Genomic DNA, 288358 nt, shown 5'->3' with positions numbered 1-288358 from the left:
GATTAGTAGTCATATTAGAAAATGTGATTTCTTTGGATGTCATATAATGAAATGCATCAACATTTGGAAAAATGTGCATAACTCAGTCAACCAACATTTTCCAAATGACCAATGCACAATGTTACACAATCTTGTGTGGATAAAAGTGCACGATCAACCAAGGAATATGTTTTTAGCAGAGTAAAAAATGCTCGTTGGTAAGGTTTTGGATTCTAGATTACAACTATTTCTTGTCAGGTTTTGGTATATTATCAAAAAAGAATATCAATGAATATCAAAGGCTACTAAAATTTTTCTCCCTTTCCCAAATATATATCTGTGTTAGGCCAACTTTCACATATATTTTAGTCAAAATAATGTAACAGATTAAATGCAAAAGCAGATATGAGAATTAGGCTGTTTGTTATCAAGCCAAAGAGACATTATGGAGATTTAAAAATGTGTAAAATAATGCCACTTTTCTCACTAATTTCTTTTTATTTTGAAAAAATAGTTATTTTTTAATAAAAATGTTAATGGGCTTGTTATTTTTAAAATGAATTAAAAATAAAATCTTTTTAAATTTCTCAGTTTTATTTTCTAACATGGTAAATATTGATAGCTATAATGCACATAAACATTCTTTGGAGGTCCTCAATAATTTTTAAAACTATAACGTGATTCTGAGGCCAAACATTTAAGAAATGTTGGAGTCGATCTCGCAGCTCACACTGAGCCTACCTTTCCAGTAACTGCCCCTCCCTCTCTCCATGGCTGTGCACAGATGGAAGGGTCGGGAGGGGAGACACTGAGAGGGTGTCTGACTCCAGCTGGCCTATGTAATTTTTGTTGTACCATTCAAGTGAGGCCAAAAGAGTACTGGTATCTCTCCAATGTCTGATCCCATAATACATGAAGCCAGGGACCATATAGGGTCCACTTTCCACCTAATGGAGGGAGGAAGAGCTGATTTTGTTTGCAGACTGAGAAGATGAAGCTGATACACAAAGAGAGGCAGAGAAAACAAATTCCCAGGGTTTCCCACAGACCTCCAATTGTTGCTTCCAGTTTGTGTCTGAGCACGGGCTTGGGTTCTATAAAGAGCCTGGTATCACAGTAATAAATAATATCTTTTCCCTTAGCTAGCCTGAGTGGGTGTTTCTTATTTGAAACCACATGAATCATTTATAGCTAATCAACTAGGACACATGTGATCCGTTATCAAACTGTAAAATTTCTGATGTGCCGCATATTTTAGGGTATGATTAGGCTAGAAATACAAAACCAAAGTTTCCTGAAAATGCAAAGATACTGTTTCTTCATTGAAGCTAAAAAGAAAAATTACCATAGGCTACACATGGATTAATTACTATCTTCAGAGAATTAGAACTCTGTCAAAAATTCTTACCACAAAATTAGGCTAAACAAAATTTAATCTTTCTGTGACTATTCAAAAGAATTTAGAATCTTTTAATGCTTCAGGGACATTACCATTTTATAAATTACACAAAAAATTCTCATTATTTCAGCTTTCTGGTAGTTTGGATTCAGAATAAATGGGAATTTACTGTAATACTTTGAATTATTAAGTTCTGGGGAGCTCAAAGTACTTCAAAAATACATGAATTATATCACTTATCTTTCTCAACAGTGGATGAAAATTTACAACTGGAAACAGCAATGGGTGGATTCAGGATACAAGGTTCTGTTTCTCAACATTCTAATGAATAATCCTTCTATTTGGCTATTTTGAACCGATACTGGCTTCCTTTTCTACTTCAAACTAGGATTTTTTTTTTCAGCTAAAAATGAAATAGGACTAAGGCCAGCAGCAAAGAATTTGGGCTACAAATTAATTTCATTATTAAGAACATAGTGATTTGATTATAGGTTTCAGCTCATAAATTTTCAGATGAACCTGGATCCTGTGTTTATTTTCACAAAAGAAAAAAACTCATAGTGGTAAAAAAAAAAAAAAAAAAAAAAGAGAGAGAGAATTAAATGTATCTACATATACTCCTGGCTTTCATGAGAACTAAAAATATACTTTAAAATGTACAGGAAAGAAAGAAAATAATTTTAAAAACCCTTTTCTCTATATTCAGCCTCAACCTCAGCATATTATAGTTTGACTTTCTATTTATGGATGATCTATGACCAACTGTAATATATTAAAATAAAAACAGCCCTCTTATCCCTCAAGCTCCCTTCTGAATATTCCTCTTCCTCAAAATGTAATTAGTTTCTTTCTGCTACTAAAAAATTTAATGTTCTCTGAAGGCAAATCTTATTTCTGTATTACCTGCTGTTTTGAAGTATCTATACCTTTCCTCCTGCCGGTGAGCATGGATAATCAAAAGTGAACTATAAGGAGAAATCTCCCATTTAAGAAACATCAATTTGTATGAAGTCTAAAAGATTAATCTAAAAGATTAATACGGAGCATGTGGTACATTCAATAGGAAAATGGCATTTAAATATTAATACTAGATAAATACACTCTTGCTGATATCTTTGATAATTTATAAGTCACACATCTAGAAGGAAGTAAATCATTTATTTTCTTGTATGCTGGTGCTCAGCAACATACAGCAACATGAAAAACAAGGCACCGTTTTCTACTCAGACCTGAGAAGGGGAAGTGAAAAATTTGGAACCAATTTCAACCTCATTTCCTTACAGCCTCGATTTGTGTCACATGCTTTATCCTAACTGGTGCTTTCCAAATTAAATGTATATTTTTCAAACCAATATCTTAAGTGGTAATGTTTCAACAGTCCAAATGTCGATTACCAAAACAAACATTTGTTTCCCTAGCAAGTGTTTTCACACAAAAGCATTTGATTCACATACTGCAGCAAACAAACATTTGCTTAGGCGGTTACGGCAGCCAAAAGTTCTTGCAGCAACATCTCACAGGCAGGCTGGCTCCCCTCCCCGGAGCAGGGCTTGCTGATGTCCGAGAATGCCTGTGAAGCCAGTTGTTGACCAAAGGAATCCTTTACAAGGCATTTAGGCTGTGAAGAGGCACAAGCATTTTCAAAACACATCTCTGAAGGAAATGTGCTTTTAATTATGATGCTTCCATTAGAAAAAGTCTTCATGTCTTCATAAAACTACATTTGCTAATATAAAGTCAGCCTTTGATGTAATCACAAAACCAAATTCTTATGAAAGTTCACAAAGGCATTTTTTTCACATAAAAACATTCCTACAGTTCAGGGATCATTATTTATGCACGAGCCCATGAGAGTTGATTACATAAATAGCTCTATTACTACATTAAAGTCTATTTCCTCTCTGAACAAGATGTGGATTTTATGTGTAAATATGTTTTTCTTAAGCGCGTTTCTACTTCAGTCAAGATGCAGCTTCTACATAAAAATGCTCTTGTTTTCCATATTATTTAAATGCTTTTGGAATGAATCAATATTTCTGAGAAAGTCATTTACTTAAATATATGTTCTTTAAGCATGGAGAAATTGATTTTTAACTTCTGTTCCAAAGACAGAGTTTCCTAGCAACCGAGTCAAGATTGATTCTTTGGCTAGTTCTAAACTGAGAATAGTTACCACCTTGCTTAAAAGCAAACTAAAAGGAATTCTTCTTAGATAAATAAGCAGGTGAATGAACGAATGAGAAAATACACAATATGCACACACCCAGAGTGTCACTCAGAGTGTATTTAATAGAACAGATGACTATTTTTAATTTTTTAAATTTATTTTTTGACCCATTCTCCTAGACCCTTTTTGGGGGGGCAACTGTCTACTTGTTCTCTGCATTTATGGGTCTGTTTCTGTTCTGTTTTTTTTTAGATTCCACATATAAGTGAAATCATATGCTATTTGTCTCTGTCTGACTTATTACACTTAGCACAATACCCTCTAGGCCCATCCATGTTGTCCCAAATGGCAAGATTTTGTTATTTCCTATTGCTGAGTAATAATCCTATATATTCCATATATGTAGAATTTCTCTACTCAATCACCTATTAATGGACATTTAGGTTGGTTCTATATCTTAGCTATTATAAATGATACTACAACAAACATAGAGTGCATATATCTTTTCAAATTAGTGTTTATGTTTTCTTCAGATAAATACCTGGAAATGGTATTGCTGGATTGTATGGAAGCTTTATTTTTAATTTTTTGAGGAATCTCCATACTGTTTTCCACAGTGGCTGCACCAGTCTGCATTCCCACCAGCAGTGCACAAGGGATCCATTTTCTCCACATCCTTACCAGCACTTATTTGTTGATTTTTTTATGGTGACCATTCTGACAGGTGTGAGATGGTATTTCATTGTGGTTTTGATTTGCATTTCCCTGATGATTAGTGATGTTGAGCATCTGTTTTGTATGTCTGTTGGCCATCTGTGTGTCCTCTTTGGAGGAATACCTATTCAGGTAATCTGCCCATTTTTTAATTGCGTTATTTGTTTTTTCTGGTGTTAAGCTATGTGAGTTCCCTATGTATTTTGGATATTAACCTCTCATCAGATGTATCATTTGCAAACATTTTCTCTCATTCAGTAGGTTGTTCTTTCTTTTTCTTGATGATTTCCTTTGCTGTGCAAAACCTTTTTAGTTTGATGTAATCCCGTTTATTTTTGCTTTTGTTGCCCTTGCCCAAGGAGACACATCCAAAAAGATATTTGTATTTGTAAGACTGATGTCAAAATGTTACTGCCAATGTTTTCTTTTAGAGGTTTTATGGTTGCAGGTCTTACATTTAATTTTTATTTATTTATTTATTTTTTACAGAGACAGAGAGTGAGTCAGAAAGAGGGATAGACAGGGACAGACAGACAGGAACGGAGAGAGATGAGAAGCATCAATCATTAGTTTTTCATTGTGCGTTGCAACACCTTAGTTGTTCATTGATTGCTTTCTCATATGTGCCTTGACCATGGGCCTTCAGCAGACCGAGTAACCCCTTGCTGGAGCCAGCAACCTTGGGTTCAAGCTAGTGGGCTTTTCCTCAAACCAGATGAGCCCGCACTCAAGCTGGCGACCTTGGGGTCTTGAACCCGGGTCCTCTGCATCCCAGTCCGATGCTCTATCCACTGCACCACCGCCTGGTCAGGCTGGTCTTACATTTAAGTCTTTAATCCATTTGGAGTTTATTGTTGTAAGAAGTGGCCCAATTTCATTTTTTTACATGTATCTGGAATATATGACAATTTGACCCTCTAGCTAATGAACTTGTACAAAAAATTTGCTGGCCACTTTCCCTGGGGACGTTGATGGGATGGTGCAAGATGATACAGAGAGCAGGCACACAACCATAATCATTGTAGTAACAACTGATTTAGTATGTATTACGGGTGAGTGCATACAGGTAAAATAACTGGAAACATAGGTAAAAATGACAAATTAAGGCACAAACCAGGTCTGTCTGATATTCAAACCTTGTACACTATAATGCTTTTACATGAAGAGCTCACAGTCTTTCTCATCTTCAAGGAACTTTCAATCTCATTGCAAAGAAAACACACCCAAAAGAACCAAGGAGTCATCCGAGACAGTAGATGTTTGAGGGTCGGCAGAAGTAAAGTAACAAAAGCTTGAATTTATTGAGCCATTACTTGGTGTTGTGCTGTGAGAAAGACTTGTCCTCATGAAGGAGACGGAGCTTGGGTTTAGCCTTGAAACAGGTGGGGAGAGACAGAAACTAGTAGGGAGGGTCCTTCAGTAACATGAAATAGCACGAAGAAAGGCATGGGGGGAGCGGTGCTATTTGGGACCTGTCAGGCTTGGGGTGACAGGTGGGTGTGGGGGAGGAGCACTGAATGGGTATGTGGGCCAAGAGTATGCAGGGTCCTGCAAACCAGGCTAAAATGCAGAAACTTTTTTTTTAAGCTAGCAAGACACACACACACACACACACACACACATACACACACACACATGAACAGGAAGGGAAAGAGAAGTATCCATTCTTTGTGTGGCACCTTAGTTGTTCATTGATTGCTTTCTCATATGTTCCTTTACTGGGGAGCTTCAGCCAAGCCAGTGACCCCTTTGCTCAAGCCAGTGACCTTCGGGCTCAAGATAGCAACCGTGTGGGTTCATGTCTATGACCGCATGCTCAAGCCAGCAACCTTGCACTCAAACTGGTGAGGTCATGCTCAAGCCAGTGACCTCGGGGTTTTGAACTTGGGTCCTCTGCATCCCAGGCTGATGCTCTTATCAACCACACCACTGCCTGGTCAGGGAAGAAATGCAGAAACTTGACCCAGGAGGGAAATATGGACTCATTTTACGTTCTTGGACATTGGAGATGTGATCATTTCTCCTTATAATTACTAGGACAAAGAGAATATGCATTTTCTGTTGAAATAGCTACTACTTATGTTCTCTCCAAAGGCTTGTCATTTACACACCACTAATATGCCAATGGGATCTTAAGAGTTTTCCAGCTGCTATATTTTCAAATGTCTTAATATTTTTCTTTAAAATGTTATCCCATATTTTAAAATTTGCCTATGTTTGGCTTCTGGTGGAAGTGGGCATCTATTTCTATGTTTATTGGCTATTTGCATATATGTTTCTGTGAACTCATGTTTTTATTTCTTTCTTTTCTTATTCTAATGAATTGTCTGGGGTTTTTGTTGATTTATAGAGTCTCTTTATATATTCTGGTTTCTGTGTCTTTGTTTATTATATATTTGCAACATTTTCTTAGAGTATTGTTTTTCTTCCAACTTACTGAATATGTAGCTAAAGGTAAAAATCTGTTTTAAAATATATAGACACTGGGTTTTATATGCCTAAAAGGAAATGCCAACATTATAAAAATATTCCAATATTTTCTCCTAAAACTTAAATTCTGGATACATTTACATTCTTATACATTTGATCCATCTGGATTATAATTTGGTTTCAGTGTGAAATAGAAATTTATTTTCATTTTTGCTACTGATTATAAATGCCTAATTATCATATGTTAATTTTGTATATATGGATATGATTCTGATCTTTATTCTGTTTCCTTAATCTATGATGAAACAACACTATGTTGGTTTAATTACTATTATTTTTTAAAGATGTCCTGATAGAGCATAGATAAGGTCACAGGCTTTGTAGCCCGTGGACACTTGACCACTTACTAGCACATAGACAAGATGCTTAATCTCTTTTCTTCAGTTTCCCCATCTTTAAAACAAGGATAATGACAAAGTTATTTTAAGGATTTCATGAACTTCTGCATATAAAGTACTTAAAACAATGCCTGACACATAGTAAGCATTTATAAAGGTGTTGGCTGTTATTATTTGTCATAATTATTTTCCAGTTTTTTCTTTCTTTCCTATGCCTCCTCTGGATGATTTTTTTTGTGAAAAGAATATCAAAAGACAAATTCCCTTTCTGTGAGAAAGTCTGATGTCAGCTGTTAAGCTCATTCATTTTTCCACCTGGCACATAATAAGTGCTCCATAAATGGCAGTTGTTGTTATAGTCATATTTATTATTTGGGGAAAAATAGCAATGGTGCAAAGTTAATACATTTCTTCAGATATTTTATATTTCCTCAGCTCAGAGTGGAATCTCATTGAGAAGGGAAGGAGAGAAAGCCGAGGGCTGAGGGGTTGGCGGTAGGGTGCAGAAGGAGCGGTTTCTCTTAAATTCCTTTGGGAAGTTCTGTAAGTCAGTCTCTCTCTCTTGCCCCTCGGAGCATCCTCCTGTAGCCCTTGACATATTAAAGAGCTTAGGTGGGAATTAGACAAAGCTACCCCTTCCTCCCTGGAAGGGATGTTGCTCCTCAGAGATCTGGGGGAGATGCTGCCCCCAGACACTGCGCTTGGGGATTGGAACAGGCTTCTGCATAGAGATAATCAGTTATTTATCTAAAGCAGGAGTCACAGCCTGAAGTGCCCACAGGTGCCAGCCGACAGCACAAATCAGTGGGAGTCAAACTTTTTGCTCATAAACCTCCTAAATTTTTTTGGGGGGGAAACCCTGTATTCCTTTTCAGATTTTAGGTAACCATCTAAATTTTTAAATCATAAACTTAATAATTATTTTTTACAAAATAATTTAGTGGTGTACTGTAAATGGTGACATTTTAAAAGAAAAAATTTACATCACTCCAATAGAATTTACACCCTATAGCAAGCAATTTGATAACCACCATCAACCATAAAAACTAATACACAGACAAGTTCTTATTGACAAACAGAAAGTTTACTTTCCTTGAGCTCACATTTTAATTCTTCTTCCCCCTCAAAATTGTATTCAAATATAATAAAATGTGTTTTATTCATCACACTTAAAGGTGTTTTTTATCATACTTGTGTTCTTTTTTACAACATAAATAAAAATACAAATTGAAAGTTTATTTCCTGTGACCATAAGGCCATAGGTATTAACATTTTTATCTTCTGGAAATATTGATTAAAACAACCTCAAAATACTTGTAAATTTTTTATGAGTAATTATTAAACATAAAGTTAAAATTTTACTTAAAATGCATACCTATACAAGGTAGGAACGATTTTATTTTTTCCAATTAGTTCTTATATGCATGGATGAATATTACTTGATGCTAGAATGAGATAGGTTTAAGCACTGAATCTGTTCCTATGTTTGAGGTTTTCAATATAAAGGCTGAGAAACTGATTTATTTATTTATTTATTTTTAAATAAATTTTTATTAATGTTAATGGGATGACATTAATAAATCAGGGTACATATATTCAAAGAAAACATGTCTAGGTTATCTTGTCATTAAATTATGTTGCATACCCCTCGCCCATAGTCAGATTGTCCTCCGTCACCCTCTATCTAGTTCTCTGTGCCCCTCCCCCTCCCCCTAACTCTCTCCCTCCCTCCCTCCTATGTCCTCCCTCCCCCCACCCCTGGTAACCACCACACTCTTGTCCATGTCTCTTAGTCTCGTTTTTATGTTCCACCAATGTATGGAATCATGTAGTTCTTGTTTTTTTCTGATTTACTTATTTCACTCCGTATAATGTTATCAAGATCCCATCATTTTGCTGTAAATGATCTGATGTCATCATTTCTTATGGCTGAGTAGTATTCCATAGTGTATATGTGCCACATCTTCTTTATCCAGTCTTCTATTGAAGGGCTTTTTGGTTGTTTCCATGTCTTGGCCACTGTGAACAGTGCTGCAATGAACATGGGGCTGCATGTGTCTTTACGTATCAATGGAGAAACTGATTTATAAAACAAGTAAATGGGAATGGAAACTTTTTCTAAACAGCAATAACAACAACATTTCAAATTATTTTATTGTGACCCAGAAAGTTGTATCACCCCAAGGCAATCCACTATAGAAGACTTGAGATGGGTAAGAGGTGAGCATTTCTTCTGCATGGCAGGTGGGGTGCTCTGGAGGCAGATGCTGAAACGCACATGGGGGGCCAGATGTTTATCAGGATCGACACCTTAGGAAGAAGGAAGAAGGAGCGAGCCTGGACAGAGGAGAAGTTGGTGAAGCCTTGGCCAACCCAGGAGGCAGCTCTGAAGTGAATACTGCCCAGTAGAGTTGTCTTGGTGACCGGTTGAGATGGCAAGCCCTTCTACCCCACAGACTCTGTTACAAGATGGGAGGCTGTCCTGGGAAGGGTGTGGCCTCAGTCAAGGTGGCCCTTCACAGTGAGGCAGACCCTAAAGCAGCTTTCCGGACAGGGACAATGAATTAGTGTTCTAGGACTGCCATTACCAATAACCACAAACTTGGTGACTTAAAATAACAAAAATTATTCTCTCACAGTTCTGGAGGTAAAAAGTCCAAAATCAAGGTGTCCTCAGAGTTGGTTCGTCTGGAGGCTCTTCGGGAGGGTCTTTCCATGCATCTCTCCCAGTGTCTACTGGCTCCTCTCAGTGCTCCTGGCTGCTGCCTGGCTTGTAGACATGTCTCCACCCCTGTCTTTGCCTGGCCTTCCCCTCTATGTCTCTGAAGCTGTCTTCTACTTGTCAGTCTCTAATTAGCACCCTTGTGATTGAATTTAAGATCCACTGTCACCTAGGATGATTTCATCCCAAGAGCCTTACCTTAATTATATCTACAAAGACCTTTATTCCATAGAAGGTGACATTCTGAGGTTCCAGATGGCTATATCTTTTGGAGGTCATTATACAACCCATGACAGACAGCAAGTTCTTTGTTGTAGAGATAGCTGGGCAATATATCTTCATATCTACCACATTTTGTAAGGTTCAAAACAGGTGGTTATAAAGGAGAGTGAGAAAAAGAGGATGAACTTGAGGCTCAGAAGGCAAGCAGGTTGCCATGCAGATCAGCTTTAGAAATGACAACATATTGAGTGTCTGGAACTTGATGCTCTTTGGAAAGTCTTTGTGTTCCCCCAAGGTGACAGGTAGCCCAGTTTGAGGACTTTGTTCAAGCTGATTATTTCCTCAAATGGCTAGATCTCCAATTATTTAAGAGAATGACAAATTCACACTTTAAGTGAGAGCTTCATACTTTTCAATGTTGTCAACTAATTCAAAACAAACAAACCGTAGACCAGGGGCCCCCAAACTACAGCCCGCGGGCCACATGCGGCCCCCTGAGGCCATTTATCCGGCCCCCGCCGCACTTCTGGAAAGGGCACCTCTTTCATTGGTGGTCAGTGAGAGGAGCATAGTTCCCATTGAAATACTGGTCAGTTGGTTGATTTAAATTTACTTGTTCTTTATTTTAAATATTGTATTTGTTCCCGTTTTGTTTTTTTTTACTTTAAAATAAGATATGTGCAGTGTGCATAGGGATTTGTTCATAGTTTTTTTTATAGTCTGGCCCTCCAATGGTCTGAGGGACAGTGAACTGGCCCCCTGTGTAAAAAGTTTGGGGACCCCTGTTGTAGACCCAAGGGAAAAAAATGTTTGTGAGCTGAATATATCCACTGTGATAACCTGTGTACTACGTGTCTGTTCCTACTCCTACCACAGAAAGTAGGAGAAATACCAGTGCATCTTCCTTTGATGGCCATGAATTTACCTTCTCACCTGGAGAGCTGTATCAATCAGGGTACCCCAGAAACATAAAACCAATAAGATATGTCTGTATGTATATACATGTATGTATGTGTATGTATACACACACACACACACACACACATACACATAAAAAGATTTATTTTAAGCAATTGACTCTTATGACTGTGAGCGCTGGCAAGTTTAAAATTCATAAGGCAGTCCGGCAAGGTGGAAACCCAGGCAGGATTTGATGCAGCTGCAGTCTTGAGGTATAATTTTTTCTTTCCCAGTAAACCTCAGTTTTTGCTTTTAAGAATTTGCAATGAGTTATGCAAGGCTTGCCCATATTATTGAGGGTAATCTTCTTTAGTTAAAATTTACTGAATATATAAATGTTAATCGTATCTGCAAAATAATTTTCACAGCAATACCTGGATTAGTGTTTATTTAATTTTTATTTATTTATTTTTCTATTTTTCTGAAGTGAGAAGCAGGGAGGCAGAGAGGCAGACTCCTGCATGTGCCCGACCAGGATCCACCCAGCATGCCCACCAGGTAGCGATGCTCTGCCCATCTGAGGCGTCACTCTGTTGCGACTGGAGCCATTCTAGTACCTGAGGCGGCGCCCATGGAACCGTCCTCAGCGCCTAGGCCAACTCTGCTCCAATGGAGCTTTGGCTGCAGGAGGGGAAGAGAGAGACAGAGAGGAAGGAGAGGGGGAGGGGTGGAGAAGCAGATGGGCGCTTCTCCTGTGTGCCCTGGCTGGAATCAAACCCGGGACTTCCACACGTGGGGTCGATGCTCTACCACTGAGCCAGCCAGCCTGGGCTGGATTAGTGTTTAATTAAGTAACTGGGTAATATAGTTTCTTCAAGCCTACAAATATAAGTAACTGTAACAGGAACCATTACTTCCCATGTTGAATTGAAGAACCTGAGAAGTGAAAGGGACTGTACAGGTTACCTGTCTCAATAGCACCTCATGGTACAGAGGAGGAAAGTGAGGCCTAGGAGGGTGAAGTGACTTGTCCAAGGTCACACAGCTGTCTGAGGAAAGAAAAACTCAAAGCAATGTTCTGCCTTCTGAGTAATTTTCCCACTATTTTCCTGCACATGACTCAATATTGCAAGACCAAAATTGTAGCATTTAAGAGCACAGAAGATTGTTCAGAGGTTATATGAGCCAAGCCTCTCATTTTGTAATGAAGTCTAGAGACATTAGCCACAAGAATTTTGATTTTTATTGAAGGGCATTTCAATCACACTTTGTAGCCTTTCATACAAGGCAGAAATGACTATCCTCAAAGTAAACTTATCTCTGTTATTTTTTTCTTCAAAAACATCCTTTCTAATAAGAGGCAGTTTTTTTTATCATTGACTTCCCATAAAAGATTCATGGTCAACAAAACAAAACAGCTCTGGCCGGTTAGCTCAGTGGTAGAGTGTCGGCCCTGTGTGTGTGGAAGTCCTGGGTTTGATTCCCAGCCAGGGCACATAAGAAAAGCACTCATCTGCTTCTCCACCCTTCCCCCTCTCCTATTTCTCTGTCTCTCTCTTCCCCTCCCACAGCCAAGGCTCCACTGGAGCAAAGTTGGCTCAGGTGCTGAGGATGGCTCCATGGCCTCTGCCTCAGATGGTAGAATTAGGATGAGTCTGATTGCAGTGGAGCAACACCCCAGATGGCCGAGAATTGTCCCCTGGTGGGCATGCCGGGTGGATCCTATTTGGGCACATGTGGGAGTCTGTCTAACTGCCTCCCCACTTCTAACTTCAGAAAAATATTTTAAAAACCCCAAAAAACAAAACAAACAAATACTACTCCAGTCTTATTAATTGAAAGTTGGATTTTTTGGATGCCAATCAATATTTTTCCTGAAATTTTTGTAGCTCTTCACTGGATATATTTCTAGAGCAACAAGTCCAAGAATTCAGCGTTTTCTTATAGATGAACTGTTGAATCACCCCTCTTACGATGGACCAGTTATTCTAGCAAACCATAGGAGTGGCCTCATTTTATTAGCTCATAACAAAGTAATTTCTAACTCTAATCAATTTTGTGTCACATGACATTTATTGCTCTGGCTGAATCCAAGATCATGAGTCACATTTCTGAATCACCTCTAAAGGGGATCAAAGTATGCCACCTTGGTATAAGCATTATTTTGAGCTGAGGGCAATTGGGAAATGGTAGACACAAGAGGAACTCTCAGCCCTCCGCAATCTGCCGAAGAGCAGGGCATAAATTTTCCTTTGTGAAGGTTTTCCCCTCCACTCTCCCATTCCAGGACGGGGAGAGCAGCCCTTATCACTGGAGACAGAGAGCCCCGAAGGGTCTACATAAACGAACCTTACTAAATAACCCTTATCTACATTAGTTTATTTCATATATTTACCTTCCCATAATTTACCACTCCTAGGAGCCCAAACCTTTCTTTCCTTTGTTTCGTCTCTTCTCCACATCTATTGCTTTTTGGTAAAGTGGTATATAAGCTTCCAAGTTTAACTTGGGTATTCACTTCTTTTCTGTGAGGCCCCCATGAACATAAAATTAAAATTTAATATGTATCAAGTTTCTCCTGTTAATCTATCCTTTGTTAGTTTAATTTACAGGTCCCTGTTACTGAACCTAAGAGGGTGAAGAAAAAGTGCTTCACCTCCCTACATCTTCTCCCATCATATACTCCAACTCACCCGCTTCTGGACACACACCCGAAAGAACGACTTCTTCAATTACATTTCCCAGTTTTTCAAATGCATTTATTATTCAGCCTAACATGCACATTTACAATCCCAACATGTTTAGAGATAGTCAAGGGCAAATTAGGGTGCCGAAGGGAAGCTAGTGTAAGGCGCTGTCGGAAGCGAAGGTCGGGTTGTTTCTGATTTTGGAAGCCTGTGAGAGGGAGATGATATCCTCATGTGTGTCTGGGATAAACTGCACCTCAATGTGTACTGCGGTGCAAGCCCTCCTTTCCCAACGGCTCCCATGATGGTGCTCTGGCTTTCATGTCCAGCAGAGTCTTGATATAGTTCATATATTTTGCTTATTATTTTAAGAAGGTTTGAAATCAGAGATTTTGTTTGAGAGAGTGGCAAAAAAATATGTATTTATAGTGCTCAGGTGAAGGAAATGAAAATTCCTAAAACCACATTAATTTCCTCTACTCACTGCACTTTCCTGCCCCTAATTTAGGAAGAAAGGAAGAAAGAAAGAAAGAAAGAAAGAAAGAAAGAAAGAAAGAAAGAAAGAAAGAAAGAAAGAAAGAAAGAAAGAAGAAAGAAAGAAAGAAAGAAGGAGGGAGGGAGGGAGGGAGGGAGGGAGGGAGGGAGGGAAGGAAGGAAGGAAGGAAGGAAGGAAGGAAGGAAGGAAGGAAGGAAGGAAGGAAGGAAGGAAGGAAGGAAGGAAGGAAGGAAGGAAAAGAAAAGAAAGAAGGAGGGGGAGGAAGGAAGGAAGGAAGGAAGGAAGGAAGGAAGGAAGGAAGGAAGGAAGGAAGGAAGGAAGAAAAGAAAGAAGGAGGGGGGAGGGAGGGAGGGAGGAAGGAAGGAAAAGAAAGAAAGCAGAGGAATGAATTAAAATGAATTTAATTTTACAATAGCCTGGAGTTCACTGTTTCCCTCGGCAGCAAGATGGTGGTGGGGTGGGCAAGTCTCTGGATAACACGTCCTCTGAAATAACAGTGAAGGAAAAATAGTCCAGCAACTTCTATTTATTGTCATAGCCAAAGTCACAATTCTCTCTCCACAGAATTGAGGCCTAGACTCCTGAAATCAAATTTAATAACACCAAATTCTTTATTTTCCAAAATCAACAGGTTTGGGAACTGGCCAGTGAAATTTTCCAGTCCAGTTAGCCATAGTGGGGAGTTTACATTGTTACATGATTGCAATGAAGGTTAGTAATGAGCAGCACAACAGAAAATTAATAAAAGCTCAGTGTAGCCCGACCCATTCAAGTAATTGTCAATTAAGGCTACAATCAATACCGAGGTAATAGCTCATGAACAAGGATAGTTGGGTATTTACTTCATTAACATTGCAAATCAATGTTGACCATTTACGAGTAAGTGCAGAGAAATGAGCTCATATATTGGAGGTAATCATAGCTGGGGAGTTTTCTAGCTAGAAGAAAACTTAGGGATCAGAGTCTGCAAATAGACAAATGTCAGCAGATGGCCCTATCTGACTAATAGAGTGTTCTGGATCCGAAAAGAAAAAACATCCTTTGTTCTAACCTTTGATGCTGAAATCCTTTGAAAGGATATTAGTTTCTTTTCTAATACTTGAGGCACTGATCACATTGCATTTATGTCTGCGTCTTATTCACCTTGTATCCCCCATAGATAATTGTCTTCTGCATTTAAAAAATGGCTATAAATAGCCTGACCAGGTGGTGGCGCAGTGGATAGAGCATCAGACTGGGATGCAGAGATCCCAGGTTCAAGACCCCTGAGGTCGCTAGCTTGAGCACGGGCTCATCTGGTTTGAGCAAAAAAAAAAAAAAAAAAAGCCAACCAGCTTGAACCCAAGGTCCCTGGCTCCAGCAAGGGGTTACTCGGTCTGCTGAAGGCCCATGGTCAAGGCACATATGAGAAAGTAATCAATGAACAACTAAGGTGTTGCAATGCGCAATGAAAAAAAAAAACCTAATGATTGATGCTTCTCATCTCTCTCTGTTCCTGTCTGTCTGTCCCTGTCTATCCCTATCTCTGACTCACTCTCTGTCTCTGTAAAAAATAAATACATACATAAATAAATAAATAAATAAATAAATAAATAAATAAATAAAAATGGCTATAAATATATGTCTTCTATAGTCCGTTGTAGCACTAGGCAGCCCTCCTTGGGCTACGTCTGTTCACTCAACAGGTGAACCTACAGGAAACATTTGCTTAGAGAGTAATTAGGATCAGCATTGGTTTACCATGCTTTGTCCCAGTTTATCTCTTCCACGGTCCCCTACAATAGCACCCAAAACAAATATGTACGGAGTTTGAAATCAGATTTTTTTTTTTTTTTGAGAGAAAGAGAGAGGGCTGGGGGGGAGAGAAATAGAGAGAAGGATTAACTCGTTCCACGGAGTTCATTTAGTTGTGCACTCACTGGCTGCTTCTCACGTGTGCTCTGACTGGGGATCAAACCTGCGACCTCAGGGGTGGAGACAGTGTTCTTGGGGTCAGCTGGCCATCTGAGATCAAGCCAATGACCTCGGGATTTGCGACTGTGATTGAGCTGGCTACCTTGGGCTAGAGCCAGAAACCTCAGTGCTCTGGGACAATACTCTATCCATGGGGCCACCGGCCAGAGCCAGAATGTATTGTTAAGCCTGAAATAATTAATAAATTCTATGGCTAATGGAAGGAACCTGATCAAATAAAAAGTTCCTCAAACAGTGTATGGTATTTGACTTTCCAATGTAAGTTGAAAACAGTTCAAATCCAGCACCAGAATCACGCTATTATTATATTCCACCTCCTTTTATTGTCATCCAAAGAATTTGGTACTTCCTTGGCCTTACTGTCTGAGAATTTATGGGTATCTTTCTTGCCTCATACCCCCACCAGCATGTCCAGCCTGTGGCACTGATGTTTCTCCCAGTACCTCGTTTACATGTGAGTGCTCACAGAAGCTAGGTGTTGGTAATGCTATCTGAAAAAGAGGGACATGGTGGCAGGTCTAGGGTCACAGGGTGAGTGACAAGACTGGGTCAGAAGTCTAGGAGGAGATTCTGATGCCAATCTTGTAGATTTGAGCCTCACCAACCTTCCATAACCCTCTTTGGTGTCTGAGGCATTTTATGAAGCACATGTGTTTAGACCATTTCCACTTGGGGCTCATGGAAAAGCAGATATCTGGGTAAAGAAGAAATAGCTGGTAAGCCCATGGAAGCAGCTGTACTCTTGGGCCTCAATCTAAGAGTATCCCTTTCGTAGAAAGGTAAAGGACGGAAAGCCTTGAGTGAGGAAATGAATAATTGGGGGCTCTGCTGCTTGTCTCAGCACAGTGCTAGGTACTCCATCTCAGCTGGGAGTTGGGACATAAGATTTCGGAGCGACTTTGTGTGGTTTTGAACTTAACCTTCATCAAGCCAAAATTCCAGCCCCTGAAAGCCATGCCAGGATTCAACAAGACAGTGCACTTGACAAAAAATAAAACACTCTCTTCTCAAGTGCTTGGTGTCTTCTCAAGTGCTTGACATCATCAGAGCATAGCACAGGTCATGCCTGTGCACACTGATCGGGGATAGAGAACTCAGTGAATTTAAACCATGCTTACAATCATTCAAAAATAACAATATTCTTAAAAAAATTTTTTATTTATTAAAATTTTAATGTATTGTGTTAACATGGGTTCAAGTGTCTCATTCAATATAACACCCTTCAAATAACAATACTTTTAAAAGAGATGTTACTTTTCTGTTTTGAATTCATCATGATTTTCTTGTCCAAACCAAGTTTTCTCCTTCGGGAAGAAGCACTGTTAAGCCTGTATGTAACGCGATAGCAGTGGAAGCGTCTGCCCTTGCCAACTTCGGGGGAGCTGTAAATTAGGACACACACAGGCAAAGGAAACCATTTCCCTGCCTGTCACCTCGTTTGTCAGCCATCAGTCAGAAGCATGTCTCTATAGCCCCGGAAATAGACGGCCGTGATGGAGCTTCGTGTAGGCTCTACTAACTGCACATTTTGTCAGCTTGTCTGCCAGGAGATGTTGTCTTCAGAGTTGAAATATGAAGTGTTTACAATAGCACTTCCTGAAGATTCCTCCTGCACAAATCCCTCCTCTGTGGAGGCCTCCCTCCCATCATTCCTTTCGTTCCAGGAGGGGAGAAGGTTGCTCCACACGGGCAGTATGGGGACCGTATCTCCGGCATTTGGAATTACTCTTTTCCAAAGATGTGCAAATGTGTGCCTGAGCCTGGCCCACCAGCTGCAGACACTGAGGTCCCAGCCAATTCCATCTTCTACTGCTCCTCAACCTCCATCTCGGTCCTTTTACTGTTCCACACTGTGGTCCCCAGCAGGCTGTGGACCAGAACTGTGCCTTCTCCTCCCTGGACCTTGATGGGGTTACGCTCAGTTATGCCTGGATAATGCTTCCAGGGGTGTTTCAAGAAGTAGCCATTTGAAACTCACACACATTTTGTTTTAGGGATGTAGTTATATACACTGCTCACAAAATTAGGGGAGATTTTATAGCTTCATATTTATTTTGAAATATCCCCTAATTTTTGTGAGAAGTATACAATCTCACAGAAAATTTCTTTGTGTGTGTGTGTGTGTGTGTGTGTGTGTGTGTGTGTGTGTGATAGAGACAGAGAGACAGAGAGAGAGACAGACAGACAGGAAGTGAGAGAGATGAGAAGCATCAAGTCTTTGTTTTCGGCACCTTAGTTGTTCATTGATTGCTTTCTCATATGTGCCTTGACTGGGGGGCCGCAGCAGAGCAAGTGAACCCTTGCTCAAGCCAGTGACCTTGGGCTCAAGTCAGTAACCTTGGGGTCATATCTATGATCCCATGCTCAAGTTAGCAACCCCACACTCAAGCTGGTGAGCCCACGCTCAAACCAGATGAGCCCATGCTGAAGACAGTGACCTCAAAGTTTTGAACCTTGGTCCTCTGAGTCCCAGTTCAATTCTCTAGCCACTGCACCACCGCATGGTCAGACACAGAAAACTCTCTTTATGAAGACCCAGGAAAAATGTCTTAGACTCAATATAAGAAAGAGGTAGGCTTTTCCTAAGCCACTGGATTTTTCTTATTGTTCTTAATTTTGTTTTTGTGAATCTAGCAATTGACCTTTGCTCATTTCGCCAGCTGCTAGAAGACTTTGTAATCAGCTCTATTCAAAACTACTCATTAAGGATTTTTAACAACTCGCTTCAACCCTAATTCTATCTTATTTTTCTACTTTCACATTCCCTTCCTCTGATTTCCTCATTTATACAGTATTTGTGTTTTAATGACATATGTAATAGCTCTGTGCACAATTTCAAAACTTTCTGGAATTTGATTGAATTTAAATACTTAAAAAGCAGATCTATTCTGAAACTTACTGAGCACCTATTTTATGCCAGGTACTGAAGCGTTTGTAATATATACACAGACAAATCATGTTATATGGGGAAAGCACAATAGCCAACTGAATATTTGGATGTTTGGTTGTTTAGTTTAATCTAAATTTTATAAATATATGACTGCCAATAAATCATACACACAGAGGTATATGTATGTGTGTGTATGTACATATATATATTTAAATTTTTTATTTATTGATTGATTATAGAGAGAGAGGAGGGAGGAGAGAGAGAGAAGCATTAGTTTATTGTTCCACTTAGCTGTGGTTTCATTGGTTACTTTTTATATGTGCCCTAACTAGTGTTGAAACCTGCAACCTTGGCGTATTGGGACAATGCTCTAATTAACCAATTGAGATCCGACCAGGGCCACATATATATATTTTTAGTAACCCAAAATATTAATATGTTAACTTTGGTTAACAACTCTGGATAGTAAAATTATGACTGCTTTTAATTTTATTTTTCATATTTTTATGCATTTTTGACAGTGACTGTACTTTTTTTTAGAACGGTATTTGAAAATGCCACTTTCCTATTTAAGGGTAGAGAGGATGGGAGAATTGCCAGAAAAATACATGATTCCCAGTTAGATTTGAATTTGAATTTCAGATAACCACCTTTTTTTTTTTTTTTTTTTTTTTTTTTTTTTTAGTGTAAGTACATCCCCATTATCACATAGGACATACTCGTGCTAAAATGTATTCATTGTTTACCTGAAAGTCAAACATAACCAGATGTTCTGTGTTTTTATTTGCTATATCTGGCTTCTCTAGGAGGTAGGGACAGCTCAGTAGAATCACCTGGGGAGGTATTTTAAAACTTGTCCTCTGTTCCTACCCTGAGCCAGATCCTGATGTGTCTACCCACCTACCTGCTAGCGTTCAGAACCTGAAGTCTCCTTCCAAGGTGCTCCTGGAAGCCGGGGCGTGAGGGAGGCATTGCAGTGAGGTTCTGTCAGTGGGCTGCTGTGGTGGACAAGGCTCCAAGGGCCTTTCAGGCATGTGTCTCCTGTTCTGCCTGGTGGAGCTCACTACATTCCACACTGCAAGGACAATGCTTTTGGAAGCTGCTGGACCCTCCAGACTGGACTCTGATTGGGCTGTTTTCTTAATTTTAGTCCCCAAGGAAGTACTGGGGAGCCCTTGCACCCTGGAAGGTCTACTTTGCAGAAAAAGGCAAGCTGCTTGGTGAGGAAGCACTTGAGGCAGCTGGGCATCTCTGGCTTTGAAGATACTCCTCTGATCTCTGGATCATCCACAGGTCTGGGCGTTGGGAAGGAGGGCAGGCTACGTTCCCAGAGCACAGCCATCTGGCATGCCATCCATTAAAGGTCAGAAAGCCAAATGAATTGCCTCAACCTCTCTGAGACCGTCTCCTTCAGCCTCACCACCATGGCCATGGGAAAATGCTTTCCTACCAGAAGTTCCAATGAGAACCGCCCTCTCTCAGGAAAGAAGTCTCTGGGACCCAAGGCCAGTGGCCATGCACCGGCTTGGTACCTCTGGAGAACTGAGGTATCCTCAGCATTGGCCTTTTGGGAAATCATGGCTAAATACCTGAAATAACCCCACATGGCAACTACTCATGTAATAATACTGGAGATGAAAACAGCTAAACATTAGCCTGGATTTGTAAACACAAACTTCAGAAAAGTGATAATTAATGAGTTGTGGGGCAAAGAGCAATAGAAGAGGAATAGCTGGCTTTTGAACAAAGCTCCCGAATCCTCTAGGCCTCAGTTTCATCATCTGCAAAATGGATATATTAAACAGGATGATAGAAAATGCCTTCTAATTTTAATGTTTCCAAATCTTAATTTTGGGATCGATTGGGGGTCAGTTTCTGAACCAGGGAAGCAGACCGATGTCTCAGATAATCAACTTCATTTACTGAGTACTGGAGGAGAGGAGATGTGACTATTCCTCAGGTGTTTACCTGGTTCTAGCCATTGTGCATGCCTTATCTCATTTCTATGCTTTATTACAGCTATTAGAGGTCAGTATTGTTATTTTCATTTTATTTCCAGAAAAATGGAGCCATAGAGAGGTTACGTGACTTCAACTCACACAACCAGCAAATGCACAGCCAGGATTTGAACCAACGCTGTCTTCTGCTGAACCTGGCGCCTTGTCCAGCCCTCCATTTAGACTTTCCCTGGCCACCAGTGTTGCTGAGAAAAAGCCGAAGTTACCTGTTCCTGAACTCTTACCAGCACCAGAAGAGACAGAGATGGGGCAGAGAGAGGTCCATCCAGATAGAGCTACTTCCCTTTATACTGTCATTTATCTACAAACTCTGTAAATAAGGAATTACGTACAACCAACTTGCACTCACCAAGAATAGATCCTGGGGGTATCTTCAAGGGCCCCTGTGCTTCAAAATTCTTCTTATACTTCTTGTCGGATCCTTAAACTACCTTGAACACCATTCCAAAACTTTTCATTACTTAAAAAATAAATGTGTTAAATACGCTAACCTTGTTCTCCCCCTCCCTCACTGAGAGGAGAAAAATAGAAACTGCATTTCAGTCACAAACAAGTTTAACCATTTCTTATGAATAGGTTTGGACAGGACAAGTAGGGGGAGAGATAAGTGGAGTTTTTGTCTAAATGAAGGCAGTGAGAGAAAAAAGGAGAGGCTAGAAAAGAAGGAATCAGAAAGTCAGACCGATTTCAGAGATATTCAAGCAAACTTTCTTGAATACAGTGATCAATCAAATGAGTTATTTGGCTCCTATGGGCCCTGATCTTTTCAGCTTCAAAGGGCTAGTCACAAGAAACATATCAAGTAAAGAGATTGGAAACAGCCATTGCAAAGAATTTGATTAGGCAGAAATAGAAAAGTCTGTTTATATGAATAGCTGCCATTTAAACTATGTCAGCCACTTCTGTTGGAGAAAGCAGATCACTTTGTAGTAAATTAAGGGGGCCTTTTTTGTTAGGAAAATGTAAGACCAGAAGGTCTCACCACCTTGAGCTCTTTTTTGGATGGTGCCATAAGTTGAGTTTTCCAAGAGCAGACTCTGAGACGAGAGCCATGAGGAAGTGGCTGCTTGAGGCAGTGCTTCCAAGAGAAATGGATAAGAATGCGGAGGAAGCATGAAAAAGAAAGGAAGGAAACCCAGGAAGGATATAAGGCAGCTTATCCCTGATTCTACAGAGGAATCATGAGTTGTTCATTATACCTCATAGATGTCCAACCTGAGGCGAGAGAATTGGGTTTTCAGCATGAGTAAAGGGCTATTTTTAGTGGGGATACTGGGTGTAAATTCCCAGACACTTCTAGCTCTGTGAAAATGCAAGCCATTTGGCTCCAGCATCAGGGTCCACTGAGGATTCACAGGTGCCTTACCTATGCTGCCTCTCTATACATCTGCTGGAATTCAGAATTAGTCTCTGGATAGCAGTAGGGTAAAGCAAATGGATCTAGACCTAAACCCTTTCCTTTTGAAGATCTGATGAACTGAGCTAGTCTTGAGTATGGCCTACTTATAAGAAAGGAATCTCACATGAGAGGGAATTTACCATGCAGGTAGGGATATATGGGTTTGTAGATGCCCCTATTAAATTATCTACTTGGCATGGTAGGTTCACTTTGGAACATTGGCTGAATGTGTGAGTGGGGCAGTTATAAATTTAGGACTCCAAGGGTAAAGTCCACATACATATACATAACATTAAGATAAAAAAACAATATTCTACTACAGTCTCAACTGTAAGTAGTATTACAGCAATAGTATGTAAGGATGCATTGGGCTGGGAGAGCCTCATCTTTTCAATGGTGACATAGTCTAACAAGTTATTGCAGTGATGGAAACAAGGGCTTTAAAAGAGAAATCTGTAAGTGGAATGGTCAGATTCTACAGTACCTCCGGATATTTAAAAACTCAACTAATTAGATGAGATGCTGAGATTCCAGGACAATACAGTGGGGGCATTCAAGATAAAGACATATTACTTCTGATAATATGGACATATGGTGGCTCATTATCTTAATTTGAGTTTCAAAAATAGACCCAGTAAACTTCTGATTTCTGGTCCAACATGTAAATAGGTTGGAAGTTGTCACTCCTGTCCTCGTGACAAGAAAAAAGCTGAACCAACTAAAAATCAATCAACAACCCTTCCTTGATCTTCTTGTGAGAATTGTGGCCACAGTGGAAGATGCTGCCCTGAAAACAGGAGAGAAAACCACAGCTTCCAGGGAGCATAAACCCTTCACTGCAGCTAGTGCTGGTTGGAAATTTTAAACTGACAAATTGCTAAAGGCTCAATGTGGACAAGCATAAGAGTTAAAAATTCTGAAGGGGGCCAGTTTTAGGAAGGCCTTTACACATTTTTGAGTTTTATTTCTAGGAGTCCTATCTGTCACAGTGAAGATGAAAGAAAATTCCCCTCAAGCTTCCAGCAGAGGGAGGGGGAAAGCAACCATTTTAAAATACAACCATATATTCAAGGGAAACTAATTTACAAGTGTCTAATCTACTGCGGTCTTACCAAAGCCCAACCACCTTGGGGAAAGGGAAATACCCAACTCATGTTAACTGAAAGACTGAAATCTAATTTTAGAACCATAGAAAACTTCCCCCACCCCACCTTACTACCACATTAATCCAGTTCCTGTATAATAATAAAGGACTACAGCTAAAAGAACTACAGTCCTTAGACTGTATTTAAGAGATTTCTAGAAAAACACAATACAGAGGAGACAAACAAGGACACTAGAGGAAGTTTTAGCCTCTGACATCACAGCTACAGTAAATAGTAGGCATCAACTAACTCCTAGTCAAATAAATATAAAACTTCACATTAAAGGCCTATTTTACTCAGTAACTTTTACCCAATACATCATTTTTGGCTTGCAATGTAAAGTTATATAACAAGCTAATTACAAAAGAAAAGAAAGAAGAAAAAACAACTCAGTCTGAAGAGATAAAGCAAGCATCAGAACTAGAGACAACCAGGGCAAAGATTTTGGAATGAAAATAACTATGATTAATATGTTAAGAGCTTTCGTGGAAAAAGTGGACAACATGCAAGAACAGATGGATAATGTAAGCAGAGATATTAAAGTTCTAAGCAAAAGGAAATGCTGAGAATCAAATGCTGTATAATAAATGAAGAATGCCTCTGATGGGCTTATCATCAGACTGGACACAGCCATGAAAAGAATCAGTGAGCTTGAAGACATGTCAAATAAATTTCAAAAACTGAAATTCATGGATAAAAAAGGTAAAAAATATAAAACAGAATACAAGAACTATAGAACTTTGAGAAAAGTGTAGTATATATGTAAGAGAACACCAGGATAAAAAAGAGAAAAAAACACAGGATACCTGTTTGAAGTAATAAAAGTAATAATGGCTGAGAATATTCCAATATAATGACAGATAGCAAACCACCAATCTGGAAAGGTCAAGAAACACCAAGCAGGATAAATACCCAAAACAAAACAAAAGTTCAACACCTAAGCATTTTATACTCAAACTGCAAAAAATAAAAATCAAAGAGAAAATCTTGAAAGAAGCCAGAGAAGATAAACAACTTAGCAGGGAAGAATAAGGATAAGAATTAAACAGACTTCTCTTCAGAAACCATAAAAGTAAAAAGAGGTGGAATGAAATATCTGAAACATAGAAGAAGAAGAAGAAGAAGAAGAAGAAGAAGAAGAAGAAGAAGAAGAAGAAGAAGAACAACAACAACAACAACAACAACAACAACAACCACCTAGAATTCTGTATCTAGTAAAATTATCCTTCAAAGGTGAAGGAGAAATAAATACTTCTCAAACAAAAATTGAGAATATTTGTTACCCGTGGATCTGTGTTGCCAGAAATATTAAAGAGAAAATTTTCAGAGAATAAAGAAAATGATATGTGTCAAAAAATAGAACTACATCAAGAAAATAATATTAGAGAAGGAATAAATAAATGTAAAGTAAAATATTTAAATTTTAAATTTTAAATGATGTAACAGATAGTAGTTTGTTCAAAATAATAATAGCAACAAGTATTGAGCAATTATAGCTCATGGATAAGTGAAATCCACGATAGTAATATTAAAAAGGACAGGAGGGAAGAATTGGGAATATGCTACTTGAAGGTTCTTATACTTACTACCTGTGATATGACATAGTGTTATTTGGAAGTGGACTTCTCTTTACTGAAAATGTAAATTGCAATTCTAGGGCAACCATTAAAAATATTAAAAAGGTATGTAATATGCTAAGACAGGAGAGAAAATGGAATCATAGAATGTTCAGTTAAAACCAGTGAAGGTAGAAGAAGAATGGAAGACAAAAAGTAATAAGCAGAACAAGGTAAATGCATATAAAATATGGTAGCTGTTAATCCAACTATATCAATAATCAATTTAATTGTCAGTGGTCTAAATACACCTATTAAAAACAGAAATTCTCTGAGAGGATTTAACAGAGAAACAACACTCAACTTTATGTTTTCAAAAAAAAAGCCCACTGACACAGACAGATTAAAGGTAAAGGAATAGAGAAAGATAGAATATGTTAACACTAATCAAAAGAAATCTGGAATAGCTATATTAACCTCGGATGAATCCAACTTCAGAACAAGGAAAATCACCAGGGATAAAGAGGGGCATTGCATAATGATAAACAGGCCAGTTATTTAAAAAGATATAGCAATCTTCAATGTGCATGTGCCTGCAATGCAATTCTCATGTTGACTGCCCAGAGTTAGAACAGACTTCACAGAGTAAGGGCTCAGTTCTCCAAGGAGCTCCACTCACTGTAGTCAGCAGCTACTAGTTACAAGTTTCCCAAGAAACCCACACTTCTGATCAACTGAGTACAAATTCAAGGATTCTCACTATTCCCCTAGGTTTGATAGCATGCTAGAATGACACATAGCACTCAGGTAAGTGCTTTACTTTTTATTACAGAGTTATTATAAAGGATACAAATCAGTATGGGCCAAATGAAGAAGCACGTGGGGTGTGGTCTGGGAGGGTCCCAAACATGAAACTTCCTTGTACTTAGGACACATCACCCACACAACATTACTATCAATCAGGAAAACTCACCCAAGCCTCAGTCCAGAGTTTTTCTATCAGGGTTTCATTATGTAGGCATGAATGATCAAATCATTGGTCACAAGACCAAACTCAATCTCTAGCTCTCCTCACTTCCTGGAATATTACTATAAAGTTATAATCATTAAGATAATGTGATAGTGGCACAAGAATAGAAAAGTGAATTGATAGAACAGGATAGAGAGGTTATATATTGACCCACTCTTATACAATTGTTTGATTTATGGAAACAGTCCTTTTTTAATTCAGTAGAGAGAAGTTAGCCTTTTCAATAAACAGTATTGAAACACATACCTGTATTTAGAGAAAAGAACTTTAATCATTATTCATGGTATGTACAAAAATTAAAGTAGATATAGACCTAAAGATGAGATTTTTCTGGAAGAAAAAATATGTGTGATTTTTGTCTCTAATGATATTGGGATAGGTAAAGATTTTTTAAACAGGCTACAGAAAACATTAGTCATAAAAATTAATAAATAGAAAAAAATTAATAAATAGGAATTAATTAAAATGAAGAACTTCTGTTTATCAAAAACTTCATCAGGAAAGCAAACAGGCAAGGATTTGAATCTAGAATATGTAAACAACTCCTACAAATAAGTGTAAAAAAGACAAAAAGCTCACAATTTAAAATTAGCAAAAGATTCAACAATTTATATATAAGAATGTTTGTAGCACCTTCACTCAGCATAGCCCAAACTTAGAAACCTCCAAAAATGTCTATCAACAGGGGAATGAGTGAATACATCTAATGTGGCATATTAACATGATGGAATATTTCAGCAATTAAAAAAATAGAACAACTTATGGACACATGAAAAAGCATGAATAAATATCAAGTAATTCTGTAAATGAAATAAGTAATACACAAAATAATGCATGCGTATTGATTTCTTATAGGAAGCTACAAAAGGCAAAACTAACCAGTGGTAATAAAAGTCAGCATAGTGATGACCTCTCGGTGGAGAGGATGGCTGTGAGAGGACTTCAGGGGAAATTTCAGAGACGCAGAGAAGGGGAGAAGGGATGTGCCTTCAGAACCAGATTAGAGGAAAAAGAGAATCCAGAAGCACCGAAGGTGAAAGTTCCATAGGAACCTTCTGCCTTTTGAGTTTCTTAAACCAAGAAAAATATTAGCAAAGAAGGCCCACACCAACCCACAGCAGGCTCTCAGGGTTTCTGTTTTCCTTCCTCAAGTCCTACACTACATAATCTTATACAAACTGCGGAGGGAAAATCAGGTTAATGTTGATTTTGATTTATATCTACGTTTATTCACTGGCACTTGTCTGCCACTGGAGACTTGCTTAAAGAGCTGGCTTATGGCTAAGCTTGGCTTTGGATTCTTGTGAGGCTATGTACCGCCGTTTGCTTACTGACTGCAGTAGTCAGTCAGCACTCACCTCTCCTTCTCCAGCAGGCTCCAGCTCTGGATACCAAATCCCGCCTTGGGTTTGAATGGGATGCTAACTGCCTGCAAGCCCAGAGGGAGGTCCTCCATACCTAGAGATAGCAAAGTACATTTGTGTCATGCTGAGTGCCATTTACTAGTTTACGGTTATAGAGATGTGTTGAGAAGGATTCTGAATCTGCATCTGTTCTCAGTGGGAAAAATCTGTGGTTGGTTAGCAATATTGGCGTTAGGAATGGTAGTAAAGAATTACAAGTACAGGTTGTGATTGGCCAGCCTGGGACTATAAGAATAATGCTTACTGAATCAATAAACATGACTGTTTCTTCCCATTTAGAATAGGAAGGAGACAAAGTTTTAAAAACATTTGGTTCCAAGGCCACAGGTGATGTGCCCATGGTGGACCCAGCCAATTCCTGGGAGCAGGAGGACTTTGGAGAGTTTTCCCACAGCAAGAAGAGAATTAACAGGACCAGGCTCTATCAGACCTGGAAGAAAAATATTCTCATCTTCTATTTCATTTAAAAAATGTTCAGTGAAAGTACAAGTTGTTTCTTTGCGATCTCTTGAATTTTAACAAGTCTATCACTGTCTCTTTGTTTTTTTAAGTTGTAATAAAAGTATACATAAAATTTACTGTTATAACCATTTCTAAGTGGCATTAAGGATGTTCCCAATGTTGTGAACTATCACCACCATCCATTTCCAGAACATTTCCATTCATCTTTCTACCCAGAAACTCCATACTCATTAAACAGTAACCCGGTAACCCCATGCTCCCCTTCCACCAGCCTCCGGAGACCAGGCTTCTTTCTGTGTCTATGAATCTGACTCATTCAGGCATCTCGTATAAGTGGAGTCATATGGTATTTGGTATTTTGTCACTTGTTTGTTTCTCTTAGCATAATGTCTTCAAGATTCATCCATTTGGTAGCGTGTGTCAGAATTTTCTTTCTTTATGAGGCTAACTACTATTCTATTGTATATATAAACCACATGTTTATCTTTTCATCTGTCATTGGACATTTGGGTTATTTTCACTTTTTTAGTTATTGTGAATGATGCTGCTATGAACATGAATGTACAAATATTTATTTAACTTCTTGTTTTCAATTCTTTCAGATAGATACCCAGAAGTGGGATTGCTGGATCATATGGTAGTTTTATTTTTAATTTTTTGAGGAACTAACATACTGTTTTCCATAGTGGCTGCACCATTTTACATTCCCACCAGTAGTGTACAAGGGTTTCAATTTCTCACCAATACTTATTTTCTATGTTTCTCTTTCTGCTTTTTCTTTTTTTAATTTTTAAATAACAACCGTCATAATGGGTCATTTTTTATTTTATGAGACTGATGTGCTACAAGGCACCTCATTTTTTATTTTAAAAATCATGCTAGTTGTCCCCAAAGGTTTGTGGCAAATCTAATACAATAGAATCTTTTGTAGAGGATTTTTCTTCCCCTTAATTTTTTAAGTATCATCTTATCATTCTTTTGGCAAAACACTAGATGGAGTACACCATATTTTCTTTAAATATACCTAATTTTTCCCCCTAATAGTACCATCTGATCAGACAGTTCTACCAGCTTCTAAGAAGTGAGCCAAAGAATGACCTTCAAATAATTCCATGTGCCTCCCATGCCTCTGTAAAGCCCTGGAGAAAATGTTGCCTTTAGGGAGATTTTCTGAAGGCAGAGCTGGGGGTGGTGATTCATAAGTAGTGGCCCCTGACACCGTTTCTTCCAGAGCAGAGCACCCTGGTTTGACTATGACCCAAGTGTTTAGGGAGCAGCTTTCTGTCGAAAATCCTGGCATTTGAACAGAGATGCATCAGATGTAGTTCTTGACTTCAAGGAGAGCTGCCAGGTGAACTGCATCGAAAGCGCTAAGTGAATAGTGCAGACCAAGTTGCTGGAGAGAAAGTAAATGCTCAGGGCTCTGAAGGCTCTTCTTGGGGCTGTGATCATGGAGGAAGGCTACCTGCAGGTGATGGGACACAGCTGAGACCCTGAGGGCTGGGTAAACCTGGGAGGGTGTGGTATAGGGGGAGTGGGGACCGTTCCTGGGAGGGGGAGGACCTGAGGAAAGGGAGCAGGAAATAAGTCTGAGCCATTCCCAGCCTCTTGCAGGGTGCCTAGAAGATTTTGACATTACCTTATATTCAAGGAGGAGGTTTGAACAGAAAAGTGATACCATCAAACTGCTGTTTAGAAGGATCATTCTGGTAGCAGGGTCTGGGGAATGCAGACAAGAGGGCTGTTTTATTCTGTGATTGGAGGCTTTAAACTTCCAGACTAAGCTGTCAGTGACACTAAGGATTTCCCATAAACACAAACCCTATTTTGTGTATTTACTTTCTGTTATGATAATGGGTGTCCTTAATCCTCCAGCCTCCTGACAGCCCGGGCCTGTGCTCTGGTGAGATGCGCTGCTGTGTGCAGCTGGCCTTCTTCACACTGGTATGCTGCTCTTCCCTCCCCAGCACACCACCCACTGTGGCAGGGGTCGGGTCCATGGTCAGCCTGGATGAGTGCTAACTAGTTCTTACAGTGTAGATCAAGGGTCCCCAAACTACGGCCTGCGAGCCGCATGCGGCCCCCTGAGGCCATTTATCCGGCCCCCACCACACTTCCAGAAGGGGCACCTCTTTCATTGGTGGTCAGTGAGAGGAGCATAGTTCCCATTGAAATACTGGTCAGTTTGTTGATTTAAATTTACTCGTTCTTTATTTTAAATATTGTATTTGTTCCCGTTTTGTTTTTTTACTTTAAAATAAGATATGTGCAATGTGCACAGGGATTTGTTCATATTTTTTTTATAGTCTGGCCCTCCAACAGTCTGAGGGACAGTGAACTGGCCCCCTGTGTAAAAAGTTTGGGGACCCCTGGTGTAGATGTTTCAGAACCAAGGTTTTTGAACCGACCCACAAATCCTGCCCATAGTTTGGCTTCAGCCAAAGGAGAAAAGTCAGAAATTATTATAACTAAAGTAAAACAGAAAATAAACATCCATCATAATCTCTATTATTAGGAGTAACAGATGGCCCCCGACTTAGGATGGTTCAACTTACGATTTTTCAACTTTGAGATGGTGCAAAAGTGATATGCATTTAGTAGAAGCCATACTTCAGATTTTCTATTTTGATCTTTTCCTGGGCTGGTGATATGCTGTAGAATAGGTAGGTACTCTCTTGTGATGCTGGCTAGAGGCAGCAAGATGATTTTGCACAATTCTAGGCTAATATAAGTGTTCTGAGGACATTTGAGATCTGCGAGGCTAGCTATGATGGTCAGTAGGTTAGGTGTAGTAAATGCATTTTGACTTAAGACAGTTTGAACTTATGATGGGTTTATCAGGATGTGACCTCATCATAAGCCAAGGCACATCTGTATAGATCAGGTTTTGCTGAGTTAAGAATTAAGAATTGGCCCTGGCCGGTTGGCTCAGTGGTAGAGCGTCGGCCTGGCGTGCGGGGGACCCGGGTTCGGTTCCCGGCCAGGGCACATAGGAGAGACACCCATTTGCTTCTCCACCCCCCCCCTCCTTCCTCTCTGTCTCTCTCTTCCCCTCCCGCAGCCGAGGCTCCATTGGAGCAAAGATGGCCGGGCGCTGGGGATGGCTCCTTGGCCTCTGCCCCAGGCGCTAGAGTGGCTCTGGTCGCAACAGAGCGACGCCCCAGAGGGGCAGAGCATCGCCCCCTGGTGGGCAGAGCGTCGCTCCTGGTGGGCGTGTCGGGTGGATCCCGGTCGGGCGCATGCGGGAGTCTGTCTGACTGTCTCTCCCCGTTTCCAGCTTCAGAAAAATACAAAAAAAAAAAAAAAAGAATTAAGAATTCCCAACCACCAATGTTTTTTTCCACAAGCTACGTGATCATCACTTCAGAAAATTGGCTGGAGCATCTGCTCCAATGTCTTCCTCTCTCTCACCCTGGGACTCAGGTAAACAGAGCTGCCACTTGCCATTAGAATATTTCCAATTGCTATGGCAGAGGGAAAAAGAAAAGAGCAGTGGAAAGTCTCATGCCAACAATTAAATACTTGACTTAGAAGTGACACACACCAGCTTACAGCATTGGCCAGAATGCTTACAGGGTCCCACCTGACCACACGGAGCTAGGAAGCACATTCCTACTATGGGTCTTGAGCGTTGAGAGCCGGAAATATTTAGTCAGGAGTACCAATGACTGTTACACCAGGACCAAGGGGAGCTATACTGCTAACATTCAGGTGTTTATCCTTTAGGCTTTTTTCTTTATGCACATGGGCCCACATAGTCATCCATACATAAACACAGACATTTTGTATGGATTTCAGTTTTGTTTGTTTTGTTTTTACAAAAAAGGAATCATATTATATGTATTGTTTTCTACCCTGTTTTTTCACACATAATAGATCATGTTTTATTTTCTTATCACTGAACATATTTAATGACTTCATCGCGTTCTACTATATAAATATGATTATGTGTTTAATTAATCATCTACAGATAGATGAACATTAGGTTATTATCCAAGTTTTACTATGTTAAATAGTATTTCACTGGACATGCTCAGACATGTCTTGGTACTCTTGTTCTATTATTTCCTTAGGATATATTTCTAGATATAAAATTACTGAGTCCAACGATATGCCATGTTTTATATTTTGATATGTATTGCAAACAGCACTGCAATAATGTTGCGCCAAGTTATACACTTACCAGTGGATTTAAGAGTCTTGAGAGTCTGATTTCATCAGGAATGACTTATTTCCACAGAAAGAGTTTTCATATAGACCAAGTAGTGTGTACAAAGTATTTTTTGAGCATTATTTCATTTAATCTGTATAATGTATAAAGAAGATACTATTATCTCCACTTTTCAGATGAAAAATCTGAAGCTCAGAGAGATGAGATAACTTACCCAAGTTAACCAACCAGGAAGTAACAGTGTGGCAATGACGAAGACTTTCCTTAATCTAACTTGAGTCAGGCACGTTCTGAGGCCTCTCTCTGACTAGGCTTCATCCTTGGGCTCTGTCTTTGGTCCTTTTAGTACAGTTTCAGCCCAAATCCTGCAGGGTTAATTTAGTGAATGTCCCCCACCTGATCAAATTTCTTATCCCCCATCCTGTCCTACTTTCAGCAAAATTCCATCAAAGTTGGTACACCCAAAATTTCTCTTACCCCCCATGTTTCTTCCAGTAATTTTCCACCGAGTACCCTCTATTCTGCTATTGACTATAAATCCCATTATAGCAGCCACCCCCTTGAATAAGGTCTGCTTTGCCATCTTTAACAAGGGTCATAAAGAATATTTTTCTTTAATAAGAATGTAAACCCAGTTTTCTCTGACTTCATAGCCAATGCTATGGTCTTCAACCATTTGACAGAAGATTTTTAAAAAATTTTAATGAGCTTTTAATAAAACCATGCATATGCTTAAAAACAAACAGATTTTATACACAGAGGGCACACAGAATAGTGGTTAAACAAGAGAACTGACTGTGTGTTGGTCAAATAAGTTTGTAAATATGATATATATGTTTGCTCGCTTATAGTTTGCATTAAGTGTGGGGGACAGGCTGTAAGCAGGCAGGGTTGTTATAGCCTAAGGCTTAGTTTTAAGACTAAGCCTTTCCCACCCTTGACTGTTGCATACTTTGTATCAGAGACTTCTTTGTTTGTATATTGGATTAAAGGTTTTGATTTCTACACTATAAAATGGGCTAAAGGAGCCCATGCTGGCGGAGAGCAGAGAAAGGCCACATGGAGGAGAGAAGCAGCCAAGATGGCGGAGTGTTGAAGGAGAAGCCAGTTTGTACAGAGAAAAGGAAATGGGGAACAGAGGTGAATAAGGCTGGTGAGGTAGAACCTTTGATTCTAGGAAACTCAGATGAGTCAGTGGCTTTGGGAGCCCTGAATGGAAAGGAACGTGTTTTCCCACTGTGTGTATTTATTGCCCACCAGGTGCTAGCTAGGATTAAAGGTAATGGTCCACTAATTCTTGGCTCTGTTGTTTCATTATCATCTGTCCGAATCATATGTGAACCTGCATGGGCCAAGTGGCTGTGATGGTGGCCATGGCTACTGGCTTTACATTTGGTGTAGTCGGCAGGATTCAATACAGTTTAGTATGGATCCACCACCACCTTTGAGTGGTGGAGTAGAGGACTGGTTGCTGTTATGGTTCCCCGTGGCTATCCTTTTGGGGGCTGTAGGCTGGCTGACTTTTACAGCCATGCGTGAGGAAACCGAGAACTCTGTGGAAGAGGCTGCCTGGGACCTGCAAACTGAACAGTGGAAGGTGCTGGAGCAAATGTGAGAGAAAGAGATGTTGACCCTAGAGCTGGAGCAAGCACTGGAGGGGGCTGACCAGGTTCGTGAGGTTTGTCTGGAAATGGAGCAGCTGCTGGAGAAGGAATTACAGGTTTGTGAGTTGAAGATTGCCCTGGACATTGTGGAGAGTCAGCAGCAGCGGGAGGCCAGGGCTGAGGCTGGGGCTGAGGTCGGAGCTGGGGCTGCAAGGCCTACTGTGCAGAAGGTGGCAGTGGCCTGGGGCTTGAGCCCAGCAGCAAGAGCTGGTGTTTCCAGTTCCTCTTTGGAAGATGAGGAAAATCGGGCTGGAATTGCAATCCACAGTCTCCAGAAGGTGAGAGCCTAGCAGCAAGGAGTATCTACTATGACCCTGGTTAGGTCTATGATTTTGGGACATATGGGTGAATGCCATGATGCTCTCCAGAGCAGAGATGGAAATGCTGACTGCCATTGCCACGTGCTCCTCTTTGGGACAGTGTAAGACCTGCCAGAATGGCAAAGATGAGGGGTGTGGGACAGTGTAAGACCTGCCAGAATGGCAAAGATGAGGGGGGTGGCTGAGGCCCCATGTGCATGGACTGATTCCTGAACTATGACCAGGTGAGCACTGGCTCCTTTGTTGAATGGACTTACAGATTTTGGACAGTGTGAAATACCCTGATGGGGGCAGGGGGTGGCTTTTATGGAGACTCTCCCCCTGCCTCAGGAAGCGTTTCAAATGGCTAGAAAGAAGTCAGAGGACATTTTGTGCTTTTGCCAAAGTGTTCAGAGACTGGTGAAATGTACCTTTGTAATTGTTGAAATTGTATGATTTGTCATGTTGTTGTAATTTGTGTAATGTGCCTAATCTCCTTGTGCAGGAATACCTGTGCTTTAGATTGTGAAGCGAGTTTTAATTTTAAAATTAAAACTAAGCCTTAGGCTATAATGAACCTGCCTGCTTACAGCCTGTGTCCCCCACAACCAATGTAAACTATAAGCAAGCAAACATATATATCATATTTACAAACTTACTTGACCAACATTCCACCTCTTTGTTTCATCGCATAGGAATGGTAAGGAAGAATGCATAAATCTTCTTTGTGGGCTCAGTGGTTGAAAAACCAGGCCCCATTATCTCTCCACTGCAAATCAGAATAAATTGTGTCTTCTCTACATGGTTTTGAAATACAATAGTTTTTACCTTTTTAGAGTGAGAGGAAGGAAGGAAGGAAGGAAGGAAGGAAGGAAGGAAGGAAGGAAGGAAGGAAGGAAGGAAGGAAGGAAGGAAGGAAGGAAAAAGGAAGGAAAGGAAGGAGGGAGGGAGAGAAGGAGGAAGAAAGGGAGGTGTAAAGCCAGTAGCCACGGCCACCATCACAGCTGCCTGGCCCAGGCAGGTTCGCATTTGATTCAGACAGACGGTAATGAAACAACAGAGCCAAGAACTGGTGGGCCATTACCTTTAATCCTAGTTCACACCCTGCAGGTGAGAAATACATACAGTGGGAAAACACTTCCCTTTCCATTCAGGGCTCCCAAAGCCACTGACTCATCTGAGTTTCTTAGAATCAAAGGTTTCTACTTCACCAGTCTTATTCACCTCTGTACCCCATCTCCTTCTCTCTGCACAAACTCTGCACAAACTGCCTTCTCCTTCAGCACTCTGCCATCTTGGCTGCTTCTCCTCTGCAATGCTAATTTCAGGAACCGAGATAGGGAGCCTCTGGTCTGCCCCCATTTTATAGTGTAGAAATCAAAACCTTTAAGCCAATATACAAATAAGGAAGTCTGTGACACAAAGTTACTTATCTGAGGCATAAATGGGATTCCTCATAAGAGTGCACCACCCCACATCATGCAACAGTCAAGCGTGTGGGGAAAAGCTTAGTTTTGAAAAGATCTTAGTATTAAAAGGGCGGGAAAGGCTTAGTCTTAAAACTAAGCCTTAGGCTATAATGACTTTGCTGCTTACAGCCTGTCTCCCACACCCAATGCAAACCATAAGTGAGCAAACATATATATTATATTTACAAACTTATTTGACCAACAGGAGGAAGGAAGGGAGGGAGGGAGCGAGGGAGGGAAGAAGGGACGGAGGGAGGAAAGAAGGGAGTGAAGGAGGAAAGTAGAATTCTTCTAGGCAACATTATTTCATTTGCAGTGAGATTTCTATGGGAGACTAGATTCCAGGTCCTTTTCAAGAGGCAAGATGATTTTCCCACTGCCTTTTTTGTTGACATTTCTTGAGGTTTCCTCTTATTTACTCCTTTGGGATTACAGTTCACCTCACCTGGCTCCATTTGTATTCCAGGTAAGCCTCATCTTCTGGATGTCTTTCCATGTTCTCAACAAAAAATTTTTCAGATATTTACTGAGTTGAGACCTATTTTATACAGTGACTTTTACCTCTCCTTTTTGTGAAGCCCTCAAATCTCTGTCTGAGTAGCTTTATTTAACCCATTTTATGCTTATGGAGATAGAAACCTAGAAAAGTTAAATAATAATTTACTTTGGTAAACCTTAGTACTAGAACCTGAAGCCAAATTCTTAACTTCCAAGGTCAATGCACTTTGCACTATATCAGAGTTATGTCCTCTTAAGAACAAATGAATCAGTTGATAGTGGATTTGGCTGCCAATAACAGAACATCCAATTAGCAGTAACTTAAACAAAAGGGAAGCTTATTTTTTTACAATGCAAAAAACCCAGCTGTGGGTCATCAGAGATGGGGCAGTGGCCCAACAGTGTCAGCAGAGGCTTGATTCTCTCTTTCTTCCACTCCACTCCCTTAAAGTATTGGCTTCACTTGCATGCACGTTGCCACTGGTTGTAAGATGGCTACTTCACCTACAGCCTCATGGCTACATTCTGAAATGAAGAAAAAATAAAGGCCAAAAGTCAGAGGAACATGCTGACTGGGTTTGTACTTCTCACAAGTCCCTCCCCCCCATGTATTTCTGCTTACAACTCTGTTGGTCAAATAAGTTTGTAGGTATGATATATATGTTTGCTCGCTTATAGTTTGCATTGGGTGTGGGAGACAGGCTGTAAGCCAGCAAAATCTTTATAGTCTAAGGCTTAATTTTAAGACTAAGCTTTTCCCGCCCTTTTAATACTAAGATATTTTCAAAACTAAGCTTTTCCCCACACGCTTGACTGTTGCATGATGTAGGGTGGTGCACTCCTATGAGGAATCCCATTTATGCCTCAGATAAGTGACTTTGTATCACAGACTTCCTTATTTGTATATTGGCTTAAAGGTTTTGATTTCTACACTATAAAATGGGGCAGACCGAGGGCTCACTCTCTCTCAGTTCCTGAAATTAGCATTGCAAGGAGAAGTAGCCAAGATGGCGGAGTGCTGAAGGAGAAGGCAGTTTGTGCAGAGAGAAGGAGATGGGAAACAGAGGTGAATAAGGCTGGTAAGGTAGAAACCTTTGATTCTACGAAACTCAGATAAGTCAGTGGCTTTAGGACCCCTGAATGGAAAGGGAAGTGTATTTCTTGCCCGCCAGGTGCAAGCTAGGATTAAAGGTAATGGCCCACCAGTTCTTGGCTCTATTGTTTCATTACTGTCTGTCCGAATCAAACCTGAGCCTGCACAATGAACCAGGCGGCTGTGATGGTGGCTATTGGCCTTACAATCTCTTTACCTGAACAGTATTACAGGGCTGCCCCTGTTGTATGGGTAAAGAGCAAGTTAGCTGGAGGTTGTGTCAGTCAACCAACACCATCTACTTCATCTCAAATTCTTGGCTGAAATTCTTTCTTGTTTTTATTTTTAATTTTTATTGATTGATTTTTAGAGAGAGAGGAAGGGAGAAAGACAGAGACAGAGGCAGATTGAAACTTTGATTTGCTGTTTCACTTATTCATACCATCATTGGTTGATTCTTGTAAGTGCCTTGACCAGAGATCAAACTGCAACCCCAGCATATCAAGACAATGCTCCAACCAACTGAGCTAACCTGCCAAGGCCTGAAATTCTTTATTTAGGTCCTTATTTTCATATGTCTGCTTTGTTGTTTCCTGAGGTTGCTCAGAAGCATTCAGTAATTCTTTGAGTATTGTAAGGTATTTTCCGCCAAGGAAGAAAAGAAGGATGTAGCCACCAAGTGTGGACAAGCAAAAACTTTATTTAGAGTGCTCCCGGGCAAGGTTCACTGGTCCGCAAGACGGGCCAGAGAAATTGCCCTGCTGGGGGGTGGGGGGGGTGGGAGGGGTAATTTATAGCTTCGATAGGATGGTAGCGGGTTGATATGTCATGGCAAAATTTCATTGGCTGACAAATTTTTAAAAAATGCTCTTGGGCCGTTTCTTTTGGCGGTCATGGGTGTGGGTGGTTTCCACCAAAGTCCCCGGACCTGGTTCCTCATGTGACCTTCCCCCCCTGCCAACCGACCTCACAAATATAGAGGCCATGTTTTACCATCTCTTGTACCCCACATGGTGCTGTGCTCAGAGCTGGTCTCAGTACGATTGGTTGGACAGAATTCTCTTTAAGGTAGAGAACGAAGAGGAAGAAGAGCCTCAAAACCTGTGATATGAGGAAGACTCAGCTTGGAGCACAAGACATGTTCCCGGAGTCCTGGAATCCAGCTGAAATCCACTGCAAGTTTAGGCCTCTGGGGCATGCAAGGCCCTTAAGAAGGCATGATAGATGTGAATCATCTCAGTCTCCCAACTAAGTAAAGGGGAAGAAAAGACATGAAGTGAGCCTGTATCTGTTTTTGTCATCTTGCTTAATTTTATCTATAGGGAGGAAATGCACAAAGCATAATGGCATTCTTTTTAAATCTGATTTCCTTTTATTTATATATTTTAACCCTGTTGACACCAAAGCCAAATTCCCTGATGGTTAGGTATGGATGACCATCACTGTGTGAGGCAGGTGGGAAAATGAGGAGATGTTGGGAAGTCTCCTCTAGAAACACACCCTCCTGGGACTCTAGCAGTAAGACAGACCACCATTTGAGGTTAATTTCTTTGGGTCAAAACCTTACCTGGTATTTTTGTCTTTATTGTTCTTTCCCAAAATCTATTTTTTCAAACTAAAGACTTCAAAGAAGAAGAAAAGAAAGCCATTATTCCACTACCTTGGTAATCCATGTTCATATATAATTCATGAATCTATTTAATCTATACATTTAAAACTTTTAGTAGTAAACCAAAGTATAAAATGAAATGTGAAAGCCTGTATCCCTCAAGTCTGTATCTTTGTCCAAACAAATGTAGCCATAGAATTTCAGAAATTGGTTTATGCATGTCTACCTGTCTATCTATGAACCTATCATCATCATCTATTGTCTATTGATGCCTATAAAAATTGATGCTGTACACACAGTCTTGAACCACTTTTCCCTCTATTGCTGCACACGCAAAACTACTTCATTCTTTTTCAAAGCTACATAAGAATCCAACACATGGGAACCCCATGCTTTATGTAACCCCTAATTAGCGGGCTTCTTCTCCTTGTTTTGCTATTATTATTAACCACGTCACAATGAACAGATTTGTACACATTTCTTAACCAACATTTGCAGGTATATTTATATAGGTAAATTTCTAACAGAGTAATTGTTAAGTTAAGTGATACGTATCTGTCTTAGTCCATTCAGGCTGCTATAACTGAATACCATAGACTGGGTGACTTATAAATAATGAAGATGTATTTCTCACAGTTCTGGAAGCTGGCAAGTCCAAGATCAAGGCGTCAGCAGATTTGGTGCCAAGTGAAACCCCTTCCTGACTCATCCATAGCCATCATTTCACTGTGTCCTCACAAGGTGGAAGGCAAATGGAAGCTTTCTGGGGTATATTGTAAGGACACTTGATCCCATTAATTATGTCCCAAAAACCTCACCTCCTAATACAATCAGTCACACGGGGGTGAGAATTTAACACATAAATTTTGGAAGGAAACAAATTTTTAATCTATAGCAGTTCCTTTTAAATTAGATGAATATTGCCCATTTCCTCCCAGAAATGAACCAACTTACTACTCTTTGCCATAGCTCAGTGTCTAAGAGTGCTTGATTCTCCATAGCCTTCTCAGAACAGGGCCTCAACACTTCAGTTTCTCACAATCTGAGTGTTAAAAAAAAAAAAAAAAGTCTCTTGTTGTTTTTTAATTTGCATGTCTTTATGAGTAATATTGAGCATATTTTCATATTTCATATTTTTATTTCACTCTTTGGTAACTGACTATTGATATGCATTGTTTATCATTTCTCTATTTTATTTGCATGAGCTTCTTTTTAAAAAATTATTTATTGATTGATTTTAGAAAGAGAGAGGAAGAGAAGGAGAAAGAAACATTGATTTTTTTCTATTTCTATTTGTTTACATTCAGTAGCTGATTCTTATACGTGCCCTCACTGGGGATCTCACCCGCAGCCTTGGCATAACGGGATGACACTTAAACCATCAAGATGCCTGGCCAGGGCTGCATGAGCTTCTTAAAAATGAAAGAATTAGCCCCTTTCATGTCACGAGTTAAATACTTTCCCAATTGTCTTTTCTCTTAGTTTATATTTTTACACACCCCCACACACATACACCCTAAAAAATTCCAACTTGTATGCAGTCAAACTTATCAACCTTTTTCTTATGGCATCTAGGTTTAAGGTCCTTCTTCAAAAGGCATTCTCTATTTCTGGTGTATAAGTTCAGCTATTCATTCTTCCAGAATTTTTCTTTCTTTCTTTTTTTTTTTTTCTTTTGTTGTTGACATTCCAGAACTTTTATACTTTCTTTTTTACATTTAAATCTTTTGGACGGATGACGTCAGAGTAATGGTGGGGTAGGAAGCGATACCAATAAATCTCCCCCAAAACTCAACAAGATCTTCAACCAGAAACAGAAAAACCTATACTTGGAGCCTCCAGATGCTTCACAATACACCCGAAGGTATGGTCGAGTGAAAAATTGGCTAAATATATAACCAAACCCCGAAGGAAATAGGGAGTAAGAAATGCTCCGCCTTCCTCACTAACCTAAACAGGGCGGCTTTCTCTGGTAACTGTGAATATAGAAACTGAGGCGGGCAAAGGGGGTGAATAGATCCAGGCCGCGGCACAAACGGCCGAACCAGGCTGTGGCACGTAGATCGAAGCCGAGGAAAAACTGATCCTGTGGCAACCCGGGCAATACAAGCTAACGCTCGCGCCAAACCCAAACAAAGAAAGACAAGCGGGGCAGCCATTTTACCCGATCTCCTGGTCAGTGCGCAGTTAGTGGGCGAGAGATTTCTTCCTAAGCTCCGGGAGTGGGTGCCCGTGTTACCCCACAGAGAGGCAGAGTCAGAGGTCTTTCTGTGGGCCGAAAGCAGAATCTCTGGGCAGCCCCACTGCCCTGGGAAAGCCGCGCACGGGAGGGAGCGAGAACTAATTCCAATGGTGGAAATTTTCCATGCTGGTGGGGGTTTCACTCAGAGGGAAACGCGGCCAGCCTCATATCCTGGTCTGCGCGCGCAGATAGTGAGTGATTCCTCTGAGTGCCTCGGCAGTGCGCTCCCGTGTTATCGCACAGAGGGGCAGAGTCAGGGGCCTTTGTGTGGGCCAAAGCGGAATCTCGGGCCGCCCCAGCGCCTTGCAAAAGCCGCGCATGGGGACGGAGCGAGAGCCAACTCCAACGCTGCAACTTTTCCATGCGGTTGGGGGTTTCACTCAGAGTGTGAGACTGCTGGCCGGATATCCTGGTCTGCGCACGCAGATAGCGAGAGTTTCCTCCAAGCGCCCCAGAAGTGGGCGCCCGCCTGTGTTACTGGACAGAGTGGCAGAGCCAGAGGTCTTCGAGTGGGCGGAAAGCCCGCCTGATTATGCTAGCAGCTCTGACTGACTGAGCCTTACCCAGAGCCCTGTGCTGAGTGGAAATAGAGTGGGGAGTTGCCAGCTCTTTGAGCCTCTTGCTATCCAGGCAGAGGCAGCAGCAACCCCATAGCTGGATTATCAGGCTACTAATTGAGGAAGGAAAGACTAGGAGAAAGGCTCCAGGAACACAGACTCTCTCACTGTCGGATCCTATAAATGCTAATGAGCCTCGACTGCCAACGAGACTAAAGCACAATACATGACATTGCCATAGAGACTTATCAACTGCAAACCTCTACCTGAGCGTGCCAAAGGGGCAGAACCCGGGGTACAGAGTCACCGACCAGGAAGAGGGAGAGAAAAGAAAAAGCAAGAAGATAACCTCTCAAAATCAAGAATAATCTGCAGACTTTATAACCTATCCCATTTTATTATATTTGTTCGTTTGTTTCTCTTATCTTCATTCTTGATACTTTTTTTCCTCCTCCAATTTGGCCGATTAACTCTCTGCCGGTCTTACTCTCTCCTCTCCTTGAACTACACTACCCATAAGTGTTACATCTCCCATTATCTTTTCTCTCCTCTTCCTTTCTCTCTATAAGGGTTGCACTCCAAAACCCTTAACTCTCTCTCTCTCTCTCTCTCTCCTTTCTTTTTTATTCTTTTAGTGGTTCCCTCTTTTTTTCTCTCTCTTTCTTTTCTCCCTCTATATTAGTTTCTTCCTTTCTCCTTTACATCTCCTCTCATTCAAACCTCAATAACAAACAAATTATCTTATCTGGGACTCAAACTTATGTTTGTGGCATTTTGGGGGGTTTTTACTTCACCTTTTTAACTCACTAGCAGTGCTCCCATCCTTGGCTCTCCATTTTATCTAGTTCTTGTTCCACTAAATACAATAGTAATTTTTTAATTTGTCCCCCCATTTTTCTGTTTTCCTCTTATTCCTCTCATCATAACTCTTAGACAACCAACACCTAAAAGCAAATCATTTTATTCTTGACCTAAATTTTTTCCTTATTTGCTTTTTGTGGGTCCATACCCCCCCCCTTTTTTTTTTTCTTTTTTTTTTTTTTCCTTTTTTTTGCCCCTTTATTGCTTTTCCCCAATTCAGGCCCTCCATCACAGGCATTGTTTGTTATAATTCACAGTTCACCAAAAGATTTTCTCAAGAAAGAGGGGAGAAGAGAGGAGAGGAAAAAAGGAGGGGGGGAATAATTTCCTTTTTTTTTAATTTTTATTTTATTTTATTTTTCTTTATTTCATTATTAGTTTTTTTAAAAAGAACAACTATTTTCGATTTATTTTTTTATTTTTTTTAACTTTTTATTCTTTATTAAATCTCATTAATACTATCAACAAAACCACCCTCAGATGCCATTAAGGAAGAGAAAATCGAATATCATGGATACAAAAGAAAGAGAGGTAACACAGCTAGATGAGAAAAAATCTATGGAGAAAAAATTTAATATATTGGAAACCTTGGAGCTAAATGACAGAGAATTCAAGATAGAAATCCTAAAAATCCTCCGAGATATACAAGAAAACACAGAAAGGGAATTTAGGGAGCTCAGAAAACAACTCAATGAACACAAAGAATATATGTCCAAGGAAATTGAAACTATAAAAACAAATCAAACAGAGAAGAAAAACTCAATTCACGAGCTGAAAAACGAAGTAACAAGCTTAGCTAATAGAACAGGTCAGATAGAAGAGAGGATTAGTGAAATAGAAGACAAGCAACTTGAGGCACAACAGAGAGAAGAAGAAAGAGACTCAAAAATTAAAAAAAATGAGATAGCCCTACAAGAATTATCTCACTCCATCAAAAAGAATAACATAAGAATAATAGGTATATCAGAGGGAGAAGAGAGAGAAAATGGAATGGAGAACATACTCAAACAAATAATAGATGAGAATTTCCCAAGCCTGTGGAAAGAACTAAAGCCTCAAGTTCAAGAAGCAAACAGAACTCCGAGTTCTCTTAACCCCAACAAACCTACTCCAAGGCATATCATAATGAAATTGACACAAACCAACAGCAAAGAAAAAATTCTCAAGGCAGCCAGGGAAAAGAAGAATACAACATATAAAGGAAGGCCCATTAGATTATCATCAGATTTCTCAGCAGAAACTCTACAAGCTAGAAGAGAGTGGACCCCAATATTTAAAGTCCTGAAAGAGAGGAACTTTCAGCCACGAATACTATACCCATCAAAGCTATCCTTCAAATATGAAGGAGAAATAAAAACATTCACAGATACAGAAAAGATGAGGGAATTTATCATCAGAAAACCCCCACTCCAGGAATTACTAAAGGGGGTTCTCCAATCAGATACAAAGAACAAAAAAAAAACAGAGCCACAAGTAAAAGCTCCAAGAAGAACACAATAAAACCAAATTTAAACTGTGACAACAACAAAAAGAAAGAGGGGGAGAAGATGGAGATTAACAGTAGCAAAGGACGGTGGAGTACAAAAGTACTCACAAAATAGTTCACTACAATGAACAGGGTAGGGACCCTTTTCATTACTCAAGGGTAACCACCATTGAAAAAACCACCACAGAAGCACATGAGATAAAAAAGATAGCAACAGAGGAAAGATGTATGGAATACAACCAAATAAAAACAAAAGATAGAAAAACAAAAGAGAAGGATCAAACAAGACACAAAACTAACAGAAAGCAAGATAGAAAATGGCAATAGGGAACTCACAAGTATCAATAATTACACTAAATGTAAACGGATTAAACTCACCAATAAAAAAGCACAGAGTAGCAGAATGGATTAAAAAAGAAAATTCAACTGTATGCTGCCTACAGGAAACTTATCTAAGTAACAAGGATAAAAACAAATTCAAAGTGAAAGGCTGGAAAACAATACTCCAAGCAAATAACATAAAAAAAAAGCAGGTGTAGCAATACTCATATCGGATAATGCTGACTACAAGACAGGAAAAGTACTCAGAGACAAAAATGGCCATTTCATAATGGCTAAGGGGACACTGAATCAAGAAGACATAACAATTCTTAATATATATGCACCAAACCAAGGAGCACCAAAATATATAAGACAGCTACTTATTGATCTTAAAACAAAAACTGACAAAAACACAATCATACTTGGAGACCTCAATACACCGCTGACGGCTCTAGATCGGTCATCCAAACAGAGAATCAACAAAGACATAGTGGCCTTAAACAAAACACTAGAGCACCTAGATATGATAGACATCTACAGGACATTTCATCCCAAAGTGACTAAGTATACATTTTTCTCCAGTGTACATGAATCATTCTCAAGAATTGACCATATGTTGGGCCACAAAAACAACATCAGCAAATTCAGAAAAATTGAAGTTGTACCAAGCATATTTTCTGATCATAAAGCCTTGAAACTAGAATTCAACTGCAAAAAAGAGGAAAAAAATCCCACAAAAATGTGGAAACTAAACAACATACTTTTAAAAAATGAATGGGTCAAAGAAGAAATAAGTGCAGAGATCAAAAGATATATACAGACTAATGAAAATGACAGTATGACATATCAGAATCTATGGGATGCAGCAAAAGCAGTGATAAGAGGGAAGTTCATATCACTTCAGGCATATATGAACAAACAAGAGAGAGCCCAAGTGAACCACTTAACTTCCCACCTTAAGGAACTAGAAAAAGAAGAACAAAGACAACCCAAAACCAGCCAAAGAAAGGAGATAATAAAAATCAAAGCAGAAATAAATGAATTAGAGAACAGAAAAACTATAGAAAAAATTAATAGAACAAAGAGCTGGTTCTTTGAAAAGATCAACAAAATTGACAAACCCTTGGCAAGACTTACCAAGGAAAAAAGAGAAAGAACTCATATAAACAAAATCCAAAATGAAAGAGGAGAAATCACCACGGACACCGTAGATATACAAAGAATTATTGTAGAATACTATGAAAAACTTTATGCCACTAAATTCAACAACCTAGAAGAAATGGATAAATTCCTAGAACAATACAACCTTCCTAGACTGAGTCAAGAAGAAGCAGAAAGCCTAAACAGACCTATCAGTAGAGAAGAAATAGAAAAAACCATTAAAAACCTCCGCAAAAATAAAAGTCCAGGCCCTGACGGCTATACAAGCGAATTTTATCAAACATTCAAAGAAGACTTGGTTCCTATTCTACTCAAAGTCTTCCAAAAAATTGAAGAAGAAGCAATACTTCCAAACACATTTTATGAGGCCAACATAACCCTCATACCAAAACCAGGCAAGGATGGCACAAAAAAAGAAAACTACAGACCAATATCTCTAATGAATACAGATGCTAAAATACTAAACAAAATACTAGCAAATCGAATACAACAACATATTAAAAAAATAATACATCATGATCAAGTGGGATTCATCCCAGAATCTCAAGGATAGTTCAACATACGTAAAACGGTTAACATAATACACCATATCAACAAAACAAAGAACAAAAACCACATGATCTTATCAATAGATGCAGAAAAGGTTTTCGATAAAATACAACACAATTTTATGTTTAAGACTCTCAACAAAATGGGTATAGAAGGAAAATATCTCAACATGATAAAGGCCATATATGATAAACCATCAGCTAACATCATATTAAATGGCACTAAACTGAAGGCTTTCCCCCTTAAATCAGGAACAAGATAAGGTTGTCCACTCTCTCCACTCTTATTTAATGTGGTACTAGAGGTTCTAGCCAGAGCAATCAGACAAGACAAAGAAATAAAAGGCATCCATATCGGAAAAGAAGAAGTAAAGGTATCACTTTTTGCAGATGATATGATCCTATACATCAAAAACCCCAAAGAATCCACAAAAAGACTACTAGAAACAATAAGCCAATACAGTAAGGTCACAGGATACAAAATTAACATACAGAAGTCAGTAGCCTTTCTATATGCCAACAATGAAACAATTGAGAACGAACTCAAAAGAATAATCCCCTTCACGATTGCAACAAAAAAAATAAAATACTTAGGAATAAACATAACAAAGAATGTAAAGGACTTATATAATGAAAACTATAAACCATTGTTAAGGGAAATCGAAAAAGATATAATGAGATGGAAGAATATACCTTGTTCTTGGCTAGGAAGAATAAATATAATCAAGATGGCTATATTACCCAAAGCAATATACAAATTTAATGCAATTCCCATCAAACTTCCAATGACGTTTTTTAAAGAAATAGAGCAAAAAATCATCAGATTTATATGGAACTATAAAAAACCCCGAATAGCCAAAGCAATCCTAAAGAAAAAGAATGAAGCTGGGGGCATTTCAATACCTGACTTCAAACTATATTATAGGGCCACGACAATCAAAACAGCATGGTATTGGCAGAAAAATAGACACTCAGAACAATGGAACAGAATAGAAAGTCCAGAAATAAAACCACATATATATAGTCAAATAATTTTTGATAAAGGGGCCAACAACACACAATGGAGAAAAGAAAGCCTCTTCAATAAATGGTGCTGGGAAAACTGGAAAGCCACATGCAAAAGAATGAAACTGGACTACAGTCTCTCCTCCTGTACAAAAATTAACTCAAAATGGATCAAAGATCTAAACATAAGACCTGAAACAATTTAGCACATAGAAGAAGACATAGGTACCCAACTCATGGACCTGGGTTTTAAAGAGCATTTTATGAATTTGACTCCACAGGCAAGAGAAGTGAAGGCAAAAATTAATGAATGGGACTACATCAGACTAAGAAGTTTTTGCTCAGCAAGAGAAACTGATAACAAAATAAACAGAAAGCCAACTAAATGGGAAATGATATTTTCAAACAACAGCTCAGATAAAGGCCTAATATCCAAAATATACAAAGAACTCGTAAAACTCAACAACAAACAAACAAACAATCCAATAAAAAAATGGGAAGAGGATATGAACAGACACTTCTCCCAGGAAGAAATACAAATGGCCAACAGATATATGAAAAGATGCTCATCTTCTTTAGCTATTAGAGAAATGCAAATCAAAACGGCAATGAGATACCACCTCACACCTGTTTGATTAGCTATTATTAGCAAGACAGGTAATAGCAAATGTTGGAGAGGCTGTGGAGAAAAAGGAACCCTCATACACTGTTGGTGGGAATGTAAAGTAGTACAACCATTATGGAAGAAAGTATGGTGGTTCCTCAAAAAACTGAAAATAGAACTACCTTATGACCCAGCAATCCCTCTACTGGGTATATACCCCCAAAACTCAGAAACATTGATACGTAAAGACACATGCAGCCCCATGTTTATTGCAGCATTGTTCACAGTGGCCAGGACATGGAAACAACCAAAAAGCCCATCAATAGATGACTGGATAAAGAAGATGTGGCACATATACACTATGGAATACTACTCAGCCATAAGAAATGATGACATCGGAACATTTACAGCAAAATGGTGGGATCTTGATAACATGATACGAAGTGAAATAAGTAAATCAGAAAAAACCAGGAACTGCATTATTCCATACGTAGGTGGGACATAAAGTGAGACTAAGAGACATTGATAAGAGTGTGGTGGTTAGGGGGGGGGGTGGAGGGAGAGGAAGAGGGAAAGGGGGAGGGGGAGGGGCACAAAGAAAACTAGATAGAAGGTGACAGAGGACAATCTGACTTTGGGTGATGGGTATGCAATGACAAGATTATTGAACGACAAGATAACCTGGACTTGTTATTTTTGAATATATGTATCCTGATTTATTGATGTCACCCCATTAAAAAAATAAAATTATTATAAAAAAATAAAAATAAATTAAAAAAAAATAAATCTTTTGGAATTGATGTTAGCAAAATAAGTGAGTTAGAGATCCAACTTTACCTCCCCCCACCAATCAGCCAGTTGTTCCAATACCATTTATCAACTACCTACTTTTTCCTAGTTTTTTGAAGTGCTACCATTTCAAACACTCAGTTCTTATGTGAATTTGTTTTCATTTATGAGCTCTTTATTCTTATTTATTGATCTATTTTCCCCTAATAACAGACTATTTAGTTAGTATAGCTTTAAAAGCATTTTAGCATCAGACTGTGCTAGTTATTCTTATTGTTTTCTATTTTCAAGAAACTTTCTGGGAATAACTATGATGCTGAGGTCAGGCTGGAAGTGGTGTTGCATAGGGAATGGGGGCCTGCAGAACTGCCGCTCATTGGGCCAGATGTGCAGACTGCAGAGCTGGACTGGTGGTCACGGATGCATTCCAAGAAAGTACTGAAACTGAATCAGCTCCAACCTGACAGTTGACCTAGCCATTGAAAACCTCATTAGAGCCTCACTAAATCAGACCAGAACTGGCGCTCTTAAAACCCCCCCACCAGGCCCTGGCCGGTTGGCTCAGCAGTAGAGCGTCGGCCTGGCGTGCAGGGGACCCGGGTTCGATTCCCAGCCAGGGCACATAGGAGAAGCGCCCATTTGCTTCTCCACCCCCACCCCCTCCTTCCTCTCTGTCTCTCTCTTTCCCTCCCACAGCCAAGGCTCCATTGGAGCAAAGATGGCCCGGGCGCTGGGGATGGCTCCTTGGCCTCTGCCCCAGGTGCTAGAGTGGCTCTGGTCTTGGCAGAGCGACGCCCCAGAGGGGCAGAGCATCGCCCCCTGGTGGGCGTGCCGGGTGGATCCCCGTCGGGCGCATGCGGGAGTCTGACTGTCTCTCCCCGTTTCCAGCTTCGGAAAAATAAAATTAAAAAAAACAACAACAAAAAAAACCCTCCCCCACCAAAAAGTCTTAAGAATAACAATGTAGGTGATGTATCTACCACTTCAAGAAAACTCCTGTACCAACCAACAGCCTAACGGATCAACTGCTTTCTCTGGTCATCAAGCAGACATACTCAAGCTACCACCATAACAGTGGAAAATGTCGTTATGTCCGTGTTTAGCACATGATGTACATGACCCATTAGGTCATGAAATCAGTTCTATAAGTCATGATGAACATTTTTTAAAGACAAAATAAAATATAGAATATCAGAGTGATTTGTATATATCCTTTGCTAGAACTGTGCACATAGGGTCAGTTTCAATATGTAAAAAGATAAGGTGACCAACTTTTCTACAATGAAAAGGAGGACAAAAATAAATTGAAGAAAACAATATCATAAATAAAAGAAACATTTTATTCACTGCAACAATAATACACTATAATATGATAAATGCATAATAAAACATTTGTAATATTTTATATTATAATTATGCATACATGCCTATTAATTTTTAATAATAGTTGTAAGAAAAAAGTACTCATTTAGATAATATTATCTAACTGAGTACTTTTCCAGTGAATGAATATTTTTTGTCAATGTATAATCTTATAACAATATATTGGAAATATCTGAACAAGAAATATCCTTCATATTGAATTTTACATGAATTGTGCTTACCTGTCTATGATTGAATATTCACTGTGAAAGAAATAATCGTGAGTCTACAATGTCGTATGTGCCATGTCATGTTTCAGTAAGAAGTACACAAAGCCATTTGCACACTCGGTATATCGTGTGCTCTCTCAAGGTCTCCCGTGCAGAGCACATGCATCTCATAATCGCATCTCGCCACACAGTACTGATCCTTCACGAATTGTAATGTCAAATACATATACATCACATCACACACAATGGATCGACTCTGCATCTATTGAATACGGATATTTACAGATTAGTCTTCAATATTAAAAAGGGGGACACGTAGGAGGACACTTTCGAGGGAGGACGGAACTTACAAAAGAAGGACTGTCCTCCCTAAAGGAGGACAATTGGTCACCTTAAAAAAGACATTTGAGGCCCTGGCCGGTTGGCTCAGCGGTGGAGCGTCGGCCTGGCGTGCGGGGGACCCGGGTTCGATTCCCGGCCAGGGCACATAGGAGAAGTGCCCATTTGCTTCTCCACACCCCCCCTCCTTCCTCTCTGTCTCTCTCTTCCCCTCCCGCAGCCAAGGCTCCATTGGAGCAAAGATGGCCCGGGCGCTGGGCGCTGGGGATGGCTCCTTGGCCTCTGCCCCAGGTGCTAGAGTGGCTCTGGTCGTGGCAGAGCAACGCCCCCTGGTGGGCAGAGCGTCGCCCCCTGGTGGGCAGAGCGTCGCCCCCTGGTGGGCGTGCCGGGTGGATCCCGGTCGGGTGCATGCGGGAATCTGTCTGACTGTCTCTCCCGGTTTCCAGCTTCAGAAAAAAAGTACAAAAAAAAAAAAAGAAAAAAAAAAGACATTTGAGGTAGGGGATATGATAAATAGAATACATATTAGCTAAAATTTTTTTTTTTTTTTTTTGAGAATGGCAGGAAGAGAAAGGCAGGAACATCAAGCTGCTCCCCTATGGGCCTTGTTTGGGAACTCAAACCAGCAATCTCTGGGCTCCAGGACGGACACTCTGGCTGAGCCATCCCACGAGGGCTTAATTTGTTTTTATTTATTGATTGATTTACAAAAAGACGGAGAGAGGAGTGGATAGAGAAGAAGGGAGAGAGAGAGAGGGGAGGGGGAAGGGAAGTATTCATTTGTTGTTCTACTTAGTGGTGCATTCATTGGTTGCTTCCCATGTGTGCCCTGACCGGGGATCAAACCCACAACCTTGTTGTTTTGGGATGACACTCTTAAACAACTGAGCAACTGGCCAGGGAAGCTAAGAAAAAAATTTTTTTGATGGTTTTCTGATTAATCTTCTTTATTTGTTTTACAAATAAACTTCTTGTTAAGTTAAAAAGTTGGCATTTTAATTGGATTTCAGTCAATTAATAAATTAATTTAGGAAGTATTGATGCCTTCCTATCAAAGACAATAGTTTGTTATTCAATGTCGTTAGCCATCTTTAGGTCTGTCAGTAGTCTATTAAAGAGTTTTATATAAAGGCCCTGCAGATTACTTGTTACATTTATCCCTAGGGTTGTTTTTGATTGTTATTTTAAATTAGATCTTTTCTTTTACCACAATTTCTAACAAGTAATGGTTTAAGAAAAGCATTGGTTTTATCTATTTACTTTCCAATTCATCTTTGAATTCTCATTTCATGTTGTTTTCCAGTTGATTTTTTTTCAGGTTTTCTTGGCCAGGTTTTTTTTTTCAGGTTTTCTTCTAGAATGTAAATTATCCTATAAGGGGTAATATTTGTCAAATCATTTATTTGACTAATATTTGACTATTTCTGTTTTATAGGATGTGGTGCTGCAGTTGTAATGTACTAAGTCAGTGCTTTTCTTATTTTCTTATTCAGGTACTTCCCCCCCCCCCCCCCAAATCTGTCTTCCCCAACGCAACCACAGACCCTTCTCTCAGTTTCTAGAACCCCTCATGCGTTTTTTTGGGTTTTTTTGTTTGGTTGGGTTTTTTTTAGTGAGATTTCATGTATCTTATTTCACCATTCATAACTTCCTACATCTCTGCTTAAAAGTCTGTTTCTTAAAAAAAGCCTTCCTTGAATTCTAGTTGGAGTTACTATCCCCTTTCTCTATGTTTTTAAAGCTTTTTAACTATAATCTTTTGTAATACTCAACACACTTAAAAGTACTGATTTTACATCTGTTTCTCTTGCTAGACCTCAAGCTTTGGAAGAAAGAAGACGAGGCTGCCTTTTCCGGGGCTGTCCCTGGGGGCTCTTCACTGCGCCTGTGCACATGGTCACCAGTGAGTTGGATTGCAGCCTAAAACAGTCTGCTGTGAATTTGATGTTTTTTGATGTCTTTGATTTTTATCTTAAACTTGGGAGAATTTTGCTTTTTGTTATATATTGGTGTTATTTTTAATATAGAAATAATATATTTTATTTTTATTTTTTAAAAATTGTTATTGAATGTATTGGGGTGACACTGGTTAGTGAAATTATATAGGTTTCAAGGGCACTATTCTACACTACATCATCTGTATATTGTATGTGTGTTCACCTCCCCAAGTCAAGTCTCCCTCATAAAAATAACATTTTTTTTAAATGATGGAGCAAATTAGCACTATAGGAGATTACTATGGGTTTTCCATGCCCCTGTGAACTGCAAACTCTCTATCTTTAAAAGAGTAATAATGATTTAGCTTCCCAATGAAGTTACAGCTGAGAATTTTTTTCTAAAATCTTCGCAGTGAGGATCAGCATATCTTACTTTGAATTAGGTGGGGGCACCTTATCATTTCCACATTGCTGTGGGTTCCTCCATGAGACAGGACACAGGGCTCAGGTACTGATGAAGATTAGGAATGTTTGGGCAGACCAGCACAAACATGCCATTGACTGTGGTTGGGGGGGGGGGGGCGGTGGCAAGAGGGCAAAAATAAATGATGAATAAACGATGAACTTCCCAAAGATGAACATTTCAAAGATCCAGAGAAGCTGAGAAAGAGCCATCACCAAGAGGCTAAATGGAGAGGCCCCAAGATGGCTGCGTGCAAGCCTCCAGTCACTCACACCAGGAGCCTGGCAGCAGAGCGGGGCTTGTTCCTCTTTAATCCATGGTACCCAGTGAGGCTTCCTTGCCTCACTGGCTTTGAGGCAAAGAGGCAGGCTTTAGAGGCCCTCATCTGGGGAGGAATCAGGGGCAGAGCCAAGGAGCAGAACGATATGCTCTCTGTGGGGATCCAAACCCTTCTAATGAGATTCCTTGTGCTTCTCAGCACTAGGCAACCAGGAAAAAGTCCCACCTGCCCTGGAGTTAGTGGGAGTGGGAGTGGGTGGGAAGAGAGGAGGTAGGTAGTAGTCCTCACAAAACTGGTTGGAGTGTTGGTATATATCTTTGTATGGACACTGACATGCCTGGACTGGGAAACAGCTACCTAGTGATCACAAGCAGAATTTTTGGGATGAGATGGACTTGGATTAAACTTGTCTCTTCTAGTCACTTTCCCGGGAAACATGGGTCTTGCACTTAGCCTTTCTATGCCTGCACCTACTTGTGAATGAGAATGATAATAACCCAGTACCTATCTCCTAGGTTGTTAGGAGGGATACTTGAGCTAAAAGCATTCGAGATTCTTAGCAAGGGGCTGATAGATGGTAGAGAATTGGCACTTTCCACATGAATGGTGACTCTTGGAGTTGTGTGTTATAACAATCCTAAACATTAGCTATAATACTAATGTTCACTGCATGTAACTTCACTGCTTATTAAATGTTTTCATATTCTGATGACCCTGAGAAGAGACCAGGAAAGGGTTATTTATCCCCAATTTACAGATGAGTTAAGTGAGGCTTGGTGGCTATAACCCCACATGTTTTTACTTAGTGCGCAGTGTTACATGCCAATTGACTTACTTTATAAAGTTGGAACAATTTTAAATATGCAAAAATATGTCACAATAATACCACATTCTTTCTACCCAAATTCAATAAATATTAACATATTGCCATTTTGCTCCAGATTTCCAAAGCAATAAATTTTACAGGTAGTTCAAGGCCTTCTCCTCCCCCATCAGATTCTCTTTCAGCCTCCTGTGAATAACTTGATGTTGAAGTGTTGCTATTTATGTCTTCAATATTCATTAAATATATCCATAAATAGTATTACCCTATCATGTTTTGAATTTCTGTCATACTGTGTGAACCCTTTTGCAATATGGTTTTGTTCATTCAACATTGTTTTTTATTCTTCTTTACATTGATACATAGACATTTAAAATATTATTTTAATGACTGTGCATTATTCTCTTTACAGACTTGTATGCTGTTTGTGTGTCTCTGTGTATATGAGAGTCCATGCTGCCACAAGCAACCCCCTGCTTACTCCTTCTAATGAAAGTGTGAAGGTTCTCAGTACATACCGGGAAGTGTGCTTATGAGTTTATAGCAACCACATCTGCATCTTTACTGGGTTTTACCAAATTGCTTTCCTAATTATTGTGTTAGATCTATTCTTAAATACCTTTTGGTAAATAAAACAAAAATTTTAAGTATCATTTCAACTATTACTGGTAAATGAAAATGTAATGGACTTGGGTATATTAACCCTACATCCAACCAATGTGCTGAGCTCTCTCATTCGTTATAATAATTTATTTTAAATTCTCTTGGATTTCTGGGTAAATAATCCTATCATTAATAAAACATTCCGGCCCTGGCCGGTTGGCTCAGTGGTAGAGCGTCGGCCTGGCGTGCAGGGGTCCCGGGTTCAATTCCCGGCCAGGGCACACAGGGGAGGCGCCCATCTGCTTCTCCACCCCTCCCCCTCTCCTTCCTCTCTGTCTCTCTCTTCCCCTCCCGCAGCCGAGGCTCCATTGGAGCAAAGATGGCCCGGGCGCTGGGGATGGCTCCTTGGCCTCTGCCCCAGGCGCTAGAGTGGCTCTGGTCGCGAGCATCGCCCCCTGGTGGGCAGAGCATCGCCCCCTGGTGGGCATGCCGGGTGGATCCCGGTCAGGCGCATGCGGGAGTCTGTCTGACTGTCTCTCCCCGTTTCTAACTTCAGAAAAATACAAAAAAAAAAAAAAAATTAAATAAATAAATAAATAAATAAATAAAATAAAACATTCCAGTTTTATTTCTACCTTTCTAAACTTTACCCCTTTTATTATTTTTCCTGTTATGTACATTGCAAACAACCTATAGTCCTGTGTTAAGTAAAAACAATGATGTGATGGCAAATATCTTCAGGTTCCCAATTTTTAAGAGTCCTAAAAACAAGTGAAACAAATCTCCTGATACAACTGGGTTAGAGTAGGTCAATTGACTGCAGAGTAGCATGAGGAAACATTCTGCCAAAATAAAAATAAACTATATTTTGTTCTCTGTCACATGACTGTACCCATTTGCCAAAGTTCATTGAACTGTACACTTAAGATTAGTGTATTATTCTGTTATTTTACCATTTTCTTCCTGGTTTCTAAGACCCCTTTATGTAATAGATTTGCCTTATGGGATATGAATTGCAATATTTATTACCAAAGTAACGTTTGCATTTTGAATTTGCTAATTTTTTACATGTAAAATTTAATTTTTATGTATATAATCTTTTATACTTTGTAAATTTTGAATCATAGAATGGCTTTTCAAGGTTATGAAACAATTCTCCCATTTTTCTTTTTTAAAAGTATTCTGTGTATTGTTTGAATGTGAATCCAACTTACTATTTTTCCAAGTAGCTTTTACATGTTATTATATTAATAAATTTTCTAATGTTCTACCATTTTTATATTTCTAGAATAAACGCTTCTTGGTCAGTATAAAATACTGTCTTTAATGCATTTCAAATATGTATGCCATTTTAGTATATATTTTAATATATATGCATACTTATGTGCATATGTAGAATGTATATATTTAAATATAACCTTTTATATTTTGCTAATATTTTACTTAGGATTTCTGCATCTACTTTATGAATAAGATTGGTTTATACTTATTTCTCTTTTTCACTGTTCTTTTTGAGTTTTGTTAATGAGGTAAAAATAAACTCATAAAAAGAATTGGGTAGCTTTTTTTTTTTTCATTTCAATCCTCTCACACTTCTTAAAACCACCTGGGCCTAGTGCTTTTTTTAAAATCAAATTATTAAATATTATTTGAATTTTATATTTATTCTTGATAAACTTTTGTTAATTTCTATTTTTGTAGAAAATAGCCTCTTTCTTCTGAAAGTTCCCAGTTCATAGGCTTAAAATTAATGCTATTCTATAATAATTTAAAAAGTCTTAACTGCATTCTTTTTTCTTTCCTAATACTATTTCTTGTAGTCTTCTCTCTCTTCTTCTATTTTTATTTAAGTGAGAGGCAGGGAAACTCCTGCATGTGCCCTGACCAAAATCCACCAGGTAAACTTTCTATGGGGCTATGTTCTGCCCATCTGGGGGGCTGCTGCTCAGTTGCTTGGCAACCGAGCTATTTTAGTACCTGAGGCGAGGCCATGGTGCCATCCTCAGCACCCAGGACCCACTTGCTCAAACCATTCAAGCCATGGCAGTGGGAGGGGAAGAGAGACAGAGACAGAGAAAAAGAGAACAGGGAGGGTTGGAGAAGGTGATAGTCGATTTTCCTGTGTGCCCTGACTGGGAATTAAACTCAGGACTTCCACATGCCAGACCTACACTCTACTGCTGAGACAAAGAGCCAGGGCCATCTCTCTTTTTTGCTTCATTAACTTACAAACAACCTTAGGGTGTTCTGCTGACATTTTTGGGTGATCTTTTGCATTTCTGGGGCAAGGTGGCAGGACTTACCCAGGTGAGAAGTACAAGGACGATGACACTGGAATTATGTTTGTCATGGACTCCTCCACCCTTGGTCCACGGGTTCTCTACTTTTCACCGGGGAATCTCCCGCATGCTGACTACTCTCCCAGTCTCCTGGGGTTACTACTGAACTTCCATGGAGTGAAGCAGTGTGGCTTGAACATGGCTACATTGACATTGCATAGACTTTCCAGACATTGTGTTCAAGCCTCACACAATCAGACTTAACATAAAAGACAGGACTGGGTTACAAAATGCCATAACTAGGCTTTCTTCTTAGTATTCTCTCAATGATTTATTTGTCTGTTTACTTAGTACTTAAATGCTTATGATGTCTAAATACTGAGTGAGAAATAGTGTTAAATCTATTGTCACCCTTAATTAATGAAGTTTTTGCCTGCTTGAGTGTTTATGTTAAAGTTTATGTGCAAGTATTGACCTACCTGTAATTGAGGCTATCCGTATATGCACATTGGCCAATTGGACCTTCTGGAGATTTGTTGTTTGATATAGTAACCACTAGCCACATGTGGCTATTTAAATTTAAATGAATAAAAATGAAATGGAATAAAAGTTAGTTCTTTCATTATACTAGGTGCATTTCAAGGGCTCAATAGCCACATTTTCTAGTAGCTACAGTATTGGGAAACTCTGAATTATAGAACATTTCCACCAGGAAGTTCTCTTAGACAGCTCTGCTCTAGAAAAAGTCTCAACAATAATTAAAGTAGTAGTCATTCTTATATGCATGAATCAGGGAGCAGATTACCTTGTTCTTACAAGGTCAGTTGAATGCTTATGGTAATGGTTAGCATGATTAAAAATAGTTTGTTCTTTTAATCGGGTGAAGCAAATATTTTAGAATTGTTTATTTATTTTCACCCCAGAAGTACCCTGGAGATTCCAAAATTCAGGAATTCTGAATTAGTAAAGCTCAAATTAAAGTGGGTTACTATACTCCCTAGGTCAACCTTGAAGGCTAAGCCTTCTTCCACATTATTCCTAACTATAGGTCTCTCCCTCTTCTGTCATTTACAACTTGTCGATGTAAATGATCAATACCCCTTTCCTGGTTACTCTCAGCCCTAAAACATTTGTCAACTTTGGCCACTTTCCTATAATAGATCACTGGGCATTTTCATTGCCTTTGCACTATGAGTGACATCTTCACCCAAACACCCTCCTTCCCAACAGTATTTGCCAGTTAGGCCTGGTAAAAATAGATAACTTATCATGATGTTTCTTTCCTGTTGTGTATGAGTCATGTATCAGATCTCTATGTGCTGAATGTGTCATAGATGGAAGAACATTCTTTTGATGTACTCATAGCAATTCACAGTTTGGTGAAATACACATGAATCAGAATGAGAACAAGGAGACCATGGGACTAGGGGTTCCTCTCAGGGTGGGTGTGTTTGGATTGACAAAGGCATGACAGTCTGCAAGAAGAGGGTGAGGCCTCTAATATATTGCTGCAACTCCTGTTGGCCCGAGGGTGGGCATCATCCATAAGGGACTCGATCTTAGTAAGAAAAATGGTCTTATGTCATTTATCAAAATATGCCTCCCTCAGTTGTGATCACATATTTGTTAGCAGCTTAGCCTCTTCTATCTATGCAAAGTACATCCTGACCATATGGTGTGGGCTGTAAACCAAGACACTCAGCAGAGCCTGTCTACCCTGTTCCTCCCTCCAATCTCTGGGCACATTAAGAAGGGAGCCATAGGGTGCTACTTTGTGAATGCCTCATTTCAACTAATAATAAGGTGAGTGAAACCCAGGGATATCCTGGAGGAAGAGGATTAAGGGGACAAAAGATCAGATATCTTTGTCATCACCAGATGTCAAAATATGCTGTTTTCCTAGCTTTTCAATCCTTCCTGGGTATCCATCTAGTGACCCATTTAACCCATCACCATGTCTGTTCATCCTTCCAAGTGCCTCTGAAATGTGTCTCCTCTCCCATTCCATCACCTCAACTGAAATGACCACCATTGTGTGTTTGATTACTCTCTACCTTCACACAGCAGACAAGAGAGAACTATTGGAAATGACAAATTTGAACACATCACCTCCCTGCTTAAACGTCTTCTTGTTTATGATAAACACTCAACTGCTCAACCTGGTTTATTGGGACATTACCTGGCTGGCCTTTACTGTACTCTCTAACCTCACTTCAACCTCATTTTCTGGACCTTGTAATTATGCATCTGTCACACAAGCTTTTTTTTTATTCCTATAATAAGCCAAACTTGCTTCTGCCTCGGGGTCTTTGCACAGGTAGTACCCTGTGCTTGGATTAGTCTTCTCCCAATTCCTTTTTATCTGGTCAACTGATACTCATCCTTTATTTAGCAGTTTAGTCACCACTTCCTCTTCATGTGTGAGTCATCACACTCCTCTCCCCCAGAACTAGGTCAGGCTGAGGTTTTATATTTATATGAGTGACTATTTGATTCTCTTTCCCATAAGATTTATAAGCTCTAGAGACAATATTCATCTTTCACTCACCATTGTATTCCCAGCTTTCAACACTCAACCTGGCAATGGAGGCATGAATACATTTTTGTTGACTGAGTACATAGGGATTTTTGTTATTTGCCAAGAGAGGAGTATGGTATACCAAGGAATTCACAGTCCTAAGAGCCCTGGGTTCAAATCCTGATTCTGCCAATTTCTTATCAGGTGACCTTCACAAGTTTATTTGCTTTTCTAAGCTTTAATTTTCTTAGCAGTAAAATGGACATATTTACATGGCAATGTGGAGGTTAAAGACACTATGTGCTGACTGGGTATTCAGGAAGTTCTCAGAAAACTACAGACCTCAGAGCAGCAGCAGCAGCATTATTATTGCTTTCATACAATTTGGAGACAATAGGGTAGAAAGTACTCTGGTGAGGCTATAGGGCTCCGCAGGAAGAAGTGACAGATTACTCGTACCCAAAAGGAAACAGTAACATTTTTTATTAAATATTACAGTGGATCAAAAAGTACAAAATATCTCTTGCCTGCTATGTGATTGGGAAACTATTGGCACATAATACAGTATCAAAAGCAGTAATAAGTACAATTTGGAAAACATACAAAATTGAGTGTTTATAGTTGGCTCAGCATTTTTCTGGTAGTGTTTAAACTAATGCAAAGGTTACTCAATAACCTCTCCATTGGGAAACTATATAATATCACTGGGCCATGTTGCTATATACAAATAATCACCATACAGAGCAGAGGTTACATAGCTGGAATCACCAAAAGTATACAATATTTACAACACAGGAAAATTTAAAAAAGTATAAACAGCCAAGAGATTATGCTGCTATTCTTCAGACATATTTCAACCGTGGGGAGACAAGCAGAATATCAAATACATCAACAGCCAACACTGGAATTTAAGTGCTCAAGATAATCATTGCAATGGTGTGGGTCTCACCAGGGCAAACTTGTTCCCATTTCTCTTTAAAATTGGGACAAGAGTAAAACTGGACCAGATGGGACTTGGCTGACCATCACCAAATGTGACTTTGTGGGACACAAGTGAAGAGAAATAAATGGTTCTCTTTGAAGGCACACTACATAAAATATTTTTGTAGGATCACCTCGAAATTTCCATCAGACACACCAACACAGTGAAATACAGTACTTGAGAATTCATGCACCAGGTCAGAAAGTTGTAAAGTCAACATTGAGTTTTAACAAACCCTTCTGTATATGCCCTGATAAACAAGTGAACTTAAGAGCTTCTAGCTAGTAAATAAATAAGTCAGTCCTGTGGCAAATACTACAAGTTCCAATCACTTAGTAGGAGAATACTTAATTCTGAAACTCAGTTGGGCTGTTTTTACTTTCTTTTTTTTTTTTTCTTTTTTTTTTTATGTTGAGTTGCCAAAAGTTAAACCAGAAGTTGCATGGAAAGGCTTTTAAAAAATATCATTTAGAATCTCTAAATCTCCAGTAAATCACAGACTTAGTGCATTTTGAATTGCAACATTTCTTGGAAGCCGCACTCAGTAAATAGATTTATGACTCCGTTGCCAATTAGATCCCAGTTTCCCTTACAGGACTACCAATAACAATGGTTTGATTGCACAAAGAAAGGCTTGTGCAATTCCATTCAATAATAAGGCCCCTTGAACTCAAACAATGCAAACAAAGCCCTATTTAAGACTTTTTAAAATGTAGTTCTCAGCCAATGAAGAATTCAATGGTCTTTTTGAAAGATTTCCAAGATCTCTGTTCAGAGTTTTAAAACAAATAACACACTGCTTCTGTTGGGAATGTATGCCCCCATTTCTCTTTATTTGTCCTGATGTTTTGCTGAGGGTATGAGCTTCCTCAGACAGAAACAGTGAGTCTCCTCTTGGAAGATGAGAAAAACAAAAGCTGGACTATGTTAACATTGTTTGAAAATGGTGTGATCGAATTCCAACATGATGAAACCAGACTGAAATCATCCCAGTGGAGAAAACAAATGCCCCATATTGCAAATGGATAGGTGAGCTCCACCAGAGACAGACAGCCCCTCATTCCCTTTGAGAAACAAACTCGTAGAAACCATGTATGATCTAGCTCGTGTCTGCTGCAGAAACACTGGAGTCTGCTCTGTCTTCCATGTCCTCTGATTCTGTGACCATTCAGTCTAGTGCAACTTTCTTATATCGGTCCTGGCTAGCATTTGCCAGCTGGAATTGAGATATTTTCCCCCCTCTATCTTGTGCAATAGCAGGATAATCTGCACTCACACATTTATAATCTAAATTCTACTAGCCTATCTATGGTTCTATTAAATATATATATATATATTATTCCACAGGAAGGTAAATAATTAATTGAAGCAAATGGAACTCTTAACACTAGATCTCTACATTCTTTTGTTTCCACCTTTGGATATTAAGTATGTTACATGGAATATTTGGCTTCGTATCATGGAGACATTTCAATACAAATGCACAGCATGCATGGCTTCGTTTAAGAGCCGAGGTTTCACTGTTTACCAGTTTTGATTATTTTGCAGTCGAGTTACTTATTTAGAAGTTGAAAATTGTCATCAGTTTTCATAGAATTAAATATCTCAGAGGTAAAAGACTTGATTAACTATGGTTCTAATGTCTACTGGTAGTGTTGGGGGAAGGGAGGGGTGGCTGGGAGTTCGTCAAAGCATTCCTATCGGCAGGGACGGGACCTGGAAAAGAAAATCACTCTCTGTATCGATGGACTTTTTTACACACTCCGAAAATGCATTCTCCTTGATGTTACATCTTGACAGCAAAGGGAAGAGAGTGGCAAGAATGACAGCATACATTCTCCACACTTTTTGACTGCTTGAATAACCTGACCATTTCTTCCCAGCACTATAATGGATTAGGAGGCAGGCTGTCCTGCCAGGTGGTTACAGACACAACACCAGCCACTGTATGTGCATGCATGCACCTAAAACTCACAGCCAAGAAACCCAAAGAGGGTGACTTTCTTTCAAAATGGGTAATCCAGTATGCCAATTATCCCCAAAGATGTGGCCTGCAGGGTTCTTCCTGGGAACGAGAGACCCACTTGAGGAAGGCAACGTGACTACTTATTCCTCCAAAGACCACGGCCCAGGAAGGCCCCTGGGGCGGGGGCCTCCAGCCACTCATTTTCTTCTAGAGAGTTGAGCTCCATGCTCTTCCCACCCCGTGCCCGGACTGCTTAAAGGGATCAGGGCCAACATTAATGTAAATCATTTTGGCTCCTGTTCTAATTTCTGAAATTCCTAAAATATCTGTGCAGCCCACAAGTATGTCCTCAAGACTCTGTTGTTATTCGGCAGCTTGCTGCCAGTGAGGTTTTTGTTTTTATGATTCCTCTGGTATGTAGGACAGTTTCACAGCCTAGATAAGGTAAGTACAATGCTCGATATTTTCACATAGCCCAATACTTCAAAGCAAAGCATTTGGTCGGGGAAGCAGTGTATAAGCTCTTTCAACTAGGCCATTTATGAGGAACAAAGTCCGTCAGTTGTGGATCTGCAAAGGAACGTGCTTAGCACTACGGTGTGCTCAACTGCTTCTTTTTCATTTGTTCCACTAGAATCAGTTGCTTCAATTTGTAAACAATAACTTTACCACCCAAAGCTGCTCAAAATGATAAGATGTGGAAAAAAATTACAAACACACATCAACAACTAGGACAGTCGGTCGGCCTTTAAAACAAAACAAAATAAAACGAAACAAAAACAAAACACCTGCAAATAAAAGCGATACTGTTTAATTAAAAAAAAGGGGGGGGGGACAAGAAGGAACCAGGAGAAAATGGAACTACCTGTATATATAAATTAAGAGAGCAAACAGTGATACGGGTAGTCTTAAGAAGCAAATATATACAGTCATTTTAACAGTGTTTACTTCTCTGGATTGTTTAATAGTGTCAAAATGAAAGATCTATTGAAGTTTCACTATACATTGCATTGATTCAACCTTGGAGAGTTTTACAAAAACAGGGGCTTCCCTTGGCATATGTTTGCCAGTCCTCCTTGCCCCTTCCTTTGAAATGCCTGCTCCTTTTTTTTTTTTTTTTTTTGGCCAGATTGATTCCTGACCATTGGAACTCAGACTGGGTCTTCTAAGTTCTTCCTGATACACATAAATCCCCTCACAGAACCCCCATGTGGAGTGAACCCTCTGGGATGCGAGGACATCTGTGTTGGAAGGAACTCAAGACTGACCAGCCAAGGCTGGTGCCGTCCCAGAAAAATCCGGTATGTTCACCTCCCCGCTTGGCCACTTTGGCTGGAACTAATCTTACCCCCAGATTAGAAGAAATACTGACTTCTAATTCTATAAGCCATCACCCCCAGGGCTAGGGCTGAAGCTCTTCTAGCCACGCCATTTGGGATGCTGGGGCAGAGCTGGGCTTACAGTTTTGTACTGGGGTGTACGGACGACAGCTGAGAAGATGGGAAGGCAGCTTGAGGATTTATAGCAGCTAAAGGGTAAATGCTGTTGTGCAAAAGGTCCCCATACGAACTTCCTACAGGTGCGGCTGCAGCCAAGTGTCTGTACAGCTGCTGAGAATTTGTCGGCGATGTAAAAATTCCTCTTTGCATCACAAGTGAGTGGAAAGCCAGGGGCTGCATGAGTGGAGAAAGCACAGTCTGGTTTTTCAAGTACTGCAGAGAATGAGAATACCCTGCCGGGAGCCTGGAGTTGAGGCCCGAGTTACAGAGGCTCCCAGAATACAAACCTGGGAAGATAGGGGAGGAGAGGGGGACCTTGTGGCCTTCCGATGTGCCCCCAGAATGCCCACCGTGCGTGGCCTTACTGCCTTCGCTCTCCTGCTCACAGGCCTTCTCCTTCCCAGAGACCTCCTTGGACGGGTCCAGGGGTGACACTGCCCGGGCCTTTTTCCCAGCGATCACAAGGTCCAAATCCTCCAGGCTGCGCTTTATTGGACGTGCCGCACCAATGTTCTGGGGGCTCATTTTCCGGTGCAGGATAGGGTGGACCATGCCCTCCATCTTCCTGAAATTCTCCAGTCTCATGTGGTGAGGTTTTCCCGACCTTGAAAGAGCTTCGGGGTATTTTTTAGGAGCCGACATGGTCATGGGGGATACCCGACAGGCTTTGGGGTGACAGTCTCGACTGTGGCTGTTTGTGACCTGGAACTGGGAGATGCCTTTGCTCTCCTGGGGCCCCGCAGCCGAGTGGGCCAGGCCTAGGACCTTGCCGGTGGGTTTGTGTGGGTTCTTGGGGAGGCTCAGATCTGTTGGCTGGTCATCTGTGGTGGCTTCTGCTGCAGCCGACTTTTTGTCTTGCAGATGTAGAGACGAGAGATAGTTCACATGGAGCTTTTCTTGGTGTTTGTGGGAAGAAAAAGAATTATTTTCTAATTCTCTGTACATGTCCCTGCAGGGATATTTGGATGTCTGTTCATTGTGAAGATGGTGCTCGGTGTGTCTGTAGAGGCTGTGGAGGTGAGGTGACGAGTAGAAATCGGCCAGGAAGCTGGGCATGTGGGAGTGGGGCAGTGCCCTCTTCTCCAGTAGTTTCTCCTTGCCCTCCTGAATTTCTTGCTTCAGGACATAGGCGTCAGCAAGGGGGCTGAGGTGGTGCTTGGAGAAGCTGCAGCGGTGGGGATCCGATCGACTCAGTTTGTCATGCTTAAAAATGTCGTTGATGCTCTTCCTGTCCTCGGAGGGCTTGCTCCTGAAACTCTGCACATGCTGAATCACTGACGGCCGGTTGACTGCCGTGTGGTCAGTGCCTTGGCCGTGGTGGGCCTGGGACAAACCCGAACACAGGTCGTCCCTCGCAATCAGTTTCTTTTTGCTGATCAAAGGGGGTGGAGAGCCGTAGGGGTAGCTGCTGGAGAGGCTGGCTCCACTTACTTGGGACAGAAGTTTTTTCTTGGCCAGCGGGGACATGATGCCTGGGTTGCCCCTGGAGTAGAGCAGGGGTGTGTAATTGAGTCCATGGTTCTCGTTCATGGGCCCGGTCAGGTCTTTATCTTTGAACATGTCAAACGACTGGACCACAAGGACCTTCGGGGTCTGCTTTAGTGCATTGTGGATGTCGTCGCTGCCCAGCTGGTCCACCTTCACAGTGCAGTTGGCGATGTAATTTGCCATGGCGGGCACTTTGTCGTCATCCGCCTCGCTCTGGTTTGCCGGCGGTGGCGGCGCGGTGGGGAAGCCGGAGAAGGACGAGTCTTGGAGTTCACTGTCAGGGCTCTCTGTAAAGCAGCAGGGCTTGTGTTCTGGGTTGGAGTCCACAAGAGCACTGGGAGAAGTGAGAGACTGTTTGCCAGCCCCGGGGTCCCTTTCGGAGGCCGAAGAGGCACTTGGGAGGGAAGGTACAGGCCCCTTCTCTCCTGCCTCCTCTGTTACCTTCTCACTGTTGGCACCTTGGTCTGTTTCCTTGTCCTTTTCTGGGTCCGCTGTGGACACCAGGGGCCTCGCTGCAAAATCCTGGTACCCTTCCATTTTTTTCTTCATGTCTGCTGCTGGCAGAGGCTCAGTGATGCTTTTCTGGTTTAAAGTCTCTTGCTCCTTCTCTTGCTCTGATGAAACCTGATAAAATATTGCAAAGCAGTCAGAAGGAAGCCAAATGCACCGACACATTTTGCCATGAACTAAATTATTACACACAGCAGTTTTTCTTGAAAACAGGCTTGTCAATCAGCTCATGGAGTTTCTGTAAAGCTTTATCACTCTCCAATAACAGCTCTAAACAAAGAAATTTAAATTACAGAAACATCAGGGGAACTATGCATACTTACTTTATGAGACACTTATCAACATATCAAAGTGTTATATACTGATGGTATATAATCATATCACTCCTTGATTCTTATATACAGTTTAATTCTGAGGTTGTCTTCTTGTCAAATCAATCAATTATCCAAATGGGTTTTAAATTACATGTTGTGCTTTATGACACTTTGGAAATTTTTTTAAAGCATCTCTCTTTCAAAAATCTAACCATAGCCATGTCAACAACAAACAAACTTATTGTATACCTCCTTGCTTCTCTTTGAGAGAGCACATCTTGTCTTACTGTGTCCATTTGGAGGCATAAAATAAGCAATGCTTAAGTGCTGGTAATTTCTAATCAGTGCCATGTGACATGCAGATAAGCTAAAATACTGAAAAATGATGCAGATGCAATATTAACCTGTCTACCTAAGGGACAGGAGGACTCTAAGTCCCTGTAGGCTGCAGCAAACTACATTTTGTCAAAATGCAGGCAGTGAGTGCTGATACAAATGCAGCTTTTCTGTTCATTGGAATAAATTCTAGTCAGTGAGAGGGATGCTCTTTATGTGTCCCTATTGACAGAGGTTGTGGGCATAATTTGACCCATTCGTTGCATCATGTAGCTCTGTGCAAACTTTGACCTGGGAATGGCATTTTAACTTTCCATCTGTGACTCAGCTGACTGACAAGCTCTTTCAAAACTTCTGTCATTCTGCCCTGCCATGTCTTAGTGGAGAACAGCCCCAAAGCAATTGTCTTGAACTGGTCTTTTCTCCTACCTCCATCTCATCCCACGAACACTGTTCTTCCTTGTTAAGAAAGGAAGTTTAACCACATCAGCATTTTCCCATAAGACTGAGGATGCTGGTGGGAGGATTCATAGGAACAAAACTTTTAAGGAATCACACCTATTTAATAAGATATTTCTCCTTAAATCCACTTAGATACTTATTTTTTTAAAAAGGATATATTATAGGCCTGACCTGTGGTGGCACAGTGGATAAAGCATTGACCTGGAAATGCTGAGGTCACCGGTTCGAAACCCTGGGCTTGCCTGGTCAAGGCACATATGGGAGTTGATGCCTCCTGCTCCTCCCCCCTGTCTCTCTCTCTCCTCTCTCTCTCTCTCTCTTTCTCTCTCCCTCTCTCCTCTCTAAAATGAATAAATAAAATAAAATAAAAAATAAAAAAAAGGATGTATTATACTTAAGATGCTTGAATGCCATCTTTCTTTTTTTTTTTGTACTGCCTTTTCAAGTGCAAATATCATTACTTGTTCTACATTAACAATCATCATTCGTCTCGAGCTATTAGAGTACATAAAAATACAGAAAAAATAAGTACAGCAAGGAAAAAAGGCAAATTGCATTTAAATGTTAGTTTCTGATGGGACTGTAGCTTGAAGTGGACGATAGGGAATACTCAGTTCTGCAGAAATTTCTATGACCTAGGCATTCAGTTACATGAAGTTCTGTGCTTTTGGTTGTAAAATAGGTTTAGGAAATCTGTGAAACCTAGGCAGTAAAAGGTAAAGTATGCCTTTTCTAGGATGGAATTTTATGATTTGCCTTTAGTTTTTTAAATACTATCTTCCCACCAGGTACCTTGCAATCTAATGACCTGGAGCCTGGCTTTGACCAGAAGGGCTTCATAAGCCCTCTCTCCATTGAGTTCACTGTTTAATATTGAAAACATCAAAAATTTAAAAAAAAAAATGACAATAAAATCCTAACAGAAAATTTCGGACATATAATCAGTGAGAAGAAATATAGCTGGTTAATAACATGGGTATATGTTGGAAGTGGGGAACAATTCTTACTATAAGGTCAACCTTGAAAAGGGTGTGAGATTCCAGGTAGTTTAGTCCAGTGGTCCCCAACCCCTGGGCCGTGGACCAGTACCAGTCCATGGGCCATTTGGTACCGGTCCGCAGAGAAAGAATAAATACCTTACATTATTTCTATTTTATTTATATTTAAGTCTGAATGATGTTTTATTTTTAAAAAAATGACCAGATTCCCTCTGTTACATCCGTCTAAGACTCACTCTTGACGCTTGTCTCGGTCGCGTGATACATTTATCCGTCCCACCCTAAAGGCCGGTCTGTGAAAATATTTTCTGACATTAAACCAGTCTGTGGCCCAGAAAGGTTGGGGAACACTGGTTTATTTATTTATTTTTTTGTATTTTTCTGAAGTTGGAAACGGGGAGGCAGTCAGACAGACTCCCGCATGTGCCCGACCAGGATCCACCGGCATGCCCACCAGGGGGAGATGCTCTGCCCATCTGCGGCATTGCTCTGTTGCAATCAGGCAGAGGCCATGGAGCCACCCCCAGCGCCTGGGCCAACTTTGCTCCAATGGAGCCTCGGCTGCGGGAGGGGAAGAGAGAGACAGAGAGGAAGGAGAGGGGGAGGGGTGGAGAAGCAGATGGGCGCTTCTCCTGTGTACCCTGGCCGGGAATCAAACCCGGGACTCCTGCACGCCAGGCTGACGCTCTACCACTGAGCCAACCAGCCAGGGCCTAGGGACCACTGGTTTAGATAACTTGATCATAATAACCTTTGACACTCAAAATACTGACAGCTCCCTAAAGGAAACTGCTGGGACCTATAGGAAAAAGGAAGCCTTAAGACTTTAAGGGTTTCTATGGACTGCAGGACCTCTGTCTCTACTCCAGACAATGGTCGACTCCTAAGCTGATGGGCTGAGGGCATGGGCTGGGGATTCCTTCTACAACTTACTAACCACCCATTTAAACTTCATCCCCAAAGTGGAGCTATTCAAAGGTCAGCTGGCTTCTCGGTCCTCAGTTTGCCCCTGGTGCTTTGGCAATGCTGTACATATGGTATCTAATAGAACTCGCTGATTCAAGGGCCCATAATCAATCACCAGGCCAACAGGATAAAGGAAGAATGGAATGTAAGTCTTAACTTGGAATTTCCTTGCTTTGGGCCATTTATGTTGCAAGCTTGCAGATGTTTAGAAATCTCTGCATCATCTGCCCCGCCCCTTTTTAATTATTAGAGCTTGAAATAATTGTGAAACAAAAATAAATTTCATCTTTGTAGTAATACTATCATCCTGCACAGGATTCAGCTGGAATTCTAGTTAGGAGATTGTTGTGGTGTTGTGTTGTGTGTGCTTTAAATAAGTGTTTAATTAGGGAGTCTCTTATGTGTTCATTATAAACCTGATTTTTTTAGGGGGTGTTTAATATCAGTAACAAAATTCCCTCTAGGGTTGAATCCTAGAACATGCTGTCTCCAAATGTGGCTGCTAATTTTTTTATTTTTATGGGCAGCAGAGTTTTTATTATTCATGTTGAAACAGAGCCCAGATTAGCCTCCATGACTGGCTGTGTGCTGACATTAATGGCTTCTACCAAAGAACTGTTGGGGGCTGTGAGTAGCTGGGGCTTGTTTTAAAAGGTTCAAAACTACCTGTTAACATGAGAGATAATAATGGTTTCAGAGGAACCATTTCAAAACTTCCCTATAAATAATATGTGCTTTAAGATGTTTCTAAATTGGTCTTAACCCAAGGCTGCTGCACAGAGGTCAATTACAGGAGGCAAAGGAATCTCTCAAGTTTCCAGGACAGTCCTGCAGAGACGTAGCACATCAATTTCCATGTCCCTCCCTGCTAGATCCACGGAGCACTTTAAAGTCACAGCACCTCCTCAGATAGACTGGTTGAGAAATGGCAAAGAAGCCATATCTTTCAAATCGGAGTCCCTTGGCTTCACGGAGTCAAAGCCTTGGCTCCTTCTAGCTCAAAGTCAGTAGTTGCTATCAGCTTTCTATGGGATGTTTACATCTCTCTGGATTGTATTCTTGGCCTATCTCGTTTAATACCAAGCATTGCCTTTCAGCTTTGGAGCAAACCAAAAGGTCCCCTGTTTGGGTACTTGTGACACTGAGATGATCTGATTTCTCAGTCTGGTGCTGCAGCTGCGCAGGGTCACAGTGATGGATACGGGGCTCCAGGAGACCCCATGGCAGACAGGTCTGTGGAGGTGTTTCTGTGGAGGAGAGCCACTCGCTCCAGGAGACCCCAAGGCAGACAGGTCTGTGGAGGTATTTCTGCGAAGGAGAGCCACTCACCTCGGATACGTCCTGGGGCTTTGGAGCATTCTCTTTTTCTTTCTTGCTCCTAGGGATTTCATGTTTGAGGCGTTTGGTTCCTGATACTTTTGTTTTATTCTCGTTTTCCTGTGAAGTGTTTTCCTGCTTCCGAGGTTTGATTGGAGGCAGGGGCTTGTCTTCCTCTCCTTTAATAAACCTTTCATATGGAAGGATTAATCTAAAATGATATCAGAAGAGATGATCAATTAGGGAGGTAATCCCATTAGCATTGATGTTATGGGTTTATTTTCTTTTCTGAATACAAGCAATTTATTGCATGACTTCATTTCCTGTGACATCAGTGTTCTTCTAGACACTTACTCCTCAGTTATTTCCCTACTCTAAACCAGAACCTGGTGATTTACATACGTCTCTGTAAGACCACTTTCTGGTTTTTGAATCTATACACCAAGGATAACAATGGAAGCATCCAAGGTTACATCATGATCACTGCCCATGGCTAAGTGCCAGCAACATCACAACAATAATAGCAACAACAATGATAGCTGCTGTTTAATTATCAATCTGTCAACAACTATTTATTAAGCACCTGTGTGCCAGGCACTGTGCTGGGCACTGAGATACAGCAGCAAACAAAATGTTTAATGCCCTTGACTTCATGAGGCTTATATTCTAGTACATACTAATATTTGCCAGGTAATGTCCTAGGTGCATAATATATATCATCTCATGTAATCTCTAGTAACATCCCTATGGAGTAAATTACCATTCTATTTATTATAATCATACCAATAATCATAGTTATTATTACTATCACTAACTGATGAGACAAGAGTCCCAAAAGGTTAAAGAAATTGTGTAAGAGCCACACCATTTAATAGAAGTAGAATGTGAACCTACTTTTGCCCATCTCCAAAGTCTATATTTTCATCATGTCAAAACATCGACCAGACACTTAAGATAAAGATGTTAATGGGAAGTAAGCACAGTGTGGCTGAGAAACAGCTGTCTTAACCAGCACCCCTGAGGGGTGGGTGACTGGAGTATGTGGAGCTCTGTTTCTGGGTGTGAAGTAAAAGAGGGCCCCTGTGAGAAGGAAGGTAGACAGACCACTCCGGCCACAAAAATCAGAGGGCTGAAAAATTCAAGCATTTTAATTATTACAACTTTTTATACAAAGTACGTAAAATTGCTCTTAAAAAGAGAAACATCAAACAGCTCTAGTTTTAATCTGCTTCCCCTTTGCAATGCAGCTCTTGATCTGAAAGGGAAAAATAGCTGATGTAATTAAAAGGGATGGATTGCATTACAATCTCAGTTTCAACTTCAGTGATTAAAGTTTTTATAATGTATTTGGTATGATTAATGACTCACTGTGGGATTAATACAAGACTCAGCCTTAAAAATATGAACTTTAATACAGCAAACATAATTTGTTTTAAATAAGACAAGTTGACTCAATGAAGAAAATGTACTTGGCTTATAAACAACATAAATCTGTTCAAATATTGGGAACCCTAATTATTTTTAAACTAAGACTCCCAGGCAGAAACTTCTTTGGTTTGGCTATTTGTTAGCTATCCTGAAATCAGTTTCTAACTACGCAATTTGGATTGCGACAACTTAAACATATACAACTGTTCAGGTTGTGAATACAGACATGGGGATATTTGTAATCAAAATATTTCACTCTTTAATAAACTACCAAGTAAATGATGGGAAAATCAAATCACAATTTACAGCATATTAGGAACAAAATTCATTTACTGAGTGAGCATGCTCAGACAAGGTATGTGCAAGGAGGCGTGAACAATAGTTTCGAGCCCTACATCTGGCACGGGGCCAGCCGTGAAGATCAACACAGCCCATGGGGAATAGTTATCTTCAGATCCCATTACAAACTGAGTTTAAACATGTTACAGCTGCTAAAACTGGAAACTGTTCTCTCCATGTAGACTTACTAAAATAATATATGGCTGCCAAATACCTGCTTCCCACTGTAATATTACAGTTAATGTTTATATAATAAAAAGCATAACTAAGCAGAAGAGAGAAAAAAAAAGCAACCTTGTTCATACTTGAATTTATTTGTCTCTTCTGTAAAGTCCCAGCATTCTCCCCAATTCCTTTCATCTGTGTGGCTCTGCCAGGGACTTTATCCCCTTCAACATTGGCAGGTTGGGGATTTTTATCCGGGAGCAAAATGCATTGAATATTTTAAATTGGAAAAAATATTTTAAATCGACTTCAATGAAAACATATTTTTATTCTTCGGGCAGATTGGTTTGTTTTCTTTTGTTTGGTTTCCATGGGAATCCAAGGAGCACTGAAGTCTGGATATTCCAATGGTGACCACCCTTCTCCTCAACTCCATTCTCTGAGACAGTGACACCATGAGAAAGCCTCTCCGGTGAGAATGACAGCATTACATTTGAGTGTGGGGAGAGGAGGGCAGCAGAAGCAGAGAACTGGGTGGCCCAAGGTGGGCCCTACAGGACCCCTCACTTCAGATTCTGACAGTTCAGGTCCAACCCTGCTCTCTCAATGGCTACCAAGAAGGTTTAATTTCCTTATACAATTTTGCGAATTCAAGAGGCAGTGCAACATTTCCATTTCATTTCTTTTTTCTTTTCTTTTTTTTTCTCGTTCACTCAACTCAGCAGCTGGCTGGCCCACGGCAGTAAAAAATACATTTCACTTTGCTGGTCAAAGGCCTAAAGCCAGAAGCAGGAAATTTGGAATTAAATGTTTCTTGTATCTGGAAAGACGCATGACTAAGGTAAAACTGAATCCAAACATAAGCCTTGCTTATTCAAGGCTTCCAAAGGGAGTGTGTGTGTGTGTGTGTGTGTGTGTGTGTGTGTGTGTGTGTGTGAGAGAGAGAGAGAGAGAAAGAGAGAGAAAGAGAGAGAGAGAGTGTGTGTGTGTGTGTGTGTGTGTAAAGGTCAAATGAGTGGGTTTTTTTCCGTTCTAAATCACTGAAAGATAATTATAGTGGCTCATGAAAAAAAGGCTCCCAAAATAAAACAAGAAAGGCAGCAGCTAAAAGGAAGCAAATAGAAATACGACCAACTAAGCCCCTGGAGAACAGGGCATGGTCTTGCACGGCACCCAAACAATTGCTGTTCATATAGTGATTTCCGTTTGCTGCGATTTTTCCCTGAATGTTTTTCAGTGATCCTGGCATGGTACAAAACAATTACCCCACAGGATACGATCTTATCATTTGATTATTAGAAGTTTTCACAGTATAAGGGACAAAAACCATTACAGGTTTCTGAACATTTAAACATTTAATGTTCATGTGATAGCATTAGAAACAGGTTAGCCAATATAAGGTCAACATTACCCAACACAGGAAGCTGAGCAGGTTTGTACTGTATAAAGAATTTAGTATAATACAACATGCCTGCACGTTGCAGATGATTATTCCTCAAATATTTGTAGTACAACAAAGATTTAATCAGTTTCTAAACTGCGCAGATAAAAGCAAAAATGTAACCCAGCCCCCAAGAACTCATTACACAGGAGAAGTCTTTTCAATGGACTGCAACTCTAAGAATGTGGGTTGGGTTTTACGTGGGTGGAAGTAATGGGGAAAAGAAGCAATATATTCATTAGAGAGATTCCCCGCACCCCCATCTACATCTAGTCTGAGGATTGAAAGCTTGGCAGATAAATGGGCCTTTATTATTATCCAGATTTCACATTTCAGATTAGCAAAATGCTTATTTATGATGCCATTAATAGGTCTGAAATAGGTAAGCCATCATGTATTAAAAAATAACATCTTCCCATAGGCATAAGATTTGTAGCAGCATGAGATTTTTTTTTTGCCTAGGAATAACACAAGAATAACATTTTCCACCCCAAAGCAGAAACAGTAGGGGAGCCTTTTGCTATCACTGAGATTCTTATTAAATTCAGTCACTGTGAAAAGCAAGAATTTTTTTCTCCTTCTTCTTCCTTTTTTTTTTAAATAAAGACAACTTAAAATCAACCCAAAGTAAAATTAACAAATCAGTGGCATTATAACCTTGATTTATTAGCGTCTGAGCCACTACATTATCATCATACAAGAAATTGGTGGTTTGAAAAGATTTCAGCTTTGTTAAATCTCAAGTTAAATAATGCTGCTCACTGTAGTAGGTTTTTAGATCTGCCTCATCTGATATTATGAAAAATTCAATACATTTCTCTACAGCAGAAGTCAGGGGTCAGCAAATCTATTACTGTAATGTAAGTAATCTGGCAACCTGCCAACTCTTTCTCCTTTTTATTATTTTTTTTAAACACCAAGGCAGATCATTTTATATTTACAAATTCTAAAATCCTCCGGGGCCTTGCCTCTCTTTCTCAACAAAAAGCAGCAGCCTCACATTTGAGAAATGTATACCGAACATGTCCTCATCATTTGCATTTCATACAAAAGAAGAAAAGACCTTTCATCTTCATTAGGCAACATTCTCCCTCCCCTCCCCATAGGCAGGGAAAAATAATGTCAAATCTCATCTGAGCGAGTAACCACTAATGTCTCTTGTATTGATTAATGCTTGCATGGAATGACTGAATTTTGGGGCCAAAACATTTAGCAAACAGTACTTAAGGGGAGAAATGAGAATCCATCTATTTATAGAGCTCTGAAAAATGATATTATAATAATGTCTGGAAATGATTCAATATTGAGAGTGGGGGAAAGAAAGGGGAAATCTTTAGGGTTATATTTGAACCTCACCCTCGTTACTTCATAGGTACTTTTATGGTATCAAACCAGTAAAAAAGAAAAAAAAAAATCTAGGCCTGACGATCTGCTGATGACTGGGAGCAGAATCATTTAGAGGTGGAGGGAAATAAAGCTGGTGTTCATGTCCAGGCAAAAATGCTACTATTCTTACATTATTAGGTAGTTTTGTGGCAGTGGGAAAGAAATGACATATTGGTTCCTCTGGGGCTTCAGACCTGATCCAATCCCAAATAGAGTCATTATACCTCCAAGTTGATTCTGAGGTTGATAAATTCTAAGGCTTGGCCAGACATTTCCTTCTCAGCCAGAAATTGAAAATATAACTTCACTGTGAAGTGTGGGAAGCAATCTTTCACCAAATATGAAGCCAATAAAAGGTATATTCTTCTGTTTTGAAGATGAAGTACATACATTTATTAAGGTTCCAGAAAAGTATAGAAAGTTTCTAATTCTCACATAGTGTTCACTTCTCAGGGCTCCACACCAGGACTCGAAAAGGGCAGGAAAGAATTTGGGCAGTAGACACCAAAACAGAAGTCAACACCAATGTGCCAAGTCAATGTGCAGACAACTGAGAATGTCCCCTCAGCGGCTGCAACACCCGCTCAGGAGAACAGCAACAGTGCTGCTTCGGTCCTGTTCTTTTCAAAACCAGGATCAACCTGAGAAAAATGTGGCTCTGGATAAAAATCTGCACTTTATGGTGTGAATTTTAGTAAAGCAGAAACAATTGTCTGCAGAGTATGAGAAGCAAAATATCAGTAACCAAGAGAGATGAGAAAGAGACCTCCAATGTCACCTTCCAACAAAGATGTGAATGGAACATTCTGAGAAAACCAGAGGGGGGTGCCACACTGACATGTGGGTCATCGGGAACAAGCCGGTGGCGGGTGCCGTCAGAGCCAAGAAGATGAAGAAGATGGTGGGAGAATGCAACATGGATTCTGTGTGAAAGAATTAGCTTGCCCGTGAGCCACCAAAGGTAAACTGTACCAAGCTTTTTCAAAAAGAAGGAGGTCTAAATAGCATCATTTGTATTGTAGGCCATGCTACCAAAAAGGTATGTGGCCTATTGTTATCAACAACAGAACATGGATACTTGTCTTTAGCAAAGCTCTTCCCTGGGAAAATGACCGGCTTACCAGGGTCTTCATTACCTACTCAAGGGACAGCAGAAGATGAACAAGAAAACCTTTTAAAGGAGTTAATTCCTTTATGCTGGAAGAGTTGTTGCTTAGGTCCAGTTGTAACTCTGATATCTACCTCCACGGTCCTTGAGTGACTGTGTGACCCTACATAGTGCCAGGACCTAGCAAGATGGTGGCTTGACTCCCACAAGTGTATCACTGTGAAAGAGGTGGCTCAGGGACAACAGGTCCCTTGATTTGGAGTTACATGGGTTGCCAGGCCTGGGTTAGAGGTGTGATGGGGGTGGGGAGAAAAGCTCTGACTGTCCTTCTATATTGTTATTAACAGCAGCCACCATGTATTAAATTCCTACCAACACCAGGCTCTTTAGTATACCTTAACTTCAATCACTAAGCAAGGAAATATCCACAGCTGTATTACCTTATCCCCATTTTATGGTTGAAGAAACTGAGGTTCAAAGTGAAATGCATAAATAAATGACTAGTCAAAGGCATGCAGCTATTAATTGCCAAAATCTAAGTTCCAACACAGATCTGCCTGCCTCAGCTAGTCTGAGCTGCCTGCATCTCAGCCAGGTAGTTGTGCATCTCCATTCACTGTCTGGGAGGCACCAACACAGGCGAGATACTGAAGCGATCACCCCTGAGTTAAGAGAATGCCAAGCTCCGATGCAACTCTCCAAGAAGTCAGAGTGAACGCTTTCTTTTTCTCAGAGGAAACCAAGTGTCAACCACCCTTAAAACAAAAGCAGTCTTATGGCTTGGGCACACTAATTCTTTTACAATGTGCCACAACCCACCAAAAGATAGTAATCCTAGTTGGCTCAGGTCCAACTTGATGTTGGGTGGTAAGAGAAACCCAAGTACCGTATCCTCCATGAATTCTAGCCTGTAACACTTCATCTCACCAAGTCTGAGGCTCCCATAAGTCTCTCCAGCTAGACTGGAAGCCCCTAGGAGACTGCTTCTCTGACGGCTCCTTGCCCCTTCTAAGAGTGTCTAGATTGATGTTAGCCTAGCCCCATGTCTTCCAAATGAAGACCACACTGAAGAAAGTTCGGAGGGATATGAAAAAGGCTGACTTTATGTCCTGGGGATTAAAATACAAGCTCACAACAGAGGGCATGGACCATAAACAACCCAACCCTCCCTCCACAATGCCAGCCAGCCGAGATGGCAGCAATCATTCTTCTCAATACGAAAACAATGACCAACTCAGAATCAAGCTGCACGGATCCATTTCAAGAGCAGATGAACATTATGTTAAGAATAACAAACAAATATAACTACAGTGCTTGCAACATGGTGCGGACCCCACAAATAAAGGCAGGCAGTGTTTGTATGTAAAAACAGGCAAACAGCCATGGCATTTAAGTCCCATGCATGTGAGATACCACAGAGTCCGGAGCTTCTGAAACCTTTAACAATTCTCCCAAGCATTTATTATTTTGATCAAACTTTGTAATAACTTGTACAAAAACAAAATGTTCCAAGAGGCTTTCGGTGGAAGAGTTAAGAATATATTTTAATGGTAAACAATTACATTCTTCTGTCATTTGATACTTTTTCCCCCCCTTTCTTTTTTGGAAACATGCTTTCTGAATTTTCAATAGTTCCTTTGTGAAGGCATCTGTTACTCACATAATTGAAAAGATGTTTGTGCAGTGGCATGCTTGAGAGTACAGTTATTTAATCTTAATGATAAAGCCCCAAGGACAGAAAATCATAAGTGGAAACCTCTTGTTATTTATCAAAAAGAAATGGGGCTAAGACACCTAATCTATTCTCAAATTTAAATTCATGCTTGATGAAAACTATCAATAAAACATGGGACCTGCAAAATTTCTTAACTACTATAGCTGGGTTCAGTGGGAAGTGGGGTGTGGGGGGAGATAGGGTGAAAACAAAAATGAGACAATAAAGGAGCTTGACAAAGAAAAACTGCTGTTTGGCAAGCTTCTTTTGGGTCAAACAAAGAACTAGCTGTAGTTTACAGCATGACATACACACTTGATTAGTTTGTGCCCGAGGGTATTTTTACACTCAACTGTGTAAACTCCAACTTCTATTAATTACAACTTGCATTTAGAGACAAATTTAAGAAATGTTTTAAATAGAGATTTTTCAAAAGCTGTTGTTTATTTATTTATTTTTAAACAGAAACCAGTTTTTCTACTTCAGGGCTTGGCTCCGGATTTGTTTTCCTTTTTAAAAGTTACTGGAAATATCCAGGCATTGGAAAGTTATCAGAGCATTTTAGGCATGCTGAATGATATGGAGGGAGGCTCTTGCTTATGAAATTACCTGACTGTCCTTTAGGGAGAAATTCTTTACAGATAAGAAGCTACTCCAGGCACAGGGTGCTTATAATACCCACTCGACTCAGGTCCCATGGAAGAACAAGGTAAGGAAGGTACAGCCTGCCTAAGTCTCAGTACCTTGTCTCAAATTTCCTGGGCTGCTGGTGGTTCATCAGGGCCAGGAGGCCTTCTGTGGGTTTGAGGAAAGGGGAGATGAGGGGACATGGTGGCAGCGCTGCAGAAGTGTTAGCAACAGAGTGTCCACTGGCCAGAGCCCCCGTTACCAAGACAGTGTTTAGAAAGGACATGCAAGTCCATAGATGGGTCGACTCCATCATGGGTGAGAATGGGGCATGAGTACCCACTAGACCTTCAGGCAAGAGGGTTAAAAGACCTTGAGAACAGAAACCTATCTCCTTTGGTGTATTCAGATTGGAAATTCAGCCTTAGAACTCTCCTTACAGCCCCTCCCATCACCTCGTTCCCTACATTGGAATTATTTTAGGTAATTTAGGCTGATCTATCTCAAGTTCTAACCTAACCACTTTAAGATCCAGCTCACATTCTAGATTCTCCTGGAAGACTGCTCATTCCACTTGGAAATGCTCTCTTTGATCCATATTGAACATACTACGGTATTTGTATCTATTACTTACTTACCTAAGGTGTTACAGCCTTAATAGTTAACTCCGTTTCATGTAAGTATGGACCATGACTGAGATCATAGGATAAGTTAGGTAAGCCAAGGATCACAGCATCTTACAGTTCTAACGTATCGGCAGTAGTGCTGGGGGTGCCCTATAAGGAGGAATTCTGAGGCTGACCTTGGGCTCATGGGAAGCAGCATCATGTTCTCTTAGCAATCTCTGCCATGAATGTGGTAGCGTGGGCACTTCCTCATTGCTTATCAGCCCTATTCTCACCTCCGGTTTATATGTTTTCATTATCCCTGAGAGTGTTTTGCACATGGTAGATGTTCCAAAGATACCACTGCCTCCCGAGGACAGCAGCAGCGACGCAAAAAGGCAGTCAAGCAAATGGAAAATCTATCCTGCTCAAGAAAAACTCAGCACTAGGATAGGGCTTTTTAACCAATTTCAAATGTAGTCCTAGGCTACACTGATAGCCTAACACTGCCCACCACCCAAGGAATACTATTTACCACATCTGGACTAGCTGCAGGTCTTCTGAGTGACACAAATTAGAGACATCGACACAAGAGCAAGTGGGCTCAAGTCCATTAATCTTGTTCTGAGGCTTGGTTGAATGGAATGGAAAGACTTGAAGTGAGAGAGGAGCTTTGCCATGCATACAGCAGTACATCACTTAGAGAAGGGAGCATGCAGAACGAGACAGCCCCAAAAGGTAAGGCAGGGTTCATGGGAAGCCAAGAGGGCGTTTAGCTCAGCTCATGGAAGTGTTTACATGAAGAGTGCCTTCAATGGTGGCTCTTCCTCGCCCTCCCACTGAAGGCATTTGTGCAGGGACTGGATTAGTTTGTGCTGAAGATAGGTCAGTCCTCACAGAACTTGGCCATTTATGGGCTACATTTTGCCCATGGGCATGTTTAGTTTAGCTTACATACAATCCTTTCAGAAATACTGGAGCCAATGTGTGTCAGGTGATTTCACATAAAAATTATCTAGGCCTTGGCCAGGTAGCTCAGTTGCTTAGAGCAGGTGTCGGGAACTTTTTTGGCTGAGAGAGCCATGAACGTCACATATTTTAAAATGTAATTCCGTGACAACCATACAACAACCCGTGTACGTTACGCATTATCTAATAAAAATTTGGTGTTGTCCTAGCAGACAGCTGTAATTGGCTCCAGCCACCCACAACCATGGACATGAGTGGTAGGAAATGAATGGATTGTAATACATGAGAATGTTTTATATTTTTAATATTACTTTTTTTTATTAAAGAGTTGTCTGTGAGCCAGATGCAGCCATCAAAAGAGCCACATCTGGCTTTTGAGCAATAGGTTCCTGACCCCTGGGTTAGAGTATTGTCTCAATATACCAAGGTTGTGGGTGCCACCCCTGGTTAGGGCACATAAAAGAATCAACCAATGAATATATAAATAAATGGAATAATAAATGGATGTTTCTCTTTCTTTCATCCTTCTTCTTTCTCTCTAAAAATCAATCAATCAATAAAAATGAAAAAAAATTTCTCTTATAAACAAAGAGGGTCCAGAAGCCCAGAGACTGTGTCCACCTACCTAAGGCAACAGTGTTGGCTGACTCCACTGGGCCTCCCTGACCTGGCTCTGTGTAGTAGTTTCCCACGTTCCTGCCTGGCCACCCGCAGTACCTGGGCTAGCTGTCCCCGCTCCTGCCTGGCCACCCGCAGTGCCTGGGCTAGCTGTCCCCGCTCCTGCCTGGCCACCCGCAGTACCTGAGCTAGCTGTCCCCGCTCCTGCCTGGCCACCCGCAGTACCTGGGCTAGCTGTCCCCGCTCCTGCCTGGCCACCCACAGTACCTGAGCTAGCTGTCCCCGCTCCTGCCTGGCCACCCGCAGTACCTGGGCTAGCTGTCCCCGCTCCTGCCTGGCCACCCGCAGTACCTGGGCTAGCTGTCCCCGCTCCTGCCTGGCCACCCGCAGTACCTGGGCTAGCTGTCCCCGCTCCTGCCTGGCCACCCACAGTACCTGAGCTAGCTGTCCCCGCTCCTGCCTGGCCACCCACAGTACCTGGGCTAGCTGTCCCCGCTCCTGCCTGGCCACCCACAGTACCTGAGCTAGCTGTCCCCGCTCCTGCCTGGCCACCCGCAGTACCTGGGCTAGCTGTCCCTGCTCCTGCCTGGCCACCCACAGTACCTGAGCTAGCTGTCCCCGCTCCTGCCTGGCCACCTGCAGTACCTGGGGTAGCTGTCCCCGCTCCTGCCTGGCCACCCACAGTACCTAGGCTAGCTGTCCCCGCTCCTGCCTGGCCACCCGCAGTACCTGGGCTAGCTGTCCCCGCTCCTGCCTGGCCACCCACAGTACCTGAGCTAGCTGTCCCCGCTCCTGCCTGGCCACCTGCAGTACCTGGGGTAGCTGTCCCCGCTCCTGCCTGGCCACCCACAGTACCTAGGCTAGCTGTCCCCGCTCCTGCCTGGCCACCCGCAGTACCTGGGCTAGCTGTCCCCGGGAAACACCTGAGTTTGTGACTGTTGGTGCGGAGCTGTGCTTCTCCAATGACCTGGGGTGAAGGACTAGTTTTCTAAATGTTGTCTACTGATACTTTTGTAAAACACCATAAAAATGAATTACTGGAAGAAGGCAATATTTAAAAAGACATGCAAAATACAAGCCTTAATTTTTTATTAGCAATCTGCCAAAATAACATTGTCTGTTGAAGCTAACATCAATGCTTATTTGCAGTTGCTATGCTTGGCTCGCCAAGGCTGATAGCAAACAGTTCGCAGACAGGTTAGAAAGCCTCACTGAGTACCACTGGTCTAGAAGATTGCTAAGGGACCTCTCAAATCTAAAGTGCTGTGATACTCTGAATTGTGTATTGATTAGCTTCAAGGGTGTCAAAATGAGCAAGAATACACCAATGTCCTGGACATGGACAGACACTGACCGAACTGTAACTCACCTTACTTTCCGTTGGTCTTTGCCCACAATATAGTTAGCTGAGTTCCTTGGAACCTGATATATTTGTGGCATTTATCTTATTGCATGTACTTATCTTACTCAAAACCTGAAGCTCTCATACACTCCCTGCCTTGCACCTTCAGAGAAAAGAGGTCGAAGCTCCAGCTGACCCTCACTCAGGTTCTGCCCAAATGCACCTGGCTTGGGTGCAGCTCACCCGAACTCACTGAAAGGGAGCCGGCCTGAGCCGTGTGGCACTGCGGTCTGGCCTGAGAAATGCTTACAGGAAAAGCAAAAGGTGAGAATTGGAAATCGGGCATGAAGTCTGCAAGAACCTGAGGTGTAATTGTTCATTTCCCCCACAAACAAATACTTTGTTGATGATTTTGATTTTCTAAATACTCAGAAAAGCACAGCATAAAGCGCTTTTGCCTTAGTGCTCCATTTTCAGTCCAAAATAACAACTTCATGTGCTCCCCGGAAACAGGCCGTAGAATTTATTCAGGAAAATCAGACCAGTAATCTGGTACTCTGTGTGAAGAAAGATTCCCCTCTCCCCCGCATGGGCTTAAAAACATTTAAAAAGAACACGAATCTGCATGTGAAAACAAAGCCTTTAAACTGAATTACAACTGCAGAAAATCAAACCAAGAGAATTCCATAAAAGTAACCATGTTCCTTTTTTGTCCCTTTAGTAATGGAAGAAAGCAATTTAGGGCACCTTAAATAAAGAGTTGAACAAGAAAGAAAATATTCCCCTTAGAAGGGTCCTGCCTGGGAGAAGGTGGGCATTTTTCTCTTGCATTATAATTTAAAGTTATGTAACTTTATCTATAAATTACTAGCAAGAAATATCCAGAATAACCACACTTCATAAGCTTTTCTGGGTTTGAGACATCTACATAGCAAGAGTCTCACGATGGGCACACATTAATGCTTTTTATATTGGTGATCATCTGTAACATGAGCAATTAAGTACAGTACTAATGGACTATGGCCAGGAGCCTGGTACTAATATTAAAAACTGACAGAGATGAATAGGTTTGAAAGCAAAACCAGGCTGACAAAGACATTTTTATGAAGGGCTTGGACCTATTTGATTTAAACCAATCAGAAGCAAGTTTGGACAAGTCAGGCCTTCAGTGACAATGATGCATTGACAGGCATTGTACCATTTCTGCTATGCCTTAAATAAAAACACCCATTGATTCTTTTCAACAACCCGCACTTTCATTATTACACTCATTAATAAACCAAAAGTGCACAACTAATATACAAGTAACATTTAGTGAGGAACCAGTTATTTTTTTTCTTGTTGGAAAATGAAAACATTTACGGGAAACATGAACCGCACTACATGAAAAATAAATCAGTGGATAATGCACAATAGATCACTCATTTCTTCTTTATCTTCTAGGAAAGCAAAGCTGGGGGAAGGGAAACGGGAAAAGGACCAAGTTTCTATACCAGAGTGAAAAGAATGAGAGAGCAGATGAACTGGCAGCAGAGGGAAAGCCCCATGGCTCTGATCTGATTTGAAAGGATTTACAAATTTCTAAGAACACCTCCAGCTAGATGTTTGGCCACAGCAGCCTGACTCTTTCCAACTCTCTGTACCTTCTTGAAAATGGTGGTCCTTCCTCAATCTAGTCATCTCTTTTTAATTGTGTTAGCATAGCCTGCAACTAGCAAGAATGAATGAAATCGGTCATAATCACTAAGTATATTTGTAAACAAAGAGCTTTAGCTCTTCTTTACCCAAAGCAGAACTCTTTCATATCCCTGGGCAGATTGCAGTGTCCTCTGCCCTTCTCTGCTAAAACCACTAATGGGAAGTAAGACACCTAGAACAGTAGTTCCTAAACTTTTCTCTCACCACAATGCACAGGGTGACTCCTCTGAAACCATGACGAATTCACATGAGGGAGAGTGGCATTACTGTAAGTAGAGTCCGATTATTATTTTTTAAATGAGTCATCTGCAAATTTTGGCACTTTACTTATTTTTTTGTGACAGATACAGAGAGAGAGACAGAAAGAGGGACAGATAGGGACAGACAGAGAGGGAGGGAGAGAGGTGAGAAGCATCAGTTCTTCATTGTGGCTCCTCAGTTGTTCATTGATTGCTTTCTCGTATGTGCCTTGATGGGGGCGGGAGGGGGAGGCAAGGGAGGCTGGTTACAGCAGAGCAAGTGAACCCTTGCTCAAGCCAGCGACCTTGGGTCATGTCTATGATCCCACGCTCAAGCCAAAGACCCCGCGCTCAAGCTGATGGGCCCACGCTCAAGCCAGATGGCGCTCAAGCTGGCGACCTCAGGGTTTTGAACCTGGGTCCTCCATGTCCCAGTCTGATGCTCTATCCACTGTGCTACTGCCTGGTCAGGCAGCACTTAACTTTTATTAATTATTAATTACTTGAGATACCCTTGTATCTGACCACAACAATGTGAGGGGCCTAGATGGCAAAAGGAAATGCCAAAGAAGGGTTAAAGACCTTGCTATTCACCTGGGGTCAGCTGTGCTCTAACCTGGGCTTCAGGCTTTGCACAGGGATTTCCATGTTGAGGGTCCCACTTAACAATTGGGCTACTGTCTCTCAACTTCAATTCCACCCTCTGTGCTCCGGTGATGCTGGAACTGGGCTTCTGTAAGTTATGCCTCGTTTGTCAGCTCTCTTCCTATTGGGGTTCCTGCAAATGAGGCCCTAACAGATCTGGGAAGGACAGAAAGGACCTCTTTCTTTGTATTTTGCTTGCTGTTCAATTCAGTGCCAACGCATCAATAACTTAACAGCAACAGTTGATTCCAACCTCTAGCTTCATTCGACAGTCCTAGAACAGTTTCAGTGCATTTCTCCTGAGGTCTAGCACCAGCCAGGAAGTACAGCCTCCCAGGTCTGAGTCCAGCTCTGCAGGACTCCTCCTCTGGAGCCCCAGCACGGGTGGGGGGGGGCTCTTCTCAGACGAGATCTGAACCCAGCTCTGAAAAGCACCCTGTCTGAGAGGAGGCCGGCAGCGCCTCTTTTCTCTATTCTCCTCCCAGCCCCGAGGAAACTGGTTATTCCCATCGTATTAATTTAGTGCTTCACACCAACACTTGTCTAAGCAATTCCAATATTAAATTCCCTTTGTTGAATACCTACTGTGGTGTCTGTGCTTTCCATGTTGAAAAACATGGACCAAAAAAATTCATAATTCAAATTTAAAGATATAGCTTTTCAAAAATGTAATCTAGTGGGAAACCAAGCCTTTATGAAATATCCATGCTACTCCCAAGAATGAAGAGAGAAGAGAAAATTTTAAACATCTTTCATGTTTCTTAGTTCTTAAAATTTGAGGTATCTCTGACAGAATTTTCTAATTCGACTGGCATTTGGGACTCTACTACTCCAGGAAGAGGTAAATCATAAAACAAAGTCCGAAGTCTTCAAAAGAATATATCTTGTCATTTAGATTGAGGTTATTTTTATCCACACACTGTTTGAGTAAATTACACACACACACACACACACACACACACACACACACACACACACAGTTCTGAGTAAAGCCTTGAATCATAAGTCAAAACCAAGTTGACTATGATACTTAAGATGCTATTTACAAAAACACTCACTTGAGATAACAGTGCTATTTTTGGGGCTACTACTTTCATGGTGTACCTGTTATACACAGTGGGAATGTGGGCTTCTGTATTAATACTGAGAGAAGTAATACACCTAAGAAACTGATGTACAATATTGGAAACAATACTTTGAAGGAGAATAATTTGAATTCCTGTTACCAATTTTTAAAAAATGCATCTGGGGCAATCTCTTAGGAATGCTTTTTGGGAATTTTTCATGGGGTACTAAATCCAACTCAGTTTATCATAATTATAAACTACAAAAACACTGTAAGTCTCATTGAATGGCTACACTAAAAGAGGCTCTGCGTTTATCGCAATTCAAATAAAAATATAATTGAACTCTCAAGAAATATGACTAAGAGTTGTGTTAGATGACATTATCTGAAGATTCATTTGTACGATACAAAGGCAGGTGTTAAGCATCTGGGTTGAATTTCAAATGGTAACTGAATGTGTGAAGAGCAACAATCAAATTTATCAGTTGTGTTTTAACTTTCAAACTAGCAAGCTACCTGGTTTGTTTGTTCACCTATGTCTTGCTTCATTCCATCCATGGCCGTTAGTAAAACACACATACAACCTCTGCGTGGATCTCACAAATTCTGAGTTGGAAACTAGGGAGCTGAGTCAGTCAACACTTCGGAAGGGAAATGCTATTGATAAGGAAGCTAGTGTGACCTAAACAAATTCAGCACAGAGAAAGAATGATGCATAAAATTGCTAACTGGTCTTCAGTGCTGTAGGTAACATAGTCCCAAAGGGAAGGGGAAATTTTCCTGTGGATACAATCCTCAGAGTCGTCTAATTTGGCATTACTCCTTGTTTGCATTATAATCAGCCTCCTTTGTTAGAAAACTAAACTACCCAGCGTTTAGCAAGAAAGGATTTCCTGGGTTAGAAGCATAGCCAGAGAAGAAAAATACCAAGATGGGAAAAAACAACAGATCTTATCTTGGACCAATGATCTTATTAAAGAAATGCTTACTTTGCAATATATATTCAACATGAGTATATTTCAATGTTAATTCAGTTACACGGCATCCTCATAGTAACACGGCAGACCTGAGGGTTCTCATAGTAAATGAACCCCTAGAGAATCTACCGAGAAATTATGCTTGTAGGGGAAAAATGGTATTGTTACAGGTGGTCACAGGATAAAAGCAAACTTAAAGAACATCTCATTTTAGCCCAGTAACCAGAGAAAGTCATGTTCCTTAAAAATCTCAAGGCAGTATACAAAGGAAAATGCCAGAGGGATAGTTTCTATCCCCTAAAACGTCCTTTAGACTTCTTCTGGTCTTATCCTTGACCAGAAGCATCTTCCAATTAACACACTTTTTTTCCATTAAGCAAGGACTTTCTCAAATTCCAAGTAGGTTGTTTTGGGGGGGGGGGGGGTTGTGTGTGTTTTTTTATTTTTACCTTTCATAATGTCCAAATTCCAAAGTAGGTTGTTGTTTTGCTTTGGTGGGTTTTTTTCTTACCTTTCATAATGTCTGCGGGTGCAGGTGGCGGCGCTGGTGCTCCCAGGATTACCGCCTAATTCATCATAAATGTGTTTCCATTGACGGCGGGCTGTTATCTGGAATAAATGGCAATGGGAAAGTCAATCTTGCATCATAAGAGATTCACAGTGCCAGGATTCAATCCATATGCAACAGTCAAAGGAGAACAGTCTGCTATGGAAACCCAGAGACAGAGAAGTCCCAATGCATATACGGGGAGGTCTAGGGTTTTCTAGTAAGATTTCACTTTCGGGGCTTTACTTTACAACAAAAATGGAATTCTGCTTGTGGCTCTCTATTTTGTCCCCCTTGGTGCATTTTCACCGAAGGCACCTCCCTAGATATGTATGTAGTTATTTGCCCTCCAAGGTCCCAAACCCGCGCTCTATTCCTTTATGTCAGATGATGAATGTCAAAGTAAATAAACTCTTCCTAAAATAGATCTTAGTGCATCAATTTAAACAAATCAGAACTAACCTTACTTGTTTGAGGGGGGTGGAAACAGGTGGCCAATTTAAGAGACACACTTTTTTACCACACATGCTTTTGTATCTTCTGATTTTTGAACTCTGTGATATGTTGCCTATTTTAAAAACTAAATTACAATACCAACTAATTAAACTGCTCAAACTGGTTATGGAATTTGCAGTCATTTCAGGCTACATTTTTTCTGACAGCTCCTCTAATCACCAAAACAAAATCAAAATCTACATCCATCCATGTTGCACAAGCTGTTTATTTTTAATCACTTAGGTCAGGAAAATGGGGTATCAATCAAACCTGATAAAAGTGAACATATTCCAAAGTTAAAATGTAAGTTATGGATATTACTGAATTAGGTGTATAGAAACAAACGGCTTGTAATACATGGAACGGTACACTATGGTCGTTTTATTTTTTTTTCCCTTTAATTTTATTTTTGTACATAAATAAAGATTCTACAAAATAGCAGATGCATGATCTGGCAAACAGTTAATTGGGGGAAACCCCGTCATTTACTACATCCAAGTAAGTGTAGTGAAGACGGAACAAGCTCTAAGGTCCTTGTGAAAGTTCCGAAACAGGGTTATGGGAACAGGTACTGGACTGTGCAGCGGGTATGGCATGGCAAGGGGCCCGTGGCATTTAATACAATCAGAGCCGAGGCTTCTTTTGAAAAATACCCACAGAGCTGCCAGTGGAGTTCACATAAGCTAAAGGCAGTAATCTGGGGGGGGGGGGGATCTCAACTTGCAACCAGGGGCTCTGAAATTGTAATCTAAGGAGGAGGGAATGGGTAGTTAAATATTATAAGGTAAATGGTACCTTTTCCATTTCAAATAAAAAGAGCTCCTTTATTTCCATAAACCCTTCTCAGCAGGCCCAAGTAGGACCTCTAGACAATGTGAGTTCTGCATTGTTCAGTTTCCCGTGAAGCATTTTTGAACCAATTTGTTTCGATGGTTCTCATTAGACAGAACCACCTTTACATCTACTAGTAGGTATAACTAAAAACAAAATCCTCCTTTATTTCTGGCTTGGTTTCCATTGTAATAAATGGTTTCAAGCTCCTTTCAAAACACTCAAAATAGATATTTTGGTAATTATTTTAAATTGAATTACAATCTCCCCAACCTTTTAATTAATAATACAACTTCGGGTTGATCCATATGATCCTGTATATCAAGGAAGAAGCAGCAGGATCCCCTCTTCCCAAGTGTTTATGTAATTCCTCAAAGCCCACACTACTTCCCTCAGATGAGCTGCGTGGGCCCTGGGAAGCCTCCTTCCTGGGGAGAGCCAGAAAACAGCCTCTGTATGTCCTTGCAATCACTTTCAAAGAAACGATCGCTCTTGTTATCCTTGTATCTCTTGTGTGCATCATATTTCATATTTTATAACGAACTTTCACATCCATAGTATCATCTAATCCTCCCATCAGCCTGTGAGGCAGATTCACAGAAGGAGAGGAAACCCAGAGCTTGCATGAGCTGCCCAAGGGCAACAACAGCAGAATGGCAACGCCAAGGTTCATACAGATGCCTTGCAGTCCCAAGAGCAGCCTTTTCCCCATTACATCACAGCAGCCTCCCTATCAGAATGACCTCATGAATAGCCCATGTATGTAGTAGGGTGATAATACAGAACTCCAAGGGCCTTTCACTTCAAATGAGGCAGATGACTATGGGAAGTATAGCTTCTGCTACAAGTTCTCGACGTTGACATTTGACTCCCTTACTAGTGGGCAAATCACGTAGCTACGAGGTCAGCAAGAATTGAAGGGGGTGGGCTAGGTTAATAGTGCTCTAAGATTTTACTCTCTTAAAGAATCCAGTAAAAATATGGTTCCCTCTACCCTGACTACTCGTGTCTCCAGTTAGAACAGAGGTTTTAATATTACATTCACCACAGTATCACAGAGAAGTTCCAATTATATCTAAGTCCATCAGTTCACTCATCCATTCATTCACCAGTTATTTTTCATCCCCCACCTGTTGGATACTGTGCTAGCAGCTGAGATGCAACAGTCACCACCAGACCCAACACTCAACATGACCACATTCTTGTGGGGGATATCAACAATAAACAATGGACCAAATATATATAAACAAAAGAAGACAGATTATGAAAACTATAATGAAGAAGAGACCACTGCTGATAGGGATATTTATTTATTTATTTATTTATTTATTTATTTATTTATTTATTTATTTTTTTCATTTCTGAAGCTGGAAACGGGGAGAGACAGTCAGACAGACTCCCGCATGCGCCCGACCGGGATCCACCCGGCACGCCCACCAGGGGCGATGCTCTGCCCACCAGGGGGCGATGCTCTGCCCATCCTGGGCGTCGCCATATTGCGACCAGAGCCACTCTAGCACCTGAGGCAGAGGCCAAGGAGCCATCCCCAGCGCCCGGGCCATCCCCGCTCCAATGGAGCCCTGGCTGCAGGAGGGGAAGAGAGAGACAGAGAGGAAAGCGCGGCGGAGGGGTGGAGAAGCAAATGGGCGCTTCTCCTGTGTGCCCTGGCCGGGAATCGAACCCGGGTCCTCCGCACGCTAGGCCGACGCTCTACCGCTGAGCCAACCGGCCAGGGCTGATAGGGATATTTAATTGGCCGTGTCTCCCCTACCCCATCCTATCATATAGACTAGCGAATGCTCTGTTAAACACCTGCCTATCACAGACATGACAAAACTTCTTTAAAAATGAACAATGAATTATCAGAAGAAAAAAATCTTCCTCACACTAGGACTGAAATTGCAGTAGTAGGAAGTGCCACTTGGCATTAATAAGCCCTGTGCAGCAAGCTAGGAGTCTGTGTTAGCCTCCTGCTAGCAGGCTCTGGTCTTTCAATGTAGTGTATACTAGTGAGGACTCATCTGGAGCGAAGACAGGGACTAGATCTTCAAGGAAGTGGTCTCTCTGTTTACCAAGTTTCCACTGGCCAGACTGATGAATCAGGTCATTTTGAGATACTTTATTTCCACAAGAAAGTCATAAAATGTGCTCTTTCCAACTGCTAAATGTTTTTTAAGTACCTAGTTCTCCTGGGTATACATTTCTATTTTTTGTGCCCAGGTATGCTTTTAATTCAAATGCTGACCATGAGCTCTAAAGCAAGAAATGTCTAACTCCTCCCAGTGTCCACACTTATAATGGGTCTCACAGCCCTTTAAAGGGAGAGCAAAGGACAGGAGAACTCCTGGCCCAGCTCCTGGGCATCCTGTTCTCACCTGTGTAAGTCTGCCTTCTGTTCTAACATAACTGTCATACCTCATCGTGCATTTGCTTAGGGTTTTTATCCTGTTGTCCAGTCTCCTCTCTGGATGTGTGTTAGCTTTAAACCCCATCCAGGGCAGAACTGACGTCTGCGTCCTGGTTTCTAGCCCCTAGCACCATTCAGCTTGGAAGTCTGAGCTAGTCATTCTCTCAATAAGCTTCAGGCCTCTTGGTCATGTTCAATGTGTCAATTTGACCTCCTGATTATTTTAGGTTTTTAAGGGTACAAAGAACTTCTGGCTCTTTTTCCCCCAAATAAAATGGCCAAATGAATCAGGCAGCTATTTCTCTTGGATTGTGCTTCCCATGCAGTCTCCTTCAAGGTCCTCACTTAGATGACCAGGATTCACGACAGCACTCTATCTCCTATTGCTCCCCATTCTAGGGCACTGTGTCAGGTACAGAGGCACAGAGATGGAGGGATGAGGAGAGAACAAATATCTTGAGAAGAAAGAGATGGTACAGCTTTCAAGGGTTCATAGTTAAGCAGGAAACACAACCCCGAACAATGAAACATAAAGCAAGATGAAAAACTGAGCAGACCACACCCAAGTAAAAGAAACCAATGGAGGTTTGAGTGAGACTATCACCTTGAAGGCACTTGACAGTGACTTCTTTCCCTAGTGTGTCAAGACCTGAGAAACTCTGTGAAAATCACTCTTCATCTTTTATGTTCATGACATTGCATTGCTTATAGATAAGCCAGGCAGTGGTGTAAAGGTGGCCTGACCCTTCCTGCACCACGCACACACGGGTCAGGAAAATGGGCTCCGTCAGTGGGAAAGGAACCGTCCCTGCCACAACTCTATTTGAGGAAAATATCCTGTCACTGAAAATAATTGGAAAGCTGTTTTGACCCAAGACACAATCTTATAGCCTTGATTTTGCTAACTACAAGATTTCAGGGATGAAATAATCCTGGAATTTTTGTGGCCTGGGGAGGAAATGGCAACTAGAAATCTGTTAGGACTTTAGCGTGTCTGTGGCTTAAGAATGTGTAGGAAATATAGAGTCAGGGGCGAGTTTTCCAGCAAGCAGTGTTGCCCAGGCTTCTCTGAGAAACAGCTTCTTTCTCAGGACACCTTGAGGGTAAACTGAATTCAAGGAAGATGACTTTTTTTTCCTGGTAGTACTCCAGGAACTGGAGCATTTCAAAACTACATGACATCATCTTTGGCCTCAAAAATTTTGAATTGAGCAAGACGCTTTGTCTGTCCAGAGAACTAGGGTTAATAGATTCAGAAGATGTCTTGAAGTGGCAGCAAAGCCAGAATTTGATGTCAAAGCTTAATCCTTTCAGCCAGAGACAAGTGACTCCTTTTTCCAGATGAGAAATAATAGCTCTGTCTCAGCCACGGGGAGCGATGGGGCTGCTAGCTGATGTTCTTAGAAGGCATCGCTTGCATGGTCTTCTGCCTCTAGGATAAGATTTACTTAAGACCCATTTCCCTGCTCTACTACCTTCTTTACAAATATTGCCCCTGGCCCGCCATCAAACGGTTAGCCAAATGGAAATCACTTTAGCAAACCCCCTTCAACATGCTGCATCCTGGTTATACCCCAAACTGCTTTGCAAGCTTTAATTGCTTCAGCAGAGACTGAAGTGCAGGTTTCCTGGCTCATTAGCAATTTTATCCAGTTCTGCCTCTTCAACTACAGGTGCTCATTTAAGAGTTGGATATATGACTGCAAAGGAAGGGTCCTCACTGCCAACCAATCAAAATCCCAGGATATTGTTTTTTAGGAAATCAAATCCATTCAAGACACTTATGATCTCTAAACCTAAGGACACAGAGACACAATATACATTTCCAACAAAGGCAGAGGAGCCCACAAGAAATGAATATAGCCATTAGTTGCATGTTATAAAGGCTTAAAATAAAACTTTTGTTCCTTTTTCTTTTTTAATTCAATTTGAGAGTTGTGAAGAACTGAAATGAAATAATTCATAATCTTCAATTCAAACCAGAAGGTTTGAAATAGTTTATAACCACAAACAAAAACAAACCAATTAAAATGGCCCATTTTTATAACCAGAAGGAATTCCACAGGGGTGTCTTTATCCAATCACAAGTTAACAGCAATAGAGATACATTTACAAACTTTAAACTTGAAATTTTTTACTCTTACTGAATGTTTACATCATCCAGACTTCTTGACTCATCTCCTAAATTCACAAGAATCAGAGAAAGTCTCAGCAAGTAATAGTTTGTATACTAAGGATCATGTTAGTTAAAAAGGACTGAAAGATGCTACTAAGTAAGGTAGGTTATTAGATCCTTTTTCCAAAAAATCACCCAAAGCACATAGAAAGCATTCTAGATACATAAGAGATTGCTGAGAATAGAAGGCACAAAGTATAATCATTTATGAATCTCTTTCAACTCCAGTGGCTATGGAGGTGAATACAATTGTGCACAAAATCCTCAGTATGTCAGAATTTGAAGAATGCCATGATGACTCATGCAAATCATTTCACTCCCTCGTGCCTCAGTTCCCTCATTTGTAAAATGAAAGTAAATACTGGAAAATGGCAGGAATCTTTTTCCACACAAAGACCAATTTGTGAAAAATAAAAATGTTAGGGTGCTACACTTTCCCTCATTCAAAATGAAAATAGCTTACTAAGTCCCAATTTAGATTACCGCTTTACAAGATGGAAAAACACTCATTGGAAACTTTGTTCTGCTTTTGAGCCAACAAAATGTTAATATGTTGGCATGTTTATTTAGTAATAGCGTGAAGATAACTTTATAATCTTTGACACTTGATTTAAATGGAGTGCACATTTTGAAGCTATGTCCCAAAGGGCCAGTAGGTGAAGAATTAATCATCAATGTTATACTTAGTTTTAAAATTAATATCGCTTAAACAGCCCAGGCCCCCACCACAAAGTTAATATTTCAGTGTGGGGGCCTAGACAACTTGCTTATACTTTGAGGTTTCCCATGGAAAATTTGAACCCCCGTTGTTGAGTTGCCTTTGGGAATCATTAATGTAGAGATTCTAAGATCTTTTTTGAGCTCTAAATGACAAGTTTTCACTTGCTCTGTATCTGATAATCTCACAGATAAGTGTCCTTTGGTAACACTGTGTGATGACAACCTAAGTCCCCAGGCTTTACATATTATTCATACATCTTCTAGACAAACTTCAAAACAGAATTCTCACTGAACGTCTCACAATTTTATTAGCCAAAATATACCAGTAGAAAAATTTATTCTGTACTTAGGAGATTCAAAAGCTTAAATGTAGCCTGACTGGTAGTGACGCAGTGGAGAGTTGACCTGGGATGCTGAGGTCAAAGGTTCAAAACCCCAAGGGTGCCGGCTTGAGCACAGGGGTCACCACTGTGAACTTGGGATCATTGACATGATCTCATGGTCGTTGGCTTGAGCCCAAGGTTGCTGGCTTGAGCAAGGGGATCACTGGCTTGGCTGGTGCTCCCTGGTGAAGGCATGTGTGAGAAGCAATCAGTGAACAACTAATGTGCCACAACTATGAATTGATGCTTCTCCTCTGTCTCTCTTCCTGTCTCTGCCTCTTGCTAAAAAAAAAAAATTCTTAAATGTAGAACAGGATTGACAAACTTAAGTGCCTACAAGGCCAACAGGTAGTATGAGGCAATTAAAAAAAGAGAAAGGAAAGGAAGGAAGGAAGGGAGGGAGGGAAGGAAGGAGAGAGGGAGGGAGGGAGGGAGGGAGGGAGGGAGGGAGGGAGGGAGGGAGAGAGGGAGGAAAGAAGGTAAAAGTCCCACCAGTGAGCTTCATCCAATTTATGGCCCCAGATATAGGTTTTATAAAAAGATGGCTATGTAGATTCACTGTCTGAAATGAGATTAAAAAGTTTGGAGTGTTATGAAGAACGGTAGAGACCTAATGAACAATGAGGGAGTTGAAGCATGAATGGAAAGGGAAGAAGGAAAGGGTAATCCCAGAGCTCACCAGCCCTCCTGTGGCTTGGCTAAAGTGGGATGAAGTTCATAACCAGATAAAAGGCAGATGCCCATCTGGTCTTCCATATTCCTCCATTCCAGCCTCTCTCGACTTCACTATACTTACATACACAGTGAAGGCAGAATAAGTGGCAAAGAATAGCACTTAGCTCGTGATCAATTTCCCACATGTTCCCCTGCTCCCTGATGTCTCCTGGATAACTCCAGGGCCTCGCATCCAAGATCTCTCCTCAGTTGGCTCCATCCTCCTCTCATGGTCATTTGTCCTGGCCACCTAGTCACTCAACTTTAAGTTACTAAAACTCTTTATGCCCAACTTTATTCTACTTCCATGCTTTATTTCCCCATTTGGTTTTGTCTTCCAAGACCTTGATCTTTCATGTCTAAATTCCATCCATTCTCCAAAATTCTGTTCAACTAGCATCAGAGTCACAAGTCTTCCTTCCCTCATCTCTAAATGAGGCAGTATTTTACAGGAGCAGGGCACGGATATTTTTCACCCTGTCTTACCATGCCCGCCTCTCCTGGATGGTAAGTAACTGGAACCACTGGCCTAGATATTTTTGCATCTCCCAGAGTGTCGAACCTAATGCCTTGTACACATAAATAAGACACTCAGTAAATGCATGGAGGGCAAAAATAGTTTTACAGTTGTGAGTAGGCAAAACAGAGAGTTTATTCTTGTATTTTTATTTATTAATTATTGTTATTTTCCATACAAATAACTGGAAACCTAGTTTTGCCTCCCCCTATTTGTGTTTTGGTGATTTTCTAATTGTGTGATCATTCATTCATTCATTTGTTCAACAAAAGAATAAATACTGTTTGGTAAGGAATATTGCAAATTGCCTGAAACTTATCAAAAAGGTCTTTTGTATACTCTACACCAACAGTGCTGTTGCATGGGGTAAATATCCTTGTGAAGATACAGAAGATACAAAAGCAGGAAAAACTGATTCTGTGAAATTTGCTGGCATTCTCCCTATCAGTGAATAACAACAAGCTCCTGGGTTTAAAAAGACATTTCGTAATACTGTGAAAGATCATGTAATTTATCTGCAGTCACAGTTCATAAAGATGTGTACGTAATCCTATTCTTAAGACTAAAAGTTAGGCTGAGAAGTCTAGGCTATGAGGTTGACTCCTAAATTTATGAGACTAACCCTGAATAAGTTATCATCTTTTTCACATAGATGAAAGCTATAATTAGCTCGAGAGTTTGCAAAAGTATGAGCCACAGGGGCAAGGAGTCAGTCTCTGTCCCATCAACAGATCCAACCAAGTGAAAAATAACATTTTTATTTTTACATAGGACACTTGATAAAACAAGTATTTTAAGTAAATTCTTGTCTATAAAATTCAGATTTTACATGTAGTTCATATCAGTATTATATTTCCTCACAAACATATATGTGTAGCCCATATATTAAATAAACATATTACATACATATACAATCACATGAAAAAGTTTTTAGTCAGAATTCACAGCAAATATCTCTACAGTAAATACCAGATTATCTGAATCATATAATGCTTGCCATATTTTCCCGTCCCAAGACCCTGACATCAACTATATATTAGTTTGTGGAACAATATGCTATATCAGGCCATAAACACTAGTTATTATGTTTGGGCTAAAATGAATTTCATTTTCTTGACTTTGTGTCTCTTATTGTCATTTTACTACGATACAGAGATATCCCAGGTTACTTTGCAAGAAAATAAAAAACAGTTTCTTATTCGACTGTAGAAGAAACTGAACAATTTAATCTGATCACTGTGTGGGGGGAGAAAAGATTCCCAATGACGACATCTTCCTATGTCAATTGATTTTATTACAGATGTCATCTCTGTGTGCTTATATTAATGTGGCTCTTTCTTCTTTCAAGATTTTAATCTTACTTTGTTGCTCTAACATTTTATTGGTTTAAAATACATTCTGTAAAAAAAAAAAATCCGTGGCCATCAAATTTTCCTGTGGGCTAAAAATAACCCACTCCTGTCAGTTAGAATTAGCTGATAAAGAGCGTCAGAGCCTGTTCTGAATAAGTTTGATAACTTCCTGTTTATGCGGCACTGACCCCTGTCTAATAAAGCTTCTCTGCCCTAGAATGAGAGGAGGTTCTGCTGCATTTTATTCCTTAATGGCCAATACTGATTACTTTTGAAAGCCTCTAATACATTTCCCATATTAGACATGAACAGATGTCAGGTATGTTGCCAAGGGAAATTTCTTTTATGCAATCTTGGCTTGTTGTACAATAATAGCCCTTTCTCAACATGGGAAAAAATTACAGACCCAACTAATTTCCCTGACAGGGGAGAGTTACATATGTTTTCCACTTGTAGTTTTTACGACAAGTTTACAATTTTGCCAAACCTGGAACTAATTGGGACTGTTTCCAAAAGCGGCCCAATAAACCCCCAAAAGTGTAGAGCCATTTGAAAAGGCAGTCCGTGATGGTTTGCTTTTGCATTTTCTCTCTTTTGGTCAAAGGGGCGGGGTTTAGATTGCAAAATTATTTCATTTAAGTTGCTTAAACACTTACTGTTTCATATCCTCCCAGTTTTTGAGCAGCTTGAAACATAGTCCAAAGGTTAACTGTTAGAGGGACAATAAGTATTTAGATAAGCATTGCATTAACATATTTCCAAGAAATGTCAATTAAAACATTTTTGTTTTGTTTTGTTTTGTTTTTCAGTGAGAAAGAGAAAAAAAAAAAGAAATACTAACGTACCCGAGAGAGCTAAGTTCTTAGGAAACAATTTGCCAAAGGGCACTCAATAACAGGATATATTATTACCACTTAAAATATTTTTAAAGAAACAGTCACAAGTACACAAACGGTCCTACCATTACAATAAAGGACAACACAGTTTTCGCCCTGCTGCCATCAGCTGAGCAAAAGAAACTAAGTTACTTCATCTTTGGGAAAATTGTGAGATTTTCCAAACTAGGGCTGTTCTTGTTCAACCCTTAGAAAGAAGCCATTGATTAAACAGCAATTTACTCTCATGATTAAGAACTCTCCATAATCAATAAATAACAGTCACGTTAACAATGATTATCTTATAATAGAATGTCTGATGGCAGCACTATATTAAAAGCTCATACTGTATTTCACTAACATGTGGTGCCTTGCAGTGAGCAAGGAGAAAGATTTCACCCTTGAGGCATCAGTGATACAACAGATCAAAGGGAAAGAAGATACTCGATCACAGAGGAAATGAGTCCATTTCGTCCCCTAACCTGCCTGAGTGGTGTTGCAAAAAAAAAAAATTTAACTGATTTCTCTTTGCAGGGTTTGCATAGGTTTATACTGTTCAAACTATGCCAAATTGCTAGCAGCCCTGTTCGTTCGTACCAAATACTGTGGAATGGGGCTGCTATGGATTTGATTCTTTCATAAGCGGGGAAAATTGAACTTCAAGTAATTTCTTGATAAGAGAAATAAAAATAAAGTACAAAATTTAAAGGCTGTTAGACACCACAACATTCAAAAAGCCTCACTGAACCTTGCACTATTTCAAAGCTATCAAAGAGCCCTGCCTCGGCCTTGATTTAATCTGAACCAATGCATAATGCAACCAAGCTGTTCATAGTACATTAATTTTACTTCTATTTTCAGCAACCAGTTTTCAGACAAACATTGTAATCATTCGTAGTTATATAAGTTTATAATGGCTGCGAGTGTTCTCTCGCAATCAGTGCCAATTGCTATTAGGTATGTAAATTGTTATGTAAAACATGCAGGTTTGACATTCTTCATCAAAATGACACATGGTTTTAATCTAGGAAGATACATTTGGAAAAAAATACTATTTCATGCCAGAGGCTCATGCTTTGTGTGCCACAAAATCCAGACAGAGGCAAAATATATAATTCATTTGTGAAATTAAAACAGGGTCTGGGTGTCTTCTCTTTTTATAGGGAATTCTGCCCAGCTGTGAGTTCCCTGATCTACAAAAGATACTGAGGATGGTTAAACGCACACATCAAAGCAATTCAAAATTGGGTCCTCAGTTCAAATTTGTGTATTTCTTGTTCCCTCTGAAGTCATCGGGTTTTTGTTATCTCTTAACAAATTTGGGGCTTAGGAAATATGTTTTCTCTTTGTTGTTTTATCCACCTTTAAATATCCTCCTTTTAAAAGCGATCTTTTCATAGGCAACATCTGTGCCTAATAAAGCTACGTCATATTATTATCTCAGAAGAAAGGCGTTGCAAACACTCAAGACTGACAAAACAGAAAATGAGAAACTTTCAACATGTCTATTTCCAGTTATAATCAGTGGATTCAAGCCTATAAATATCTCACTGCAACTGCCCCAGAAGGGAACATTGTAGCGGAAAGAGGAAAGGAAAAAATTTCTGGCTTGATTTGTAGATTTAGTATAAACAGAGAGCATCATCATCCCCAGATTAGGATTTCAACATAATCCTGAGTCAAAAATATTTTTTTCCAATTCAAAGAATCGGAGTAGTTTTAATATTTCAAAAATGAAATCAAGGATACTTACTCTGTTTAAAACCTAAATAGGGTATTCGTTCTATTGGCGTCTTCCTTTCTTTCATGTATTTATAAAGTGCCACCAGGAAGGCCTGCTCGTCTGCCCTGCACTCCTCACCAATGGCAACCTTTGGTTTGTCTTCATTTGAGACTTTTTTACAGTTATTATGGTTATTCTTCGGCTTGTTCAAAGCAGACCTGGCCTCACATTTCACCTGGAAAAGGGGGGAAAGAATGCCACATCAAATCAAGGAGAGTCCTGGAACGTTTACAAAGACATAGCTAGTGACACATTTTACTATGTGGGAAGGGCAAAGCAATAAATCACCCTTGCCCTGAAAAGCTTTTTGGAGGTATCACTGAATATGATTTTTCTTAGACCAGGGGATGGTAACTTTCTGTCAAGGACCAGATAGTAAATATGGTAGGCTTTTGAACCATTACAGTCTCTGTTGCAACTACTCAACTCCAGTGTGAAAGCAGTGATAGACAATATGTAAACAAATGTTATGGCTGTGTCCCAATAAAACTTTATTTATAGAAACAGGTGGCCATTGGGTCATAGTTCGCCAAGCTATGCCAGTCTCTTTTAGACTTCTTACAAGTATGTTGATGTGAAACCAGAAACAGTGTTTATATCTGGTAGGACCTTTCTCCTTGCCTCTTTATATACTTTTCCTAAGGGGCACCGTCTGTTAATGTCATTGAACAATTCCTACCTTCTTAATAAGTAGTCCTATATCTCACACTTCATACCAAAATGAAAGACAAGTTGATTTCTTCACAGGAAACTTATCTTGTTGCTACTTTTCCCAGCAACCTGGGAAAACATTTGGATGCCAGGAGATGTTGGCATCAGGAACATCAACAAGGTCTCTGCTGTCTCACCTGAAGGGAAAGCCAGATCTACCCTCGGTAGGAAACAAAACATCCTATTCTTTAATGAGGGCTTCTTGCTTTTCAGTCAGCGCTGAGAACATAATAATAGGAAATGTGAACTGCCCACAAAGGAAAAAGGAGAGGTCAGCTAAAAACTCAAGAAGAGTAAGTGAAAAGCTCCATAATTAAAAAATAAATGGCCGTTAATGCTCCAGATGTTCTTCCTTCCACACTCTAAGCGAATATGGAACTTGGCATACCGAGCGGCTAACCTAATGTTCCCTCTTCACTGCCATGTTCTACAAGGGGCCTTTGATGGTTGTTAAATATAACGCTAAGTTGCTGAGCTATTTTAATTGTAAAAGGGGGAAGTACAAAGGGTCAAACTTTGAGTTCAAGTGCACCCATGGGGAATGTGTACATTCCAATATTCTTTACATCTCCATATCTAACATCGAAGAGAAGAGGGCAAGTGCTGGCGAAATTATATAAATAAAAATGTCCCGCATACTCCACGCTTTCCATTTCAGATTTCTGACCTCTCTTTTTCTTCCCCTTCAGATTCTCCTCCCTAAGCCCAGGAACATAAAAGACCATGCTTATTTATTAAGGGGAAGTATATCCTTTTAAAAGGTTTTGCTTAGTCTCTCAAGTGAACACGATAGTTTAATATCTTCAGACTGGTCCTGTTAAAAATAAAACTTCCTGCACAGCTCATTCAACTGGGCTTTTAGATAAGATTTTTAATTTTTTTAAGGGGCTGTGGAAATGATATTTAAACATTATTCCATGTAGAATTTTTACTCCTAGTATTTTCAAACTTTAGCACATTGTAACATTATATATTAAGGCGATCATCCTGTGAACATTATGTGGTCATCATTTGTGACTGCCACATTTTAGACTATTGAGTCTAAACTTCTGATGAAATCTATAATTTCATAGCTTTTTTAAGTCATAATATGACTGTAGTTTAATCTGTATTGGTCTCAACCTGTTTTGAGTGCTTACTATGTAGCCAGGCTCTATTTTAAGTACTTTCTGGGGATGATTGCATTTCATGCCCAGAAGTCTAAAGAGGCAAGTTATATTATTATTTTTACAGTAGAGGAAACAGGTACAGAGAGGATGAATGGCACACACACGATCACAATATCATGTCAAAGGTGGTAAGTGGAAAGCTTAGGATTTGAACCCAGGTAGTCTCTACCCTAGGGCTTGTGATTTTAAACATTATACTTTACTGACACTCTTATAAAAACATTAAATTGGTAGTCAAAACATACTTCCGATTACAAAGCACATCTTAATGACTAGGTTTTATAAAACCTGCAGCTTAGAAATGTGGTTTATCAAATGAAAAGTAAAATATAAAACTAGGTGTTTTCTGAAGTATAAAAGGACTCCATTTCTTCTACTGTCTTTAGAGCAAAGGAAGGAAACCAGTATCAACTGAGCACCTACAATGAGCTAGAGACAGTGTTGTGGGCTTCATATAGTCGACATAATATACAGAAGAATCATAAAAGGCTGGTGGTTAGCCCTATTTTACAGTTGAGGAAACTGAAGCTCAGCATGGTTACATATTTTGTCATTTGGCTAGTGTGGGGCAGAACTCTGGATTTAGAGGCCTCCCTCACTCTAAACCCCAATTTTGTATAAACAAGAGTAGATAAAAGATTTGCATTAAAACATAGGCTGAGTCTTAAATCTGTAGTGACAATGGGCCAATTATCGATACTATTAGATCAGAATCGCCATTGTGAAGAGTACGAGGTTTGTCCCAGTGTATAGATAGCTGCCAACATTCTGCCTCACCTATTCAGAAAACACCCAGAAACTGAAGGAAAGCATGGAGGGGGCGCACACACCAGGCCCAATGTCATTCAGACTCCGCTTTGTAGAAGAGGCTCCAGGTGAAGCCAGACCGCCACCTTCTGAACTCCATCCTGACCCTCGGTGGGCTTCCTAGCGAGTTTCTCTTGGGGAAGACACAAACACTGGCTTCCTTTCTCAGACTAGCTCCATACATTTCTTCAGATAATATAAATGAGCCCTTTAGGGTAAAAGTCTGTTTGGGGGTAGGAACAGGCCAAGTTCTTTTCTAAATTTTTCCCATTTACCCAAAACTTTCTCAGCATTTTAGTCTATTGAAATATTAAACGGGAGTTCGTCTTTGTGTTGGCCTCGGAAAGCCCACCCCTTCGATGGTAACAGTTAATTACTAGATCTGTTTTCCCAACCTGTACATCTAATACTTGTTGAGTTCACTAATAGCTCTGGGGTTTCCAAAGTGATTGAGGAAGTTATAAAGAATCCACATTAAAAAAAAAAAAAGAATCCACATTTAACGTTTTCAATGAAGCACCACCTATTTGATATTAACCACATCCTTTCACTGGATTGAGTTATAACTAATCCAGCTTTCAAATGGGGCAGCAAGATGTGCTGAGCCAGCAGGAAAGTCACTAACTCGCTAGGAGACCCTCATTTTCTTCCTCAGGAGATCAGGAAGGGTCAACCATGGGGGCAGTTCTGAGAACCAAATGGGATGGAAAAAAAATTATTGGAAATTAAGTATCATATTTATAAAATATTGAAAGTATGTTTGTAATTTAAATTAAAGAAGATCTGCATACCATGGCTTCCTTTTTTATGTTCCTCCTATAATATAAACCAACTTTTATATACTAAGGCCACTGGACAGTGTTTACAGGATGTGAAAGGTTATTTGCCTTCTACCAGTGGAGGCCTTTCATTAGAGACCTAGGGTGAGAAGATTTCTCTTGTAGAGATCACCATATAAATGGGCTTGGGCCTCAGAGCTGCTGCGACAAGATGATTCCAAGAGGAACAGCAGGATTTGGGTTGTACAACTTTATAACGTCTTCAGAGGACGGGTAGCCTTTCTCCCACGTGACCTTTGCTGTCTTCGGAAAGCCATGGAATTCTCAGAGTCTTGTAGAGCTAGCTTTCATGTTTACATTGAGAGAATGCAACTGGATGGAAACAAGTAAACGACTCAACTTGCTTTTCCAGTCAGGCACACAAGAAATCCAGCGATTCGCGCATTGAGAGCTTTGCTACGTGGAGCTGCAGAAAGCAGGTACCTACCTGTACTTAGAAATGGTCTGCTTGAGAAAGTTTTGAAAAAATCAAAGCCAAAAACAAAGACAAAAAAAACAGTCATGCAGCTCTTGGTCATAAAGCCAAACTAACTTGTTACCTGAAATGTTGCTCGTTGCTTGTTGCACCCAGTTTAGCAAATGATCAGATGGTCACAGATCAGTAATCTCTACTGTGGTATATCATGAGAAAAAACCACTTTATGACACAAATGCCTTTTTAATGGTTGTCCTGGCCCCAGATGTGGTTTGTTCGTTCTGTAGGGATTTTACATCAGTCTGTTGGTGCCAACAGATAAACCTGCTATACTTCACATCTACCGGTCTCTCTCTTCTACATGAAGTGGTCTTGCCTGACCCACTGGAACAGCAGGACTGTAATCCAAGACTCCAAGAGTGGGATATTTAGAGCAGTCCCCGGGAGCTGGCTGCAGCAGGATATCCATACGTTCACCACTGTCACCAACAATGGAAGGATAATCTTTCTCCAGGTAAAAAGGCTGGAAGGCTACACTGGTGGGTGGTAGGGTAGAAACAACCACTTAGAAAATCTAGGCTTGAAGACTATCCCTCCTAAGAAGGATGAGTCAGTGAGCATCAAATACAAAACAGACTTCTGTTCTCTTTAATCTTGTGGGTCTTACTTTGAGACCTGAGCTGCCTTCTATGGAGAGATATTGGAGGACTGTGCTTTCAGGTCAGTTACGTGAGCTTTATAAAACTCCCAGAGGCATACATTGGTAGTGACTCCAAATGACATAAGAATGAGCTTCATTTTGCTGGGCTCAGGTACAGGAAATGTTGGGATAAACACATGATGTCATCTTAGAGGTATGGGGCAAAGAGCCAACACAAGACATCAGCAATACAAGCTCTGATGAATGTTAGAAGCCTAAAACCTTCTTGCTCCATTCTTCAGTATCTTGCAAACCACACTGTAAGGAATAAACTGTTCCTGCTGACCTCTTTCAAGACCAGGGAAGCCGAAACCCTAGTTAGGTAGCACTAGGGCTGAGGTGTCCAAATTCAAGATAATGTCATACTTGGTATTCGATTGGAATCACTTGCAGATGGTTAAGAAACAGAACAAAAATAACTTTAGCAAAAGAGATTTTTTTTTTTTAAGCCGAAAAATACACATTTCTATTGGTAAATCTCTTTTTAACTCTTTGCAATCTTGGAAGCGTGAAGGAATGCTAACCAAAACATCCTTAGAAATTCCTGATGAAGATACAGTTTACAGAACATGGATGTCTAAGATGTACTTCATTACACTGGGAGGAGGAATTGAGTATGTGGTAGAAAAATAGTGGATTTTTCCATATGGAACTAAATTCATGTTTTTCTACATCAGAATCTTCCAAATCACCAATAGTCAAAATGTTCTCACTTTTGTAAGTTCAGTCCTCTGATCTGGAAACGTGGATATCTGGTCTTCAATTCAAGTCCTAAAGGAGTTATTACTGCCTTTGGCACAGAAACATCTCCTAAAAGCAAACACCCCATAAACAGAACCATGGAAATCTGATCTAAGCTCACAAAAGTAAAAAAGATAAGTCTAAAAACATGAAGTGATAGCCCTGGCTGGTTTGCTCAGTGGATAGAGCATTGGCCTGGCATATGGATGTCCAGGTTTGATTCACGGTCAGGGTACACATGAGAAGCGACCAACTGCTTCTCTTCCTCTCCCTCTCTCCACTTTTCTCCCTCTTCCCTTCCCGAAGCCAGTGTCTTGATTGGTTAGAGCATCACCCCAGGCTCTGAGGATAGCCCAGTTAGTCCAAGCTTGTCAGCCTCAGGCACTGAGGACAGCTCAGTTGATTCGAGCATCAGCCCCAGATGGCGGCTGCTGCATGGATCCCAGCCCGGGATCATGTGGGAGTCTGTCTCACTATTTCCCCTCCTCTCACTTAAAAAAAAATTTGAAGTGACACTTCACACTTCATCATGCTAAATAACTCAGGGATGAACATTCAAGATTCCAAGTTATGCTTAAGCAAAATGGACATGGGTCCTCAAAAATCAGCCTAGAATTTGGACTTTCATTCTGCATTAAGAGAGAACTTTAAAAACATAAATGGTATATAGATAAAAACATATATATGGGTATATGGGTAGATATTTTGCTTTTTCTTTCATTTTACTCTAAGTAAATTAAAGGTGATTCTGGAAACAGCAATAACTAAAATGATTAGTTTTATGCATTTCTAATTGCATCCTGTTCATCTCTGAAGCATATTTAGCTGAACACATTCAGAAAGAGGATGGTTCAACTTGTCTATTTTTGATACAAGCAGAGTAAACTATGTCATTGTGTCACTATGAAATCTCAGCCTCAGTGACGTAGACTCTTAATCATCTGTCCTTTACCCAACAGGCCAAACTGGGAGGTGGGAAGTCTTTCTGTTGACTAATCAAAATGCCTGCCCACCCCCCAGCCCCCGCCCACTCCGCCATCCAAGGCAGGGGAGGTGGCAGGAACAGATACAGCACAGAGCTGTGAATACCGAAGTCTGATTTGGAATTGCAAACTGCCACCAAGACACAAGAGTAAAGAGATAAAAAGATAAAGATAAAAAGAAAAAAAATAACACGATGCAGCAAAAGAAACACCACGGCGTGAACAACTGTACCTTGGCAATGGCTTTGCCATCAGAATTGTTGTTGGAATCTTTAACAGCACTGAATGAATCTCTTCTCTGTGGGCATGGTTTCTTTTTGCGTGGTCTGCCTTTAAGATTTGGCGCTGAAAACAAATGGAGAACGATTGATATACATTTTCATTGGCATGGGTTTTCTTATTAAAAACCAAAAATCTTACTACAGTGGTCCTCATTACATGTGCAGAGAAATGGACACATTTGTGGTAGCCAGCCCTCATTTCATGTTTCTCTCTCTGAAGGGTGCATCTTGGAAGACAGTAAACTTCTGTACTTCCTTCCCCAAACTAATCTATTACATTGTAACATTTCTAATCAATATAGAAAAATTGAAGCCCTTAGCTCTAAAGGACCACGGAAGAAAAATGCATCTCCCCATTGTTAGAAAAGAAGCAGGTTGGGCTGAAGACAGCCCTGAGCCAGGCTCTAAAATTATTCTTTGTTTTGTTTTGTATCTTGTTTTCAGAAACCTAAGTGATATGCCAGCCCATTATGGTATCATCGTAATGTTATGTTTGAAAACATCTCTCTTCAAAATTGGAGACGTGAGCATTTTCTCAAATTATACAAATAAGTACAGAGAGAGAGAGAGCTATAGATGAGAGGCATTCAAGATAACAATCTGAAAAAATATTATTACATGTATTTACTAATAATAGTGCAACCAGCATGTTTCAAGTCTGAGCAAAGCTGGCAGATACATTTCAATCAGCATGCTCTCTTTTCCTTTTCAACATATTTTTTAATGACCATCTTGAGGGTTATTTAAAATAACTTCCAAAGATCACACTGGGGTTAGCCAGATTCTGTGGAGATTATACTTTCTAAAAGCCACAGACACGATGCAAATCAAAGTTATATTTCAACCTTGATGTTGAGCTTGAATCCCTTTAAGATCCATACAGAGAGCAGGAAAAAGAAAATAAAGCCTGCTGTTTACTGAGTGCTACGGCTGTCCGGCATCAGCTTTCACATTTAACTTCATCAGTCACCCAAGTGGAACAAAAGTAAAACAAACCAACTAACCAACTAACCCTTGAAGAATTCCAAACGAATGAATTATACCCCAAGCAATGCCTTTTAGACCTTTCCAGGTACCCACACTTTTTAAAATTATGACAACGCCAAATCTGAACCACTTGAACCCTCTTAATTGTTATTAATCTTATCCATGTCATGCAGTTAGTTAACCAGTGGTTTTAGGACATTTTTATTGCACTCATTTTACAAACACAGTTAATCCTACTAATTTGGTTTGCCTACTGTGGGTAACAGTTGCCTGATCCTAAAGCTCAGTAAATAGAGGCACTTGTACAATCAGGCAAAAGTTTAAAAAGTGGCTTTGGGGCTCCAGCTCAGACGCCCCCGCCCCTCCCAAATCCACTCTCCCTTCTCTCATTTCCCAAAACATTCATCTGAAAGTCCATCCCCCAAAAGCCAGCCTAGAATTATTGAAGGTAAACAAGCTCCCAAACACAAATCAAGTAAAGAGAAAGTAGCGATTACCCATTCCAGTCGACAAACATCTGCCCGATGCTGTCTGTGCTCATGAAAGCTACAGCATGTGACTCACTGCTCCCCAGCCAGTCTCTGGAAGTCTGGACTTGACTTGGTGTGGATGTCAGCTTCCCTCCGAATGAGAGCTGAGAGGCTCCGCGCTCGGCTTACAACTCCCCTCCCCCGGCAGCTTCATTACTCATGTAAACACAGAGCAGTGACTAGCATCTGAGTGTGTGGGATGAGCTCTGAGGACTTGCTGGAGTTGCCAGACTGACAGAGGGCTCGGCTCACTCCACCTCCCTGCACCCGGTTGGCGATTTCATCTGGCCTGTTTTGTGGATCCTGACCTGTCCCCTGTCAGAGTGTGATGCCACCTTCCATGACTGACACAGCCTTCAGCCTGAAGCCAGGGTGTGGATTCTTTTGGTTTGAAGATGTGGAGCACAGAAGTATTTCTACAACTGACCCAAGTGCTGAGACTTTAATGATCTCCGGGGAAGGTTGTACTTTCATGTCTCCTTATCAAAATAGTAGCCACAGAAAGCTGACAAAGTTGGAATAGGTCTGAGGCATTTCACTTGAAAGAAACAAAACAATATCGCCTCTGTTCTAAGATTTGTCACTATGATCTTTCTTTCCCAACATGCTGGCAAAAAGCATTTGAACCTAAAAGGCATTTATTTCCAGAAGAGCTTTCAAATCCCAAAGGCCTTTTAGATAGAGAGGACTTGCATTGAACAGGCTGTTTTAAATAAAGACAAAGGTTCCGGGAACTAACAATAAGTCATCTCCAAATCGGGTCTGTTTTCTCCATTCTTTGACCTGTTTTCAGAACCCAGAGAAGCACATGTCCTTCCCTGGCAGATTCTGAGAACTACAAATTTAGAACATATTAGCACCTAATATTCTGGTCACACAAGCTTCAACTCTACTTGGGATTTGATCAAGAGAAAAATGTCTCTTGTTCTTCGTAAGGCAAGTACACTGATATTTCAGGTATGTTAGCTAAATCCTTCCAATCTTTCAAGTCTCAAATTCAAATTCCTCTTTTAGTCTGCCCTCTGAACTCCTGTTCTGACCTTTTCTTATGCAGGGTATCATAGGGTTCTTTGCACTTTAGCTGAGTTTATGGTTTATTATTATATTACATTGGAGAGTCCTTAAGGACAGGACCCGGTCAGATTCATCTCTTATCTACCCCAACACACACCCAGGAGGCAGCATGACATAGTATGGATTTGATGAATGAACGAAGGACTAACTGGAAATAAAGATGCCCACACATCTCTCCTTCTGCCTTCATGAGCTGAGCCCGCCCACCTGAGTACATGTATTCGTGTCACTCTGGGAACCTCTAAAACTGTGTTCACCTTTACTAACCTTTAGCTTTGGGAACATAAGCCAGTGACCTGAGTTTGCTGTGGGAATTGAGACAGGAAACCTACAGCCTTTGGTTCCTGATTACTGTTAAGCCATTGTGCCTGGCATCTCCCGGGGCCATAGTCTTGTCCTACAAAGCAATGAGCATATGCTATGGGGGGCGGATGTTCAAAGTCCCAGGGGGAGAAGACCATGCAGGATTGGGAGGGGCTCCCATAATACAATTTGAGACTTTTTAGATGCACAGAACCTAGGTGATGCTTTGACATTGAAAGGCTAGCTTTTGAGGAGAGGAAAAAAAAATTTTTTTCTTTACAGGGACAAGAAAACAAATCATTTGTTAGGTAGGTAAGTGAAAATAAATGCTTTATGGTATGATGGTGGTTAGAGGTCAGGTGGAGGCTCTGGCCTCATTCTTTTACATAAGAAAACAGCCCACCTGGTCCCAGCTACTGCGGGCAGCCTAAGCCTGTCCCCTTCCCCTGCCCCTTGACAGCTAAGGGCTACCTACTTACTGAGAGAGCCCAAACCCTATACTCCAGAATTATACCAGCTCCAGTGTTTTTTTGTGTTTTTTTTTTTATTATTAATATTATTATTATTATTATTATTATTATTATTATTTGTATTTTTCTGAAGCTGGAAACGGGGAGAGACAGTCAGACAGACTCCCGTATGCACCCGACCGGGATCCACCGGCACGCCCACCAGGGGCAACGCTCTGCCCACCAGGGGGCGATGCTCTGCTGTCGCTCTGCTGCGACCAGAGCCACTCTAGTGCCTGGGGCAGAGGCCAAGGAGCCATCCCCAGCGCCCGGGCCATCTTTGCTCCAATGGAGCCTTGGCTGCGGGAGGGGAAGAGAGAGACAGAGAGGAAGGAGGGGGGGTGGAGAAGCAAATGGGCTCTTCTCCCATGTGCCCTGGCTGGGAATCGAACCCGGGTCCCCCGCACGCCAGGCCGACGCTCTACCGCTGAGCCAACCGGCCAGGGCCCCAGCTCCAGTGTTTTGAATGAGACTGATCTCTACCAGCAAAGCCAGTCTGGGAAGCCAGCAGTACACTTACCAATAGAGTCAGTTCTACTTTACAAAAATACGTATGGAACAATAAATGCACATTTACTTTTCCATGTGTATATGATCCACTAGGCAGCCCTGGCCTGGCTCATTCACAGGGTTCAATCAATGCTCTTATCGTACTGATAATAGTAAGAGCCGATACTTACTTTCTCTAGACCAGCCAGTACTTTGCATACAATAACTCATTTAAAACTCTCAACAAGTCAACAGAAAGGTGCGATTAGTAATCCCATTTTACAAACCAGGAAACTAAAATAGAGAAGAAATTACTTGTCTTCGGTTATACAACAGGTTACTGGTCGCAGAAAGATCAGCCCAGGCAACGGGACTTTATTGAGAGCCTCCGCTTTAAGTAACTTCTCTCCAATAGATGAACAACATTCACTTTGTCTCATAATAAAGTATTTATATTATTAACTTGGGTTGGCAGTCACCAGGGAACTTTCCCCAAATGAAAACACTCCTGAATACCACACAGTACAAGGGCACTGCAGCCCATCTCATCCTACTGACTTGAGAGCAAGCGGGGTCTTTACCGGTTCTGATTCAGCAGTAGGTAACAAGGCTTCCACTAAAGCCATAGAGTCCCCATAAAATTCAGAGAGCCATGCACATTAGCCCCTTGCAGGGGGCCACTGACTCTTCTGCCTAATCAGTGAAAGATCTCTGTGGTTTAAAAAAAAAAAAATCTTTCTTCTATGACTGCCCATCTGTTCCTCTTACTCAGTGCCATGAAATTAACAAGTATCCACCTTTGAGAAGTCCCCATTATTTCTATAGGTGTTAATCCCAGGGGAATCAGCTACTACCAGTGCTCCAGGTTACTTTAATATCTAACCCTTGTGTTTTGTTTTGTTATAAACCTTTTTTAAACTCCTTTACATATTAAAGAACTATAGTCCCTTTTTAAAGACAGTATAGCAAAACAAGTGAGTTTTTTTTTCCCCTTAGAGTCTAGAACTCAGTAATAGACATTCCCTTATATATTTACTTCACAATGGGTTCTGACAAGTTATGTGTCAGCACAGGTGTGGGAAACTTTCATCTCAACCCCAATGCTTGCCATAATAATAATAAAACAAAGGAAATGTAACCAGTTACTGGCAAAGTAAATTGCTTTTGGCTTAAATGTCCCTGTTTTTTTCAACTGTGTTCTTCCTGTCATGACTGTCTCTCTCTACTTTTTTTGAAATAACATTTGTGCTCTTGGAAATACCACGAAGATAAACTGCTATAAAAGCTGGATTGACTCATCAGTTAACAACTCTCTTTTCTCATTTCACAGAGAGAATTCTGTTGCCAACGCAGCTACATATTCTCTCGAGAAATTCTTTGTGAGCTTCCACACTCAGAGAAAGCTTGTTGGTGGGGATTGGAATTAGGAGAATGGAAAACCAGGCATCATTTTCCTAAGAGTTTGACCCCCCGGGTCAAAGTCTAGAGGAAGTCAGCAGAGCGTTAACTCATTTGATTTGCAAGTTGTGTGTGTGCGTTTTAAATCCCAAACATAAGCCAGAAAACTAAACTCCACTGATTGAAGTATTAAGGACTGACAAACATTGTTCTATGTATAGTGTGCATTGCTGATAATACTTTGCATTTCTGTAATGCCTTTCCTCTGAGGATATCAATTCTCTGGAACATTTTCTTTATAGACAATAATCTTAAAATACTCTGGCAAGTTTTAGCATGGAGCATTGCTCTTTCTGGAAAAAAAAAAAAAAACAACCCTACCCTAATTTAGTTATCATTTACTGTGTTCTATTTTCAATGTTTCCCTTTTGACTATTTAGAAACTTCCTCTTTCACTACAACAAAAATAGGATGAGTGTTTTTAAAGTTATTAACGTATGAATAAAAGATTAGAAACCAAGAATGGCAGAAGGCTTGATCAAAGCCACTCCTGAAATTTATGGATGTAATAAAAGAAAGGCATTTCACAGATAATCTCTTACAGAATTTCAGTTTTCAAATACTTGGGGAAAAAAGAGAAAAACAGAAGCTCTCAGCCCTCATTTTGGCTTTAACTTAAAGACAATATTTTTACTTTAAAAATTCATAAATGAGTTCCTGAAATTTTTATTTTAAACCCACAGTTGTATTCTATATACTCACTATTCTACACCTAACAGAGTGGTTCTAGAAAACTGTAGCTGTGGGTACTCAACATCTGTTCATTGCACAAGTCTTTCCATGAATCCACAAAGTATTAATTACATATAAATTTAAGAATATTCAAGTTTACTTTTATTCTGTTTTCTATAAACAGCCTGTTATGCCCACGAGCCATGTCTGAGAAGCAACTGTATTATCTAGGATATGAATACACAAGGCCATTGTCAAGCACAACTCCATCCTGTAGAACAGTCTAAGTTAAATAATGAATTTAAAGCAAAAGGCACACTTAAAAACCGCTATATTATATCATTTTTTGTAATTGTTCTGACAGTTCAATTTTTAAGTGTAATTTTTTTTCTCAAATAAAAAATATTAAAAAGATGAGCCCAGAGTTGTGAACTGAAACTAGAGCCAAATTCAAATGCCCTTACTTTCAAATTTCACCAAGACCACACAGCCCTGAACAGGGACCCCTCAGGATGCCATAGCCACTTTGAGTGTCCAAGCCTAAGCCATATCCCAGCGTTGTTTGAACCACAGTTCCTGATAACTATAATCTAGCATTTCCAAGATCTCTCCTCTCACAGAATCCAGGTTCCCTTCTACCTCCTGGAAGGATGAGCAGTTGTGTTGTTAGAAAGAGGGTGATAAAAAAGAAAAAGAAACAGGCTTTATATGAGGTCCAGTCATTTTGGCTCTTTGTCAAAATCATTGAGATCCCCAAGAGTCACTAATGAGAGTGGAATGTATGACTGCATTTGGCATACCTGGATTGCTTGGGCAGCTTAAGTCCGAAACAGCCGTGGACTTCATTGACTGCTCAACAAACCATGTAAGTAAACAGTCTTGTAATCCTTTCCAAAACATGCCCAGTCTTACTCACTCCTGTTTCATACCTGTGAATGCTGGAGCAATTGTTAATGCTTCTAATCAAAATTTTAGTAATATTATTGGCATGTGATTTGCATAACTATTTCCTGATCTCCCTTTTTTCTGCCCTGAAGGCCTTCATTTCTCAGAAACACTTAAAAATACAGATTTGACTTCTCCCCTTCCCCCACCCTATAAATGGAATGCAACTTGTTAGCTCATCTGTACTGCTAATTGGTTTGAAAGCATGTGACTCTGTGCATTCTTGCCATTAAAACACAAGCAGACCTCTTTTTTAGTCAGGTTTTACCGGCTTTGATGGGCAGATTTCTATCTTTATTTCATCTTTGTGTCTTGAGGAGGGAGAGAAATTTAAATGACCAAATGTTATTGTATATTATTCTGAAATATGTAGTGAATTCCAAAGGAATGCAGAAATGTTCTAGAAATAGGCTTGTCTACAAGGGCACTGGCAAAAAGAGGGAATATAGACGCTTCTCACTATCCCTTGTGGGATAAGAGGAAAATAAGAAAGCTAAATCTAGGTGTAGAGTGAGGAGAGAATCTGGGTTTTCAGAAGACTGGCTTTAAAAGAATTCTGGAACTGGGGAAGGAGATTGAAATCCATGCCGGACTATTCAAACTCTCACCTTCCCTTTGGTCTATTCTGGTTAACCCTAAAATCCTCCAAGGGAGTCATTCTCAGCGACAGGTCCCTTCCAGGACCTGTAAGGGGAAGGAGGTGGTGGCTCATAGCTGTTTCACAAAGACTTATTTATCTTTGGGGTAATAAGGTTTATATAGCATGGCATCGGGAGCCTATGGGAAGGATCTTGCTTTAGGAGTCCAAATATTCTGTAAAGAAACAACAGGGTAGTGCGGATACCTGAGGACTTAACTTGGTGCTTAAGGTACAGGTGCAGCGCTGTTTAGATGTTATTACTGAACACAAAGGTCTGATTTCCTTCCCCAATTGCAAGGTCTTGTCATGAAGTTATAAACTCAACAACAACAACAAAATGGACTCTAAAAATGTCATAGTGGCTCAAACTTCCACTTTCATATCTACAGGGCCACTTATTTCTTCTCCAGATGCCGGTTACCCATGAGTCATTTCCAGGGCCCAGACCCCAGACTCGTCTCTTAATGGAGAAGATCATGCAGGATGCTGAAAGCTATTACAATGAAAATGAGTGTGTTGTTTCAGTGCTCACTATGAGCTTTTTCTTAAGATTTTTGAAATAACTCATGTTTCTATTTTTTGAGAACTATTCAATAAACACAGATTTAGCCTTTCATAGTAAGTTTTTCAGAAACAGACATTCTTTTTTTTATTTTTTATTTTTATTTATTCATTTTAGAGAGGAGAGAGAGAGAGAGACAGAGAGAGAGAGGAGAGAGAGACGGGGGGAGGAGCTGGAAGCATCAACTCCCATATGTGCCTTGACCAGGCAAGCCCAGGGTTTCGAACCAGCGACCTCAGCATTTCTAGGTCGACTCTCTATCCACTGCACCACCACAGGTCAGGCCAGATTTAGCCTTTCTTAATATGATTGTATATAATAAGAATAGAATATTAACTTAAGATACTTGTCTTCTTTAAGGCTATTTAAGGATCTACTCTGGATATGCTTTTTAAGGACATTTAGATTTCTATAATTTATAAAGTTTATAAAGATAGGACCTCTTAAACATAGAGAATTAATCTCTCTCTCTCTCTCTTTCTCTGGCTCTCTCTCTCTTTACAATCAATAAACCTGCTCATTTTAGTCCATGATTGATATGTTTTGTGGTGTTACTACTGAACATGACGGAACAGAAGTGAAAGCTCCATTTTTGTATTGTACAGCCTGGCAAGGAGCAGTAAATATCAGAACAGTTTTTAAAACTCATATATAAACAGAACATTCTTGTTCAGTTGTTTCTCCAGGTTTGGAAATGAGATATTTCATTTTCAACATTGAGGATAATTGATTTGCTACATTTCTAAAAAGAAAAACATCCCCTACTTGGAAATAAGTAAAAGACATTGTGTGTGTATAAGTATTAACATGGAGATATTTAACTTCTTACAGACTTGGGCTAATATATTATGAGAGCCATTTTTATTTTTCAAACACATCCACATAAGAAAAAGTAAAAGGTCATTGAGTAATAAGTTCCCAATTTCTTTTTTAAAAAATCCCCCAAGGAATGTGAACTTAATAGGGATTTTTCACTCTCTAGGCTTTCCTACATTGCAGAAAGAATCGTTTAAGAAGTAGGAGAATCTCTTATTTAAAAGTACAAAGATGACTGTTCTTGTTTGTCTGAGACTCTGGAACCCTTTTCTGTGCTCAAGTGAACCACTTCCATCCGCTCCCTTTTATGAACTACCAGCTCCGTCTCTGGGCTTCATTTGTTTGTGGATATATAAGCTACATACTAGAAAATTATTTTAAAAGCCCTACTGTAATACCAAGGTGCTCACAAATGGTAGAAAAGAGAGTGTTGGCGCAGGTTGGATTAAGGGCCCAAAATGAGAAGAGCGAGGTTGAAGGTTGTGCATGGAAAGGCTGGGACAGGGTCCACAGCACTTGGTGTATACTAAATAAGGACAGCTAGCGGGCTCAAGGGGTCGGGCCGGATGTGGAGAAACTGGCTGGATACAGCCAGAAATCTTAATGTAAATCTTACAATGAACAGAAAATACACAGGAAAGGTTAGAACTTCTTCCCCCTTTTTGTCAGTGTAAAATATATCATTTTTTGTGAGTGTTCAGAGCTGCTTTGTCCATAATGAACACCGCTAGCCACATGGGGCCACTGAGCCTCTGAAATATGTCTGATCCAAAACTGAGATGTGGCACAAATATAAAACACACACTGGATTGCCAAGATAATGTAAAACAATGTAAAATATCTCACTAATAACATGTATTGATGACATATTATAAAATAGTTTGGATATACTGGGTAATTTAAAATATATTATTAATTTTACCTATTGCTTTTAATAAATATGTAATTTTAAACATGTGGCTTGCATTATCTTTCTCTTGGGTGATGCAAGTTTAGTCAACAATTCAATGTTATGATTATAGATTTCTCCTTGGAAATATGTGTTAAAGAGCAGATAAACAAGATTAACATCTGTGGCTAGAATAATCAGCAAAACTGATGATTCAAAAGTTTCAATATAATTTAGGATTTTATTCACTGTTATAAAGAATAGTCATGTGTAGGTGTTAGTATCTGAAAATTTTGTGTCTCCTTTATCATATAAAATTCAAATCTGGTAATCATTGGTTCAAAGTTAATACATGGCCTCGATTAATATGTTATTTCATTAACTTCCTTAACTAAGATGTCAAAGCAAATGTTAAGCCTGGACAACAGACTTGCAGGGAGAGGAAAAGAGAGAGAGAAAAGGAGAGGCTGTCTAATTACCTATTTTACTAATTATTCTCTTCTGCTACCAACAGGGGTTGGGTATAACATAAGCCATTTGCAAACTGAGGAAGAGAAAATAGATCTTGAGTGATTTTGGCTCTTTGAAAGGTAGAAGCTTCTTAACCACAAATTGTTGAATACATTCATGGTTGTGTTTCCCTGTTTGAAGATTTCATTTGCAAGCAAGTGAAGAGGGAGATACAGTCAGGCCTAAGGGCAAAGGCATGGCCTTCTTGGCTTTGCTAAGGTGCTTCAACTTCTGCAGTTTTCAAGTATGATTACTCACTGAAGACAGGATCCAACAAGCCCAGAAAAGGTTGACAGAACAAAAAGGTTTGAACTCCAGGGGACAGAGAAGGAGACATATTCTTCTTCTTTTTATTATTTTTTTTAAATTTTAAAATATATTCTTTTTCCAGTTATTCTTATCACCAAAAATCTATGGAGCATGGCTCTGAGAAGATGGCTGCTCCGTGCGCTGCTGGCTCCATGTCCCAGCCTCCCCAGTAACTGGTCTCAGCAGGTGGGACCAAAACCTATACCAGTGATGGGCAATCTTTTGAGCTTGGTGTGTCAAAATTTGCCAAAACACCGAGCATAACTCGGGTGGTATGTCACTTCTAGAAAAAAAACCATAATTTCACGATATTTATAGTTTAAATAACAAAAATGTATAATTGTAATATATATTTAATATATTTAATAAACCAAAAACTAATTATTTAACTTATCTGCTTAGTGACTTCTTTGTTCATATGTCAGTAGGTTTCTTTTATTGGTCTTGATATTATTTAACTTGTGTGGGGTGCCGTGAACTAAGATAAGTGAGGGGGAGGAGGAATACTTTAACTAACCTGCCTATTAGTGACTTTTTTGTTGTTGAATTTCATTGGCTAAATCTTCAATTGAAGGTTGGTATTTTGTACACTTCAAGCCCAAGCAAGCGCTACTAACTTCATCTGTCAATCTGTTTCTTTTGTTGGTTTTGATATTATTTAATGCTGAGAATAAGGTCTCACAAAAGTACGTAGAGGGAAAAATTGTGTGTAAAGCCATTGCTATATTTTTCAGGGTGCTAAAAGTGTCTGGTAATCGGTTCCAGGCACTCCAAATTTCCTGTTCATAGTGGCACTCCTCTTGATTCTCCAAGCGGCACCTTTCCAGATTCTCAAGCTTTGACCTCAAGTTGACAAACACAGATGCTGTCTTGAAATTCTGCAAATTGCATCTTATATAAATTAAGATGGCTGCCGCTATTTCTAATGGCGGGAAATGGCACCCATAGCACAGGCCCTCGCCTCTCCCAGCCTCCCCCTCACTTATCTCAGTAATGATGGTCAATTAGAAATCCACAACACCCCAGAACAGTAGATTGTATGATGGTTGCTGTGGTTATGTGGTTGCTGGTAATGGTGATCACAGGGCCCCCAGAGATGTGCCCCCTGGGGCATTCCACTGCTCCCTGCTCCACTGGCCGGAAGTGAGGTCAAAGATCCCCTAACGGCCTAACCGGAAGTCCCAGAACTAGACGCTCTGTGCCGGAGTTCTGGTGTTTTGGCCTACAGACCTCCGGCACAGAGTGTCTACACTACAGCAAATGTTTTATCCTCGGCTACTGCACCTGGCCTTGCAGGAGCCAAGGATGAAACGTCCTTCTTGGCAAACGGCCCTATACTTCTCTGGTATGCGGCCGTGTGTCATAGAAAATGGCTACGCGTGTCAGCGTGTCATAGGTTCGCCATCACGGACCTATACCCTCTACATCCTCATTTTTGATTCCTGTGATGGCAACAATACACAAATATAACAGTTAACAGCTCTCCAGATATAACATGTCAATCAAAGAGCTACACATCCACCTGGATCCTTTCAGGGACGGCACTCGCCCCCTTTTATGACACCCACTGTAAAACTCAAAGAACAAAGATGGTAGCAATGAAAATAAACTTAAGAAATATTTTCTTTTCCCAGAAAGTAAGAGTTGCTACAGCATTTTAGGCAGTAATGTGCAGGAAGATTAAGACCAAAATCCCTGCAACATCAACAAAACAGGCAATGAATAATACTGGACAATACTTAAAACATAATCATTTTTATGAAATATTTGACGGGTATAACCTATGTCCATCCAGTGAAGCAGTCAGCACACCTCAGGCATGCTTCTGATATCTAACTATAGCAGTATTTGTCTTTGTCCTCCACGCTCTTTTATAGCACATGGTATGCATATTTCAGCATCCAACATTATTAACTCATGACCAACTGTCAGCTGATGGTTATCTAACACATGGGGTCTCCACAAAAGGGATCCTTATTTGGGCAAAAGCTCTTGTCTGCACCAGTCTGTCTATTTTTTCCTCAGAAGGACTTTATTTGGATTATTATTGCTGTGAGTAAAAACTCAAGAGGCTGCATGTGTGGCAATCAGAAGGCAGGGAGATAAATCCTTAGCAAGTTAAAACACTTAGCTGATATTAAAAGCATTTTGTAGCTTTGTTAGCCGAAAGGAAACTCTCGGTTGCCCTCTCGTGGTGAGTCTATGTGATGTCGTGGGAAAACGGTAAAAATCAAGAGCCTAACAAGAGAGTTTAATCAAATACAGGTAAGAACATTTATCTTTGACAGAAACAGTTGCAAATCACAACCTGATGCTGTTTTATATGTTTGGAATTTATGTCTACCCTCCTGTGTAGAGAAAGATGAAAGTGGGGGTTGGGGGTGGGGCTTAGAATATGGAAATTAGAACTTTGTCTTTCTAGAATACAATGACTTCACTATGTTTACTACCATAACTGTTACATATGTGGCAAATTGATTTTTATGAGATTTAGAATCTTAAAAAAAATCATGCCCACATTTTAAATGTTCCTCTATAACCCAAAATAGACTGATGTTCCAACTGGTTTGGAATTATAGGAACCAAAAAAAGAAGTCTGAATAATTCCCTAATATGGAAGAAACCACTTAAAAAAAACAACAACAAAAAAGGGGTACAGTGCATTTGTTTCCAACAATAGGCAACATATGGAAACTTGGAATTTCTAGAAGCAAGTCTTAGGTACAGAAATTATCCATAACCTCTGAAAACTAAATTTTATAAAAATCTGTACTCCACATTTAATAATTGGTAATTCACTTTGGTATTTAATTTTAATTTCTAAAAACACCGTTTAAAATTTCTGCTGTATGCTTTTTGACAATTTCCTGCCTCAGAGGCCCATCCCCTGAAAGCAAACAAACCTGGTATTAAAACAGACTGAGCCGCTTAAGAAAAAGCTAGGGGCAAAGTACATGAGATCATAAACTATTTTTCATCTTATTACCAGTTAACGTACCATTGCCCTCTTTTATGTGTCTTCTCTTTTGATAAAAGCCGCTCCGCCAACCCGCATTAACAAAAAAAAAAAAAGCTCTGTGTTTTTAATATTATTACAGGGGCAGATTAATCTTAACTTGGCTTTTCCACTCATATGTGGAAATTCGGTTTTTCAACAACAGTTGTTTTGTTTTGTCTCTGAATTAGCAAAGTTCTTAAAGTAATGTTACTACAAAATTAAACAGCTGTGAGTTCTTTCACGAACATGATGATTCTTGTTCTTCTTTGTACTATTGTGCAAGCTGAAATACCCTGTCTTTCATGTCTTTTTATTCCAAAATGAATTCCCTAGTTAGCCTTGGTTAGATTTAAAATAATAATAATAATAATAATAAAGAAGGGGGACGGTATTTGCTGACCTCTGAAATTCATCAGTGTTTAAGCTCAGGGCGTTTACACAAGGTGCATAATCAAAAGGGCTTTTGTTTAATTCGTATTATGAAATGGAAAATGATATTCTGCCTCAGCATAATGGCAGTCCTTGGGGGTGCAAACAGAGCTGTTTGCAAATATTTCTGTGGAGCAAGGCATCTTATGCCTATTTTGCAGATGAGAAAACTGAAACATGGCTAAAAGGCGAGGAAAAGAAGAATTAAGAGGTTCATAGAGGCTGGAATTAAATTTACAATTTGATTTACAATTTGACTGCTAGCTTAGGACTCTAACCACGTGAGGGCTCTGACTCTTTGGAGTCAACAGAAGAGCAATTTTAAAACATTCTTTTGACATTATTAAACACAGCCTCAGGGCTCTGGGAAGTAGGGGTGGGGGTGGGGCCTGGAAACAATATGGAGCTGCTAGGTGACAGCCTCCTACCACAGGGTTAGTAAAATGGATTGCTTGATCCATACCGCCATATATTCTAGGAATATTCAGAGGCTTAACAATTTCCTCTGTATCATAAAAAATTAGAATGTAGATTTCAGTGCTCCTATGTAGACAGCCTCCTAAAAAAAATCCATAGAGACAGGGAATCATTACAAGATGTGAAGTGCAGAAAGTGGTTCTTGGTTTTTTCAAATGGATTTAAGCCTAGAGACTCCTGTCAGGAGCTGGTGAATCCACAGATGTGGTGAACAGTAGGAGTCTTCATTAGAGTAGTTTATAAAAATGATGGGGTCCCTACACTTAAGGAGACCCTTAGATTCCATCTAGTCCAAACCCAGACTTGACACTTAAGGAAAGGGTGGCTCAGAGAGTTTGTGATTTGCCCAAAGTCACACAGCTCGCAGCAGAGCGGTGACAGATGCAGGTGCCTGTCCGCTGCACGGGCTCAGCAGCGGCGCCTTAGCAGCAGATGGCTTTTCAATGGGCCCTGAATACCTCCTCTTGGGTCTCTGCAGGCTGAGCTCTGTCATCCCAAGACCACGTTATTAAAACACACTTTCCAAGGAACTGCAATTAATAAAGGCAAATGGGAGCTGACAAGGACATTCCCACTGCGTTCCAATGCCAAAACATACAAGTGAGAAAGCTCACTCGGAGCGCCCGGCCCGTGGGTCCTTTTGGCGGGACTTCTGTGCACCACACTCCCAGCTGTTTGCTCAGAACCAAACCAGAGGGACTGAGAGGAAAGCACTAGCAAAGCCATGAGGGCACGAATCCAGCATTTGGCGATGGTGCCTGCCACCTGCTTGCTTTTTTTGGACTGTGTTGAAAAACGAAAGGGATGAGGATAGGCCCTGGGAATTCAGGACCTCTGGGGCCAGGAGAAATGGACCACAGCCTACCTTGCTTTGGAGCATTCCTGTTAGCTTCCAACAGTAACAAATACCTTAGCACCTCACACAGCTTCACACCTGTGTGCCCATGCTCTGGGGATTTGTCCCACAACAATACCCTTCCTCTTGGACCTTGGTCCCTGCTGCCCCAGCTCCTCCTTCTCCGTGTCTGCTCCATTAGACTAGCACTGGGCATCATCTCTCCTAGAAAGCTTCCTATTCTTCCTCATCGCCAGATGATGATGTCTGTCATGGTCACTGTAGCATTATCAGAGTAAGTGCTCAATAAACATTGACAGAACAGATAACTCTCGCTATATCATATTTTAAAAGGCAGTGTCTGGTACTTAATTAGAGTCTAGCAAATGTTTATTAAACTTCACTGACTGCTGATCTCACCAGAGACGAGAAATACCTCTGAAGAAGGCAAGGTGGCTGGACTGTTTTTGAGGTTCACCTGTCTGTCTGTAGCACTTTCCCATGGTCACAATTAGCATTAATAAGGGGGGGGGATATACATCCACATTTTAATTCCTACTATGTACGCCCTGGCTGGCTCAATAGATAGAGTGTCAGCCCGGTGTACAGACATTCCAGGTTTGATCTCTGGTCAGGGCACACAGGAGAAGTGACCATCTGCTCTCCCCTCCCCCTTCTCTCTCTCTACACCTCGCAGCCAGTGGCTCCATTGGTTTGAGCGTTGGCCCTGGGTGCTGAGGATAGCTCGGTTGCCCCAAGCATCAGCCTTGGGCGCTGAGGATAACTTAGTTGATTTGAACATTGAACCCTGACAAGGTTTGCCAGGTGAATCCCAGTCAGGGTGCGTATGGGAGTCTATCTCACTATCTCCCCTCCTCTCACCTGAAAAAATAAATTCCCACAGTGTAATTCTGACACCCGGGTATCGCAGGCCACCTAACTGCTTAACAGATATCTGCCTTGCCTGTGAATCTATAGATCTGAGTTGTTTTGCCAAGGACCTCCAACCCATGGGGAAGCCTGCTCTCCTGGAGAACCCCAAACAGGGAAAAGCCAGCCATACCTAAAAGAAATACAGGTCCCTGGGGAAGATAGAAGACTGTGTAACGAGAATTAATTTTTAAGGAACCTCATCCCTGCAAAGCTGCCTAAGAAAAAATGTGCCTGCAAACTAAAGTCTGGGCAAATCCATAACGCAGAGATTAAATTTAAATTGTAATAAAGAGTCTTAACAAAGATCAATAAAATAGGAGATTGATCTGCAGTTAAAAGTTCCCAGTAATGGGATAGTCTAGAAATTTCATAAATAATGCTTTTATCGTGATTGTAAAATAATCCCTTTCTACAAAAAAAAAAGAAAAAAGAAAAAAGAAAGAAAGAAAAAAAAAACACAAGGCGAATTAAAGTAGAAAATTATTCAGCAGGAATTAAAATGTCACACTTTACACAGAATAAAGCATTGCAATCACCAGGGAAACACAAATTGCAAATGTGTTAACACAAAATTACATACATCACTTAATTATATAAGCGCATAGCTCCTGAGTAACCATTAAGTAAACATGTCGGGGCTGTGGTTGAATATATACATGCAATATTTTTAGCTCAGAGGGGATGTAACTATGTCAGGCCTGGCACCATAAAGCCTGAGATGGCAAGTGCTATTAAACTGAGATGCAATCATGTTGAAAAGGAAACATTAACAAACAGCAGACAATTGAGAAGAAAATACAGTGAGCTTGTGTTCTACTGCGTGTGTTTCCAAAACCTTATATAACTATTCATTGTCTACTTCATCTGGCTTGCATCCCAGTTTGTTCTATGCTATACTAATTTTATAATAATAAACTGATACACCAGTTTTATGAAATCACGTACACAGAGAGTTTGCAGATGACATTACATCTGATTATCTTCACCAGCAAAGGATACCATTCTGAAATTTAAACACAGTATCATTCAAAATCAGCCACTTTGTTTAAAATGTCCCCAGAGGCCCTGGCTGGTTGGCTCAGAGGTAGAATGTCAGCCCGGTGTGTGGATGTCCCAGGTTCGATTCCTGGCCAGGGCACACAGGAGAAATGCCCATCTGCTTCTCCAGCCTTTCCCCTCTCTTTGCTCTCTCTCTCTCTCTTCTCCTCCCATAGCCAAGGCTACATTGGAGCAAAGCTGGCCCAGGCACTGAAGATGGCTCCATGGCTTCCACCTCAGGTGCTAGAATGGCTCCGGTTGCAATGGAGCAAGGGCCCCAGATGGGCAGAGCATCGCCCCCCGGTTGGGCATGCGTGTGGATCCTGGTCGGCACATGCGGGAGTCTGTCTCTCTTTCTCCCCACTTCTCACTTCAGAAAAATACAAAAAAAAAAAAAAAGTCCCCGGAACTTGCTTCTGAAAAAAAAATATAGCATCTTTCCTTTCATCCCTCAAATGCTATTGTAGTTGGTAAAACTGATGCTGGAAACCGAAGTTTCATCAGGAAGTAAAGAGGGCAGTGGCTTTGGAAGCAGGCAGCTCTTCATTAACTTCACAAACCGGTTAACTAGGAGACTCGGGGCCAGTCAACTCCCCCTAGGGTGGAACCTGCCCACTTATCAACAGGCGATTATGTATGATGGGGAAGACTACGAATGAGATAAAAAGAGACAACATGACTAGCACATTACTCAGCATCCAAAGACACTAATAAATGCTGAATGCCGTTATTATTACTATTATATGCATAGACATATGGAAGTAATACATCACTTCAAGCATTTCAAGAAACCAATAGTTCTCTGGTGGGAGAGTAATTGACACTCTGGAAATAACCAAACCCTCAGCACAGAGGTAAGCACCTTGTAGAACCCAGGAAGAAGGAATACGTGCAGGGAAAGGAAGAGGATCATTTGACACTAGCATCTGGTATACCTCCTAGGAAGCTTACTGTTGTCTACTTTGGCAGAGCCTTCCAATATAGAGGCAATAACTAGGTGGTTAGAAAAGGAGACTATGTCTTTGTGATAAGTGACTCTATGTTTTAGGCAACTTTAAATCTCAAAAAAAAGAAAGGAAATTACCATACACCATCAAGTGTTGCCTAAACAGAACTCCTAAAAAGAATAAAAATAAAAAAGAAACTATGCCAAATATTTTCATTCTCTAAAATTATTCGTTGAACTTTTCTGAAGCCCCTAGGCTCTTCTGAATCCGCTATATCTCATAATCACCATTCAGAGGCCCCTGCACATTGTAAGAGCTCAACAAATACACAATAAATTGAATGGAATTTAATATGACCAGTCAAGAAGAAAAAGCAGGCCCTGGCCGGTTGGCTCAGCGGTAGAGCGTCGGCCTGGCGTGCGGGGGACCCGGGTTTGATTTCCGGCCAGGGCACATAAGAGAGGCGCCCATTTGCTTCTCCACCCCCTCCCCTCCTTCCTCTCTGTCTCTCTCTTCCCCTCCCGCAGCCAAGGCTCCATTGGAGCAAAGATGGCCCGGGCGCTGGGGATGGCTCCTTGGCCTCTGCCCCAGGCGCTAGAGTGGCTCTGGTCGCTGCAGAGCGATGCCCAGGAGGGGCAGAGCATCACCCCCTGGTGGGCAGAGCATCGCCCCTGGTGGGCATGCCAGGTGGATCCCGGTCGGGCGCATGCGGGAGTCTGTCTGACTGTCTCTCCCCGTTTCCAGCTTCAGAAAGGAAAAAAAAAAAAAAAAAAAGAAGAAGAAAAAGCAGCTTATTGTTTGTAGTAGTCCCAGTGTAGACAAATCGATGGGCGGGTTGAACCCCAGATAAGGACCAAGGCTCTCCTTTGGGAGTGTTCACTTAAACGTTCCTACTAATCGAATCTCATTTTAAACAAGCTACAACACGGCAAGAGAGAATAGCCAACTCTTTATATACAGGAGATAGGAAGGTCACTTAGGAGACAAAAAAGGGTCATTGAAGAAAAAGCATTTAAGGTCCTGGTTTTGCTTTGTGGTCACATCTAATATTTTTAATTCAATAAATAATTATTGAGTTGCCATCGTATGCCTGACTCTGTGCTATCCAGATAGGGATAAAACAGAAAAGACAACACGGTTCCTGACTTTAGGGAGTTCACATTTTCATTGGATTTGAATGAGTATGCTTACTCACCAGGCCTCACTCAGCTCTCTAATTGATAACGGTAGGGGTTTATTAGACAAGATACATGGACCAAATTTGTTCAGTGGCTTAGTTTATTTAGCTTGAACAATGTTTTTTATCATTGTCATCAATTGGAAAGCGTGAGATTTGCACTTAATAATCAGTATGTTTGGCTTTTCTTAAAGAGTTGAGAGATCTGATAACAGTGGGCTCCTATGCGTACAATACAACAAAAGTGGAAAAGCAGTTGCTCCCTTAGACAGAGCAGGGGTATTTATTGCTTCTTGATTTCTTACAGACCCCAAATGCCTTTCTCCCTCTAAGTTCCCTGCTGGTACCTTTGGGCCCCTGAGTTTGTGACCTTTGATCTGGAAGTTCCCTTAAGATCTTTTCATTTCAAATAAGGTATGCCTGTGAGACCTAATCAATGGTATAAATCAGTAATCTGAATAAAGGACCTAACTTCCTTGATTAACCCATGGTCTTTACCTAGTAGTCCTCATCCAAAGGCTGGAAGATTCTACAGTGGGTTCCCAGAGGAGGCAATCTTTCTTAAGAGTTTTCTAAAACTGCATTATCTACATACCCATTTGTGCTTAGATTAGAGGCAGTCCTGTCTCAAAGAAGAAAAGGGAATCAAGCTATAACAGAGGTCCCTCTTAAATCTATTTTGCGTGTGTCCAAGATGAACAGGACACTTCGGTGGGTCTCTGAAGATACCAGACCAGATCTTGTTACTCTTAAAGATGCATGGCCTGGTTCCTGCAGGATCTGCTTTGAAACCGGTATCAGAAACCTGGTCATTTTAGCTACAACTCAAACTGTATTTGCCTTCATTCATTTTTAGACCCTTTGAGCTCCAAAAATGTTTCTTGGTGGTTGCTAGGCAACTATTGTTGAATACATGCAAAAGGCATTATGTGAACATTTTCAAAAACAGGAAAATATGCTTAAAACTGAGGACATTGCCATACCTAAAATGAAACATTTCCTCCTTAGGGACACTGCAGGCTGCTGGCCTCTGTAAGTCAGGGGGACAGATGATCCACCCAAAATTAGTCGTTGACACTTCTTTGTCTCTTTTATCACCCCTCTTCAGTACCCCTCCCCTCACACTCAGATATATAAGTAGCCTCATTATTGATAACAAAGTCTCACTCACAGGATAACTGTGCCTTGTCTTATTAAATATTTTCTGCTTTTCCTGTTGTGTGGTTCCTTATTGACCATATTTTTCCCGATGTGTGTATTTCATACTTGCATATCCTCAGGGCAGAACAACTTGAGGTTTGTCAATTATTGCATCTAACTTTAGAACCCACTAAACTTACCATAGAGTAACCATCTCTTTCTCTGACCCAAATGGAAACAGTAAGAACTCTTCTATTTTCCACATCAAAGACTTAAGTTTTCCGCTGATGCCAAATGCTCAGTGCTTCTTTTTTTTTTTTTTTTTTAATATTTTATTTATTGATTTTTTAGAGAGAGAGGAGTGAGAGAGAGAGAGACAGAGAGAGAGAGAAGGGGGAGGAGCAGGAAGCATCAACTCCCATATGTGCCTTGACCAGGCAAGCCCAAGGTTTCGAACCGGCGACCTCAGTGTTCCAGGTCGACGCTTTATCCCACTGCGCCACCACAGGTCAGGCCACTCAGTGCTTCTTACTAGTAAATGTAGATTTCATTTTATAGAGTGTTTCCCCCGCATTTTTTGACATTCCAATGTCATGATGAAACTAGAAAATAGTGACTTCTATAAATCAAGTCAAATGTCTAAACTAAACAGGGGTAGAACTTGTGGCAAGGTCATCTCCCTCTTTTGTTGGATATTAAGTGAAGAAAAGTAATTTTCAATCAGGCTAGAGTCCTAAGGGCAAACTCATCTAATTACATACTCTTTCTACTATATGGTTCGCATAGCTTCATCATCTGTGAAATGGAGAAAATGATTCAGGGCTCAGAGGAATGCTTGGCACATGATAAATGGCATATAAGTATTATTATTGTTGTTATTATTATTATTTCTGGGTCGTATTTGACTTCCCACTACTTCTTGGCCATATATTCTCGTTTTGGTTTATTCCAGTCAAAGATGATGTCTTCCCTATGAATCAATTTGAAAAAATATTGGGGATAATAGAAAGATAAAAACAGATTGTTACCAGAAATAAAAAATATATTATAAATATATATGACTCCAAACTTTCAAGTTGACTTTTGGAAAGCTACAGAGATACATAGTACACCGGAAACTGAGAGCGGTCCGTATGGTGCATGCAGGTGTTGGGGTGGTAGGAGGGCAGGAAAAGAGTAAAAATGGAGGCAAGAACATCATGGTTCTGGAACATTCTGCACAGAGAAATAAGGTCTCTCTGCACCCACTGCCATCACAAAGTGTCTCACAAACAGTTCTAGAGAGCAAATGGAAGCTAGCTAATTTCCCCTGATTTAGGTGAGCTGTGGGATATATATATTTTTAATTTTTTTAAAGAATTTATTTATTTATTTATTTATTTATTTATTTATTTATTTATTTATTTATTTATTTATTTAAGAGAGGATAGAGAGAGAGAGAGAGAGAGAAGGGGGAGAAGGAGCAGGAAGCATTAACTCCCATATGTGCCTTGACAGGTAAGCCCAGGGTTTCCCATCCAAGTACTAACCAGGCCCGACCCTGCTTAGCTTCCGAGGTCAGACGAGATTGGGCGCGTTCAGGGTGATATGGCCGTAGACAAGCCCAGGGTTTCGAACTGGAGACCTGAGAGTTTTAGGTTGATGCTTTATCTACTGCCCCACCACAGGTCAGGCTATACTGTAAATCTCTAACAAAGTGCTTTATTTCAGGCACTGTGTGAAGAGCTTTTTGTGCAACACTTCACTTAATCCTCATCTAATATCCCCTGGAGGTGGGTAGTATCATTATCGTCAATTTAAAAACGAGAACATTGAGACTTAGAGAGGTTAAGTAGTTGCCCAGGAGCACAATGGTGTTAAGTGAGAGCAAGCGAGACCAAGACCCAGACTCATGTGTTTTCAGAGTTCATCTTCTCAGTGTTAACTGCTTCTACCAAGCAGCCTGCCAAAGACTCTACTGGAGAACAGACTTTGCTCCCTGAATCAAGAGGGCCAAGGAGGGGACAGACTGTAAGATCCAATGCAGTGACAACTGGCTCACACTTGACCTATGATTGCTCACTCAACACTATAATCTAGCATTTCCATGTTCATGGACCCCCTTCCAACTAAGAGAGAAACGAGCCCAAGCTGGTTCACTTCTCTCTCTTGTCCCACATAGTATTAAAGGAAACCCTCCTCATTCTGAGGTAAGGGAAACGTAACACCAGAATTAAAAGTTCTTTTGAATGAATATTTCTTGGAGACCAATTAGCCTTCCAAGGGTCACCAAGAAACATAAGACAGGATTCTTGCTTTCTAGAGAGGTAGCATTAAGTTTGTGGGCAATCAGACCTGAACCATCCCTTTAACGTTTACTGGTTACCTAGGATATGGAGGCTGATACTTGAGACACAGTTGTTTCTAAGACATAATCTCAGTCTTACTCTCACAAACCTGAAGTTGTGGTATGGAAAACTGAGAGATGCATTAAAAAGGATGGGTAGGTGTTATCAATGAGCAAGAGAGTAGAAGCTTTGGGAATATCATGGTCAGTAAAACTCATGGAAACAGTAGGAAAGACATTTCTCAGAAAATGTTTCAACTGAGATCTGCAGGATGGAAGAAGTTGATCAATTTGAGGGGCAAGGCCACAACAAGATGGTTTCTTTTCCAGGACGGACATATGCAAAGGCTTAGACTCAAGGGAGAAAAAACAAGATCAAGGAACAAAAATGTCCTACATTGCCAGGCCATAAGGGAGAGACAGGTATCTTCCTGCCAGACACGGTGACATAGATTTTTATTAATTTGGTGAAGACCTTCTTTCCTGTAGGCCTGCAGGAGACACACAGAGGGGTTCAGGGTTGGTGCAGCACTATGGTAGGATGGTTTTGTGTTTTTTTTTTTTTCATTTTTCCGAAGCTGGAAACGGGAGGCAGTCAGACAGACTCCCGCATGCGACCGACTGGGATCCACCCGGCATGGCCACCAGGGGTCGATGCTCTGCCCCTCTGGGGCGTTGCTCTGTTGCAACCAGAGCCATTCCAGCACCTGAGGCAGAGGCCACAGAGCCATCCCCAGCGCCTGGGCCATCTTTGCTCCAATGGAGCCTTGGCTGCGGGAGGGGAAGAGAGAGACAGAGAGGAAGGAGAGGGGGAGGGGTGGAGAAGCAGATGGGCGCCTCTCCTGTGTGCCCTGGCCGGGAATCAAACCTGGGACTCCCTCACGCCAGGCCGACGCTCTACCACTGAGCCAACCGGCCAGGGCCTGTAGGATGGGTTTGATGGATATGCAGGATTAGGAGATAAAGGGAGGAAAAGGGGGAAAACAGACTCCATTTTCCTGCTCTTTCTTTCTGTTATTAGGGACACCAGGGGAGACTATTCTGGCTGCCCACCCCACCAAGAACTCCTTAGCCCTGCACCCCATCGCCGTGACACAACTTTACATTGTGTATGTCATCCTCAGTGATAAAGGACTCACAATTAGTTTTTTTGTTCCCTATTTTCTCCTGTTCAGCTCCTGCTGGCTGAGGATGCCTGTGCTAATATGTGATTGTGATTCTTCATTTATTCATTTTCAGCTAGCAAACAATTTTTAATTAGCCTGCTCTTTATTAAGGACATGGAGCAGGTTATTAACTAGGTGTATCTCTGGGTCTTTAAAAAGAGTGAAAAAGACATAATCAGTCTGTGTGTGATGTTTAGGAGTTTAATTGGTATTAGTCAACATCTTCAGAGCAAATCTCATCAAGTTCCATTTTTAAGCCCTGACTCAACTGACAATCTCATAAGGCAGAAGGGAAGAGTGGGATTAATATATTAGTCACTTGGAAAACTTGCCAGCCCCTCAATTACATTAGTTTGAGTAAAATATTCAAGGGAATCATTGAAATAAAATAAATGACAAGTATCTTCCTCTCTATCTTCCAAATCTGAGGATTCACTTAGCTTTATCATAGTACTTTCATAATGTTATACATTTCTGTTTAATTCCAGCGTGCCCCAACTAAAATGTGAGTGTCTCAGCTGTTAGCGCTGTGCTGTGTGCTTTATTGTACTAGCCCTGTATTCTTACATAGGGAAACATACAATTACATGCTTACCTATCAGCACATGTCCGTTGAACACATGAATAAATGAACAAAATGATAGTCTGCACTGCAATTATCTGCTACTACATGATACAGGAAAGTAGGTAATAAAAAGAACCACGTGAGCTCCCATGAGATGGAGAAGAGAACTTTCGATCACACTATTTGGCAGGCCTGCCCTGGCTAGTTTTTCCATATGGCTCTGTTTTTTGCAACAAAGATTGGGTATAACTACTCAACATGAGTCTGACCTTACTTGCAGAAAAGTCACTTGGACTTGGACTTTGGACCTGACTGACAGGAGTGAGTAGAAAAAAAGTAAATGAATGGTATTCTCATCTTATTAGAAAGCCAGCACTTCAACAATTATTCAGATATACCTTTATTATTCATTCTGAAGTACATGTTGGAATCTGCAAGACCAGTGTCTTTGGTGTATCTTCACCAGATACAAACACTCGGCAGCATCCACTTAATTCAAACCATGTTGGAAATATTTATCAAAATATTATAGAAAATTTTCCAATTTGCCAAAGTGAAAAATGTGAATATGCTTTTCCTTTGCTTTGACTCTACTGGCCGTGGGTCAGCCTACTTAGAAGGACCCGATTGATTGTATATATAAACCTTGGAAGACTTACAAAAATAGAGGTGCCACGATATAATCACAAGTTATTCCTATATTTCTCAACGTGCAGTGACTTGACCAAGAGCGATTTGTGTTTAGCATGTTTTCCTAATTACACGTCTGTTGTAATATCTAGCAGCTATTGCAGGAAGTACACCAGCAAACATAGGTCATCTAGTTAATTTCAAGGCAACAGTTGCCAACTATGGATACAGCAGCATGACCACAACTTAAGTACAAATGCCCAAGCTTGTTACAAGGACATGTATAACAAATAAAGGGAGATAGACAAATCCAGATTACTTCCCCCCACAAACGGTTAGAAATGGTCTGAAATCTTACCCTCTCTAAACTCTCTTTAAAGATATCCATGGAAATGTGCTCAAAATAATGTCACTAAATTCTATGGTCAAGATAGAGGAAGTTCCTTAACTGTGAAATTTGTTGCAGCAAAAAAAAAAATAAGGCCCAGATGAATCACAAAGATGTAAAAGATAAGAACTGTCTGGAAAATACTGTGATGGATGACACATCTCATTAAATATAATTTTATGTGATCAGTTACTGCATTGCCCTGTTTAAGTGATTTATATAGACTTTAGGAAGCTTTTTACTGTTCAAAATGTAATTATATACTTTATAATTAAGTACACAGTTGATTAATTACAATGTTTATGGTCATTTCAATTAAAAGCTGGATATCAGGCTCATGGTCAGCAACCTATACTCCCTACCTTTAAAACATTGCTTCCACAAATAATGTTCTATGAAAATGAATTGTACTTAACCTACAAGACTTTTACTTATAACACAGTTTCCAGTAGGACATTTATATGTAGTAATTAAGGGGCTATCTCTTCTTGGAATAATTGCCCATTCCTAAATATCTGTTACAGGGTCATTCTCCATATTTTGAAAGTTCTTTCCAAATAAATTCAGAACAAAACAAGAACATCAATAAAGATGGTAATTTACATTCACTGGGAATTTAGTCAGTATCTAACCATGAAAACTTTTCTGGATTCTCCTCAATTCAGTGGTTTGGAAGCTTTTGTATTCTTTAAGAAGAACAATGGAATCTTAATCTTTCTCCTTAAAGAAAAAAAACATCAGAAACCATAATTTCATCAAATCTCCTTCAAAGGAATTTCTTTTCTAGCTTATCTACCCTAAGCTGCTTGAGATATGGTAGTCAATATCAATCAGGAAACATTTGACCCAAAGAGATAAAGTCCAGAGGTATGATCATTTGATGAATGGTTTGTCCTTATCAGCTTGTAATTGCTATTATAAACCCAACAGAAAGGTTCCTTTCCACTCTCTTTTCTGAAGTAAGCCTCAAAAAAAAAAAAAAAGAAGTGGTAGCGTCACCAGCAAGCCTCAGGCATTAAGTATGTGCAGGAGCCACTGGGCGCCTCAAAGACAGCAGGTGTTGCATTAGTCAAAATTTAGAGTCTCAAGATTTACATTTTATGACCTATGAAGCATTTTCACAATAGGTTATTTTATTTAATCCAGATAGCAATCTTTTTGGGCTAATAGCTCTGATCATGGCCTAGAATTGTGTCTATGTGAGTGTGTGTATGTGTGTGTGTGTGTGTATGTAAAAATATGTACATTTACTTGCTTACTGTTCACATCCCTAGACTTTAGACTTCAGAAGGATAGGGGTCTTATGTCTTTTTAATTCACTAAGATTGATTCAGGGTCCAATGCAATATCTGGTATGTGATATGATCTCCTTAGATATATTTGTTGAACTAATGAATGATGACCTTAACCAAAAGAAGAACATATTCAATAGATGGATGCATAAGGCACTGTGCTGAGGGGATTATCATGCTTATTTTGAAACTAAAGAAACTGAGGCTTGATTATAGAACTGCTTATGCACAGGGGGAAGGCACTTAAGTCAGTGTCTGCTATATCTTTGTGTGGATATTTCAGAGGATGGTAAAAAGTCTTTATCCAAGACACAAAAGGAGTGAAGCAGAAGAGGGTATACCACTAGCTCCATCTCTGCGTGACCTGGATCATAACTACTATTGCTATTATTGTAAGACCACAATACTATAATGTAAACATGTCCCGTACATTATCTTGACTAATCCTTATGATAACCATGGGAAACTAGTGTTATTATTTTTGTATATAAGATGAGAAAACTCAATAAAGTAAACTAACTTAACAAACAACAACAGAATGAACAAGAAAGCAGACTGAAATTGCAAAAATCTGAGGATAAATTTCCTAAATACCTATTGTCTATTACCCAAAGGTGAGCAGATGACAGCAATGGCAAAGTGATGGTTTCAGTTCTAAAGTACCAAAAGAAGCCTCTAGCTCAGCATCCCATCACTAGAACACAAGAAGGGCAGCGGTGGCTCAACCAACTGCTGCCACTATGTATATTTCAGACTCTTCTACCAATATATTCTATCCCCCAATTCCCAAAAACATTGTTTCTGCATCTGTGATAATGGGCTCATATTATTTGCCTCCATCCACTCAAAGGACACTTGGAAGAACAAGGAGAACCACTTTTACCAGGTAAATACTACTGTGACAATTTGAGAAGCAGGTAGGGCATTGGTGTGAAAAATTACCCAAAGAGCCCTCATAATCTCCAACCAAAGGTTTTATCTCAATGGATTAGTGGGTTTGTATTCTGTAGATTAGTTCACCCACAGCTCCGCCAATGACAATAGGCTATAAAGACCAGCTATTCTGAGTCCCCTCCTGTAGATGTGTGACACAAAGTCTCATTGGATTCAGAGTTGTCAATACAAATGTGCTAAACAGTGTGGACATGACCTAAGCCTTCTCTATCTTCCTACAGGTTAAAGATCTTTAAGGGAGCTGTGCTGACCACTTGGCAATAATTACTACCTTTTCTCAATTACATATATTCTCCATACACAGCTAGCTCTTTATTCTTCTATGCACAATTTGTTTTATTAATCAGTTCAAATACATTTATTTCCTTTCCCAAATAGGCTGTGTTCTCAATGTGCCTAGGGCACAGTTCAAAACAGAACAGCTGCCACTCAATAAATATTTGTGGCTTGACTGAGAGATCAGAAATATCCCTCTTAACTTTATCCAAAAGTACCATCCTTTAAATTTTATAAGTAAGGCTTCCCTTCACTTGATAGGTGTCACATATCACTGTCTTTCCATTCAGAGTTGCAGCTATTTCATCCTTCTTTGTCCCCCTACCACACACATACTTTTTTTCTTTGTCCAAACCACTGTCTTTTGTTTCTGATTTGATGGTCTGCTCTAAATCTTTAGCCTCTTCCCCCTCCAAATCCACTTTAAACTGACCAATCCCTTCAGCTCATCAGTATGTCATTCTTCTTGTTTAAAAATATGCCTCATAATTTAGCAATGACCTATTCCTGAGAGTATAAATATGCCACATGGTCAAGTTGGTGTGAATAGACTGAAAAGTACTTTCTGTCATGTATATATGGAACCTGAAAACAGCAATACTTATTTCAGGTTTGGTCAGTTAAAAACAACGAATGAGGCCGTGGCTGGTTGGCTCAGTAGTAGACTGTCAGCCCAGTGTGTAGATGTCCCTAGTTCAATTTCTGGCCAGGGCACATAGGAGAAGCGACCATCTGCTTCTCCACCCCTTCCTCTCCCCCTTTTCTCTTCCTCCCTCTCTCTCTTTCTTTCCCTCTCCTGTAGCCATGGCTCAACTGGTTTAAGGGCATTGGCCCTGGGTGCTGAGGATGGCTCTGTGGAGTCTTCACCTCAGGCACTAAAAAATAGCTCGGTTGTGAGCATGGCCCCAGATGGGCAGAGCATCAGCTCCAGACAAGGATTGCCAGGTGGATCTGGTTGGGGCGCATGTGGGAGTCTGTCTCTTTGTCTCTTCTCTCACTTAAAAGAGGAGAAAAACAAATAAACAAGAAAACAAATAAAAATGATAAATGATGGTCAAAAGAGTCACTGTGGGGAATAGATCCTTTACTTAAATTTGAGGTGCAAACCAATGGGTAATCTGAACTAATGAATAGTCTAATAAGCATTTAGTTACTTTCAAACATTCAACTCTCTGCTAACAAGGCATGTCCAAAGGTCAATGTTATTTTATTTATTTATTATGTATTTATTATGTGTGTGTGTATGACAGAGACAGGGAGAGAGAAAGAGAGAGGGATAGATAGGGACAGACCAACAGGAAGGGAGGGAGAGATAAGAAGCATCAATTCTTCATTGTGGCTCCTCAGTTGTTCATCGACTGCTTTCTCATATGTGCCTTGACGGGGGTGGGGGGATTGGCTGCAGCAGAATGAGTAACCCCTTGCTCAAGCCAGAATCTTAGGCTTCAAGCCAGCAACCTTGGGCTCAAGCCAGTGACCATGGGATCACTGATCCCACACTCAAGCTAGCAACTCCACGCTCAATCTGGATGAGTCTGCACTCAAGCTGCCTACCTCAGGGTTTCGGACTTAGGTCCTCTGCATCCCAGTCTGACACTATATCTACTGCTTCACCACCTGGTCAGGTGATCAATGTTATTTTAATGAACAGAAAAGAGCTGTTCATAGCAATGGGTGTGAGATGGCCCACATCAATGGTCTAAAATCCTCAAAACAGTCAACTCTGAATCATTTGCCACCACGTGGTTCTGCCATACCTACTAGGTGCTGGGGAACTGGAAGGAGACTTGCCCCTGTGAAAACTCCAGGAAGGGGGAAGAGAGAAACTCAGAGGCATGTCTCCTTGGCTTGTCTCCAGTACTTCCTTGATCTAGAGACCTCATCTCAACTCCTAAGAGAATAGGTGGGAAGTGAGGGACACTGGCTCAATGGTTTTCTGCCCTGGTTAATGAATAAATTTCACTTTGTCCTCTAGTTATAGTAGATCTCTGTGGAGTGTTCACACTGAGGAGTTTGGGGGTTTGGTTTAAATTTAAGTCTGTTTCTTTGCCAAAAGTTATGTCCTTTTTTTTGTCATTTTAGTTCTGTACAAGACCAGAGAATATTTGCCCATGGAAAACACACTGATTTTAATATTTCTCTGATGATGGCCTGAAAATCCTAGCAAGTCCAGAGCCAAAGCCACAAATAAGGGATCATGGTGGCTGTGAGGCACAAGGAAAGAAGTGAGGTTTTCAAAGGATCCCATGCCCTAATGGGTTAAAATAAAGCAAGAATGTCCCTTAGCTGGAACTCTATGTGCTAGAGGACTTCTTCCATAGAATGCATTTTAGAATCTCAAGAACGATGTATTTGGAGGTTCTTTGAGTCCACCAACTCCAGCCCACAGGACTACACCAACAAAGTTAATTTTCTGAGCTCTACTCATATCACAAAGAACAAATTCTATTTCAGAGAAAGAAGAGGATTAGAGAACCTGGGGTAAGGGGATTATCCTGGGCCTTTAGAGCTACTAAAATGGTTACAAAATTTGAAATGTGTAAGAATTGAAAAGAGCTATGTGATATTGGGTCTCGTTGTAACTTTTTCAAAAAGGAGAAAATTACAATTCACTAATAATTTCCTTCTTTGACTCCTCTCTGTGTTGTATCATCTCCCAATTATTGTGCTTGTGCTGATGGCTCTAGTTTCTTAAAGGTCCTTCTAGAAAACATAATGTTGGGCAAATGAGTTTATAAAATTTGTATTTTTTGAGTTTGCTCACTTTTATTGTTAAAAATGGGGCTAGGCAGTGCCAGGTATGTGATCTGTGAAATTGCTAATTACCTTCCTGCTTGGGAAGGGCCATTGTTATGCTAATGTTGCCGCAGGAGAGGTTTCCACACCAGAAAAGTTTTAAAAGGAGAGAAGGAAAAGGAGAGAGAAGGTAAGATGGCATGGAAAAAGAGGGAAGCCAGTTTTGCAGAGTAAGAAGCCATGTTGGCAGATGGGGAACCAGAGGTGAGGGTCTTTGGGACCAGTGGGGCCTCTGACTCTAGGAAAAACCAGAGAAGATTTTCCTGGTTGTGGAACCAGAGAATGTGTCAGCAGCTTTGTGAGCTCTCAGTGAAAGGAAAGTGTTTTCCCTATGTGTTTGCTCGTTCGGCCAGTAGAAGACTTGAAAAGAGAAATGGCCCACCATTTTTTGGCTCCACTGTTTCTTTACTGCCTGTCTGAATTCAGTGAGAATCCGTATGTGAATGGCCACAATGGCAGCGACTACTGGCCATATACATATGAACTAATTGTTGAACAGGACCAGGGATCTATTAACACTACAGTGGTGTCCTCTGGTTGTACTCTATCATCTCTACACCATTGGGTTTGTGTAACCCCAGCTCAGGCTTTGAAATGCTGAAATAAGTTAACGCCTTTATTTAGACATAGGCATCAACTCATACTCCAGAAAGAGCCCAAATGGATGTTGCCAGTTCATACATTCAGTCTAGGGCAAAGAGAGGTGCTTCCCTGTAAATATCATAATCTGAATCTTTTAATTTCAGAAACCCATTCTTCTAACAGAGTAATATTTATAGAAAATGAAATTTGAGTTTATCATTTATGCCAACTTTCCCTTTCATATTCAAATGCTACATATATTCCAGAATGTGTTTACAGAATTCTCCCATATTTCTAAATAAATACACAAAAGAAGTTCTGAAATATACACATTTTGAAGATGACTTTGCGCACACCAAGTTATTCCCAGATGTTTTACATTCTGAATTTCTCAATAAATGAAGAACATGCTAAGAAAGCAAACACAGGCTGACAGTATTTAGTCTAAGTTTTTAAAATGGTATAACATATGTAGCTAAAAACAATTTTCAATAACCATATTTCACTATCAGCAGTTATTAAGGAATTCAAAATGAACACTTGCGGGGTTCAGCACTGAGTTCTCAAAACTGTGGTTATCAGGATGATCTTTATTGTTTTGGGTTTCTCACAACCACATGGCAGCAACAACTCTTGCTTCTATCTTCTGAGTTATATATACACACACATATATATATTCATGTGACAGGCCCGTGATCTCAGTTCACCGCCGCGAGTGCTCATTAACAAGCCTCCCAGCGCCGCCACAGTCGGTCTGGGAGCTCTGAGCTGGTTCCAAGAGGAGGGAGGGCTTCAGCAAATGGCAGCCTGGACTTTTCACTTCTCCCGTTTTTTACGTAAAAAAAAAAAAAAGCTTCCAATAAACTACTCCTTTTACACCTTTTATCTTCTTTATAAATTGGTAATATTCACTCATTAAGTCTCAAACTTCACTACATTCTTATGTAATGCTTAATTCTCTTCTGAGGTTGGCTTGCGAAATGTCTTTAATTAAAAAAGCTAAAAGCACTCTAAATCTGGATGGCAGACTCATTTCCAGGGCATTCAGGCATGTTGTCTAATTTTAAAACTCTGACAGGATACATGTAAATTTATGCAAGTTTCATAAAAGTCACAATTTCCTCCTTGAATTCAAGCTAAAGAAAATGCCCCTGAGCTCTTTTCAAAGCTGTTTGTTTTACTGGAAAGCTCATTTTGCCCATTGTGTTGGAAGTGATTATTCTACAGAATATCCAACGTCACAGTCCCCCTCAATCCACTTAGAATTAAGGAGTTAAACTTCCTTACTATTGATCAAACACACTCTTTGATCACTATTTTATGGCTTCAAAACACAGATGGGGGAAGGGAGGGGAAAATATTATCATGCAAATTATTTTGCTTGACAGTAATTAAGAAGTTATATGTTAAGAAAATCAGTAATTGTTCACATGAGTCATTAATGTGTTTTCATTCTTTGTAAAACTTTCTGGCACGCCCATCCTTTCTTGCTTTAAATAATCACGGACTGGAAAATATGCATAGTATTTGGAACCCAGGGGAGTGACGTATTAATTTAAAGTTTGTTTGGAAGTGCAGTTTTGTGAAAATTAAAACACGTTCCTATCCTTTTTGTTTCTGTTCCCCTTCACCCAAGGCTTCTCCTCCCCAGAAGGGGAGAAGACTCTGAATGTGTGAGGCTGGGCTCTCCTCCTCCCTTCAGAGAGCCATAGGGAGAAGACCTAGTGCTTAGAAAACCTATAAGAAAAACCACAAAATAGGGAAATCAAAACCAGCTCAGCCACGGGCAATTAACCAGTCCTTGCTAATTCTGTTGCTCCCCAGAAGCAAGTCTTCACTCTGAATTAAACCTTTGCCAAAGTTTGTTTTGGAAAGGTCTTCAATCCACAGGAAAGAGACTAACAGTGTATGATGGAAGGCTGACACAAGCTTCCTCCCCAACAGTTGGGACACCTTCGAGTGAACTCAGGTTAGCTTACAAATCGCCGATCCCTAAAAGAGTAGAAACTAAAATTACTTTTGTTTTTATTGAAAGGCAGCCTCAAGTGCTGACATGTAGGGTATGACATGTGATACATAATAATACTCTTAAACCAGTTCTGACATAATATCTCCGGCGGCCTAATAACCACAAATGATTGCTTTAGTTAAGAACTAGCCAGAAGCAAAATAGATCCATGTAAAAGTAGCTGGAACCATAAATACCTCAACAATATTTTATGTCACTTTGTAAAAGTTAAAGGAGTCCTATAATAATTAACAACAAAAACGCCATGTTCTTTACTATTGTGTGTTGGTTGTGAAAGGTTATTTCATAGTCCAGAGGCTGCCAGTGCCGTAAATTAGGCAGGCACCAAGAAGCATTAAGGAGAAATAATAGCAATTTAAATGAAGGCTGACGTAATTCATGATAAACAGTCATTGGAAAATATTACAATGTTGTCATTTTTGAGTGGGTTTAATCAGAAGAATGTGACCATATTCTAACATAAACCACTTCTCTTTTCCATTGTGCTAGCACTTGGAATGTTGGCACTTAACCTAGCTGCAAGGTTCTTATTCACAATAATTGCTGGATCCAGAGCTCTAACACCTCCAGGGAACCTAACAATGTAAATTTGGTATTCTGATTGATGGAAGGAGCTTCCAAGACAAAGCTCAAAAGCTCTGGGCTGCATGGTGGTCCAAAAGAGGGGCTGAAATGTGAGATGCATGTAGCTGGGATGCCTTAAAGAATACATATAACAAAGATGGCTGAGTAATGTGAACATTGAAGAATTGCTTTATTGTCATGGCTAATAGAACTTTGAGGCATGGTATAAATCCAGCAGCTGTTCTGATAAAAGCAAACATGATTCTTCTGTGTGAACTGTAAATATCACAACACATTAAGAAGCAAACACAATGAGGAAGACCAAACCTGTAGATTCTTATTAATGCAAAGTATTGCCAGGTCAGCATCATAAGACAAGATCACAAGATATGGTGGCGGCCAAACAGATGTTTATATCTGAACACATACAAATAATTGTTACCTTTAATATGGGGGTGGTGGGGGAATTCTGTGTACAGAAACTGATTGGGAAAAGGTTTTTAATCCCTCCCCCCCCCAAAAAAATTAAAAAAAAAAAAAAGAGCTCAGGAACATGCCAGCATGAAGATTGGACAATATCTACCTCTCTGGAACTCACTCAGTCTTTGGGAGTGTAAAGAGTATAATGATATTGCTATTATAACTATAAAGCCTTCTGATGTAGAGTTCATTTAAAAGTCTTTAAGCCAACTATTGATTATCTGTGCAGACGAAGAAAGGCAAGGCTAAAAGAAAACACAGAAAATCCAATAGCTTATTTTTCCCACTGGTTTCTATTTCATTCATGATCCATTCTTTCCAAAGGCCATTAAGAGTAGCAGAAGTGATTTCATTTTTTTCTTCCTCTCCTTTTCTCTGCCAACCTTCGGGTGGAGGTGCTAATGAGCTGGAATAAACTCAGATGAAGGCAGAGGAGACCTGCCCAGGAAGTCAGGGACTTGGATAATCTACATAGTGGGGCCCTTGTCCCTGATAATCAAAAATTAATTGCCACCTTCCAAAGATCAATTAAAATACCCATTATATAGCAAAACAGACTATTTCTGACTCTGGATCTCTTTTTCCAACTGAATCTATTAAATAGTCCCAGAGGTCAAATAAAATGGCCACTCTTTTAAAACACTCTTTCAAAATATGATAAAAGGCTTTTTTTTTTTGGCATTTATGCTAATAAAGATGTACTCTCTCTCCTCTTACCACACAAACCTTACTTTCTCTAGCCTATTGTAAACATTATCAGAAAATTTTGCTCAGTGTACAAATATTTTATGTATTACAATGAGTAGCAGAATGCAAAACTTGCAAATATTTATTTTTAGACATGGGATAAAAAAAGCAATTAGAGCTAAAAAATGTGAAGAATGAAGAGCTCACTTAGAAATAATTACATGGGACATACGAACTGTTCTACTATCAAACTTTTTCTTCAGTGCTGTACAGCATGTTAAGAAATATCACTTGCACACAAAAAAGAAAACATGATTTCACAACTAAAAAAATACCTAATCACTATAAACAACATCTGGGGGTCATTAATACCTTACTTTGCAGCTAAATTAGCCAAATAATAAATGGCTTTACACAGAATTTCTAAATTTCTATTTTTGAAGAAGAAAAATGAAACATAATGCCATAATTTATATTCTCAAATCCAGATGATATCTGTGCAGTTTATGTTACTATACAAACATATGCACACATAATGGTCAATTTGTATCCACAGACGAGGCACATAGTGTTTATGCGTTCATCGCTACCTCCCCCTAAGTAGTGTCCTGTTTTTGTTTTGAGGAAGTTTAAAATTGTAATACTGAGTTCACTTTCTTTACTCAGAGCCATGTATGCAATTAGCATATTTTTCAGACTGGTAAAAATCTGACCATAAGCAGCATCTGAGAAGCTTCCCATTTCAAAATACTACAAAGCCTTTTGTACGTAGCCTCATAACACATTTTAAGAACAAGCATACTGTTTAAATATTCCAGTCCTAAGATAAAAGAACTAACAATTTTACTGCCGCACAAGCCACTGTACTAAAATGCTCTAAATATTTATGCTAACAGGAGTTGAAAATAGTCTCAGAGAACAATGCCGAAATATTTTTCCACTCATTAATAGCAACAGTCTTTGGGAAGACAGATGCCAAAAAGCCAGTTATTTATTTATTTTTTAAAAAAATTCACTGGGGCCCTTCTCATGGCCTGTTATTATAGGTTTCATGGGTAGTCAACAGACTGGTTAATTTATGGGCAGGGGAAAATAGTCTTGAAGACAATCCATATTTACATTTTTAAAAATGTCTCTAAAACATCTCTGAAAAGTACCAAATTTTGATAAGATGCACAGTTTCACATTTCAATGTCTCCAGAATTGCTGGTCTCTCAGTCAATGGCATCTTATAATTATAACGCTTTTTGTTTCCTAGCAGTACAAATAAGAAGGATGTGTGCTATAAGGTTGTCTTAGATATGATGAAATATGCTACCTAGTTGTTTGGTCTGTAGCAGGGGTCAGCAAATTTTTCTGCAAAGAGTCAGAGCATAAATATTTTCAGCTTTGTGGAGCATAGTTAACTCTGGCCTTGTAGCACACAAACAGGCAAAGATAAGACATAAGCACATGAGTGTGGCGTGGCAGTGTTCCAGCAGAACTCTATAAAAAGGCAAGGGGCCAGATGTGGCCCACGGGCCATAGTTGGCCCTATGTAGACTAGCCTGTAATCAGCACACTGACCTAGGAGAACGGACGGAGCGGTGTACACTGATGGTACATCAGGTCACATGCTGTACTCACTGAGGGCACAAACTTCGTCAAACTTGACAGCCATCCCAGCTTAACAACTTACCTATAGCAGGTGCTCAATATATGTCAAATAAGGCTGAAAAGATTGCCATGTTTTAATGCACACGAATCTCTAAATGGACATTATTCAGGGGTGAGGAGGCAGAGAATATGGGTAAATGTGAAGCACATTCCCAGCTACCCCTGTCAAAACACTGCTTCAGGAATAGACAGATAGAGATGTAGCTATAGGAAAATATATATATATATATTTTTAATTAATTTTTAATTTTTTTTTTTTTTGAGAGAGAGACAGGAAGGGAGAGAGATGAGAAGCATAAATTTGTTTTTGTGTCATTTTAGTTGTTCACTGACTGCTTCTCATACATGCCTAAACGGGGTACTCAGGCCAAGCCAGTGATCCCTGGCTCAATCTAGAGACTTTGGGCTCAAGTCAGTGACCTTTGGGCTCCAGCCAACAACCTTGCAATCATGTTGATGACCCTGCACTTGAGCTGGTGAGACCACACTCAAGCAGTGGCCTTGGAGTTTCTAATCTGGGACCTCAGTGTCTCAGGTCTATATTTTATCCACTGAACCACCATCGGTCAGACAACTGCTTTATATGTTTGACAAAATCTTGGACATTTTGAGTCTGATTCTTATAATCATTATGTAAGTGAACTGGAGTAGTTAACAGGCTACTAAAAAAGAGCAGCATAGCACATCTTGTAAGATCAATGCCCGCAAAGTACATATACAGTTAGAATCCCAGCTCCACCACTTAACTAGCTCTGTTGGTGGACTTTCTTTAACAGCACTGAGCCTCAGTTTACTCATCTGCCAAATGGATAACAAAGCCTACTTCAGAGTGTTGAGAGGATTTAAGGCGATAATATATGTAATAAGTGCTTGGTAAATGTTAAAGTTGGCTTCACTAAGCCTTTCACTGAAGTGATTAACCATGATTCATAAAATGGGTATCATCAAGGGATACAAACTATATTTTTAGGCACCTAACAGAGTGCCTGACATATAGTCCACTCTCAATAATACGTATGAGCCATTGTTATTATTACTATTATTTAATTAATCTGGAAATGAGCTGTCCTAGTTAACATGTAAAGTTTATAGAGAATCATTACAAGTCATTATTTGTGTCACTGGTAGAATACAAGCATGTGAGAACAGAAAGAGATCTTAAAGATTATTCAGTTGGGGTTCTTAATCTAAGATTTCACACAGTCTACACATCTTGAAAAATACATGTAGATTTTTCCATATTTGCTTGATATATTAATTTTTGCTCATAACGTTCTTTAAAGCCATGATGATGATATTTGCATGCACATTTTCAAGAGAAGATTTATAGCTTTTATCAGATCCTCAAAGGGGGCTGAGATCCAAGAAAAAAGCTAAAAAATTCATTCCAGCCTCCCATCTCACATGTAAGACATGGAGACAGGTGAGCCGAGTGGCTGAGCCTCCCTATTTGGTATGAGGGTCCAACTCTAAACCCACTTCTCCTGACTCCCAATCAAGTAGGTGCCCTCTCTAGTGCATTGTGCTTTTTCTTAATTTCTTAGTAATTAAGAGCACTGGGGTATATACCTCCAAAATCATGGCTCTGTGTTTTTCCTTAAGGCAAGTCCTTCTCCCTGAGTCTGTGACTGCCCAAGGAACACACGCTGCCTTTTGCTGCTACTACTCACCATACTCTAAAAACCCACATCACCACCAGTTGCTGCTCCATCACACCTGGACAGAAGCAGGTAAGGAAGGAGGAGCTGGAGCTAATAATCACTTTGTCCACTGCCATTGTCCATTACTGTGGCCACTGACCCCAACTTTAGGCATTGCTACAGCACGAGTCTCTGTGTAATTAGAATATTGGTAGCAGGACAGTACCCATTCAAGTTCAGGTCTGAAACTAAAAATATACTTTTCACTATGTTCTTCAAGAGATTGACACCCATGTGAAAATCTTTGCCTGAACATAGCATTCACTGAATAAATTTTTTTTCCCCCATTGTGCTTTAGAATAATGCAAAAAGTCTGAAGCTTCATTCTGAATACTAGTCCTCAGTGCCCTCAGCCATGGCTGTAAAAGCACAGCAGATAGGGCTGCTTGTGAACCATGCCCATAGCAGGCTCTGATTATCTGATATCTCTGCTGCTGCTTTTAGAAGGAAAAGAATTTTGGCAATAAGGGATTCCTGGAATTTGTCCTAAAGACACTATCAGAATGCCGATGCTTTTCTATAGAGAGATGTTCATTTACAGTTTTAGTTACACATTGTATATTAAAGCAACAAAAACAAAGCAAACTCCAGGAGGAAAAATATAAACTAATAGAAAGGGGTTATGTGAACCCTGATAAATTCATTTTATGCAATATTATGCAACCATTAAAATGGTGTTTTTAAAAATGTTTATAATAACATGGGGAAATGTTTATTGTATAAGAACTAAAACTTTAAGATACAACTACTGCATATAGAAAATGTTCTCAATAAAAATGCTTTGGAAAAAGACTGTAAGGAGATAGATACAAACCAATAAGATTGTTGATATTATGTAGGGTGGCAGCATCAAAGGCTAGATGAGCATACCAGCTTTGAAGTCAGACAAATCTGAACTGGAATCCAGTCCGGCCACTTACTGTGTGGCTTGGGGCTGATGTAACCTTTCTTAGTCTCTGTCCTTCCCCTGGGAGGCGATACATTGCTCAGAGAGGTGCTCTCAGGAGTAAATAAGATAACATATGTAAAGGACTTAGCATAAGGTCTGACATATTGTGCCTGGTCACCAAAGAATGAAAATAACAATAATCACTATTATTTTACCATTCCGTTCTTTTTTTTTAACTTTTTAAAATTTATTTATGGATTTTAGAGGGTGGGGAGAGGAGAAGAAGAGAGAAAGGGGGGTGGTGAGGAGCAAAAAGCATCAACTCATGGTTGTTGCTTCTCATATGTGCCTCAAACAAGCAAGCCCGGGGTTTCAAACCAGCAACCTCAGCGTTCCAGGTCGACATTTTATCCACTGTGCCACCACAGGTCAGGCCCTGTACTTTGCATAATGGAAATAATTTCATAATGAGAAAAATATTTTGGAAAACATGGAACTGTTTTTTACTATTTCTTTTGTTTTCGTCTTTGAAATACTATATAAAGGGGATGAGTGATGGGGAGCCCCTGGTTAACCGAAGATCCTAGTTAGTTAGGGCTTGCTGTATACAAACTTAGCTGTGATGCCATGTCCTTGAGTACGGGGCCACATTCAGGGGGATAGTATTAATAGTACAGGTCCAGAAGTTGACGCCCAAGTCCCATTCTGTTGTCAGCACTGCCGCACTAATATTTGACTGATTTTCCTGATCAGTTCTTCAGCTGCCCAATGGGGTCGATGTTACCTATCCTCCAGGATACAGAGTTGTTCATAGGCAAGACAATGAAGAGTGGGGACGGCCTTTGAAAAGTATGCAGAGAGCTCTTTCATATGAAGGTGTTCCTCTCCTCTTGTGAGGTGAATGGCTGGCCCAGGGTTGGGTTGAGCAGCTACCAGGATTGGAAGTGGCAAGGCCATGCTCTTCTTTCTGAATCTCGGAGTCTACCCCCTCAGCTCAGACAAATAGCATTGATATCAAGGGTCATCAAGACAATTAAATGGGGCTCCACAATAGTTCTTGTTTGTTCTAGTCCTGCCACATTTCAACTTCCTTTCCTTCCAGAACTATGAAACAGGCCTGACCAGGGGGTGGTGCAGTGGACAGAGCATTAACCTGGGACGCTGAGGACCCAGGTTCAAAACCTTGAGGTTGCCAGCTTGAATACAGGCTTATCTGGCTTTATGTGGGCTCACCAGCTTGAGCCCAAGTGTTGCTGGCTTGAACCCAAGATCGCTGGCTTGAACAAGGGGTCACTGGCTCTGCTGGAGGCCCCTGGTCAAGGCACATATGAGAAAGCAATCAATGAACAACTAAGGTACCACATCTATGAGTTGATGCTCTCATCTCTCTCTCTTCCTGTTTGTCTGCCCCTGTCTGTCCCTTTCTCTCTCTATCTCTCTCTTTCCTTCAATTAAACAACAACAACAACAACAACAAACTATGGGATGAATGTATTCTCTGTAACATAGGGCCTGTCCTATGGTAAAGACAAACTGCAAAAGAACCAACTATATAGTTGAAAGCATTGAGTGCTGGATGGGGCAGGAATCAGTGCCCTGATATAGTTTCTAGCACTCATTAAAATAGTTCATCTCCTGTTTTCAAGACCTAATGTTCATGTCAGAAACTGTGACCAGCTAAAACGTGTGTTGTGAAAAGATCCTCCATGGAACTCTCCTGAAAGACAGAAGTCTTCAGGCTCACCTAAAGATAACACAGGGCAAGTCCATAACCCATAAAGTATCCTTGGGACACAAGTGCCACCCACCAAATAGTCTCCCTAATAATGAACACTATATGTACCGGCTAAGCCTTTTCTTTCCCAACATTTTCAGATATGAGTCTAGCCTGAACTGTGATCTGTATTATATTCTTGATCCATAGATCTTATATTTAATTAGAACTTGTCAATGCATTGTATGCTAATGGCCTTATCACTCTTCCTTGATTTCAAGAGTGAATTTTGGTATCTGTGGGTTAAAGGCTGGAAAGGTCGATGTGTGGACTTCTGGTTACCACTTTCCCTAACTAAAGATGCTCCTCAACTTCCTCAGAAAGCACACCTTTCTACATCATGTAGACTCCAGGGTCTATAAAGCATCCTAACAAAGGAACAATCTTCAACCAAAGATACGAACAAATTCTATTAGAACACTGCTCTCATTTGAAAATGTGTATAAATATTGAGAAAAAAAAACACAATTCCTTTGAGCTAGATATTTTCCCTTGAGAATTAAATTAACTGTCAATAAGCTAAAGCTTAATAATTGAGATCAAGAAATATTTGTCTCTAAGAAAGGAGAAAAGATAATGGAGATTTGAAGCCCTCTGAATCTAGAAAGGTTTTTGTGTTATTTCAACAAACATATTAATACAGAGATGAATAAGCACATGATTCTTACCCCTCTAGGAGCTTAGAATCTAGTGAAGAGAAATGCAGTGAAATCCGATGACTTAAATACCAAGAAGAAGGAGAAAACAACTTTGAAAAAAAGGACCAAGTAACACAGGAGGGACAAGGAGCAGGGTGTTAAAGATGATTATTCTGAAGCAACTTATACAGCCTAGAAGCAGCCCTTTAAACAGCCAAGACACCAAGCAGGCACCTCTCTCCTTTACCCCTACTGCAAAGTTGGTGTATTTACTTCTCCTCTTGTTGATTATATACCCAAAGGAACATTTCCAGTTTATTAATAGGAGTTGATTTTTCCTCCCAGAGGCTTCTTAACCATGATGGAACCTGTGAGAGAAGAACCCAGGGGCGTGTAATCTTTCAAGGGGCAATAACATCTTTTAGGAAGAAGAAAAAGTTTTGCTTATGGAGGCTGTTTCTCATCTATGCCGAAAGCTCAAAATGGCAGAGGAAACAATCACTTTCTTTAAGCTTTCAAGTCCAGGTTAGTTTCTACCTCCTCACCTGAAGTAACTTCCTCCTTTATCTATCCTTCAAGGTCCAGGTGAAGATGCACTTTGTCTAGGTAGCCTCGCCTGACATTGGTCCCCTTTCACACGTCTCACCTCCTCAGCCCTTAGCCAACTGCCTTTCAGGGTCACTTATCTGGCAAATCTTTCCCATTCACAAAGCTTGGCAGGTATCATCTTGGAACATCAGAATAACTCCTGCCTCCTACCTCCATGCTCCTCTCACTCTGTGGTAGAAAAGTCTGCCCACTGGGGTAAGCAGACTGGGCTGTGAAGGCACTAACTCCTACTTCAGCAATAGGTTAGGTCAGTGACCATGTTGTAGCTGTGTCACCGCAAGGTTGTTCATGGTAAAATGCAGGACTGTTAAAAGGATCACAGATAATAATTGTAGTAGACTGTTGCTGTATATCTTATCTCAGCCAACTTAATTTTTTTTTTCTTTTTTTTTTTTTCTGAAGCTGGAAACGGGGAGAGACAGTCAGACAGACTCCTGCATGTGCCCGACCGGGATCCACCCGGCACGCCCACCAGGGGGCGACGCTCTGCCCACCAGGGGGTGATGCTCTGCCCCTCCGGGCGTCGCTCTGTCGCGACCAGAGCCACTCTAGCGCCTGGGGCAGAGGCCAAGGAGCCATCCCCAGCACCCGGGCCATCTTTGCTCCAATGGAGCCTCGACTGCGGGAGGGGAAGAGAGAGACAGAGAGGAAGGAGAGGGGGAGGGGTGGAGAAGCAGATGGGCGCTTCCCCTGTGTGCCCTGGCCGGGAATCGAACCCGGGACCCCTACACGCCAGGCCGACGCTCTACCACTGAGCCAACCGGCCAGGGCTCAGCCAACTTAATTTTTAAAGTATCCTGAGAGCAGAGACCCAACAATATCTGGAGCTCTGCCTTAAACAGAATCAGTGCTCAATGAATGAATGAATGAATGAGCACCCAAGAAGCATTTTAACACACCAGTCTTTTTCTGTCCAAGTCCCATCTGTTCCTTAGTCCTCCAAAATGGAGACTGAAAGCCAAAAAGACTATTCACAGAAGAGATTCTTAGGGACAGAATTTCTAGGTGACTTCCAAAGGGAGCATAAAGCACAGATGATGGCATCACGGCCCTGGCCAGCCAGCAATGAGATTTCCTGAGCAGGCAGCGTGGCCGGCTCGGATGCCAAGAGCTTGGCTCCTTTGCCTCCTTTGAAAATCCATTACCAAATCATGGCAAGAAAAATTTAATTTTAAAAAGGGAAATGATTTATGTGCTTCGGGAATAAAGAAGTGACAGAAGCAGGAAAGCTAGCATACATTTCAATTTTTGAAATTAGACCTATAATTTTTTCATTAAAGGAGGGTGCCAAGTTGGGAAAGCCAATGTGTTCTAAGCAGAAAATTATAGAGAGGTAGATAATGAAATTCCTGTAGGCATTGCAACCCCATGTCTTAAAACGAGACCCTGTGAATACAGGGTAGTTTACTGTCTGTCCCTTTCAACTTCTAAATATTTCCAGCCCGTAAAGGACTCTATATTCATATCTGTTTCTCTGATGAAATGGGAAGCCATTGGGAGGTTTGAGCAGGGAAGTGATCTCTCTGGCTGGTGTGCTGAAAAAAGACCAAAGGATACCAAGGAGCTAAAGCACCTGGTATAATATAGACGGGCGACAACAGTGGCTGGCACCAGTCTCTTGACCCCAATCCTATGATTTTCTGGTTTTGAATATTTATGATTATTCCTTTCCTGACCACTCCAACACCCACCAATTTCTAAATCCTACAAAAATCTATCGTGCATTTATTATCTAGAGACTTGGTGATCAGTTACCTGTTTCTAGTCAGCCTGATCTCAGGGGACCTAAACGACCTTTCTGAGCTGGGTCCGCCCTGAGAGGCAATCTAGTGTAGTGGTTAAGAGCATGGATGCTGAGTTTGACTGTCTAGGTTCCTATCCTGATTTTTCCACTTGATGGCTGTGTAATTTTGCCATATTTAAATGTCCTCTATAAAATGAGGGAGAGCAATAATATTGATGTACAGCATGCATGTATCCATTCATTTATTTAACCAATATTTATTATGTATCTACTCTGTGCCAAGTATTGTTTTGGTCCCTGGGTACATGGTTGTAAAGAAAACAGAAGGGTTACCAGCTCTTACATTATAGCATGGGTAGGGATGAGGTCACAGAGTATATACATATAAAGAAACAAACAGAGGGGTTAATTTCAGATAGTGATGAGTTATAGGAAGATAATTCTAATTTATTGATATGAGAGAGAAAGTGAGAGAGAGAGGCATTCATTTGTTGTTCCACTTAAGTTGTGCATTCATTGGTCGCTTCCTATATGTGCCTTAAATGGGGATCAAACCTGCCACCTCAGTGCTTTGGTATGACACTCTGACTGAGCTAACTGGTCAGGGCTGGGAAGATAATTTCATATTGGGGTCAAGTTGGATTTGTGGAAAGGGGAAGGTCAGAGAAGACTTTCCTGGAGCGGAGACACCTGAACTGAGACTGGAATGATGAGGAGCCAGAAGCATGACATCTAGAGAAACACATTCCATGTAGAAGGACAAAGTATTTCTAGAATGAATGGATGTTGAATGATTTTTAGTAGCAAATGAAACCTCACTCTTCCCAGCTGTGTAAGTGGGGAACATTTTTGTGGGTATGTTTTGAAGAACCACTATGGACCCAATATGTGGTTAAAGTTGTGTTGGGTGGTGTGAGAGATACAGAAAGATCTGGATAACATGAGTACTTATCCTGTACTAGCTCATTGCTTTCAGTCATTAACTCAGTCTCACAACAATCCTGATAGGTATGGTATACATCTATAAAGTATGGTCCATGGCTATATATAATTGTGCCACTCGCTTCCCCACACACTACAGTGTAAATTCTTCAATAGTAGGAAATTCTTCTCTCTCATCCACAAAGGTGTGCACAAGGTCCAGAAAAGTACTAGGCACACAGTCGGTATGTAATAGATATTGGTGAAATGTGTGAATGGAGGAAGGGCACAGTGTTAGGCAATGTGCTGAGCTCTAAGCATCCCCAGACGGCCTAACCTAGAGTCTACCTACTGGATTGAACTTTAATCGGTTCAGCTTCCCTGACAGGACAGAATGAAGGGGTTCAAAGAGAATCTTCATTCATCAAGAAGATTTAAAAAAATCAAGTGAATACAGACTGATTGTGAACCTCATTTAATCATCCCTACCCCTAACCATCATTTTGCTTGTGACTTTTTTTTTCAATGGTCTGGCTCTTTCCCATAGTGTGTGTTTTTTAATTGATAAAAATATCTGTTTCACCCTAGAGAGGAATATGTTGATCTTGCTAATGTAATGGGATATAACTTTTTTGCTTTTCTAGATGAAATGCTAGGTGAAATATTAGCTAATATAGACACAGATCCTTTCTTCTGGGGTGAACAAAAGTTTATTGTACTCGTGAGTCCAAATAGTTTTTAATAACCCATTGAGTCCACTTAGCTACAAAAGGAGTCCAGAGTTATTTTAAAGTATCCTTTCAAGTTCTAAAAATAGAAAAGAAATCCACTAATCCTAGCCATTCTATATATCATGGCTGTAAATTAATTTACAGTAGGAACAAAAATTCTTTTCATTAACCCCTGAGAGATGGTGCCCCAGCTTCCAACGTCTCTGTCCAAGGAAGTCTGTTCTCCAGCCCTCTTTTTGCCTTACTGTCCTGGAAGCTAAGACCATATGTTAATCATTACACACACTATGGAGCACATCCATACACCTCTACCAGCAGATTTATTTGAGTTTGGTTTACTGTGTTGTATGATGAACTTAACATTCTCTCTGTCCCTACTTTGGCAGCACATATAAAAAAGAGAAGGTACCAAGAGCGGTCTTGGTTAAATGACTCTCTAATGATAAACAGAACCTCTAGAAAATGTCCCGGACAAAGCAGTGCTCCAAAGTGAGATCTCTGCAGGTTAAGTTTTCTGCATAAACAGCTTTGTACCCTAAGCACAACTCCTTTCCCACTTGGCTTCAATTAAAGAGAAATGTCTGCCTTGTTATCATTTGGGAGATCGGTGGGCAGCACAGGCAGGCAGCAAAAGCCTGAATGTGGACAGGGGCCAGGAACAGAGCCATTTGATCACTGAAATCCACTGTGACCATGAAACCTACTCTGGCAAGAAAAAAAAAATGTTTACTCACTTACAAATTCCCATGATTCTTAACAAAACAACTGCGCCTTTTCTTTCATTTCCAGCAAAACATGTGATGTTTAGAGGGGAAAAGACAGAGCCCAGCTCATCCTTTATGCTTCAAAATAATTTTATAGGTCCTGCGTTTTTTTTCATAAATCAAGGTTTTGTCCCCTCTTCTGTCCCCTCTCTCCCTCCCTTTGCTTGTTCTCCTTATGTCTACAATGTCATCATTTTACCCAACAGGGAAACGGAAGGAAAATGTTCAGTGCAGAGTCAGAAAAGCTTCTTTAAAACATTACAAAAAGTAGAAAACTTTTCTTTTCCATTAAGGTTCTAATGGGAGAATCCAGAGCCTTAGGGAAATGCTTTATTATTCAACAAACAAGATCCATTTAGATGACAAGTTGTCCAAGATCCACTCTATAAAATCGGTAGAGCATCTCCATTTATCAGGAGGAGTCTTCTTAAAATCAAGTGAATGCCAGCCTGGTGAGTGGGCTGTCACTATTCAATTTTATTTTTTGCTCTTGAAAAAAAAAGTTTATTTTAAACTTTGGCTTATCAGCAAATATTATCTCTTTTTAAAGAACACGGGAAACATTTCTTTTCTTTTTTTAATGAATTTATTGAGCTGACATTGGTCGATAAAATCATACAGGTTTCTGGTACACAACTCTATATCATCTGTATATTGTGTTGTATGTTCACCAATCCAAGTCAAGTTTTCTTCTATCACCACTCATCCCTCCTTTAACCTCTTCTATCACCCCACCCCCTGGTCCCCTTATAATTACCATAATGTTGTCTGTGTCTGAGTTCTTTTTCTTTGCTTAATTCCTTCATCTTTTTCACCCAGCCCCCAACTCTCTTCCCCTCTGACAACTGTCAGTCTGTTCTCTGTATCTAGGAGTCTGTTTCTATTTTGTATGTTAGTTTATTTTGTCCATTAGATTCCACATATAAGTGAAATCATATAGTACTTGTCTGTCTCTGACTGGCTTATTTCACTTAGCATAATAATCTCCAGGTGCATCCATACTGTTGTAAAAGGTAAGCTTTCTTTCTTTTTTTATAGCTTTCTTTCTTTTTTTATAGCCAAGTAATATTCCACTGTGTAAATGTACCACTTATCTATCCTTTCATCTACTGATGGACACTTGGACTGTTTCCATTTGTTGACTATTGTAAATAAAGCTGCAATGAACATAGGGGTGCATGTATTCTTTCAAATTAGTGTTTTGGGATTATTTGGAAAAGTGAGGAGCCCATGGCACTCACTCAGAGGCATTACAAATCAGAGAGCTGAGCCTTAATTAAACCTGGGCTATTTCTGAAAGCTTAGCACTCTTGTTACTTTACCATTGTGTCCCCTCTGCCAATTAGCAGAGTATATGTTTATTTTTTTTTAATTTTCTTTATTTAGTGAGAGGAGGGAGGCAGAGAGAGCGAGCGTCCCACATGCGCCCCAACTGGAATCCACCCGACAAGCCACTAGGGGACAATGCTCTGCCCATCTGGGACCCTTGCTCTAATGCAACTGGAGCTATTTCTTAGTGCCTGAGGCAGAGGTCATGGAGTCATCCTCAGTGCCCGAGGCCAACTCATTCTAATCAAGCCATGGTTGAAGGAGGGGAGAAGAAGAGAGAGGCAGAGAGAGAAGTGAGAGGGGGAGGGGTGAAGAAGCAGATGTGCACTTCTCCTGTGTGCCTTGACGAGAAATCGAACCCAGGACATCCTCACACTGGGCTGACATTCTACCACTGAGCCAACTGGCCAGGGCCTGAATATATATTTTAATATTGACACCTTCAACTTCTCCCTAAAGATCAGAGCTCATGTTGTTCAACATTGGCAGTTCTTCTCATCATTGTACTTTTCATTGTACGATATCCTTTCTTTAACTCCATTTCATTTCTTTCTTTAGATTATTTTTTATTTATTTATTCACTTTAGAGAAGAGAGATAGATGGAGAGAGAGAAGGGGTGAGGAGCGGGAAGCATCAACTCCCATATGTGCCTTGACCAGGCAAGCCCAGGGTTTCAAACCAGCAACCTCAGCATTCCAGGTGGATGCTTCATCTACTGCACTGTGCCACCACAGGTCAGGCCTCCATCTCATTTCTTAATCAAGAAACACACACGTCCCTGGCTGGCTCAGTGATAGAGTGTCAACCAGGTGTGTTAAAGTCCCAAGTTCAATTCCTAGTCAGGGCACAGAGGAGAGGTGATGACCTTTTGCTTCTCCCCACCCACCTTCTTCTCCCTCAGCCAAGGCGTGATTGATTTGAATGCATTGGCCCTGGGTACTGAGGCTGGCTCCCTCTGCCTCAGGCACTAAAATATAGCTCTGTTGAGAGCAGCCCCAGATGGGCAAAGCAGGGCCCTAGAAGGGGGTTGGTTGCCTGGTGGATGATAGTCTGGGCACATGTGGGAGTCTGTCTCCTCTACTCTCACTAAAGAACATACACCCATACACACCAACTCCAAAGAACTTAGCACAACTTATGTCTCTTTGAAATTCAAAACTCAGACTGAAATACACTGTATCTTTTATTATTTTTAAATGAAACATATCTTAATTCATTTAGCCCTGTTCACTTTTAAGAACTGATTTCCTCTAATTTATATATATTGGGTCCACCTTACATCTTTCTGATGGAAGCCAGTACCTTAAAGTTATCCATTTACCTACTGTACTGTGTATGCCTTTGTTTGGATTTAGCTGTCAACACTTTGCACATGTAAAATCAATCTGTGTGACTTTAATGTAAACACTGTGCTTTACAAACTGGTAGACATTTCATTGTCCTAACAGGAAAATAGACAAAATGTTTTCATGTGTGTGTTTTCTCTAGAGTAGAGACAATAACATAATATAAATGACATTATATGTTTTACAAAAGAGGAATTGAATTATAAAAAGAGGCAAAAACAAGGGGGGGGGCTGTCAAAGAATGCTTTATGTTAGGTGATCCGTAACAGGGCCGTGGGGGCAGGAATTATGCACAAAGATTTTTATGAGAAAAATTGTCATTCAGAATGTTACATTCCCCACATATTATTATAATCTCATTTCCTGATTGCATGTGCAATACAACCAGTTTTTATAACGCTTTAATAGGGAGTCCAGTTGCTTTAATTTTTAAAATAGTCCGTTCTTCTGTGCTAAGAAAAGAGCACCGTGACTGACAAGATGGAAGAACACGGGCAGGATATGGAGGCTGAAGCTTTTCAATCACCGACCATTAATATGATTCAATTTATGCTTATGTCATAGGCTTAGCACTGCACAGTGCTGTAAGCAAAGGAAGGACCTGGATCAAATACAGCGAAGAAAGCAGATGGTACGCTATCAAAACCCTTCAAGCCTAAAATAACCTTTCCTGAGTAAGAAGCGTAGTTAACTAAAACCAGGGTGCCTTGACTCTATTCTGAATATCTCAGTGTAAATAAAAATCATAAAAACACTACTGTAATGGGGGAGTAAATGATGAAATTTCATCTATGTTATTTTTCTTTAATAGTTTCTAATCAAACTTTTCATTAAACAGCTTCATAAAATTCCACGGAGAATTTATTTATGGGGACCCATGGTAGATTTCAATGCCTTACTTTTATTGTTCAATTAAACTTTTATTCAGTGGACAACATTGAGACAGTGGGGTGGGAGGCAATGTCTGGGAGGCTGGGCAAGGCTTTCACACTGAGCTGAGCTCTAGGGAATGAAGGAAGCCGTAGAGCAGGGGTCCCCAAACTACGGCCCGCGGGCCACATGCGGCCCCTTGAGGCCATTTATCCGGCCCACACCGCACTTCCGGAAGGGGCACCTCTTTCATTGGTGGTCACTGAGAGGAGCATAGTTCCCATTGAAATACTGGTCAGTTTGTTGATTTAAATTTACTTGTTCTTTATTTTAAATGTTATATTTGTTCCCGTTTTGTTTTTTTTACTTTAAAATAAGATATGTGCAGTGTGCATAGGGATTTGTTCATAGTTTTTTTTATAGTCCGGCCCTCCAACAGTCTGAGGGACAGTGAACTGGCCCCCTGTGTAAAAAGTTTGGGGACCCCTGCCGTAGAGCACATGGAGAAAATATTGGGCACCCTGGTCCAAGAAGAAGCATTGAGTCCCAATTCCAAAGCTACTGCGTAGGATTGTCCCAGCCCTGGTCCACACACTCACATTCATGAGAGGGCATTAGGCCATTTATAAAACCCACCTAGAGGACCTGGCTCGCTGAGAGGGACCACTAAGGGCAAAGAAACCTAAGACAGGCGCCAACAGTTGACTCAGGGTGAAGGCAGCCATTCCTAACATGGAGAGGCAGGACATGACATTTAAATGATCTAGGTATTTCTACATGTTTCCTGATAATTTCTTTCCCTATCCTTTGAAGTCAGAAGCAGTCCTGCCTTTTCCATGAGGCTTTCCCTGACTCCTCCCATGATCACCATCTCGAGTCACTTCGTCTCTCCCCACCAACCCACCGCAAAATTCCTACTGCACTTGCTTTCTGCAGCACCCACCGAATATTTCATCAGACTTTCTTGTAATGTTCGTTAACCTTTCAGGTGTGTTAATCCTGTCTTCCCCAATTAGATCTTAAATCCTCAAAACAAGCAGGGGCTGTGTTCTATTTATCTTTTAAACACTCCCCTCCATGACCCCACATTTAATAGAAGAAAGCAAAATATATATTAGTTAATAAAATAAACATTATTTAATCATAGGAAAGTAGACACTGTCCTTTTTGAGAAGGGCCTTGGAGGTATTTTATGACAATTTATGAATTTCATGTGTCAAAGGTGTAGCTGCTAAGTGCTATAAACTTTTTGCCATCAGCTCTACCATTCATCCACCTGGTGATATGGCTAATAAAACTTGATTTTTACAGCCTACGCATACTGTTACCTAAATTACATTGGACCAATTACTGAAGTCACCGAATGTGTGGTACAGAATATATACTGTGTAGAAATTCATCTGTGGGCCCCCTGGCACTCACGGTAACCTGACAGAAGTGTTTCAGTCATCTGGCAGTGTTTAATATTAGGAACATTTGTTTAATGCTAGTCACTAATTAAATTTATGTTCTTCCACCAACTGTTAGTTGGTTGGAGAAACCCAACCCCTCATTTTAACAAACACTTTAACTCATGTTGGTTTCTAACACAACCAATTGGAAGTTTAAATAGGTGTTCTCTGGAAATTTTCGAGTATGACCAAAAGTGGAAGGTGGGGGAGGGATGTTGGGGGAGGTGTTCAAATCAGGTAAAAAATTAGTGTTTTTGGTTCTCTTACAAAAATGCAATGTCCGAAGATGGACAAACTATTTGAAGTACAATGTAACTAAAAAAAGAAAATCTAATATTCTTTATTGATTTTTTTTTTTTACAGAGACAGAGAGTCAGAGAGAGGGATAGATAGGGACAGACAGACAGGAATGGAGAGAGATGAGAAGCATCAACCATCAGTTTTTCATTGTGGCACTTTAGTTGTTCATTGAGTGCTTTCTCATATGTGCCTTGACCGTGGGCCTTCAGCAGACCGAGTAACCCCTTGCTTGAGCCAGCAACCTTGGGTCCAAGCTGGTGAGCTTTGCTCAAACTAGATAAGCCTGTGCTTAATCTGGCGACCTCGGGGTCTCAAATCTGGGTCCTCTACATCCCAGTCCGACGCTCTATCCACTGCACCACTGCCTGGTCAGGCAGAAAAATCTAATATTCTAATTAGACTAGCCGTTTAGAAGCTCTTTAAAGGTAGCTTTATTCCAAAAGAAAGCTTCTACTTTAAGTGGCGGGAGAAGAAAACCATCATTAAAATTAGCTATATCAGAAGAAAGTTCAGGATAACATTCAAAAGTCAGAGGCTTGTGTTTGTGAGAACATTTAAAACTAATTTAGTAACTTAACATTGTGATCATTTTTAAACTTCTTTCTATTACCAATTCTAGATGCGACAGCTTTGAAACTCAATGACTAATAACTCCTAAATTAGCCGAAAAGGTTGAAACATTTTTTTCATTATATTACATTGTGAAACTCTAATTCTGAATACTCTTAAAAAAGGGGAAGCATTCTTTGAGTTTTATTTTGTGTCAGGAATTTAGAGACTTCTTTAGTGCCAAGCAGGATAGAGGCAGTGGGATTGGGGGATACAGAAGAAAAACTCAAAATTAAAGTACTATAAAGGGAAGATTTGTGAATGCTGATCTGAAAAGAGAGGGTATTTAAAATTTTTCTTTCCATCGATTTGAGAGAAAGAGAGAGAGGAAGGGGTGGGGCAAAGGTAGAGAGAAAGAAGTATCAGCTCATTTTTCTACTTAGTTGTTCAATTAGTTGTACACTCACTGGTTGCTCCTCATGTGTCCTGACTGAGGATCAAGCCTGTGACCTTGGTGCACTGAGATAACACTCTATCCATTGAGCCACCTGGCCAGGGCCAAGAGAAGGTATTTTTAAAAACTGTATTGGATACATTCACCTAGTTGAATAAAAGGTTTTTTGAATACTAAAAATATGACAATACATTCTTCTTGGATGGAAAAAATAAAATAACTTGTGTAAACACTGACACTATTTGACAAGCCAGAGTTGTAAAAGGAATCTGAAAAAATAGTTTCTAAAAATAATGCCATGTACCATGAACATAGGTCCTCTTCCTCTCTTTCTTCCCTTGCTTCTTAGGCCATCATATCCCATCCCTTCATCCTCACCCCTCCTGTGCCCACACACCTCCCTACAATCCCCCTCCCACAGCAGCTCCAGGGCTGCTGCAGTCAGGAATAGTCAGACTGGAGAGGTCACAGTGGACTTCCAAAACCAACCTGAGAGCTGGAATGGTTAAGCAGAATAATCTGAAGCTAAATAATCTGCAAACTAGGGATAGTTGAGAAAACATTAGCCACTACAGTCAAGGAATGTTCCAGCTCAAGGGACCCTGAGCTCTGTCTAGGCCCGAGTCTCAACCTCTTCTCAACCCAGGTACCTGTGAGGAATTCGACATGGGTCAGTTATCATATTGGTCACTCAATGGTAGCAATGCCCAGAGAAGGGAGAAGTGAGGGTGGGGGTTGTTCATGTCTCTGTAAATATAGGAATTTCCAGGGAACATGTATATTTTAATAAGTGCCCCCAGGGTATTCTGATATCCCTGCCCACTGAGGACCACTGATAGGATCCAATCTCTTCAACAAACAGGTGAGAGAATAAAGAAGATATGAGAGATGTGATTTTGCTTTCCCTCCAGTCAGGCACTGTATCATGCAAGGTCTTTTAAACTGATGATTTATCTTTTCCTCCTTCCCTTCTACCTACAGAGACAAATGACCGATCGGCTAGCAGAGGTGCAGAAAAAGATATGTATGCATATATCCTTCTTTGGTGGGGCACACTGTATAAAGATATATGTTATCTATTTCTTCATACTTGTGCCCAGCAAAGATGAATATATACATGTGTGTGTGTGTGTGTGTATATATATATATATATATATATATATATATATATATGAAAAAAATCAGGGGTATGAATATCTCTTTTCTTTTTCTTTCCTTTTTTTTTTAGCCAGGAAGAGAGAGACCAGAAGACAGACAGGGACAGACAGACAGGAAGAGAGAAAGATGAGAAGCATCAATTCTTCGTGTGGCACCTTCATTGTTTATTGATTGCTTTCTCATATGTGCCATCACTAGGGGGCCCTAGCTGAGCCAGTGACCATGGGGTCATGTCTATGATCCTACGCTCAAGTCAGCGACCTTGCACTCAAGGTGGTATGCCTGCACTCAACCTGGCCAACTCAGGGTTTCAAACCTGGGTTCGTTAGCATCCCAGGCTGATGCTCTATCCATGGTGTCACCGCCTTGTCAGGCTCGCTCTTTTTTCTTTTCTTTTCTTTTCTTTTCTTTTCTTTTCTTTTCTTTTCTTTTCTTTTTTCTTTTCCTTTCCTTTCCTTTCCTTTCCCTTTCTTTCTCTCTCTCTCTCCCTCCCTCCCTCCCTCCCTCCCTCCCTCCCTCCCTCCCTCCCTCCTTTCTTTCCTTCCTTCCTCCCTTCAGTCCTTCTTCCTTCTTTCTCTCTCTCTCTCTCTTTTTCTTTTTTTTTACACCTTATAGAACTGAAATGGTTACAACTGGTGCATTTCCTCAGTTCTTTCTAACACTGAAAAGTGAGTGATCAGTTAAATAAAAAAATCAGTATCTAAAGAGCCAGAGCCTTTTAAGAAAGAAGTAACACGAATGCTTCCTGTCCTAAAGTTCAATTTCAAGGTCGACCAAGCAACTTCAGACTCTATTTTGAACAACACATTCTAAATAATAATCTTTCACCCTAGTAAACAGAAGCCGCCAAGGAGGCAGTGATGCCTTATGCCACAATATTTTGGGGGACGGGCGGGGTGGGGCGGCACACTAGGCTTGTGAAAATCAGCCCTGATCCATATCACTGCTCTTCACAAGAACTAAAACCAAGGAGACACGTATGCACAAGTTTCATGTAGGGAAAGAAAAAAGAGACTCACCAAACTCATCGCATATACTCTCATTTTCTATGAGAGTTGGGTGGTCAAAGGTGTCCCGACAGTACAGGATCTGAGGGTTCTTGCTGACCACTGCGATGCCCCCCAGGGCTAATGCAAACTGGTCTGTTAGAATGGACGTCGGCTTATCCTGGATGCGCTTCAGCATGGAGCGGTACCGGCAGTACTGCGGGTAGCTGAGAACAATCACATTCGGTTCTTCCTCGTCCTCTCCTAGACAAACAAGAAAACACTCCCGTTACCCTCTTTCCTTCAACTCTAATGGCCATGGCATAATTTCAATAATCCCTTCTAGTTTTGTACTAAAAAAGACAGTCTTTGACAAGACTCTTAACACTAGTTCATCTTCATTACAGGCTAGCTAATGCATGTAATCCTCCCAGCCCCACCTCACCAGTCCGGAACCACAAAAAAGCCTCAGGCAACCTGTAAAGAAAAGAAAAAGTGAAGAAAAAATAAAGACAGGGATGACCCTACTGACAGATTAAACAGTTTTTGGGTCACCAGCAAGCAGCAGAACCGAAGAAACTGTTTTGAAAGAATCAGATATATATTTTAAGCGTTAAAGTCATCATCGTAGGAAGAATCAGTTTTAAGCTTCTTTATGCTTCTTTCTACAGTCGGGTATGTGCCTCCCTTTTCTCTTTTCATTTTTGGATTATATAATTTTTCAGTGCCTGAAGGCTCTGAAAAGGTTATCTGACCCCCAAGAGAAGTCCATGGGTCTAAGGAAGACTGTCATCTGCTCTGGAGGTTGTCAGTGCTATCCAACAAATACCAGTAGTTCTGGTTTCCTTTATGGTCCTGAGAAAGACAGTGCTTCCGGTCCATTGGAGTAGAATGGCCATGTGACTTGGTTTGGTCAACAAAATATGACAGCAGTGAATGGCTCCCTTAAGAGCTAGCGTTTGACCACACTCTCTCCTCTTTTCTTTGGACATCTGTAATGTTTCAGATAGTGGCAACTCTGCCAATCTGGGTCTTAGTGTGAAAATAATATGGAGCCGAGTCCCTGGTTGATCCCAAATGGAGACATAAGCAGAAAAGAAACTTTTCTTGTTTCAACTGAAACTGTGTCTTAGGGGTTATCTGTTTTAGCAACATGATCTATCCCAACTTGAGTGATACATATACCATCTCTGCCCTCCCCCCATTCCATATACCCTAGCTTCTAAAGATCTTCAACTCCATCTGATAACTTGGCACAACTCAAAGAACCACGCTAGGACTTCCCAAAGCAGCCTTGTGAAAGAGCTTCTTCACTAGAACCAACTTAATGCAGCAGAAGAGTTCAGCAACTTTAATGGAGCTTCCTCTTACAATGATCTTACTGTTTATTCACACCTCACTGTATCAAGTGCTTATTTTATAAAGACGAGATTCTGCATGGATGGATCCTTCCTTCATCTTTAGCTTGAGAAACGGCAAATACCCCACTTCAGTTGCACAACATCAAGCTGAATTTAGCCTCCATGATCCCGTTTGCCATCACTCTCTATACCCATACCACCAATTGCATTTGTGAGCAATTCCCAGCTATATCACTAGCTTATCCAAAGGGGAAAATGCTCAATATTTTGAGCCCTTACCCTGCTGCAGGGAGTTGCATGAGACAGTTGTTAAGGATACCAACATTATCATGGCCATCTGGTAACCAGTGGGAGACGAATGAGTGTAGACAGAACATAATGATGGAACATAACCAGTACCAGTGGAAGGTGTGCATGTGACCTTTTCAGATAGGAAGCCAATACCCAGATGTATTTCTAATTATGTTCACTTAGTTCCTCAGGCTCGAGGCTTCTTCGAGAATGGAGATGTTTAGCTGCTTTCAAGATGACATCTTTTAACAGCTTATATTGAATATTTCTTAGACTACTGTCTGGTTTGTGGGTAGCCACTTTATCAGCTGGCACATTTAATTAAAAGGAAATATGTTTACATTGAAGGCAAGCCCCGAAATGAAAAGAAGTTTTGAAATGTTGATATATGTGCCAGCACATGCCCATTTAAGATTTATACAGCAGACCAAGAAACAAGTTCACACTGTTGGTTCAGATCTGTACTGTCTATAGAGTTAAATCTCAAAAATACTTTAGTGGAAATATTCAGCAAATATCATCAGAATTCTAGAGTATCTAAGTACTATTTGTAGAAGCTGACCCCAATGTGTCAATCTGTATTATTATACTCTACTTGTCCAAGATGATCAAGCTTTGCCCAAGATTGTTCAAGGTGAGAGAGAGTGGCATAATCATGAACCCCCAGAACTTATTTCAATATGCTCAGCTCCAAATACCATCTCCTATCCATAGGGGTGTCTATAACTGATGTTTTAACTCTTAAGTGTGATGAACACTAATAATAATGATATTTTATATGTTTAAATATGATTAACTTATTTACAATATTAAGGAGGAGGATGGGGTCCTCTGATCAAGGAAAATATGAGACTTCTGTTTCATCAAGAACTATAGAATTCAGCCGGTTATAAGCCAGAATTCTCCTACCCTGTTTAAGTTATTGTTATTATTTTGGAACACTGCAATTCCCATAGTAATGACTTAACATTATTGGCCCACCTTTCATGCACATCAACTTTCCATTTTCTATCCACATGATAAGAAATAAAGCCAACTTTTTTTGGTGCAAGCCTAGAACCCCTGCTCTTCATTAACCTCTTCCCACGCTGAGAGGCCACAGGCACAACTGAGACCTGGTCTAAAGTGGCAATGTTTAGTGATGCCAAAACATAAATTATGATAACTTTATTGCTTCTGAATAGAACCACCAATCTGGACTAGAATTTTGGCATTGTTTGGACAGTGGCAAATTTTCAACCTTACATTTAGTTATCTCCATAGGAGCTGCCTTTAATATTTACAAAAAAAAACAGAGAAAGCCCATGAGACCTTCAGGACTCCTGTGATGGTAAACAAGTCATTCTTGGTGAGAGTGAAGAGATTCCAGGGCAAAGGTGGGACCTGGAAGAACCAATAATATATCTAGGTCAAAGTTTCACTTAGTAAAGACACCCTGAGTTTCTTCCTTGGAGTTAAAGCACACATATTTATTTAATTGGAGAAACATTTGATTATTTTTTTTTCTCAAGACAAAGTATGGTCACCTTATTATGAAAGGTATATATACTAGTATAAAATTATGAGTTTGGAAGAGCTTTCCAGATCTAAAATTTTTATGATTCTGTAACTCCCTCCTAAGTCTTTGCATTAAATGAACTTCCTCCTGAGACAGCTACAAAAATATTAAGTTGTTCAACAGTTATCATATTTTATTTTGCCATACTACACTAAGAAACAAAGCCAAACAACCATTCCAAGAATTCTTATTTAAATTCCTCAGCTACTTCTGCGCGCCTAATGCATTTCAGATACATGTAAACAAATATTCTTATGCAAAGCTACCTATGAAACAGAGCTACTAACGAACACTGTGTTGGACATTCCCCCTTTCTAATTCATAACGGGTCTAGCAGATAAATCTAAGAATGAATAAAGAATGGATAGATTGTACATCTGTTTAGCAAAAGACAAAGTGTTCTTGGAACGAAGACTTTCTTTCCACCATGCCCATGTAGGAAAAGAATCAAAGTACTACCCTAAGAAATCTTCCCCTAACACACTCTCAGTTGGAGTTGGTTGGGTTATGTATACACTACTTGATTTCTAACAACAGTAAATGATTAGCAATAAATTGACGGTACTAAAGACTGAGATTTAAAACTGTAATTGTGATATTTTATTAAAATGTCATCTCATTCTTTAATACCCCCCCTCCACCAGAAAAGGAGTGAATATGCTTATTTAAAAATAAAATATTCAAAGGGAATAAGAAAACCAAAATTATTAAACCTCATTTCAACTCTAATGAAAAGAACTTTGCCTATTAAAAGTTAATACCTAAAGTACACCGCTTGTAATGCTCAACCAAAATTACACTAATCCTGCGCTTATATCATAATTACACGTTTTGTTAACCTCTCTCAATGTCAATTTTTCACTTATTTATATATTTTTCAAAGTCCAAAACAGAATTCCACAGAGAAACTGTAATTATAATGTGAGGCTCCACCCAAGCCTTTCAAACAGTAACTGTATACCATTGCTTTAATCCTTAGAGTCGGGCTGGGGGTGGGGAAGGGGTGGGGGATGAGGGCAAGAGCTGGCATTCATTCTGAATAGCATGTTGCTCAAGTTGTCTTTGTACAAAGAGAGATGCATGAAATAGCAAACACAATGAATTAATGGAGCATTGACTTTCAAATATCCATAATGCTATTTAAAAAAAAATAGATAATGGTGTCCAAATGCACAGAAGGCTGAAAACATAAATTCTGGAGGAGAAACGTGCTTTTATCTCTTACACAACTATTTAGAAATGTAACTTTTTTTATTTTGGGGGGAGGAGGCAAGGCTTGTTTCAGGAACATTGCGCTATTATGCTTACTGAAAACCACTATAATCTACTTCTAACATCAGTAAGCTTTAAAAAAAAAATCTTAAAAAAAAAAAACAAAAACCTTTCACACCAGGATTTTATAGAGCCTGGTGGAAAAAGTATGCGTGTTCCTTCCTGCACCTAATTACCTCAACTGAAAAATCTGCCAAGTATTTTGCCCTTTAGTTCTCTTAATCGTATTAGGGCAAATGCATTTGGATGCCAATAGAAACAAACATTTAAAGATTTTCACTTAAAAGATTCCAAATATGTATGAAGGCAACTTTTGAGACACAATGTCCCCCCCGTCCTTCAAAGACAACATATAGTGTTCTTTTTCTCCTTGAAGCAAATATGAATTTTTTCATGTTATAAAACTTGATGTCTAGATTTGAAATAATTTAAGTAAAATAATATCAATATGAGAGGCTCTTAAATGATTTGTGCTTCTTTCTGTTGCTTTATTACATTAGACATTCCTTTCTCAAAGCTTTATACTTTTCACTGTGCTCCTAGCAACCAACAGCAAAGCATCAACTTTATATACCTGGCACTAATCCAATTCTTACTGCTATTGACAATGATAATGAAGTTTCCATTTAATTGCTGGTCTGTTGTGACACTGAATATTTGTCATAATTAGGCATTTCCTATTTTCCATCCATTCATTTTTGATTATTACTGAAAATATTTTTTTTATTCTAGAAAACCAAAGTATGAAAATTCTACAGATAAGAGTAGCTACAGCTGTTACTATCATTACCAACATTGTAACATGCAGTAAAAAAAGAAAAAAAGAATATAATTTCTCGGAAGGTAATTTTCCTTTCAGTCTAAGTGCTCTTATTCATCTTACAGTTACTCAATGATTTCCTGTTCTAATTACAGGGCATTATACAGAAAGACATTTGTAAAGGGAAAAATGCAGCAGTGCATATGACTAAATAGCTTGAATTGGTCGAAAGTGTTTAAAATTCCTAAGTTGTGTATCAACTTTATCAATTCCTGATTACAACTCTGTGTAAATGTGTAATGTGCCCCAGCATATTTCTAATCTCTCTTAAGGCAGTAAACTCAGTCTCCAAAGTTAGTACACATCAAAGGGGAAAATACATTTACAGTTAAACTGATGTTGAAGAGTTGGGGTGGGGAAGATCAGTTGTTTTTTTTTCCCCCTTCATCAAAGCTGTTAAATTGGAGGCATGCCAAGGCAAGGAGTGGAAAATATTAATAATAAAAATAAATTAAATGCCTGATTAAAAGGGAGAGAGAACAAGATTCCATCCGGAATAGAAATGAAAACGCCACAAAGTATTTCATAAAAACATACTGTGACGTAAATTACACATCAGTATTGCACTGTTGTGGTTATTTTGAGAAATGGCTTGTACTGTAAGTCAGCTGGTGCCGCCCCACCCTTAATGATTTTGTAATTCTCTACACAGTAAGCAAGTGGGGCAGCGCTGAGATGGCTAAGACAGAAAACAGACCCAGCCATACAGAACTGGCAATAAAAAGATAATATACTTTTAACATAACAGAACAAGAAGATTGGCTTTATTAACTAAAAAAACTACTTTAAATCGTCCCCAGTTTGCCATTTGTTTTGATAAATGGAAAGACAAATCTTCCCAGGATAGGCAACAAAAACATCACTGGAGAACTTATAAAAAAGAAAATGTGGGAAAATGGATCAGTGCGTGGTTGCAAACAGAACAAAGAACATTCCAAATGCAAGACCCAGGGTTTTAACCAGCTGTTTCCAAAAGCAAGCCACTTCAAATAGACGGACACATAAATATAAAACTATGTATTAATATGTTAGTATCAGCTTTGCCTTTACTGTTGCTTCCTCCCTCAAAAAAGAAAGCAACACAGTTAAACTAAAATCAAACACTGCCCTCACTCTGAGTAACAAACGATCCCACTGGGAAGTGAGCCAGCCCCACCTCCAAGGTTCTTCCAAATGGTCACTGAATTCTAAGCCACACTCAGAAGCCGCTCTGGATTTCATCTTGAGAATTTTGCATCTTATATCCGTATGGCTCATCTCAGCCAAACTGAAATGTCACACAAGACAGAGATTATGCAATACGTATATCTACTTTTGAGACCACATGGCCAGGCTGACATGCTGGTGAATTGGTGAACACGTGTGAGGTGTGACTATAAGGGGCCTGATCTACATGCACATGCCTCCCCTCCACAAGGTTAACTGTTAAGTGATAGTCAGACATTCATTTTAGTATAAATGAGTTTCAGTGTCTGGAGAAGAAAATATGAAGAACCCATGAGAATACCAGGGAGTTAGGATTTAGACAAAAATTTCTTCTACTCTAAAACTATGCCAGAAGTTTTCTCAGAAATTAACTTATACATTTACTTATTTACTAGTGACAAGTAAGCCTATTCTATTGGATTTGAACTTAATTAAAATCTACTTTTTCTTGGTTTACAAGAGGCTACTCCAATTGGCCCTGTGGTTATCATAAACCGAAGTTGCTCTAAGAGAAGTAAACTTGACCATCGGTAGTACAACTGCCCTTAATCACAATAACGCCTGCCATCTTTCCCCTTCGAAATCTACACAACTTTTTATTCTTCAAGTTGTACTTATGCCTGCCATCACTATCATCTCGTCATGCAGCTACTATATAAAACTTTTTATTTGAGAGATTCTCCAGGACTCCCAAATTCATGAATAAATTTATTTTAGGTGTGATGCTGCAGAGACCAATAGCTCAATGATTAACTTCTACACATCAGTCTCTTAGCATGTGAGACCCAAACGTGTGCCTGAGCAAAGTGCCTGATCACGATTTCATGGACATAATTTCACAAGTAGTCAACCCTGCTTAGGCTGAATAACATAACTCCCAACGTGGGTTGTAGCAGGGAAAAACGGGTGCACGGAGAACCGGACACCAAGCGATGTAGGACTGAGTAATATTGATTACCCAATGCCTAGCATTTTGGAAACATTTTCTACACTAGTAAATAGTATGTTTACTGTCATTAAAACTGTGTGGCCTTTAAAAATAACAAAATTAAATAATATTTTAGGTCATGTGAAGATGGTTCTGTGAAATTAAGTAAAAAAAGGGAAAGTATGAAATAACATAGTCAGCCTCATATCTTTTGTTTAATAGCATCACTGAGGCATAATTCACATACCAGCCAATTCACCCATTTAAAGTGTACGGGCTTTTAGTACAGTCAGAATTGTGTCCCCATGACTACAATTAAATTTAGAACATTTTTATTACCCCTCCAAAGAATCCCAGAACCTTCCTGCTCCCACATTTCTTGCCCCTCACCAGTCCCAGGCAACTACTCATTTAATTTCTGTTTCTATGGATTTGCTTATTCTGAACATTGACTACAAAGGGAACAATACAATAAATGGTTCTTTGTTCTGGGCTTCTTTCATTTGGCACGTTTTCAAGGCTCATACACATTATAATATATTAGTATTCTTTTTTCTTTTTACTGCTGAATTATATTTCACTGTATGGATATACCATATTTTATTTATCCATTCCATCAGGTGATGAGACAATTGGGTTGTGTTCACTTTTTGGGTATTATAAATAATACTGTTATCAGAAAAGAATATTTGTGTAAACATGTGTGTGTGTGGACACATATTTTTATTTCTTTGGAAAATACACCTAGGAGAGGAATTGCTGAATCTTTTGGTAATCTAATGCTTACACTTTGGAGGGACTTCCAGCTGTTTCCCAAAGGGGCCGTGCCATTTCACATTCTTTCCAACAGTGGCCGAGGTTTCTGACGTCTCCATATCCTCTCCACTACTTGTTATTGTTTGACTTTTTGAAATCCATCCTAAAGGATGTGAAGTGGTACTTCATATGGTCTTGTATTATACTTAAAATGATAACAGTGGGTGCCTGCGGGATTTGGAATTATCTGTGATTCTTATTTTTTCCTTTGTTTGCCTATACTTTAACTGTGTAATTTTTTAAAACATGGGCACATCTGTCCAGTTTATGTGGGATTTAAAATATTTTAAAAAGTCTTTAAAGAGAACAAAGTTAGAAGACTCACACCTTCTATTTCAAAATTTACTACAAAGCTACATAGGATAAAATGTGGAGAATAGAGAGTTCAAAAATAAACTTTCAAATATATGATCCACTGATTTTTGACAAGGGTGCCAAGACCATTCAGTGGGAAAAGAAGCATCTTTTGGACAAATGGTGTGGGAAAAACTAGGTATTTACAGGTAAAATTGCTCAGTGGTAGAGCACTGGCCCAGCATGTAGATGTCTTGAGTTTGATTCCCAGTCAAGGCACACAGAAGAAGTGACCATCTACTTCTCCACTCCTCCTCTTCCCCCTTCTCTCTCTTTCTCTCTCTCTCTCTCTCTCTCTTTCTCTCTCTTTCTTTCCTGCAGCCATGGCTCAATTGGTTTGACTGCATCAGCCTTGGGCACTGAAGATAGCTCCATGGAGCCTCTGCCTCAGGTGCTAAAAATAGCTCGGTTGCCAGCATAGCCCCAGATGGACAAAGCATCAGTCCCAGATGGGGGTTGCCAGGTGGATCCCAGTCAAGGCACATGCGGGAGTCTGTCTCTCTATCTCCCCTCTTCTCACTTGGAAAAAGAAGGGAAAAAAAGTGAAGTTGGATCCTTATCTCATATAAAATTAACTCAAAATGGGTGAAAGACTCAAACTTAAGAGCTAAAATTATAAAATAGGGGAAAACCTGCATGATCTTAATTTCACAACGTTTTCTTAAGCATGACACCTAAAGCACAGGCAAAGAAATAAATCAATTAAACTTTACCAAAATTAAAAACAGACACTATCAAGAAAGTGAAAAGACAACTCGCAGAAAATGAAAAAATATATGCAAATCATTGTCTGCTAAGGGATTAATATCCAGAATATATAAAGAACAACAACAACAAAGACAAATCTAATTTTAAAATGGGAAAGGGCTTTAAATGGTATTTCTCCAAAGAAGTTATACAAATGACACATGATAAATGCTCAACAGCATTAGTCATTGGGGAAAATGCAAATCAAAACTACAATGAGATATTATTTCATCCTCACTAGGATGACTATTATTAAAAAAGAACAAAAAAACGCAGGTGCTGGTGAGTATGTAGAGAAGCTGGAACCCTAGTACAGTGGTCGGCAAACCACAGCTCGCGAGCAACATGCGGCTCTTTGGCCCCTTGAGTTTTTAGCAAAGGCCCAGTTAGGAGTACCCTAATTAAGTTAATAACAATGTACCTACCTATATAGTTTAAGTTGAAAACATTTGGCTCTCAAAAGAAATTTCAATCGTTGTACTGTTGATATTTGGCTCTGTTGACTAATGAGTTTGCCGACCACTGCCCTAGTGCATTGCTAGTGAGAATACAAAATGCTGTAGATATGGTAGAAAACAGCCTTAAAGTTCCTTAAAAAGTTGCATCATGTAGAATTACCATAATTTTACTTCTTGGTATATACCCAAAAGAATTAAAAACAAGGTCTCAAACAGGCAGTTGTACATTAATGTTGATAGCAGCATTAATTACAAGAGCCCCAAAGTGAAAACAACCCAAGTGTCTATCTACAGATGAACAGAAAAACAAATTGTGGTACATATATAACAATGGATTGTTCTTCAGCTATAAAAAAGAATCAAGTTCTGCTACATTCTACAACACGAATACACCTTGAAAACATTATGCTAAGTGAAATAAGCCAGACACAAAAAAGGACAAATATTGTGTGATTCTATTTATGTGCCTTATCTACAATAAGCAAATTCCTACAGAGAGAAGAGTAAGGGTTGACAGAGGCTGGGGTGGGCGTGGGCAAGGAGGTGGGGACAAGAAATGGAAATTCTTGCTTAATGAGTACAGAGTTTCTGTTTGGAATGATGAAAACAGTGCTGGAAATAGTGGTGATGGTCACACAAGATTGTGAATCTACTTAATGTCATTAAATTTTACACTAAAAATTATTAAAATGGCAAATGCTATGTTATATATATTTTATACAATAAAAAAAGCAATATCTGGCAATGGTTGTGTTTTCTGTGTTGATGTACTCCTAGCTGTTTCCTGGGAGGAAAAGAGGTATCTCTTCAACCAGCAACCAGCAACTAGAATATAAACCCCTGGCCAGCATAGAATCAATGTCCTAATTTCTTGTGGTCTTCCTCAATTTTTGAAGGAGCACTGATAATGTAAGTGCCCAAAGACAGTGTTGCAATAAACATGAAACTTCTGTTAAAGAGAACCGTCATCACATTAGTTTACTCTAAGCTCTGGACCAACAGATCTTCCAAAAAGGCTGAAGGAATCTGGAGAAAGTTATACTGAAACAGCGCTGAAGTCATTGGCTGCAGGGTTGTAAGATGAGTTTAGGCAGTCATCGCATTTTCGTGACTCCTTTTTTTTTGGAACAATCTTACCACTTGAGGAGTTTACAAACCATGCTCAGAGTGCTGAGCCATCTCCAAACAACTGCGCTGCCCTCTGAGAGCTCACATCCTACAGTAACAAGAGCTGTATACATTGTACTGTTTTCTTTCAGATCATCACAGGGGTTCTGGAGCAGCTTACCAAGGAAAGGAGTATAAAGGCCTCTATCTTCTATCGGTGGCTCATCCGCTCTCCAAACTGAAGATTTGCTACCCAGAGGGCACAAGAAGACTTTCCTAAGAATGGGACAGATCCTCAACAACTATATTACCTCAATCCATCTGCTGGAGAATAAGCCTGCATGCAAGTTGGCCAATCTCCTTCTTTACCCATCACCCAAATGGGTCAAGTTTTATTATGACCACAGGAGACAAATAAAAAGGTTGGTTTTGGAGAAGCCTCCTTTACTGATGTATCAAGTCACCTTACACCATAGGCTTTGTGAGTTTCCCTCTTCCCACATATGTATTCTTTTTTTTTTTTTTTTTTTTGTATTTTTCTGAAGCTGGAAACAGGGAGAGACAGTCAGACAGACTCCCGCATGCACCCGACCGGGATCCACCCAGCATGCCCACCAGGGGTGATGCTCTGCCCACCAGGGGGCGATGCTCTGCCCCTCCGGGGCGTTGCTCCGCCAAGACCAGAGCCACTCTAGCACCTGGGGCAGAGGCCAAGGAGCCATCCCCAGCACCCGGGCCATCTTTGCTCCAATGGAGCCTTGGCTGCGGGAGGGGAAGAGAGAGACAGAGAGGAAGGGGGGGGGGGGCTGGAGAAGCAGATGGGCGCTTCTCCTATGTGCCCTGGCTGGGAATCGAACCCGGGTCCCCCGCACGCCAGGCCGACGCTCTACCGCTGAGCCAACCGGCCAGGGCCCACATATGTATTCTGGTGAGAGGAGAAGCTTGGCAGTATAAACAGAACACTTTGGCCTGTGTTAAGATGCTCTATATTCAGAAAAGCCAGAACCATAAAGGTTAATGATGCTGATCCCTTTAAATATTGCTGGAATACTCGGCAAAGCTACCAGATTTTTTGAAATAAGTTGGATAAAAACCTGAAGTTAAAAATGTTAAATGATTTAATATTTCAAAACTGTTGTACTTTAGTAAACACAGATTTTAAAAATTAAGATTTTATCAAATCATATAAAATGTTTATTTTTATTATAGTCAATCACTATCTTATTTCATTCTATCATGTTTAACATTTTATACCTCCTATTAACAAAAAACCATTCAAACTAATGATAAAAAATTTAGATGTCTACTTAAAATTGGGCAAAGGCATCTATACAGTTGTTGAAAGTCTTTTATAGTGTCACAGTTCAATGGAAATATAGCCTGAGTCAAATATGTAATTAATATTTAAAAAGTAAAAAGAAAACTGGTAAAATTAATTTTAATAACATATTTTATCTTTTTTAGCTTTATATTTTACTATTAAAGGCAATAATTCAATGAACAATTTATTTCTACCCCTTGATTTTATTGAGATACAATTGCCATATGACATGTATTACTACTCTAAGGTATACAATATAATGCATTGATATATGCACATGTTGTAAAAACAGTTTATCTTATTTCATGGCACAAGTGCAATAAAATAGGATATATTCATTTTTTGATTTTTCCATTGATCTGAGAAAGAGAACAAGAGAGAGAGAGAGAAAGAGAGAGGTGAAAGGAGAGAGAGAGAGAAGCATCAACTCTTTGTTACACCAAGTTGTTCCATCTACTTGTCTACTCATTGATTGCTTCTTATATGTGCCCTGACCAGGCATTGAACCAGGGGTTGAATCTGCAACCTCCATGCACAGGGACAATGCTTTATCCATTGAGCCACCAGGTCAGGGTGGATACATTTTTTTTTTAAAGCTACTTTTTCTAATCCAGTATATTTAAATTATTATTATTTTTTTAACAAATGAGTAATATAAAGTATTACTAGTGAGATATTTAAAATTCTTTTTTTTTTGTCATTTAAGTTTTCAACATCTGGTATGCATTTCACATTTATAGCATCTCTTAATTTGGATAAACCACATATCAAGAGCTGAAGAGCCACATGTGGCTAGTGCTATCATATTGGATGGATAGCTTTAGCGAGTCCACCAGAAAAGAAATGTGAAGGCCAGTACGTTAGGCCACCTGGGTCTGCAGAGGCACCCGGTAAGAGCAGGCTGCTCTGGGCACTTGGAGTAGTCCCCACAGTGCCTCTCAGTCCTGGACTCCTAAGATCTTAAAAAAAGAGGGTTCGAAACACCACTGGGGGAAGAGAGAACAAAACAGGAGGGGAAGGCACTAGACTGGCTATTATTTCACTGCTCTGGTAACCAAACCCCAATCAAGGCCCAAAGGTATCAAGCAACCCCGTGTTGTTCCTTTAGGAGAGATCCTTGCTCACCACCTTCGGTGTCTGGTGAATGATAAAAATCAATTCACAGTAAATTTTTTTTTTCAAAATTAAGCTTCAACTAGAAAAACTGGTAAGACTTGCTCTTTTGGGTTCTCTCTATTCTCCTGCTATAACTGGCTCCAAGTTCACCTGGTGCCATTTTCACAAGCGGCTCCATTTTCTGTCACAATGCCGGGAGAACTCATCAGTTGTTAAGAATGGGTATATTTTTTCTTTTCTAGTGTACGCAATATGAAAATTAGTGTAACATATGAAGGAAAGAGATACTTATAAAAGCTATTGGAAACTGAAACCACTATTCAGTCTCACGGCAGTGCAGTCATATAAAAACTCTGGCACCTTCCAATGTGTTCTCACAGTGCATTGTGGAAGAAGACCACTGAAGCCCGGTCACAAGGATGTGCCATTCTGCTTTTTTCTGTGCCGTGTCGGTAGTGAGGAAGCTGATGTAAGACGGGAGGAAGAATTTGGTTTATTCACATTTCCCATAATACTTGTCATCCACTGAAAATCATTTCCACTGAAAGTCTTCCCTTCCCCAAACTCTAATATACAAATTTACTTCCCTTTTCTCATAAAAGACATACCAAACACATTGCTGGTGATTATTATTAATTCCAGTTTTGATTTTGTGGTTTCATATCCTTGTTCTGGGCATCTCTTAGATATTTCTGCGAGATGGTTTATGTTAAGCAAGGGTTGGCAAACTATAGTTTGAATCTGGCCTGATGTTTGTTCATACAAATAAAGTTTTATTGCAACACAGCCATGCCCATTCATTAACATAATGTCTAGGCTGCTTTAGCACTAACTAGAACAGCAGCGTTATGCAGTTGTGACAGAGACTTTAAGACCCATAAGTTCGAACTGTTTACCCTGTCTCTGGTGACCCCTGCTCTGGAGAACAGAATATTGTTTTCAGAAATCTGTTATTTTGGGTCATGGATACCAGCTTAATTCCTAAGCTACAGGTACCCTGTTACACTTCCCTGAATTTATTCACATTAAGTTCCCATTTCTTGACTGTAGGTTCATTGAAGGGCAGGAGCTGGGTCTCTAGCATGTTTGAATTCCTAACGTGGTGGATACAAGTGAAGCACATGGTAGGCTTTCAATTAATAATAATTTCAGTTAATGTTCAACTAATATTTCAAACTAATATTCTCTGCTTATTCACTACTTGGTGTCCCTTACTCTTCCTCTACGCCAGATCCATTACCTAGCCTCTCTACCTGGTTGTGTGACCCTGAAAATCATGTCATGGGGCTCTCTCACACTCTAGCCTTTCCTAGTTCAGCAGGAAGATGCCTGCAGGAGATCCGGGATGGGGAAGGGGGAAGATGAGACGCTTCTTCCATGCTCCTCTCAGTTGCAGCACCACAGTCTGGCTGTGGCCGCACCCCTCCCCCACCATTGTTCCTCCCGGACTCCAGCCTCCCCTGGGAAGCGCATCTCCTCCCTTCGCTTTCTAATGTCACTAGACCCTGGGAGCCTCAACCTCCCTTTGTGGATCTGTTCACCTAACCACGCCTCCATAACTTATCCCTTTGTCATCTCTTCAAGTTGCACCCTCTGAATGGAAATCTGAGTTTGCCTCAACCTTGACTGATATTCTTCTAGGGTTTCCATTTCACTCAAATGTTACATGAAAACCAAGAAAGGATATGTGTTTTGTGGACCAATCACATCAGTACCACTGAGGGACTTTTTCTTTTTTGTATTTTTCTGAAGTGAGAAGTGGAGAGGCAGAGAGACAGACTCCCGCATGCGCCCGACAGGGATCCACCCAGCATGCCCACCAGGGGGCGATGCTCTGCCCATCTGGGGTGTTGCTCCATTGCAACAGGAGCTATTCTAGCACCTGAGGCAGAGGCCATGGAGCCATCCTCAGCGCTCGGGCCAACTTTGCTCCACTGGAGACTTGGTTGCAGGAGGGGAAGAGAGAAACAGAGAGGAAGGAGAGGGGGAGGGATGGAGGAGCAGGTGGCACTTCTCTTGTGTGCCCTGGCTGGGAATCGAACCTGGGACTTTCATGTGCTGGCCAGTGCCCTACCACTGAGCCGATCAAGCAGGGCTGAGGAGATTTTTAAACAAAGATCCTTGGGCCCACTTCCTGCCACAGCGAATGAAGATGGCTGAGCTGGGTTTCTGGATTAATGCTTTTTAACAAGTATCCCAGGTATCAGTGCAGCTATTGGAACAGCCGGTGAAACTCAGGTTTGGGGACCAGATGAAAATAAGAAACAAAGCCAGCTTGAAGCAACTGCAGCGTGTCTAAAGGTCCTGAGGTCAGATGTACAAACATGAAAAGAGTAAGCAAAAAAGCAGGGCAGAGCTATCTGTCTTCCAGAAGCCGCAGGTGGCACAGAAGTTAAAAATGGGAATTACCCATTTGTCTTGGAGCAGAGTTAAGCTTTTTAAAGTAAGCTACATATTTAAAAATCACATATTCCATAATATTGGCTTCAATAGTCTATCTTCTCATCAGCACACTATGGTAGTGAGCATGAGGATCAATTGCTTTGCTAATTTGCTAAGTTGAGCCCCGTGTTTCAGTCACTTGTAAGAGTTAACAAAGTAGCACGTGTGAAAGCATGTGTTTTCACATGCAAGCACAAAGCTGGGAATGAGGTCCACCAGGTACTAACTGGGAGATCTGAAAAATGCTGACTTCTGAGAGCCTCAGGTTCCTAACCTGCAAAATGGACATAAACTATAAAGGAGCTGCCTGTGAGGATAGACGAGTTAAAAGATGAAAAGTACCAAGGCAGGGCACAGTAAGCGCTGGACAGATCTTCACTAATATTACTCCTTTACAAGTTGTTTCCCAATATATTCCAAAGGACACTAGTTCCTGGGGAGAGAAGAGAGCATATCAGCAAGTGTTATGGGGAAAGAGAGGGTGCCGTAGTGTGGAAAACAGAGTTCAACAAAGTTACCCAACTGGTCTGCTTGGGGCCTTCACCACACAAATGGGCATTTTAATCAATAGGAGGGAATATGCTGCCTTTCCCTGAATTTCTTCTACCATGGATTCCTCCCTCACACCCTTCCTTCTCAACTCTCCCCTCCCCCTTCCCTTTTTTTGGTCGTTCATGGCTCACCTCAACAGCTTCGTGTCTGTCTGATCACAGTTTGAGAACTACTCACCCCGATGTTGATTACATAGTTCCAAATGTTGATATGGCTATCACCCCCGCTCCTTTCAATTTCCGTTCCTGCATGTATACTCTACTTAATTAACTGTATCATTACAAACAGATTATTATGCATAGTTTAATCACTCATCTGAATAACACTTCACAATTTATAAAGCCTGTTCATGTGCTTAGATTCACTTAACCTTGCTAGAACCCCCTCTTGAGGTCTATTACGAATACCCCTATTTTGTACAAGATGAAATGGAAAGCTCAACAAGGTGAATGACTTGACCAACGTCACCAGCTAGTGGCAGGGACAGGTCACCTGGCATGAAATATCATACTGTCCTCCTTAGATCCCAGCTGCCTTCTGTTAGGCCCCAAGCCTCCAAGAGGGGCTCTGGCAGATTCATGAGAATCTGAGACTGCAGGGGTTGGTGGCCCTGCGAATCCTCATGAATTTATGAACTAATGAGAAGCAAACTTATTGTTTCAGGTTGTGCTATTAAAGTATCCCTTCCAGTCTCATGTTCAAAACAATCCCCAAAGTGAAGCTTGATTTTGCCTTATTTGGAAGATAACCTCTGAGAGAGATTGCCATTGTATAAAACACACTTCATCAGCATACTTCTCCACTTTTAACCCCTTAGAAAGCAAACTGTAGGCTCAGTGAGACCTCAGTGTTATTTCTCTCTATTACCTCCCCGCTTTGAGTCCCAGGACCAGGACCCACAACCATCCCACCTTCATCTCACATGCACAGCTCATGCAACTGTACCATCTGCGTCATGTGGATTACGTGCCAAGAGGACAAATATCAAAGAGCCAATGCCCTCCTCCCCGTACATCCTCAGGGATGTACAGCCTGGTACAGGTGGTGGGCATGTGAGCAAATAGACAAATAAGCGTTCTGACCATAATCATGGCTGAGGTATGTCCATGGTACCAAAGGAGTGTTAAAAAACACTTCAGGCAGAGGAAGCGTGAGCTGGGTTTTGAGGGAAACACAGATAAGAAGCAAGCAGACAGAAACACCATCATTCACGGAGCCCCTTCATTCACTGAAAACATCTTGCTCCTCCTCTAGATCTAGACAACCCGACAGGCAGTAATTATTATCCCTATTTCTAGATGAGGAGATTGATACGTAAAACAGATGAACTGATTTGCCAGCATTCACACTGCTAAGGAGGCTTGGAGAAGGGATCTGAGCCCAGTGCCCAGGTCTGTCTGCCGCTACTGGAGTTAAAGGGCTGGGGCTGGAGTGGAGGCTCTGGGTTCCAGAAGGAACTACTGAGCGCCGGGGGGAAAGAGTCAATGTGCAAAGCACACTACAGAGCTCCATACTTTGGAGATGTTATGTCCCCGCTCTGTTTTTTTTAGATGTCATTTTTATGTCTGAAAATTTCAAAAATGGTGTTCATTAAAATAGTTTGAACAAAAATAGGGTTTAAAAAGGCAATTTGGATTATGAGCAGGTTCACGCAGAAGAAAAACGGATACATCAACTTCTCAACGGATACATCAAATCTCCTATGATTTCAATGCTTCTTCAATCATTTTTATTTGTGGCGCTTGTTTTGTAGATTACCCACATGTTCATCGGAACAAGCACTTCTCACTCTGTGCATATAAGCAGTGGAGATCCTTTTTTAATAAGGAAGGATATTAATATATTTTACCTCAACTGAAATTCAAACCCAATTTGTTTTTGTTCCTCAGGTGGGATGTTCTCTAAGATCTAAATAATAGGTGTTATCATTTACTCGGTCAAGACAGAACCAATACTTTGTGGCGAAATGTAATTTATAAAGCACCATTTAACAGCTCTGTTTAGTGACTCGTCACAATCAAAATGATTTTTTTTTAATTTTTAGAGAGGAGAGAGAATGAGAGAATGAGAGAGAGAGAGAGAGAGAGAGAGATAGAAGGGGGAGGGAAGAGCAGGAAGTATCAACTCCCATATGTGCCTTGACCAGGCAAGCCCAGGGTTTTGAACTGGCAACCTCAGCATTCCAGGTCGACGCTTTATCCACTGCGCCACCACAGGTCAGGCCCAATCAAAATGATTTTAAGAGTCTCTGAATACTAGCCAAGATGTCACCAAAGTATACTTAAATAACTGGCAAATATTACATGTTATAAAAATTCCATGTTTGTCTCCATCTCTGACTTAAGAAAATCACCTCTCTCTTGTCCTACCTGAAGACAAAACCATTGCAATTCTTAAATTCTGAATGGGAAGAGGGAGGGAAGGGCTTGCACTAGAAAACTGAGGTCTGTTTTTGCTTAAAATTAGCATCCAGCTCTCACTTTATTGGCTGCTAAGCTTTCAGATCCTTACGTCAAGCCCAGCGGGAAACCCACACACCCTTGCCTTGCTCCCGTATCAAACCTTGAAGCTCAGAAGACGTCCAACACCAGTTATCCTAAGGCAGTGGTTCTCATACTTTTTGAAGTTGGGGTGCATTTAAAATCCTACAAATAATTGTAGGCGCATTATATACAAATTTCTGAGAAATATGTTATAATAATTAAGTCAAATATTAAAGAAAAAAAATAAAGCCCAAGTGTGCTTTTATGGTAATTAAACAAAATAAATATGACAAAATTAAATTTATTCTGACATTAAAAAACATTTTTATGTTACTTTGGAGTTATGCTTTTTAGAATTCATAAAAAAGAGGGGTTAAAAAATTAAAAAATGACAAAAAGTTATCTTTTTATATATATAGATACATTCTTTGTAAGATTTAGTAAACTCTGCAGGTCCCAGCACAAATATGTTAAGTTTTTTTCATTCTTGTGTTTATAAGAAACATGATCCTGATGTGTTCTAGCAATGTCTTCAATGTTTGGGCAAATATTTGAAAGGCCAACTCTCATTTCCTCGTCAATACAATGAAGAATTCCTCTCTTTTTACTCTTAATTGTGTTGAGGGTAGAAAACCCTAATTCACATAAATAGGATGTTGAAAATTGTAGTAAAATGTTCGAAGCTTTTTTAGATATTGCCACAAATTTTCTTTTATAGAAATCCAAAAGGCTTCAAGAGACAATTCTTTATGTTTAATTATCAATCCAAAACCCCCACTATACATATCATCTTAACTTTACACCAAAAGATAGAAGAAACTTGCCTCCAGTCTTTCTGGGGAACATGGGGGGTAGTGTAAACAATCCAGCACCACAGCTTAACAGCCTTTTGCAACCTAATCAGGCAAGTGAGGTGAGGGGTTGGGCAGACTGTCAGCTTACAGCCAGTTCCCCACCTCCGTCCCCCAAAAATCTAAACTTCAAAAACCTTGTTGGTTTTTTGGTTCCCAACAGGCACATATTTCTCTGGAATACCATAAGGTGCACCTGGAAGTCTTCTAGGGTGCACCAGTGCGCCCTGGTGCACACTTTGAGAACCACTGTCCTAAGGATTTAGTCGGAAGCACACCCGAGGAGCATCCAAAGGAACCTCAATCCATTGTCCTACGTAGCCATGAAAGAAGCTGAGATCCATCAGACGCCTTTACCACTTTCCTTTCCCTTTATATTAGATTATTTAAAGTCATCCCTGTATTTTTTTTTTCTGTTTAGGGGTTCTATAGGTTATATGAGAATAAGTGGTTCTTATTACCAGTTTGCTCATACTTTTAAGTCTGGAAGTGGCTTGTGGTGGTGCGGTGGATTAAACATCAACCTGAAACACTGAGTTTGTTGGTTTAAAACCCTGGGCTTGTCCAGTCAAGGCACACATAACAAATAATCAATGAACAACCAAATTGAAGCAGCTATGGATTGATACTTCTCGCACTCCCTCCTGCCCCCCCCCCCCCAGCACCCTTCTCCTCTCTTGGTAAAAACTCAATAAATAAAATTGTAAAAAAAGAAAATTGTTGAAGTCTGAGTACAGTCTCATCCTCCCATGGACAACAGGAAGAATGACAGCAAGGGGCTTCTGTCTCCACCATTCCCCCAGGGCATGTCTCCTCCCACTCTCTCTAACAGAGCTGGGCTTCAGAGCGGGGACAAATGTTCTCACGGGCAGGTTAGTGGAAGAGATTCTTCCAATAAAATTTTCCACTACATGTTATCATGGATTAAAATGCCCTTTTATATGTATTGGTCAATGAGTTACTCCTTCATGGGTAACCATGATGAGACCTGAAGGAATGAGATAATTCTCTTATTTTTACTCACATGTTCTTTAACAATTTCTTTTTTAATTTCAAAATTAAAATATCAATATATCCTTGCTATAAATGAGAAAGTACAGACTCCCTTGACCTCACAACCTTTGTATAATACTTTAATGAACCTTACACTTCTGCTTCAGTAGAGCATTCTAGAAAACTTGAGAACCTTGTTTTCAAGACAGGAAGAAGGCCTGGAAGAGGTGAGAGAGCTGTTCCCGCAATTTTGCTCAGTTCTGAGGTTCCTGACTTAAAAAAAAAAAAACAGTGAAATAACAGCCCTCAAGTTTCTCCAGAATATAATCTACTTAGTACAGATTTTTAAAAATTCCTACCTATGGGGTACATTGTGAAAAGTCAGAGCACATGGCAAGGATGCCAGTCTGTGTGAAAATAACCAGCCCAATTTAACCGCAGCTCCCTAGCTGTGATGCTGCTTCTTCCACCACATTGCGAAGTGAGAATGACTATGTTTTGTTCAACGTGTCTCATTACATTGGTTTAAATAAGATTTCTAAACCTGCAAAAAGAAAAAACATTTTAAAATGCCATTTGTTTCCAATAAGACTCTATAAAGACAGTTGGTGAAACCCTTCAGAAACTCAGGTTGGTGGAGACTAGTCATCTCCTTTGCCTTACATGTCTGACAGAAGAGAATGGAGCTTAGTAACACCCATGGCCGGTATTTGTTTTCTGCTTGACGCATCCTCGTAGGCCCCACATCATGTAACAGACAGGTGTGAAGAGACCTGCACTGAGGAATACACATTGCCGGCTTTGAAGAGATAGATCTTAAAGCCTATGAGCTTGCTTCCCTCTGACAACGGTCAAGTACAACTGACTTGGAGCCATTGTCTGAGATGATCTCACACACCTGGACAGGTACAACACAGTCAAGTTTGCAAAAGACTAATCATGCTTTCTGATGGCTATTAACACTGCAGTCATAACCATGTTTGATGCCAAACTAAAGAAAAATACAAATAACAATCTTCAGGCTACCCATTGAATTCAGTTATCAAACACTCTCCTGCTGGAGTATAGTTGTCATTTATTGAACATACACTATCGACAGGCAAGCGCTAAGCCCTTCATGGGTACTTAGTCATCTCTGCAACCCTGTGAGCGATATATTTACTGCTTCCATTTAATGGATGAGAAAATTGAAGTTTAGAAAGATTAAGCAGCTTGGTCCAGGTTACTCTGGAACCTAGCCTTGTCGGATTCCATAGTCTGGTCATAGCCACTGTTTAGGACTTTAGAGAGAACCCTACATCCAGACAAACCTAGGACACAAAGGGAGCTGCCATTGAAGCCAAACAAAGGACAGAGCTGTGAGCTGTGAGCTGTGTGCTGAGTGGGGGAGATGCCCAGAGGAGCAACTCATTACCTGAGTGATGACATTTGGGACCCTGGCATCATATAAAACAGAGGACAGGAGTCACTGTCCTGGGAAAGCCATGATCCTTCCCTTTCCGGTTCAGGGTCAACAAGGAACCTGCCACCTCTGGAGGAGGCAGAAGGGGCCGATTCTGGTTTTGCAATTATAATTCCTTCACTGTCTGCTCAGTGGAGGCAGGTAGTATTTACGGAGCATGTAGCATATTATTATCTTAAGAGAGGCCTTTAAAACCAGGAAGCTTGATGAATGTGAGATCAGCAGCTATTTTTCCAAGGTGGTTATACTACAATTCATTTCATTTGCTGCTGGTTTAACGTGAAACATTGTATAAGAGAGACAGATAAACAATTCATATTTACTGGGCTTCTCTTCCTACTCTTCCCAGTTGTTGCACAAGAAATTTTTTATTGATTAAAGTACACTTACATTATGGTTGAGAAAAAACAAGCCCTGGAATAAATGGCTTTAAGACGTCTGCTTGATGCTCTATGAAGAAGCAGCATTCAGAAGGCGCCACACACCAGGCCCTGACTTTGTAATCTCAGCGAATACTGATGCTTCTCTGGGCTTCAGGTCCCTGCTCCATCAAAGGATGGGGACATGGCCTTCTAACGAAGGCGGGGCCAGGCAAGGTCAGACTGCGTTATGACTGCCCTCACCCCCAGGCGCAATTCCCTCCTTGGGCCTCTTTCTCCACCAGAAAATATTAAAATTATATTTTAGGACTACATTGGTATAAAGACGAATCTATAAATATTATACATTAAAACATTTTTTTTTTCCAAATGAAAAGGTTACTCTGATTTTAAAAGGGATGGAAACATTTTTTTTTTGTGGACCCTGAAAAGTATTATGGGCCCTAGGCCCTGAGCCCGCTGCGGTTCCCAGGGAAGCTGGTCCTGGAGAAAGGGCAAGTCCTCCCTGGAGGTAGGGAAGCAAGTTGGAGGGGCTGGGCCTGAGCAATGTTGCTCTGCAAAAGTAAGGTCCTGGCTGGGAGAAAGGTGGAAGGGAGGACCTGCCACTGGTGGCCAGTTGATGAGACAGAGCCGGGGGAGAGGGGAAGTGTCAGGTGGGAATGATGATTTGGGAGATGTGTGTGAAGGGCGGGATGTAATCCAACCCCCCTGCTATCCCTCCTATTGACTCTAAAATTCTTAGTAAGATCTCCACTGCTCAACCAGGAACACTGAATTTAAAAAACAAAAACAAAACCAGGAGATCATATTCCATGCTGTCTAAACTCTTTTCTGTTCCCACTCTAATATTAGACTTTTCACGACAAGTATTTAAATACTGTTCCACAGTGCCAAAAGCTGCTTCCTGTCCCAGAGGAAACTCACTCATGTAGGAACTAAGAAAGGACTTTGAGGAACCTGATCGCTTGCAAAGATACATTATTGTCCAATGCTGCAGAGGTTTGGAGGCAGCCCCTCCCATGAGCAGGCCACGTGCCCGCTGGCCACATACGGCACTCGCCCAAAGAGTTGTGTGTTCAAGTCTTGGATGGCTGCATTCCACACCCAATACCTTTGTACATTTCTGTTCTATGGACATGATTGAGTTCTGAGAACTCAAAATGAAAATCTAAAATGCTACATTGTCTCTGAGGAGCAGGGAGTTCTTTATAGTTCAATGATCATAAACCCTGCACTTATGACTGTTGGGTATTAATGACCCCAGCCAGAAGTCCTGTTTCAGCATCGTCACCATTTGCTCCCCAGAGTTTAGGACTCGTTTGAGTATTTTATTCATTTCCCCTACCAATACATACCAATTCCCTGCTTCAACAACATATACACTAGAAAGCATTCATCTCTTTTACCTACTGGAATTATCCAAATACCACTTGGCATTGTGTCTCATTAAGGAGAATAGAAACATGGGTAATGCAGCTTCAATGTGCTTACAAAATAACCTGGTGATTAAACTAGCCAATCTTTATTCTGGAGCTGGTGCTGTCCAATACAATCGCTGCAAGCCACATGTGACTATTTGACATTATGTGAATTAAAATCAATTAAAATAAAATAAAAAAATTTTAAAAGCAGTTTCTGGCCCTGGCTCAGTGGATAAAGCATTGGTCCAGTGCGCAGAAGTCCCAGGTTCAATCCCCGATCAGGGCACACATGAGAAGTGACCATCTGCTTCTCTTCCATTCCCTCTCTCCCTTATCTCTCTCTTCCTCTCCTGCAGCCAGTGGCTTCATTGGTTCAAGCGTTGACTGGGCACTAGGGATAGTTTGAGTGGTCCAAGTGTTAGCCTTAGGCACTAAGGATAGCTCGGTTGATTTGAGCATTTGCCCTAGACAGGGATTACCAGGTGGATCCTGGTTGAGGTGCATGCGGGAATCTATTTCTCTGTCTCCCCTCCTCTCACTTAAACAAACAAACAAACATACAAATAAAACAAACAAACCAGTTTCTCAGTCACACTAGCCATATTTCAACTGATCCATAGCCACATGTGGCTGGTGGTCCCTTATTTGAAAGCACAGATACAGAAGAGGTCCATCGTCACACACAGTTCTACTGGAAAGTGTTGCCTGAGGCTCTGACACTTGCATAGGCAAAGACTTACACTCTTTCACCACTTACGTCCCTTATGCCTGACATAGGCTCTGCCTGACATGTAGTAAAAGCTAATAAATACTTAAGGAGCTAAGATTCTTTATCTCTAATCAAGGGAACAAAATGTGATTCCAAGAAATATTGAATTAGACAAGGAAAAAGTAAAAAATACAAAGAAAACCCAGCTAAAACTGGGAAAGTTGTTCCCATAAACAAAACCTAAAATTCTAGTGTTACCACAGAAAAACAAAACAAAACACAACTATTCCTAGATCTCTCTCTTCTGAGAGCAAAAAATGAATGAGACTTGTCACTCAAAATTTACATCATGAGCCATTCACAATATTAATAAAGTTCCCAAGCCAATATAATAATTACACAATAGCAATAGTAATAGCAATAATAATCATGATGATGGTGACGATTATAATATGCAATATAGAGCATTTTACATTTTCATAACCCTTTCATATCTTGTCTCATGTGACTCTCACAAAAATGTTGTGAGGTTGGAATTCTTATACCCATTGTATTGGTGGGGAAAAAGGGGATTGGAGGAGAGTCAAGACTTGCCTAGAATGACCCAGCTGGTAAATCAGGGGAAAAGATATGTGATGTGCACTCAGATTTTCCTACCTCAGATCTTTCTGCTCTTTCCCAGTTGCTCTATTTTGTCCAGAAATTATCCACTGGGCTATTCCTATTTTCTGTCTATGCCATTAAATGAATTGAGATCCCTTAACAAAAGCAGACCTATGCTTCCAGTGCCCCAGAAGGCCAACTAATCGATTGTCTTCCTTAATAATAATTTTTAGCTTCTGCAATATTGAAGGGCTAATCTTTGGTAACCATAGACTTCAGAAAACATTATTAATTTATCACCAAAGAAACCGTTTGTCCTGTGAATTGTCAATCTCAAGCAGTGGTTCTGAAGCACAGGCATGATATACTGAGCCTGGGCTATGCAGCAGCTTTGCATTTTGAATTCTTTATTTATAGAACAAGTCAAATTAATAACTCAAAAATGTTGTTTCAGGCAAAGTAATGGACACACAATAAAACTATTCATTTCCTAAAAGGTCACTCCAGGAGATGCATACATTGTTTAAAAGCCTACCAACAATGCTATTATTCCTTCCAAAACTGAAAATGTATAATAAGCAGTTAGAGCACATATCTGCCCCCGAGACCCCAGGCTAATTTAAAGCACAATCACAAGGCAATCAATCATACTCCAAAATTACTTCATTTTCCAAACTGTTTACACTTTTTAAGTTACAAATCCACTTTCTGCTATTTCAACTCACGATTTACAACTACAGATTTAGACCACTTGGCAAGCAGCCAAGCGCTAGTCATGAGGGAACTAATGATATGAACAGATCAGTGTTTTATAAAGGAGAAAAGCGCATGTAAATTTCCAGTGTGTCTGCAAGTAATCAAGGCACTGCTGACTATAAATGAGACCGTCTCAGATTTATTTTAGGAGAAATATCTTAAAGCTGCACTTTCTATCCAGGCCAAAAAAAGCCTTTAGGAGGAACTCGGAGATTACTCAAATTATTGTAAATAAACAGTTATGTGAACAATATGGAAAGAATAGTGAAATAAGCGATTTATTTCAATAAGCGAATTATTTCAACATTCCTGTCCCACATGCCCTTATCGTGATTTCTGGAATGCTAGAGTTAATGGAAAGGGAGAACAAAAATCTCTCTCTCTCTTTCTGCTTTAAAATTGCTGTTGTTAACTGTAGCAGCAAATCATGTTTGTTTTAGCAGCCAAAAATGCTCTGAATAAAAAGGAAAACCCTGGGGGATACTGTTTTAAATTAAATATGATCTTTATTGTTTCATTACCACGACACAGCCAAATAGTCACTTTGTATTATTTGTACAAATAATGGAGGATGCTCGCTTGCTTGCGGAAATAATTACTTTAGTCTATCATATCCTGCTCGTCATCACACCCCACCCTCCCTCTGCTGTCACTAAGCATGTGCATTAGCTTGAGAGGCTAAATTCAGCCAAAGTTTCCTGTGTTCTCCATGTTAAAGAGTAAAGCCAAGTAAGCATATTCAGATGGGAGGGTGCCTTGGAGAAGCTCAAAATACTCACAGTATATACATCGCGAAAGTCCATTCACCGTGATTGATATTTTAGTTAGAGAATCATTACATGACTCAACTCAATTTTATAATTGGATAAGGCCAGATACAATAAACCAGCACTGCACTGTTAAAGCATCTTACATCTTAAATCTATCTGTAATCATAAATCAACCCAATTATTTAAAATACTGTCATGAGGTAGAAAAAAGAAATTAAAATAAACTAGCTGCCTGAATATCTCGTATTATTTTCTAAGGACCAAAGCTTTTTATTGGCTTTAAAGCCCAGTCCTACTATGGCTGGTAAACCGTATGTACCCTTTAGATAAACGTGTACACACAGAAAATCAATAATGAAGATTAAAAGCTTCCCCCCTCCCCTTTTTTACACCAGCATCTGGTGTGTGTGTGTGTATGCATGCATGCACACCTCTGTGTTCATTTAACTGTACTCAAAATAATGATCTTCAGGAACCTGGAGTAACACACATAGGCTCATTTTATTAAAACTTCAATTTATCCTTGTTCTTGTCACACTCAAAAAGCCACTAAGATTGGAATGAATATTTCCAGTTCTGAGTAATTTCATAATAAATTCCCTGAAGCCTCTGATATTACCACTATGACATCATCAGGAAAAATGCTTATTGGCTGCACCAGCCTTTCAGGTTAACCCTTTCAAAGATGTCCCAACCTATAGCTGGTTAGTTCTATAATGTTGGTCCCCTATATTCACCTGAGAGAGCAGAGAGAAGGGGGAAGAACACACACACACACACACACACACACACACACACACACACACCATGGGCTAGAAACAAAGGCAGGAGGTAGGTCTTTTCCATTGGAAGGCTTGGTGTAAATACAGCCCCCAAAGGGGTATTATGAGAGGTTTTGGCAGGTAAAAAGGGGAATGGTTGGGGGTTCTCTTAGAGTTGGGTTGAATTTTCTAATTATAGTGTGGGCACTGTAGATAGAATTCTGGGTATAGAAACACATTCTATGCACCAAATACAAGTCTTCTCAAGATCAACTGTATCTAAATTTGGCCAACTTCTCTTGAAAATTAATAACATTTTTCATTTTACATAGACTTCAGCAATGCCAAGCATTAAGGAATTTCTTAATATACATGATAATTCTAATTCTTTTTTTTTTTTTAAGTGAGAGGAAGGGAGATAGACAGACTTCCGCATCTGCCTGACCAGGATGCACCCACCAACCCCCATCTGGGGCCAATGCGTGAATCAACCAAGCTATCCTTAGTGCCTGAGGCCAAAGCTCGGATCAACTGAGCTATCCTCAGTACCCCGGGCTGACGCTCGAACCAACTGAGCCACTGGCTGCGAGAGGAGGAGAGAGAGAGGGGAAGAGAAGCAGATGGTTGCTTCTCATGTGTGCCCTGACTGGGGATCAAAACTAGGACATCCACATGCCTGGCTGACTCTCTATCCACTGAGCCAACCTGCCAGGGCTGACAATTCTAATTCTACTAAAAATGTTCTTTACAATTTAACTTGGAAAAAGTCTCAGATTTCTGCTCTGACCTTCAATCTCATAAGTCTCACTTCTAAACTTTTAGCTAAGGAAAGACCAAGATATGAACAATGATATAACTTTAAGGATGTTCTTAAGAGCATTGTTTATCATAGCCCAAAGGAAATCAGCAGGATAAATGATGGCGCTTCTGTATAATAGAATATGGTAGAGTCCATTACTAAAAATGATTCTGGATGAGTATCTGTTGTACATAAAAGAGAACATTAGTTTTAAAAAATCTGATATAAAACTTAAGATATTGTATAAATTAAAAAAACTCACATATAAGAAGACAAACAAAACAGGAACAATTAAGACGGTAAATCCCCAAACTAGCATGATGTATTATGAATAATTTAAATGTTTTCTTTTTATTTCTTTGTATTGACTTAACATGATAAGCATGCATAACTAGTATTGAGAAAATAAGCATAATTAAAAGATATGAAGAAAAAAATATGACTCCACGTAAATTCTCCAGTGTTAGATGGTCCAAATATTTAATCAGACCTTTCCATAATCATCTACCCAACTTTCATGTTTTTGTAACTCTAGTACATCCCTTCAACAAACCTAGTATAGGATGACAGACAATTCAATAAACATATTTAGTTAACAATAGTGATAAAATAGCAGCACCAAACTAAGGGGAAAAATAGGACTTAAGTTTATATAGTATTGATAGCTTTTTAAAAAAAAATTGCTGCTAGTATCTTCATGCAACATATTTTTTAACATCTTGCATTAGTGTGGTACATTTGTTAATGACTGATAAACCATAAGAATCACACCCAGAGTTTACATTAAGGCAGTGGTCCCCAACCTTTTTTGGGCCACGGACCGGTTTAATGTCAGAAAATATTTTCACGGATCGGCCTTTAGGGTGGGACGGATAAATGTATCACGTGACCGAGACAAGCATCAAGAGTGAGTTTTAGACAGATGTAACAGAGGGAACCTGGTCATTTTTTAAAAATAAAACATTGCTCAGACTTAAATATAAATAAAATGGAAATAATGTAAGTTATTTATTCTTTCTCTGCGGACCGGTACCAGTCCACGGCCCGGGGGTTGGGGACCACTGCATTAGGGTTCACTGTCTGTGTTGTACAGTTCTGGGCTTTGCCAAATGCATAATGTCATGTATCCACCAGGAGAATGTGTCATATGGAATACTTTCATTGGCTATCTCATTTTAATTGAGATTAGAAAATTTCCTTTTATTTATTTATTTATTTATTTTTTATTATTATTATTAAATTTAATGCAGTGACATTGATAAATCAGGGTACATATATTGAGAGAAAACATCTCCAGATTAGTTTGACTTTTGATTATGCTGCATACCCTCACCCAAAGTCAAGTAGTCTTCTGTCACCTTCTGGTTTTCTTTGTGCCCCTCCCCTCCCCCCACCCCCTCTCTCTCCTTCCTAGCCCCATCCCCCCCACCCCACCCACCCCCCGTTACCATCACATTCTTGTCCATGTCTCTGGGTCTCATTTTTATGTCCCATCTATGTATGGAATCATATAGTTCTTAGTTTTTTCTGATTTACTTATTTCACTCCGAATAATGTTATCAAGGCCCATCCATGTTATTGTAAATGATCTGATGTCATCATTTCTTATGGCTGAGTAGTATTCCATAGTATATATGTACCAAAGCTTTTTAATCCACTCGTCCTCTGATGGACACTTGGGCTGTTTCCAGATCTTTGCTAATGTTGCCACAAACGGGGTGCATTTCTCCTTTTGGAGTTCTATGGTGTTCTTGGGGTATATTCCTTTTTTTTTTTTTTTTTCAAAAAAAGTAGGAGGGTAACCGTGTCTGGAAAGCCTGAGGTTTATGTCAGCGCTGGAAGTCTACGATTCTAAATTCTGACCTGGATTTTCTGTGGTCTGGCCAGTACCAGTCCTGCAGTGTTCTCAGGTTACTTGCTCCTCTTTTTTTTTTTTTTTTTTTTTAATTTATTATTATTTTTTTCTGGAGCTGGAAACGGGGAGAGACAGTCAGACAGACTCCCGCATGCGCCCGACCGGGATCCACCGGCACGCCCACCAGGGGCGAAGCTCTGCCCCTCCGGGGCGTCGCTCCGCCTCGACCTAGCGCCTGGGGCAGAGGCCAAGGAGCCATCCCCAGCGCCTGGGCCATCTCCGCTCCAATGGAGCCCTGGCTGCGGGAGGGGAAGAGAGAGACAGAGAGGAAGGAGGGGGGGTGGAGAAGCAAACGGGCGCTTCTCCTATGTGCCCTGGCCGGGAATCGAACCCGGGTCCCCCGCACGCCAGGCCGACGCTCAACCTCTGAGCCAACCGGCCAGGGCCATGGGGTATATTCCTTTTAAAAACACATTCTGACTTCACATTATTAGAATAGATATAAACATAACAACTCTCAGTACAGTCCAAGGTACAAAGACAGCTAGAGCTAGATAGTCTCAGCAAAATTAAACAACCTTTTTTTTCTTTTTCTTTTTGGTGCTAGTGTGAAGGGTGGTTGTAAAGAGGGATAAAACTTTGGGATCAGCTAGTCCTCCTCTATGAAACATGAGGAAGAGGTGGAGGAGGAAGACCCACTTAAATTTCCTTCTTCTCCAGCTTTAAATTCAGAATTACTGTTCAATTACAAGACAGAATGTCAAGATATAATAAACTGAACTGAAAAAGGGAAAAGAAAACATGCTCTTTTTTTTTTCTACAAATGAGGTTCAGAGTTTTTGCCCATTAAAGTAAACCCAATATGCTTCTCTCAAAAATTCTAGCCAAAAGGCAGGATGCCAAACACACTTAACAGATAAATCACTGTTCCAAGGTCTCTCTTTTACTCTTCTCTCCATTTTTTCTTCTTACTTTTGCTGCTCAAACACACACACACACACACACACACACACACACACACACACACACACACTTTCAAAAAAGCCAAATACCCATCCCCCTCTTCATCTACTTACAAAAAATAAACCAAAGGAAATAATTACTTTGTTGAATAATGCATTGTTTAGGGGAAAAGTCACATTAAAATAAGTTCTACCTTCTTCATGAGAGATTAGCATTTTATATCTTGAGATCAAGCCATTGTCCTGCACACTATGTATAACTTACTGTAGTTAATTTATCACTCAGGTCATTGTAAACTAGGAGGGAGTTTGTAAACAAAAATGAATCACAGGTTTCATTTTTGTATCCTTTTCAAACTGGAAGACCTAAGAGTTTCCTGTTCCAACATACAAAATAGTATTGCTTCTATCAACCTCCTCAGCTCTCTTGCCAGCAGTTTCCATTTAATTAAACTGACAGCAAAACAGGGCCTTTTCCTAATGGGATCCAGACCATTTTTCCTTCAATGTAAATTCTCAGGCATGAAATTACATCTGAAACAGACACAATAATCCTCCTATATCTCCAACATACACTTCATCCATGATAACAATTCCTTTGTCTATAGTACAGTATGTTTTAAATTTTAGTCAACCTTGTTTTAACTAGAATGCTCAAGCATTGTGCAATTTGAATTTACCTTAGCATTCCTACAATGCTCTGGTTATATCTAGCCATAGATTATGGTTAAAGGTCAGATGCCAAAGGCTAAAGTCCACAGCAGGGAGGAACATTTATAAAATGAATGAATTATGTTTCTGGTTGCACCCTTTTTCTCAAAGTCAATTTATTTAAGTAACAGCTTTTCATCAGTTGTTGACTGTATATAAATAAAAGCTATCAGAGATTTATAAATATATCTGAGTTTCATATTATAAGTTAGGGTTTCAAGTATTACAATATAGCTAATCAAAGCAGAATATATTGACTAAGTGTAGCTTAGAAATCTGATCATATTAATACAATTAGTGGACCAGTTAACTACTTTTCTCTACTTTGATGGTAGTCACTTTTCTGGTGATGGCAACCTATAATATATGCTTAAAACTTGAGTCCAGTTCATTAAGTGTAATTATGAAAAAAAAAAAACTTCTTATTGGATGCATTGGTTGAAGAGAAGAAGTCCTGTCAGGTGATTTAGCATGGAAATCAAAAACTTTAGGGCAAAAGAAACAAATCCAAATAATCAAGGCTATTTCTAAACAAAATTAAAGCATTTAGTAAATTGATGGGGAAAATGTCAATATTTTACAATTGCGATACAATAGAACATGTTGATTCTCATGTGAAAACTGGTTGAGTTAAGTGTCATTAAGACACTAAGCTTATTTTACACTCAGGGCAAGCCTAGAGATCAGCAATGCAGGTTGTATGAGTATATTAATAATTTGAAAAATGCTAAGTCCTACAGTCAAGGAAGGCTGATTGATAAGCTCAATTTAGTTCTCTTCAACACCTTGATGAAATTGCAGGTCCCATGGTTGTCCAGCTACCCAGGAAAGACTAAGCCCTGGCAGGGTAACTCAGCCGGTCAGAGCATTGTCCCCATAAAGCCAAGGTTGTGGGTTCCAACCCTAGTCTGGGCACATCTAAGAATCAACCAATGAATGTATAAATAAGTAGAATGACAAATTAATGTTCTTCTCTCTGTCTCAATTTCTTCCCCCTTCCTTTCCTTTCTCTCTCTAAAATCAATCAAAAAAATTTTTTTTAAAGAAAAGATCAATTTTAATAAAGGAAGAAAGTTTTGTTGCAGATTATTGTCCTGACCCTTCCCTACCACCCTCCAAAAAAGAAATAATGGTTTGCAAGCAGACCATATTTTAGGTTCGATTTTAGCTCCATATTCAAAGGGCTCCTGTCTTATTTGGCCATCCCATGAAACTGGCAACTTTTGATAGTGAATCAAAAAAGAACCCTATGAGCTTAATAAAACAAAGAAACTGCTAGAAAATAAGCATTTTATGACTTGCTGAAAATCAAGTCTTCCAATATAAAAAATAATGCCATTGTTCTTTTGGAAAATACAAAGCAAAGCACTTTATTTTGGGGGGAGAGGAGTTGCAGAGGAGTGAAGGAACAGTCTTCAGCATATCCTGACAGTCTCTTTGAAAATGAAACATTTCATTTATACAGCAGAAGACAGTTGTGGCAAGATTAGAAATCATTTCAAATCTCCTAGGCAATCAAAATACAGTCTTTTCATGTGGATGGAAGGACTCTTGTTTTACAGAAAATGCCAAATAAACAATTCTATGGGCAGAAATGTGAGAGCAATTTATTATTGTTCTATTCACTTTGGTAAAAATTTTAGAAACCACATGAAGCCTATAAATAGAAGCTTTTCTTTGTCTTTGGGATGTAGAAAGCAGTTTCTCTTAGGTCCAAGGCGAAGAGGCAGAAAATTATTGCTCTTTCACACCAAGGAGTAACACCAATACAGACAATGCCTAAAAGATGGATTCTTTAAAAACACTGTATATAGGAAGAACTACAAACTTGTCCACATTTTTTGAAAAATCAAAGGCATCATGTTATAAATGAACTATATGTGGGGTTTTCTTTTTTACTCTAGACAATGGCAGCCTAATGACTTATGACAATACTTATATTAGCTGACCAAAAAGAGAACAGAACTGCACCGGCAACAGTCCTTAGGAACAGGATACCTTGGAAGAGTTCACTTTAGACTTTGGAAAAAAAAATGCAGACTCTGTAGTGATTGTTATAGGGTTGAGAGGACCTAAGGAACAGTGAGCCAAATTTGGATCCATAACAGTTAAGTTTGGAAATAGTGTGCTTAGCCAGGAAGCAGACACTATGCAAAATGATTACTTTTGGATTAGTGTTTTATAAACTGAGGTTTGTAGCCCATTAGTAGGATTACAAAACCTATTAGGTGGGTTACAATCAACATTTTAAAAAGGTGAAATAGAATATAGAAGAAAAGTCCTAGAGTGCATCATTCGTAGTGGGGGCAAGTGCTGTTAGGTCAAACCACTAGTTCGAATAAATATATTTATACATTTATATATGTATCTTTACACACCCACTCATATATATACATATGTAATATGAATATTTGTGTGTGTATATTAGCTCACCATGTTACACTTTCTATTATTATTATTATTATTATTATTTTGTATTTTTCTGAAGTGAGAAGCAGGGAGGCAGAAAGATAGACTCCATCATGTGCCTAACTGGGTAGGATCCACCTAGCAAGCCCACCAGGGGGCGATGCTCTGCCCATCTGAGCTGTTGCTCTATTGCAACCGGAGCCATTCTAGCACCTGAGGAGGAGGCCATGAAGCCATGCTCAGCGCCTGGGCCAACTTTGCTCCAATGGAGCCTTGGCTGCAGGAGGGGAAGAAAGAGATAGAGAAAGGAGAGGGGGAAGGGTGGAGAAGTAGATGAGCATTTCTCCTGTGTGTCCTGGCCGGGAATCGAACTGGCAACTTCCATGCACTGGGCCGACACTCTACCACTGAGCCAACCGGCCAGGGCTATTATTATTATTATTATTATTATTATTGATTATTAGGTATATTTGTATACCTAAAAATTCTTACCTGAATAATTTTCATGGAATGGGCCATCGCCAATACTACCATGCAATAAGCAAATTAATATTTTCAACAATCTTTCTAAAAAGCTAAAGTCTAATGGAGCCTAAGCATAATAGGCCCTTATGTATTTACTGAACAAATGAATGAATAAATAAATATAAGAAGGTATAAACAGATGGTTATCTACATGAATACAAGCATATCCAAACCAGAAGAGTACATGCACTACTCCACAAGCCTGGGAAGCTCCCCTTTATTACTTGGAGCTATACTTCCAACACTTTGTGAAAATAAAATACCAACATCATTTGTCTGTTGTAAATGGCACAGATATTAACAGAGACATTAACATTCTCGGGCCAGAAAGGTATCTGAGGAGGCTGTTTCTACATTCAAGTGATATCCAGTGAGCTTCCCAGGGAAAAGGGCCAGAACTGGGCTATTTACAATCAATTCTAAAATGTACTTCCCTCCCTACCTCCTCTACTTTTTAATTTTCTGAACACTGTATGTACCTACAAATTATGTCTATATTTGGAATGAAATTGTTTCTTGTTCTCCAAAAGCTGTTGAAAATCAATGATGCATCTTTACAACCAGTGGCATCTTAGGATCAAGAAAATACAGTAAATTGGAATTAAACTGTTAACAGTGGTAGCCTCTGGGTAGTGGGACTATGAGTGGTATTTTTTTTTTTCTTTTTTGCATGTCTTTATTTTCTGTAATAAAAAAGATAATTATATTCGTAATGGGAAAAACATTTTAGAAGGATGATTTAGAATTAGATTATATTTTTATCTAGAAAAATCCCACTGGTGAAAAATGAAAGTAGTGTTTAAATTTTGCCATTTCAATGTTTCCCAGAGAATATACATAGTTTTCATTCAGCCAAAGCATTTTCTTTCATAGACGGTGAAGAATAACCCATAGCCTCAAATCTAATTTCAACATCAATGACTGAAAGTTGCCTTTCTGTTACACTCCTCAAATAAACCCATATGTTAACATTTTAATGGGCAATGTTCTTCTAACATTCTTTTATTTACTAAAGTAGTTAATAGAAGTTGTAAAACTGGAGCCCCCAGGGACTAAAAAAAAAGCCATTTTTGTTTTAAATTTTAAAAAATGCAATCCATTAACATTTTTCTTTCTCTGAACTGTCCTATGTGCCCCAAAGCTGTATAGATAGGGATGCATCCTGACTACCCTGTAGCTATAATGTACTAAATACTAACTCATTTATCAGACAAAACAGTTTTACTGTCCTTACTTAATTTTCAGGGGAAGGTGAGATTATTATTATATCTCACTCTATGGGTTCATAAACTGATTTTAAAAATAATTGTCTATTCTGCTTCAATATAATGTTAAAATCAATAAATATTTTAAACCCTCCTTCCTACAACACATAACATGGAGAATATTTGCTATGATATTTAAAGAAGGATGTTCAAAGGAGGTGTAAGTTTGAAGTATATAACTCGGAATATACAATGTTCTTTCAATAAAGGCCGGGCAAGGGTCATAAAACTATAAAAAAAAAATACTCTGCCCCTTTGGACTATAACAGCTAATCATTAGCCATTCATTCGTAATGTTTACCTTTCAGTGTGTTATTTTCATGTCTTTCTTCATGGGGACTAACCATTAATATCCCCTTAAGACTAACAAAAGTACACCCAATGCCTGCTGGCAAATGATTTCTGGCCCCAAAGCATTTGCTGGTAGAAAAAGTTAAAGTATACCTAGGCTTATATTTCTATTATTGTTGGGCATTAGCAGTGCATAAATTCTTCCCAAGAACTTCACTCTAACTGGCTTCACATAGGATGGTGAAGAGGCATCCCAATATCACACAGATGATTTTCATGCTTGTGAATCAAACTTAGTAAAGTACAAAAAATTTAAAGTGTAAAATAAATATGTGTTGTTTTTTTTTTTTACCAAATGGACATATTTGAAGTTTATTTTCTATTCAACCTCTTCTTCTCTCACCCGCCCCCCCAAAAAGACTACCCCAAAGCATCATTAACTCCAAAATTTATATCCTTCTGTATTTTAAAAAGGGAACTTATTTGCATTTAAACATGGCTATGTAAACAAGGTGTTTGACTGGGGAAGATTTTTCTTAGAGTATTCAAGAGCTGGAATGAAGCTATTTAAGGAATGGAGTATTCAATTCCTTAGGCCAGATGCTAGTATAAATATGAAACTATGTTCACACTGCAGATGAAACTATTTTTAGTCGGTGAATTTTGAAGAGCACTGTTCAGTTAAGCATTGTAGGGTGGGCTTTCATGAAGCTACAAACAGAATCTTGAAAGATTCTTGCCCATGTTCACATAATGACCAGGAATGTAGAGAACTGGTACACACCTCTATGGTTTCACTAGGTTAAATACCAAAAGATTTGTTTGCAGGTTAGTAAATGGATACTGTGCAGCCCCTGTCTTCAGTGCTCCTCTCCCTCCATCCCTGGATCCTCCCTCGGGAGATCCAAGACCTTCCCACCACCTCCAGTCCAGGTAGCTTGGGGTAACTTCTGGTCACACCAGGAGTCTCTGATTGCTGCTCCAGCCCTGAGGTGTGTGTCTATTCTGACTGATGCCTGTATATTCTCTACAGTTGTTAATGTGCTGATTTTCACTCTTGACTCTGATTATCCAGTAAGTTGACCTCTGTATCGAGAAAGATACAAATCTAAAAGGGATCTGAAGACCACAAAGACGTGCAAAAATAAAATCCTTCTGGGGCAGATCCTGGCAATGTCTTGCACACCAGGCACATCTGTCCCTTAGGTAGCTCCGCTAACTAACTGCTGCTAACGACATCAATGCAGGTGTGTTGACTGCACAGGTCACTTCTTTTCCAGTGCCTTACACATCCTAGATAGTTATAGTAAATGCATACAGAAAGAGCTCAGGAAATGCCATAGTCAAAGATGATCAAAGTCTCCTGATTCACCAAGACAGAGGCACAGAAATCAAGAGTGCAGCTAAGAGGCAGCAAGCAACTCTGCTTTGTTTGTTTGTTTGTTTGCTTGTTTTTAGAGGTAGGCAGAGAGACATGGAGACATAAGGACATGAACATCAATCTGTTTCTGTACATGCCCTGACCAGTGATCAACCAGCAACCCCTGCGCTTCAGGACATTGCTCCAACCAACTGGCCAGGTCTTTATTGACTGATTGATTGATTTTTTTAGAGAGACAGAAAGAGAAAGGGAGAGAAAGGGAAGGGGGAAGGGAAGCATTTATTTGTTGTTCTACTTAGTGGTGCACTCATTGGTTGCTTCCCGTGTGTGCCCTGATCGGGGATCAAACCTGCCACCTTGTTGTTTCAGGGTGATGCTCTAACTCAGTGGTCCCCAACCTTTCTTGGGCCACGGACCGGTTTAATGTCAGAAAATATTTTCACGGACTGGCCTTTAGGGTGTGACAGATAAATGTATCACGTGACTGAGACAAGCGTCAAGAGTGAGTCTTAGATGAATATAACAGAAGGAATCCGGTCATTTTTAAAAAATAAAACATTGTTCAGACTTAAATATAAATAAAACGGAAATAATGTAAGTTATTTATCCTTTTTCTGCGGACCGGTACCAAATGGCCCACGGACCGGTACTGGTCCACGGCCCAGGGGTTGAGGACCACTGCTCTAACTGACTGAGCTAATAGGCCAGGGTCAAGCAACAAGCAATTCTCAACACCCACAAACACCTGGCATGTATCATTTTTGTGGAACTTCCAGTGGAACTAACAGGCAATTCTTTATTGTCTTACTCCTATAAATATAAGATGCTGTACTGGGCTGGTCCCGCTGGGGAGTGACACTGGCCTCTAGATCAGCAGGTCAGGCTGTATCTCCAACTAAGACACCGCTGTGATGTCACCAGGCTGTGGTTCTGGGCTCAGTCTAGTTCTTGTTGTTTTACTAACAGGCCACCCTTCCTGCAGTTTGAGCAAGCCTGGAGGCAGGTGTGGGTAGGTGCCCATTTCTGTGTCTTTGCCATTAGCAGACCAGCAAGTAACAGGGTAGGGAAACAAATTGTAGAGCTCAAATGATGAATGCTTGACTTAGAATCTGAAATCAGAGAAAAACTAGCTGAACTCTAGATAAGGAGCTGAAACGCCCTGGACCTTTCCCTTGTTGTCTTTTTCCGCTTAACCAAAACTCATTCAAAGGAAAGGGACCAGAAATGAGAGAACAAAAAGAGGGACATGAGGTAATATTGTATTGTTTTTTAAGTATGTATTCTGCTTGTTAAAAGATTCATACATTATTCAAGCCAAGGGCCTCACTCCTCTAGACTGTCCATTTGCTCCCACTGGCCTTAATGGAAAAGAACTGCACATTTTTGATAAAACACTGGCTGTTATCTCCCCCTTACAGCGCCAATAAAAATATCTAACTGTGGTGCCGAGAATACAGCTCCAAATATTTCTCAAGGTTCTACTAGCATTTGAAACCACTATAACTTCTCTTGCGGTTTATTACAATATCATTGAATCTCTGCTATGTATTTATAACATTGTAAGTCCTAATTACCAATCATTTATTCTAAGACCATAAATGCTTTTTGGTGACTTAAATGGATAACTAATACTATTGGTAGGTGGATTAAAGAACTGCTTGGATAGCAAATTTTATTCTACTCCAAACTTTAGGAGTTCATTGGTTAAATATTTGATGCTACAATTCTTTAAATGATTCATTTCCTTTTAGTAGTATTTGTGTTCAGAACTGTAGTGTTTCTAGCCAATGGCGCAATGCTCTGCTAAATTATCTTTTTCTTTCAAAGATAAGAGTCCAGCACAGCCAAATTGAGGACAGTGTTCAGTACCTTGATGGTATTAGATTGCTGGCAAACACATCCAGACAAATTTCTCAAACCGCATGCAATGTTCTGAGTACCTTTGTGCTTGTGAAGTCATCAACAAGCACCCTAACTTAAATGATTGGAGAGTAGTATGAATGATGAGCTTGTTTTTAGTGCTGCATCAGCTTTTATCAATTCTGCAACACAACACAGATGTAAGTCTTCACTTTTGTTTTTTGTGTGCTGTTAAAACACACTCCCTTTGAAGTCAGTGTCTTTTCCTTTTTACTAGTATGAGCCCAATGCTTAGACGAGGAACTTGCTCTTATTGAGACAATCTGAAGGATTCAATCTCAGCAAATCACCTTAGTGAGGCAAATTTCTAAAGAAACTAGTTTTACCCAGGGCTCAATTTTGCAAGGTTATGCCATCATGGGGACCATTTGGTAATAATAACAATTACCCTTTTCCTCATCTGATTGGGATCCATGTTCATTCAGGCGCTGGGTAGTAACTATTCAAGAGTCCAGGTATCTCTAAGGTAGTGTTTTTCAACCAGTGTGCCACAGCACACTAGTATGCCGTGAGACATGGTCAGGTTTGCTGTGGGGAAATTAAACATGGGTCCCCAAACTATGGCCCGTGTGCCAGATACGGCCCACAGAGGCTATTTATCAGGCCCACGGCAAGCCGCCTCCATCCAAACATAAACATTCCCCTCACAATCCCTCCAGCTATCAGTGACAGGAAGAGTGGAGGCACAGGGAATGCTCACTGACCAATCACCTTCTAGGATTTATCCCGACCACTAGCGATGAACCAATAGTAGACCGCCTCTCATACACACCCAGGAAGGTCCCGCTCGGGCTGCCGCGCACTTGTCATTGTGTAGCCACTGTGAGTAGTTGAAGCTGCTACTCCTCCCCGTGGTCCCAATTTCTAATCCTGGTCAGGACTGGAGGTAAATGTTGCCACCACTAGATGAAGCCTCAGCCTCAACTGGTTATGTCTATCCTGATGATGGTGTATATAGATGTTTGACCTTTTTCTTTTTAAAAGAGGCCCCGCAGAGGGTGATATACAATGCATCACAATGTTATCTATATTGTATATGGCCTCCTGAAGGGTCATCTTCTTAAAGAGCTAAATCTCTATATACACCATCAAAACAGACAGAACCAAGGCCCCTGCACCCAGTTGACCATGGGATTTGAACCCACAACCTCAGGGAGAACTCTAGTATTTATCAGAATCCTTACCTAGAAAGCAAACTTCTCAATCTGACAGCAGAGATGCTCTGAGGACTTATGATGTTACACAAGTACCCAACATTTTCTAAAATTGATTTTGTCCAGTCTCTATATAGAGAGAGTATTTGCCAAATTGATTTGAACCCACAACCTTGATGAAAGCTCCAGTATCTATTAGTGGGACTGTATATATGAGGGGATACATGGGACTGTATATATGAGGGGTTACATGGGACTGTATATATGAGGTTATATGGTATTGTATATGAGGGGATGTTACGTGGGACTGTATATGAGGGGATGTTACGTGGGACTGTATTTATAAGGGGATGTTACGTGGGACTGTATATATGAGGGATGTTACATAGGACTGTATATATGAGGGATGTTACATGGGACTGTATATATGAGGGGGTTATCCTTTTTTATTTAATTTTTTTAAATAAATGTAATTTATTTAAACTTTAAATAAATTCTAACAGAGTGTCATTTTGTGTCATTTTGGTAGGTGGTGTGCCCCAGGATTTTGTAAATGTAAAAAATGTGCTGCGGCTCAAAAAAGGTTGAAAATCACTGCTCTAAGGTAAGGGTCATGTTTAAGTAGGTATCCTACTGCCCCTACAGCATCTACTGGTTTTCAATTAACACTGTAACAGACACATAAAAAGGGCAGGTGCATGATGGTTATTTTCAGATTTCACATCTGTGTGGCAGTTACAGTCTAAGCCTATAGATTAGTTCAGTGCAACTGGTTCCAACCCTTCCTAGCCTGCTGTTGACATGAGGCTCACCACAGCCCAAGAAGGTCTCATTTCTATCAGTAACCTAGGCTGGGCTATTGCCCAGGAGGAAAGCCTCAAAGGAAATGACTTAAGTGTGGTGTATGCTAGTGGTACCCAACTCAATTTTAGGTGGTACGTGGATAAACATATATTTTTAAAAAATTTTAAGAATTATACATCGACTTCACTGTTATTTATAGCAAGTGATATATTTTCTATATATGTCCGTGATATAAAATATCCTATTACATAAAATTGTTTCAGCAAAAAAGCAGTTAATTGAAAGAAAAATATTAAATAATAAAATATGGAGTTATTGATATGACAAAAATTGTGATATTGGTCTGTACATGACTAAATCCTAGGATATTCTAATTTAAGGTCTAAGACTTGAATAATGCTACCATTTATCAAATGCTTTATTATGCCAGACACTGTCTTAAGCACCTGGAATTCAATATGTTACTAAATCCTACAACACATCCCTGGGAGGTAAGAATTACACAGATCTTTTTTAAATTGGGGATCCAGGGTTCAAGTTCAGGTCTGCCAGACTTCTATCATTACACTATGCTGCCTCCTGGTATAAGATTTAAAGCCCAGTCATCCATCCACTCATCCAAAACACAGACTGAGCCCCTACCACATGCCAGACGACACCTTTAAGGTTGGGGTATGTGAGGGGCCCGCATTCCCTTCCCTGTAAGTAGTTTAGTCTGGTAAATGGCAGATGGGGTCTTTATCAGAATAAAAAAGGAAAAGGCTTCTCATCTTGGCCTTCAACTCATGCTCTTGGGAAACAGGCAAAATTTAGACCCATAAACAATATGCAGAGCTCCCAAAGTAAAAAAAAAAAAAGTCATTGTTTATAAATATTTAGAATACTGAGCATGAGATTGATCCACGTAATAAACAAATTGCTGTTAGAAGTGGCCACTGGGTTGATTTGACAAAAAAAGGTTTTCAAAAGAATCCTTAGGCAGGCTGCATGTTTTGAAAACATGATATGTAAAAATTAAGCCATTGGAAATGTATTTACATTATAAAAGGATGCGCTGCTTCCCTCAAAGGAGTTTTTTTTTTATTGGATGTTATTGTGGGTCATTATGCCGATTTTAGTTTCCCAATTCTACAACACTGCTTTGTAAACTATATCGTGTTCATCTACCCAAGTCCAGTCTTTGTCCATCACCATTTATCTCCCTTATACTCTCCTCCACCTCTCTCCACCCAGCAATCACCACACTGTTGTCTGTATTCCTGAGTTTCTTTTTCTTTTTTTTAGTCCTTTTTGTTCTATCCCTCCACTTCACACCCCAACAGCTGTCAGCCTGTTCTTTATGTATGAGTCTGTTTCTATTTTGCTTGTTAGTGCATTTTATTCATTAGATCCCACATATGAGTGAAATCACATGGCACTTTGACCTATGATTCCACTTCTGAGAATTTATTCTAAGAATCCTGAAACACTAATTTGAAAGAATATATGTACCCCTATATTCTTTGCAGCATGATTTACAATAGCCAATATTTGGAAACAGCCCAAGTGCTCATCAGTAGATGAGTGGATAAAAAAGCTGTGGTACGTTTATACAATAAAATACTATGTGGTCATAGAAAAGAAAAAAAGAAGAAACTCTTACCTTTGGCAACAGCATGGATGGACCTGGAGATCATCACGCTAAGTGAAATAAGCCAGTCAGAGAAAACCAAAAGGAATTTTCAGAAGGCTTCTCACTATTGCAAGCCTCTGTAGGACACTCTAGACAAAAAGTTACAACTAAACATATAAAGTGTCCACAGTACATCCAGATTATCCAGGAGAAAATAAGAATTACTGATTGTCCATTTCTGCTTTCAAAATTCTAATTAGAAAATATACAAGCAAAACACATGAGATCAGAGAGGCAAGCTCTTCCTTCCCACATAAGCTTGAAAAACAAAAATCCTATGTGAGAAATTAGAATCCCACCAACCTTATGGGTGGATACATATCCTTGTGGGGTTTTTTTGTTTGTTTGTTTGTATTTTAGTGAGGAGGGGAGCCAGAGACAGACTCCAACATGTGCCCCAACTGGGATCCACCCACAAGCCCACTAGGGGGCGATGTTCTGCCCATCAGGGGCCCTTGTTTCGTTGCAACTGGAGCCATTTTTTAGCACCTGAGGTGGAGACCATGGAGCCATCCTCAGCACTGAGGCTACCTCAGCACCTGGGGCCAACTGGGTCTAATTGAGCCTTGGCTGCAGGAGGGGAGGAGAAGAGAGAGAGAGAGAGAAGGGGTAGGGGTAAAGAATCCTATGGTTGCTTCTCCTGTGTGTCCTGACCTGGAATCAAATCCGGGACATCCACATGCTAGGCCGAAGCTCTACTGCTGTGCCAACCAGCCAGGGCCCTTTGTCTTTCTTTTTCACAGCATGACAATTTTGTACTCTTTCAAGGTAATCAACTAGCAGTCTTTAATGAAGAGTTCAAAAACCAATTTCAAGTGGACCTGCATGAAATTCCTCAATAGTCATTCCAATTTTGTGGATGTAAACATATGCTGGGTAGGGAGTCAGTAGTGTTTAGATTCTCAATGTCATCTATGCCAGCCCCCACCCTCTAAAGTTAAGCACCATTAGCCTGACCTGTGGTGGCACAGTGGGTAAAAGTGTCGACCTGGAACCCTGAGGTTGCCGGTTCGAAACCTCGGGCTTGCCTGGTCAAGGCACATATGGGAGTTGATGCTTCCTGCTCCTCCCCACTTCTCTCTCTCTCTCTCTCTTTCTCTCTCTCTGTCTCCTCTCTCTAAAAAATAAATAAATAAAATCTAAAAAAAATAAAGTTAAGCACCATTAGAACAGGCGAATCAAACTGTCTTTTCCCCCTTGTGCATGGACTACCAGGAAAATTCAATAAATACACTTGTCAGAAATGCCTGAGGGGTGGCTTTTAGGGGAGACAGGTAACTGATAATCCAGCATAAAAAAGTGTTTCATAACCTTTTTATCATCACAGATCGCTTTCAGAATTAGATGAGTACTGTGAATGTTTTCTCAAGAAATTGTTTTATATACAGAATTCTGCATCAAGATCTAGCAGGGGTCTTCAAACTTTTTATAAAAACCGCCCACTTTTGCAGTGCTGGTCAACCTGGTCCCTACCATGCAACCAAACAGCGCTGCGATTGGCCCACCATGAAAGCTGGACCGCCCACTAGTGGGCGGTAGGGACCAGGTTGACCAGCACTGCAAAAGTGGGCGGTTTTTATAAAAAGTTTGACGACCCCTGAAGGGGTGGTTAGGAAGCCCCACAAGAATTTATCCATCAGTCCTTAATTAAGAACCCATGACTCCGACGATTCTCCAACAGCACAGAACACAGGCACTTAACCTATAGCCTAAGTTACAGTTTTGGGGGGCTGAGGTGAAGCTGATAATTATCAATATACCTCCTGCCAAACCCTGAACCTGCCATCTACAGTATAGATTGTACAACATCCCTATCTTTATTCCCAGAATAGTTTCAACAGGGTAAATTCTTTACTTAGATAGCTCTCAGGTGAATTCTCTGACTTTGTGAGACCTGCCACTAACATTGCCTTTGGGAGAAACTGTTTTGTGTGAACTGATTTTATTAACCACACTAGCCCCATTTGTAACCGTGAATAATGTAAGTAGGCAGAAAGTTGACATTTTCCTGAAAGTTTTATCACTTGCAATCTAAAATTGCTAACTTTTTTTCTTAGCTTATAGGTAATACAAACTAAAAATATGATATGAAAATATTGCTTTGATGAGTTAAGGACACCCAATGACAGCATAAGACGTAACCTTTTGAGTTTCAACTGATATCCTTTTATAGACAAAGCACTCATTGGTAGGCATGAAAAGTCTTCATAGTTATGAAACAAATAAAACTCTATAAATCCAAATAAATAAGAGCCTTAAACTTAATTATCTTCCCTTCAACATCTCAGAACACTTTCTGGGTGAAAGTGTTAAAGCTTTGGCCAAACACTGGGAATTTTTAAAGAGGACTATATAATATTCGTATTTCATATGCTTATCAGACAAGCTGATATGAACCACTGTGTATTAATTGGAGATAATGAAAGGTCATCACTTAACACCAAGAACAGGAATTCTGTCTGAAAAACCAAGTCGGATCTAAGTCCAAGTTCCCAGGGGGATAAGTAGGCCCTTCAAGAAGACCTGAGCCAGAGATGACTGCAAGATTCTTCACTTCGAGTAATATCCTGTAGAACAGAGAGATCACGTGGGATGGGACTCCTCTCATTCATTTAATAGTCATGTTTACGAGACTATTGCCAAAGAAACACGGGTCACAATCCCTTGTCTTTAAGTATTTACAAGTTTGTTCACATGTAACACATGCAATGGTGGAATTCAAATAATTTAACAACCGGTTCTAATGAGTGTTTTAAGTATAAAAAAAGATATAACCGAAAGGTAGTTTATTATTTCATGAATTTTTAATACTTAACTAAGAACAATAAAAGAGGTACACAAAACTAGATTATGTTATGAGTTTTAAGATATTAATGAAAAACTATTAAATAATACCTGACAAAAAACAATAAAACTGTTATTTAAGATATTTCCATATTGCTTCTTGACTGGCATTCCCACTTGCAATTTTGTTCACCTATGGACGGAGTGAACATTACTACGGATGCTTAGAATATACTGCTGTGCAGATGAACATTAAAAAAGAGTAAATAATGAAAATTTGGAATTTCCACATTGGATGGCTGTCCAGGTGCCCACCTCAGACAGAACCTTTGATTACTAGTGCCATTTTATCAACTGGTTCGCTGAACTCAACAAAACATTAGGTATCGGTTCTGTCGAACCGGTGCGAACTGGCTGAATCCCACCAATGAACACCTGCACTCAGAAACCTCCTTCTATATGCTCCCAGTGCATTTTGCTTCTATCTTCATTCATGTGCTGGCTAAACACTGTCTTGTAACTTAATTGTGTCTGTCTGCCCTGCTACACTGTGAGCTCCTGAGGGCAAGACTACACACATCTCTTTCATCTTCATCTTCCTTCCACAGCCAGTCTAGGGCCTGGCCATTTTAAGCATGCAGTGCATACAATAGTGATTCTACTTCAAAATAACAGGGCTGGCAAAACATTGCAACTGTCCGAATCTCTCTAGATCAGCACTGTCCAATATAAATGTAATGTAAACCACATCTACAATCTAAAATTTTCTCATAGCCACATTCAAAATGTAAATGAAAAGGTAAATTTAATTGCAATATAAATTTTATTTAACCCAACCTATCAAAAATATTTTTTGTATTATTTCAACATGGGAGTAATAGAAAAAATTTTAATAAGATATGTTTCTTATGCTAAGTTTTAAAAATCCAATGTGCATTTTATACTAATAGTGTACCAAATTGCAGATATTTAATAGTTAAAGTGATATATAGTTCTATCAAAATAATAAAGTGATGTTTAACACAAAAATATTTTACATCACTACAGTTGTTTTTCTTTTTCTTTTCTTTTTGACAGAGACAGAGAGAGGGACAGACAGGGACAGATAGACAGGAAGGGAGAGAGATGAAAAGCATCAATTCTTTGTTGTGACACCTTAGTTGTTCATTGATTACCTTTTCATATGTGCCTTGACTGGGGGGCTACAGCAGACTGAGTGACCCCTTGCTCAAGTCAGTGACCCTGGGCTCAAGCCAGTGACCTTGGGCTTCAAGCCAGCGACCTTTGGGCTCAAGCCAGTGACCATTGGGTCATGTTTGTGATCTCATGTTCAAGCTAGCAACCCCACACTCAAGCCGGATGAGCCCACCATGCTCAAGCTGGTGACCCTGGGGTTTCAAACCTGGGTCTTATGCCTCCAAGTCCAACGTTCTATCCACTATGCCACTGCCTGGTCAGGCCACCACTTCAGTTTTTAATTTTAAACTGAAATTAATTAAAATTAAAGAAAATTAAAAACTCAGTCTCTCTGTTGCCATAACCACATTTCAAGTGCCCAGTAACTATACAGCTATACGTGGTTAGTGGCTACCATACTGGATAGCACAGTTCTAGATTACTTAACAGTAGCAGAAAAAAGCAAGTTGAAAAATAACGTACACAGTAAGAACCAATTTTTAAAGCAAGATAATTTACACACACAAAGCACAAACATACACAAATAACCAGAGCAATAACCAACATTGTTAGCAATGTGTTAATTCTGGGGAAAGAAAGACCTGGAAAGGAGGTAAGTAGAACTTTTATTTCTGAATGGTTTAAATTGTTAATTGCATAAAAAGTAAAATTACGGAGAAAAAAACAGATTGAAGATCTATCTTTTCTTAGAATAGAGACAAAGTTACACTCTGAGAGTGGCAGGAATACTTTTACATCCTTTAGGTCAGGGGTCCCCAAACTACAGCCCCTCAGGCCACATGCAGCCCCCTGAGGCCATTTATCCAGCCCTCCGCACTTGCACTTCCAGAAGGGGCACCTCTTTCATTGGTGGTCAGTGAGAGGAGCATAGTTCCCATTGAAATACTGGTCAGTTTGTTGATTTAAATTTACTTGTTCTTTATTTTAAATATTGTATTTGATCCTATATTATTTTTTCCTTTAAAATAAGATATGTGCAGTGTACATAGGGATTTGTTCATAGTTTTTTTTATAGTCCAGCCCTCCAACAGTCTGAAGGACAGTGAACTGGTCCCCTGTGTAAAAAGTTTGGGGACCCCTGCTTTAGGTGAAGACCACCAGAAATGCAAAGAAGCCAGAAACCAGAAGTCAGGCTATATACAGTTTGTGGGTTTGAGGCTATTGGTGTGTGACCTAGAGCATAGATAATTAAAGGCAGAGGAGGCTGTTTTCAAATATTTAAAACACTCTCAAGAACAAGAAAAATTTGGTTTACTCTCTGTTGTTACAAGAACAGAACTAGTAATAACAGTATACATCATTAGTACTATTGATACTATAAACCATGCATCTTAAATTTAATTCATCAAAAATAGCAATTTCTAACACAGAGATAGGTTGAAGATGAGATAGGACAGCTTTATCTGAATTCTCAATCACTGAAAATATTAAAAAGTCAAATAATCAAATCTCAGTCAGTAATCTGTAGAGAACATTTAAATAGTAGTAAGTGCAGGAAAGATGTTATAACTAGAATTTTATCACTAGATTATCAACCCTGAGATTTTATTATTCTATGAGATTTATCATTATCCTAAGGGCATATGAGAGATATTACAAATGTTCACCCAACGTCTAATTTTCCTCTCCTTCCAAAAATGCTTTCAGTTTATATCTCCTTCTTGATGTAAGACATGACCATGAAATTAATCACTTTGTTGATTAATGAAATACGAGTAGAAGCGATGCATGTTACTTCATGTTACAACTGAGCACAAACATTTAGTATTCAAATCTCCACCTCTTTTTCCCCTTCCTATGAGCATTGAAGCACTTGTTGATATGGAGGTCCAATGTGGAGTTTCACAAAGGGAAAGTCTGTCCTGTAAAATCGTGTACACCACAATAAACTGTGAGTAAACAAGAAATAAGCTATTGTGACCCTGGACATGTTTCTTTCTGCAGCATAATGCAGGCTGTCCTGACACAGTGAAAATTCTTGCTCATGACCTCCAAGAGAAATTGACACACAAAACCATGCTTTTAGTAGTGTGATTTGATTTCTTTTGGAATAATTAAGCATCTCAAGGACAAATGGAATTTCTGGTTTAGACCATCCCCAAAACACACAATCATCACACGCCTACCTAGGCACATCCAATATACCTCAAGAAAAGCCAGTTCACAGCCAGAGAAGAATCCAATGGGGCCAGTAATTTACATATTGCCTTTGTTGTGACATCCCAAAGTACATTTGAATTCCTGGCACCAAGTTTTCTAACCAACTAGAATCAGCTGTTAATTATGATTGAAGAGCGATCAGAGGAAGTACAAGCCAATGGTTTGGAGGACAGCACACACAGGTAAATTCTAGCCTAGAGAATTAAATTTTAAAATATCACATTAAAAGCGTTTCCCAATAGTCCTTGAGGTTTTTGGACCCTTAGAAATCTGGGATTATGGCTTATTTATTCCCGAGTTAATTTCAGAGCCTTGTAAGAGATACTCAAATGTTTGTAAATAAACCTAAAGTTGCATACTACTGATATATAGATAGATAGATAGATAGATAGATAGATATAGATATAGATATAGATATAGATATAGATATCTTAGTGTTCTTTAATGTTGGAATTGTCCACTTACTTTTTTGGGGAGGAAAACAGCATTTTGTCAGGTTTCCTTTTCTAAAGGAAAGAGGAGAAGAAACTAGTGCTCTTAATGAGACACTGTGGCTGTGTGCTTGAGGCTCTCCCATGAGTGATCTGATCTCACTTTCCCCAGGCCTGGGAGACTGGTATTGCTAACTGTTTCACAAATAAGCAATCAGAGCCGAATTATAATTTATAAAACCAGACAGATTATGGAACAAGGATTGGAATCCAGGTCTGTCTCATTTTAAAGTCTAGGCTACAAAGGTTTAGTATAGGTCAAAGAGAGGGCAGCTTTTATGTTTGCTCATTCTTCTAAATTTTTGATTGAAAACATTAATATAAAACAATGAAAACTAAATGAGCATTCTCAATTAAAAAAAAAAGAAAGAAACCCACACAGAAGCTGCACATGTGAAAAGCCTATATTTACACACAGCCCTCACGTGATGGGTAATTAGCCAGGTAACTATAGGTTTTTCTCTGCTAGAAAAGTATATGTTTCATCATGCTTTGAAATCTGCCTTATTATCAACACGGCTATGAAAACAATGATTTATTCTTATTGAGTGAATAGGCCAGGCACGAAGCATTGTTTTTGTAGAGCCTAATAGAATACTTTCTTTGTGAACCAAAAAAGTGGAATGGGTAGTTGGAAGGTGGAGTCCACCATGATTAGCAAGTAACCATTTTAAGGACGGTGAGGATTTAAACAGTGCAAATTCATAGAATAAGAAGTATTAGATATCCTGCTAAAACCACCTTCTTAATAACCTGTCACCTAAAAAAAAAAAAAAAAAAAAAAAAAAAAAGACAATATAATCTGATAATGAAAACGATAAGGCAGAGCAAGTCCAGTCTGGATTGGTTTATCTCCTTGCACATTTTTGTCACTGCTCTAATCCTGAAATATGAAAAAGTTTCCCTTGAGGAACAGAGGAATTAGAAAAGGCCATTTTTAATATGTAGGTTGTGCACATGTAACAAACGCCCCACACCAACACGAAAAATCCTCGGGCTATCAGGCTAGCCTCAGCATGTTCAAAATCTCTTTCTCTTTTTTTTTTTTTTCTCTTTCTTTTCTTTCTTTCTGTTTTTTAGAGACAGAGGGACAGATAGAGAGGAAGGAAGAGAGATGAGAAGCATCAACTTGTTGTGGCACTTTTTAGTTGTTCATTTATTGCTTTCTCATCTATGCCTTGCCAAGTGGTCTTCAGATCTCATTGGGCTCAGAAGTAAGAGCATTGGCCTGGAGTGTGGATGTACCAGGTTTGATTCCTGGTCAAGGCACACAGGAGAAGCAACCATCTGCTTCTCCATCCCTCTCCCTTCTCTCTCCTATCACCCTCTCCTTTCTCTCTCTCTTCCCCTATTGCAGCCATGGCTTAGTTGGTTTAATCAAGTTGGCCCCAGGCACTAAGGATGGCTCAGTGGTCTCACCTCAGGTGCTAAAATAGCTCAGTTGCTGAGTAATGGAGCAATGGCCTCAGACGGGCAAAGCATCCCCCGTAGGGGGTTTGCTAGGTGGATCCCAATCAAAGGGCATGCAGGAGTCTGTCTCTGCCTCCCTGTCTCTCACTTAATAAAATAAATAAATAAATAAGTTTCTCAGAATGAGTCTGTAGATGGTTGACTATGAATTAAGCCAAGAATAGTTAGAAACTAAATAATGCAAGTACACTGTTTCTCCTACCAGATACCAATGAGACAGCCCCTCCAATAGAAGAGGGTCTTAGGAAGTGCTGGCAAAGAAGTAAAAAAAAAAGCACATAGGTGTCCCCAGTAGGCTCAGAATAGAGAACACCAGAGATTTCTTAGGAGGCTGATCATAAAAGTCACATGTTTATTAACCTACTAGGTAGAGCTTTGAAGTTAGAGTGCCTACACAGTAGAGTTAAGACTGTTATTGGGAAGATAAGACAAACACATAAAAAGAAAAAAGAGACTGAATTATATTGCTTGTTATAGAAGAGGGTGCTCAGTAAGGTGGTAGAGCCACAATGTGATAAGAGCTCCATAAGCAGGGAACATCCTATGAGCTGAATGGCTAACAAAGCCTTCAACCAGGTCTTAAATAAAAGAGAGAATTTCTACAGATAAGAATCCTGGAAGGGGCATTCCAAGAATGAGCAAAGTGTGAGCCATTCAAAACGTACTGAAGAGTATGGGGGGGGGGCAGGTATGTGGTTAAAGAAAAAGAAGACCAAGCAGTTAGACTAGTTAGATTAAAGCACAGGGTGTACATAGGGGACAGGAGATAAGGTACAGAGACAGGCTGTGTTAACATTCTGTGTACACTCTGAGCTGGCAGGTCCACCTCTATAAATGCACAGTATATAGAGATAGTCATGGATATGTGCTGCAAGGATTTCATAGCGTTCGTAGGAAAACAGAAGCAACTGAAATGTCCAATAGAAACACCTCTACAATGAAATATTATGCAGGAATAATGAAACAATGTAGACTATTTCACAACATGGAGGCATTGTCATAAACATTGATATAAATTTAAGTAGGGGGGAACAAGCACTAGGTTGCATTTTTATGGGGGAAAAGAATATGCATTTAAATTCTTGCCTATACACACATTCATATACAGTGGCATATACGTGTACATATATAAAAATGCTAACACCAGTTACTTCTGGGTGGGAGGAAAATAATGTAATTTTCTGCTTTTTGTTGGTCTGTATTGCCTATATTTGGTAACACGAACATGGATAACACTGGTAGGACAAAAAACAACAGCAATGAAAGTTATTCAATAGAAAAGAGGTCCTGGACAGTTGGATCAGTGGTAGAGTGTCCATGTAGTGTGTGGAAGTCCTGGGTTTGATTCCAGTCAGGGGACACAGGAGAAACAACCATATGTTTCTCCATCCCTTCCCCTCCCCCTTCTCTCTCTTTCTCTCTCTCTCTCTTCTCCTCCTGCTGCCATGGCTCGATTGGTTCTAGCAAGTGGCCCTACAGCTGAGGATGGCTCTATGGCCTTGCTTCAGGGGCTGAAAGAGCTTCGTTGCTGAGTAATGCAGCAGCGGCACCAGATTGGCAGGGTATCCCCCTACCCCAGGGGGCTTGTCAGGTGAATCCCCATCAGGGCACCTGCAGGAGTCCGTCTTTCTGTCTCCCTGCCTCTCACTTAATGAAAGAAAGAAAGAAAGAAAGAAAGAAAGAAAGAAAGAAAGAAAGAAAGAAAGAAAGAAAGAAAGAAAGAAAGAAAGAAAGACGGAGGGAGGGAGGGAGGGAGGGAGGGAGGGAGGGAGGGAGGGAGGAAGGAAAGAAAGAAAGAAAGAAAGAAAGAAAGAAAGAAAGAAAGAAAGAAAGAAAGAAAGAAAGAAAGAAAGAAAGAAAGAAAGAAAGAAAGAAAGAAAAGAAAGAGGCCCTGGCCGGTTGGCTCAGTGGTAGAGTGTCGGCCTGGCGTGCGGAAGTCCCAGGTTCGATTCCCGGCCAGGGCACACAGGAGAAGCGCCCATCTGCTTCTCCACCCCTCCCCCTCTCCTTCCTCTCTGTCTCTCTCTTCCCCTCCCGCAGCTGAGGCTCCATTGGAGCAAAAGATGGCCCGGGTGCTGAGGATGGCTCCTTGGCCTCTGCCCCAGGTGCTGGAGTGGCTCTGGTCACGACAGAGCAACGCCCCAGATGGGCAGAGCATCGCCCCCTGGTGGGTGTGCCGGGTGGATCCTGGTCAGGCGCATGCGGGAGTCTGTCTGACTGCCTCCCCATTTCCAGCTTCAGAAAAATACAAAAAAGTTAAAAAATTAAAAAATTAAAAAAGAAAGAAAGAAGAGAAGAAAAAAGAAAAGAAGTAGAGGCCTAGACTGAATAGTTCACTGGATGACTTCCTACATTTGTATTTTATCCGGTAAGCATGAGGTTATCAAAGACACTGTTGAGGGTTGGAGGCTATAGGCTGAAAGTCAATATTTAAAAAAGTCAGAAGGATAAAAGATGCTAGAAATGTTTACAAATTGAAAAAGCAAGTGGAGAGGACCGAAGGAAAGAGAGTTCAAGGTAAGGCATGGCTCTGGAATTTTAGGGGAAAAGAAGCACCACCACTTCATCCCAGCACAGTATCTGATGACACACAGGGCAGAGCAGCTAAGAACCCCCCAAATCAACAGCACTATTTGCTCAGCCCCTACTGTGTATGAAGCTCTTCGTAAAGTGTTTGGAAACTCACTATGCTACCAGTCTGTCCTAAATAAATATGTTTATTAAAATAGAGTAAAAATCCAAACCTCAGCTTTCTTTTGTAGTGACCTGTACAACCTACAGACTTAAAACACACAATATTAGAAGAGAGAAGGAGAGTGAACTTTGACGTTAAGCAAAATTAATGTTTTGCAATAAAACCTCACATTTAAAGTACTCTAAAAGATAAACGAGCTGTTTGGTATTATCAGCATCAATACTAAAGAGAATTAAAGCCTAAATGCCCAAATCAAATAACTACTCACAAAACCCTTTGGAAAAGCCAAATCAATTCACATGTAGGACATATGTGCTTTGTGATTCAAGGTAATGCTATCACTGTAACAGCAGTAAGCATTGCTTACTGTCAGTAATCATGCAGTGGCTGAAGATATGAGCAAGTGGAAAGCAAACAAAAGCATTTTGGAGTTGCAATAAAAGGAAAGAAAGCATTATGCACCTCCAGTTGTTGTAAGGGGGACTGTTGAAACCAACCTCATTTTTAAAGCAATTTGAAGCACAGTCAATATTGTACTTTTCAAGAGATGTTTAATATATATACCATTGGGGACCGATCAGGTTTATTCCTCACAGTGGACTTTCTTCTATCACCAAATCCAATCAATCTATGATTCCAGAAATTTACAACCTTGTGAGAAGCCAAGGCCGCTTGAAGGACTTTATTCTGTAGACCCCAGGTATGTAACCAGAAACTAAAGGTGACATCATACATAACATAAAACTTGGACTACAGCTGAAGTTTTTCCATTTTTGATGATCTTCCCATTAGATAGTGATGAAACTAAAACAAAAGTGTGGGTTGGTTGCTTTCTCCATCATGGTCTTTTTTTTATAGATATGTGGCCATATGATCAAGACAAAACATTAGAAAATCAACAAAGTAAAAAAAGCTGGATTCTTGGAGGATGATAATAAATTAAACAAACACATGATAATTTAGGGAGCATTTGTTGGTTTTTATTTTAGTTGATTGGAGCAGCTTAAACTAGCTAGACACCATGCTGATTTTCAACTATAGAACTTTACTGAGGCAAAAACCAATTTGGGTAAGTTCTATCCTAAATGCTATAGTAAACAAAAGACACAGCAATGATATTGAGTCACAGTGGCTCCTGCCATATTAGTGGACAATGATATTCATTAGATAACAGACTATTTAAAAACAAACAAACAAACAAGTAACTAAATTTCAGGAGGTGTAGTAGCTGAATAATTTTCTGCTTTGAGGAATAGAAAAATCAAGACCATACAGCTCAGAGTCTAATAGTTTTGCTAGTGTTATGTCCTACCTACATGGTGCCAAGCCTGATGGATGTATCATGGCCTCTTCTCTGAAAGCCACTCATTCTTAGTTGACTCTAGAGTTCTTATCAAAGATGAGCTTGTACAATGTAAATGGGTAAACTGGTGTAAAAGAATACCCAAAGTGTGTCATGAGATAAATAACCAGGGTGGTAAGGGATTTTGAAACCACATCCTGGGGAAGAATTAAAAACTTTGGGTTGTTTAGCCAAACAAAGAGAGAATCAAGTACTATTTCAAGAAGAGGGGAGGAAACATCAACGTTACCCATATCCAGCCTGATAATTCTACAAAGAGCTCCTAAAAAGCATGAGTTTTTTTTTATCTTGTTCATTTATTGCATCCAAGAGGTAGACACTGGTAACTTGTATTAAAATTTTCTATTTCACTTTTTCTACCTCTCCTGACATCTTCAATTGTAAAAATAAATTCTTTTTTTTTTTTTTTTTTTTAGCTATTGCCACATATTCTTCTTCTTCTTCTTTTTTTTTTTTTGCATTTTTCTGAAGCTGGAAACGGGGAGAGACAGCCAGACAGACTCCCGCATGCGCCCGACCGGGATCCACCCGGCACGCCCACCAGGGGGCGATGCTCTGCCCCTCCGGGGCGTCGCTCTGTTGCGACCAGAGCCACTGTAGCGCCTGGGGCAGAGGCCAAGGAGCCATCCCCAGCGCCTGGGCCATCCTTGCTCCAATGGAGCCTTGGCTGCGGGAGGGGAAGAGAGAGACAGAGAGGAAGGAGGGGGAGTGGAGAAGCAAATGGGCACCTCTCCTATGTGCCCTGGCCGGGAATTGAACCCGGGTCCCCCGCATGCCAGGCCGACGCTCTACCGCTGAGCCAACCGGCCAGGGCCAAGAATAAATTCTTAAGTTTCACAAATTTCTCTTCAGTTGACTATCCATCATCAAAAGAATATACCAATCTAGAGTCCTAGGAAACATTACTCGCTCTAGAAAACACCAGGAGACCCACAAGTCAACAAAAATTCCAAACAAAAGGGTCTTAACTTAGAATGAGCCCTGCATGAGTGATGGCGTATAAATATCTAGAAAGCAATATTAATTACCACCTGTTAAATGGCTCACACACTGTCAGATTTTACAAAGACCTTCCTTCCAGCAGCAATAGCCAAGATGGCTGAGTACAGACAACATATGTGGTTATTTTTTTAAAGACATTTTCTAGACAATCATTCTACCATTATTTCAGGACAATGTACAGCTATTTATAAGATGGCCATGCTGAATTTTAATTTTGAAATGAAATGCAGAATCTCCCTTCTGTGTTCCCAGGTTCTTAGAAAATATCCTGTTACTACATTGTTCCAAGCTTTGAATGTCTTAGATGCAGACTCCTGAAAGTGTGAACTTGCTCCTGTCAAAGATCTTTTGGGCCATCACTTTACAATGGCATGAAGCAACTACTATTTGAAGAAAGAGCCATGTTAGCACTTGGACAGCATGCTTCTCCAATGTTAACTGTGCTATGATTAGATTCTTTAAAGAATGCATGGTTCACACAACAATATTGTCAGAGAACCTTATGAGAAAATCTTTTGGGAAGTATCTTTACAAATTTCTTATAAGCCCTATATATAATTTATATCTATTTTGAACTCAAGGATACAATAAAGGCCAAATCTGTTTCAGTAGAGATTCCTCATAATATTTATGAATATAATAATTTAACAATTTTATCTTCTAAGAAATCTTCCCAGTTTGTATTTTAGGGAAAAGTGTTATGCTAGCCCAGCAATGAAAATTAACATATAAGAAACAAATACCCTCACACCACTGTTTAATATACACACAAAATTTACATCTAGGAAGGAAAGAAGAAAAGGGTTGTCCTAATAAGAAATCTAACAAGTTCATTAGCTGTCTTAGATAAAAATCCCTTATTACGACAAACTCTCAGCAACTTAGCCTGCTACTTTTTAAAAAAAAAAATTTTCATTGATTTGAAAAAAGAGAGAGAGAAAGAGTAAGATGGAGGAGAGAGAGAGAAGCATCAACTTGTTCACTTAGTTGTGCACTCATTGGTTGCTTCTCGTTTGTGCCTTGACCGGGGAATCAAACCTGCAACCTCAGCACATTGAGAAGACATTCTACTCAGTGAGTTACCCAGCCAGAGCCTAGCCCACTTCTTATTTGTGACATTTATACTATTGTATTCAACAGAGAGTGAAAATCCTTCCCATTGTCACATCCCAAGAAGCAGGTTGACGTATCAAACTCAAAAGTGATCTGAAATAACCATTTGAATACAAGGCCTCCAGAATTTCCAAGCAAAGACTATAGTCATTTTTTAACTACCGGTACCTAAGAAGTTACTTATAACACTGGCCACTTAGGGCCCATAACACTGGCCACTTAGGTCCCAACTTATTTTGACAGAATTTTCAAGATGAGAAAGTTATTAACATAAAATATAAGTATACATCAAAATATAAAGAAATACATAACACATACTTATTTCCTGGCTGGGTAACCTAGTTGGTTAGTGTGTCATCCCAATACATGAAGGTTGTGGGTTAGATCCCCAGTCAGGGCACATGTAAGAATCAGCCAATGACAGCATAAATAAGTAGAACAACAAATCAGTGTTTCTTTCTGTCACTGTCCCTCCCTTTCCCTCTTTCTAAAATGAATAAATATATAAAATTAAAAAACATTTGTATACAGTTTATATTTATTATATTACTTAATATATTATGTATTATAAAAATATATGTAAATAAAAGTAAGGATCTGAAAGATTTTAATAACAGTCTTCTATCGAGGCAAATAATAACGTGAATAAAGCCTGCCCTAAATCAGTAGGGAAATTCAAAAGGGACAGATAAGCTAACACCGTACTATGTAATAACAATATGATGATAATTCCATCTTAGACTTCAGTATTAAATGCTCCAAAATATATTAATTTTTTTCTCAGTTGATCTCAAAAATTTAATAAGATAAAGCCAGGTACACACTATTCCCCATTTTACACACAAGGAAAATGAATGTATAAACATACAGGGACTTTTCCCGTGAGTGACAGATCTACAGGTACAGCCCAGGTTCTTCTGACATCCCATCCACTGCCTTTTCAACATCACCATGCTGTCCACTCCCCAAAGCACAGGAAAAGACGGAAGGGACAGGGGAAGCCACTCTCTCTCAATTTGAGGTGACTTTAGAAACAGCAATTGAATGGAGGGAACCCCCATCATTAAATTCAGCCATATCCACACCCACATCTTTTGGTTTCTTTTCTTAATTTCAGCTCAGACTCATCTATCTTTTCTTTCTTTTGCTAAAGACACATTTGGAGATGAAGCCATTCATAACTGCCCATCGATAGACAGTTTGTGGCAGCATAATTGACAATGAGTCTGCTGCAAAAAAATGAAAATGCTGTTTTAATAACCTTGGCCTAAAATACATTCTGTTGAATGCCTCAAAGGGTTTCAATAAAAAGTCAACCTGTAGAGACATATTTTCTTGGCTTAAACAACAATCCAAAGCATATAAATGTAGTCTAACTATAATGACATATTTATAGGCCAATAAAGCTTACACTGCAGCTTTCATACTTCACTTAAAGAAACTCTGTAAGAAGCAGTGTTATATAAAATAATTTGATTCTTTTTTCAAACTAGTGCCCAAGAAATAAAATAAAAAAAAAAACAAGTTTGCTACATTTAACTGATAGTGTTTATATTCATTCAATGCTAAAAATTTTATAAAATGAAATAATTCTTCATTTGGTTACTTTCAACTGCCATACCAAATATGGGTATCAAGTCCACTTTATTACAAAAGCTAAGTACTGTAATTCTAAAGACAAAAATAAATAACGAGAGGCTTGTGTAGTGAATGATTTAATCAACCCAATTCTTCTGGAAAAACAGGTTCCTGTGTTCGTTATGCTTATGAATAATACATTCCTTAACCCTTCTATTTTAACAGTTCTTTTTTTTTTTTTTTATAAACTTCAGCATGAAACTACTTTCTGAAAGAAGTTAAAACATCTCACTGAGTAAAGTCATGATTTGAACTGGTTTCACATTGAACTTTCTTTCTTTGAAAAAGATAAAGAGGAGGAAGGGGACAGATGTATTCTAACACATCTCAGAAGTATTGTTTAAAATTATTAGTTTTTCCACTATCTAGATCTGTAGTTTTAGTCACCAGTCATTTAGAATCTTAAATGAAAACTCCAGAGAGTTTTAAAAGGCAAATATGACATCTGCGAATATTGTCCTTGAAGGGGAAGGGATGAAAAAAAAATGAAAGAGTTGTGATTTGAATCAGAGCAGTTATTGGAAGCTACCATTTGGGGCAGAGCTTCTCTTTGTGGAGTATTAATTTGTTGGCAGACACACATTTATGAGAACATTCTTTTTTCTTTTTTTTTACTATTCAGAGAGAGACAGGAAGTGACACAAACTGAGATTAAAGGGAATTTATTCTACCTAAACATTGAGCAAGAAGTTTTTTAATTAGCTTTTATATGGTAATATCACTTCTTTAAGAGTCAACCTAATTATTTAGTTTTTATTGATGTTTTAACATGGTGAAATACCTCAGCTGAAAAAAAAATAACATATTGCAGTTCTACCTTATCCACAGAAAGGTGAGATCTTTCCATTCTTTGCTTACTTCCACCAGAAAAAAAAAAAAAAGTGGGGGGGGTCTTAAGTAATCTCAGAGTTCATCTTCTTTCTTTGGTAAGAACAATGAGGAGTTGGAAGGGTTCTACAGAAGGAAAAACCTAATAAGTGTGTGAACTTCCATTAACAATGTGGTATTGGAAGTGGTTTTAGTGTGGCCAAGAGAAAGGGAGATAAGAAAACCACTGTGAAGAAAGAAAAGTACAGACAACAAATATTTTGATGTTGCAGACAGAGAAAGGAAGAGGCTGAAGAGAAAGTTGCTGGGACAGGAATGCGTACAGCAAATGGCACCCCTCTGTCTCCCCAATATAAATCCTAACAATGTAGACTTGTAAACCTTAGATCAAGTAGATAATGGAAACTCATTACATTAAGGAAAGTTTTTGTTTCTCTTTCCACATTATTACAACACAGTGTGCATTCCAATTACAAAAGCTATTTGTCTCAAATTCCCCACAGTTCATACCAACTGAGTAGAATTTCAAGGCCCCAAATTCTATCCTTAAAGGGGTATTTTACATTAAAAAAAGGAAAAGTACATGGTGTTTCTTGCTCAGCAAAGGAGAGCTTCCCAATCAAATCTCCTGTTGATTATTTTCTCTTCCTCAGCGCTAATAGTAGAGTTGTTTCCCACCCACCCCCCCAAAAAAGAATTACCTAGAATGCCTTTTATTAACAAGCATTCCTTAGCCTTATCTAAGTCCTATTGAAAGAAGAATCTAGGTAAGCAGACTCAGCAATCAGTATTATTTTAAAAATCCCCCTAGTGTGTCTAATGAACAACTAGATATAAAAACCACTAAGTACTTTGTTCACTATAAACCAATTTCTTCTGGAATCAATTATTCAAAATATAGATTATGGATACTTTTTTTAGAATTCAAAAAGATCTAAGATCTAAACCTCTAAATCTTTTGATGCAATTAAGAGATTAGGTTTCTTTTCATGTTCATTAATAAACTATCAATTTTAAACAGAAAATAACCTTGCTATAAATACCCTTGCTTATATGTGTGACATCAAGCTTAACCATCTACACATCCTTTCATCCCCCGTGGGTTTCCTGTTTAGTTTTTTATTAGTAACAATATATTCCATAACTAAAAAAAAAAAAAAAAAAAAAAAGGTTCAAACAAAAGAAAGGTTTTAATGTTAAGGAAAACAAGACACAAGACAATGGCAAGACAACTTAGATCATACATTAGGAAAGTAACAAAACAGATGTATTATTCAGCACTGTCACACAGCAGACTAGTCTGTGTGTTCACAGAATTGAGGGGTATAACAGCATATATAGAAAGATTTGTTTTAAAAAAATTCTTTCAGCTTTCAAAGGAAAACCACTAGATTAATAATTTTCTCTAATTGTGCACCTGACCATCAGGCTACTGCCATGTCCCAAATGTCACTGTCTGACATCTGTCAAAAGATGCCAGGAAACTGTTGGTTATCAAACTCAAATCACAAAAAAATACTAATGCTATTCCCAACACACAGTATAGTTCATCACAAACCAGAATCATATGAAAGACAGCTACTGGTTTTATTCAGTCTCTTTATGCCAATTAAGATAAATAGTCTATGTTTGTTGTAATAGTTAGATTCTAGATAAAAAAAAAACAGGAAGTTGTCACATAAAGGCATGCAGTAGGACTATGAAAATCAGCATTTGTTAGAATGAAAGAAAAGATGCTTTAATATGTTAAAAGTAAAGTTCCTCTTTACTTAAAGAGGAAATAACTAGTCTAAATCAGAGGTCAATTTTGGTCTTGGGCAATGAAGTAAGTCAGTGAACACCACAGGGAGACACAAACAAAAGGGAAAAAAAAATAAGGAAAGGACGCAAAAAGTCACTAGAGAAGAAAAGTGTTATGCAAAAGCAATGGAATTAATTATGAAGCCCCTCATCCACCAATCACTGTGCTTGACCCTTTATATCTCATATTTCACAGAGTGACCTCTAAAGTTCCAGTATTTTTCAGACGGAGAAACTGAGGCTTGGAGGTTAAATTATTTGCCCAAGGCCACACAGCTAAATAAGCAGCGCAGTCGGGATTCAAACACTAATTAGAATAACTACTCCAAATCCCAATTTCTCCTTTAAACTTACAGAAGGAAGGAAAAAAAATATGAAGCTCATGCTAACTTCCTAAGAAGTTCAGGAAAACCTATGTCAATCAGTGGCTCCCTGCCTTGAAGCTGCTTTCCTGCTCCACATTGAATAGCCCATCTCTCTTCCTCACTTTGCTTTCCATCCAATGTAAAGTATGAAATTCTAACATAGAGTCATAGACATCACTCTATCTACCCAGAACCAATATCCAAACTCTTCATAAAGTCGTCAGTTATATGTGCCCTATGTATGTCTTCTGCCTTGACACCAACTGGAAGCTGCCTAAGGCCATGTTAGATCACCCAGTTTCTGGCACGGGATCCACACATAGGAGCTCCTGTGATCTAACAGGTAAAATTTATCCCTTACACACCCAGGCATCTGTCCATCTATATGCCCAGGCCACTTTGAAGCCAAAGCAAGTATATATTTATCAGTATATATACCATATATATTTATCAGTATATATACCATATATATATATATCAGGGTTTCCAGAGAAATCAACAGCCAAAAAAGTAGGTTACTGTATATACCCACACATCAGATTTTAGAAGTACGAATTCTATTTACCAAGGTCAGCCTTTTCCTTGAGAACGTCTTTGAAGTTGAGTCCACTGTTGAGGGTTGACTGCCTGTACTTCAGCAGAGCTTCCTTTTGTCCGTTCCTTCCCAGAGCCTCTGTTCTCACTGGCCTGACTTGCAGCCCACATCTCCACTTGGAGAAATCGGAATGTACCCACTTGACCAGGTCTTCAAGCTTCACGATCACTTTTTCAGAAACAGCAATGACTTCATCCTACAATAGGTGGTTGGAGAAGGACAAAAGACATTATTTGTGGTTCTGAGGTAAACGATACATTTTTAACAAGGCCATTTGAAATTCCGTTTGAATGGTTTAATGTCATGCAGCAGACAATGTGCTTTTCAGTGACAGAGGATCTTCAATAAGTCAAATTCATTTCAATAGTGTTTCACTGCTAGTTGTCTAGTTGAAGAATAATTAATAAGATATATTTGTTATATGATTAGAAAATACAAAACTTGGGCAGTAATTCTAACAGCTATTTTTAATGTTAGTTGTCAAAGCCCACTCTGCCTATCAGACCACTTGGGTGAGAGCTAATTTTTAAGTGCAATTAATTGCAAAAGCAAAAAGTGAGAACTAGATGACTAATGGTTAGCCTGTCTCTATATAAATGGTCTAAGTAAATCTGGGATTCTTGGAACTCTGACTCACCCTCAAATTCCTATGTTTATGGTACATTTTCCCTTGGCTTAAGCACAAATATTGAATTTAACTTTTGTCCTAAAAATTAAATAAAACTGTGATGTAATCCCAAAAGAAATACTTCATAAATGTTATGTGCTTCCCACTGAAAGAAACTTACACATTCTCATGTTTCTTAAAAACTTTGTAAGTTGAGAAATGAACTGATTTTTTTTTTTGTTTTAATACATATGGGTATGAGGCGAGAGGGTGAGTGAGGAGAAAGCCTTTGAATCTAAGAAAAGTAGTTGAAACTTAAGTTTCTCCTATGGATCATAAATTTGAATTTTAAGCATCTCTAATTGCTTCCAGGAAACAACCAAGTTTTCTGACTCAGAATCAATCCAGCAAGATATTTAATAGATGTCCTTACGTGGAGCAAAGGAGGGCCTCTCTTACTCGATGAATTTTTGGGAAAGACTGAAGATCATCTCACTGGGTTTTAGGTTAAATTATTTGAAACATTTGACATTTCAACTTGAACTGACTTTTTTCATTTCTTTTAGTTCACATTTCTAAAGAAAGCTTAGCTGTGAAAACCCCTAGGCTTACAAAATCTGAGAAATATTTTTGACAAACAGCAACAGGAAGATGTCTCTAAGCCATTAAACAAAAGGAATTCACAAGTGATTTTGGCTAATTTTGCTATTAAACATGACTGTTTCCTCCTTCTTCCACACTTGCTTACACACACACACACACACTATTTCACACACAACTCCAAAGCAAACAAAAAAGGGTTTATTAGGATAAGTTTCACACAATAAAAAAAAAAAATCCTGAGTTTGGTTTTTTAAATGTTTTAAGACAGGATATAAAATTACACTTTTCCTCCTCCAGTTCCATGCTGATTCTGAGAAGAGTTTGTTAGGCAGTAGCAAAATAACAAATACTCTCTCAAAAATGAAAAGTAAAACTTTTGTAATGGAATATTTTCTCTTATCATGATTAAATATGAATTTCCACTAAATGGGAGACAGAGTGGAAACTGTTTTTATCCTCTGCCCAAGAAAAAAAATATGTCGATACTTAATATAAACAATGGGGCATATTACAAAGTACCATTTCAATGGATGATTTCACTCAGATTCAGGACACTATTCTCTTGAAATAAAAGATCTGTAGTTGTCACACATTTTATAGCTATTACATGGTGATTATTAAATGTCAGAATAAAAATTCAGCCTGGGTTTTGTTTCAAAGCATATGGGAACAGCTTCTGTACAGGGTACACCAGATATCAAGTTTAGAATACACTGGAAAATAGTTATCATGGTATATAAGTCTCAACATTAGCAAAGATGAAATCTGACAACAGTTTTACCAAATATGGTTCCCTAGAAAAGACAAGTTTGGAGATGAGTTTTATTTTCAAATAGCTCTCACTCTGATCAAATGATTATCATTTCAATTACCAGTTGCTTCAGATCGTTTCCAAGAAATGGCATGACTAGCTCTGGCTGGCTTACAACACCTGCCAAAAAAATAGTTTATTAACCAAGAGAAAATACAATTCTAATGATGTCATTGATGAATAAACCCATCTTTCAAGCTTCAGACTATAGATTAGATTCTGTCCTCCCTTCTTTTCTCTCTGAAACAGACCTGAATACATACGCAATATATAAAAACAAACACCGGACTTCACATAAACTTGCATAAGCCATAAACCCAAATTTGGATTAATTGTGAAACCACCAGTATGTTTTACTGTGGATTCACAGAGAAACTGGCCCTGCAACATTGTCAAATGCCAGGATTTAGAAGGAAATCTGATAAGCGAAGGAGGGGGAAACAACAGACCAACTCAAAAAACAAAAAGGCCAATATATATATAGAAAATGTCTCAGGAAACATTACTTTGTACACACAATGGCATAAATCACATGCTCGTATTTACTATTCTGAGCAAGTGCTGACTAAAGTTCCTAATACTCACCATTCTTGGGAAAGTCTCTATGTCTAAGAAAAGAATTTGAATAAGCTCATCTCATGATTACATTAGCTCTCTGCAAACTAAGAATTAGCACTGGATAAATATTGCTGATTTACTCTAATACAACACAAAAAGAACACACAGAAATATACTTTGTTATTTTATTAATGTACCTTGGCTTTTCAATTAACCTGGCTCCTCATCAATATTTATGTAGGCTGTGTTGAGATACTTTCTAAGTCCATAGGCCCTTTCATTATTGTCTTTAATTGCCTATTTCTATAATGTGGATTTTGTTTTTACCACTATAAAAACAACTTATTCAATCATGGAATCTTCTAAGTCAGAGTAGATCATTTAGTCAAGAGGTAATAAATCAGCGAGCCCATGCATATGGGCTGGCCTCTCCAACTGTTCTAAACACTGATAAATTGTACACAAAGGATCCAGACTTCCAGCTTCTCTTATAAAGTAAAATAAGATTAAGATAAAATAAAAGTATATCTGTCAAAAATAAAACAAAACAAAGAAACCACCACTGCCAACAAAAAACAGTTAAAAATGAGTAGTAGTTGCCTTCATTTACATAAGATGCAAAATTTCTGTTTTACCAGTTTCCACCACTCCTATTGCCTTAGATTCAGTCCACACTTCCCTTACCTGCCTGGTCCCTTGGGCAGGCACTCAGTGTTTGAATGTGCATACCCTGATTTAGTCCACCTCCCTCAGTCTATTGATGAGGATAATAAGGTTCAGGAGATGGTCTAGTGGCAACTTCTAATAGAACTTAGACAAGAACCCAGCTTTCCTATCTGCCAACACAGCATTCCACCTGGACTCTGGAGCCAGACTGCCTGTGTTCAATTCCCAGCCCTGCCATTTACTCACTATGGAACACTGGACAACTTATTTAACCTACCTATGCTTCATTTTTCTTTTTACAAATGTTTAAAAAAAGATAATAATACTGGCCCTGGCCGGTTGGCTCAGCGGTAGAGCGTCAGCCTAGCGTGCGGAGGACCCGGGTTCGATTCCCGGCCAGGGCACACAGGAGAAGCGCCCATTTGCTTCTCCACCCCTCCACCGCGCTTTCCTCTCTGTCTCTCTCTTTCCCTCCCGCAGCCAAGGCTCCATTGGAGCAAAGATGGCCCCGGTGCTGGGGATGGCTCTGTGGCCTCTGCCCCAGGCGCTAGAGTGGCTCTGGTCGCAACATGGCGACGCCCAGGATGGGCAGAGCATCGCCCCCTGGTGGGCAGAGCTTCGCCCCTGGTGGGCGTGCCGGGTGGATCCCGGTCGGGCGCATGCGGGAGGCTGTCTGACTGTCTCTCCCTGTTTCCAGCTTCAGAAAAAATGAAGAAAAAAAAAAAAAAAAAAAAAAAAAAAGATAATAATACTATCTACCTCTCACAGTAACTGAGGATTAAATGGGTTAACATAAATGAAGCTTGTCAGTGTTAGCAATCATTATCATGGGTGTTACTCCTCTGTACTGGCGTTTTCCAAAGCATGCCTTGCAGAGGTGAGTTTAGATCAGGGGTCCCCAAACTTTTTACACAGGGGGCCAGTTCACTGTCCCTCAGACCGTTGGAGGGCCAGACTACAAAAATAACTATGAACAAATCCCTATGCACACTGCACATATCTTATTTTAATGTAAAAAAACAAAAAGGGAATGAATACAATATTTAAAATAAAGAACAAGTAAATTTAAATCAACACACTGGCCAGTATTTCAATGGGAACTATGCTCCTCTCACTGACCACCAATGAAAGAGGTGCCCCTTCAGGAAGTGCGGCGTGGGCAAGATAAATGGCCTCAGGGGGCTGCGTGAGGCCCATGGGGCCATAGTTTGGGGACCCTTGGTTTAGATGGTTCATGGGTTTTTTTTTTTTGTTGTTTTTTTTTTTTTATTTTTTTTTATTTTTAAATAAATTTTTATTAATGGTAATGGGATGACATTAATAAATCAGGGTACATATATTCAAAGAAAACATGTCTAGGTTATTTTGTCATTAAATTATGTTGCATACCCCTCGCCCAAAGTCAGATTGTCCTTCGCCACCCTCTATCTAGTTCTCTGTGCCCCTCCCCCTCCCCCTAACTCTCCCCCTGTTCTCCCTCCCCCCACCCCTGGTAACCACCACACTCTTGTTCATGGGGTTTTTTTAAAGCTATAAGTTACTCATTGCTTATTTATTTTTGTGGCTACTTTCTATTTTTGCGAAAGTGGGGCTCATTTTTCATTTACAGGAAATATAGAGTTCCTTCTTCAGATAAATGTTTTTTTTTTTTTAAATGAACCAGTTTGAACAAAACCATTAAGTAAACATGGGGACATGTAGGTATGGCAAAAAAAAAAAAAGCTAAGATGCTATGAAAATGACTGAAATTTGGGACAGGGTATTATGTCAGTGGTTCTCAAAGTGTGGTCCAGAAACCCTGGGAAATCCCTGAGACTATTTCAGGTGGTCCATGGAGTCAAAACAATGATCATAATAATACTTTGATATTATTTGTTTTTTTCACTCTCAGTCTCTCTCAAGTGTACAGTGGGGTTTTCCAGAGACTCTATGACATATGGTATGGTCACAGAGAGAGAATGCAGAAGCAGATATGAGAATCTAGCTGTCTTTATTGAGCTAGAGAGTAAAGAGATTTACAAAAATGTCAAACAATGCCATTGTTTTAAATAATTTTGTTTTTGAAAATATGCTTAAATTTCATAAAAATGTTACATTTGCATGATGGGTTTATACTGCTATTTTAATTTTATGTTAAAAATTAACTTAAAGTAAAATATCCCCTTTTTCTGGTGCATAATTCTATCAGTTTTAACACATGGCAAGCACTGATCTGTTCTTGCTATAGTTTTCTCTTTTCCAAATGTCATACAAATTGAGTCCTACAGAATAAAATCCTTTGAGACTGCTTCTTTTACTCAGCATAATGCCTTTGAGATCAATCCATGTTGCTCTATGTACCAATGGCTCGTTCCTTTTTATTGCTGAGTAGTATACCACAGTGTGGGTGTGGCACAAAGTTCGTTATCCGTTCATCCCTTGAGGGACACTCAAGTGTCTCCAATTTTGGTGATTACGAATTAAAGTTGCTATGAACATTCATGTCCAGGTTTTTGTATGAACATACATTTTCAATTCTCCACAGTAGGTACCTAGGAGAGGAGTTCTTGAGTCAAATGGTAAGTGTATATATTTAATTGTGTAAAAATTGTGTAACTTTTCCAGAGTGACTGTACTATTTTGCATTCCCACCAGCGATTTAGGAGAGTTCCAGTTGTTTTTCATCTTCACTAACACTTGGTATATCACTATTAATTAATTTATTATTGCTATTTTAATATGTTTTTAGTGGTTTCTCAGCATGCCTTAAATCTTCATTTCCCTAATGACTAATGAAGTCGAACATCTTTTCAGGTGCTAATTTACCTTCTGTATATCCTTTTTGGTTAAGTGTGTGTTTAAGTCTTTTGTCCATTTTCAAAATTACGTTGTTTGTTTTCTTACCTTTGAGTTTTGAGGGTTCTTGCACTTTCTGGATACAAATATTTTCTCAGATATGTGATTTGAAAATATATTTTTCCATTCTGTAACTTGTCTTTTCAGTCTTTACCAGTGTTGTTCACAAAGAAGTTTTAAACATTCGTCTATTTTTTCATCCTTCTTTTATGGGTTGTGGTTTTGCTATTAGATCTGTGAACTCTTCTTTGCCTAATCCCAGGTTATGAAGATTTTTCTCCTGTTTTCTTCCAGAAGTTTCATAGCTTCCTTTAGAAGTATAATCCATGTTAACTTAATTTTGTATAATATGTGAGGGTTAGCTTGTCATTCTTTTTGCATATGGATGTTATTTTTTATTTTTAAAGTGAATTAATAATTTATTTCTGTTTTAATTTCCTTTTTTTTAATTAAATGAGAGGTAGGAGGCAGGGAGGCAGAGTAACAGACTCCCACATGTGCCCCGACCAGGATTCACCTGGCAAATCCTGTTCAGGTTGATGCTCTGCCCATCTGGGGCCACTGCTCTGTTGCTCAGCAACCGAGCTATTTCAGCTCCTGAAGCGAGGCCATGGAACCATTTTCAGTGCCCAGGGACAAATTGCTCGAACTATTCTAGCCATAGCTGTAGGAGGAAAGGAGAGAGAGAGAAAAGAGAGAGAGAGAGGGGTGAAGAAGTGGATGGTCACTTTTCCTGTGTGCCTTGACCGGGAATCGAACTGGGGACTTCCACATGCCGGGCTAATGCTCTACTGCTAAGCTAATGAGCCAGAGCTTCAGTTTTAATTTCTAACAATTAAGTATCAATAGAGACAACCCACATAAACCAAAGTTTTTTGAGATCTTCAATAATTTGAGTGTGAAGGATCTTGAGTCCAAAACCTTTGAGAATCACGGTATTGTATCATTAAACCAAGGCCTTTATTATTCTTCATTTTCCTCGACTTCTTAGTAGCATTTGGTAATAAATGGCCCTACCTTTGAATTCAAACTCTCCCTCTTATTAAGAACTGTGCAGTGTCAGAGATTTTACTCTACTTTCAAACTTACAAGGTAATCTGCCAAGATTTTATGGATGCTGGCAAAGAACAAGACTCTTGGTCACAGACAAAAGAATGGCTTACTGCAATAGCTGTGGTCAAAGTATCAGCCTTTATGTTGGTCCTTTAATACCCAGTTCCCAAAAGGAGATGAACAAGAGGGCTAGATAATGCCTGCACATGCAATATGGTACATTATAGGAGAATAACCCTGAATGTGGGGTACCCAAATCTTGAACACTTATCCATAAGCATGCCTTCCCATAGATCTGGAGGAAGCCACTAACTCTGAAAGGCTGTCTGTTCACTAAACATCCTTCAAAAGACAGTCCAGAATAAAGGCAGCCAGTGACCGGGCTCACAAGATGTGAAGGTATTTAAGAGGCACTCAGAGAACACCTATCCAACACCTTCCACCGTTGTATTCTTTGCTTTATTCAAGTTGTCTTCTTTCTTATTCTATCTCCCTACTGGAAAAATGTAGGAAACATATACTTAGGTGTAGTCTGGGTCCAGGTCTTCTTTCTCGGCAAAAACTCATCGAAGAGATCATTCTCCATGGGAATTTTAATGTTCACCTGTCAGCCCATGACTACATTCTACAGTTCATTTCCAAAAATGCCTCCGGACTCCACTGCCCTGCTGCCAATTTAGATGTCTCAGAGTTGACTCAAGCTCAGTGGAATTGCACAGCCCATCTGGCTAATGTGTAAGAAAATGTCTTAGTTGACACAAGGGGAATTTAACTGAACATTCCCCAACTGTGCTAACTTTTCCACAATATCTAGTCTTCCTTTCTTATTTATAATAAACTGCTAAATTGCAGGTACAGGATAAAGGCACCATTTCCCTGCTTCCTTTATAGCCAGGGGCAGCCACGTGACCAAGTTCAAACCAAGGAGATGTGAGTGTTAGTGATGTCTGCAATCTCCAGGCCATGGCCTCAAATGGTATAGGTTTGCCTTTGAACCATACAAATAAGAGCACAGCTCCCAGGAGAAAAGGACAGAAGAAGCCTGGTCCCTACACAAGTTCATGGAGCAGAGCCACCATACTAGCTCTGAAACACCTACCTCTAGGCCGAGACATGAGAGATTTTGAACTCCTAACTTATTTAAGCAGCTTTAATTATGGATCTCTGTTACGCACAGTTGAGCCTATATCCTTACTAAGAAATACAGTAAGTCCTCACCTAATGTCATCAACAGTCTTAGAACTGTGATAAAATAATGTACAGTAAAACAAAACCAATTTTACCATAGGCTAATTGATATAAACAACAGTTAAGTTTCTACAGCATGTCATCAATTATATAATGAAATGATGCTGAACTAAGCAATGTTATTCAAGGACCCACCTTATAGCATTCTTCAAGAGAGAGAACATGAATGGAACCCTCCCTGTAACACCATGTGATACCCAGTAACAGATCATTGCTGAAGAGAGCTATATTCTGTTATGTTAACATAATCCAAAGGACAACAAACACATAAGTGAGTATTGGAGGGGTTAACAGGGAGGGGTGGAATGAGAACACAGCACATTCACCTCAATTTTTCCTGAACATACCAGATTTTTATTTTTTAATTTTTTATTTGTTCATTTTAGAGGAGAGAGAGAGAGAGAGCAGGGGGGAGGCGAAGAGCAGAAAGCATCAACTCCTATATGTGCCTTGATCAGGCAAGCCAGGGTTTCGAACCAGCGACCTCAGCATCCCAGGTCGACACTTTATCCACTGCACCACCACTGGTCAGGCTGTACTGACTTTTTAAAATGTTCTTTGTAGTAGTTGAAATGTGATAAATGTTGAGAACAAAAAACACATCAACAGGTGATGTTAGCTACATAAATTATAAAACCAAAATAATAGTCAGCTGGTTCTATCAGAGTTGGATATTTTCAAGATAGAAACTATAGAAAAAAAAAAACACAACAATCCATAAAGTGTCAACTTTTAGAAAGACCATCAGCCTGTGCCCTAACCATTCTGGCTAGGCATTTGTGCCTAATGGTGTGCACTGAGGACTCAGGCAAGGGGAAGAAAGTGCAACCACTGGGCCTGGCTGGTTTGGCCACCCCCTTGTTTTCCAGCCTCCCTAAGGCACCTACTTATACAACCATTCACCGTCCCTCTTACACATCACTGTGTTCCACAGCATAGCTACAGGTAAGTAAAAAGGGTTCCCTCTCTAGGCATGTGCTTGCCAATCAGAAGTCCTAGAAAGTCGGGCACAGCAGAATGGAAATGTGGGTCAAAAAGATGAAGCTTAATTGGTCTGTGGTGAAATGAGAATAATGAAGACAATGCAGTGAGCATTTCATGAACCTAAATTTGCTAGATTTCAAGGACTATCCTTGTATCTCATGATCCCAATAGGAATTAGATGGAAAACCTAAGTAATGATAATCCAAGGAGGGTTTACAAAGGGATTAAAGACAAAGGTGTTGGTGGGATGTAAAAAGAAAAAAAAATACAACAGAACAAAAACACACAAAAAAACCCCCACAATACATAGATAGTTCAGGAACCTGAGTTAACAACAGTTCAACTATCACCACTCTTAGGCAAAGGGTCAAGGGGGAGAGGGGGTGGTTACCAGGATCAGAGCAGATCCTTCTACTAGTGGCAGTGACTTTTCCTTGGAGGGACACTATCAACCTGGAGGCACCTCCAGGAAAGAATAAGGAATAAATACCTGCCTTCATTCTCCCCCTTCTTTCCCTCTTCTGGCATGGCATCCCTATGGCTGAATCCCACTGGAAGTCACAGGGCCCAAGAGCTTTGTGAATGGAGCCCACACAGGTCAGTCTTCCAGGGCAGAGCAAAGACAGCCACACTGATCTGGAGGGCGCCCTGCACACTCTTTCCAGTTAAGACTTGATCCCCCCTCCTTTTGTCTGGTGTTATCCTTTATTTTCCCTCTGAAATGAGGATGGCGATAGATGTTAGTAGTTGTTTTAGTGTCTGTAGTAGGAAAAATAATATCAACACTAAGTTGGTCCCCGAACTGGGAATTACTGCTCTTATTGCCTGTAATATAATGTTAAATCTTTGTTAGCCATCAGTATTTGAGGCTGAATTGCATAGCTCTGCCTTCCACAGTAAAATCCTGAATTGTATAGACTTTTTAGAGGCAAGTACCTTTGTTTAACTTCTACTGGTCTTATATTCCCCAAATAGTCATGAACCAGGCTGGGCTTAAAGCATGCAACAAGTACTTATTTCAACTGTGTACCATCTCTGGGTGGCCGATTTTGGGAAAAAAGAAGGAATATTGAGAAAGCACTGACTTTTAAGTCTGATGGACTTAGGCTCAACTGCAGCTCTACCATGTTTAATGTCCATGTTTACCTTGGGATGTAACATCATTTTGCCAAAGTCTTCTCTACAAAAGGGGGAAATAGTATAAAAGAACCCATCTCATGGGATACTTAGGGCATTGAAGTTTTTATAATACACTGGTCAACACAGAGTAGGCACCCCAGAAATGATGGTTATTATTATTATTATATAAGATCTCTTGAACTGAAAATAAAGGAAGAAGGGTGAGTGGTATTCAGATGTCACTGGTAAGGAACTGTGTGTGTTTTATACCTCTTCTTAATTTTCTAGCTGGGAACAATAATATCCCTGTAGCTCTTATAGAGTACCTCCCAGGTACTTATAGTTGTGCCAGATAGAAATTAAGAATGTTTGGGCTTCTAAGTCATTATCCTCAGCTCTCAAGGATATAGGAGTGAAAACTCTGGGATGCTTTAATTTACCCAGACACTAATCTATAAATTCAACAGACACAATTTTATCCAATCCCTACAAGGATTGTCTAAGTGTTAGTCCCATTTTCCAGAGGAGAAAACTGAAGTGGAAGCAGAAACCAGCTTTGGTTGTACGGTCGTCTTTCCGGTAAATTGGTTTCTTAAAGTCCTTTCAGTAGTAACACTAGACCCCACTCCCACTCAGGGACACAGAACATTCCCTTACTTCTCTCAAATTTCCTGGGGTGCGTGAGATGTAAAGTCATTTGGCAATAAAAAGGGTTTTAATTTTTAGCTGATATTGTGTTTTTGTCCCCAAAGTAAGACGACAGAAGTCACTCTTCATGAGCTAGGTAAAAAGGTGAAGAGTTTTCTGTTGTCTGAGGGATGAAGATATCCTCTCAAGGGTGCACTAAAGTTTGATCTGACTCCCTCAACATGAAGAAATGGATTTGCCATGGAGGCTCATTAGTGTATTGGGTTCCAATTTCCCAAACCAGCCTCTTCTCTTCCAACCTTGTCCTTACCTCCACCAGCCATTTGAGTGAAGTTTGTGACTCAGTGAATTTTGGAAATTCATCCTGGCACAATTAGAGGGTGTAAGCAAAGAAAAGACCGTGTGGGTATAATTTGTCAATTGTAATGCGATCATCCTTCATGGTATTGCCAAAGGCATTTGCGTATCAAACAACTAATTCAAAAATCCTAAATATCTTATGTTCCTAAATACATTTTTAATACGTGTTAATCTAAAACCTGTTAGGCTGCAGCCTGCTCCCCTGACCAAAAGGCCATCTCTAAAGAGCCACAGAAAGAGCTTCTCATTAATTCCCAGTTCCATTCCTTTCCTTTTAGATTTACTATGTATGTACATTTTATCCTCTTTAAAATTAAAACAATGTACACAGAGAGCAAGAAAATACATCGCAGAATTCTAGATATTCCCTCTCTACACAGGCAAGCACTTGATATGTATAAAGAGGCCTTAAGTCAACAGTTGGGCCTACCCAATCTTCCTTTGGCCAAATCAATAGGGTGTTATCCATAGTCTATTTTCTAACTACTTTCAGATTGCCATGATAAAAACCCATATACTTAGCTCTGGCTCTTAAAACATAAGCAAGAAAAGATTAATGAGACCAATTTCTAGTATTCAAGCTCAGATGAGTTATTATAACAACATTCTATAGAAGCAGAAACAATAACACCAAAACCCAAACTCAACCACCACCCAAGCCAGATGTTCTAATACGCTGATTGACTCCCACCCATTAGTTACATCACTTGATCTTCTGTACCTAGTTTATCAAGCACATGGCTCTGCCCTGCAGTTCAGCAGGGCCCAACTCCACAAAGACCTTAAAAAGAAGAAAACTTTTGCCCTTTTGGTATATGAAAATCATGGTGGAAGCTGTCTGAATTTTTCAAGGTTATTGGTGATCTGGCACAGGTCTTGATCTGCTATCATTAATGAGAAGATCTATCTTCACAGAGAATCACTGAAAGCCTCATGCCTATTTAGAATACTTTAAAGTAGAAACCAAGTAAATCTTCCTGTTTTGTGTAGCCTCTATTTAAACATAAACATATGATTTAGACATGCTCCCTCTTGTTAAACATTCTTTTGCCCCGTTCACTTAGCACAGTTCGCATTATTATTCTCACATGTACAATGGCAGAGGAATAATTTGAGACACACAGCTTTATTTAATAATGTAATTAGCTTATATTGGATTACTTAAAGGAGCTTTGTATTTTTAAGTTCTAGTTTTCTTACACTGGCGACATGCTCTGTCATGGTAAATGATTCAGGCTTCAATCAAAAGCCCTAAACTCAATTTAGAAAAATATTGAATATTTATGAATAAGCCAGGACTAATGCAAGAGTCAATTTGCAACCACAGGTGGTGACCTTTCTACTCCTATTCAAAGACTGTGGTGTGGAGACCAAGACACAGGATAGATCCAAGATTTCAACTTCTTGCCACTTCAGGGAGGTTGTATAAGCCAGAGAATAAAGCCTAAGTTTCCCTCAAGGTAAGCTTTCTGAAGGCAGGGCTGAAACTTGCATGGCCTTCCACGCCTTCCACACATTCCAAGGTGGAGCTTAAAAAATGAATAGCTGAATGGCTAAGTAAAAGCTACCAGAAATTTTGAAATAACAGTTGCAGGAGGAAATCTAGAAGGAGCACCCCCCACCCTCACTCCCCACCTTTAAGAAAACATTCACAAGCTGAGCTTCATTCAATGCTGTTGTCAAGAGGGATTTTGTTCTAGCTTTTCACTAACTCAAATCTATCTACTCCAATTAACCTGTACTCACTCTGCTCTGTTCCAGGCTCAGCCATGGAGAGATAAAGATAAGTAAGATGCTGGTGTTGCCCTTCAGAAACACACAGGGCCCAGGGTCGACTGTTCTTTGCCTAGGACATACAAGTTACTCCCTTATGTTTGTCAGAAAATCTATTCACTCCTTCTTTCTCAATATTCTGAGTATCTAGTCTGAGCTAAGCCAGGCATGAGGAACAACTGAGGAAGAAGCCCCTGACTCATGGGCACCAGTCTAATGTGGGCAGATAGACAGTAAGCAATAACTTTGAGCTAAATGTGATTTATGTAATGAGAATTAAGTGTTATAAGTGATTTCATTCATTCAAATATATTTATTGAACACTAACTATATATCAGGCATTGGGGTTATAGTCAGGTATAAACCAGAAGAATTCCTACTTTCCTGTAGCCTACAGTAATGGAGTGTGTGTGTGTGTGTGTGTGTGTGTGTGTGTGTGTGTTAGGGAAAAGGGGCAGAAGAGCCAGATAACAAAATCTGAAGCAAAAGAATTAGAAGATGCAATAATGGGAGATAAGGGGTATATATGGGGACTGTTTTAAATTGAGTGATCAGGTAAGGTGTCTCTGTTGAGAGCCTAAGGAAGAGCAGGAGCTAGCAAGGTTAAGAGGAGAGAGAAGAGGTGGAGGGAAAACATAGGACATTATATACAGAGGGAATGGAGAATACAAAGGGACTGAGAAGAAAGTGGTGCATTGTCAAATTCAAGGTTAAAAATAAAGAAAAACAGCACACAACCTGCCTCATGCATATGTCTTATAGCTGATGCATGCTTCTAAATCTGAATCTAAACTCCTGTTCTCCAATGATGCACTAGGCTTTGCATGAAAGTTACCCCATAAATCAATTTCCATTATTAAAAATTAACCAGAATCTACTTAATGCCACTTTTTTCTAAAACTTTTAATGTCGATATAAAAAAGTATTGAACACTTTGTTAAACACCAAGTTGCATCCTCCCTGTAAGAGAAATAGGTGAGTTTCCCCATGCAACAGCCAATTTCCACGGAATTTAAAAGATGGAAGACCAGCTGCTCCTTGACATATGCACAAGGCTGAAGGGTGGCTCAAGACTCTCCTCTCCTGTGGATACACTCATTAGAAACACAGACGGGGGCACTAATCCCTTTCATCTGGATGTTTAGGTCTTCTTTACTCGGATATATGCAAACCTGATTTAATGCCTCTCCTCAACCTCTGTATATGAAACATACCTATTCTCTTGTGTATTAAGGAGCCTGTTTAATTATACCTGCTCCAGGATCCTCCTTTCCTATTCTCTGAAAACTCATCATCACACCAGACTCGATGCCCATTCCACAAAACTCTCCAAATTCACTGATCAAGACATTAAGCTTAAAAACCATTCAATACGGTTTGTTGACATGCTCTAAGAGTAACAAATCTTTAAAAGATTAAAGCAATCTGCTGGCTACTATCTACTATGTGCGTCATCTATAATTATATGCCCAGAAGAATAGGAAGGTGTTTGGAAGGGACCACCCAAGGAGAATGCATAATAACAATAAAAGGAGGAAAAAAAAAAAGAGCAAGGCAGGATAAGAATATCTTTCAACCTTCATCAGACTAACTTTATAGTAAAGTGATTGGTTCCATTGATGATGGTATTAACTGCTAAGATGGTCCCAGTGACCCCCACTTCCTTGTATTCATGCCCTTGTGTAATCCTTTCTCCTTGAGTGTGGGATGGATATAATGTCTTACTTCTTACAACCAGAACTAGGCAAAATTGATGGGATGTCACTTATGAGATTAGGTTTTAAAAGGAGTGTGGCTTCTGTTTCTCTCTTCCATTCTGAGGGAAGTCAGCCGCCATGCTGGAAGATGGCCCATGGAGAAGCCCATGTAATATTGCAGGGGACTGAGGGAGGCCTAGACTAACTGCTAGCAAGGAATGAGGCCCTCAGTCCAACAGCCTGTGAGGACCTTTGGCCTGCCAACAGGCAAATGAATGAACCTGGAAGTAAATTCTCTCCTACAGAGCTTTGAGAGACTCCAAGCCAGAGCACCCAGCTAAGCCTTACCCAGACTCTTGACCCACACAAACTGTGAATAATCAATGTTGTTTTAAGACACAAAATTTGGGCCTGGCCAGTGGTGGTACAGTAGATAGAGCATCAACCTGGGACACTGAGGTCCCAGGTTTGAGACCCGAGGTCACCAGCCTGAGCACAGGCTCATCTGGCTTGAGTGCAGGCTCAGCAGCTTCAGCATGGGGTCACTGGCTTGAGCCCAAAGTTGCTGGTTTGAGCAAGGGGTCACTGGCTTGGCTGGAGTCCCCCAATCAAGGCATGTATGAAAAGCAATCAATTAACAACTAAAGTGACACAGCTGAGTGGATGCTTCTCATCTCTCCCTTCCTGTTTCTCTCTCTCTCTCTCTCAAAAAAAAAAAAAAAAGACAAAATTTGGGGTAATTTATTATATAACAATAGATAACACAGCAGTCTTCAACATAGGATATGTCTACACATTTTTGTATGACAATAATACAGTCTGTGAAATAATGTGCTAAACACCAGTTTCAACTATGCCTGGAAATTTATTTCTGCTGAGAGGTTGACAGGCCAATGGAAAAATGCTGTATGCAACTGCCTAAGTCCAGAAACAACTGCCTATGCAAGAGAGCTTTTCTTTTGGGGGGCATCCATAGAAATTTCTAAGAATACTACTTAATAAAATGAGTATACCTTTCAGGATGAAAGAGGCAAAGTAAAATAGAACTTTACCAATACAGCTAGCTTTATATTTTATCTCCTCTAAGCAACTAGAGTGACAGGGGTTAATCTTATTCATCTCTTTATCACTCCCACAGTACCTTAAATATACTAATAAATACATATTGAATCTAACTGAATCAAAGTTTGTAGTCAAAAGTCCTATGTTTGAAAATAGAAATGTTATAATCTTCAAGAGCAATATTATATTATACCCTTATCTACCAGAGAAGGATCCCAAGCCTCATCTCCCTTTTCCTCTTCCCACCTTTTCAAGATTCATCTTTTAAAGACCCTTGACATAGCTGACCGCTTAGAGCTCTTTTACCTATAAACTCAATCTGCAGGTCCTACAGACACCGTCTTCCAATCCTCATGGTCAAGATCTAGATGACACTTCTCTTTGCTTCAAGAAACAAGGTGGGGGAAAAAAAAGCAGAAAACAGCCTTTTAAATTAAGACCCCCTCCTCCCTAAAAATGGAGGCAATTAAAATATCTCAATATTCTGACAGGCTGAGAATGTTTACACTCCGTTGCTTCAGGGGTCGTTTAAGGAATTCTGGGGGTCAGAAGTGATTTGAACACCTGCTTAGCTGTCTATTGAATTGCTGATCTGGTAACATCAAAAATATGGAGTGAGAAACAGGACCTGATCTGTAAGGGGGAAAAAAAAATAGAGTCTGTTGATAATTTTAAAAGACATGATTTACATGATTCATGCAATTTGCATTAAGAAAAATATCTTTAGCCTTTTTACTAGAATCTTCTTTTTGCCTGCCCAGATAGTTGAGGTGCATATTTATACTCATTGCATTGTTGCTGAACACACATTCAGCACCCAGGAGTGAAAAACATAATTAGACTATTGTGGAGAATATTCATAAGAAACAGAATGGAACAGGTTATTTCACTTAAGGTCCACAGCATTCAATTATTTTCTATATGTATAACCCATGTACACTAGAATTTAGAATAATTTGGTGAAGAGACTGTGCATTACAGCAGTGTTTTTATCTGAATTCTAGTAATCTGATCCACACTGTGGGATTAACCCAAAGCAAAAGGATTTAATGGCCCAGCAGGCAGTCTATTTTGAGATCCTTTTTCTAAAATGCCCCAACCATTTTGGCTGGGACCCTTCCCTTCACATCCTTTTGCTGATGCTTTTTGCTTTGTAAAAGAACCCAGTGCTGCACATCTTAAAGGAGCTGGTCTGGAATACACTCCCTGCCATCACCATCGACAAAAAGGGAGGAGAGGACAATGACAAGGGGGTGAAACAAATTCTCTAAGTAGAGAAGTTTTGAAGTAAAGGAAATAGGAGAGGCTTCTAAAAAAATGAAGGGAATATAAGGGCTTTTAAAATAAATTCAATGTTTGCACACTCCGCAGCTCAATACCAGGTCTCCTACATGTTGCATCATGAAAGGGGAGGAACCCGGGAGGCACCAGGTTGAACTTTCAAACATCTGAAATGCAGGTTTCGTGTCCTGCCTCCATCCTTCCTCCACCTCATGTTATTTTGTTGTGGCTGATGGACAAGATGCCCCCTAATGGTCTTTGAAGACCTACGTGGAATGGAACACAACAAGTGTGAGGGTGTCCCCTTCACAGTGACTGGAAACTTCAAACATGGATCAATAAGTCTCAACAGAAACAAAAGAAAAGTCTCTTGGAACAGATGGAGAACAAGGAAGCTACACTTTACTTAAACCGATGATTCAGTTAGTTATTGTTTTTCAAATAATAGTTAGTCCTATGACTCAACCAATAAATTACTTATTAAGCACTAGAAACAGTCTAGGACCATGACAGACTTCAATGGGCCAATAAAGTTAGAATTAGGGTCAATAATGAGCATCAGCTAAAGGTCTGGGGGAAACAAGGCCATGGTTTGGTGCTCTACACACTAAGAAATCTCATTTGATATTCACAGTCCAACAAGCTTAACCCACTTCATAGATAAGGAAACTTAGATGCCAGAGATTAAGTTGGCCAAGATGACATACAGCTACTATTGGCAGAGTAAATATTCACACTTGTTTCTACCAAGCTTCAAGACTAAGAGTTTATATTCTAAATAAAAAGGAAAACACACATGTGAAATTATTAATCAGCAGTACCTTCCAATTCAAGTCCAATCTTCTAAACCTGACCTGCTAGACTCCCTGAGGTCTGGCCTCAGGCTTATTTTCCATGAGAACTCTGTTTCCTTGCTGAGTGCAGACCACATTCACTACTGTGTCCTTCCTTCCTATCTGCCTATGACTTCTTCTACCTAAGATTTCCTCTTTTCTCATCCTCATTCCTTAAAAATCTCCACCCAAGAAAGACTGAGTTATTTTCAAGCAATTACTCACAAGTGCCTCTTCTCCAGAACACCTTCAGCATGGCTAGGCCACCTTCCCACTAACACACTCCTTTCCTTCCACATCTCAATCTCTGTACCCCCTCTTCCCTGAGGCCTGCCTGTGGGCCCTGGGACAGAGCTCAGCTTTTCTCCTGTGTCCATTCTTTCTGTCCCTTCAACTCTGGAGTGCCGACTAGACAGAGTGGTAAAGGCTTCGTTCCTCTAACTCTGGAATCCCGACTAGACAGAGTGGTGAGGGCTTTGTCCTCCAACCCTGGGACCCACATGTATTAATCTTTCTAATCTTTACAACAGCTCTATCTTCTACAATGATCAGAGTGGTGAATCAACATGCCCAAAGTCACATGGCCAGGCTAGGAGGTGGGAGGACCAAGATTCCAACCCAAACAGAGGGGTGAGGGCTTCGTCTGCTACGCTGCTTTCTTTCTTTGCTACCTTTTCAGTACCAACAGGCTCCTGTTGCTTTGTTCACAGAAAATAGAAATAATATGAATGTTTTTAAAATTATAATAATCTAAAGCTTTGCTTAGAAACTCTAAGGTGGCCTGTGGGCCACATCCAGACTGAAGACATATTTGTTTGACCCACTAAGTGCTTCTTTAAAATTGGATTAAACTGCCAATTCTATTTACACAAAAATACAGATTTCTGGCATGTCTCTGGAAAAAATGTGAAGATTTGGCAAGACAGGACAGTGTTCCTACCTGGCAATGTTCGGGACCTGAGGAGCCACATAAGAACAAGTCACATGCTCACCAGTTCCCTCAAACATCATATTGTCTCCCAGACCAGCTCACTTCACTTCCTCTTATCTGCTTCACCCAGTGGGTACTCATGCATGTGCCTCTGCTCTTAGGTGCCTTTCTCTCCTGGAGAATCAGAGGAAGACATCCTGGAGGAGGTGACTTTTGAATAGGACCTTGAAATATGGATACAGCTGTTGTGCATTTTTACGTCAGAGAAGAAAATGTCATGAGTTCTATACTTGTTTTTTGATATCACCCCATGTCCCCTACTTGTCAGCAGAATAGCACAATGTTTCTACCATCTATATTTTGGAATCAAGACAGCTCAAGTTCCCATTCAGTCTTTGTCATTTACCTGATGAATAAATTTGGAAACTTGGACAATTAGCTAACATCTCAGACTGTCCTTCTGCAAAATGGAAATGACTCTAAGTCTAGGTCATAGTGTTATTGTTGTGAGAAATAAATGAAAGGTCACATATGAAGCTGTCAGCATCTAGTTTTACAATTACCTTTATTAATACTACTTTAGACCAAAGATCAGGCAAACATTTTTGATGAAGGGACAGATGTTTGACTTTGTGTTATACAGTCTCTGTTGCCACTATAGTGTGAAGGTGGCCAGAGCCAGTCTGTGAACAACTGGGTGTGGTTGTGTGCCAATAAAACTTTATTTACAAAATAGGCAGCAGGCCAAGTTTGGCCTATAGTCAAATATAGTTTGGCCTGACCTCTATTTTCTACCATCTCCACAGCCATGTAAATTAGCTCTGAAGATGCTATTGAGGTGTCTTGATGACACCTAGAACAGTAAGTGTATCCAGTGGGCATCAGAGGGCGTCTGTAACATGTTTGCTGGACTCACCCACATTAGGCACAGCCCAGAAATCATGCTTTCAGGATATTGTTCCCACCTCCACATCTTGCCAAGGGACTTTTTTCCAATTTTCACCAGGATGTCTTTATACCTGAGTTCAAACATTACTTCTCCTGAAATGCCTCCTCAGACCTTCCCAACAAGACCAGGTACCCCCTCTCTGTATTTTCTCTTCATCCCACTGACTGCATCAAAATCACCCATTTATTTGTGACAGTTTGATTAACCATGTGTGTGCTCCTCAACCAGAGGTTAAGCTCCATGAAGGCAGCATCTGCCTGGTTTCCCACCTCTGTCTCTCCAGGGCCAGTGTTGGCCAGCACACAGAAGGGACTCTGGAGGGACTGAGCCTGACAATACCCTCCTGCAAAATGTGTAAGAGGGTACCTGCTGGCGGTGGGCTATGGGATTCAAAGAGCCTTTTAAAACATGTCATTATACAAGTGCACGGTATTATTACTCAGTTATCTGTGTACCAGTCAACTATCAATTTGACTACAGGTTCCTAGAGAACAGGATAGAAGCTTTCAAGAGCCATATACTGAACAAATGAAGAACTAAAAGAAGCCTGAGGGTGCTGGGTTCTAGTTCTTGTCACTCACTAGCTCTTAGCACATGTCCAAGATTTCATCTCTGCACCTATTGAATAAAGGGGGCTGGACCCATTCTCTCCTACTCTCTGAGCTTGCATATTCTAGGGGTCTATTATCTGGGTGCCCATGACAAATTAGACAAGAGCATTTTTCTGAGATGACTGTGGCAAGATTTCCCGATCATCTTCATCAACAATCTACAGCCAGTCATGCCTAAAACCACATGTTCCCATGCAGGTGGCAGAGCCAGAGGGACCAACTGCACCTATGAATACTTTCAAGCCAGGAGGTCTCTGCATGTTATCATTAACCTTCCCTGCATCTGACCACTCTGGTGCGCATCAGTGGCCTTCATTCTACAATGCAGATTTCCAGCCAGAATAAAACCATCCCAAGTGAGGTAGTTAGAGAAGAAAAATAACTAAACTGGGCCTATCATTGAGGAAAGCTTGAGAATAAGATAATGAGTGAGAAGATTTTTATTTTCTAGTTCAAGATCTGGCTTGTTTCCATTATTTTTCCAATGGTACTCTGAGCTAAGCCCAAACTAGATGGTGGCAAGCAAAGCTCAGACCAAAAGGATGCAGTATTCTGTCAAAATGATTTCCATCTCCCATGTTGCACTGGGAGCTTGGGGCAGGTCTAGTGACAAGTAACTAGACAGTAACTTGGCCTGATATCTCTGTAGCACGCAAGTCTTCCCTTGTAGGAATATAAAAAAATGTAAACACTAAAATGGCAATAAATACATATCTATCGACAATGGAATAAAAAAAAACAAATAAACAAGAAGAATAGAAATAGACTCATAGATACAGAAAATGTTTTGACAGTTGCCAGATGGGAGGGGGTGGGGGATGGGGGGTGAAAAAGGTGCAGGGATTGAGAACTACAAATTGGTGGCTACAGAACAGTCATGGGATATAAAGTACAGCATAGGGAATATAGTCAATAATATTCTAATAACTATGTATGGTGTCATATGAGTGTGAGATTATCGGGATGATTACTTACTAAGTTATAAGTGTCTAATCACTGGGTCATACACCTGAAGTTAATATAATATTGTATGTTAATTATAATTAAAAAATAAAAAACAATTAAAAAAATCCAACAAAACCCCATAAATACATATGTGTAAACACATACACACACTTAATATGTAAGTATATATACTTATTTTAAAAAACACATTCCTCCCTTAAGAAGAATATACAGAATTCGCAAGTTTAAATTATTTGTATTTAGTTCTTTGTCTCCAGTTATACTGTGTACTTTTGTGCTGGTAAAACAACATGTGCTTTAATTAGCAAATATTTGTGCATAATTTACTTGCTTTTCAAATACAACAGAACAATGGGGTCAATTTTCACATACATTTACCCAGAATGCATTGTTGGGTCTTAAGCCAGACTCTCCCATTGTTCAATAACTATATCAAGCTGTCCTAGACTTGCTGTCCTTGGTGGAGTGGGGAGTGGTGGTAGGGGCTGAAAACCCAAGTTCTAGTAGCAACATCCCATTTTGTAAGACCCCAGAAGACAAACTAAAACAAATTCTCATGATCTCTAGCCCCAGAGCATTCTGCAAAAAACAGGGAAACATGCCAAGAACAAAGGGCACTGGAATAATGCTGTGGGTTGTAGGCACGCTGATGCCCCCCTCTCCCCCTACCCTGGACAGTGTGAACCCCAAAACATTAGGGGTAATGTCTGAGGTCTATGAGTTACAGAACCTCAAATAGGCTTTGTAAGGTTAAAACTGGGTGCTGTGCATGCAGAGCAAAGAAAGATGTTAAATCAAATGAGAATGACTGCTCCAGGACTGGAGGCACTATTATTTTGAATAAGATTGAAAAGGCCAGAAAAAGCAATTCAAAAACATTTCAATTATGTATTTCCCAGAACTACATCTTTGAGCAACTAATGCAAATGTTACCACCACAATAAAACTTCTTCCCACATAAAAGCATATAAAACAGGTTGAACAGCATATACTTTATATATCATATGCATATTTTTGACTATTAATAAAAAATTCAAAATCTATGTATGCTTTACTTTCCTAAGCAATACAATAATTATGATTAAGGGACAGGCAGCACAAAAAGAGCCAATTTATCTTACTCGTGCTCAGGAATACTATTGTGTAACTAAGCAACTAAAGACAAAATATGGTCTAATTAATTCACTCCTATGCTTATTTAAAAGACACAATTAGAACATTTTTATTTTCCAGCTTGCACAGTAGTTCAACATGCTTGAGGGTGTAGAAAGCAAAGCCTATTATTCTCAAAGACAAGAGTTTAATGTTTAGTGCCACTGATCAGGCTTGGAACTCAACTATGGGGAGGAGGGGTTCTGTTTCCCAGCTGGGCTGTTCTTGGAGTAAGGAGAGAGGAAAGGTAGGAAAAAAATGTTTATAGGGCGACTAGATTGACTAGCAATGTGTGGTGGTCTCTCCCTTGTTTTTCTCACTATGTCCCAACGGTGAAGATGGGACTAGGAATGTGACGGTCACACGGGCAAGGACACACACCACTGTAGGTCTGTTGATACAGTCAGAAAGACTCTACGGAAAATTTATGTAATTAAACCACCCTTCCTAGTCAGCATGGTAAATGTCAAATATCCATCTTTAACACTGCAAACAGTGCATCTGATTCTAAAGCAGAATTAATTTACGCAAGTATGTGCTAGAGATTGATGTCATTAGCATAAGTCTAAAGAATCATTTCAATAATAGTCATCATCTACATGCTTGAAATGTGTTGTCAATATAGATATTCACAGTCCAGGGTGTGAGCCGTGCTCCCTAAAGTCTAAGACCCAGGTTCTAATCTCCAGCAAGAGGGAGAACACAGTGTGGCTGAAAAAAGCCATCCTGTTCAAGGGAGTTATATACAGGACAGATTTTTTTGAGAAATGTAGGATTCATGACCACATCTGTGACAGATAAATGAATCCTTAAACCAACAATCAATAAATTTGTTTTAAATTTTCTTAAAAGCCAAGGCAACGGGTAATCACTAGCTGCAATATTATTCTGAGTAGAAGATGGCAAATATCCAACTACCCTGGCTATAAAAAAAATGACAAGCAAATGCATTTCATTCGAGCAATTATATTCTGGATATTGGCTAAAACTAGACTTTGATAAATGAGCTTGAGTCATGTATCACTAGATGCCATGATGAACAATGGTATGCTTTATTAATAATTAATAATGAAGTATTTACATGTATGGACTCATGTACTTTGTAAACATAACATTTCCTTAGTATGTGCCCAACATTCTAAATGTCAAGAGAGGCTTTAATTGCTTAAAATTTTGACTTGCTATCACAGTTTAAGACCATCAGTCTGACAAACATGCTGGCTCACAGGAAATGCCAACCAACACTCAGGTAAGGAGTGACTCTTCTTCGCTAAAGAAGAAGAAGAAGAATGGCTTTTTACACATTGCCAGCCCAAAGCACTGATTTTTATGGGCTGATGGCTGGAGACTGGAAAAGCACTCCAAGAGATAGAGATGCTTGCTCTAGCCTGTCTATTTAGTCCCAAATAGTCACTAATTTATCTGGTGTGTTCCTGAAAAAACAAACAAACAAACAAACAAACAAAAAGCCTCACTATTTTTTTCATATCCTCTGGTGCAACATGACAATGGATTTCAGGGAAGAAAGAAAAAGTGTGAGGTGGGGGGCCAGAGCTGGCCCACATAGGAATGACCGATCACAGGCCTTCTGCCAGAAGGAAACTGGACCCAACTTAGAGAAAGCAGGCTGTGGGAAAGAAGGCATTTTAATTATTTTGTTAGTCATTCAATAAATACTTAGTGAGTTGTACTGAATGCTGTGGAGGGACCGAGAAGTGAAAATGGCACAGCCCTTGCTCCCAAGAACAGCACTGTAGTGGAGAAGGCAGAGGGGGAGAACACAGGTAACCACCATATAAGGCACAATGCAAAGTGCATGGGAAGGGAACGCCTACCGAGGGACTGTAACATCTCTGAGGGCATGGATTCCTGTCTGTCTTGATCACTGGGTATCCTAAGGGTCTTGAACAAGCTCTGGCACAAAGTAGGCTCTCTATCAGTATGCATGGAATGAATGAGGCTTCAAAGAATGAAGACAGTACTTCCTAGTTTCCAGAAAGATCATGAAAGGCTATAAATAGAGACCTAAATTAATCTCCCAGTTTAACTGGGGAACACAGACAGAAAGAGTCTGACAGCTTTTCTGTGACCAGTATCTGTCCATGGGGCTAGACGATGAGCTCTTTGAGGGCTAAGGACATTCTCCTTTATCTCTGCATCCTGTAGTCCAATGCATACTAGTTCTTCAATCAATAAGCAAGGAGTGAATAAATTATTTTTTTTCCAAAAACATGCAGATAGCGAGTCTTCCTTTGACTGTATACTACAAGTATTGTCAGCACAATTTACTGACATGTTTCCACAGTTCAAAAAAACATGTGCTAGGCTCATCTTTCTATCAAGACTGATAAACTTCTTGAGAAAAAGGGCCACCCATCCATTTATACCTAGCACAGCACTGAGCACATGGTTAGCATCCAACAAGTAGTTTTTCACTAATTCAAGATAGATACCAACATTGGCTACAGTTAGGATCTTCATCATACAAAATATAACTTCTGACATAGTCTTTTGATTCTCAAATTTTAATATCTTAGACTCAATTGAAATAGAGTTTTGTATTTGTAAATGTTTCTGACATAGCAATGTTAAATTATTTCTTAAATTACTGGATCTTGCTTCAACCCAAGTACTAAAGAGAAAAAGGTGCATAATAACGTTCCTTACATTGTATCAACCCCATAAGTCAGCAAACTTCTATAAGGGGCCAAATAGTAAATATTTTCCACTCTGTGGGTGATATGGTTACTGTCACAACAATTCAAGTCTGCCTCTATAGCCTGAGAACAGCTATAAACAATATATAAACAAATGAGTCTGACTATGTTCCAATAAAACTTTATTTACAAAAAAAGGAGAGTGGACCAGATTTGACCCTAAGGCCTTAATCTGCTATTGCTTATCACTATCCAATAAATTCTCTCCATATAACTCATTAGCTTTCACCCTTGTTCTAAAGACCCTGCCTGTCAGAGGGTAAAGATATTCTTTCTCTTAGCTTATAATCACCATGAAAAATAAATAGTATCTATTATAATTGCATTCATAATTTGCTGAGCTCTCCTATATAAGTACTATGCTAGTTTCCAGGCCCTTTTTATTATTATTTCTAATTCTCTCAGCGAAGTAGAGGTCATTGAATTTATCTTACAAATGAAGAGACTAAGGCTCAGACGAGTTAAAGAAAATGTCTGAGGCTAGTGAGGTCACTGATGATGCTCAGAAATTTTTAAAAACTCAGCACATGGGTACAGACCAGAGACTGAAGGGCCATCCACAGAGAAAAGAAGACCAACCCAGCACCTCCTAGGTTTCAGAATGTGTCTGCCTAACCTCAGATGTGATACAATAAGGCAATCTTTTAAAAACCTTCTGATCCAGTTGACAGCACTTATCAATACTAAAATGTAAATCCTTAAAAAGTCTTTTATTTTGGTGACACCACTAAAGCTACCATGTATATAAAAGTCAGTCTGACCCTGGCCGATTGGCTCAGTGGTAGAGCATTGGCTCTGCATGTGGACCTCCTGGATTCGATTCCTGGTCAGGGCACACAGGAGAAGTGACCATCTGCTTCTCCAGCCCTCCCCCACCCCCCTTCTCTCACTCTCTCTCTCCCCTTTCCGCAGCCATGGCTCAATTGGCCCAAGCAAGTTGAGCCCTGGCACTAAGGATGGCTCCCTTGGGCCTCTGCTTCAGGCATTAAAAATAGCTTGGTTGCAGAGAAACAGAGCAACAGCCCCAGATGGTCCCATAGGAGGCTTACTGGGTGGATCCCAGTGGGGGCACATACAAGAGTATATCTCTCTGCCTCCTCTCCTCTCATTTAATAATAATAAATAAATAAATAAATAAATAAATAAATAAATAAATAAAGCCAGTCTGATACGGGCAGCCCTGATAGGCTATATATCCTTGCAAACCAACTTAGATGCCACCCTTTCATAGAGAAAAGCTTTCGTTAGGAGGGTCCATGATAGTGACTTTAAACTTCAATAAGAACAATAACACTAATATTAATGATAATAATGATTCAATCATTGCCAAAGAATCTGCTATGTGCTAACCTCCATTTTAAGCACCTTATATGTATTAATTCATTTAATCTTTAAAATAACCCTAGGAAGTAGGTACTATATTTCCATTTTACAGAAGAGAAAACTGAGGCAGAGAGTTTAAAATTTGCCCAAGATCACAGAGCTACAGTAAGATTGTTTAAAATGCAGAATTCTGGACCCCAATTCCAGAGATCCTAATTGAGTTAATTTCAATAAGGGCTCCAGAGTATATATTTTTAACTTTTTTTAGCCCACAGTGAGGCTGGTCGTGAAACCACTTTTTAAAAATCCTGCCTGCGCTAGAATCTGTAATTCCCTGCTCTGATAGATCTTGACTCTCTGACATCATTAGTTTACTCATCTACATTCACAGTTAGTTACAGATGACCTGCAAACCTTCTTGTAGAATCCAGCCCATGGCCTCTCAGGCTGAAATCCATGCTTGCACATTCACCTATTTTAAGAGGGTATATTGCCAATAGATCAAGCACTTGGCAATTTGAAAATGAATGTAATCAGAAGTTATCCAGTAACAGAACCAATTATCCACCTACTTTGCCATTTTCCTCTTCTGAAGAGCTACTGGCTGAATGTGGTAATTGTGGGTAATTACTGAAGACTCCTTGCATATGGCCTTGCTATTCACTTTCATGATAATTTAAAACAGTGTCATGATTAGGCCCTGGAACCTCCACACAGACATAAAAATTATTATGTTTATTGTTTATAAATTGAGAGTATCTAGAATAAAGACCATCATAGTCATAACTCTTTTCTACTTATTTAAGGACTTTACAGTGTATAAAGTAAGTACTTTTGCCTATACAATGCCTCTTCATATTCACAACAAGCCACAATCAACCTTATTGTTGTTCCCATTTTGTTGCTGAAAAAACTGAGGCTTAGAGTGTTTATGATTATTCAAGGTCAAATAAACAGTAAGTACAGAATCAAGATGTAACTCTTTCTGGAGTCACACCAGTTGCCAGCACTGAAAGTAAGTGAAGATAACAGTGTGTATAAGCATGCAAATCATTATCATAATTACTAAAACTAATAATAAATTACTAATGATTTTAATGTTATTTAAATTTAACTATTATTGTAATATACCACTGGCTAGAATTAAACTTTATAGAATAAATAATGGTTCTGCTACTTAAATATCAGGTGAAATTTGGCAAAGCTGACTGATTAGCCATAGTTCTAAAATGTACAAGGAACTGCCCGCATTAGTATACACTTCTGGAATATACTATGATGTATGCAAGCTCTGGCTTCAAGGGTAGTTTTCAGTGGAATAATAAACCAACCCCGAAGCTTAAAAAGCTTTGGATTCTAGCCTGACAACCTTTGACAAATCATATAACTAAACTCAGCAAACCTATGCCTCCATCTGTAAAATGGGCATACAAAGTCCTGCCTTATCCGGCTTTATACAATTATTACAAAAGTCAATAAAATGCTAGTCCCCCAAAAAGTCCTTCGGAGATTATAGCAAACTACACAGGGATGCCATTTGTAATCTTGCACAATGATAATTTTCCTGCTTTTAGAACTGATGTCTTTACACTTCAAGAAATCATAAAAAGACAGACTGGTTCTCTTAAGCCAAAAAAGCATAGTGAGTCCTGGCTGTCCTTTCAAAATGGATGCTGATGTCAGCTCAATCAGGAAATTATTAACCTCCATTTGGTTACTTAAAATAAACTGTGCTGGCTGATTAAATGTGCTGAACATTTTCTCCAAGTAACAGCACACATCCACCAAGAAACCTTTCTCTTTCAGTTAAACATTGTAAATGGCAAATGCATCATTCAAAACTATTTAAAATCAATAATAAAAATCATTTCACTGTATATAAACAACTTAATGGAGTAAGTGAAAACAAAGCAAATTTCTTAATGAGAGGGCCCCCTCTTGGTGCCAGCAGTAAGTGCTGGTTTCTGTCCGATCTCCTCCAGAGGAGACTGCTGCTGCTATTCTGCTAATGAATGACTTACTTAGGCCAGGGGGAAAATGACATCACCAGGGTGGAAAACCGATCTGCATTGGGAAACTTCCTACCTGCTTTACATTTGTCATAATTATTTTGCACAATGCATCCTGCATTTGCATAATTTTGAGGCGTGCCATTATCTCAATTGAAAATTGTTTTAATATGGCTGAATAATTCACAATGACATCAGCCAAAGTCCTAATGAAATATACAAGTATAATCATACAGCTAATTACAAGCCGTGTTAGCATTAAAAAACAAATCATGCATAATATTAGACGATGTATATGCAGCTGAGGATTATAAATAGAGCCATCTCCTTCCCCAAATCCCCTAGAGTTTACTTTTAAATGGCAAGATTAATTTTTTCAGGTATGGCTCATAGAACAGTGATGAAATGCACAGATCATTACAATGGTTCACTTTCATTTCCCCATAATGAACATTTTTTAAAAAATCGTGTATTTAAAAATATATCTATTCAATATCAGCGGTTCTAACAGATGCTACATTCTGCTAAAACTGGCTTTTATTCTTAAATCAGAACTCATTGTTTAATTATACAAACAGAAATTATAACTGGATCGAGTGCGGTCTTTAAAAAATGTTCCAATTTCAATTCAAAAATTAAAAAACAAACAAAAAGAGAGTGACCACAAAATATCCCATAAAACATTAAATAATTTCCTTCTGGGTTTAGTCAGAAGTCTATTAGGCACTAGCTCTTTTCTGGATATTTAATCCTTCCCTTTTCCAGATCACAGGCCATGTTGAAGTAATAAATTTGAAAAGCAAATAAGAAATCAGAAGGGGGAGGAGGAGGAAGACAGCTGCGCAGGAAAGTTGGATCTGTGGAGGGGGCCGAGCTAGACCTTGGGAGGGGGAAAGAGCTCAACCTGTTGGTAGGTTGCAGGATTTTTCACAATATTCCAAGCAACACCTTTGTAAAATAGCAGGCAGTCATCGGGAAACGTGAACATTTCAAAACCAAAGCTGGCGGAGAGGGCGGAGGGGGTAAAAGGGGAGGTGTTCGGAGAGGAGGGCGGGGCTTATTTTCGAAGAGGCAGATCCCTAGGCGAACATTTTGACCAACTCCTGTAATTAACAGGCAAAGACCACTGATGGGTAATTCGATCCTGGGGAGAGGGAGTGACCTGGCGGTGCCAAAATTACAAGCAACTCCATCAGACCAAGCGATTCTGGAAGGACTGGTAGGCAGCTCCAAGCTCCTGGATGAGTTATATGGGGAACCATTCATTTAACAAAAAGATCTTTACACCTACCTCGAAAGCTTGAGAGCCTGGCACTGTGCTAAGTGCCCTCAAAAGTCTCAGATTACCCTGCTCTTGCTCGGCAACACAAAGCCTCGCCAGGCTGCGGTGTGCCCCCCGCCCCACCGCGCGGTGGGCACAGACTCCCCAAAATAGTTCCCCGGGTAGGTACTACGGCGCTCAGGTCGGTCAGTTGATTAGGGGAGCCAGCAGAACTGCGGTCACACAAGTAAATGACAGAGCCGAAGGGAGGCGGCCGCTCCGGCGCCTGGTGACAGCGGGCTCACCTCGGGCGTCCTCCCGGGAGCGCGGCGAGCGCCCCCGCGGCCTCTCAGAAACGTGCCAGGGAGGCTGGGTCCCTTCCCACCCTTCCCCGGAGCGCCGTCGTGGGTACGCAGGACGCCGAACCTACAGGGCCAGTGGGCGAGCACACACCCCTCTGTCCTTCCCTACCTTTCCCTTCCCTGTCCCCGTCCCACACATCCCCACAGATCACGCTGGAAGACGTCCACTTGGCGTGGAGTAATTGAAAACTAGAACATCAAATGGCTCGTCCGAGGGGGAGGGGGTGGGGGCGCGAGATAGTTGTTAATGCTTAACGTGTTTGTGCCGGTTACACGACCGCTTTGAAATCCGCCCGGGCAGATCTGCAAGTTATTTGAATGTATTATTCCAGTACCTGTCATTTATCACTTTATTCAACACGTCTTTGCCAACTCAATAGCTTTTGATCTCACTCTGCCTCCATTTCGTAATTTCCGCCCTCTTAAACATATCAAATACTTACTTAAAAAAAAAAAAAAAGTGAACAATATCGAAACCCACCGAAATAAATCCACCCAGCCCCGACCGAGCCAGAAGCGAAGGTAAATTTTGAAAAGGCAAAAAATATATAAAATGCATGTGATGTTCAAGGGGTAGTAGCAGAAAGCAAGCGAACACACACACACACACACACACACACACACACACACACACACACACACACACACACACCCTTGAACAAAACCCTTCTCGAACGAGTTATTTGATCTTGACTAAAATCAGCAGTTGGATCCTCTTTGTAAAGCTGACAGCCAAACTCTGACAATGGCAAAATACTCGAGCCCCAGCTAGTGGCGCTACCCCTTTAAAAAAGGAGTCGATCCTGCTCGCCTGCAGAAGTGAATACAGTATTTTCAAGCTTGCCCTGTAATAAGCATTACTAGTGGGAAAATAATAAAGAAAGAAGAAAGGGAGATATAAGTTTACCACCTCGCCATGGTCGCTATTTCTGCCCTGGGGAGTATCTTCTGGGAGGAAATAAAGTTTAGAGCTGGATAAAAGTTGCCGGCTGGTCCTCTCTTCCCACAACAGCTGGAGCTCCGCTATGCAAATCGGATCCTTTGGCGTACATCTTACAAAGAAAAAGTCGCCAAGGGACAAAATTCTTGGTTTGCCTTCAAGGTGGAATTGAAAAGCCTTGTAGAAAATGTAAGGTCCGTGCAAGCCACACGGTGAGCCGACCCACTGCAGGGGGAAAAAAAAAGCACCAAATAAATAATGTAGCCATCAGAGCACAAACATCTATTTCCAGACACATTTACACACAGACATCCACACTGTTAATACAGAAGAGCCAACAGATATAAAGCTGGGTGTAAAAATAATAGAGCCCACAAATTTTCTGCCTCTCTTAAAAACAAACAAACAAACAAAAAAATCTCCTCCACCCACCCCCCCCCGCCCCCAACCGCCACCTCTCCCTACCTCTTCATCTGAGAAGGCAAAATTACATTATGTATGTATGATCAGTGCAGGGATTTTTTTTTTAACAATAAAAATGATTTGGGGGGGATGCAGAGGGTAAAAGTTTGGTGAAAAGTTTGTGGGGGGTGTGGGTGGGTGTAGAGGTGTGGGTGAGATGGGGGGTTGGGGGGTGCCGAGGGGGTGCCGGGATCGGAGGAGCGGAGGAGAGCGAAATACCTGGAGTGAGTTGGGCTCCATCTCGACGTTCTGAATTGATTGAACTCAACATTCTCTCCAAACTTGTTGGCTTGAATGGATTGCATCAGGTCCTGGCAGGGAAAAACATTCTCTGTCTTCAGCTGGCGTAATGTCTCAATATAAAATTGAGTTCTTGCCTCCCCTTCAGCACCAAAATGATTGAAATTATGTCCTAATATTTCTCTGACGACTCAATTTTCAGCTGCTGTCAAAAATGTGCAGGTTTCCCTCCAAATGTAGGTTGATCAAATTCATAACCGGGAGAAAGACTCCGTCCGATCTCGGCGGGAAGCGGATGGATCAAGGCAAAAAACATATAGAAAGGTTTGTAAAAATAAAATCCACCCTAAAACTGTATGAAGACGAAATCTCCCTCTTCCCAGCCTCGCTTGTCTATGGGTGTCTTTCGATCAGATTTTTGGAGGAGATAAGAGTTGGCGAGCTCTACTGTGCATCTGACAGGACCTGCTTGTATATGTCTAATATAAAGAACATTTCCTGCAGAGATTCCGGGGCGCTGCTCCTCTTTCTAATGCTCCTTAGCAGATTTGCTGTTATTAGACATGTAGATTTGTTTGATAGTTAAATTACGCTTCCTCACTGCCATGTTTTCGAGAACTAATCTGTTAAATTATCTTTTGATGCCTATTTACATGGAAGGGAAAAGTGGGTTATCGATTATATAAACATATAAATATTAATGCATTTGTTCGCGTCGCAAAAAAAATACTCAGCAAAAAAAAAAATAATAAAAGGACAGAAGACAAGTGAGCAGTGCACACATCTCAGGATTTTGCAAACAATATTGAACGGACAGCGACTGCATGTAGGGACTGGAACAATAAACGATGCATGATAAATCAATAAATGCGAGCAGCGAGTCTGCTCGGAATATGAATTCAGGCTCCCGGTTCTGCGTGCATTCTTTAATTTTGAAGTATATACACTAGTACGTGTTTACAATGCTGATGGACGCCAAGGGCGCTCTCAAATGATAATGTGTTTATATAACCCAGCGCTACAGGAATAATATACTGACTCCTACCCCACCCCCACTCCCTCCCCCGCCAAAAAGGGAGGAGAGCTTCCTCAATAATAGTTTGAAACTGAAAAAATCCATTTGCAAACTAGTTAAATACAACCAGAAATTAAGCTGTTGAAAACCGGGGGCATGAACCGTAAGACAATAAAGGCTTTAAATGTGTATATTTATTGTTCTGGAGCCCTAGAGAATTGTGAGGTTTGCATGCAGGGCTATTATGCAAACACAGAGAAACTTAAGAGCGACAGAACAAGGAACAGGCAGAGACTGCAAAGCCCTTGCTCGCTCCGACCCAGCTGCCAGTCCTCCGCCAGCCTAGATTGCATTTTCGCAGTGTTGATGTAAAATGGTGTACTCGCTTCCCCCACGCTCCCCCCACCCCCTTCCCCGCTCTCCTCCCACTCCTTCCAGTACCCCCACCCCCAATGATTTTATTATATTGGCACCAATCTTTCCAAAGTGGGTCTGGCATGCTAAAAAAGTAAACATGTACTATATGGGGAATAAGGTCTGTATAGTATGACAGTTGAAACTTGATCTGTGATAAAATTACAGGATGTTGAAATTACTAGTAAGCTATTTTTAACGCTTTCGCAACGTTTCACCTCTAGTCACAGCATCTAGTTGAAACAGGATTACTTTAATGAAAATTATATTCACATGGCTGAAGTTAATACACCCGGCAGAGCACAAATGCCTCATATCCAGTGACTTGAGATGGAAAGACCCTCTGTGTGTATTTTTATGCCTTTTCATAACGTCTGCGTCCGCTGCAGTAAGAATTAGGGCACTTAACATTATCTAAACCACATTTTTGATTCAGAACATGGGGAAGTAATAAAAGGCAAGCTCTATCTCTTTTCTATACACACAGAGATAAACGAAAGAAAATGGCAGATCCTCCAATTACAATAAGTAATAAAAACCCATGCCAAACAACCGCTTTTCTGAAAGATATCGAAAACTATTTTAATAATTTAAAGTAATATCACAACTCTGCATCATGAAGGAGGCAATATAACAATTCAGTCTCCCAGCTTTTGTATTAGCTAAATTATGACTTGCACATCACTCTTTAATTATCTTCCTTGAAATTTCATCTGATCTTTCTATTTTATAAACATGGGTTACAAAGAGAAATTATAGCTCTCCCTCTCTCTCTCACTCTTTTTAACTTTATGATGCATGCTGCAGACATTTGAATAGAATAACCCATTTTGTTCATTTTTTAACATATGAATGGACTTGACTGAAGGGCATTTTACATAATTTTTAAAATATAATACATGAGAGATGCCTAAGGCTTCTGTTAGTTTGTAACACACACACACACACATACACACACACACACACACACACGCATTACTTGAACTGTTCAAGTAATCCTATATTAAAAATTTGAGTTGCAGTATTTTGACAAGATCATATATAAGATCAACTCTGAGTCAGTTTCCTGTATGACCAATGCAGCAGCATTCATGCAGGAAACCTCAACAGAATGCCTGAGGGTATCCCTCAATTATATATTAAATCTCTCTAAAAAAATACAGAGCTCTTTACAGCATCTAAGCAACTTCTGTTTTTGAAGCTATAAGTCTTTAACTGTCTGTAAGGGACTTTATCTAATTAGAAACCCTGTTACTATGTCTTCTCAAGGTAGGCACTGAGCTAGGCTGCAGGCTGCATAATCTCTCTTCTTGAAAACTCCTGATAAGTTTTTTTGTGGTGTTAACAATTGTAGGGATCTAGGTCTGAATATTTTTGAATATCTGAAGTCTTGTAATCAGATGTTAAATTTCAAAAGTGAATCACGGGGGGGTCTCCCCTCTCTTTCTACAGCACCACCACTACCATCCCCATGAACATAATAAAATGTAATAAATCAAACCTCGGATCCAATACTGTGAATAGCTTTTAAAATCATAGATCATAGTGCTCTGTTTACAAAAAACAAACAAACAAAAATCCCCACCCTCTATTTTACCTCTTTAATATGATGCTTGATAGGCACCTGTAAATTATCTGTGTAGCAAATATTCATACAAAGAAAGTTTCAATTAAGATACGGAGATCGTATTGAAACAGTTCTTTGAAGTAATGTAGTTAATAGCCTGTTTGATTTCTGCTTGTGAGAGAGTAATAACGTGGATTCAAGGCTCCATCAATCACAGAGCAGATGTAAGACTTGAGACACCGACACCCAGGGGAATAGAGGCAAACTCCTGCCGTGCAGGGTCCCTGGGCTAATGTAAAGTAAATACTCATAAACAGATTGAGTGTTGTAAGAAGACAATCCATTCAGGACAGTTATAATCATGAAAGCAATTGCTTTATTTATCTATCTATAAAAAGCTTGTAGCTGGGGCTGTGTATAAAAGAAGAGTGGGGGAAAGAAGCAGTGTATGTTTATACTACCCACTATATCTGGGCTCTTATATTGAAACACAGAATCCCATACCCACATACATATTCCTGCTGTTTTGCTAGCCAAAAATCCAACTTCCAACTCTGTTTTAACCCATGTGGTTTACTTAAAAGGTAAAACATTAAAAATCAGAGAGCAGTGGACACATTATTCAGTGTCTATGAATCGTTTCATAAAGGATCAGGAGGATTAAGTTAGTTGCAAACCAGCAGTGACATAATTAGGCAGCTTGGACTATAATAAACAGAATCATTAAAAAAGTACAGTTTAAAAAAAGAAGGCAACCATTTCGAAAATTCAAACCTCTCTGAGCACCTCTGGGCCTCCCCCTCCCCCAAATTGCAAAAGACAACTGAAGCATTTTTGACCTTGGCTACAATAATACTTCATGTTTTAGCACTTTAGTCAGCATTTTATCTACTAATTGCTACACACTACCGCATGTGGCTCGAATCTGCCACTGCAGCTTTCTCTCATTGGTGAGCGAATTGCTTGATAAAGACTGGGAATTCAACCTGGCTGTTTCCTTTCTTGGTCCCCCGTTGGCTCTTCTCCCCTCCTCCCTTTTTTTCTTTCTTCTTCCAACTAGAAGCCGCTAATTTTTCCAGAAAATACCGCACGGATCAGAAAAGGGAAGACGAATGATTCCCTCATTTTTTTTCCGCGGGGTTAACCTCGGATCACTTTGGCGATCCCGAGGCAAAGGGAAGAGATGATGGGGCGGGGGTGAGGGGTAGGGATGAGTTGGGGGGGGAGCATGAGGAGGGTCGATTCTGGCTGTTGATGGATCTGATGCTAGGTGATTCTGCACATTGGTCCTTTAGCTAGCCCACCGTTTATCGAAAGTCCGTGGGACTCTGCAATGCCTACCTAGGGACCTCGAATTAGGGGCTCTCCTCTCCCGTCCTGCTTGGTCAAGAAGTGGGGTTCGAAGAGGGTAACCCCAGAGTCTGAGACTGATTCGTGGATTCAAACGCTAGCACTGCCTGAGGGGCAGCCACCGCCTAGTTCCCTCCCCCTGGCAAGCCTGGCGCCATAGTGAGCGGTGGGGGTGGTGGCGTTATTAATAAGGCGGCCTCCCGCAGAGCGGGCTTGCTAAATCTTAGTGCAACAAGTCTATTGGTTTGGAGGAGGATAAACCGGGTTATACAGGTCATTGCTTTTCAGGAGACCTCTAGTGGTCAGAGGTTGAGCTACATCTTGAATTTGGGGCTCCTCCTATTTGTCGCGTCTCCTGGGCTACTTTGGGGGTAGGTCTCCAACTGAAATCCAGACAGTAAAGGCCGGTAGGTTAGGACAGATTTCTCATGGTCTTGAGGCCAGAGCCAAGAGAGAAGGAGATTCGGGGAAATGGATCCTGGGGAAGGGGGTCATGTGATGCCCTTTGTGGAGACTGCAGGCCCCAAGTTCCTCTGTCCTTAGAGATTGAGACTTCCTATCTTATCTTGATTTTCCTCCAAGGTCTGAGATTAATCAAGTATTCTCCGGGAAGTTGGATTAAATTTGCCGAAGCCATTTCCAGTTATAATAGCAATGCTGAGTCTATTTATTTTTTCTAGTGTGTTTGTAAATTAAAGCCAAGTCCCAGTCCCTCACCCCAGTTTCAGATAAACCCAAACACCCTTTAATTTTAACAAGCCATTGCCTTCAAGTGTCCCTAATATTTATGAATTAGTTTAGGAATAACTAAGCGCCCCCCCCCCTACTTTTTTTAAAGATTGTATACACTGCAGTGGTATAGATATTTTGCTTTAGACTTTTGACTAAATTGTGACCTTGTCCCTATATCTAGAATGCCACACTATTCTGTCTCAGGTGGTAAGGTACTGGGGAAAAGGGTGGTGGTGACCTACAGGCTTCTTGTTCTTCAGACTCATTTATGATCCACATATTAATAAACAATTCGATCAAAGTGAGCCCTAGCTGGACATTAAAGGGATTTCTGGGAACAGCTATCTTAGATCATTTAAAAAACAGAGGTCCCAGCCATCTGAAGTTATTAAAACATCTTGCTATACCTGATTTTTAGAAAAGAAGACAAGAAATGTACGGACATAAAGTCTTGGCTCCACTGGTGAACTCATATACTGCCTACTAAAAATTTCTCTGTGAAGTTTCAAATGGACATTAATGATACCTTGTATTTGGTGATTTATATCTTAAATTACTTGACAAGCATTAAGTAACTCATTACTTAGAAACAGAGTGGGTATGGTAGGTAAATCACTAGACTGAAAGTCAAGGGGACCATTCTTCACTGATTTTCTATGTCTCCTTATTCATGGCTATAATTATCTGCAGGCTCAAACCCTAATTCTGGCTTTGTTGAAATTTCTCTGATAATTGTGGCAGAATTATCCAGACTGGTCATCTGTGCAGTGGCAGTCCCCTGTGCTAAGTTGTCAGCCAAACCCAAGGAAGCACCAGCAAGTTCCTTAGCTGCTTCCACCTACATTTTCCCATGCCACAGACTGATAATTTTATGACTTGTTATTACAAGTTGAAATATGTAAATGTAGTAATTCACTAAGGGTGTAAAGAGATCTGAGTAGTTCAGAGGAAAAATAATACCAAGAAGAATAGTGAGATTGTTTCTGTTCTCATTTTCAATAAGCTTTAGCCAAAATGAAATTGGGCAGGCTTTTCACAAGGAAGGTAAGGGACCAGATGAGCCTTCTTCAAGAATTTTAACAGTGCCATTCTCAGACTGCGCTAGAACCAGCTCTTATAGACTCACCAGAACTGATAGTTAATTTTCAGGAGTTTTTCATGCTGGCTTTTTAAACACATCTATTATTAACATTAAATTATATAAACTTGCAGTTAAATAAATTAAAAACAAAGATAATAGATATTCAAAGCATTGCTTTCTAATTATTTTACTATTATCTATACTATTGAAGGTATTTTTACCTTTTATATTTTCATGGTTGCGATGCACTACAATAGTGTGCTATTGTACATCTCTTCTCAACCCATGTCCATTGGCATTGCATGGTAGCTTGAAATTGGCTGAGGGGGGAATATTTAGACCATGGAACTCAGCAAACATTACAAGTCATTGCTCAATTTATTGTGTTGTTGATTGCTTAGACTTAAGAAAGTGATGGAGAAAATGTTAATATTGTAGATTGCAATGGTTAATTTTATGTGTCAACTTGATTGGCTATGAGATCCCCAGGTATTTGGTCAAACATTATTCTAGGAATGTCTGTAGTGATGTTCTTGGATGATATTAACATTTGGATCAGTGGTCTGAGGAAGCAAATTGTCTCCCACCCCCATAAGGGGGGGCCTCATCCAATCTGTCTAAAACCTGAATAGAACAAAAAGTCTGAGTAAGAGGAAACTCCTGCCTATTTGATCTTGGACATGGGTTTTTTCCCCTAGCTTTTTAAATCAGTCTAAACCATTGGCACTTCAGGGGTTTTCAAGTCTGCCAATTTACAACATAGGCTCTCCTGGTTCTCAGTTCTTTGGACTCGGACTAGAAATACACATCAGCTCTGCTGGGTCTCCTGGGAAAAAAGTGAAGATCTTGGGACTTTTTAACCTTCATAAGTTATGGAAGCCATATATTATATGTATGTATGTATTGTATATTCTATTGGTTCTGTTTCTTTGGAGAGTCCTGACTAACGCACAGGTTAAATTTAAATGTGTCGAGTCTGTAGTCAATTACTGTGTGAATAGTACAAAAAATTGAGGAAATATTTGAAAGCTAATATCTAATTCAGCAAAGCAGTTGCTCATATCATTGACAAAAGAGGTGAGGTTCTGGGATACATCTCTATTTTTTCACTTTCATCTTACTCTTTAATAGTAGAAATGAAATTATCAATTCGTTAATTGCAATCATAAGTTAGCTATGGATACAAGAGTTTAGCGAATAGTTAACAAAAGCATTCAATGAGAATAGATTTGCTATATTGAATTTACAGTGAGGAGCATCGTGTATTTTATTATTTGTACATTTGTGTGTACTTCCTGTGTACCACACACACATATATATGTACATATTTAAATCTAGATATGCACATATGTACACATCTAAAGCTATATAAACAAACAGTTACATACTTTTTTGTAATTAGGTTGGGGAGCTAGTTAAATATTTAGAAACACAGCTCTATCTAAAGGTAACCGGAGTCTGACATGCAACCCCAACTTCTAGAGCAGGGGTAGTTTTGTATATAGCCTAACACCCATTTCTGTACAACCCACAAGTTAAGAATGTGTTTTGGGTTTTTTTTTTTTTTTTTGTATTTTTCTGAAGTTGGAAATGGGGAGGCAGTCAGACAGACTCCGCATGTGCCTGACTGGGATCCACCTGCACGCCCACCAGGGGGTGATGCTCTGCCCATCTGGGGCGTCGCTCTGTTGCAACCAGAGCCATTCTAGCACCTGAGGCAGAGGCCACAGAGCCATCCTCAGCGCCCTGGCCAAATTTGCTCCAATGGAGCCTCGGCTGCAGGAGGGGAAGAGAGAGACAGAGAGGAAGGAGAGGGGGAGGGGTGGAGAAGTCGATGGGCTCTTCTCCTGTGTGCCCTGGCTGGGAATTGAACCCGGGACTCCTGCACGCCAGGCCGACGCTCTACCACTGAGCCAATCGCCAGGACAAGAATGTGTTTTATGTTGTTTTTTCTGTCACTAGTTAACATAATTATACAGGTTTCAGGTGCACAATTCCACAACACATCATCTGTACACTATATTGTGTATTCACTACCCCAAGAGCTCTCCTGCCATCACCATTTGTCCTCCCTATGCTCTCCCAAACCTCTTACACTGCCCTCCCCCGACAATCACTGTTGTTCATGTCTATGAGTTTATTCTTTCTTTTTCCTATTTGCTCAATCCTTCCGCGCTGGCATCCACACTCCCAAATCCCCCACCCCAGCAGCTGTCAGCTTGCTCTCTATCTATGAGTCTGTCTTTATTTTGCTTGATAGTTCATTTTGTTTATTAGATTCCACATATAAGTGAAATCACATGGTACTTGTCTTTCTCTGGCTTATTTTGTCACTAGAAGTCCAATGCGCTATCCATTGTGCCACAGAACCTGCCTGACTGGCTTATTTCACTTAGCAATAGTGCTCTCCTGGACCATCCATGCTTTCACAAAAAATAAGATTTCCTTCTTTTTAACACCCAAGTAGTAGTCCGTTGTGTAAATATACCACAGCTTTTTTTATCCACTCATCTAATGACAAACATTTGGGCTGCTTCCAAATCTTAGCTATCGTAAATAATGCTGCAATGAACATGGGGTGCATATACAGTATTCTTTTGAATTATTTTTCAGATTTCTTTGAATGAATTCCCAGACATGGAATTGCTGGGTTATAAGAAAGTTTCTTTTTTATTTTTTTGAGGTAACTCCATACTGCTTTCTTCAGTGGCTGCACCAATCTGCATCCCCACCAATAGTGCATGAGCTGTACATTTGTGTGTACTTCCTGTGTACCACATTTATATGTACAAATCTAAATCTAGATACGTACATATGTATACATCTAGATCTATATAAACAATTACACACTTCCTTTTCTTCCATATCTTCTCCAACACTTGCTGCTCATTGATTTATTGATAATAGCCACTCTGACAGGAGTGATATCTCATTGTTGTTTTAATTTGCATTTCTATGATGATTAGTGACATTGAGTATCTTTCCATATTTCTATTGGCTGTCTGTATGTCCTCTTTGGAGAAATGTCTATTCAGGTCCTTTGTCTACCTATTTCTTAATTAGGTTGTTCAGTTTTATGTGTGTGTGTGTTTATAAGTTCTTTATAAATTTTGGATATTGATCCCTTCTCAGATGTATCACTGGCAAATATGTTCTCCCATTCAGTGGGTTGTCTTCTCATTTTGTTGAAGGTTTCCTTTGCTGTGCAAAAACTTTTTAGTTTGATGTAGTCCCATTTGTTTCATTTTTCTTTTGTTTCTCTTGTCCAAGGAGATATATCAGAAAACATATTGCTATGAAGAAAATCCAAAATGTTACCGCCTATGTTTTTATCTAGGATTTTTATGGTTTTAAGTCTAACAATTAAGTCTTTAATTCAGTTGAGTTCACTCTTATGTATGGTGTAAGAAGGTGGTCTAATTTCATTTTCTGCACGTATCTGTCCAATTTTCCCAGCACCATTTGTTGAATAGACTATCTTTAATGAAATTAAGGTAGTAATCAGGAAACTTCCAACAAACAAAAGTCCTGGGCTAGATGGCTTCACAGGTGAATTTTAGCAAATATTCAAAGAAGTTCTAACACCTGTCCTTCTCAAACCATTCCAAAGAATTCAAGAGGAGGGAAGACTCCCAAGCTCATTTATGAGGCCAGCATTATCCTAATTAAAAAACCAGACACTACAAAGAAAGAAAATTAGAGGCCAATATCCCTGGTGAATATAGATGCTAACATGCTCAACAAAATATTAGCAAATAGTATCAAACCATTTATTAAAAAGATCTGCACCATAATCAAGTGGGATTTATTCTAGGGATGGAAGCTTGGTATAATATATGTAAATCAATAAATGTGGTACACCACATAAACAAAATAAAGGCTGAAAACCACATGATCATATCAATAGATATAGAAAAAGCATTTGATAAAAATCCAGCACCCATTTATGTTTAAAACTCTCAGTAAAGTGGGAATAAAGGGAACATACCTCAATGTAATAAAGGCCTTATATGACAAACCTACAGCCAACATTATACTCAATGGGCAAAAACTAAAAGCGTTTCCCATAAGATTAGGTACAAGACAAAGATGTCTGCTTTCACCACTCTTATTCAACATAGTACGGGAAGTCCTATCCACAGCAATCAGACAAGAAGAAGAAATAAAAGGCATCTAAATTAGAAAGGAAGAAGTAAAACTCATTATTTGCCGATGACATGATACTGTATATAGAAAACCCTAAAGATACCTCCAAAGAACTACTACAACTGATAAATGAATTCAATAAAATAGCAGGATGCAAAATAATATCTAGAAATCAGTTGCATTTTTATACAACAATAATGAACTATCAGAAAAAGAAATTAAGAAAACAATCACATTCATAATTGCTCCAAAAGGAGTAAAATACCTAAGAATAAATTTAACCAGGGATGTGTTTTATATTTAAATGGTTAAATAAAGTCACTAGAAAAATACTAAAATATGTGATATATAAAAATTTTATGAAATTCAAATTTCAGTGTCCATAAATAAATTTTATTGGGACTCACCCAGGTTCTTTCATTTATGTATTGTCTATGGCTAAAATGGCGGAGCTGAGTAGTTGTGACAGGGACTATATGGCCCTCAAAGCCTAAAATATTTACTATTTTTGCCTTTTATAGTAGACATTTAGAGTAGAAGTTGCTTTTTCTTGAATATGTAGATATATTCCTTAGTTGGGAGTAGTAGATACAACCAAATGACTTTTTGAAGTATTTACTTGCCATTGGTCTTAAAAATACTTCCTCACTAAATAAATACAGAGAATGGAATACCCAGAGTTGTGAGGGAGTCAACTCATTGACTCAAGGTCAAGGAGAGAGATGATGTAAGAATGGAGCATGAAATTTCTCACTCCTTGGTTTGTGTTCCGACTTCTGGACGATTGTGCCTTTCTTCCTTACTGCTTGAACTAAAGCACTGTATAATTTTGTTGGGTGATGTTAAATATTTATTGAGTTTTCTCATTCAAGGTGGTTTGGTTTACTCTGTGTCTATGCGTATGATGGGACCCTTCAGGATTAAAGATGTGATATAATAGAGGATTATTTTATGACTTGTTATTGCAGCTTGAAATATGTAAATGTGGTAATTCACTAATGCTATCTCAGTACATATATCTTGAAAATAAGAATGTGTTAACCTTCTATTTAGGTCTAACATCATTTACATCCTTTAAAATATATACCCAATCAATTTTTTTAAATGAGGAAGCACAGCAGAAGAAAAAAAATTCCTTTAATGCAATACTTCAGCTGAAAGTTTAATGACACAAAAGGCAGGCAATTCAAAGTTACAGTTCCCACAGCAACTGTAACTCTGCTATATAGCACATTTAGGCATAGATTTCACAGCATGTACTGCAATACAAAATACTCCACACTGGGCATGCAAGGGGGCAGAGTTACGGTTGCTATGGGTACCATGACTTTGAATTTCCAGATTTTTTGAGAGTTTAAATTCTCAACCAGAACATCACATTAATAGTTCATTTTTATTTTATTTTTTTGCATTGAAAATAATAAGGGTTGTATCACTGTTTCCACTGTCAAACCTATCTCCAGCTCAGTCCACTGCTTGGTATAAATACCTACCCAAACATATTCACCCTACTTGCTAAAATTAAACACATGACCTCAGCCCAGGGAGTATTTTAGTTTGCAAATTTATATGCGATGACTTTCACTGGATAAACTAGATCTGCTCCTTCCTCCTTTCCAAAAATTACCGATAAATTAAGATTAACCCTTTCAGCAGTCTGTTATAATTTTATTTGTTATTCATGGACTGAGAGAATATGATAATCATATCCATTGTGTATGAATGTGTGATGTGCATATTTATAATTTATACTCTGTCTACTTTCAAAAAGAACTGGAGGCAGCAAACTGCATGTATTCATTTTTTTGTTTATTTCTTGAACACACCATGCAATTTTATGTTTTTAGGTTAGTGGTCTCAGGACCCTTTTCATTTCTTAATGATTTTATATGTTAACAATATGTATATTATATATGAATTGATATTTAACATATTAGAAATAATTGAAATATATAAAATATTCATTAACTTATTTAAAATAACAATAACAAACTCATTGCATGCTGACATAATATATTTTTATTAAAAAATTATATTTCTCAAAACAAAGACACAGTGAAAAGAGAGGCATTGTTTTTACATTTTCCCAAATCTCTTCAATGAAAGACAGCTGGATTATCATAGCTGCTTCTACATTTAATCTGTTGAATATCATAAATCAGAGAGCTTCTGGAAAATGCCACTATATAGATATGTATAGTATCTTAGTTTATTATTCTCATTTTATTTACCTGATGGACCAACTGAAATCGTTTCAGGTTTTCCCCATGGCTCACCCGACTACATTTTGGGAACCAATGCTCCAGACATTTATTTATGCTATTCTTCTAAGCATATGCCTCTTCCTTGTCTACAGAAAAACTCCTGTTTATGCCTCAAAACACGAGGAAAAATTAATTACTTTCTTAGCTATATTCTCATAATATTGTACCTGTATACATACGTCAATTTGAGTATGTATTATGTTTCTTAATGATTGAATAGGTTTTTAAAAGTTTTTTTGATTGAATATTTTAATTTTTTTTCATTTTTGTTAAGCTATGAGTTCCTTAAAGGAGAACCATGTATTATATACATCTTTTTCTCCTTTTCTAGCATGATAGCTGGTGTTTCATGTGTATGGGATATAAGAATTCAGTCCACTAAACAAATAATAAAATAGCTTCCATTCATTGAATCCATAATATATATTAGGAACGAGGTATGGACTGTCTCAGATTTAATCCTCATAATAATGCTATATTAATGGTACTATTATTAACAATGATTTTTGACTAGGAACCTAAGGCTTGTACGAAGGCTTGGGTCCTATGCAATGCCAAGAAATATGCAAAACAGTAAAATGTAGAAAATAGTTTTTGCCTTAGAGGGATTTCCAACCTACTTTTGGGGACAAAACAAAACACACAAATGAAAGATGAATAACAATATAAAAAATAACTAACAGCAGACAAAGACTATAATGAAAGAAATGCTTACTTAGTAGAAATGGCTGCTTATCCAATGAATTATAATATTTGGATTCAAACTTTGGAGGATATAGTTCTATCAGAAAAACTTCTGTTTTAGAATGCACACCAGATAAATGTGTATTTGTTTATAAATTACATGTTACTATTACAGCAATCTGTTACAAATGTACTTTGAGTATACTAATGTACTCAAAGATATAAATACAAAGAAATGTTTAAAAATGAGCTAAAGTATAAATATAAATTAAAAAAGTTTTTTCACCATGCTGATGAATTGGGTGTCAATTTATCTAGACTAGTAGCAGTCAACTTTGGCTGCCTGCTAGGTCCACCTGGGGAGTTTTTAAGATATGATCCTGGGCTCTCACCCAAGGTCAATTAAATAAGAGTCTCTGAGGGTGGGTACAAAGATCATAGGAATTCCCCCACTTTCCCCTAGGCAGAGAATTCTAATGAGCAACCAGAAATGACAAATCACAGGACTAGCCACTAATGGAGAAAGATCAGGGACTGCAGCCCCTTGGGAATACAGCACAGAGAAGATGATATTAAAAGTAGCTTTGAAAATTTTACTCAGAAGTATTGAGATGTTTTGTTTGTAAAGCTAGATAAGCTCATCTTTTAAATCCCTTGTTGCCTAAGTTAGTACTCGTGTGTTTTTATTTTTGGAAGCAGTTCCCATTCTGTGTGTACCTTGCTCAAGTTTTGGAAATGAGGAGCCCTAAGCTGTATCCTGTGGCTGGCTGAGAATATGTGTTGACCCCTTGCCCTATTTTTCAATCATAATGATTATGGGAGTGGTGATTTTCTGTGGTCGTAAAATACTTTGTGTCAGGAAAGGATATTCTTTGAGTCAGTTTATAGTCCTCTTAAATGGAATCATGAAATGTTTGTTCTGGAACTCATCTTTTAACACAGTACTCTTGTTTTACATATGAGGAAACTGAGACCCAGAGATGTTGGGTGATTTATGTAAATCAAAGCTCTGAGAAGAAAGATTTGGCATATTGGTGAGAGGAAAAAGAGGTGGCTGACTGTCAGTAGACAAAAGATTCCTGAATATGTGCTATGGGATTCCACCGTCATCAACTGTCTCAAGCCATTCTAAGACACCATGTCTGGGCCGAATAGAGCTGAGTATGAGTAACTCCTCCATCTTTTGCTGATCTGTCAATGCTGGGGTTGAGTTTGAACATTTTAAAAAGAATTACAGAGAAGATTTTGAAACTCCAAAAGTTAGAAGGCCTTTTTGTGAATGAAGAGGTTGAGCTAGATGAGTTCTGAGTTTCCTTTTGACACTCCATTAAATTCCTGGTACTGTGTTTATTTCTAGTGTTACCCAACATTGAGGACAACATGATAGCACAAAATTGGGTTCTGAAAATTCTCGTTGTGCCGGTATTTTTGTGTAATTCCCAATTTGAGATCCAGAAGCTGAGGTCCATGGAATTCTGGGACAAATATAGCCATAGTTTACTGTGCCTACTGTATATCACCTACAAAGGCTCATTATAGGTGTAAGACATCACAACCTGTGAGCTGCTAGACCCAGGAGGACAGTGTTAAACATAGACCAAGAAGACCTCCCATGGATGATTTATCGAGGCTTTTTGTTCCCTTCATTTGGTTTAAATGAATTTCATGAAGTGGAAAACAACACATGAAGTCATTCTTGTTTACATTCTTTACAACATGTAAAACTATTGAAAAGGTTCAAATTTGGGGCTAGCATGACACCCAATGATTCTTTATTCATGCTGTTACTTTGGATATCTCTCGTCTTGCTTTCTTCACAATGTCCACCTACAGAAGTCCACCATGCCAGTTGAAAAATGGATGAATAGTAACCTTAACTTATTGTCTTAAATGCTAGTGTGTATTTAATCTTATGAGGTAGGCACTATCCACATTTTAGATGAAGATTCTGAGGCACAGAGAGAATAAGTAACTTACCTAAAGCTACACAACTATAGATAGAGCATATATATATATGGATTCAAACTTAGGTAGTCAGTTTGAGTCTGCTCTTAACATATTTTACCATCTCCTTGACAGTGGCAGGGATGTCACACAAGAACAAATTCACGTTTGATGAATGTATTAAACAGTTTCTTCATCATTTTTGATAAAATTTAAAAAATTTATTTTTCAATTACAGTTTATATTCAATATGATTTTGTATTAGTTTTAGGTGTGCAGCAAAATGGTTAGACAATCATATACTTTACAAAGTGGTCTTCCCCCAATATTTCAAGTACCCACCTGGCATAGTACATAGTTATTACAATATTATTGACTATATTTCCTATGCTGTACTTTACATCTCCAGGACTGTTTTGTGACTAAATTTTAAATTAAAAAATGAGATTAGATCGATGGCCTATCAACTTGGCAAAGATTTTAAATGGTAGCCAGTATTGGGTTGGAAGTGGGAAAATAGAATTTGCCCCACTGGGGGGAGTGCCGATTTATACAGTTCTTCTGAAAGACATTTGGCAGCATATACTAAACTAAGTCTTTTAGGTACAGCAGTGGTAGTTAACCTGGTCCCTACCGCCCACTAGTGGGCATTCCAGCTTTCATGGAGGGCAGTAGTGGAGCAACCAAAGTATAAATAAAAAGATAGATTTAACTATAGTAAGTTGTTTTATAAAGATTTATTCTGCCAAACTTAGCAAAAATCTGACATAGAGTACTTGGTAAGTAATTATTATTATATGCTTTAACTTGCTGTAACTCTGCTTTATAAATTTTATAAAGTAAAGTTATTTCCCTACTTTATAAATTATCATTACTGTGGAACCGGTGGGCAGTTAGAAAATTTTACTACTAACAGAGATACAAAAGTGGGCGGTAGGCATAAAAAGGTTGACTACCCCTGAGATACAGCATATTCCCAGACCCAGAAATTTCACTTCTAAGAATTTATGTTGGTGGAGGTTTTGGACAAGTTTACAAAAAGTGATATAAAAGTTTATATCAAAACAATTGTTTAAAATAATAAAAAGTTGGAAGCAACATAAGTAATTGAAATAGAGGATTGGCTAAATAAATCTTGGGTGCAACCCTAATAAGGAAAAAAATATATATATTAAGAATGTAATAGAAACATGTTTATTGACATGGAAAGATATTCAAAATATTAGTGTTTAAAAAATATTTTTAACTTGAAACATACACGTATGTGTCAATAGCAGAATTAAGTCAATTATATTTCTTTTTTATTTTTGGTAGTTTTAAAATTTTCTGCAGTGTATGACTCATGATATATCAGGCACACCTGGGGCTGGGACAACTCTCTTTCCAAACAACTGCTACCTTGGTCCCAAGTCTCTGCTTCCCCACCCGTCTTCTCATTACTCATTCAGTCAGCTTCCAGAGACTGTGATAATGTGCGCCCTATGTGATGGGTAACAGCATCCTGTACTCAAAAAGAGTATGTTGTAAATAAAAACTATTAAATCAGTGCTCAATTTTTCTAATTAATTATTTGTTATAAAATTAATACATATTCACTTAAAATTTCAAACGGAAGGAATATGGAATAATATCTGGATGTTCCCTTCTCATCTATCCTCATGTCACTCACTGACACATGGTATTAATATACTGCATCAAACAACAACAAAAACTGTTGTATAATATCCCATAACTATTGAACCACTTCTTAATTGCTGGATATTTAGATATCTTTCAATTTTCCAGTATTACAATTATCTTGGACATGCATCTTTTGTGCATTTTCTGTGAGACAGATACATAGAAGTGGAACTGCCATGACAAAGTGTAAGTAAATTTTCAATATGGCCGCATGCTGCTACATTACCCTACAAAAAGATGGTACCAATTTATATTTCCACGAGAAGCATATGAGAGTTGTTTATGAGATTGATCAGTTGGCTTAGGTGCTTGAGAACAATTATGTCTATAGTAATGACAAAATTGAGTCTCTGGACTGCAAAATCTCTGGAACTTAGTGATGAAATAGTTTCACCAGTGCAGTATCTTGTCTGAGTGGTCAGCGGATCACCCTAAACAACACTGACTTTATGCCTCTCTTTAACTTAAACTTGAGTATCTTATGGCTCCTAAAGTATGTTAGATTGCACATTAGTTTCCTGGGAACACCTTAATCAATTGCTATTTGGAGGGATTTTGAAAGGCACAGAAAATATTACCCTTCTTTTTGGCCCAAGGTCCAACTCAATTAAAATGGGGCAAAATATTCTGACCAGTGGTGGTGCAGTGGATAGAGCATTGACCTGGGAAGCTGAGGACCCAGGTTCAAAACCCAGTGGTTGCCAGCTTGAACATGGGCTCATTAAGCTTGAGTGTGGGCTCAACAGTGGCCAAGAATAAAATTGGTAGTGGAAAAAATTAGGTTTTCAAGCTATTAAATATTTATTACAAACAATGAAGCATTTAAGTAAAATGAAGCTGATGTTGCCTTTCTAAATGCTTGGTATTTTCTGCTTTGTGCTCTTTTTGGTGTTCTTTCTTATAAAGTAATTTTTATTTGTGTTATTTTTGTATGCAGATATTTTCTATTTGCTGGACTGAGGAAAGAAGAAAATTTTTACTTGAGTTGAGGGACTTTAGTGCACAAGAGGAGAACCAGATATATCACCAAATAATTAAACTGAATTTAAAACTGTGGGAGCTTCCTAATAGAAAAATAATAGGCTCTAGGTAGGATGGAGTCAGGGGACAGACAGGACAGAGGTGGATTGACGAGGAGCACTGAGAATACAATACAAAATAAGCTCTCGTCTTTGATTAACATCCTTCCTCGTTGACACTTAATCATTTAACCCCCCCTTTTTGCCTTTTTCTTTCTTTTAATTTTTATTTAGAAAATTAATACAGTGACATTGATTATAAGAGTACATTATGGCCTGACCAGGTGGTGGCGCAGTGGATAGAGCGTTGGACTGGGATGCGGAAGGACCCAGGTTCGAGACCCAGAGCTCGCCAGCTTGAGCGCGGGCTCATCTGGCTTGAGCAAAGAGCTCACCAGCTTAGACTCAAGGTCGCTGGCTCCAGCAGGGGGTTACTCGGTCTGCTGAAGGCCCGCGGTCAAGGCACATGTGAGAAAGCAATCAATGAACAATTAAGAAGTCGCAACACGCAAAGAGAAACTGATGATTGATGCTTCTCATCTCTCTCTGTCCCTGTCTATCTCTGCCTCTGTAAAAAAAAAAAAAAGAAAAAAAGAGTACATTATGTTTCAGGTTAACATTTCTATACCATTTGAACTGTTGATTGTGTTGTATACCTATCACCCAAAGTCAAATAATTTTCCATTACCTTATATTTGTCTGTCTTTACACCCTTTCTCCGACTCCTCCCCTATTCCTCTCACCCACATCCCCTTCCCCCTGGTAGCCATTTTTTTATCCCACCTATGTGTGAAATCATACAGTTCTTAGCTTTTTCTGATTTACTTATTTCGCTCAGTGTAATGTTCTCAAGATCCATCCATGTTGTGATAAATGCCAATATGTCCTCATTTCTTATGGCTGAGTAGTATTCCATTGTATATAAGTACCACATCTTTTTTTATTTTTATTTTTTGGTGACAGAGACAGAGATAGACAGAGAGGGGGGCAGATAGGAACAGACAGACAGGAAGGGAGAGAGATGAGAAGCATCAATTCTTTGTTATGGCACCTTAGATTTTCATTGATTGCTTTTTCATGTGCATTGATTGACCAGGGGGGCTACAGCACACCAAGTGAACTTTGCTCAAGCCAGCGACCTTGAGCTCAAGCTGGTGACCTCGGGGTTTTGAACCTGGGTCCTCCACATCCCAGTCCGATGCTCTATCCACTGTGCCACTGCCTGGTCAGACTGTACTGTATCTTCTTTATCCAATTCTGTTTCGAGGGACACTTTGGTTGTTTTCATGTATTGACCAATGTAAATAATGCTGCAATCAACATGGGGGTGCTTGTGTCATTATGTACCAATATTTTTGAGTTTTGAGTGTAGATACCCAGTAGAGGAATTGCTGAGTCATATGGTAGTTCTAGTCTTAAATTTTGAGGAACCACCATAATATTTTCCATAATGGTTGTAATATTTTGCATTCCCACCAGCAGTGAATCGGGTTCCTTTTCTCCATAGCCTTTCCAACATTTTTTATTACCTGTCTTGTTGATAATAGCCAATCTAACATGTATGAGGTGATATCTCATTGTAGTATTGATTTGCATTTCTCTAATAACTAATGAAGATGAGCATCTTTTCAAGTATCTGTTGACCATTTGTATGTCTTCTTGAGAAAACTGTTCAGGTCGTCTCCCCATTTTTAATTAGATTATTTGCTTGTTTGTTGCTGAGCTTTATGAGTTCTTTATATATTTTGAATATTAACCCCTGATCAGAGCTGTTGTTTGCAAATATCATCCCCCATTTAGTTGGCTATCTATTTGTTCTGTTGTCTGTTTCTTTTGCTGGGCAGAAGCTTTTTAGTTTGATATAGTGACATTTATTTATTTTTGCCTTTACTTCCTTTGTCTGGCTCTTTTCTATATTCAGCCAAAAAGATGGCTTTACTCTGGGGTGGGACTTCAACTTGTAGATGGAGCAGTTACCTCTCAAGAGCCTTGACTACATACCTCCCCTTCAGGCTAGTGTTTTTTCAACTTTAGACATTAGCATATATTTTTCTAATTTTTGCCTTATTTATTAATTTATACCTATATGGTTTCTCCCCAGTTATTATTTATTTATTTATATTGACCCATTAAAAAAATTTGTTATGACTAAAGGAGATATTACTGTCACTTGCCATAAACAAAGGTAACCATAAAAATAAGTTCAATGAAAATAAAAATGTTTAACAGTTTAAAAAAATATAACTTAACAATAAAAAGTAATTATGATAAATCTGAGAGATTTACAAATTTTTACACCTAAAAGAAGTTTCTTGATGAGAAGCATATATCTATTTATTAATAGTAATTAATGAAGGGATAATGCTTACTTCAATCTAAAAGCATGTAATTACCTTCAGTTTGGGAAACAAGCTTTTCTAGGAGGCCATGAGGTGTGGTGGGAAATACTCGGGATTTCTAATCAGACCACACTGAATGAGTTTCAGCTCTTGCTGGTCTTTCATAGTAAAAGTAGGATGATAAAAGGTAAGATTTCCTTCTTTTTCATGACCACATAGTATTTCATTGAATATATGAACCACAGCTTTTTAATTCACTTGTCTGCTGATGGCCACTTGGGCTGTTTACAGATCTTGGCTATTATAAACAGTGCTGCAATAAACATGGGGTGCATTTCCTTTTTTGAATCAGTGATTTGGTACTTTTAGGATATATTCCTAAAAGTGGGACGGCTGGGTCAAAAGGCAGTTCCATTTTTAATTTTTTGAGGAATCTCCATACTGTTTTCCACAGTGGCTGCACCAGTCTGCATTCCCACCAGCAGTGCAGGAGGGTTCTCTGTTCTCCACATCCTCGCCAGCACTTATTCTGTGTTGTTTTGTTAATAAGTGCCATTCTGACTAGTGTGAGGTGATATCTCATGTGGTTTTATTTTGCATTTCTCTAATGATTAATGCTGTTGAACATTTTTTATCTGTCTATTGGCCATCTGTATGTCCTCTTTGGAGAAATGTCTATTCATTTCTTTTGCCCATTTTTTGATTGGATTGTTTATCTTCCTAGTGAAGAGTTTTAGAAATTCTTTATAAATTTTGATTGTTAACCCCTTATTGGACGTATTGTCAAATATATTCTCTCATTGTGTGGTTTGTCTTTTTATTTTGAGACCTGGAAACTATTAGGCTAAGTGAAATAAGCCAGGCATAGAAAGAAAAATACCATATGATCTCACTCATTTCGGGAATCCAATGAGCAATGTGAACTGAGGAACAGAATAGAGGCAGAGGTGGGATCAATGGGGCCAGAGGGAAAGTGGACAGAGGAAAAAGGGATGAAAGGTTAGGATCAGAGAAGGGAAAGAGATTGGTGAAATTATATATACATAACACAGCATTATAGAGAGCAGGAAAGAAAATCCTGGAGAGAAGGAGGGAGGTCACTGGGGGAGAGGGGCAAAGGGGATGTTGAGGAGAACATGGGGGTGGGGGGATATATTCAGTGGGACACTTGAATCTATGTAAACACAATAAATTAAAATCAATAAAATAGTAGCATAATAAAGTCTATTTGATAGGGCTCCTGGGAGACCAGAATGCAATTGTATTGAAGAACATTTAAAGCATATTTAGGCAATTTCATTTTTATTCTTTTCTATCAATATGATATTTATAGATTATCCCCAGTTGTGGGTGCAGAAAGGCATAAAAAAATGACCGCTGAAGCACAGAATTTGAAAAATGGCAGGTTTTACTCAGAAGAATTAAACTAAATTTATGGACTATATTTATTTTCCATTCAAATAAAAATAACTTTATTGAGTCCCAAGGGGAAAGTGTACCATCCTGCAACTTATACTCTCTACTACATTGACTGGAAGAATGTCAGTGAGAACTGTTACAGTTAATAGTCATTTAAAGTTAATATCTGAACATATTTGAGAAACAGCAACACAGGTAGAATTCTAAGCCTTTAGCTTTATATTCATGGTGAGGACAATGGGTTGCATGGGACCTCTGGGCCTCTAGTCTCTTTGTTCAGCAAGTCATTCCCCTCATTACTGATGAAGAAACTGAGACTCCAAACCTCAAATATATTCATGATCTTAAAAAAATAAGTAAATCATATATAGTGACAACACAATTTCACTCAATGTAGACCTCATTAAATGCTAATTAGTGACCCAAAACCAACTGACAGTGTTTCATACAATTGTAGAATAATAGAATGCTCGATGTTGAAGGAATTTTAGGGCTCATTTAGGTCAAGGGTCAGATAACAAACATTAAGAAATTATGTGGATCTGGGGGCACTCGGAGAACTAGAAAGGTTAAACTAGAAAAAAGACAGCTTCTTACTGTTCTTATACAATAGTGTTGCTAGATCTGATTTCTAAAGAAGGGCAGAAATTGGGATTTCTGGATTTTTATACGAAAATTTTTTATCTACTGACAACTAAGCAGTTAAACTCCCTTATCTTATTACCCATCTTCAATTCTCACCCTCTGCCACACATACACTAATATAAAACTGAGAACCGTTGTGTAGGTCAAATAATAATGTGTCTATGGTTTCCATCCATTCTGAGTGTTGACATATTGGTGCCTCTGATCTGGTCCAACTGTCTTCTATCTGAGATGAGAAAATAAAGGCTCAGAAAGGAGAAACGAGTTCACCAAAGTCATAATAAATGTCTGTTTTCTGAAACCTCTTATAAAATTCTGACAGATCATTCATTCCAAAAAATATAATGGGATAAAGATGATATCTAATAACTAGAGAGCAATAATTCTGAGCACAAATTTTTGTTTAATTTTCTGTAACCTATATTATACAAGCTTGTGAACACATGAAGTTAAGAAAGTGGGCCACTTCAATAAAGAGTTAGCAGTGTGGGCCCTGGCCCGTTGGCTCAGCGGTAGAGCATCGGCCTGGCGTGCGGGGAACCCGGGTTTGATTCCCGGCCAGGGCACATAGGAGAAGCACCCATTTGCTTCTCCACCCCCCACCCCCTCCTTCCTCTCTGTCTCTCTCTTCCCCTCCCGCAGCCAAGGCTCCATTGGAGCAAAAGATGGCCTGGGCGCTGGGGATGGCTCCTTGGCCTCTGCCCCAGGCGCTAGAGTGGCTCTGGTCGCGGCAGAGCGACGCCCCGGAGGGGCAGAGCATCGCCCCCTGGTGGGCAGAGCGTCGCCCCTGGTGGGCAGAGCATCGCCCCTGGTGGGCGTGCCGGGTGGATCCCTGTCGGGCGCATGCGGGAGTCTGTCTGACTGTCTCTCCCCGTTTCCAGCTTCAGAAAAATACAAAAAAAAAAAAAAAAAAAAGAGTTAGCAGTGTGGCCCTGGCTGAGTAACTCAGTCAGTTAGAGTGTCCACCTGATATGGTTGATCCCTGGTCAAGACACATAAAAGAATCAACCAATGAATGCATAAATAAGTGAAACAACAAATAGATGTTTCTTTTTCTCTAAAATAAAATTAAAATAATAAAAAAAATCAGTTGGTAGGGGAAGGTTTTCAAATTAAGAGGAAATATTTGTTGGTGCAGGATATTCCCAGAGATGAGTTTCTATTTCAAAATCTTGAACCGAGATTCAAGTAATATAGAAAGATGTTTACCCATGGTCATAGAGAGAAAGTTGAGAGGGAAGATCAGTTTCATTTGTAATTCCATGGAAGGAAAACTCAGCCACACTTTATATTAGATTTTGAGGATGTATAAATAAATGGCTAATTCACTCATTTATGCCAGAAATAATGACCGACTTCTTACTATGAACTAGTCATGGTTCAGGCATTGGGAATACAGCATGAACAAGAAAGAAAAATTTCTTGCCTGAACGTGACTTATGTCCTATTGGGTTGAATGAACAGCTTAGGCAATTCTTAACTGGCTAAATAATGGACCAGCTCTTCCATTCTTTTTAGTCATGCTGACAAGAACAAGAAAGTTGATGGTGGCATTGGGAACAAAAGTTGGCTCTCTTGCTTCTAGGCCAATATTCTATTGCCACAGCAATGATATGCTTGCTGGTCTGAGTTATAGCATAGAATTTTATATTTTGAATCAAAGCTCTAAAAATACCACGAGGCAAAAGATGCCATTAGCAGGACAAGGCATGGGAACTGATACAATTTACTTCTTTGATGCCCATGTTTCACTTAAAAAAAATCTGAAACCCAGCACAAAAAGGTTGTGTACCTAAATTAAGTTGTGTAACTAAATTTGCTGGGGAGAGAGGGCATATGTTTGTAAGTGAATCGTCTTCATCTTTGTTGGCTCTGGCAGGTTTATAGGGGTTATATTTCCACACACAAATGATCTTTCAACAATTTCTCCACTACCTGGAACACCACTCCCTTCTCCCTGCCCCCTGTCAGATGTGCCCATCTGCTGTCTCCCTCCCAGGTTTTTTCTTGAATAACAAAGTAATTGTTGACATTGTAAGAAAAAGCTGATTCTTGGTTGAAGTTCACGTTCCAGAGGGTTTCTTGTTGGGGAGAAAGTTGGTTGCAGATAGAGTTGCACATTCCTGACGTTGGGGCCAGCTCCCTCTAAAGCCTATATAACTACAAAAAATTGCACTGCCCTTTCCAGCTGATTCTCTTTTCTTCCACAGGAAGGATCAAGAAAGACTAATGCGTCTTGTTCTTTACTCTCTCTCTAAGTGCCAGGGCTGCTGCATGAAGCAGTATCAGCAGAAGGTCAAGGGGGAAGATGGTAGATAAGCCTCATACTCCCTGAGTGAAACTTCCATGCCCATTTCCCATTTGTGGGATAATTTTATGATCTTACATCATCTTTAAACTTATCAGTTCTCTGGAAATAAGAGGAATTTGGAAGTAATCATGAGTATCAAACCTCTCATGGCACCTTCAGATGATGACACCCAGTCAGGCTGAATGGACTTAAGAAAGATTTGGTCAAGGGAAGTCACTGTCTTCTAAGAACATGCCAGCTGATGGTATGAAGATTGATGCTTTGAGAATACTTCATAGCAGCAAAGTCCCTACTAAGTTGGTCTATTCATGACTAAATCTTAAAGATTATTTTAATTAAGAGACAGAAAGAGAAATGGTTAAGAGAAGGGGCTTTAGAATCAGATAAGCTTTAGTTTGTATCCCTGTTTTGTCACTTTCTAGCTTCAGGATTCTGGATGAGTTACTTTAACTCTTTGAGCCTGTCTTTTCTATTGCTAAAAACAAAACAAAATAAAGCAAAACAAAAAAACCCCAACAACTCTACAATACATCATGTGGTTGTCGCATTGTCATAAAGGTTAAATGAGATGGTATGTGTGTGAAAACATTTAAACAGTGGCCTGACATCAATGAACACTTAAAATAAATAAGAGATTATTTTTATTCCTGGTATAAAGTCTAAATTATAAAATTTTTTTGGCAAATACAATTTTAATTACAAAAACTCATGTAAGAAAAGCTTTGTGAGTAGGCTCCTATGGGAATTGCCATCACAAAGAGGTTAGAATATTTTAGAATTGCTGTATTACTTATTTATAAGAAGAGGTTCTTTGAAAACAGTTTTTAAAGTTCTGAGAAAAATGCTTTGAAGATTAACTCAAGAGGAGGGTCAATACTCCCCTTGAAGCCTTGTTTACACGTAAAGTCCTTATTTCATAACTGGTGCAAAGGTACGTTTTACATGAGCTCCCTTCAAGGGGTGATATATTCTGAATTTGTGAAGTGTGGATTCCTGAGACTTTACTACTATCCAAGGCCTTAATTTCAAATAGGTCCTGCCTGTTTTAAACTTGAAATAATGTAGTCTTACATCCAGTATGCTTGAGCCGGAATATGCCATGTCGATGACTTGATTTTGAGGCATGTGTCTTGATGTTGGCCTTCAGTAAGATAGCTATAAAGATAACAATGATAATACTTCCCATATTTTGTGAAAATGATTTAATTTGTGCACCACAACAATCCTGTTTGGCATATAAAAGCCCCATATTATTTCTCATATTTTACAGTTGAGAAAATTGAGGATTGGAGAGTAAATCACTTGCCTCCTGAGACTTTAGTAGTCTATAAACCTTTAGGTAGCTGTTTAGTAGCAGAACTCTTTCAGAAACTGAAATGCTTTCTAGAGGAGAAAAAAAGTGAACGAGAGAACAGCCTATCAGACTTCACCCTCCTGTTCTGTCCTGACATTCAATGGTCCCAAATCTGAGTTGGGATGGCAGCCTTCTTTGACAATGACCATAGTTGCAATGGCAGGTGATCATGAGAAAATAAAGTCCTTTGGTTCCAGATTTCGACATGACCTTGAAATCTAGTGAGGATTAGAGAGATGAGATTGAGATCTGCCACCCTAATGCTGATGCACTTGCCTCAGTGAGTGAAACACTAACCCTGAAGATGATTTAGCATTGCCCTGCAGACAGATGGACTGTGCTCTCTGCTTACCATTGGCTGAAATTCTGTTTCTTGCCTATTTAATCTACCTGGAGAATGGTGGAATATATCAATGAGGAAGAGACCTAGTGTTGATGATGCTGGAACACATGGATGGAGCGGGGAATGAAACCTGTGTTTTTAAGTTGAGGAAATAGTAAAGTGCTACAGAATGATTTCTGGAGCTATACAATTTGGTTTCGCATCATTGCACCTTTACTTATGTGTAGCCATGGACAGGTTACCTAGCTTTTCTCTATCTCAGTTTTTTCATCTATAAAATAAAACCTACTTGCTAAGGCTGTCATAAATATGAATTGAGATAATATGTGTGAAGGTACCTAGTAGCATGAGATAGTTATTAGTGTTTTAATATTATTGACAAGTTCCTGAAATCTCTTTCCTTGCTTTCCATGGTGTGGCCCTCTCTAATATATTCTTTTCTTTTTCTCAGTCTTTTTTGTAGGTTCTCATTCCACTGCTGACAACAGAATTTGGAGTCCTGGGAAAGTATTTTTCATTTATTAAATTTTTTTCTTTGTTTTTTTTTTTTTAATTTTTATTCAGTGAGAGGAAGGGAGGCAGAGAGACAAACTCCCACATGTGCCCCACCGGGATCCACCCAGCAAGCCCACTAGGGAGAGATTCTCTGCCAATCTGGGGCATTGCTCCAATGCTCAGCAACCAAGCTCTTCTTAGCACTGGAAGTAGAGGCCATGGAGCCATCCTTAGTGCCCCAGGTTAACTTGCTCCATTTGAGCCATGGCTGCAGAAGGAGAAGAGGGAGAGAGAGAGAGAAGTGAGAAGGGGAGGGATAGAGAAGCAGATGGACACTTCTTCGGTGTGCCCTTACTAGGACATCCAGATGCTGGTCCAATGCTCTACCACTGAGCTAACCGGCCAAGGCAGAATGTATTTTTCTAAGTCATCAATTCTTTCCTTTTTCACACTCCCTGGGAGATCTCATCCACTCATGTGGATCCATCCACAATCTACGTGCAGATGACTCTAGAACTATATCTTGGCATAGTTCTTGTCTCTCAAATCTAAGTTAGTAAAACCAGGTGTTAAATAGGCATTTCTAGCCTGACCAGAAGGTGGTGCAGTGGATAGAGCATTGGACTGGGATGCAGAAAACCCAAGTTTGAAATCCCAAGGTTGCCAGCTTGAGCATGGGATCATAGATATGACTCCATGGTCACGGGCTTGAGCCCAAGGTCTCTGGCTTGAGCAAGGGGTCACTCGCTCTGCTGTAGCCCCCCAGTCAATGCACATATGAGAAAACAATCAATGAACAACTATGGTGTTCAAATGAAGAATCGATGCTTCTCATCTCTCTCCTTTCCTATATGTCTGTCCCTCTCTCTGTCTTTGTAAAAAGAAAAATAGACATTTCTATTCAGAGATTTCATGACCATTAATAACTCAATATGTTGAATATGGGACCCTTAATTTTTGTCTTTATCACTTTATACAGAAGCATTCCAAATATCCTTCTGAACTGGAGAAATGGCACCATCATGTGCTGTATTCTTACTAGAAGTGTGAGAATCCCTCTAGTCACCAATGTTTCTATCATTCCCAATATTTACATTGTAACTGTGGAGAACATTATTAATACTTTTTCCAAAATATTTAATGTCCTCTTGATGGCTCCCATATTTATAGTACCTCTTCCTCTACAGGAGCTCCCCCTCCATGGCAGGTATATATTCCAGCTCCATTGGCATCAGACTTTGCCATGTGAATTGTTTTGATCAATAGGATATAAACAGAACTGTCACATGCTGTCTGAGCAGAAGTTTAGGAACCGTTGCTTCTTTCCACTCTGTCAGTGGAATGAAATGTCCCTAAAAGGTGCTGATCTTTGAACTTGGATGCTAGAATAAAATGGCTCATGTAGCAGAGATGTAATAGGACTGAGAAATAAACCTGTGTCATCGGACGACAATAAGCCAATATCATAAGACATTGAGATTGTAATGGTCATTTCTTAGTGAAGCATAGCCAAACTATGTGCTATTTGGGGCTGGTTAACGAGCAATTCATTGTTATTGGATAATGGGAAAATGGCAACCCATGCTATACAGAGATGAAATAACATAATATACAGAGGTAAAAAAAAATATTATCTGTGATTATTTAGAAGTATGAAAGTTTGGGAACAAAATACTACTGTTTTGGTTCTACTGGCTGTATTTGACAGGAATTTCAAAATGAACTGGCAGGTTGACAGGCAAAATCAAAAGGGCATATATAAGCTCCCAAATGGCAAGACTTATGGAAAATGAAAGTATTTGTTATGTACACTGATAGGACACAAAACTGAGACGGCCTTTGAGTGACAAAGTCAAATTAGAACTCGATCACTCATAAATTGAGATATTTGCAAAGGCATTGAATAATTATTTTTGTAGTGATCCTTACCAGGCAATTGCTTTATATTTTTAATTTTTTTTAATTAAAAATTTTTTTAAATGTAATTGAGGTATAACTGAAGGGCAATTGTATCTGACCTACTAATTCCCTTTCTTTTAGTCCTTTATCAAGTTTTATTTGAAAAAAGGACTTTGTTATTGGAGACTTTTGGTAATGTGCTTTATTCACAAGTGATAGGACTCTAACATGATATTATTTTTTCCAAAAAAAATATTTATTAAGTACCTATTATGAGTAGGACATTGTACTAGGTAATCAGGATGCATCAATGACAAAACACAAACAATTCTATCATAATAGAGCTTGTAATTCAGTGTAGGTGAAAGATTAATGAAGTTTGGCAAAAATAAAAATATACTCTGGAATTGTTAGAAGAGTAGGAGGGGTGGTCAGATTGGAGGTGATTATTATTATTATTTTGATTTTGAGAATACATTTGTTAAAGATACGGACAGTGAAACAAGAGGGTTTAGGATAGAAACAAACAACAGGAGAGCCTAGATGGGGTTGCTTTGGGTCACTGGGAAGTCACAGAAAAGGGCCCTCAGAGACAGGTGCAGGGGGTTACCTCAGGACCAGGCGCTGCTGCTCATTGCTTCCCTGGTTCCAAGTCTCCTGCGGACCCTTAGAGTTTAGGAGATGCACGCCCGCGAGGGAAGAACGGCATGGGCATGCTCCTGAAAGGGAGAGCGAGCCAGGTTGGAGGTCATTTAAGAGGAGATGGCATTTGTAGATACTTTTTAGGAAACTTAAAAAGCAAGAGTAGAAAGACTTTGTAAGTAATAATATATCTGATAAAGATGTAGGGATATCGGGTAATTTAAGCTTTCTGGGTTTTTTAAATTGTTTTCTTGATTTGTTTTAAAGATGGGAGATAATAAGACCTCATTTATTTATATATTTATTTATTTAGTGCTTAAGGAATAATCTATAAAGAAGGAGAGATGAAAGATAAAAGAAGAAGAAGGGTAACTGAGGAAACTTTGCCACTTACTTCACAATAAGTCCTTTGGAAAGTCATTTCAATTCTGAGTCTTGGTTTTTCTATTTCTAAACTATGGAGGTTGGACTAGATAAATAAACCACATTCAAGGGCTTTGCAACCATTTAATTCTAATTTTATCTTAAAGTATATTTTATTCAATTTTAAGAACTGCAATAGCGAAACTAGTAGTCCCTAAAATTCTCTATATTAAAGTCTATCATTCTCTTTATTCATCTGGCAGGTTGCCTTGTTTTGTGAAGACTTTGGGATAGCAAGTCTTCTGACGTTTGAAATTTTAGAATGAATTGTCCTGATTGCGTTTTAAAAATATAAACCTGTTAGTATTTTACACTACTTGTGCAAGAAATGGTATTCTCAATAGCAATAAATTAGATGATGAAGCAGATATAAGTGTGTTAGCTATTATTCATATCCCCTAATTTCAGTATTTTGGATTTATCAAATCAGTCTTATTCTTATTTGTTGACTTAATAAAAGGTAAATGTTAAAATTAGGATTTTTTCTTGTTTGCTTTTGAAATAAATTTATACTAGTGAAATACTCTTAAAAGTTAATTTATATGTTAGAGTTCTACATGATTTCATTAACAAAATATTTAAAGTTTGAAAGCTGTGGGATCGGATAATCTCTAAAATTCCTTTAAGCTCCATCAAATCTACAATTCTGTTGACCTAAGAACACAACCCGGATTTATAGGATAATTGCCAACTTCCCATTTCATTTTGTGCTTGGAGCAAGCTGTTGAGCAAGAAGATAGAAAAAATGGCTGACTGTGGAGGAGGGAAAATCAACTGAACTTATTGAAAACGACGCATCCCTTCCAGAAAATACACTGAAGAACCAAGTGGCCAGCTTTAAATTACCTTTTCCCAGAGCAAATTAGGAAATGGATTCCCCTTAGTGGGCTATATCTGTCTTTGTAAATGACTCTAATTCAGTTGGTCACATGGAAACAACACGGCATTCAGGGGCTGTTTTGAACTGTACCAAACTGAATTCTACTGTTATCTAATCCAACCCCTAATTTTCAAACTGTCAGTGTGTAAGTACATGCATTATGCTTTTTCTGAATTTGCATAAACTCTAGTAATCTTTTTTTTTTTTTTTTGGTTGATAATAGTGTTTGTGTTAAAATCACACCTTCTTTTGATTTCTTGCATGCTTATCAGCTTTTCTCCTGTTTGTGGACATAAGTGCTTTTATCTCACTCTGTAATCAGTCACAACCCAGGGTGGAGGCAGGGATGTTTGGTACAATATTTCCTATATAAACAGTTTCACTGTAAAGGGAACAATATGGCTCTAATTTTGATGTATGATCAGTTTAGAATGTGCAAACACATTTGAATACATCCTGTACATGACAACAGCAATGTGAAACTGGATAAACAAACGGATTTTATTTTTGCTGTAAGTGATCTCCCCAGCCCTCCCTCAACCAGATATCAGCTTTATTTCCAAGCTTTTAAGTGAAAATGCCTGCTTTGATAGCTTTCCCAAATTGATAAAAATATATGTAGTCAAACAGAATTTTTTTAATGGTCAATTTGTCCCCTGGTACACACACTCTATCTTAGCCTGAATACAAATAAAAGCAGCTTCATTGAAGAGGGTTTAAACTTTTCTAATGTAGCTGTAAAGTAAAATTGGAAGTGGCAGGGGTAGACACACCACCCAGGGATATTTCAGATGCATTTGTTCTGTGTGAGAAAAACGTACTTGGCTCGTTAGGTCCTATTCGACTGTGTTAGGTGGGAAGTGAAACTTTGTCCTTCGGAATTGGTTGAGGCTTTTCAGGTGTGGGTTAGCATTGATGGGGCAGCCTAGTGGTGGTGATGTCTTTGCTTTTCCATCTCTTTCCCACATGGCAACTTTGGGGTGAACAATATTAACTCAGAGAATGTAGTTGTCATTTGGCTACTTGCAGTTTCTATTATGAACAAAGATCTCTTATTAAAAGGTAGAAGTATCACCATAATCTTACCATCTTGGTATCAGTACTATTGATTGCAAATTTATTAAGCACCTGAATTCAGTAGTACCAACTAAGCCACCCTAGGTGTCTGCTAATATTATTAATATCCATGTTTTCTGAAAAGAAATCTGACACTTAACTAGACTGTGTAATTTAGCTAAGATAATATATTTAGAAAGTGGCCTACCTGGTATTAAAGCTCAGTTTAAGAGCTAATGTTCTTAATTTCTACACTAAACTGTCTCTCAGCCCTAATACACAGAGATTTTATTTTTCCATCTTTCTGTCTGTCTTTGTCTATAAATATGCATAATTATTCTTATGTGAAATTAGAATGAATACACATAACACCATAGCACACTGGAATAGATTAAAATAAAAATATTGGTATATTTAGACTATTTTAAAATTATCTTATGAATTTTTAATACTGCTTTTATGGTCTTAATTACTATGATTTTATCATTTCTAATGGCTGCATAGTTCATATTAAAAATATATTTGGTGTGTGATTTCAAATGATGAGTTAGGCATTATATTTTCACATACACTAGGCATTTTGTCTTCCCCTTCAAAAAAAATTCTTCGACGAGTATATCATTATCTCCATTTTACAGATGTGAAAGTTGAGTGTCATAAGA

General features: G+C 39.7%; 1 protein-coding gene across 2 annotated transcripts; it reads right to left on the bottom strand.

Moving 5' to 3' along the window:
* Positions 1-59823: 59823 nt before the first annotated feature.
* On the bottom strand, positions 59824-256072 carry ARID5B (AT-rich interaction domain 5B). Of its 2 annotated transcripts, XM_066349862.1 has the most exons (10): positions 255974-256072; positions 255263-255517; positions 223904-224129; positions 161180-161410; positions 105826-105938; positions 99199-99403; positions 97227-97279; positions 86940-87037; positions 70074-70272; positions 59824-65782 (listed from the first exon to the last, which is right to left on the bottom strand). In XM_066349862.1, exons 1-10 carry the CDS (start codon positions 255992-255994, stop codon positions 63629-63631), a joined length of 3555 nt encoding a protein of 1184 aa, XP_066205959.1. In that variant the 5' UTR covers positions 255995-256072; the 3' UTR covers positions 59824-63628. The 2 variants fall into 2 exon arrangements, with proteins under 2 accessions (XP_066205959.1, XP_066205960.1); XM_066349863.1 differs by lacking the exons at positions 161180-161410; positions 223904-224129; positions 255263-255517; positions 255974-256072 and adding an exon at positions 107359-107759.
* Between the last annotated feature and the right edge of the window lie 32286 nt (positions 256073-288358).

Source organism: Saccopteryx leptura, chromosome 9 (assembly GCF_036850995.1).
Source record: "Saccopteryx leptura isolate mSacLep1 chromosome 9, mSacLep1_pri_phased_curated, whole genome shotgun sequence".
NCBI classification, from domain to species: domain Eukaryota; kingdom Metazoa; phylum Chordata; class Mammalia; order Chiroptera; family Emballonuridae; genus Saccopteryx; species Saccopteryx leptura.
This window is presented reverse-complemented; position numbering and strand designations above follow the sequence as displayed.

Bases quoted from the DNA above. Each gene is read 5' to 3' on its own strand.
- ARID5B (XM_066349862.1), bottom strand. From the start codon at position 255,994: ATGGAGCCCAACTCACTCCAG. The intron at 87,038-97,226 runs GTAAGTGTTTAA...CATTTATTCCAG, and splicing joins AACTGGGAGGATATGAAACA to ATAACAGCCCGCCGTCAATG. The intron at 70,273-86,939 runs GTAAGAAAAAAA...ATATCATTTTAG, and splicing joins ACCCGCAGACATTATGAAAG to ATTAATCCTTCCATATGAAA.